Below are 270,795 nucleotides of genomic sequence, written 5' to 3' on the forward strand. Positions count from 1 at the left end.
CCAGGGGGCGGAGTTTCAGGGGGAGAGGAGGAGCAGGGGGCAAAATAGGATCATATGTGTCTCCATGATGCTAGCAATTAGGTAACCCCACTGACAGGCTGAGGACAGGATGTCATGATGATATGCTGATTTTCAGAACTCAGATGTGAAAAACAAAGTTATTTGAACAAGAACAAGGCTAGCCAGCCTTCTGGAAGAAAGTCTCTCGTTTGCTTCTTGGGGTCAGGGAGGATGAGATGAGATGAGCTGGGATGGGATGCGAGGTGGGACAGGAGCTGAAAGAGGGAGGGAGAAAGAATGGAGTTTTCAAAGTCTCTTTTTTTTGTCTGGATATCTTGCACTTGGTATAATGTTCATTGTGGTAAGCAACTTGTTTTTTATGGTTACTGTAACTTCCACATACAGTAACTGCTTGCTTAACATTGTAGTTATGTTCCTGAACAATGTGACTTTAAGTGGAACGATGTTAAGCGAATCCAATTTCCCCATAAGAATTAATGTAAATGCGGGGGTTATACACAGTATAAGTTTTAAACAAACAATTTAATATTGTACATAGCGTGGTTGAGGTGGTGGAGTCAGAGGGTGGAAGAGGGTGGGATATTTCCCAGGGAATGCCTTACTGCTAAATGATGAACTAGCACTTAGCTGAGCCCTGAAGGGTTAACACGCTGCTAATGTAGCCTCACACTCTACAAGGCAGCACAAATGGAGTGAGGGGAGACAGCATGGCAGACAGAGACAGAGACACACACCCTGTGTGTGTGAGAGAGATGCGCATTGCCCCTTTAAGTACGCTGACCACACTCTAAGTACACTGCCTTTTTAGATCAGGAAGTTGAGACAGCAGCTGCTGCCTGCAAGGTCCCTCTGTCCTGAGCCCTGTTGTGTCCCCCCCTGCTCTATGGAGACCCACGCTATCCCCTTATTGTACTTCCCTAATGCCATGTAGGATTCAAAATGGACACCACAGATGAGAAAAAAAGTTAAACAAGCATAAATAACACGAAATTTATACTAGTGACTCACTGACTGTTACAAGGATGGGTTGGGTCTCCACAATTAACAGCCTCACATCTAATAATCAATCTAATAAAAAATCAACTATGCTTGCACCATCCTGGACCACTTGTAAAGTGAGTCCCAGAGAAACCTTGCTGTTCTGAGTACAAATCAAACCAGACTATGTATTTGGTCCATAGCTGGTTTAAATATGAGTCCAAATTATAGTGAGGATGGCTATCGGTGTTATGAGTCCCCATGGCTGGCAGTCATTTGGGTCTGTGGATGGGCAACATGCTTGGAAGGAGGCTATACTGCATCTCCATGCTATATCAGCATCTTCCTAATTTTTACCATGAATTTTCACCCCTTGCTGGCTGGTGATGAAAGAGAATTTAACAGAATAGTTATTCCACATGGTCGGTTATGTTCCAATGCAGAGCATACTTATTAGGGCTACCTCCATAACTCACAAGCCCCCTCCATTCTGTTATGTGCTAGTTGGTTGCTAGACTCCTAAATATCTCCTTAGCCTACTCCTGTTCTTTTTGTGGATACAGACTAACACAGCTGCTACTCTGAAACTTAGCCTAGACGGATGATCATCCTCCTACTGACCTGGAATAGAAGTTCATGCTTCACTCTTGGACCTCCTGAATATCATTATTCTCCAGCGTTTATCCTGAACAGACTGAAAAAACATAGCTAGTGAATAGACCCCTCATGAGTATTCCCTGCCTCCTGGAAAAAATGAAGGGGATCGAGAAATCGTAACAATTGAATTTTGTATCTTTATCTTACCATGATGTATGCAGGGGCACCATTTGCAGGGGGCACTTGCCCCCACCCCTGGGATTTCCTACAGGAGGTCTGCTCACAGCACATGCCCTAGTACCAGTTTGAGTGTGATATGTGATGAGTTCTGTGCTGCTCCCCGCTTCAGTCCTTGGGGCAGGGAGTTTGTTTATAAACAAAGACAGAGTGATTAAGGTAACAAAAGGCTTGTCATTAAATTAAATTAAGGATTGTTAGATGAGCCTGAAAGCATTTCCAGGCACTTCAGTTAAAAGATAAGAAACAAAGGCTAGGACTAAATGGTCAGTTTTCAGAATGGAGAGAGGTAAATAGTGATGTCCATGATGTCTGTACTTGGAGCAATACTATTTAACATATTCATAAATGATCTGGAAAAAGGGGTAAACAGTGAGGTGGCAAAATTTGCAGATGATACAAAATTACTCAAGATAGTTAAGTCCAAAGCAGGCTGTGAAGAGTTACAATAGGTTCTCACAAAACTGGGTGACTGGGCAACAAAATGGCAGATGAAATTCACTGTTGATAAATGCAAAGTAATGCACATGGCAAAATATAATCCCAACTATATGTACAAAATGATGGGGTCTAAATTAGCTGTTCCCCGTCAAGAAAGAGATCTTGGAGTCATTGTGGATAGTTCTCTGAAAACATCTACTCAATGTGCAGCGGCAATCAAAAAAGCTAACAAAATACTGGAAATCATTAGGAAAGGGATAGATAATAAGACAGAAAATATCATATTGACTCTATATAAATCCATGGTACACCCACATATCAAATACTGCTTGCAGATCTGGTCACTCCATCTCAAAAAAGATATATTGGATCAGAGATGTTTGACACCAATGATTAGGGGTATGGAACAGCTTCCGTATGAGGAGAGATTAAAAAGACTGGGTCTTTTCAGCTTGGAAAAGAGATGACTAAGGCGGGATCTGATAGAAGTCTATAAAATCATGAATGGTGTGGAAAAATAGAATAAGGAAATTTTATTTACTACCTCACATAACACAAGAACTAGGGGTCACCCAATGAAATTATTAGGTATCAGATTCAAAACAAACATAAGAAAGTATTTCTTCATAGTCAATCTGTGGAACTCTTTGCCAGGGGATGTTGTGAAGGCCAAAACTATTACAGGGTTCAAAAAAAGAACTAGATAAGTTCATGGAGGATAGGCCCATCAATGGTTATTAGCCAGGATGGACAGGGATGCAACACCATGTTCTGCATATCCCTAGCCTCTGTTTGCCAGAAGCAGGGAATGGGTGACAGGATGAATCACTTGATGATTGCCTGTTTTGTTCATTCCCACAAAAGGGAGGCAGGATAGCTCAGTGGTTTGAGCATTGGCCTGTTAAAACCAGAGTTGTGAGTTCAATCCTTAAGGGGGCCATTTAGGAATCTGCAGCAAAAATCTGTCTGGGGATCAGTTCCCTCTTTGAGTAGAGGGTTGGACTAGATAACCTCCTGAGGTCCCTTCCAACCCTGTGATATTCTATGAAGCACCTGGCATTGGCCACTATTGGAAGACAAGATACTGGGCTAGAAGGACCATTGGTCTTACTCAGTATGGCCATTCTGATGTTCTTATATAGAACCTTAGATGTATCTGCTCCCTGCTGTAACCCACTAGCCCCCACTTCCCTCCTAGTGCTGAGAAAGAAGCCAGAAGTCCTGATGGGGTCTCTCTCTCCACAGAATTAGTAACAAAGTAAGAATATACATTAAAATTTTATACTTTACCAGTGTCCCTTAAGTGACTTGCCACAAGATGTCAGAACATGTTAGTATTAGAGCTGAGTGGGTCTAATATTTACTTACTTTTCTTTCTTTTATATAGGAATTAGACACAGTAGTCCTGTCAGCTGATTGCTAAGTTATCTGCCAAAAAACTAGAGCTTTCAAGTCCTTAAGTAGCCCCTGGAATCACAGTTAAAGGTCCCCTCCCCCCACCCCAATCTGAAATGGTGCCCCTGGATGCACGATGGCTTTTAGCACTGCTATAAAGGACATCTGAAGTGACCAGTGTTTTTGTGTGAATATAATAAAGCCCATTGATTAAGTATCATATTTTGGCTTTGAGTTAAAACAGCCCCTTTGATAGCATGGAAAATGTAATTTTTTTATCATGGTCAAACATGGTCAAATGCTCTTTCATTTCCTTTCAAGGCCCTTCCACCTCAGCAAGGGAAACACGCAGCAGCAAAGCCTGGAGAAGCAGACCTACTGACTGCAGGTAAGGAGAAAGAGAATCTGAGATGAGTTGGTGGAAGATTCTAAATAAAACAAATCAGCAGATAGAATTCCAAAAGGACCAGATTGAGTATTAGAAGGTAAAGATGCAAGAAGGGTGGAAAGAGCAAGCTAGAGAGGCTGCACAGCATAAGGAGAGATTGGCAGAGAGCGTGAAGGAAGACAGAGCTCAGAGCTCATGACTACCAGACTGCAGACTCCACTGCCACCTTCAGCTCCTGCTGCAGCCCTACACCCTAGTCCTCTCCACTCTATTGTGCCCTGCAGACTATGCAGCCTTTGTACAACTCAGAGACTGGCTGGACCATGTCATAGGCAATGAAGAGCAGCACATGGACTAGACAAGTGTACAATGTGCATTCATTCCCTCCGGTGTAGTCAGGGCCCACACATGTAAAATACACCTGAAAGGCCAAAGAGAACAGAGGGGCTGGGGTCATCCAGAAACCCCTGTCGGTCATGCCAGGTCTGCATGAGAAAGTGATCCTACCATGTCATTTGGCAAAATATACCTTTCACTGTTTTGGCACTGATTTTGGTGATTGTGTTGTATGTTTTGATGGCAGCTGGTCTGCCTTTCTGGTTCTTACATGGAAATACATGTGTAAAATAAAGTGTTGAATTTGCGCCAAGGCTATAATAGCAAGTTTTATTGTATTCAATGCTAAAATTTATGAAAGTTTGTGCCATTTTTATCACATGCCAGTTCTCAATAAACTTCATAATAAAAATTACAAACGGTCATTGCAGTAATCCATAAGCTGTGAGTTGCCGTACATGACCAATATTTATAATAGCATGACATCGCCGTACATTTCAGGGAAGTGTTTACAAAATTCGTAACACCAACACATTAAAAAAAAATCCTATAGTGACCTTATACACAGCACAACTTTGAATACCATTTCATATCCCCTCATGCATGGGAGTGTGCAAACCCATTTGGTGGGTGCACAAAGCAGCCCTGATTTCCATTGAGAATGTAGATCCAGCACTAATTATGAGAGGTGCACTGTCTGCCTGAGTGTACTGGTTCAGAAATCCAGCACTGTCTTGAGTCCACACCTGGCAAAATGGTTCCCCCTTCTCCTCACAGACATTGTCCAGAACATAGCAGGCCACAATAATGTGGACTGCATTGACAACATTGGCATCCACACGGTTTTTCAGGCAGTGCCAACAGGATTTCAATCTGCCAAATGCACATTCCACCACCATCCTACAGCTACTGAATGTGCAGTTGAACCTTCTTTTGCCAGGTGCTCTGAAATCAGAATATGGTTTCATAAGCCATGGCAACATGGGGTAAACAGGGTTCCCTGAAATAACAGTGGGAACAGTATATATATTATATATAACATTTATAACAACATAATTCAGTGAAATAATGTCCCAGCTTCTCCATGAAGATAAAGTCTCAATCTGCGGAACTCCCTGACATCATGCATGCTGCCAGTGCAGCCCATATTAGTGTCCATGAATCTGCCCTTGGGTCAACTAGGGCCTGTATAATGGTGGAGTAATACCCTTTCAAGTTTATGTACTCATGTGCTCTTTGTAGAGGGCAAACTATAGGCAGATGAGTTGCATCAACAGCCCCAGCAAAGTTTGGAAAGCTCATCTCTCGAAGCCAGCAATGTAATGCCCACCATCTTTGTGTACTTTACAGTCATAAACTTGCCATTACAACCCCCACAGTTGATTTGCCAACTCCAAATCATGGACCTGTAGCAGTCTAGGGTAGCCAGCTTCTAGATGGCTATAGTGACTCACTTCTAATGACACATGAGGTGTCGGGGCACTGGAGGGTTGGGTCAAGCTGATCGCAAACCTCCAAGAATGTCTGCTTCTCCGTGCAAAAGTTCTGAACCCACTGTCGGTCATGCCAGGTCCGCATGACAATGTGATCCCACCACTGTATGCTTGTGCCCCTGCTCCAGAAATGCCAGTCTACATATGGGGAATCTGTGGCTAAGGTAACAGATATGAGTGGCATCAGCTGGGTTGCACTGAAATGTCAGAACCCTCTTCTGAGAGATGCCTTTGGCAGTTCAAAAACTGCTGCTGAAATGTCTGTTTCCTGAAATAAGACTCTGAAGTGGAGAAGTTCTTCCAGCGGTTGGGAGCCATGTTGATGGCTCCAGCTGCTGGCAGTGTGAAGACACAAAATGGCTCAATTGGATGTATTGCAGACTAAAGCCCCTCAACACTTCTGGTCAACTCACACAGGGCAGACAGACAAATTCTTCCACAGCCCACTATGAACCAAGCCCTAGAGTGGCAACAGCAGGCAAGGGCACTGGGAACACTGGGAAATGATGGTATATGCAGATAGAGGCTGAAGTTCTAGCTTAGGTCTGTATAGTGCAGTTGTAAGGCCCAGGTTTCCAATGGAGTGTGGACACTGAAGTGGAAGCTTGGAGACAACAGGTCTGCACAGGTGCATGTCACACAGATCCAGGCTTACTATGCTGGGTGGGCATATCCTTTGTCTCCAGGTAGACAAGCCAGTTAAATTCAAAGTCTTGGTCCTTATCTTGAAGATGCTCAATGGTCTGAGCCTCTCTAAAAGATCAACTAAAGCTCTCTGATGAAGACCATGGGCGATAACTCCGCTCCTCAGGCACAATGGAACTGTCTACTATAAAGACAGCCAGAACCCTTTCTTGCCAGCCAGTCAGAGACTGTGGAACAAAGTACCACAGAAATTTAGGACCATCACAGACTTTACCACCTTCCACTCCAGACGCAAGGTGCACTTCTTCCGCTTTGCCATCTCTAACACAAACCTGTGGGCTCATGTACATTAAAAAACAACCAAACCAAACCAACCCCAAAATAAAACACTAAATTACAGACAAAACACATGACAGATGTTAATCATTTTTTACCAAATTTATTTCTAAAGTGACTTCAAGCCTCTGCTGTGGCACTGATAATGTTGAGCAATATCAATAAAACAAAGATACAATACAATAAAAAGCACAAACACTAAACTAGACCAAAACATGTCTTGATTTTGAACATATCTTTATCAATGCCCTTCCTCTGTGCACCTGTGACGGAGTTTACCGCCCCTTCAAGGTTCAGCCAGGAAGTCATAATCTGAACAGTCTGGAGATAATCAAAGAGTCTCCCTACTCTGCCCTAAGACTGAACTATTCAAACAGGAAGAGGCAGCTGAGTATGAGAGAGGAGACTGAAGCCAGCCATCCTGATAAGGGTGGTGATCTCTCTCCAGCAATACGAGGCTAGCCTGATCATCCACAGAGACTTTGAGTTTGGGAGCGCTGAACCCAGGTCCTGAGGTAAAGGGCCTTAGAACTGTTACTCCACATGTTCCTTCCCCAGGGTGCCATTAAAGAAGATATACTTCTATTGATTAGCTTATTGTGCTTCTCATTGCTCTGATCTGTGCAAGTGGATTTTTCACACCCAGTTGAGGAAAAGCAAGGTGGAGCTCCCCTGCAGTGCTACAGCTGGCCACAAAGAGGTGCATAGGGTGGCCCACCCCTTTCTAGCCCCAGGTTTGTGCTCCTTTAATCCATTTTTAGATTAATCTGTAGCTATTCTAGCTTTTTAAAGGACCACATATGCTGCACCCACTTGTTCTTTAACCCCTGTGCTCCTGTGGCTTCCATGCCTCATGAGGCAGAACCCATGACCACTCGATTATTTTGTGTTAATGCCCCAACAGGAACTCTTGTAGCTGCCAGACTAGGTACTAACTTGTCCCTATAATATTTCATTGACTCTTTGGCTCTAATCCACTGGCTTTGAGCACTTCCTGTACTAGCTGCATTTTACTTAAGCCAGGCTCTAGCACCCATTACCTTTGTCTTCTCTCCCTACAAAGTTGTTTACTATGCAGCAAATCAGCATTTCTTCCTGTTGACTCCCATTTCCAGGGCTGGTGCCATGTTAATGGAAGGTATTGTCTCAGATCACCACATCAGCAGTGGAAATTTGGACCCCTCTAAATTTATTTGCAGTTGCTTGGTGGAATTTTCTGGAGAGGAACACATCCCAAACAAACAGTGCCAAAGATGTGTCAAATGTATACATTTGAGCACTTTCATTAGCTAGCTATAACTTCCATGTGATACATCAACTCTGCTGCCATCTCATATTGTTTCTTCCCCTCTTGGCATCTGGTAGTGATCTGGTATTATATTTTTTTAATGGATGAATCTCTGGGGGTCCATACATATTCTGAATATCCCATCACTTCCCTCCACTGAATCCACTAGTCTATGAGCTTCTTACTGGGTTTATTACACTTTGTTTAACCACACTGTTTAATTCTTTCTGTAATTACTGTCAAGGCCACCAGTATTCACTTTACAGATAGCATGTTGTTAACTTAAACAGCATGGTTTATGCAGTATTACCTGCCCCAAAAGACAACATTAAAATATGACCAGAAGTGCCAAGAAATTGCAGTTCTCATTCTGCTGCCTCTGTGGTTTAATTTGATTGCAAAGCGGAGAGCTCTTGTATGCGCTCTGTCTGGCACTTCTCTGTTGTTGTTTGTTTGTTTGGTTTGGTTTCTTAACAAAGAGTCCTTCTCCAAGTGATAGTATTACAAAGAGTTAATGTTAATCCCTTTTTAAGCAATGTAGTCTTTGCATTTCAATCAGCTGCCTGTTATAGGCAGTACTCTAACCCTAAATTTTTCAGTAAAGTGCCTGATTTCTATAGCAAACCTGTACTGAATTCTGTGGTGATTCTGCAGCCCTGTTGACTGATTGCAAATTAATCTTCCCAGGATTTTCAGTTTTACTGACATAATTCTAAGATGTACCATTCAGTGAACATGTAACAATAGTAATACTATACATTCTATAATGTATAGTACACAATGCTATGCACCTCACTGACTTCTGCTGCTCAGATCCCCCATGATCCCTGAATGTACTACTCACTTTCCACCTCATCCTAGTAACCCTGCATGCTTGACATCTTTTCCTTCAACCCTGATTCTCCACATGTGCCCTGTATGAGTCAGTTCCTTCTCCCTCTGTCTGCACCTGCTCTAATTCTCTGCATCCACCTCCAAGTGCAGGACAAACCCATACTGGTGGCCTTGACAGTAATCACTGCTCCTTAGTAAAAGGTGCTAGGGCAGCTGAAGGTTGTACAATGAAAACATTTAATTCCCTCTTATGGGGAATTGAAGTTTAGCACACACAAGATAAGCTGGAGGCAGAAAACAAAAGATGACACCCAACAGCAGGACAAGTGATCAGAAAAATTGGATTTTCTATAGCAGGAAATCACTTGTAGCTGGAAGCATAGCACTCAGATGGCTGGGATTGTAGGTTTCGTTATTTCTTTGTGAAGTTTGGCATAGTTTCGTTCTTCCTGATTCCCCCAATGTGTTCACTTTTGCTTCTCTATCCAGCTGTACTATGACTCTTGTGCCTGTTACAGCATGGTTGCTATAGCATGTCCTTACTAGAGTGCCACCTTGCAGCACTGTGTGGTGCAGCAGCCACTCACACCCAGTTTTCTCCAAGTGCCCTTCTGCTGCTCTGCCCAGCCTCCACTTCTGGATGGCAAAGACTTAACCCTCCAGCTAGGTCACTTACAGTTCTACCCCTTCTGAGGCCTAAGAGTCCACATCAAGTATGAAACAACAAACACTCCCATTCCTCCAGGAGATCTGCTAGGTGCCAGTCCTTCCCCAGTTCCTGGCTATAGACAGACTTCTCTCCCACAGGGAGAGCACCATATCTACTCTGTCTGCCTGGTCCCTTTCAACTGAGCCCATATGTCTCCTGCTCCAGGTGTCTCATTTTGGGAGGCTTGTGGGTCCCTTTCTAGTGGTATAGTCCTTTTGTTTCTGATTGATCTGTTTTGTGTGGCTTCTCTTATATATGCTGCTTTATCTGCTTCCCATATAACATCACCTATGTGTCATCAGCATTGTCTATAAAATGTACCTCAGATGTGTCTCCTAAAAGACATCTTTCCTATATAGAGTAGAAAACCCAGAGAAATAGCTAAAGGAGACTCACATCAAGCAGAAAGACTGGAAAAATGTGACCATTAAATTGTGTGGGAAAAGGAGGATTAGCCAAGAATGGGAAGGGAGGAGCCGACAGCCAGTCACTACTCAGCATGCCACCCCTCAGACAGGCTAATGGCTATGTAAAACCAGAAATTAATCAGACTTGCTGGAAGCAGCAATAATTGCTCTTCCACATTTTCTGACTTCCACTGGAGGAATTACAAAACACAATCTATGGCCTAGAAGACAATGACAGCATTCTAATAGCTATCTGTGCTGTCATTTTGAGAGATGGGAAGCCTGGAAGATGCACAATGAGAAACTCCATGGAGGGAATCCTGCCCCCCTCGGAAGTCAATGGGAGTTTTGCCACTGATTTCAGTGCGGTTAGGATTTCATCCCATGTGTCTGGCCTGGATTCATAGGAAACCCTGGATTTAATTGCATGAATCCCTGGCCTCTACTCATGTTCATGGCCCTGCACCCGGGCTGTTCTGCATCCCCACTGCTTCCACAGGAAAGTGGGGAGGAGAATGCAGCCCAGCAGCTGCACTTCAAAAGCCACATGATTTTTGGATTATTTTGTTCTCCTCCATGCAGTTTTATGCCAGAGCGGAACATATGGTCCAAAGTGATTTTTTTTCCTTTGCCGTTAGCATACCCTTTACCATAGTTAAGTATTGTTTCCTGACATAGCAGCTGCAATCTTTTCCCTGTCCATTCTTTTCCACCTTTCTCGCTGCTGAGCGTGCAGCCTGAACTCAACTTTTCTGCTCCTATGGCAGAGTCCCTACAATTGGTTTTTGAAGCATTGGCTACACTCTTGCAGCACCTTTGTAAAATACTATGATGCACTCTTTCTATTACTTCTTTAAGGGATTTTAATTATATTTTGAAGTTTTAATTTTCACTCTAAGTACTGAAAGTATTCCCAAACCTTATTGCTGTGTGTGATGGGGTGACTACCCCACAGTCACCCTGCAGGGTTGAATGCAGGCTAGATGCAGGGCCAGCTCCAGGCACCAGCTTATCAAGCAGGTGCTTGGGGCAGCAACTCCAGAGAGGGGCGGCACTTTCACGTATTCGGCGGCAATTCGGCGGCGGGTCCCTCACTTCCGCTCGGAGCGAAGGACCTCCCGCTGAATTGCCGCAGATCGTGATCGTGGCTTTTTTTTTTTTTGCTGCTTGGGGCGGCTAAACCCCTGGAGCTGGCCCTGGCTAGATGGGCCAATTAACCCAATAGGCAGCTGATTAAGGACGCTCAGCTTAGCAGGAATAGCTTAGCAGCTTAGCAGGCTTATAAAGCCCAGGAGCTGAAAGGTGAAGGGGCTGCTTGGAAAAGGCAGACACTCCCAGGAAAAAGGAAGGAGTGGGCACTGCACTGCCCTGCCCTGCAGGCAGGAGCGCCACCAGCTTTTTTGGCGCCCTAGGCGGCAGAAGGTCCCGCCCCCGAAATGGCACCCTCGACAGAGGCAGCGGAAGGGCCCGCCCTCAAAATACCGCCGACGACTGCGGCGGCCAAAGATCTGGCCACCATGGTCGCTGCCCCCCAAATGTTAGCGCCCTAGGTGACTGCCTAGGTCACCTAATGGGTTGTGCCGGCCCTGCTTGCAGGCATTCCCTGGAAGGAGGCTTTGGGAACTGGTAGGCCTAGGAAGACAAGGGGAACCTGTAGTAGGAAGCAGCCCAGGGATAGAGCAGTGAGGCCAGAGAGAAAAGGCCCAGACTGCTAAGCTGAGGGTCCCTGGGCAGAGGTGAAAGTAAGCCGGTACGGGCAGGTACGGAGGACCGGTAAGAAAAGGAGACTGGTTGAGTGGGGGAGAAGCCTGCCCCCTGCATAAGAATAGTTTAAACTCAGCTGTTCCCTGAGTGGTTCAGCCCTCAGGGTTAGGAGCGGATTCTGGCATTCTTGTTAATTTCACTCACAGTAGCTGGGGGGAGTGGGGAGGGTGTGTTTGAGTATGGCAGGGGCAGTCCTTGTCTGCCTCCCGGGATGAGGGGATCTCTCTCCAATACTAATATACACAACAAATACAAGCATTTGGCTGCACAGCTTAAATCCAGAGCTAATAAAAGCAGGTGGAAGGGGAAAACTCACAGTCACATTGGTTTCTCATCTCCTCTCTCCCCCTCCTCCAGACAGGCTGCAGACAAGGCTCTGCATTCCTCCCCCACCCCAGCAGGGGTTCTCCTCTAGGCTCTAGCGTGCAGTAGGGACACTGGCTGAGCTTCCTGCTGCTGCCTGCATAAGAACAGTTTAAACTCAGCTGTTCCCTGCACAGTTCAGCCCCCAGGGTTAGAAGCCATTTCTGGCATCCTTGTTAATTTCACTCCCAGTTGTTGTTGTTGTGGGGAAGCGGGGGAAGGGTGTGTGTGACCATGGCAGGGGCAGTTCTTTTCTGCCCCCGGGATGAGGGGATCTCCTATACACAAAAAACACAATCAAAATCAGGAACCATTTCCAAGTTCAAACATATCCCATTCCCTCCCCAGCAGAGGATCATGGTTGTGATGTCCAAACTGCTTGCAGATCCTCTTTGAAATGTTACTGAACCGCACAGGGAACAGCTGAGTTTAAACTGTTCTTATGCAGGCTTCTCTCTCCCTCAGCCAGTCTCCCTGTTCCCTGCTGCAAGCTAGAGGGAAGCCCCTGCAGCTGCTGCTCAGTGCCAGGCAGGGAGAAAGCATGGAGCCTAGTGTCCGCAGCCTGGCTGGAGGAGGAGGGAAGACACGGAGAAAAATGTGACAGTGAGTTTTCACTTTTTTAGGCTTATTCCAATAGTAAAGTTTTATTACAGACAGTCCTGATAGTAGTAATAGTAGCTTTATTTTCTCTATCGTAGGAGAGGTGGGTTGCTTGCGATTAGACCATATGGGTAAGAAATGTAAATTACTTTCACCCCTGCCCAAACCCCAGGGCTCCCAGCCACCTCTGCAGCTAGTAGCTCTGGGGGTGATTTAAAGGGAACAGCCCCTAGCTTCAGCTGAATCCCCAAGCCCTTTAAATCCTGATTTAAAAGCCCTGGGATTTAAAGGCCCTGCCTCTTTCTGGTCGAGGCCCCGCCTCTTCCGGTTGAGGCCCCTCCCCCTTCACAGGACTCTGGAGTACCGGCAAGTCCTTTAAGTTACTTTCACCCCTGCCTGGGCTGGAATCCAGAGAAGAGGGTGGGTATGGGTTCCCCATCTAGCCTTTGGGTCAGTGGCACAACAGAGGCATTGCCTAGGACTACTGAAGAGCTAAACCTTCTCTGGAAGAGCGGGAACACGGATAGTGACACAGCCAGAGGGTTGAGCCACGAAGAGGATGCTGTGGTTCCTGAGGCTGTGAGAAGGGCTGCAAGCGGACAGCGGAGACAGAAAGATGTGCCCCATGACACTGTGCAAGTCAGAGACTCTTTGATTTGTTATCAAAGAAGCTTGCATGACCCCATAATTACAGTATTGAGCTTTTAATCTTGTGTGTGATTATAATAATCAAATGCCTTTGTGAGCTGCTACATTCAGCAGCAAATTACCCAACATATTTCCTTTATTTCCAGTGAGCAATATGTATCAAATTTGCTCACTATGATGTTGAAATTAGGTCACAGTCATCTCCCCAGTTAATTTAAATGCAGAGTATATTTCAATTGCCCAAACCTTTGCTATGTTACAGTCTGTTGGTACTGGTTCATTGTTAACAAATGCACAGTGATGAACATTGGAGTGAAAAAGTTAAATTACATGTGCAACATACAGGGTTCTAAGTTAGCTATATTAATTCAAGCAAGAGACCTTGACATCACTGTAGATAGCTCAATGAAAACCTCTGCTCAATATGCAGCTGCAATCAAAAAAGCAAACAAGATATTAGATTGAACAGGAATGGGATGGAGAAAAATACTGAAAGTATTACAATCTCATGATACAAACTGACAGAGTGACTTCATCTAGAATACTATGTTTAGTACTGGTTACCTCCATCTCAATAAGGACATCACAGAACTAGAGGGTATCCAGAAAAGGACAACAAGAATGATTAAAAACTTGGAAAAACTCTCATATGAAGAAAGATTGAAAAGATTGGAACTGTTTGCCTTAGAAGGGAGACAACTAAGAGGGGACACAATAAACATACATGCAATGAATGAGCTAGAGAAGAGAACAAGAGATATTCAATTAAAATATAGCTGGGAAATTAAAAACCCATAAAAGGAAACACTTTTCCACACAATGTGCAATTGAACTGTGGAAGTCATTGCCAAAAAAAGTCACTGAGACCGAGTACTTAAGATTCAAAAAGAGTCTGGACTCATATGGATTTGAAGAATATCCAGCATTATAATTAATGACAATTTTTGGAAGGGATATTACACATGCTTCCAGATTTAAGCCTAACTCTAAATCTCTAAATGATAGATAGCAGGACAAGACCTAATATAGGAGCTGGGGTAGATAAACCCGCATCTCCCCACTCTGAGGTTCTTACATTTTCCTCTGAACTTCTAATTCTGGCCACTGTGAGAGACAGGACACTGGACTGAATGGACCATGGTTCTGAAACAGTATTACAATTCTTATGTTCCTGTCTAATGTTGTGACACTCTGTACCTCAGAGTGGCACCCTGGAACTCCCATATTCACCACTGTCATATAATTAGGATATGTTTTGTACAAAGTATGCCTTGTGAGGTATCATTTAAAAAGTCTTGATCTGTTGAACATTACTGCCCTCTTTGATTGTATATGCTATCATTGTATGTGAAGTTATGAAATTTTGCTATGTGTGTGTTACTGAAATATATTGTGAAGTTGGGATCACCCACAACCAGCCTTTCAGGTACAACAATGGAGTAGCCAGACAGAGATTAGTGGCTATCAACAACCATCAAGGAAAGAATCCACTATCCCAGAAACTGGAGACTTCTCAGAGAGAACATGTAGACAATGAAGATTGCTAGACCAGTGGGGCCAGACCATCACATTACAAACATAAATCTTTCCATCAAGCTGGAAGAAACTATAAAAGAGGGGAAGTGACATCACCACTTGACCTCACTCTCCCCACAACTCAACACCTGAAAACACATCTGGAGGATAAAGATTTTGAATTGGGGGAGGGTGGACCAGGCTGGAAGGCAGTTCCAGCCTGTTTATTGAGGATCTGTGACCTGTTTGTACCATCTGTCAGGGTGAGACACTTCTTCATTCAAATCCTGTTTAGTTTGTAGAACTCAGACTGTGAATTTATTTTTGTTTCTTAAGTAACCAACTCTGATTTCCATGCTTGCTATTTATAATCACTTAAAATCTATCTTTCCATAGTTAATAAATCTGCTTTATATTTTACCTAAAACCGTGTGTTTTGGTTGAAGTGCTTGGGAAATCTCAGCTCAGTTTACAAAGGATAGTGTGTGTCCTCTCCACATCAAGGGAGGGGGTGAACTGGGTAATAAACGTATACTGGGCAGGCTTCTGACCAGTGCAAGATGGTACAATTCTGAGGTGTAGGGCTGCAGCTGGGTGGAATTGGCTGGAGCCTCCCTACTGATGGGCCAGTTAACCCTCATGAGTGGCTGAGAGATCATTCATGTAACTCAGCTGGGTGTGTCCTGCCTGTGGATGTCTGTGTAGGTGCAGTACCTGCCAGAGGTTTGTGTCTTGACACAGCATCACAGTGTGAGAGGGATACCCCAGCTTGGTGGAACGGAGGGCTCAGTGGTCCCACAGTCCAGGTTGGATGTGCAGTCTGCTGTTAAACACTGCAGTAGCAAAATGAGCCCAGAGGAAATGACATTGTTTCCCATATTAACTACAAAACAGCCTGCAGCACTATGGAAGCTTCATAAATTCAAACTTCAAATTCTCTCATAAGAATTGTTTTATCCTTGCCCTTATATTTTCAAGTATGAATAATTAAATTTATGACTCCTCCAGGAACTGTGTAGTTAAATCCCTGCATTCAAGTTTGAAAAAGTATGGATAAATTTGCTAGTCTGATTGTAAATATAAGTAAACCTAGCTGTAGTAAATTACATTCAAAGTAGTACTTATTAAGTTAATTTTAGCTATTTAAAGAATAGAATTATAGTTTCTGCTTGCTTTATTTGGGATTTACTTTTCATACAGTCTGATGAACTGAAAATTTGAAAATCAAGTTCTGAGAAAGTTGAAACAAACAAGTTTTCTATATTTGTGTAAAAATAGCCTATTGCACTGAAGATTAGTACAGATTAAGGTCCATAATCCTTTAGAAAAGCATTACACTAACAGTATTGAAAATAAAAGTTCTCTGTATAATGGAGAAGGCCCTGTATATTCCACAATTATGCAGCTGAGGAATTTGCAGTGCATTCACTCTCTGCCACAGAACTGTGCTCCAGAATCTAAGATTTCTTAATATTTTAAAATTAGGTTGATAACCCTTAGGATTGTAAAGAACACCTACTCTAAATGTGAAATGAGTATAAACCATTATATTCCTGAGGTTGCAAGAGAGCCTGAAGGATAGTTCTATAAGAGGTGTGAACTGTGCTATTTATCTTGATAGGTTGTTAAATCTGAAACCTAAATATGGTGCTGTTACCGCCCTTCTGCCCAGGGTGAGTTTAGGGACGCAATGTGGCAAGGTGCACGTTGACCAAGGGGAGTTCCAGGTTCGATGACTGGGATCGGAGCTGGAGAAATCAGGTGTAAGGAGATCACTTACAGGATGAAGAACAAATTAGCTTTTATTATCTACAGCTGTCTGGCACCTCGGGACAAGCCCTGGAAGCAGCATCAAAACAAAAGAAAAGGGGCTGCTCACCCACTGTTACAACTGTTGGCTCACTTCACCAAACTGCAGCCAGCCTCCCCGGGAGCCTGCTATCCTGCAGCCTTTCCCTCAGGATTACCACTGCTAACAGCCATAGCCCCCACCCCCTTCCCCTGCTTTGACCCTCCGGAGCCAGCAGCTGAAAAACCCTTCAATTAGGCCAAGTAGGGCCAATGCCTCTGGAGGGGGAAACCATGCCCACTCTGACTGCCATAGAGACAATCACTCTGTGTCTGCTCCAGACCTTTTTGAATAAGCTGGTGGTCTTCCTGCAGACTCTGTCTCCATACTACACAGTTCAAGCTTGTTACACCCATTTAAATATCAACACTGTCGGCCATTTCTCTTTGAATTGTTTCAGTAGAAACATCCAGCTAATGTTCTTATTCTATAATCCTGAACTGTCTTCTATGCCTTCCTGTGTGCCAAAAGCTCCAAATGTCAGCATCCCAGCTGCCAAAATTCTGATTTTCCCCTGACATGTCCCACAATTCAGTTATGTGGCATCAATAGAAAGATCTGCAGAAGAAAAATAAACAATTACATACAAGTGTACGGTATTGTATTACAGATTGTATTATCCATTTTCATATTTCATTCAATAGAAATGTCCTTTTCTGAGTCTACCTGAAGCAGTTGCAGAATTTCCAGTTGGTGGCACCAGAGTGAACAGCAACTAGGGAGCCTCGTTGCAGGTTTACTCCAGCTAGCTGCAAAAGCCAAAGGACCTTGATTGCAGCCACTGTTCTTGCAAAATTCAAGATATCACAACCTACTGTGCCTCAAGTTTGTTTTGGAAGAGTCACCGTAAATGGTATAGAACTGTATTTCTGAACAACCGGTCTGTGGACCAGTGCCAGTCCCTGAGATCCCCCTGAAGTGTAGGGAGGCAGCAAGCCAGTCCCTGGTATCAAAAAGATGGAGAAACACTAGTATAGAAGATAAATTAATCTCCATTCTCATTCCGTTCTTGGTCCCTCTACTGAGACTATTAATATAGGTGATAATGTAAATCACAACTTTGATTTTTGAGATGTGGACGCTTGTCCACTAAGAAGGGGATCGAAACCACCAACCCATTTCACACTGGCACTGAATAGTTCAGTATTTTACATAGAGAAATGTAGTATAACTGTTGTATTTAATGTCCCTATTCACAACAAAATTAAAAACATATTTAGTTCACATAGATTCTATAATTTAGTCCATGTGACTTGTCCCACACATCCTGTACATAATTACTATGTAATTACATTACAGTAGTGCCCAGAGGTTCTGATTAGGATTAAGGGCTCAATATGATAGGTCCTGAGTAAATGGGGCTCCATCATGCAACGTCTTGAGTAGAACTGGGCAAAGGATGGAAATTCCATTTTGCAAAGAATTTTGAAATTTGACTTCTTTTTGAATCAGGAAGAACCCACACATTTCAAAATTCTCCGCAAAAGAATTCTGAAAAATGTCTGTTTTAGATCAATCAAAACATTTTGTTTAGATTTTGAATTTTTTTATTTTATGCTATAATACATAATAAAACAGAATTTAAAAGATTCAAAATGACAAATTGTTTCAAAACAAAATTGAAAGGTTATGTTGAAATGGGATGTTCTGACATTGTTGAAACTTCTTTTAGTTTTTCTCCAAAGCCTCTTGATTTTGACATAATTGCATTTTTCAATGGAAAAACTTTAGTGGAACCATTTTCCAATCAGCTCTAGTGCTGAATACTCTGGTCCCAGTCCAGTGAAGCACTTAAGCATGTGCTTAACTTTAATCACTTGAATAATCCTATTGAAACTGGCCTACCTCTGTTCCCAGTGAAGTCAACAGGAGTGTTACTCTTGACTCAAATTTAGGCCACTGCTGAGTGCTTTTAAATATGCCACCCTCAAATCAGAAGACTCCACCTTAATTAAGTCAGGGACAGCAATTACTTTATTAGCCACCAAACTTTACATACAGAGCACAAAGCAAAGAATGATCAGCAGCAACTAACAACCTGTGTGCCTGAAAGGCAATATCAGGTGAAAGCAGTGAGATCCAAATTAAGCATCTCAGTCCAGGATTGTGCCTATTGTATACTCTTTTCTTGCCTCCTCTCCTCCTATGATACTGATCAGGGCCGGCTCCAGGCACCAGCTGACCAAGCACGTGCTTGGGGCGGAACCTTGTAAGGGGCAGCCAGTCTTGGGATGGCAGGGGGCGCTTGGGGTTTTTTGGGGTTTTTTTGGTTCAGCGGGGCGGCGCTCAAGGTTTTTTGTTGTTGTTGTTTTTGTTTCGGCCAGGCGGTGCTCGGGGGGGGGTGGGTTGTTTCTGTTTCGGCGGCGCGGCGCTGGGGGTGTGGTGTTTTGGCAGCACGGTGCTGGGGGCGTGTTTTGGCGGGGCGGCACAGCTTGGCGCTCGGGAGGGTGTTTCGGCAGTGCGGCGCTGAGGGGGGTGTTTCGGTAGGGTGGCGCTCGGGGGGGCTGTTTTGGTGGCGCGGCACTGGGGGGGGTGTTTTGGCAGCACGGTGCTGGGGGCGTGTTTTGGCGGGGCGGCACAGCTTGGCGCTCGGGAGGGTGTTTCGGCAGTGCGGCGCTGAGGGGGGTGTTTCGGTAGGGTGGCGCTCGGGGGGGCTGTTTCGGTGGCGCGGCACTGGGGGGGGGTGTTTTGGCAGGGTGGAGCTATTTTTTTGGCTTGGGGTGGCAAAAAAGTTAGAGCCGGCCCTGACACTGACCAAGGGGACCCAGCAACCAGTCACCTCCTGGGTTACCATATCCCCAGCTGGATGTAGTGTTGTTCAAATTTTTCAGACATCCCAGGGTGGTCATCAAAGAGATGTAGCCAGCACAGCTAGTAACGTCCAGTGCAGTCTCATTCCAACACCACTATACTGAGGAACTCAGGCCTGGTCTACACCTAAAACTTTGGTCAACTTAGCTACATTGTTCAAGGGTGTGAAAGATTCACACCCCTGAGAGACATAGTTAAGCTGACCTAAACCCTGATAAGAATTCTTCCATTTACCTAGCTACTGCCCCTCGAGAGGGGTGGATTTACTACAGCAACAGAGAAACCCCTTCTGTCGCTGTAACAAGTGTCTACACTACAGCAGTGTTGCTGCAGCTGTGTCTCTGTGGCTCATGGAGTGTAGACATACCTTCAGCTAACCAAAGGACTCTGCAGTGGAGCAGGGCAATCTCTACACTAATATTAGTCACATCTTAATCCCAGTGGAATTCAAATACACAGTAAGCATACCCATTCAGGTCTCATACAGCCAGTACAGGTCAAGTGTATATGGACACACTTTCTCTCTAGATAGACAAACACAGAGAGAGTACTCTATAGAATGGAAATATCCTTGGTAGACACTGTCTGATTTTATTAATACCTGCAGAGAGAAATCTTGTTACTGTATTCCTTATTCAGAGGTTATAAAGGTATGGCTTTTGGTTCTGATCCTATCAGTTTTAATAATTAGTTAGGTAAAGTTATAGGAACTGATGATCTACTATACAGCATTCCTGCACGCTCAGAATGATACCTGCCATTTGCAAACACTAAGAAAACCATTTCAGTGATAATGACAGAGAAATGTGTCTCATTTTATAACATCTCTGGGCTGGGTGCCTTTTTTACCATCTCTTGAACTATTTAATAAAGTAAATTTTATTCCTTCACTCAATTTTTAATTCCTTTTCAGGTATAAAATTGTCTGCATTTTTATGTGTGTGATAGAGCCTTCAGTGGGCTCTTTCCCTGGGCTACTTCCTACTAAAGTTTCATTTGTTTAGGGAGTGGCCCCTCTAGTTTAGTTACCCTGCAGTTGGGGCTTATCTGCGAGTTCCCCTGGGCAACGGGAAGGCTTACTTGTCTCCAGTGGCTGCATTGGCTGGCAGGTTGCTGCTTTGTCCCTTTAGGCAGGCAAACAGTGAGCTCCTGCCTCCTCGCCCGTCAGCACCTGACTAAACCAGGCTCTCTTCATGGCCTGCAGCCAGCAGAGAGGGACATGGTCAGTGATAGGGTGAAGTTTGTGCCCAGAAGATAATAATGGAGTGAGTCCATAGCCCATTTTACCGACAAGGCTTCTCCCTCAGAACAGCTTTCTGCTAATGTATAGGATGGGGTGTTCATTGCCTCCCACTACCTGGGATAGAACAGCTCTTAGGCCGATGTCCGAGGTGTCCGTCTGTAACAAGAACTCCTTGGTAAAGTCAGGGCTATACAGTCTGGGTTCCTGACAGAGCTGGGCTTTCAGAATTTGAAAAACCTCCTCACAATCTTTGGTACACTGGATCCTTTCAGCACTCTTATTCTTGAGGAGATCAGAAAGGAGGGCCACATTGGATGAGAACCCTGGGATAAAGCAGCGGTAGTAACCAGCCAGTCCTAGAAACCAGTGTACTTGCTTTTTTGAGGAAGGAGGAGGGCACAGCTGGAGATCCTGGACTTTGCTAATCAAGGGTCGGACTTTGCCCTTTCCCAACGTGTACCCAAGGTAGATGGTCTCATCCTTCTTGAGGTGACATTTAGCGGGGTTTGCCATCAGGCCGGCCTCCTTGAGGGACTATAGCACTGTGGTCACATGTAGTCACGACTGGTTCTGCCAGTCGTGACTATAAATCACCATGTCCTTTTGGTAGGCAGCTGAATACTGTCTATAGGGGTGGAGAATGCGGTCCATTAGTTGCTGAAATGTGGCAGGGGCCCATGCAAACTGAAGGGCATGGTCTGGAACTGGAAAAGCCCGAAGGGAGTGGAGAAAGCTGTCTTTTCCCTGGACTCAGGTGTCAGGGGGATCTGCCAATATCCCTTTGTTAAGTCCACGGTGGTGAAGTACTCTGCCTTTCCTAGCTGTGTTATACCAATATAATAAAAACCAGCAGGATCTTATTAAGAGGAATAAGGCAAAGATGCCACATTTATTGTAAATACCATAACAAAACAAAAAACAATGTTTTTCTACTTATTTCTATTATTACTTATTCCTTATACATACATACACACACGCACACACATTCATTCACACAATCATTCATTCAGGTTCTGTATAGATGTTATAGTTACCAGCCTAGATGTTGCTCATGCCAAGTTACTGGCCAGGTATCTTGGTCATGAGGATGGAGCCGAGTCTGTGTCAGATGCATCTGATGCTCCTGGAGGCTGGCAGCAGAACCATAGACTCAAAGTCCTTATTCTTTAGAGTCCAGTTTTATAGGGATTTTTCCCTATGTTAGTTCATAGGAGTTGCTTCATTCTGCTGTTGCTAAATCAATCCGCAGATGGCTGGCGCCATGTTATTAGATGTTTTGTTTTTCCTTCCTTTGAGGTGTGGTGGGTGGATTCCAGTTTGCCCTCCGGGGGTCATCTGGTTGATCCCACTTGACACCTTCTTCAGCCGACACTGAATTCTTCAGGCTGGTGACTCCCTAACCATTCATTCACATACATTCTCTATCTTATTCACATCTATTTCACTGTCTCTTTACTTTTTGGGGTGTTACCAATTTATGTGAGACTCCCTGTCTTTTCACAAGCAAAGATAAAGTGAGATGAAAACTTTCAGAGGGTGGGGGTCTCTATCTATACACTATAACAGCTACTGTTTTGGCTTACTTAGAGTTAATTAATGTTTAGCAAGTTTTATACAAAGTATTTCTTTGAGCTTAACAAGTTTTATACCAAGTATCTCTTTGAGCAGGCTTTACACAGACACAGCTGGTGGCTTGCAGGTTAGAGGCTAAATGCTGGGAATCACAAATTTACTTCTAACATAAATCTTAAGTTATAAAGTATTAATTAACAATAAATCAATAAATCATTTCTCATATAAACCATGTTTAATATAAACCTTCTTTAATATCCCTACAGCTGGTCAAGCAGCTCATCCACACGTGGCATCAGGTATGCATCAAACTTTGATACGGCATTGACCTTGCAGAAGTCAATGCAAAAGCAGGTACTTGATTGGGCTTAGGGACCAGTACCATGGGGCTTTCCAGTCACTGAAAGACTCCTCAGTCACCCCTAACGCTAGCATTGACTGGAATTCCTGTTTCATAGTCTCTCAGTTTCTGGGGAAGGGACCAAGGGTTTTCTCTGACCTTAACTCCCGGTTCCATCTGAATATGATGGGTTATCAGGTGAGTCCGCCCTGGTCGGGTCAAAAAAATGGAAGAGAAGGCAGTGATTAGTTGCTGCACCTGACTTCTCTGTTCTGGGGTAAGGTTGTCACCAACCTTGACCACTCCTGCAGTTGAAGCCTCCACAACCTGTGGGCTTAGTTCAGGCTCTGGTAGGTAGGGAGCTATTAGTAAGCCTTCCTGGGCTTTCCATCATTTTAAAAGGTCCACATGGTAGATTTGTTGTACTTAACGTTTGTCGGGTTGCTAGATTTCATAGTTCACGAGTTCTCACATGTCAGATTACCCTTACCAGCAGGCTAGGAGCTTCGACTCCAAGCTGGGCAGCAACAACAGTACCTGACCACCAGGCTGAAACTCCCAGAAACAGGCCCATTTATTGTAGGCAGCTTCTTGGGTTTCTTGGGCATGTAGAAGGTTCTCCCTGGCAAATGAGCCTATTGCCTCAAGTTTCTCCCGCAGGCTCAAGACATACTGTACCACATTGATGGCTTGGGATGGTTGCTCCTCCCATATTTCTCAAACGAGGTCCAAAATCCCTCAGGGTTGCCTCCCATATAAAACCTCAAATGGCAAGAAGCCAGTGGAAGACTGGGGAACCTTCCTGACTACGAACAGGAGAGGAGGGAGTAGCTGGTCCCAATGTCGGACATCTGTCAGGACAAATCTTCAGAGCATAGCTTTTAGGGTTCTGTTAAAGTGTTCTACCAGACTGTCTGTTTGGGGGTGGTATACAGCTGTTCGTAGAGTCTTGATTTTTAGTAGACGGCAGAATTGCTTGATCGTCTGGAACATAAAATTTATTCCTTGATCTGTCAAGATTTCCCAGGGCATTGTGACTCGGGCAAAGATATTCATAAGTTCCATTGCCACCCCTTTTGGCATTCACGGAACGTAAGGGCACGGTTTCGGAGTACCAGGTCCACTACAGTGAGAATGAACCAATATCCAGTAGCACACCTCTTCAGAGGGCCAACTATGTCAACTCCAATCCGCTCAAAGTGGATAAGCCCATAAGCAGGAGGGAGATGAAGGGGGCTTTCTCAGCTGGCCAAGGTGCAGTGAGCTGGCACCCTGGGCAAGAGGCACAGAAATCCGCCACCTCTCTGTAGATCCCAGGCCAAAAGAACTGGGCCAGAATCCGAGCTAATGTCTTTTCCCTCACAAGGTGCCCAGTGGTTTGTATAGCATGGGCGAGTTGCATAAACTCCTTCCAGTAGAGGCAGTGCATCAAAAGCTGATGTTGAATCTCTTCCATCTGCAGGTCTTTCTCTACATGGTATAGATGGTCACTCTGAATCTCAAAATGTGAGAACCATCCCGCTTGATGGGGTTCAACGGTCTCCTCATTCACCACTGCCACCTGGGCATATGCTCGACTCAGTGTCATCAGCCCGTTGCTCTCCCACAAAGTCCAAGAGGAGAGTCAAAATCTCTGATTCAGGTCATGGGGAGGGTTCCCATTCCAGTTGGGAGGGGGTCTGATCTGGCTGGGTTGGAGCTGAAGACTAGGATGTCCCTTCACCAGGGTCTCCAACCTTCTGCACACCTGCGAGGATTGCTGCTTCAGGTCAGCCTGTGGCTGGAGCTAGGGGCCCCTGGCCATCGAAGGGGGTTCCCACCAGCTCGGTTAACAATTCTCTAAAGTAGCTCCAGTCCCTGCCTAAAATAACTGGGTAGGCAAGTGTTGGGGTGAGACCAACCATCAGGGGCTCTTCCTGTCTCCCCACCGTTAAAGTCACTTCTGTGTGGGGGTAGGCCCTCACGTCTCCATGCACACACTGTAACATGACAGTGCCCTGAGTTGGGCCTGGATTAGGAACAACTGCACTTTGTACAAGGGTCTAGGCACATTCCAAATCTACCAGCCCCATCTCCCATTTACCTGCAGTGGGATGGTCAGTTTGGCTGGGTCCCCTTGGTGTGCTCGTGTCTGCAGAGTCCAGATCTTCCCAAAGCTACATTCCACATAAGGATAGTTTCTGGACCAGTGCCCAGAACGGCCACACATGACACAGTGATCTGATCTTGGATGGTGCATGGGGTTTTCTGTTTCAGTACTTGGTTGGTCTGGTCCCCGTGGGCCTCCCTGAGTTCCAAGCCAGGGATGTTCCCTTGATGTGCCACTGGTGGGCCTGTGGTGTCTCGAACTGAAGTATGAGTAAACAGCTCTAGGCTTCTGGGGTGGGGAACCCTGGCACCTCCTGATCCTCAAGCCCTCTGGGGCTCTGGTAAGGGGGGAACATGTCTACATTCCTCAAGGACCCGGGGTTCGCAGGTGGTTCCGTCCTTTGGCAGCACAGGGCTCTTGGTCCCAGATGATCCCTGTGATGGGTGTCATCACAGGAGACTTGGCAGCTAGGTAATTCTCAGTGAGCTGGATGGCATCCATCACTGTTTCAGGATGGTGCTGCAACACACATTCTCTTCCCCCAGGGGGCAGGATCTGAACAAACTGCTTTAGTAGGATCAGCTCAGCAACCTGCACTCCCATCTTTGCTTCAGGTTTGAGCCATCTTCAGCACGAGTCCTGCAGCTTCTGAGCGACCAGGTGTGGTCAGGCTCCCGGTGGGCAGTGTTCTCTCTAATTTTTCCCACCCATCTGTGGAATCACCTCCATACTGGTGCACATAACAAATTACATGTGGCGAGGTGGGGCCAAGGGGTTTGGAGTGTGGGAGGGAGCTCCAGGGCAGAGGGATGGGTTGCGGGGTGGTGAGGGCTCTGGCTGTGGCTGCAGGCTCTGGGATGGAGCCAGGGATGATGGACTCAGGGCTGGGGCAGAGGGTTGGGTGCAGGGGGGTGAGGGCTCTGGCTGGGGGTGCGGGCTCTGGGGTGGGGTTGGGGATGAGGGGTTTGGGGTGTGAGAGGGGCTCAGGGCTGGATCAGAGGGTTGGGGGGCAGGGGGGTGGGGAGGTGCAGGCTCTGGGGTGGGGCCAGGGAAGAGAGGTTTGGGGTGTGGGAGGGAGCTCAGGGCTAGGGCAGAGGGATGGAGGGTGACAGGGGTGAGGGCTCTGGCTGGGGGTGTGGGCTCCGGGGTGGGGCCAGGTATGAGGGGTTGGGGGTGCAGGCTGCCCCAGGGCTATGGTGGGGAGAGAGGACTCCCCCAAGTTCTCTCTCCCTGAAGTAGCACCTGGGCTGGGGTGGAGGGGCACCTCTCCCCAGACACGGCAGCACCAATGGGGCTGGGCCAGACTGGGTCAGAGGAAGGGCTCCTCTCCCTGGCAGCTCTGGAGGGGCCAGGCCGGGGGATCTGCATGGCCCTAAATAGCCTGCTGCGCGGCCGCACAGCTTACAGGGAACCTAGCCAGTGGGTACTGCTCCCTCCGGAAGCATTGATGAAACGTCTCCTCAGAGATTTCTAGGGTGTCAAGGATCGCTGCCTTAACTCAGGCACATTCCTGGGTAGTGGCGGGGTCTAACACATGATGTGTGGTCTGTACTACCCCAATTAAATACAGGACCAACACTGCAGCCCATTGGTCTTGGTGCCACCAGGCTACCATGGCCACCCGCTCAAAAATTTCTAAAAAAGGCTCAGGATCATCATCAGGCCCCATCTTGGGAAGTGTGATGGGGCAGGGTTAGTCAACTCTGCTGGAGCACTGGCTCACAAAATGGAGGCCACTTGCTGAACCAGCTGCTGCTGCCGGGCTGCCAATTCGTGAACTAGCTGTTGCTGCTGCATCACCATCTGCTGCAGGAGTTGCTGCTGTTGCTGTTTATAGTGGGCATTTTGTTTGGTCATCCACTTCAGCAGCTCTTCCATCTCCATTCAAGGTTATTTTCTTCTGTTGTTTTGGGCTCTCTCTCTTTTTTAAAAAAAAATCCCCTTCAGCAGGGACTAGGGCATTGCTCACATTCTCCACCACTTGTGATAGAGCCTTCAATGGGCTCTTTCCCTGGGCTACGTCTTACTAAAATCTCATTATTTTGTGGCATGGCCCCTCTAGTTACCCCACAGTTGGGGCTTATCTGCAGGATCGCCTGGGCAAGAGAAAGGCTTACTTTTCTCCATTGGCTGCGTTGGCTGGCAGGTTGCTGCTCCATCCCTTCAGGCAGGCAAACAGGGAGCTCCTGTCTCCTCATCAGTCAGTGTCTGACTGAGGCCTGGTCTACACTACGCGTTTATACCAAATTTAGCATCGTTCATGGTAACCTGGTTGAAATTCAGGAATTTAAGTAAGGGGACAGAGATGGCCATTCCTACTGGGCTGTTTGCCTGTGCCTTAAAAGAAATCCTTCCCTGCAGGTAGCCAAGCGGGGGGAAGGTCGGGGGGGGGCACAATTGGCGTTGAGCTTTTCCACGTTTGGCTAGCAGGGATCTTTCCTGCTACCAGCCATGCGGTTGGGGGGGGGGGAAATGGGGGTGTTTAGCAGTGATCTTCCATGATGCCAGCCACGGGGTGGTTTCTGCTGCTGCACGTTAAAAGGAAAGAAGCAGCAACGGTAACACCAAAGCTGCAGGCACTCAATATTAAGATGCAAAATGCGACCTTGTAGTGAAGACTTATGTGCTATGTAAGGTGAATAGTGTTGTTCACCATGAAAGAGTATGATCATTGTTCTCTAAAATGTATCTTTTTAAATACTTCTCTCCCTTTTTTCCCTCCCTCCTGCAGCTGCAAATTTTTCAAGCCTCCCTACTCCATCCCGAAGGCTATCTCAGATAAGGCAGCGGAAAAAAAAGACGCGAGAAGAAATGTTTTCGGAAATCATGGAAGTGACCCGCAATGAAAGAGCTCATCTGAATGAGTGGAAGGACGTGGTAGCAAAGTACAGGAAAGATGCCAGTGACCGTGAGGACAGGAGGGATCAATGTGAGGACAGGAGGGACGCTCGAGATGAGAGGAGAGATGCTCGAGATGAGAGGTGGCAGCAGGAAGATCAGCGGTGGCGGGATGCAACTCTGGGGCTGCTGCGTGATCAAACTGACATGCTCCGGCGTATGGTGGAGCTTCAGGAACGGTGGCAGGATCAGAGAGTGCTGCAGCCCCTGTATAACCACCCTCCCGCCTCACCATGTTCCTTAGCCTCCTCACCCGCCAGACGAGTAAGAACTCATGGGGGTAGGCTCCGTGCACCCACCCACTCCACCCCAGTGGACAGCCCAACCAAAAGGCTCTCATTATTATGAAATTTTTTTAGTGGCCTTTTCCTTCCCTACTATTCTCCTCCCAAACCCCACCCGGGCTACCTTGTCAGTTCTCTCCCTCTTTTTATAATTAAGTAATAAAGAATACATGATTTTTAAAAGAGAGTGACTTTATTTCCTTAGAAAGCAAGCTGTGATCGAAGGGGGGGCATGACTTACAGGGAATGAGTCAATCAAGGGGGGAGGGTTTCATCAAGGAGAAACAAACACAACAGTCACACTGTACCCTGGCCAGTGATGAAACTGGTTTTCAAAGCTTCTCTAATGCGCACCGCTTCCTGGTGTGCTCTTCTAATCGCCCTGGTGTCTGGCTATGCGTAATCAGCGGCCAGGTGATTTGCCTCAGCCTCCCATCCCGCCATAAAGGTCTCCCCCTTACTCTCACAGAGATTGTGGAGCACACAGCAAGCAGCAATAACAATGGGGACATTGGTTTGGCTGAGGTCTGAGCGAGTCAGTAATGTGCGCCAGCACGCCTTTAAACGGCCAAATGCACATTCTACCACCATTCTGCACTTGCTCAGCCTGTAATTGAACAGCTCCTGACTACAGTCCAGGCTGCCTGTGTATGGCTTCATGAGCCATGGCATCAAGGGGTAGGCTGGGTCCCCCAGGATAACGACAGGCATTTTGACATCCCCAACTGTTATTTTCTGGTCTGGGAAGTAATTCCCTTGCTGCAGCCGTTTAAACAGAGTAGTGTTCCTGAAGACGCGAGCATCATGAACCCTTCCCGGCCATCCCACGTGGATGTTGGTGAAATGTCCCTTGTGATCCACCAGTGCTTGCAGCACCATGGAAAAGTACCCCTTGCAGTTTATGTAGTGGGTGCCCTGGTGCTCCGGTGCCAAGATAGGGATATGGGTTCCATCTATCGCCCCACCACAGTTAGGGAATCCCATTGCAGCAAAGCCATCCACTATGACCTGCACATTTCCCAGAGTCACAACCTTTCGTAGCAGCAGCTTAGTGATTGCTTTGGCTACTTGCATCACAGCAGCCTCCACAGTAGATTTGCCCACTCCAAATTGATTCCCGACTGACCGGTAGCTGTCTGGCGTTGCAAGCTTCCACAGGGCTATCGCCACTCGCTTCTCAACTGTGAGGGCTGCTCTCATCTTGGTATTCTGGCACTTCAGGGCAGGGGAAAGCAAGTCACAAAGTTCCATGAAAGTGCCCTTACGCATGCGAAAGTTTCGCAGCCACTGGGAATCGTCCCACACCTGCAACACTATGTGGTCCCACCAGTCTGTGCTTGTTTCCCAGGCCCAAACTCGGTGTTCAATGGCTAGAACCTGCCCCATTACCAGCAAGATCTCCAAAGCGCAGGGGCCCGCGATTTGACAGAATTCTGTGTCCATGTCCTCATCACTCTCGTCGCTGCGCTGCCGTAGCCACCACCTCCTCGCCTGGCTTTGCAGGTCCCGGTTCAGCATTGACTGCACGAGAATGCGCGAGGTGTTTAAAACGTCCATGATTACTGTCTTGAGCTCAGCAGGCTCCATGCTTGCCGTGGAATGGCATCTGCACAGTTCACCCAGGAAAAAAGGCGTGAAACGGTTGGCTGCTGCTGCTTTCACGGACGGAGGGGTGAGGCTGTACCCAGAAGCACCCGCGACAATGTTTTTTGCCCCATCAGGCACTGGGATCTCAACCCAGCATTCCAATGGGCGGGGGAGACTGCGGGAACTATGGGATAGCTACCCACAGTGCAACGCTCAGGAAATCGACGCTAGCCTCGGTACATGGACGCACACCGCCAAATTAATGTGCTTAGTGTGGCCGCGTGCACTCGACTTTATACAATCTCTTTTAAAAAACTGGTTTCTGTAAAATCAGAATAATCCCGTAGTGTAGACGTACCTGAGCTAGGCTCCCTTCTTTTCTCCTCCCCTCCAGGCATGGCATGGGGCAGAGCTACAGGTTTTCTTTAACTCCTGATGTGCAAGGCAGCAGTTTCTCTGCTCCTTCACACAGTGTTAAAACCAGCTTAGCAGGTAAATAGGAAAGAATTTTGGATCACGGTTTGGCTGCTAAAGCTTAGCACTATTTTAACTCTTGTGTCCACCTTCTTCCACAGATGCCTGACTATTGGACAACCCCACAGCATATGCATAAGAGTTCTTTTTTCTTTGGTACAGGGCCAACAAACATCAGAGGATAAGGCCTTTAATTCTGTGCAACCTGATGTCCAATGCATTTTGAATAAAATAACTTCAGATGCACAGAAGCATTGTTAATATTATGTAATATGCTCTGCCACTGGGATTCTTTAAAGGGCTTTGATAAATCCTATCCCATGCTTTCACAGAGAACTCCAGACTTGGCGCTGGTCTACACGGGTGTGTGTGTGTGTGGGGAATCGATCTAAGATATGCAACTTCAGCTATGCTAGTCGCGTAGCTGAAGTCGAAGTATCTTAGTTCGACTTACCTGGCCGTCCTCATGGCGGCGAGTCGACTGCTGCGGCTCTCCCATCAACACTACTTACTCCTCCTGCGGAGGTGGAGTACGGGCGTCAATTTGCGGATTGATTTATCACGTCTAGATGAGACGCGATAAATCAATTCCCAATAGATCGATTACTACCCGCCGATCCGGCAGGTAGTATAGACGTACCCTAAGTAGACATAGTGGACATGGGCCTGAAGAGTTTATGAAACATGTCTAAGGTCCCAGTAGTTCTGGGGCTTCTCACAGACCAAATTGCCATATTAGCAAGTGTCTAAGGGCATGTCCAAGTGTTTAAATTCAATTGGAGCTGTCTGGAGCAGAACTCGGGTAAATATTTTCAACTGCCCTACAGTTTTCATGGCATGTTGTTGTGGGGGAGGATAATAGAGGGGCTCTGGGAAATACTCTATGAGAATTTAAACCCTAGGCATGTCTACATTGCCCCGTAGTTCAGACCTACTGGGTGTGAATAGCAATGTGCACCAAAGAGCTGAACTGTAACTCCCCCATGTGGGCACCTTGGGTGTGAACGTAAGGTTCCGAGTTCACACTAATGACCTAAACTGTGGGGCTGCATAGACATGCCTTCAGTTGTATGTACTGCCACTTCACTGACAGCTGCAGGTCAGAACATTACTTTAGTGTTAGAAAAGGGCCAAAATTCTCACCACTGACTAATTAGGAAATCCATATGATCCCCCTGCTCAGCCAGTCCTCCAAATTATAGGTTTGTTCTCACTCTGCAAGTCTGAATTGCCTCAAATAGATGCTCTTGCATGATGGCAAGGATGAAATTGATACCTCTTTGCTAGGGTAGCCCAGACCCTTCATGCAGTCTACTTGTTTTTCTCCACTGGAGAAAAAGAGCAGCTGAGTGGAAAATTGGTTACATTAATACACATTCAATTTCCACCAGTGTGTGTATAAAGATATTAGCATGCTGGAAATGGTTTGATATCTCTGACATGATGAGCACATAATAACAATTTTGTAGGTCTGGGAGCCCAAACCTCTCCTTGGGGATTTGGAGTCTTTTAAATGATAGTCATGGCATTGACTAGAGACCCATGGGAAGGATCCAATAATATTATTATATTTTCTAAAATGGAGGGATTATACAGCTAGACTGTTTGGAATATGGAGGAGCCCAGGCAGAATATTGATTTTTATTGAGTTAACTCTTCCCCACAGGCTCAGGGAGAGAGGATGCCACACATTGTATCACTATTTGAGAGTATAGAATCTAAGTTTATCTTCAATCTGCCTATATCCTTAACTGATTTGTTAATAGAACTCATCATAGATGTAGGCTTTTGCGAGTGCTGTAATGCCTCCTGAATTATAATTGCTTACTTTGTCAAATTCACATGACACCTACAATATTCTATAGAAAGCTTGTCTCCCTAAATCCAACAGTTCTTGCTCCACACGTGTTGAAAGCTATTTATAGAGTTATCTGTTGGAATTAGGTCCTATTTGATCATTGAAGGAGTGATCCATAAAGTACCAGGTCTCGTGTTTTAACTAATGTTTTACGGGGAATAATTAGATTCTTGCTGGAGAAGCATAACTAGTATAGTGCTTAGAACTATGCCATAACAAAAACACTGAATTGGCATCTGTTCACTGTCTTTTTGGACAGTGTCATGTAACATATATCACCAGATGGAAGAACTGGCAAAACTTATATTGGTACCCCCACCAACTGAATGTACCCACCATTTGTAACACTGATAAGCAACTTAGTTGTGCTGTTACATCCTGGGCTGCTCTTGGGTGCTGTAGCTAAGGGCACTTTTTTCACCTGCCTGTGGTGAGAATTGTTTTTGTTTGTTTGTTTCTTTTTGGGTTTTTTTTGCTTTTTATGTACATCTTACCACAATTTTCCATGCCTTTGTCATCTCAAGACTGTAGATCAGTGGTTCTCAACCAGGGGTATGCAGAGGTCTTCCAACATCAACTCACCTAGATATTTGCCTAGTTTTATAGCAGGCTACATAGAAAGCACTAGCGAAGTCAGTACAAACTAACATTTCATACAGACAACGACTTGTTTATAGTGCTCTATAAACTATACACTGAAATGTAAGTACAATATTTATATTCTAATTGACTGATTTTATAATTATATGGTAAAAATGAGAAAGTCAGCAATTTTTCAGTAATAGCGTGCTGTGACACTTTTGTATTTTTATGTCTGATTTTGTAAGCAAGTAGTTTTAAGTGAGGTGAAACTTGGGGTACACAAGACATATCAGCCACCTGAAAGGGGCACAATAGTCTGGAAAGGTTGAGAGCCACTGCTGTATATTACTGTAAGGAACTCAATACCTTGAGACTACTGAGAAACTTAAACTAGTGCAGTATGCAGCTATCTGCTCACTAATCGTTCATGTTGGGAGCACATTATACCACTGTTTTAGGACCTGCAATGTCTTTCAGTAAGTTTCTGGGTGCAATTCAAGATGTTGGTGTTAACCTATAGAAGACTCAAAGGATTTGTGTGACGTGGTTATGTGGGGGATTTGGAGGGGTGCTGCTCTAACTTGTGGCAGCTGGCCCTTTCTTCTGGTCCCCCCAGAAACACTTACTGTCCCCCAATATAGTCAAATAATGGCTGTGTGTGTATCACCATGGTGACTGTGGAAAAGATTCCTGAAAAACCACAGCCATGGTAGGGTTATTTCTTTTGCTGTCTGATTTAGCGTTTACAGAAAAATGACGGCTGTTTTTGCATGAACACCTTCTTCAAAGAATGCTATTGGCACTGGGATTAGGGAAGACAGATTTTCAGCTTTCCAGGCCAAAGGAGTAGGATGGTAACATAGCTGTGTACAAGGAAAATAAACAGAAAAAAATAGAACAGGAACTTCTGGGGCTGATGTCTCGCTGGGGTCAGACACAAAAAGGAGAAGCCATGCTCAGATGCCAGTGGGCTACCGTCACCATTGTTAGAAAAAAAATGGTCTGAAAAGGTTCTGCTGCTGAAGAGAATATAATCATCCTCCAGAAAGCCCCAATAAAAATGATTTTTGTTTTGTTTTATCATAATTTGATGTGTTATCCTTCACTAAACTTTTGGAAGAAGATTCAGTTCTTCAGCAATTTGCTATTGAACAAATCAGCCTGTAGAGGGCCTCCTTGCACTGAGAGCTTTTGTTATTACAAAATCCTGTTAAAATGATAGGTGCAGAAGGAGGGGAGTGGAATACTATCCATGCTTTGGTTATTTTACAAAATCCTTGGATGTCAATGGCCATCATTTGTGAAAATTAAGATTAAATACTTTAAAAACATATAGTTTATCATAATTTTAATGTTCACTTGCTTTAAAACTATAATGCTGCATTTAGTTTATTCACCTTTATTCTGAAAGCATCTTCAAGCAAAAATGTAAAACCATGGAAAATTCAGAGTAAGAGTACATCTATTAGTTTCGGCTTTTAAAAACCAAATATACTTGTAATTCCAAGCTGTAATAGATACTATACTGAATATATTCTGACAAATTTAAAAGACATTCAGTCAAAATAACAGAAATAAGGCAGGAAATAAACATTGGAACTACCATACTGGATTAGAGCAGTGGTCTTTCTATTCCAGGATCAAATGCTCCACAAATGATGAAAGAAACACCACAGTAGGCACTTATGGGATAATCTTCCCCCAGAGAGAGTTTTCTCCTAGTCTTGTATAAATTACAGGTTGGTTTCCAGCCTGAAGCAAAACTCTTTTAAAAATTTATTATAAATCCAGATAGCAATATACATATTCCACACATAAAGACAAATGAATGTGTCTTTTTTTTTGCTCAGAGTATTTGCACCAGCTGATACACAACATGCCATTCTTATAAAACTCATGTCTTGAGGCACATCTGATTTGTCATTGATTTCCATGACATTAAGAACTGAGTTTTGAAAGTATGTTTAATCATAATTATAAACCTGGATGGAAAATAGTATTTTCCAAGAATATTTTTTGTGCCACTGGCACCGCCCAACTGCACACTCATGCCCTCTGTCCCTCTCACCCCACAACGCTCCATTACCTTTATGCCCCCCCCAGCACTCAATACACCCCCCCATTAGCCCCTGTACTCGCCCCTCCCAGGTGTCTCCCTGCCATTTATGCCCCACCTAACGCCACCCCAGTGCCTCCCACCCCCACCTGCGCCTCCACACCCCCTCGCCTCCCCGCCGGCCGAGCACCGGGAAGTGCGGGCGAGCAAGGGAAGGACTCGGCGGGCTTCTCCGGCCCCCTCTGGCGGAGCCGCGCTGCCAGCCCGGCCTCGCTTCCCTGCTCCAGGCGCCTTCTAGCGGGGCTCAGCGGCAGCGCGGGGCGCCGGTGCCTTTCCCAGGCACGTCCCTGCTCAGCCGCGCTCAGCCCGACTCCCAGCCCCGCTCGCTGCTGCCAGGGGGCGAACCCACCGACCCACCCCCCGCGGCCAGCGCGCCCGCCCGCCCGCCCGGCGCTGCCCAGAGCCAGTCGGCGCGGAGACACGCGGCGTGTGCGCGCGGGACAGGGCGAGGGGAAGGCAGCGCCCGGCGCCTTTCGGAGCAGCAGCAGCATGGCCGGTCCGAGCGCCCTCTGCTCCGCGCTCGGGCTCTGCAGCATCCTGAGCCTCTGGGCTCTGCCGGCGCGGGCAGCGCAGCGGCAAGAGGACACTCTCTACATGTGGATTGATGCTCATCAAGCCAGAGTCCTGATAGGTAAGCTGGGGCTCTACCCCCCTCGCCTTAGCACCGGCTCTTTGCTCCAGTTAGTGTCTCCCTGGAGGTGCTTCAGCAACGTGTTTGCCAGCCCCATGAAATCGCCCTGCCTAGAGGCTTCAGTGAGTTACTCCTCCAAGCAGTTTGGTAACCTGCCCTAGTGGGGCTCCTGCTGAAAGGCGTAGCCCTCCACAAAGACTAACCGGTGCACTTGAGCTCTGTCTTTTATCCGTGAAAACCGAAGTGCCAGTGGAAACTTTAGGTGGTTCAAACATTGTTGTTGTTTGTAGCATAGGAAAGGGAAAGTTTAGCCCAGTGGTTAGTCTTCCCAAGAACTAGCTGGTAGCGATAATAAGCATTCTCCACAGTAAATGTTCATCATACATGAGAATCCTGCTTCATTTCCCTCTTTCTAGGCTGTATATTTTTGTTTTACAGGCTTTGAAGAGGATATTCTGATTGTTTCAGAGGGGAAAATGGCCCCATTCACTCATGATTTCAGAAAAGCCCAGCAGAGGATGCCAGCTATTCCAGTCAATATCCACTCTATGAATTTTACCTGGCAAGCAACAGGAAGGGTAGGTACAGATTGAGATTAGAAGAAGAAAAAAAGCCCTCTTTAAATATGTTCAGTGGAGGCAAATATTTAGTTTTTAGACTATTTTAGGAAACTATTTCTGATATGTGCCAAAAAGACACTAAACAATGAGCCCTTGATCTAGAATCACCTGTTATAGGAATTATTTATCTAGCATGGAAAATATATAGTGCTTTTAAAAAAGTCAGAATGAAACACTGTCCCTAACCCAACGAGTTTATAATTTAATTCTGACAACACAAAATATGGGGTAACATGGAAGGCTGTGGACACATTATTGATGTGGAAATTATCATAAGGAAAATACTTGGAAGAACTAAATTTTAAAATGGGATTTTAAGAAGGAGGGTATGCTTTCTTTGCTGATAAATTAAGGATAAAAGAACCAACAAGATAAGACAACACAAACTCATGAGGAAGACATTAGCTAGCCTTAAATGAAATTTTACAGGCCAACAGCCCATAATGTGGATACAATTTTTTTTTTAAACCATAAGGTTTTAGCATATGGAGCTCTACTATGACTCATTTATTAAATACACACACGCTGTTTCAATATGCATAGTTGTGTTAAAATAGGAGCTGTATTGCCTAGATCTATTTCTACAAAATATAATGGCAAAACTATGCAGCGTTGCAATCTATTGAGCCCACAATTCTCTAGTCAACTTTTTTTTACTGAAAAGATAAGAAGGTATGGCACACTTTCATGCACAATTTGACAGACTGATAAATATGTTAAATTTGCATAACACTGCATCATGTTGGTCTAAAGTTATCATGGATATGGAGACATATTCAGCTCAACAGAAAATAATTCTAAATAAAACATTTAAAAAAATGCAGTCCGTGCATTTGATACAAGAGAATGTTCAGTAAAAAAAAATCATGTACTTTTCAAAATATTCAGTGAATATTTTGGTTATAGTTTGGTCAACTTTATAACTATGCAAGTTTTCAATTGTTTAGAAATTTTTTTTGCGAAAGGATCATTTATGATTCAGGAAATCTCTTACAGCAACGGTTATACCCTTCTATCTATGTTAGGTACTTATATGGCTCCATTACCATAGTATCTGAATGCTTTGCACTCTAATATATTCATCATCACAACACCCCTCTGAGGTAGGGAAGTGCTCTCATCCCCATTTTACAGATGAGGACTGAGGCACAGAGAAGCAAAGTGACTTGTATGGAGGCTGAGGTAATAGGAGTTATATAGAAAACAAAAATTATACCACAGAGTGCTATTTAAGTAACTACCCATAGTTAACATGTCCCAGGACAGGCATGATTGTACTGCTGTCCATGAGGAAAAAATATCTTATTGGGTAGTGGGATTGAGACATCAGAGAGAACCCAATTCCTTTTCCCTATCCCTTTTTTCTTTTCTGCTCTAAGTCCCCTCTACTGCAACCCAGTGAACAGTTTGTTGGGAAGCTGTGATTGTAACATTTGAAATGCATGGCACTGCTCAAACGCTTAAAGTAAAGCATGTGTTTAACATCTCTACTGGATTGGAGTCAGAGTATTCAGCCCCTTGCAGGATCAAATCCCATTTGAATTGTGAAACAAATCATTCTTCTCTTTAATTTATTTACTGAAATCATATTAGTTAAAACTGCCTTGACATGCTTAAATATTTTAAAATTTAAAAAGTAATTAATCTACAGTTTCAATGGCTGTACATCTACACAGAATGCTATTTGAATATCTCCCATGTCAAAATCAGATCAGAACTACTTTTATTTCTACAGAAACCGATTGGCATAATTGATTATTACATACTTCAGGTAAAAAAATTAAGATGAAGTGAAGGATTTAGTTAAGCATAGGACATAGCAATTATTTAAGGATACAAATGTTGACATTTTAAAAACACAAACCTTAATTCTGGAATTTTTAAGGTAAGGTAAAACAAAAAACAAATAATATATGGAGATAAAATACTATAAATAACCTTAACTCTGTCTCACTCCTCCTGTTTCTAAAGTAGTGTTAGCTTTTAGTCATGAGTCAAATAAATGCTAAAAATAACATAGGCTATTCATTTTGTGGAAAACATATAATCCTGTTTAGTTAGCACTTACTGCCCCATCCACCTCCATCCTGTGCGTACAGAGTATGTATACCTGAGCAGTTTGTTCCAATGGCTGCGGATATTTAAACATGATGTATCAGTGCAGATTAGGTGAGGAGTTCTAACTCACAGCCCAGATGGGGTGACTGTGGTGACTTTAAACCAGCTTCATGTCTTCCCAATCCTGGACTGTTCCATGGGCTGGCGAGCCCCCCTGGTATAACTGCCTGGGGACCCTAAGTTCTGGCAGCCTCTCTGGGTTGCCCTCTGGGCTGCAGTGCTCCCTGGAATCTCCTCAGTAGTGTGTACTGTGGCCCACCCTCAACATGCCCTTCCTGTCCTAGTAGGTTCTCAGAGGCCAGCCTTACATCTGTCTTCCACAGTTTCTGTGCCAAGGATATCTTCCCCTGGTGGGAACCAGGGCTTTTTGACAGTGTCTGTATATTGTTCCTGCCCTTTTTCCTGGTGTAAAGGGGTTGGAGACAGAATAAGGGTCTTGCCCTAGATCTTGACAGTCCATAGTCAAAGCAAAAAGATTAATTAGCACTGTACTGCATCTAGCACACTGGGGTCCTGGTCCATGACTACGGTTCTTACGCGCTATGGTAAAACCAATAAATAAGAATGATTATTTTGAAATAACATGCACCTAATTTAACTTAGTGGCAGTGCTAAGAGGACCGAATTAAGGTTGTCTGTGGTAACAGAACTCCATTTTTCCAATATTTCCAACATTTGAAAATTTTTTACTTTAAATTCACATTTTCAAATGTTTTCTTTTAATTTTAAATGTAAGGGCTTTTACAAATATCCCTTGCACACTCCAAGTAAGTACTATGTGTTTGAAACCTTTACTCAGCCTTAGTTTTTGTCTGAGAATTTCCTTAGCTTTTTGATAACACTGTCAAGAAAAAAAAAACCAGTACTCTTGCTATACAGAAAAATATATTAACCATAAATAGTAGACTGCCTCTTATCTAATAGCTGTTAATTAGCACATCATGGTCCTCTACTTGCCTGAACTGCAGCCACATGTGTTCCATGATGTGTCTTTGGACTTCTCGTGGTCCTTATGCCCGGATGGTTTTGCCTCAGAGCTATGCAGGAGTTCTTTGGGAGTTCCAGAGTTCCTGGGACATATGAACTACACAGTAGCATATGCATGGTTTCTAATACATGCTAGTCCCTCTGCAGATCCAGCAGATATTAGAAACCATGCATACACTATTGTACAGCTCCTATGTCCCAGGAGCTCCAACAGTTTGGGCAAATTTTCTGCTACCATGCAGCTTGCATTCCAATTTACACCTATGCAATGTGGGTGTAAAGCACTAATGCATTAGAATGGAAGTGTTTTATGTCTACTTTGCACAGCTGTAATGATGACACAAGGTGCAGGGCAGTGGAGAATCTGCCCCAGAGTCTGGAAACCCCTCATGGTCCTGCATGGCTGGGTAGGTCAGCTCCCAGTCAGATCTTAAATTCTTATTGAAATGAACAATTAACATTTTAAGAACCGGATTATTCTTGTATTTTGTGTAAATTGGTTTAGAAGTGATTAACAAAGATAATAAATGTAAATATCCTAGTTCTAATATTGTGATCTTTGCAGTTGGACATTTTTGTTGTTTCTGTAGGGGGAAAAATCTCTGATGTAGGAACTGTTAAAGCCATTTTCATTAGTAAATGAAAAATGTTTGTTTATTTTAATTCTTGAGCAACTCACTGCGAATAAGGGACTTCAAAAATTATGGCAAATTGTATGGGAGGGAGAACTAAATTAAGAGTCTGATACTTCAAGGTTGTGAGTACTCTCAATACCCAGTGAGGTCAAGAGGAGCCACGGGTACTAAGCTGCTCAGTCCACCTTATTTATTGGGATCTTACTTATTAAAATTCCACCCAGTATTACCTATCCTGTGTAAACTTCATAACAGCTGTAGTTTTATGTTTAGAAAAATTGTACTTCAGAATGTTGTACAGATGTTCTGTGTTTAAAAAAAGTTCCCACTGGATAATATTGTACATTGCATACATCTGTGTAACCACTAGAAGTCACTGGTGTTGCTTCATTTTTATATCCTGCAGTTTCTTGCAGAAGGTATAAGTGACTTGTGGGTCTATTCTATTTTCTTCTCGATGCTGGGGGATGTGTGTGCAGAGCCTTCCTAATTTGGAGAAAAATAGTCCCTTGTGCGCTAATTTATGCTACAACATGTTTTACTTTGCCCACTGGAGGAAAGTCCTACAGCATGCAGCTGGTAATAGCACTTCAGCAGTATTTAGCAATATATGAGGGGGATAGGGGCTCCAAACCTTCAGACACATATGTATATGCTTAACTTTACTAATGGGAGTAGTCTCCCTGATTTCAGTTGGACTCTTTTGGTAGTAAAATGAAGCATATGTGAGTGTTTGCAGGATCAGAGTCAACATAAAGCAAAGGCTTTGTCAGTGAATAGGAGGTAAGTACTGGAGCATAAAGACAAAATAAGTGTCTGATTAATTCAGTGGGCAGAAGAAGAGTCAAGATCAAAACCAAGTTGGGTTTTTTTGCTCCAACAGTTACCAGTAACTGTGAATAATGCAGCGGCAGTGTCCAGTCTGTATGATGAGTTGGGGAGCATGTGTCACTCTATGATGGTTTTCAGCATACCTTCTGTTTTGCAAAAGGAGGGTTAAGAAAGGAGATAAAATTACAACTCAGAGAGGCTGATTCTGATCTCATCCACATGGGGGTAAATCCAAAATAATCCACTTAAGTATAAATATAAAGTAATTCCAATTATGTGACTGAGATCAGAATCTGGCTCAGAATGAAGGAATAAGAAAACATCTGACTATGTTAAAAGATTTATGTGCTTCCTCTCTCAGGAAGGTGAATAGACTACTTGTTATATACTATTATTGGCATAATGGGAGAAACACATTTAAATATTACACCACCACTGATAAAATAAAGGGAAAAAAAAAGATGGTGGATTTCAGTTCAAATATTTCAGAGGAATCGCTGAACATACATAAACACCTCATTTGTACATAGCAATTACAGCAGCAATTTTTATTATTTCTAAAATTGCCTAATGTGTACAGGCCACATTTTTTTCTAATGGAATTATGACTGTTTTGGAAGCTATGATAAATGCGGTTGCATAACTTTGGACTCTTGGGATTTACAGTAGTACCTTCACTGTGGTTTCATGTCAGCAAACAGAGGAAATACTTTGTTTTCTGACCTCTGTACCACAATTTCAATGTGAAATGTGAATATGTTTACATACTGTGGGCATGATTTAAAAAAAGGGGGTTCTTGTATCAAAAGCATAGCTCCAAACCTTTAATATTTAGATTCTATTCTGCTGTGGTATTTTGCATCTTGGTGTTGTAGACATGCCACCAGGGATCAAAGAGTAATGCTATAGAGATCCCACTTCATTTAGTAAAGCAGGCATGTGCCAGCCATCTGTTCTATCTGCTGATAGAAAACAGCAGTAAGTTTCTCAAAGTTTTGCCAAAAAAAAAAAAAAAGGCTTTATTGCTCAGTAGAAATGACTTACAAGGCACCTTATAAGCTACATCTGGTTTCCATAGTAATTTACATGGCATATATGTAAACTACACAATTATACTTTTTACACAGCAGTGTACTTGTGGAAAATAAACCCTTCAATAGAATTTTCAGTGCTTATTCTTTTCTTCAAAAAACATTTCTAAAAACAAAACAGAGATGTGCTTTGAATAAAAAAGCGGAAGTAATAAAACTTTCAATGTTTTTACAGAACTAGCTGTTGACAAACACTGGAATTAAAGGTACATCAAACTTTAAAATGATATACTGGAAAAAACAGATCTCTCCCTATGTTACTAACCACACCTTTGAATTTTAGACCTCAATTTACTTTTCACTACTTATTGGGTTTATTTACTTTTACAGCGCTCTCAACTTGGAAAACAAAGTTACGGTTGCAAACAGTACAATGGAATGATTTGTATAATAGGAACTATTTCCAGTAAAAACAATTAATGCATTAAAACATTTGTTTTGGCCCTAGGCATTGTGCAAATCTTATTTTTGTAATATCTAAATTTTGGATCAAATTTGTGTTTACAGTATTCCTATCAAAGCATCTTATGTGCATTTAAACACATACCTGGGGCCCCATTCTCACATAGGCTATGCATAGATCTGTTATTTGACCTACATTTTCTGAAATGGTAAAATATTAGGTCATATTTACAATATTTACATTACATTTGGTCAGTTTTATTTCTAATGTTTTGTCTACCTTAGTTAGGAGTAATGCGTTTTCAAAACCACCTGTGTTTTCTTTTTACAGTAGTTTGAAAAATGTTTTCACCATATGGAAGTGGTAGATAATAGTTGAGTAGAATACTCAGAATAGATGCTTTTAAGTCGATTTGAAAGATCACATAAAGTCTGTTACATTTCCTGCCTGTTATACCAATCAGGGTGAGAATACAAATTTCATATAGACATTTTTTTTTGGAGGTGGAAAATCCCACTGAGTTAGTAAAGGATGCCTTATTTTATTTCTGTAGTTAGTTTGGAGAAGATCTATTGATGTTAATTTTTTGGGTGATGCTTTTATAGGGCCCAATTCTGCAATGTGCAGAGTGTCTCCTATGAAATGCTGAATACTCTCCTCCTCCACAGAATGTACACTGCTGGCATCAATGGGAGTTAAGGGCAGCCAGGTCCTTATAGGATCAAGCTCATATTTTCTGATTCTCTTCAGGGAAACCATAATCATACTGATGTTCTTTTTTAAGTTTATCCTTTTAGATTGACAGCCCTGGAGCATGAATCTTGTGTTTAGCCACATAATAGTACAGTACTGTGTACACCAGGGGCGGCTCTAGGCACCAGCAAAACAAGCTGGTGCCTAGGGCGGCAACACCTAGGGGGCGTTCCCTGCCGCCGGGGGGGGGCGGCAGGCTGGGCCGGCGGACCTGCCGCAGTCATGCCTGCGGGAGGTCCACCGGAGGGGGCGCTCGTCCCGCGGCTCGGCTGGACCTCCCGCAGGCATGACTGCGGAAGCTCAAGCGGAGCCGCCGGACCCGCGAGCCGCCCGAAGCTGCAGGAGGTCCAGCCGAGCCACGCGGGACCAGCGGTCCCTCTGCAGTCATGCCCGCGGGAGGTCCGCTGCTCCCGCGGCTCCTCCCGCGCATGACTGCTTGGGGCGGCCAAAAAGCTAGAGCCGCCCCTGGTGTACACAATATAATAGTGTGAGCTTCCTCACATTCTCGTTCTGACCTGCTTCAGCTATGTCCTAGAGGGAGCACCTCTTGCAATTCATTCTTTATGCCCCTTCAATCCTTGGCTTTGTTTCTAAGACTACCAACAAGGGGAAGGGGAAGTAATGCCAGTACAATGATGGTTTTTGTGAAGTGCCTATGCTAGAGCTGGTCTGTAAACCACTGGGATATTCTGGAGATGACCTCAGGAGTTGCTGGTTACTCCCTGCAGAGCATTCCTGTATAGCTAGACTTTGAGGAGTGAAGTTCTGGAATGGGTATCTGGCTGAAGACAGGAAAAATGGTTTGTGGGGCAACTGGAAATGGATCTGAGGCAAAGGAAGTTGGGTTTCAGTTCCAGCTCAGAGAGTAAGCCAAGCTTGAAAGAAGGGCCCTACTGAAGTGGGGCCTAACTTTTGTGGGGCCCTACACCGATGTGAAAACAGCTTGAAGACGACCTGGGGCCTGATTCTGATCCTGCCTATGTAACTCACACACCTCCTGGGTGTGGTGTTCAGTCCCATCTAGTGGCACTGAGACCACTTAGAGAAAGATAAAATGAGTTTGCTCTACAGCCTTCACTAACAGCCAGTTGGCTTTTAGCTCATGCAGTAGAGGCTCTTGCACTAAGCTCCAGAGACCCCAGGTTTAATCCTGCCCGCCTGTCACAAGTGTAGGTGTAACTATTGAAGCGAATGCAGTTATACTGATGTAAAAACAATGAGGGTGAGAGGAGAATCAAGCCCATGGTTTGGAGATCTACTGGCTCTGGAAAGTCTAAGTTACTGAAGACACCAACATCAGGGGCCTGGTTCTCTGTTACATTATACCACCTTTACAGCAGTGTACCTCCACTGGTTTCAAAACACATATGCCCTCTAACACAATTTGGACAGATTCTTTGGTCCACTAAGTTCACTTTGTGCCACATATGCAGCACAGAGTGAACTTAAACCAGGGGAGGAGAGGACACATTGGAAATGGAGTTGGGATGTAGTGGATCCAAGCTCTTCTATGCCTGATCCTCTGCTGGTGTAAGGGCTGCTAGTTTCAGGGCCTTTGCTGCACTAACTTCCGCTGGTACTGGCTCACCAACCAAGGTCCAGGGAACTACAGTTGGCTTCCTGCACCAACCGCTCACCCTTACGTCTGAGTACAGCCCAGACATAGTAGAGAATCAGAACCCTTAAGTTCAAGCATACTATTGCACTCAAAGTACTGAAAATCACATTGCATTTCCCAACCTTACCTCAGACCTCTAAATGTGTTTTGTTATATGACATTATAAATAGACATCTGAAACAGTGTGTATGTGTACATTTCACCAGTATTAGGGGATGGTTTGGCTTGGTGCTGCATATTACACCGTTGATCTGACTTTTTTGAAAGTCATAGGGTAAATAGAAGTTTATTATGTTTTTAATAAGTTATTCTGAGTATGTGATCAGCAGCTTTGTATTTTTTCTCCATTTGGTTTGTGCAGCTGCCAAGGTTGTCATTCTGAGAAGATAATTTGTCCTGGGAACTGGAATGGTGATTACATTACTTAATGATGTAGTACTAGAAAGTGGTGCATTGCAGTGTTCACTTCCTTGATGTGTGCACCAAAGTAATAGTACTGTTGTACTGAAAGTGAGTATGTTAGAGTGGGTAATGGGCTAATAATTGAAGACTGGTTTCAGGATTGGATGCAGTTGTTACCTTAACTTACAACTTCCTTACTTTTAGTGTTTGCATTTTTGTGGGAAATTGCACTTGAGCCAATTTAGTGTGATTTAGTGTACATAAATATGAGGGCTGAGGACCCACGGCTGGTGACTGGATGGGAGTGCTGGAGAGAGGGACTGGCCATGGTGAGCCGGGCTTAGCTAGTTTCATAAAGCAATAGAAGTCTGACTCTATAAATCCATGTGGTTTGAGATCCTTCTCTCTTCATGCAGTACCTTGTTAGCTGAGGTGCTTGAACTGACAGTGCCCTGGTTTAAAGAGGATGCTGCTGGCAGGATGTTCTCTCTGAAGGGCCTCTGACACTCAAACTGAGTCTCGCAATTGATCAGACAGAACCTGAATCTGTTAGTCTTCAAAGCACACAGCAAGATCTGTTCCCTTCCCCCACACTAGGAGGCTGGAGTAGGCTAAGAGTATGTCTACACTACAAGAGTAGTTCGAATCAACTTAAGTCGAATTTGTAGAATCGACCTTACAAAGTCGAATTTGTGTGTCCACAGTAAGGACACTAATTCGACTTTGTGAGTCCACACTAACGGGGCAAGCGTCGAAATTGGAAGCGGTGCACTGTGGGAAGCTATCCCACAGTTCCCGCACTCCCCGCTGCCCATTGGAATTCTGGGATTTCCCCCCAATGCATGCTGGGGGGAAAACTGTGTCAAGGGTGGTCTTGGGTAACTGTCAGCATTCAACCGTCACTCCCGCCGGTGGGAAATCAGTTCGCGCACTTTTCCTGTTAGTGACAGTGCGGGCGCCACAGCACTCCACTGCGATCATAGAGCCCGCTGCGATCATCGCTGCACTTATGGCCGTTGTCAACTCCTCGCACCTTATCGTCCGCCTCTTCAACAGTCAGATGCTGAGAAATTGGGCGAGGAGGCTCCGGCAGCGCGGTGAGGACATGAAGTCTCAGAGTGGCACAGACCTCTCAGAAAGCACGGGACGCCGCGCCGTGGAGATCATGGAGGCAATGGGTCATGTTCATGCTATGGGACGGCGATTCTGGGCCCGGGAAACAAGCACAGACTGGTGGGACCGCATAGTGCTGCAGGTCTGGGATGAATCACAGTGGCTGCGAAACTTTCGCATGCGTAAGGGCATTTTCCTTGAACTCTGTGACTTGCTGTCCCCTGCCCTGAAGCGCAAGGACACCCGGATGCAAGCAGCCCTGACTGTGCAGAAGCGAGTGACCATAGCCCTCTGGAAACTTGCAATGCCAGACAGCTACCGGTCAGTAGCGAACCACTTTGGCGTGGGCAAATCTACCGTGGGGGTTGCTGTGATGCAAGTAGCCAACGCAATCGTTGAGCTACTGCTCTCAAAGGTAGTGACCCTGGGAAACGTCCAGGTCATCATAGATGGCTTCGCCGCAATGGGATTCCCAAACTGTGGTGGGGCTATAGATGGGACTCACATCCCTATCCTGGGACTGGCCCACCAGGCCAGCCAGTATATTAACCGAAAGGGCTACTTTTCAATGGTGCTGCAAGCAGTGGTGGACCATAGGGGACGTTTTACTAACATCAACGTCGGGTGGCCGGGCAAGGTTCATGATGCGCGTGTTTTCAGGAACTCTGGTCTATTTAGATGCCTGCAAGAAGGTAGTTTCTTCCCGGACCACAAAATAAGTGTTGGGGATGTGCAGATGCCTATAGTGATCCTCGGGGACCCAGCCTACCCGCTAATGCCCTGGCTCATGAAGCCCTATACAGGCGCCTTGGACAGTGACAAGGAGCTCTTCAACTACCGGCTGAGCAAGTGCAGAATGGTGGTGGAGTGTGCTTTCGGACGTCTCAAGGGGAGATGGCGAAGCTTACTGACTCGCTCGGATCTCAGCGAAAGCAATATCCCCATTGTTATTGCAGCTTGCTGTGTGCTCCACAATCTCTGTGAGAGCAAGGGGGAGACCTTTATGGCGGGATGGGAGGTTGAGGCAAATCGCCTGGCTGCTGATTACGCTCAGCCAGACACCCGTGCAATTAGAAGAGCCCAGCAGGAAGCGCTGTGCATCCAGGAGGCTTTGAAAGCTAGGTTCCTCAGCGAGCGGGGTAACCTGTGACTGTTCAGTTTCTTTACAGAGAAGCTGAACCTGCCCCTGCTTCAGTTACTGTTGACTTTCTTCTGCGGTGACATACCCCGTTCACCACGTTTCCCCCCTTCCAACACACGTTTAAAAATAAAGTTAATGGAATATTTTTAATTAGCAACGTTTTCTTTACTAATGAATTCGCGTTAAAGGGTTGAAACAGGGACGCAGACTGTGGTGGGTAGGGTGTGCAGTGATGTACAGACCATTTCTACACTCTGCTGGGGTGGAGTGACAGTTTTCATGGCCCCTGGCACACCTTCTTGTTATTTTGGGTGAGGGGGGTATGGGACTTTGTGACGGGGGAGGGCGGTTGCAGATACACTGCAGGGGGGCTCTGTCCTCCTGCCTGCGGTCCTGCAGAACATCCACAAGGCGCCTGAGCGTGTCCGTTTGCTCCCTCATTAGTCCAAGCAGCATTTGAGTCGCCTGCTGGTCCTCCAGATGCCATCTGTCCTCCCGTTCGCTGTGTGAGCGCTGCTGCTGAGAGAGGTTCTCCCTCCACTGGCTCTGCTGGGCCGCCTCGGCTCGGGAGCAGCCCATAAGTTCTGCGAACATCTCGTCCCGTGTCTTTTTCTTGCGCTGCCTAATCTGCGCCAGCCTCTCTGAGGGGCATGCTGGAGCAGGTCGGGATACAGGTGCAGCTGTGTGATGGGAAAAAGGGATTGACTTCCTTATAAAGATACATTTCCGCAAAGAGGAAACATAGTCTAGTCAGTCTCTGTGAACAAGACCATGCACAGCACTCACTCAGGGAAAGTTCGAATTTTCGGAATTCGCTTTCATTGCCTGGGGGATTGCACTGCAGACCAGACAAGCGGGGCGGGACAGCAGAATCCGTGGAGCAGCCAGGCATGGTAAGCCAAAAACTTTTGGCTGCTTAAAAGTCAATGTATACCACTGTCCTCTTGCTACAGGCAATCCTGAAAGCATAAACTCTGCCCCTGTTGCACCCCCTTGCGTCTGTTCCCTGGGAAAGATCCCTGTATAATGCCACTCTGCAGCCTCCACCACGTGGCTGTAAAGTGATGCTCATTGTTATGCAAAGGAACAGTGAAGCACTCCCAATACTAATAGTACACAAATTACTGTAATTAAATGCAGGAGTCTCCGAGCGAGATCACCCTGAGGAGGGTCACTGAGGCAGATAGAGAGCGCATGCTGCGTGAAAGCCAGCACAAACCAGGGGCCTATGCGGCCATGCTTGTGGAGGCAATGCTCCCGGAGTACCTGATGATAGCCTGGCGCGGAAAAGTGTGCTACCACGGAGCACCCAATAAGGCAGCTCTCCCCAGGAACCTCATGCGGAGGCTTTTCGATTACCTGCAGGAGAGCTTCTCGGAAATCTCCCAAGAGGATTTCTGTTCCATCTCCATATATATTGACCTTCTTTTCGCATAGTTAATATTCCTGTTCTGTTAGAAAAAATGTTTGCATGTTTAAAGCACTTACCGACTGATCCTTCCCCTGATTCAGGGTCCGGGATAACGGCTGGGGAGGGTTGGTAGGGGATCTCAGTGAGGGTGATGAAGAGATCCTGGCTGTCGGGGAAATCAGCGTTGTAAGCGCTGTCGACTGCCTTGTCCTCCTCATCTTCCCCATCCGCGAACATCTCCGAGGAACAGTCCGTCGACAGCATCCCATCCTCAGAGTCCACGCACACTGGTGGGGCAGTGGTGGCAGACCCACCGAGAATGGCATGCAGTGCCTCGTAGAAGTGGCATGTCTGGGGCTGGGCTCCGGAGCGTCCGTTTGCCGCTCTGAGTTTTTGGTAGCCTTGTCTCAGCTCCTTGACTTTCACGCGGCACTGCGTTGTATCCCGGCTGTATCCTCTGAGTGCCATGGCTTTGGAGACCTTCTCGTAGGTCTTTGCATTCCATTTGTTGGAGTGCAGCTCCGAAAGCACAGACTCCTCGCCCCACACACCGATCAGATCCAAGACTTCCTGGTCAGTCCATGCTGGGGCCCTCTTTCTAGTCTGAGATTGTATGGACACCTCTGCTGGAGAGCTCTGCATCGCTGCCAGTGCTGCTGAGCTCGCCACAAATCCACACAGGAAATGAGATTCAAACTGGCCAGACAGGAAAAGGAATTCAAATTTCCACGGGGCTTTTCCTGTGTGGCTGGTCAGAGCATCCAAGCTCGGACTGCTGTCCAGAGCGTCAACAGAGTGGTGCACTGTGGGATAGCTCCTGGAGCTACTAAGGTCGATTTGCATCCACACCTAGCCTAATTCGATATGGCCATGTCGAATTTAGCGCTACTCCCCTCGTCGGGGAGGAGTACAGAATTCGAACTAAAGAGCCCTCTATGTCGAATTAATGGCTTCCTGGTTTGGACGGGTGCACGGTTAATTCGAATTAACGCTGCTAAATTCGAATTAAAGTCCTAGTGTGGACCAGGCCTAAGAAAGGGGATAACAGGGTAAAAGTGTGTGTAGGGGCGGTTAATCCTGGATGGGTGAATATTCTGTTCTTTAGCTGGAGATTTATAAATATGTCTAGTGTACACTTGCAGAGAGCAAATGGATAGGAATTCGCTTGGCTTTTTTAAAACACTGAAGTAAATACAGTTATAAGGCAGCCCTACCTGCAGAAGGCTGCAGCATGACAAGTGTGCCCAGCCTCAGTTTCCCTTTTTGTCTATTGTTGAAAGGGACATAGTCTTTCAGTGTCCAATACAAAACCTGCCTTTGGGCATAATTTATTCATATACACCAGTGCAGTAATTTCTTATAGTAAAACCATTCTCCAGTTCTCACAGTAAATACATAGGGACACAAAAGTTTTTCCATTCCCTTCTCAAGGGGCATCATCTCCTAGTCACCCATGTGAGAGTCAATAGCAGCACATTGTTCCCAGTTCCTTTTGCCCCTGATCCAGGACCCCAGTCTCCAGGCCTCCCTGTCTCAGAATGACCAGTGTCATGACTCTTACCACAGCCCTTCAAGGTCCACTACTGAGGCTTCTCTGCCTCTGAGTCCTACCACTGTTCAAGGAACCCCTCGATAGGACCAACCCCTTGTTATGGGCCTCCTCCTCTCAGGTCTTCACCCCAAGTCTCCCTGTGGTGTTCCACCCCAAAGGCCTCCCCACAATCAGGGGTCCTAGCTTTGGTCAGTTCTCACCAGCAGTTCTGTTCCAGCTCTCCTCAGGACTCAGCTCTTTCTGCTGGGTCTCCTGTAGCTCTCTCCCAAGCCACTCTTGCCAGCTCTCACCAGCTGCTTCCTGTCTCTGGCTCCTCTCAGTCTCTTGGTCTCTCATCTGCCAGTCTCATTCTTCTAGAACCCAGATGCCTTCTCATAAATCTAACTGGGGTCAGCTTCTGAAAGGGCTAGTATCACCTTGTGACAAGTACATAATTTATATTTCGTTTTGTAAAGTGCTTTTAGATCCTTCAAAATGGAAGTCACACTGTTATATAAAGATATACAGGCAGTGAAAGGAATATGAAAAGAATATAAAAAAAGAGGAACTGATAAGGAAGTGTTGGGTCTGAGACAGAGAGGACCAGAGGTGTGGACTGAACAACACTGAAGTAGGCCCCTGCAAGCAGCCAAGCCTGAAAAGAAGACTTGGACTGGACTTTTATCATCTTACAGTTTTGTTTGTTAATGAGTCAGACCCCAAGGAAAAAGGTAACTTTTGACACACCCTGGGACACATGGACTGTGTCTTAAAGCAGACAGGAAATTCACCTGCCAACCAGTCTGTACATTGAACTGCGATCATAGAATCATAGAAATGTAGGACTGGAAGGGATCTCAATAGATCATCTAGTCTAGTCCCCTGCACTGAAGCAGCTCTAAGTATGTAAGTGGATAACTAGACCATCTCTGACAGGTGTTTGATTCACCTGTCCTTAAAAACCTCCAATAACAGAGATTCTACAATCTCTCTAGGTAATTTGTTCCAGTGCTTAACTACCATTACAGTTTGGAAGTTTTTCCTAATGTCTAACCTAAATCTCCCTTGCTTCAATTTAAGCTCATTGCTTCTTGTCCTGTCTTCAGTGGTTAAGAACAATTTATCACCCTCCTCTTTATAACAACCTTTTACATACTTGAAGACTGTTATGTCCCTCCTCAGTCTTCTCTTCTCCAGACTAAACAAACCCAATTTTTTCAATCTTTCCTCATAGGTCTGGGGTGGCCAACCTAAGCCTGAGAAGGAGCCAGAATTTACCAATGTGCATTGCCAAAGAGCCACAGTAATACGTCAGCAACCCCTCATTAGCTCCCAGTCCCCCGCTCACAGCACCTCCCACCCACCGGCAGCCCTGTCAATCAGTGCCTCCTCCTCCCTCCCTGCACCTCCCAACCAGCTGTTTCGTGGCATGCAGGAGGCTCTGGGGTGAAGAGGGAGGAGCGAGGGCACGGCAGGTTCAGGGGAGGGGGTGGGAAGGGGTGGAGTAGGGGCAGGGCTTGTGGCAGAGCCAGGGGTTGAGCAGTGAGCACCCGCCCCCCCGCCCCTGCACATTAGAAAGTTGGTGCCTCTAGCTTCAGACCCGGAGTCGGTGCCTATACAAGGAGCCGCATATTAACTTCTGAAGAGCCTCATGTGGCTCCAGAGCCACAGGTTGGCCACCTATTTCATAGGTATGTTTTCTAGACCTTTAATCATTTTTGTTTCTCTCCTCTGGACTTTCTCCAATTTGTCCACATCCTTCTGGTGCCCATAACTGGACACAGTACTCCAGTTAAGGCCTCATCAGTTCTGAGAAGAGTGGAAGAGTTACTTCTCATGTTTTGCTTACAATATTCTGGGATGTACTAGCAGGAATGTTTGCCCCCCGTTTTTTTTTTTTTTTTTTTAAACCACAGTATTTAGTTTCAGAGGGGTAGCCGTGTTAGTTTGTGATCCACTATAATTCCCAGATCCTTTTCTACAGTGCTCCTTCCTAGGCAGTCATTTCCCATTTTGTATTTATGCAATTGCTTAGTCCTTCTTAAGTATAGTACTTTGCATTTGTCCTTATTGAATTTCATCCTGTTTAATTCAGACCATCTCTCCAGGTTGTCAGGATCATTTTGAATTCTAATCCTGTCCTCCAAACTGCTTGCAACGCCTCCCATCTTGGTATCATCCACAAACTTTACAAGTGTATTCTCAAGGCCATTATCCAAATCACCGATGAAGATATTGAATAGAACCATTCGATATGTCCTTCCAGTTAGATTGTGAAATATTGCTAACTACTCTCTGAGTATAGTTTTCGAGCCAGGTTGGACCCTCATTATATATGCCATCAGTGAAAAACTTAAGGATTCAAGTTATCAGTAGTATGAAGATAGAAATGCTTCATTCATTTGCAGCAAAGAAGCTAATTGAAGGATGCATCTGAAGGAGTATCATAAACAAAATACGTGAAGTTATGCCATTGTATAATTCCATGCTAAGAGGGTCCCACTAACATTACCATTAGGAAGTTTTTCCTAATATCTAGCCTAAATCTCCCTTGCTGCAATTTAAGCCTAAAACTGCTGCACCCAATTTTGGACATTGTAACAAAGTTCCTGCTCTGCCTTGGTGGGTTCTGCGCTTTCTGGCGAATTTGCTTGCTTCAGAGGTTCACAGCAGTCCTCAGTTTGGCTCCTTTTGTTAGTGGCACAAACCTGCCGTTCACTTGGCTAACCTCATCACTGGCTAGAATGGGGAAAAGGAGGAGAACAATCCCCCGCAGTCTCTGCTGGCCCACCTAATGGGTCGGGGGACTGGCCAGATACCTTCCCCTCTGATGGGACCCACAGTCCAGATCAACTCCCCTTATATCAAATAGGGAGGTCAGGGGATGGGGGGAACCTGGGCCCGCCCTCTACTCCGGGTTCCAGCCCAGGGCCCTGTGGATCACAGCTGTCTATAGTGTCTCCTGTAACAGCTGCGTGACAGCTACAACTCCCTGGGCTACTTCCCCATGGCCTCCTCCAAACACCTTCTTTATCCTCACCACTGGACCTTCCTCCTGATGTCTGGTAACGCTTGTACTTTGCAGTCCTCCAACAGGATGCCTCTCACTCTCAGCTTCTTGTGCCTCTTACTCCCAGCTCCTCACATGTGCTCCTCACTAACTGAAGTGAGGTCCTTTTTAAACTAGGTGCCCTGATTAGCCTGCCTGTCTTAATTGATTCTAGCAGCTTCTTAATTGGCTCCAGGTGTCCTAATTAGCTTGTCTGTCTTAATTTGTTCCAGCAAGTTCCTGATTGTCCTTGAACTGCCCCTGTTACCTTACCCAGGGAAAAGGGACCTGCTTTTCTATCTGCCTTCTATCACTCTCCTGTAGCCATCTGACCCGACCCTGTCATAGTATATATTTAATTCCATCGTATATACTTTCTGGAGATGTTTCAGAGAAAAGCTACTAAGCTCATCAAAAGATAGTTGTGGGAGTTAAATTTCTGAAGTCTGTCTAGCTTGGAGAAGAGCTGTTGTACACAAAAAATGGGATCATAAAGACTTGGGTAAGGACCTGTTTCAACTGAGCAACAAGCAAACATGTGAACACTTCTGATCTCTCCCCTCACCCTACCCCAAGCATAGGTTAAATGTGAACATTTGCTTTGTTTTGTTTGCTTGTTTTTAAACCCATATCATACTCACCATTTGGACTTTTGTCCCTGGAGGTACTGGTAGAATCCAATGGTAGGATATGTGGGAGAGAAGAGGAACGGATAGTTATTTATTGATTTCTCTAGCACTTACTGCCATAGCTGCTGAGCACTCTAATTAGAAAAAAACATATTAAAAAAGATAAAATTATATATGCTACCCATAATAAATTATAACATTAAAACTAAAAATACCACTTTCCTGATTGTTTCTAGCAAACATTCGCAGAATAACCATTAGCTGAGATAAACAACTAACTAAAGTTTAAAAAAAAACAACCAAATGCTAAAGAAAATAAATAAGCCTGACATCAAGCCTGGAAGCCTGACAAATTCAAATTCTGGCCAAAGGCAACACATTCCCTAAATAGGGGCTCTCTAAGGAGAAGACCTGCCACCAGGCCTGAGAGTTGAACCACAGAAACCATTCGCTACAGAATTCCAACCACCCTCAAGTACTACAGTTGGCTATGAGGTGAGAAGCAGTCTGTTGTACTATTAGTTTGTAGACTATTCAAGGCTTTAAAAGAGAACAGGGAGCCAATTCAGAGATTTGAGCTCTGGCATTATCTGCTTATAATGACCCGCTTATCTCTGGAAGTAGGCAGGTACATTCTGGACCAGATGACAATTTTGAGTGACCTTCAAAAGTAGCTCTAACTAGAGTGCACAACAGTAGTCTCTCTAGAGGTGACAAAGGCATAGGTAATGGGAGAGGTCACACAAACTTTTGGTCAGTTGTAGAAGATGAAATGCACCATGGACCACCATCACTACCTGCAAATCTAGGAGCAGTGACATATCCAATAGGAATCTTAGACTGTAAACCATTTAGGCAAAATTCAAACATGCTGGACACTTTCAGTAACTGGTACAGACACCACCTGAGCCAATTTCTTTTAAAGGTTCGGTAAATGTTGGTCTGATCTTTTCAAGTTTGATTCTCGGTTAGTTCATATTCATTCAGGTCTCTTGCTGAGCCAGGCACTGGTAAATAAAGGAAACTGTAAAAATTACGTTTGGTGAAAAACAGAGATTCATCTGAGTGTGATCGGTATGCTGATGTCACTTCCCCCTAAAGTCTGTTTCCCCATATGGTCTCACATTGAATAGACATGACGAGATGTGCAAGATCCTACATGAGGGCCCTCAAGGAGGATGAGCAGTTGCCCGGCCTCACACTCTGGGATCTCTTTGAGGATGGAAAGAATTCACTTATGCCTGCAAGGTGTTTACTTATGGATGCTCTGTGCTCACAAGCACCAGATAGCCAAATTTGGAACGGGGAAAGAATTTTCCACCAGGGTGTATTGGCAGGCACTCTGGGTTTTGGTTTGTGCAGGGCCGTGTTTTGTGTGTGTTTGTTTTTTGAGAGTGTTTTTGGGCCTTCTCCTAGATTTGCCTAGAGCACATCTGTTAGGATTAGGTGAGCATGATCAAATTTCTGTGATTGCAGTCTGTGAGCCTTCCTTTATGTACCTTTCATTGCTAGAGTCCTCCCTTTTTGGTTAGGGTTGTGACAGAATGCAGAAGCTTACACAGCACTACCTGTCTTGTGGATATAAATTATAGGACTTCATGACATCACAAACCACTCAAGCTTCACTCCCTTGGTTACCATGCCAGCAGAACCCCTTTGAGTCTGAGCATTGTTACCCCTTGATATAACTCACAATTGTGTTGTATCTATGTGAATACCTTGTTTAGTTAACTGACCATTTTTACTTGCCCTGCCAATCATTTGCAATCATGTATATCTTAGACCTGATGTCAACTCAGGCACTCATATTATGGTATGCCTACACATATAAAGTTACATTTTTATTCATTTCTAAAACTCCAATTTTTAAAGCATTTAAAGTGTTGAACTTTGAAAAGAGACCTTTGAAAGGAAATGCTGACAGCTCTTTTTTTGGACAGCGAAATAGTTTCTCCGGTAAAATATAACCAAATTCTGTAAATTAATTAAATTAATTAAATGGAAAATTATGAAATAGTCATAAATGCACTGTGAGACACTTCTGACAACATGAGCAGTTATTTAACAGCTTGGTAATAAAGTGAAATAATGAAATACTGAGGAGGTATTTTACAAGAGTCAAAGAACAGTTTGTTCCCATTCATCTTTCTTTTTGAAGAGAGCGTTTTGGGGTCAGATTCAGCACAGTTACAATGGGAGTTGTACCTACTTATCCCAGAGCACAATTTGATCTCTACATCTGAAAGCCGAATAACAAAATGAAACATAATTATCTCTTCACATCTGCTCTAGAAGTTACTTTGTAAGACTATAAGAAACTACCTTAAGCTAAAAAGGTCCACGTTCCCATAACTACAGTGTGGTGTTATTGTAGATGTGCTAGTTATCCATGTTGTGTGATTAACTCCATATTTTGAAATGTGGGAACTGGTAGTGGCAAGAGTATTTTCAACACAGAAAATGTGGCCTGTATCAGTAGATGTACCATCCTCTACATGAGCCTTATAAATCTCTGGCTTAGTTTATTAGATTGCAGACTTTCAATCAAGAAAACACCCTCCAACCTGAAACATGCAAAGATGTGTCCCACCTTTTCCTGCAGGGAGAAAGGCATTATACTTGAGTAACTGTATTCTTAATTTCAGAGTAGCAGCCATGTTAGTCTGTATCAGCAAAAAGAACGAGAAGTACTTGTGGCACCTTAGAGACTAACAAATTTATTTGGGCATAAGCTTTTGTGAGCTAAAACCCACTTCATCGGATGCATGCAGTGGAAAATACAGTAGGAAGATATAGATATATATATACAGAGAACATGAAAAAATGGGGGTTGCCATACCAACTCTAACAAGACTAATCAATTAAGGTGGGATATTATCAGCAGGAGAAAAAAACTTTTGTAGTGATAATCAGGATGGCCTATTTCCAACAGTTGACAAGAAGGTGCGAGTAACAGCAGGGGGAAAAATTAGCATGGGGAAACAGTTTTTACTTTGTGTAATGACCCATCCACTCCCAGTCTTTATTCAAGCCTAATTTAATGGTGTCCAGTTTGCAAATTAATTCCTATTCTGCACTTTCCTGTTGGAGTCTGTTTTTGAAGTTTTTTTGTTGGAGTATTGCGACTTTGAGAGCTGTAACTGAGTGACCAGGGAGACTAAAGTGTTCTCCGATTTTGTTTTTGAATGTTATAATTCTTGACGTCTGATTTGTGTCCATTTATTCTTTTGCGTAGAGACTGTCTAGTTTGGCCAATGTACATGGCAGAGGGGCATTGCTGGCACATGATGGCACATATCACATTGGTAGATGTGCAGGTGAATGAGCCTCTGATAGCGTGGCTTATGTGATTAGGTCCTTTGATGGTGTCCCCAGAATAGATATGTGGACAAAGTTGGCAACGGGCTTTGTTGCAAGAATAGGTTCCTGGGTTAGTGTTTTTGTTGGGCGGTGGCTGGTGAGTATTTGCTTCAGGTTGGGGGGCTGTCTGTAAGCAAAAAAGTAACCTAAAAGTCAACCTTCTTCAACAAAAAACCTTCAAAAACAGACTCCAATGAGAAACTGAAGAACTGGAATTAATTTGCAAACTGGACACCATTAAATTAGGCTTGAATAAAGACTGGGAGTGGATGGGTCATTACACAAAGTAAAAACTGTTTCCCCATGCTAATTTTCCCCCTATTGTTACTCACACCTTCTTGTCAACTGTTGGAAATGGGCCATCCTGATTATCACTACAATTTTTTTTCTCCTGCTGATAATATCCCACCTTAATTGATTAGTCTCGTTAGAGTTGGTATAACAACCCCCATTTTCTCATGTTCTCTGTGTATATATACTACTGTATTTTCCACTGCATGCATCTGATGATGTGGGTTTTAGCTCACAAAAGCTTATGCCCAAATAAATTTGTTAGTCTCTAAGGTGCCACAAGTACTTCTCGTTCTTTGTATTGTTAATGCTGTACTGTGCAACTCTGGGCATGTTTATTAATTGGGCCTAATGTACATCAATATTGGATGCAACATTTGGTGTCCAATACTGATACAGATACAGATTTTTTTTGCAAATTTCAAAGTACTGATCTCACATGGTTGAGGTGGGGTTTTTTTTAGCACTATACATGGTATTAAGAGATTTTCTGTCATCCTATTCAGTTAACTTGGATTGTAGGCTTTTCATTATGGTGTGTACAATGCCTAGCATAATGGTGCCCTGCTTCCTGATTGGGGCCTCAGGGCGCTACCAAAATAGAGATAATTAACTAATGACTTTTATAGTGCCCAAAGTGTTCTAGACACTTGGCAGAACAAGCAGAAAAGCCAGGCCCCTGGAATTCACAGCTTACAATCGTATTTCAGACTTTCTCCGTTGAGGGTGAGTAATACACAGTAGACATGCATGGGCTAAGGAGGACAAAGATGTGTGTGTATTTGGGGGTGCAGCATATGTGTGGATTTTGGCAGCCCTGAAGCAGCAGGAGTGACTGCAAAAAGGCAGCACCACAGATCATCTATGTACTAGGGTTTGGACTACAGAGTGCTCTTCTCCCACCCACATTAGGAAGTCCACAGGAGGGAGCCCATTTTCTGCACACTTTGGAAGGTCTTCAGGAGAGTCCTGCACAACTTTACAATAAACTAGACTAGAGTAAAGTATATAGTACCCTTCTCAACTGTAGAGCTCCTAACGTGTACTCGAATGGTCCATTCCTCTGGTACATTTTACGGAATCCACATGAGGGAGCCACTTTACTGCATGCACCATTTTAAATGATGCTTAAGGCACATTGGACTTACTAGTGCACACATTCCTCGGATCAAATGCACAAGAGAGAGATCCTCTCCTATGCACCGTAGCAGCTTCACAGTTCAGAAAGGCCATAGCCTGACTGGTGGATTTCCTCACTGCACAGCTCCTGCTATAACTTTTACAGTCTCCAAATACGTGTAACCCAGTAATATAGTATATCTGTCCAATCTGTACTGCAACACTTTGCAACAAAGGATTACACAGCACATGGCATGATTGTCAGCTAAACCACCACCATGTAACATACCTTTCAGTTCAGTGTCATGCACATACAGTTCATAGCACAGGTGGCATGCCACAGGAAAAAAGTAGGTGCTTGAAAGGTTTCTTATTTTGTTGAGAGATGTGTCACACTCCTTTAAATGATGCAGCCTCCCACCCCACATTGTGTGTAAGTAATTGGTATCCTTTGATGTTCTGAAGCACTTTGAGGAATTTCTGAGACAATTAAAAATGGTATTTATGAATCAGTGTAATCCCTTCAGTCAAGTCTGACTGCTAAACGTTCCTTATGGTAGGCCTGGTTCTACTCTCACTTATACCTTCTATACACAAGTGGAACCCTATTGACTTCATTGAAGTTATTCTCAATCTATAGTGCTCTAAACAAGTGACGAATCAGATCCCATATGTCTGGGTGCTAGATTATGGATTTGGATTTTTCATTTAGCTGAAAAATAAGCCTAATATATGGTAGCTACGTGGCTACACAACTGAGGAAGCTCAAGGGTAGGAGTTGTTCTTATGCTGCCTGGAATATGGAATGTACATTTCCTAAACAGGCTCAAGTTCTGCCTGCTTCAAGGAATGCCATCTGAGGAGCCAGCATCTTGCATATAACTCTGAGCCTGATTCCTCTCTCAGACACCAGGGTAAATCAGTGAAGTTACATAGGTGCAAAGGACAAGAGAATCAGGTCATTTGTTTTTACCTATGCCACAAGACTCTCTTTGGAGATCCTACATCACAAATGTGGATCTAAAGAGCTGTGCTTCATGGAAGATGACAAAATAAAAAAATACCTGGCACGTAAAAATTTAAAAAGGACCAAAAAACTATCCTTAATCCACACATCCGCTCCTGTTGACATCAAAGTGAATCCCATTGCAGATCAAGGGCAGTATGTGACTCAAAGTTTGCTGTCAGCTTCTCAACTGCTTAATTATTTCACTGTGTAAAGATTCACAGTGCGTATTTGAAGGTATATCTAAGATCTCCAGAGATCCTTGCATTCTGGTGTTATCTTTAGGGATTGTGCTGCTCCAGGCATATTGGAAAATGGGCCTCATTCAGCAGTCGCTCACACACTTGTCCTTAAGGACCGATTTTTCAGAGACTCTGAGAATGTCCAGCTCCCTTTGACTTCACCTGGAGTTGTGGGTGCTCAGCACCTTTGGGAAGCTGTGGGTAAACGAGGAGAATTTGGTTCCAAAATGCAATAGTAAGCCAGATTCACTAAGGGTACTGCATGGAGGAGTAAATTACAGCTAATAGGCTCAGCCAGACTCTTTAATCCCAGAAGGGCATTTATCTTGGTGGAAAGCTTGGAGTGTTGCTGTCACTACCCTCCTTTGGGATTTCCATCAGGGGAAATTTAACCCTTGCTTGATGATCCATAGGAATGCCACAGTTGGGAGCCACTGGAACATTATGCTCCTGGCTTCTCAGACCACGCCTCCTTGCTGGTCAACAAAACCATGTTTTGAGGTGTACTGACTCCCTATGGTTCCCCTTTGTGCAAAAGCAGTTACGGCCCCTGCAACCTCCTCTCACAATGAGCTTTCTGCTACTGGGGCTCTCCAGTAGGGTGTATGCTGGTAGAATCTAGCTCCCAGAATCCAGAGCAGTTACTGTCCAGAGAGATGTAAATTTCAGCCCCTCCCCACACCCCCCCAAAAAAACCAACAACAACACATCTTGTGCATTTGCTAGTGGTGCACTCATTCATGCATGTCTGGAGGGCTCAGTTGCCAAAATCTGACAGGCCAGATGCAGGAGCCACTTCACAATCACCTCTAAAGAAAGAGAGTGCCAGAAAGAGAAGGAAGTGAAAAAAAAAACAGGACACAGATATAAAGCAGCATCAGAACAGAAGCAGCTGCTGGGGACAAAAAGAAAGAATTGACGAGAGATTGTCCAAAAAAAACCCAACAAGAAACTTTGCAGTAACCATCGCAAAATCAAAATACAATAATACACACTGAGAGAAGCGATTCTCCTACCTGCTCTCAGACACACTCCACATGCCTCAAGTAAAGTTCAAAATTCACCTCTTCCTGGGCCTTGACTTCATTAGCCAGCCACTGAATAATAAGGGTATGTTTATACTGCAATTTAAGACCAGCTTGGGTCTTGAGTTAGCAGACCCTGTGTTTGTTAACCTAGGGCTTGAGCATCTATCCTCCTTTGTAACCCCAGGTTAGGAATTGTTAAAAACTGGCTCCCAACCTGGGTCTCCAGTATCTACATTGCACTATCCAGGCCCAAGTCCACACCCGGGAGTCCTGGGACCCCAGGTCTGAGTGCTTGGTTAGCATGATTTGTGTGTAGACAGAAGGGGGATTAGGTTTGAGCCTGAGTTTGAACTATGGGCTTACATTGCAGTTTAGACATGCCATAAGGGTATGTCTACACTTCAATTAAAAACCCACGACTGGCCCATGCCAGCTGACTTGGGCTCGTGGGTGGCTCTGGCTAAAGGGCTGTTTAATTGCACTGTAGATGTTCGGGCTTGAGCAGAGAAAATGTAGAAGGGTTGGGCTGAGCAGCCCAGTGCTAGGAACCCTAGAAGAAGCCACGCTTCGGACTGGACTTTGTTGCCTTAGAGTATGTCTGCACCGCAATTAAATAGCCCCTAAACCCGAGCCCAAGTCAGCTGGCATGGGCCAGTTGCAGGTGTTTAACTGCAGTGTAGACATACCCTAAGACAACAAAGCTTGGCTTCTCCTAGGGTTCCTAGCCCTGGGCTGCTCAGCCCAACTCTCCTACATTTTCTCTGCCTCAAACCCAAGATCTCTGTGCCAGGGCAACCCAAGTCAAATCTCTTTCAGCGCTTTCTTTCTTCCCCACTGGAGGGTCCTGGTATTATTGGCTGATAGTTGCACAGTAGGATGCCTTCAGTTTCTCTGTCCAGGAGAGGCCATTAATCCATTCAAGCAACTTAATTACGGTCTGTCAAATATTTGTTCTCTCATCCTTGCTGCAGGAAGAAAGGTGTGAACAATGGAATATTTTGTTTTGGATTTTTTTAAATATACATAAATATACGCACATTGCTATAGACTGATGTTGGAGACGGAAATCCTGTTCTGATACCGAGGCATCTGGCTGCAGCAGTTTCCAGTGCAGCACATCTCTCTGGCAGAAGCTCCCCACAGGCATCCAGAAGAATCGAGAAGCTGGCAGAAAAGGGCACAAAATGCTTGGGCTTATCAGACTCTGCTTGCCATGGGTCAGCTATGCCACACTTGCTGAGCTAACTGAGCTCTGCTTCTTGCAGGTCCATCATGCACCACCATTTTTCTCACTCTCCTCCAAACAGCTAGCCATGGAGGGAGAATTGCCCAGACATTGAGGAACAAGCTGGCAGTAAGGGGCCTTTTGACCCCTCCCCCTTTATTTCTTAGACCATTTGCCCTAGTCCCTCCCACTATGTTCTGGGCCCATCAGCAGCTTCTGTGGAGATACTGGAACATCACACTTACTCTGATGCTGCAGATCTACAGAACTACGGTTGTACCAGCTCTGCTGCAGAACAGTGAAATTGGGCTCTGAGGAAGGCTAAAGAATGTGAGATTGATGGTTTAAATTCTTGCCGCCTTCCTCAGCTGCTCCATATTAAGTGTCAGGACAAGAATAGCAATGAGCATCTCTGTAGAAAAACCCAGTTGGCACATGACCAGGATTTATCACTGAATTTGGTCCGCTGTTTGGATCATTAGCTTCCCAGGCTGGGTCCTGACAGGGAGTGCAATGTGAATGCTGATCCAGGCCCCCCGCCAAATCCAGTAACTGCGTCCATCGGCAGTGGTTTGGTTTCAATGGCTTTCTTGGTATGGATATACTACTAGGATGGCAGACTAATGCATTTACCAAGGAATGCTGCTAGCTGGCTGGTGATTATGTGGGTGTCAAAATTTTGGGTGGCGCGATCAGATTGCCAATAACAGACACAGACTGGCTATCCTGCCAGACCACCTTAAGGACCTAGCTAGAGATCAAGCAGGGTGGTGTTGATCAGCAAGAAACTACCTCCCTTTGGGATTTGCCCTCATTGATGATGATGGGTTAGCCCCTATGTAACCCTTCCTTGCTCACTGTAGCTTTCAGTGCAACAATCTGGCTGTTATGTAACCCCACTGAGCTCACTATGGGATCCAGTGAGACAAAAGGGCTGCAAGCCATGTGAAGGCTTCCCCTGCCCATCCCTCAAATAAGGGCTTAGGGAGCACCATTAAAGTTCAGGGAGCATCTGCAGAGTTCAAAGAGCCCACTTAGGGATCATTTCAAAAGAGTGAACATTTCAAGTGTTACACTTATTCCTGTAGCATAGGAGTAGGTGCAGTTCTTCCTTCAGATCTCTGGTTCAGTGATAATCTATTATCTCAGGCCATGGAGGCCACTTTCCCCATTGCCTACAAATAAGGGAGGAAAACCCAGTAAGCTCGGGTTACATTCCCTGTCTCAGTCCTGAAAGATTCATTTCTCCTTCCTTACCCTCACCCCTCTGTAAATCTGAGAAATGGGAAGAAAAGTGAAAACACTACAGATTTTTACCACAGGGGTCACTCCACCACAGAGGAAATTTCTAAAAGCTCATTTTTTCTAGTAAAACAAGAGGCGCAGGGACCCTCCTCCTCCTTCTCTTCCTATTACAGTTCACCATAATACAAACCTTCCCAGTGTAAAGACTGTAAAAGGGATAAGAAGGGGCCCAAAAGTGCAGAGGGGTCCTCATATTCATCTTCCTAGGAGCAAGGGCAGGGTGTTAGGGTTGTTTTGGACTTGGGGCCAGAGCCCACAGAGGAGGCACCAGAGAACTCGTTTGTCTTTTGAAGAGGAGGAGTATTTTGAAGCCATTCTCAGGAGTACAGTGGACTCTGTAAAAGGAAACATGGGAGGAAGTGGGACAGAAGTGGAGCAAGTCCACCCACAAGTAAGTCTGTCCTGATTTATACTCCCCAAAAGTTCATGCAACCTTCATGTCAGGATAAAGAAATGGCAAATCTTCACTTAAAATAATACAAAAATGTGACGCCACCGTAGCAGCTTTTCATTCATCTGCTACCTCCTTGTCTTGGCTACAGTCATATGTCCATGGTCAGACTCCCACTGTGCCATTCAAGATCAGAAGATCCTCTGGACTGGGAGCCTTCTTTGAGAAGGAGCTCCTTATCAGTGTGTAGTGTGGGACATTTCTCTTACTGTAAATCACAGGTTGTTGGTGGAGTGGGCATTAAGGGAGGAGAAGGTCAAATGAGCTATAACTCTGTCACAACACCACCTCAGGCTGGGCCCCCGGGAAAGTCAATCCTCAGGAAAAGCAGGTACTGGTTACTACTACATATCCTATGGGGCAGGCTCTTCAGTGACTATAAACAGAGAAACCTCCTGGAGATAAAAATAAATGTAAAATAAAATAAATCTGAGGAGACTTTGTAACTCAAGAAGAAATATAGACCCCACATATTTTTGATCCTCCTAAGATTTATAGGAGGGATATCCATCTAGTTGATTGAATACGCCAAGTGTCATGAAAGAGAGAGAGAGAGGAGATGCAGGAGGTTTTCTTGTAGTATCCTTCAAGCAAGCATAACTTACAGGCTAATGATGTGGTTTCCCAAATATGGGGCAAGTGGCAGGAAATTTTGAAATGCTGGATCAATATTCCGTTTAAAAATAAAACTTAGGCAGAGAGATCCAGCCAGTCTTATGCCTTAGAATTAAATACAACTCCAAAACCAAAGTTATTGACATGCCCTTCTTCCTGAACCAGTTAAAATACCAGAGTATGAAGACTGCAATATATCATCTGCTTCACACTGGGTAAGGGATCTTCCAGGGAACAAGGCGGCTTAGGGACTCTGTTCCATCCTCTTGTTAGTGCCAAAGTGTTCCACAACAGAGGAGCACTCAGCCTGAAGTTCTTGAACAGATTCCTATGGAAGCCACAGTTCAGGATGGAAACCCAAATTCCACCATACCAGCAATTCCCACAAGGAAAATTTTAATTTGTCTATCTTCAGTTGATCTGAAGAACACCTGTCTACACATGGTAGGCACACCTATTTGAGGAGCCTCTGAAAGGAGGTAGTATAATTACACAGACCTCTATGTACTGTCTGCCAGTTTTGAAGGACTGCAAGTCCCATGATGCAGTGGAGGGCACCCTCTGGGACTGGAATGAGCTTCCTGGGTCAGAGACTGCTGCAGGGAGTGAGGGGCCTCATTTTGGGATGGAGAAGTAGCACATGATGGGCTCCATTTTGGTGAGGAGATGAGATCCTGGTCATGAATTGGAAGTGCTTTGTGGATTGTCTAAATTAAACCAGCTAAGCTGCTTCAAAAAAGCCAGAAGTTGCTGCTGAGAGACTGCTGGGGCTTTGACCAAGCAGGGAGCCAAGGAGGCTGTTGCTGAGCTTCATTGGAGCCAGGCCAGAGACTGTTTCTGTGCCCAGAACTGATTGAGGTGGGCCTACAATAAAGACAGTGTGAATAACTGCCACCTGTGTTGTTTGGAAAGTGCTTTCGGCAACAGGAGGATAGTGAAAGAGACTTTAAGGGATTTCTCTGAATCTGAGAAAGACAAAGTATTGGCTAACCAGGATGCAGAGCTACATCCTGGTTACAGCAGCTCCCATCTTCAGAGGGGTTGTACAGCTTGGAATGATCCCAAGTTAGAATTGCTTTGCCCCGTGTTGCCTTGGCCGGGCTGTTTTACTGGACCGACAGAGTGCTGTCCCCAACTTCAAGATCTTCAAGTGCACCCACACAAGCAAGCGTCTAGAACTCTGAAATTAAGAAGAGTGTAAACTCAGGGGAGGCGTAAATGGGGCCGGTGTAAATGCAAGTGGTTACATTTCATTTACTACTGTAAACTGCATTTATTTATTGATTTATTGAAGCACCCCCTGTTGATTTAAAGTGGCTGTGACATTTTAATTAATCTCAATCTGTTATATCATGTTCTACGAAATTGTTAAATAAAGGAGTGTTTAATCTAAGAGTATTCTGGTTGTATGTTGTTTATAAGTGGTACCTTTGAGTTAGCACCACTACATAAGGTATGGCTACACTTGCAGGTGTGCAGCGCTGGGAGTTACAGCTGTCTTCGTACAGCTGTGTAGGGAAAGCGCTGGTGTGTGGCCACACTCACAGCTACCAGCGCTGCAGTGTGGCCACATTTGCAGCGCAGTTGGGAGTGATGCATTATGGGCAGCTATCCCAGCATTCAAGTGGCAGCAACATGCTTTTCAAAAGAGGGGGGTGGGGTGGAGTGTGACAGGGAGCGGGGGAGAGAGAGAGAGTGGATTTTTGGAGCCGACACTGTGTATCAGCTCCCTGCCTTGCAAAATCAGAAAATTTCCCCGACCCCTTACTCTTAACTGCAAACAGCCTGCAGACCAGATAAGCAGCTGCTCCAACGGACTCCCTTTCTCCGCCCCACCCCCGCTGTTTCTCTCCTCAAGCAAACACTCACCCCCCTGCCTGCCTCATTCACAGCAAGGTAGTGGGTTATCTCAATTGATTGTTCACAGTCAGTTTCAGATTGATCACAGCAAACAGGAGCTGTGTTTGTTTTTTAGATAAGCAGCTCCCGGAGCCCCGAGTTCACAACAAAACAAAGAGAGGCATCATAGCAAAACAAAGAGAGTAATTTAGTTAAAAGCATTCTGGGATATCTCCTAATACCCTGGAGGCCAATAACAGCGCTGGTGTGTGGCCACACTTTACGAGCAGCGCTGCAGCACCAGCGCTGCAATCGTTATACCCCAAGCAGACCCAGGTGTACAGCCAGCGCTGCAGCCAGGGAGTTGCAGCGCTGGATGTGCCCTGCAGGTGTGGACAGTTACTAATTGCAGCGCTGGAAAGCCTCCACCAGCGCTGCAACTCTCAAGTGTAGCCATACCCATAGATTAGCTCAGGTTTACTCCTGGAGACTCCCAAGGCACACCAGTGAGTGTTTTCAGGGCCCAGCCAGGTGGAGGCACCGCCAAGATTAATTTCCTTTATAAGTAAAAGGACTAGAGCGGTGGATAGAGGATTCCCACCTATCCAACATCACAACTGGGATACTCAGGATCTCCTTTACTGTCAATTACATTAGGTGCTTGGGCACACAAGAGAGTGTTGCCTGCTCCCGAGTAACCCAGGAAGGAATGGGGGAGGAGAGCTGTACGTCGCTATGTGAACCTTCCATAGGGGTGTATCTTAGCTTCACATGCAAAAGACAGTGCTACCGATACGTTGCTTCACCTTTTGGACCACCTGCCTCTCTCTCCCTGGGGCAATAAAAGGTTAATCTCTGCTCTAAAACAACCTGCTTATCAGAACAGGATAAGACCCACAAAGCAGCCATCCCATGGCCCAGATTGTGTTCTGGAACAACCTGGATTTGTCTACACCACCAGGAGCCCATGCAGTCAATATTACCTCTCTGAGTCGTCTTAGAATATGTCTACACTGGCAGAGTTACAGCGCCGCTCAGACAGCGCTGAAGGGAAACCGCCGTTGTGTGTTCACACTATCAGCTGCCTGCGCAATAGCATGTTCACACTTACGGCACTTGCAGCGGTATTTGGAATGGTGCACTCTGGGCAGCTATCCCACAGAGCATCTCTTTCTCTTCTGCCACTAAGAGTTGTGCAAAGGCAAAGGGGGTCATGGGGCATCCTGCGTCCTGTCCCAGTGCCCCATGATGCATTGCTTTGCATCCCAGCAATCCCTGTGCTTCCATCTGCATTTGGCACCATCTTCCAATGGTTTGTGTACTGCATGCTCTGCTCTGCTTCTTTGGTCTTCAGGAATGGATCCCGTACCATTGATCAATATGCTGCTCACTCTCATTAATACATCACAAGTGGCAGTGGAGTTATTCCTTAAACTACAAAGGCACGAGCAGTCTGACATTGATCTTGCCACATATAGCAGCTACAACACGAGATTGCTTGTGGCATTCATGGAAGTGCTGACCACAGTGGAAGACTGCTTTTGGGCTCGGGAAACAAGCACTGAGTGGTGGGATCACATCGTCATGCACGTCTGGGATGACGAGCAGTGGCTGCAGAACTTTCGGAAGACGAAAGCCACATTCATGGGACTATGTGATGAGCTCGCCCCAGCCCTGCGGCATAAGGACACAAGAATGAGAGCTGCCCTGTTGTTGGAGAAGCATGTGGCAATTACACTGTGGAAGCTGGCTACTCCAGACTGCTACCGATCGGTCGCCAACCAGTTCAGAGTAGGAAAGTTGACTGTTGGACTCATGTTGACAGAAGTGTGCAGGGCCATTAATTGCATCCTGTTCTAAAAGACTGACTCTGGGCAATGTGTGTGGCATTGTGGATGGCTTTGCACAAATGGGCTTCCCTAACTGCAGAGGGGCGATAGATGGCACGCACATTCCAATTCTGGCACCAGACCACCTAGCCACCGAGTACATTAATCACAAGGGGTATTTCTCAATGGTTCTCCAGGCACTTGTGTATCACCGTGGTTGTTTCACAGACACTAACGCAGGCTGGTTCGGAAAGGTGCATGACGCACGCATCTTTCGGAATACTGGCCTGTGCAGGAAGCTGCAAGCAGGGACTTCCTTTCTGGTGCACCGTGTTCTCCTTTCGGTCCCTCTTCTTGCTGTCTCGCCACTCCTTCAATTCTTGTTTTTTGGCTGTGGAGTGCATCATGACATCATGCAGAAAGTCCTCTTTAGTTCTTCGTGGCCGCTTTCTAATTCTGTGCAGTCATTCAGCTGGCAATAACAAAGAGGGAGGCTGGACTCCTAAGGTCATATCTGTGAAGCCAAAATGCAACATTTTACAGAAGCAGTATTGTTTGCAACACACAGACCACTGATTCAGTCATTTAAAACACAGCCCCTATTCACATACCTCTCACTAACTGGCTGACCCCAGGCAAGCACACATGAGCTACAAGACCCCCAAAATGGTAAGTAACCGCAGGGGCAGGGGAAAGCAGTGTTCCAGAACTGTACTGTACACTGGGCACGTGGCTCTTGGGGAGAGCCAGCACTGTAGTGGGGGGCCTTATAATCATTCCTGTCCCCACATTTTCCACAGGCTGTGTTCATTATGGAAGATATCTTGTTGCTGAGGGTGAGCAGGGAATCAAGGGAGGGTCTTCTACAAAACTGAGGCTTCCGCCCTGTCCCTTATGTGGCTCGCCTGTGAGCAGCAATGGTCTCTCCCCCCATGACGACAGAGTGGCGCGGGAAAGTTACCCTTAATGGGACAAGAAACAAAGCAGCTCTGCCAATGAACCTGCGGCAGCGGATTGCCCAGAATCTCCATGAGAGTTTCATGGAGATCTCTGAGGCAGATTGCCATGAAGTGAGGGAGTCAATCAACACCCCATTCCGCCACCACGCTCAGACTAGGCATGTGGTGGTATGCACATCATACAGACACAAGCCTGCTTTCTGCAACCCTCCTGCCCCCAACAATTTGCTTCAGCGATTCCCAAACTCAGAGCCACTTACCAGGGGCCTCCTCTCCTGTTTGCGCTTCGCCAAGCTCAGACAGCTGTGACTGGCTAGCCTCCTCTGGGGTAGAGAAGAGCTCCTGGCTACATGCATCTCTGACCTCTGAGTCGTCCTCTGCCTCTGGATCCCCTCCCACTCCACATCCTCGTGCAAGATTTCCTCCTCCTGGCTTGGTCCACTCTCGACTGGCATGCAAGCCACCGAAGTATCCACCGTGGCCTTCACAGTGGAGGTGGGGTTGCCACCAAGTATTGCGTGCAGCTCTTTGTAGAACTGACAGCTCGTGGGCGCGGCACCGGAGCGGCGGTTTGCCTCCTACACCTCATGGTTGGTGTTCCGCAGCTCCTTCGTGTTGACCCTGCACTGCAGTGTGTCCCGGTCATGGCCCCTTTCTGTCATGCAATGTGAAATCTGTCCGTAGGTATCATAATTCCTACGGCTAGAGCACAGCTAGGACTGGATAGCCCCCTCTCCCCAAATGCTGATAAGGTCCAGCAGCTCGGCATTGCTCCAAGTGGGGGATTGCCTGGTGCGTGGAGTAGTCATGGTCACCTGGAAAGATATGCTGAGACCACTGCACACGTCACCGAGCAAACAGGAAGGGGACTTTCAAAATTCCCAAGGAATTTAAGGGGTAGGGCTCACAGTTGGTCACCTGAGGGCAAGGTAGTAGAGTTCAAACCGATGACTAGAGTGGCGAGAACAGGCATTGTGGGACACCTCCAAGAGGCCAATCACAGCACTGTAATTGACCAGGGTGTCTACACTGGCACCGTGGCGCTGTAGCACCAGTGCAGAAAGCTGTATGCCTCTCATCGGGGTGGTTTTTTTACAGCGCTGCAACTGCGTAGTTTCTGCACACTAAGTGGCCTGGCAGTGTGTACACCTCGGGAGTTACAATGCAGAAAGCTGCTTTACTGCGCAGAAACTTGCCACTGTAGCCAAGGCCTTAGATATCAACCTCCACAGAAGCCTGTCTCTCTCAGAGGACAGGGTTCAAAAGCCTTTGGCCATAAGAAACAGTGTCATTCATTTCCCAGTCATATCCATCAGGGCTCTGATGTCTCAGATCAGAACAGTTCTCTTGCACCAGCTCTCTGTTGTAAGTGACATTCCTTATGTTCTCTCTAGAAATTTCTTAATTTCTTTCCAAAATTTTCCAGGACACACCATCCTGGCCCTCCCTCATCCCATTGTCAAAGGGCATTCAGAGGGACATAGCATGTCAGAATCAGGTAGGCTTAGTGGGAAAAAAAATTGTGCCATCTCCAAGAGGAAAGAAGCTCATTCAGGGAACAATTTCATCTAAGGTTAATGGAAGAATGGACTGCTAACATAGTATCAATTGGATCAAGTCAGACCAATCAGATATGTTCTAAGAGCTATGACTCCAGCCCTGATCAGCCAAGATATACCAATCATGTGTTACAATACTTAGGCAGTAAATTTTATCAACAAGGAAGGAGGTACCAGATCCTCAGTTGTACTGTGAACATCTAGACTTCTCTCTTTCTGGTCAAAGAGGAGAAATATATATATTCTGTACTCCCAAGCACTGCACCAAGTGGAAATAAACATCACAGCAGCTGGTTAAGCAGGAAAATAATAGATCCACAATAGTGAAGTGTGCAGGCCAAGGTCTTCCAGCAGAGAGTCCGGCCCTTCACGTTATAGAGATGAAGTTGCATAGGCTTTGGCTACTCCAAGGGGAGTCTGGGAGCTAAGAAATCTGAGTTCCATTCCCAGCTGTGTCACAAACTCCTTCTTGAGACCTTGGGCAAATCATATAATCTCTGTGCCTCAGTTTCCCACCCATAAAATACTTCCCTACTTCTCAGGGCTGTTGTAAAGAGGAATTTATTACTATCTGAGGTGTTCAAATTATGGGGGTGGGGACAGATAACTAATTAAAAATACTGATAGGAGCCCATTGCTGGAGCTTGTATGTTGTGTAAAAGTACTTTTAAATAGATGGAGGTCTCCTCTGACATTTGAATCTTCAGTAGACAAATTAGTTAATTTTTCAGCGGTAGCATCTACTGTACATGTTTCTTCTCAGTTACTCTTCTTGGTAAAATGCTTCATTTCAGTAGTGTATGTAATTTTTCCTCAGTAAACCCACAAAATTAAAGCAAGCGCAATAAATCTTTGGATATGCACATACGGCTGTTTGAGCTCAATGAAGCTGACAGTAAGAGGGAGTGAGGTCAGCAGAAAATCATTGTGACAACTGGCCAGCAAAGTGCTGTATCCTTTTTTGTTTTTGAAGTAAGAATTCTTGCTTCAAAATCCTTTTACAATCATTTTTAAACACCAATTACCGGTAATTAAAATGGAGTGCAACACTAATTTTGCTAATGTTTGTCATTTACTGTGCAGTATATTTAAAAAATACTCTATCATTCTCAGAGATGTTAAAAGCCCTCTTTCCCTGTGCTACACTCAAGTGAAAACCTCAACTTGTGAGAACCTGAAAGGACTCCAGACTGACATTAGCAACTGTGATGTTTCAGAGCTTTTGAACAAGTGCACCATTTACAATTTGAGGAGACATATTTAGTACACAGGAGTGCCATTTGAGGCCAAGAGTGAAACACACAGAATCAATAAGGGTCCAGTGACATAACAGTTGGTGTTTGCCACACTTTTAACTTATGGAAGTTGTTGATTATACTTTCCTGACATCATAATCAAAAGGTGGTTGTTTGGTAATGGTGTGTTAGACAGGGCCACCCAGAGGATTCAGGGGGCCTGGGGTCCTCGGCGGCAGCGAGCCCCCGCTTCAGCAGCGGGGGGTCCTTCTGCTCCAGGACCCACTGCTGAAGTGCCCCAAAGACCCGCAGCAGGGGCCCCCCACTGCCGAATTGCCGCCGAAGACCCCGCTCTTCGGCGGCGGTTCCTGGGGCGGAAGGACCCCCCGCCACGGGTCTTCGGGGCACTTCGGCGGCGGGTCCCGGAGTGGAAGGACCCCCCGCCACCGAATTGCCGCCGAAGACCCGGAGCGGAAGAAGCTCCAGGGGCCTGGGCCCTGTGAGAGTTTTCCAGGGCCCCCGGAGCGAGTGAAGGACTCCGCTCCAGGGGCCCTGAAAAACTCTCGTGGGGGCCCCTGTGGGGCCTGGGGCAAATTGCCCCACTTGCCCCCCCCGGGCGGCCCTGGTGTTAGAGGAATAAGGATGCCTGTGCATTTGTTGCAGAAGTTGGAGGGATTTAGTGAACGCGGGAGGGGACTTCAGGGAGAGAAAGGACAGTCTCGTGGTAAGGCAATTGAATGGTGCCCTGAAGAATTGGATTCTGTCCCTCCCTCTGCCACAGTGGAACAGATTTTTCTAAACCTGAATCCAAAAAGGGACTAATTACATTGTCACACTCAGTCTGTCAGGTTAGCGCATTAACCACTGGACTCCAGGATATTCTGATGTGTGTCTCCTTCAATCTCTCCTAGTGAAATTGTTCCCTTTTAAATAATAATTGAATAATTAAATATTAATTGGACCAGAGAAAGAGTGAGTGATTGTATAGCACAGTGGTTAGGACACTCACTTGAGAGATGGCAGATCCCTACTCAAATCCCTTCTCATCATCAGGGAGAGGGGGGACTTGAAGTGGTGAGCTCCCACATCCCTTGTGAGTACCCTAACCTTCAGCCCAATGGTTATCAGGGAGTTCTTCCCCCCCATCCCCTCTCATTTTGTGTAGAGTTAGATGACCTTTAAGCACGCCTACCTGATTGGGTCCTGCAGGCAAGTTAGGCAGAAGAATGCCTATCTTCCTCCAGTTTGTGAATTGCACTGGGGCAATGTGTGGGAGAGGTGTCCAGATACCTGGAGGGAGGCAACAGTGTGTGTACCCAGATGCAGAAATGTAGGTGCCTAGGGAGCTCTTCTGGGAAAACTTGGGTGTTGAGGAAGAGTAGGCACCTACAGGCTTCATTGGCAGCCAAGCAGAAATTTTGTGAATCAGTGATGCCTAAAAAGGGTACTTAGGTCCCTAAGTATCTTTGTAGATCCCTGCCTAGGTACCTAAAGATGCAAACAGGTGCCTAGCTGGATATTCAAAAACATCTAAACAGGTTAGGTGTCTAATTACCAACAATTGGCCCAGAGTTCTTGTGTGGTGCTGGGATTTTCTGGGTGCCCAACGTGAGACACCTGGGGCAAGAGTTGCAGAATGGCTGAGCATTCACAGGTGCCACTGAAGTCAATGGAAGCTGTGCTTTGAACATGTAGAGCGCTATATCGTGTTATGTACTTTGAAAAATCAGGTCTTAGGCCTCACAAATTAGGCACCCAAAATTATTGGGCACTTTTGACACCTTTGCTTTAATCTCTCTGTGCCTCAGTTCGCTAGCTGCGAAATATTGATAATACCACTGCCTCTCACAGGAATGGCATATGAAGATAAATTCATTAATATTTAAAGCACTCACATACTGTGGTGAGGGCACCACTGAAACACCCAGGAGGAAATGACTAATTCTGGGTTCAGTGCAAGGCTTGAATGGTGTACTGTAAATAAGGGTTGGGGTCACACATTGAATGAGGAGGATATAAATAAATATTGAATGGCTGCCCATTCAGTGAATGAGGCTGGGGTGCTGTAGAGATAATAGCATGTGATCATATAATTAAAAACACCATCATAATGCGTATGCACAAGGGAGCGAATTAAGGTGGCATGGACAGTAGTGCAGAGCAGTGCTCCATCCATGCTAGCTCCTGCTGGGCACACCTGCCATCTATACTGTGGAGGCCAGTAGACTATGGTGTAAATCCAGCTTTGTGGGGGAATCCCCAGCTGTCCAGTTAGGGCATGTTTATGGCCTCTTTGTGCTGCCGTAGTGGAGCTAAGTGGCTATATCAGGACTTCAGTGAGAGTTTTACTTGAGAAAGGACTTCAAGAATTAGCCCATCGTTTGTACAGCACTTTGTGATCTCTTGGAATAAAAGGTGCTAGTTATGTAAAATGTGATTACCATGGCCAGGTCAACACCGTAAAGTTTTGTCAGCATTGCTATGAAATGTGTGTAAAAAACCCACCCCCAGCTGACATAGCTATGCCAGAAAAAGCACCAGTATAGCTGCAGTAACAACTTCTGTCAGCATATGCTCTGTGATCTAAACTAGGGGGCTCTGCCAATACAGATATACCACTGTAGCTATATCGGCTTAGCCCGCATAATGTAGGTTACTCCCCCTAGGATATTTATTCACTTTCTTTCAAAGTGCAGCACAAGGAAGCATGCAACTTTCCTTGCAATTAGGCTGCCTCAAGCTTAAAGGTCTGTCACATGTCAACATTCAACAGGACAAATGTTCATCTGAAAATTATGTTTAAACAAAGACACATTAAAAAAAAGAAAAATAGATGGTGTGAAAGTTGAAAGTGTACTATTGTTCCACTTTGGACTATATGCTGAATAGTTGCTCCAGTGACTGCAATTAACAAACATTTACTTTCAATTCATTTTGTTGTAGGCTGAGTACTTTTATGAGTTCCTGTCCTTGCGCTCACTGGATAAAGGCATAATGGCTGATCCAACCATAAATATCCCCCTGCTTGGAACAGTTCCTCACAAAGCATCAGGTTTGTGTTGTTCATGTTATAAATATAATGTTTCTGGAAAAAATACATTCTAAAGTAGTTAAAAGGGTAAATACCTCCCATAAATTGCACTGTAAATTTTAGCATCAAGGAAATGTTTGTTATAATGCTGAACACTTGTTCCATGTAAATAATATGAAATCACTTTACCTTACTCTATTACTAAAAATCTAATGAACAGCCCCTTTTAGTTATTTTTCTTCTTTGAGCCAACTCTTGTTACTCTTATTCATGGAAGTAAGCCAGCAGGAGTTGGTCCAAAGTTTGATGCCTAAAATTCATTTATATGAAGCATTACTGCAGTTCAGAATTTATACAAAGCCATTATTATTTTGTTTTAGTTGATAACAGCTGGGTAATAGTAGTAGTAGTTAAATAATTGTCAATGGTTAAAGTATGTGGACATTATAAGGGCATATCAGAACTAATTTTACTGCAGTTTACTTCATATAGTCATTTAGATATGTGCAAAGTGAGTGTAAGGTAGGCAAAAACATTAAGACAGACTGACTTTGTTTTTCAGAATTTTTCATGATTATCAAAATTGAGCAGAATTTTTGTTTTTTAATTTTCAAAAATGATTTTAAATTTTGGTTTTGTTTAATTCACTAAAGGACTAAGATGACCAATTAAAAGTTATACAGTAGCAAAAACAAAAGTCAGGCAAATGGGAAAGTGGAGGAGAAAAAAGGGATTTTCCCCTTTTTTCAACTTAGTCACTTTGTGGAATTTTTGTAAAAAGAAAGAAAATATTAAAATTGTAAAAAATGTTTTTAATTTGCCTATTTTCATAATGAAAGGCAATAAAGGAAACATTTTGATGGCATTGTCAATTCAATATTAATAAAAAAATCATTTAAATTTTAAGATTGGAAAAGTGCATTTTTTGATCAATTCTTTTAGACTGAAAATATTCACCAGCTTTAGTGGTAAATTAGGTTCATTGTGTCTGTGCAGAGGTACATGGAACAAACATGATATTCCAAAGTTCTTGTAGGATGAGGTGCATCTTAAAACACCAGCAAAACTGGAAGAGCCTTCCAGTAAGTGGGCAGTGTGATTGAGATAAGTCAGCCTATCATCCTATAGTTGACTTACTTCACTTGCTTACTGCAGTGCTGTTAAATTGTATTAAGTTAATATTTCTTTGCTAACCCCAATCTAACCTCTTTTTCTGATCTACAGACCAAAGAGATTATGCCTTTTCCCCCCTATCTCCAGCAAGTATATGCCAGATTTGACCACTTATAGTCAGATTCTGATATCCTTACTCATGCTGAGTAGTACCTCTCCCAATGATAGTACCGTTGAAATCAATAGGAATACTTTTAGAATAAGGTATTGCTCACACTATGTCTTCACTGCAAAAAATAACTGTGTTTTTAAATTGAGATTGCTGTCCTGAGGTTAGCTATCTCAACGTAAAATCCTAGTGGAGGCTGGCACTGAAAGTTCTTACCTTGATGTAGCTAGTTCCATCCACCCATGGTGGCTTGTCTACACAAAAAAGTTGTGCTGTTTAACTATACTGGTATAGTTAAAGCCTTACAGTCCTCCTAATGTGGACATAGTTTTGCCAGTATAGTTAATTCAAGCTAAACTGATGTAAGCACCTTCATACTGGTATAACTGCATCCACACTAAAAAAAAATCACAACCCTCACCAACATAGCTACAGTAGTACAAAAACGGTGGCTAGATCATGCCACAATCTTGCCCACAATAATCTCCTTTACAGCCCTATTAATTGAAGTTACTATTAGGCAACTAACATAATTGGACCATACATCAGTGATGGTCTAAAAACTGTTCAGGGACCTCTGAATGCTCTGAAAGATTAGCCCAAAATCTATATTTCAGTGTATGGAAAAGGCAGAGCCTGAAGAAACAAATACGGGAAACATATAAAGTAGTGCTTTCGAATAAACCAATTCCTTTCTGGGGAAGGAGAAAGAGAAACTAAACAAAATCATTAATGCACATTTAAAAAAATATTTTTAAAACTGACAACACTCATGGGTAATTTAAGATTTTACTTCTGAATAAAACACAGCTTTTTCTTGGTTAAAACAACATTATTATAACTGGGGGTAATAAACTCCCAAAATTTAACTTGTAATATGAATTGAGTGTGGAAAGGCTCATTTATAATAAGGGATGGTTAAAAACAGTCTTAACTACAAGAGAAAAGAATTGTGCAGCATGAGTGAGAAGTTTTTACACCACACATACACCGTGTGTGTGTGTGTGTGTGTGTGAGTGAGAGAGAGAGAGAGAGAGAGAGAAAGGAAAAATCAGATGAAATTAAATTGCAAGTGTTAATCTGCATACTCTTCCAGAGGACCAGTAGGAAAACTTAAATAGACCTATGATGTAGAAGAGATCTGTAATGTAATTAAACAGATACCTGTAGGTAAGTCACCAGGCCCTGATGAAGTCTCATCTGAATAGTGTAAAGCTTTAGTAAAGGGTTGGTGCTCAAGCCTGTCAATTTATTTAAGTTTCCTAGAATCTTTTCAGACTCCAGATTCTACATGAGAAGCCCATCTTTTATTGATTTTGAAGCCCAACAGAGATAAAATTGATTGTGCCTCTTATAGACCTATTTTTCTATTAAACATTGATGTCAAAATATTAACCAAAGTGCTTGTTAGTAGGCTTGATTCTCTGCTGCCACAACTGAGACCAGACAGAGTTTAACTGAGGCCACTAACTAAGAAATATAGTGTGTTCTGGGAGTGATCCATTTGGCCCAGTCCTTGACGCATGTAAGGCCTTTAATTAGGTAGAGTAGAATAGCTTTAAGAAGAGTGATGGATAGTGTATAGATGCTTTTCTGATGGCCAGTCCTTCCTGTTCTCCCTCCCGGGCACAGGCTGAGCTCCTACTCTCCAAACAGTTTAGCAGCAGGAATTGTCCCTCCCAACTCATTCTTGGTTTAGGAGCTAAGGCTCAGATTCTCAAAGGTATTTAGGCACGTAACTCCCATTGACTCCCACAATACCTTTGAGGATCTGGGACTAAGTAGCTGCCTGTTTAAAGGAGCAGAACTTTTGACATCTCCCATCAGCAGAGTGCACTAAGCAGAGCGGAGAAAGGGAGAAGGGATTGGGTAAGAGGAGAAAAATCTCAGAAGAAGGTGGGAAAGAAATGGGGAAAGTGGAGAGGGAGGGCCCCATCCTGGCAGGGGTATAGTAAGAAATGGAGCCAAAAGATTGTGAGAGAGAATGGCCTGAGGGTTTGTGGCAGGACATAAGGCACACACTGAAGTTTACATAGGGCAGCAAAATGCTTTTGACTGGTTCTGGCTATTTTTTGTAGTATATGTTTAGAATATTTACAGTTAATCTTCAATTTATAGTATTTTGAAAACGATAGTAGTGTTGAAGTGATGTCATGTTGACAGCAATATGGCCTTTCCATGGCATCTAGAACTTAAGATAAATAACTTATATCAGCATGTGCTATGTATGGAGTGAGCTATATTGAAAACTATATTTTGATGAACAGCAGAGTGTTGTAATCTACTGTACTATAATGACTGCAGTATAATCACTTGAAAAACAAAGATTACACTCGAGTTTAACACACATGTAAGTAAAGAAACTGATATAAAAAGTAGCAAAATAAGCATAAGTGCTGTCATGTTCTTATTAAACATTAAGGTAATTTTTGATTTGTATGTATCTGTGACATGCATTTTTGTATGGCCTTAATTTGTGTCTGTTGTGTGTCTTGTGAATTACTTCTACAAATCTGGTGCAAATTAGGTGTCACTGAATCAGTCTTCTGTAGATGTGTGTATCAACAATGAAATTATTAAAAAACAAATTAATAATATTTTTAAAGTAAAATTTTACAGCAGTTCAGCCAAAAAGGATTGTAGTAGATTTTGTTAAGGAGGAGGAGGAGAAAAGGGCACTACAGACCGGCTAGCTTCTCTCCGGTGCCAAGAGAGGGGGGAAGAGCAGAGAGAAGTAGCAGAGCAGAAGGAGGCAGGTGAGAAGGAAGTAGAGTAGGTGAAGATTAGCTGGTACTTCAGCCAAACAGGGTGGGAGTTTAGCAAGATAATTTTTGTTGAAATCAATTGAGGCCAAGATTTTCAAAGGAGTGTAAGGGAGTTATCTGCCCAAATCTCATTGAAATTCAAAGGAGTTGGGGCCTAATTCCCTTAGGCTGTTTTGAAAATCCCAGCCCAAAATCTCATGGCTACTACACATTCAACTCCTAGGATGTTGGCATCATTACGCACAGTCTCCCACAAAATAAAATGATTCAAGAGTTGGAGAAAATGCCTCACAGTGAGAGACTTAAAGAGCTCCATTTCTTTAGTTTATCAACAAGAAGATTGAGAGGTGACTTGATTACAGTGCATAAGTATCTTCACAGAGAGATAATACCGAGTACTAAAGGGCTCTTTAAACTAGCAGAGAAAGTTATAACAAGAACTAGTGGCTTCAAGGTGAAGCCAGACACATTCATATTAGGAACTAGGAACACATTTTTAACAGTGAGGGTAGTTAGCTATAGGAACAAACTACCAAGGGGAGTGGCGGATTCTCCATCTCTTGATACCTTCAAATAAAACTGGAGCCTTTCTGGAAAATACTCTTTAGCCAAACACAAGTTATGTTTTAATCAAACCAGTTAAGAGGCGGTAACTGGGTGAAATGTAATGTGATGTGATAAATGGGAGGTCAGACTAGATAGTCCAATGCTCCTTTCTGGCATTAAACTCTATGAATCTATTTATTTAAATCCACAGGCTGAAGTAATTTAGGATCAAATCTTGATTCCATTAAGCTCAACAGAAGATTTGTCATTAATAATGGATCCAAGTTTTGGCCCATAGTGGCATCACCAAATTTCACCTGTATTTCCTCTAAGCTATTACTTAAGACAAAACATTGTGACATTTTTCCTAATACACCTCTATCCCGATAACGCGACCCGATATAACACGAATTCAGCTATAATACGGTACAGCAGTACTCCCGGGGGGCGGGGCTGCACACTCAGGTGGATCAAAGCAGGTTCGATAGAACGCGGTTTCACCTATATAGGTTAGGGGTTTGTATATAGGTTAGGGGTTTGTTATAGAAGTGGATGGGTGAGATTCTGTGGCCTGCATTGTGCAGAAGGTCAGACTAAATGATCATAATGGTCCCTTCTGACCTTAAAGTCTATGAGTCTATGACACGGTAAGATTTTTTGGCTCCCGAGGACAGCGTTATATGGGGTAGAGGTGTACCATTCTCTTGAGCACTGCGTTATTTACTATACTTTGCACTGAGAAGAGCAAATGTTCACTAAAATTTAAATTATTCACTACATTTAATCTGTTTTTAATCCACACCATGACTTTTTCACTTACTGCAGGGATATCTATTTTTTTAAATAGTCTTTTAAAGAGGTCAATATAAAAGTAAAAACAGATTTTATAACAGTCCCTTAGCTATGTTGGAGCTGTCAGATGCAGAATAAGTTTTAGTAATAAACTGTGTTGTATTTTTATATTATATACACAACTTGCATTTGAGACTCTTTATGGTATATAGAAGTAACACAATGAACAACAAAAATTGCCCACCTATTACTTACAGAAAATGTTTATAGCAACCAATTTAAAACAAACAAAATACAAGGCTCTTAGCTCAGTATTTTGCTCTGAAGTCTCAGACCAAATTTAGGGGAAATGAGTGAATAATCACAGATAGCTGGATCCAATTTATAAAGGAGCAAGGAGGAGCCAGTCATGAAGAGAGGAGATAATTGTTTCATCTGAAGATTAGTTAAGATTGGTTGTGACAATCACATAACTTCATTCTTAGGCTCTGGGATACCAGGCCTTCCTCCTCATTAAAATACTCCAGATTTACTGCCTTTAATTACTTAGTAAGACTCTTTGTAGTTCAAAAATGTTGGCTCTCCAATACGAGTGTGCAAATCTCCAGCTATCCATCACATTTAGGACACTCAAGGAGTTCTGTCAAAGTGGTGTCTCTCTGTTCTTTAAAATATTCTCATCAATTATCTTATTTACTAAGTGTGCTATCCTGCCAACACTTCACATAACAAGCTTTTATTAAAGACAGTTATTTAAATATTATTTATTTAAATATCAATGGCTGTGTCCATAAGAAGAGACTATATCTAGGATAAAATTTTCAAAAGGGAGTAAGTCCCATTTTAAAAAGTAACTTAGGAGCCTGAGTCTCAATACGTCTTAGGGTATATCTACACTGCAGCTGAGAGCGAGCCTCCCAGCTCAGGGAGACAGACTCGCACCAGTGGGACTAGAGCTAGCCCACTAAAAATAGTACTGTGGAGGTTGCAGGTTGGGCAGCAGTTCGGATTCTCGAGCTCACCTAACCCCCTCTTCTGAGCTCAGGTGCCTAGACTGGCAATGTTTACATGGCTATTTTTAGTGCACTAGTTCAAGCCCTGCTAGTGCGAGTCTGTCTACCTGAGCTGGGAGACTTGATCCCAGCTTCCATGTAGACATAGCCTTAGGTATTTAGGCACTTAACTCCCATTTAAATCAATGGGAATTAGGCACCTAAATACTTCTGAGGATCTGTGCCTACGTCACTTCTGAAAAATGAGTTAGTTAGGCACATAAGTCAGTTAGGTACTGTTGAAAATGTTACCCCTAGTTTGCTTTACAAGACTAACTACTTTGGGGTACAAGTAGAAGTGGTTTTGTCTGAGTGTTAACAACATAGTCTGTACCTGCTAGTTTTCACAAATAACAGATATCAGAGAGATGTAATGTTTTAGACTCATAGACTTTAGAGCCATAGGGGACCAACAGGATCATCTAGTCTGCCTTTCTGCACATTGCAGGCTACAGAATCTCGCCCACTCACTCCCATAATAGACCCCTAACCTCTGGCTGAGTTACTGGAGTCCTCAAATCATGGTTTGAAAACTATCGTGGGGTTACAATATATTAAGATTTAAATATTTATACATATTTTTTTTCTTTTTAGTCGTTCAGGTTGGATTTCCATGCCTTGGAAAACAAGATGGAGTAGCGGCATTTGAAGTGACTGTAATCATAATGAATTCAGAAGGCAATGTAATTCTCCAAACACCCCAGAATGCCATCTTCTTTAAAACATGTCAGCAAGGTAAGACATGGTGACCTGATATCATTAGTCTGTGCTGGTTAAAGTGCTCAAGTCTCATTCCCAATACAGACAGACAGCAATGTTGGGGTTACACAGATTGACGCGAGAGTCACCATTCATAGATCGTGGCAGAGCCAGAACAACAGATTTGCTGGCAGCTTAGGCCAAGAGTTCTTAAACTTTTTTCATAGTTTGAACTACATCTCACTAGAAAGATCATCTTGATGACCAGGGGCAGCTCTAGACATTTCGCTGCCCCAAGCACGGCGGCATGCCACAGGGGGCGCTCTGCCAGTCGCTGGTCCCGTGGCTCTGGTGGACCTCCCACAGGCGTGCCTGCGGAGGGTCCAGCGGAGCCACGGGACCAGTGGACCCTCCGCAGGCATGCCGCCGAAGGCTGCCTGCCTGCCACCCTCCTGGCGACCGGCAGAGCGCCCCCCACGGCATGCCACCCCAAGCACGTACTTGGCATGCTGGGGCCTGGAGCCGTCTCTGTTGATGACACATCTCTTCCCATTCATAATCTCACAGCATCTCTGTGTGACTATAGAAATGGCTCCCATGGGAAACAAATATTAGTAAAGTTTTAAGTTTCTTATTAATGTGATTCAGCAGTTGGAAACACGGAGAATTAGCAGCATGTCACCAACCTGCTCTCCACACACCACTGATCTAGATAGGCTAATGTTTTCAAAAGTGGCTGCTAAGTTGGGGTCCCCCAACTTTTGGGTCTCCAACTTGGGCCTCATTTTCAGAAGTGCTGAACACCTTCAACTCCATTTGAAGTCAGTGAGAGCTGCAGTTGCTGAGAACCTCTGGAAATCCCAAACTGGGCACCCAAAAGTTGATATAGCTGAAGTCAGTGGCCACTTTCAAAAATGTTGTCTGGCACCTCTCTGTTTCTCAGTACAGCTGTCTATAAAATGGAAATAACACAACTTACCTACATCTCCGCAGTGCATGAGGCTTAGTTAATATTTGTAAAGTACACAGAGATATTTGAATGGACATCACTGAGGTGCAAATTCTCCCACCCTTACTCATGTTGAGTAAGTACTGTACTATGTAGGTCATACATTTCATTTTACTAGGCTCATTTGCATAGTAAAATACTATTATGTGAATAAGGGAGGCAGAATTGAGCCGTTTGTGAGTTCAAGGTTTATGCTTATCAGCCAATATACACACACCAGGGGTGTGCTGACAACAGAGCACCCAGGAGTGTATTACCCTTAGAAATGGTTTATTTGGAGGGGTCGGGGGCAATGTAAATATACTTATGTAACATTCTCCCAAAGTTAATAGTTTTTTTGCAGAGTGTTTTTGACATAAATTTTGAGGCTACAGAAAATGTTTAAAAGATTAGCTTCCAAGATAATGCAGTTATCAGATATTGTCTGCAGTTGTATCAAATTAATACGACAGTTTGTATACAGCGAGTGTGATTGTTATTAATTCCCTTCAGTCTTCTTTCCTCCTCCCATTTACTTCCCCACCCCTTTTTCTCCTAACTAATTGGCAATGGCAGGGCTTCAAAGAACAAGCAGCAGGAGCAAAAGCTGTTTATTCTTTGAAACCCCACTGTTGCTTAACAGCGGAGAGGAGCTGGCCTTCTCCTTTGAAGCCTCACTTCTGCCAATTAGCTGAGAGAAAATGGGGGCAGGGATGGGCAAGAACTAGACAGAGAGGAAGATGGGAAGCAAATCTTATACACACGGCAGTGTGTGTGTTTGATGCAAATACAGCAGTGTTCAAAACCATTTTAGAACTTTTAATTTTTATTTCTACTTAAAGCTATTAAGTTTAATAAAGTTTGGATGAAGTGTATCTGTGACCTGGCTGATAGAGACTGTAATGCACCAACCTATATGTATTTGGGGGAAATACGTCTTTCTATGAGTTTGGAACTTTCTCTAGCCCATCCAGCTTTCATCCATTTTATGTGCTATCATTTACTGTTATCATCATCATCAATTTGCAGAGATGCAGTTTTAGCTTTAAGTTGGCCCAGTGGACTGAGATTGAATGGTCATTTTGGTCCTTCACTCACTAGCCTATGAGACAAGAGCACATTGCAGGGGCAAGTCTCCAAACTCCAGGGGCATGCAAGAGAGGAGATCTATCATGCCAATGTCTTTCAGCCCATATACAGTTATCTGAGGGTGAGCCTCTCATTTTTGTCCTTAATTTAGGGACATAGACACAGCAGCATTTTGTGATGGCTATAGGGAGAGATGGGGATGTTCTCACTGGTAGGTTGGTTCAGAAAAGTTTTTTGGTTTGGTTGTGTTTTTAAAGTCCTCCATGGAAAGAAGAGAGGAAACAATGAAGCTTGTCATATAGCCATGGAGCTCATATTCCCTGTTGCCTGGCCCTCGATCATAGTTTCCAGTTATTCCTGGCCAGCCAGGAAGGTGCCCGTGCTAGAGGAAATAGGGAAAGCCAAGGAGCAATTTTGTGGGAAAGAGGAGGCTTTGTAGTGGCTAAGAGGTGGCCACACAAAAAATAATATTTTTCCATTTTTCTATTTAAAATGGAATTTATTTAAGCATGCATTTTCTGTAATGAATAGCAGCTCTGCATTTGGGCACAAAGGAAAGTACATTTCCAGAATGTATCCTAGAGTACAGCATTGGAACAAAATAAAACAAAATGTCTTTATGTTTATTACTACTGTTTCAGAGAGCTTTACTTTTATAGCAATACATTTTGCTTCCTGTATCTACAGCTTATATATAATGACTCTCAGTCTTCACCTTTTCGTCTTCTCCAGTTCCAGTTCACTCGCTTTTGTCTAGTGGTCTAGAGCTTCACTTCTGCACAACATACAGAGCCTTTTAAAGCAGAATTTGTTCTATTGTCTCTGTTCTCAGGTTTACCCATGGTACCTTATTGACTTCAAAGGGATTGTAGAGATGTAACCCAGGACAGAAAATGATTAATAATCATGACAGCTTGCCATATTTGCCTGTAGTTCTGTTTAGCCATCTCTTATGATTTCTATAGGGAAATTTGTTTAAGAGTTAATCCATATTCTTTCAGATGATTACACATACCAGCTGACTAAAACTGTGGGTGAGGGAATTAGTGTGAATTACAGTTTGTAATAGCTGTGGCCTGCAGAAGTGCCCCATGCAAGCTGGCGCATCTAAATTTACAAACATTCTACAGTTTGCAGCAAAAGTAAAATATTATCTGTAAACTCTGGAAATATTTAAACTTTGGACTCCACTTAATTCCATTCAGGAATTGGATTGTGCCAATGGTTGGTGGTACATCTTTCCAGCATCAGCGTGATGGATTGTACCACTTTCTGGTAAAGATAAAAATAGAGAAGAATTGGGACCATTGCTGACAGACACTGTCAATTAAGGAAGCTGTATTATGATAATTACACACAAACAATTCACTTGATACTAACAATCTAGCCAATTACCATCAAGAAACTCATCTAATTTTGATTAAAAATATTGAGGAGGTTGTGGCAAGGCGATTCTCAGATTATCTGTCTACCTCAGAGCTCTTTGAACTTTGCCATTTTGGTTACAGAACAAGGTTTGGCAAAGAGTTTGGTAGATAATTCCCTCCTGGTGATGGATAAATAGCAGATGACCATGCTGGTACTGTTAGAGCTATATGCTGATTTTGGTACCACTGCTCATAAGGTGCTATTGGCTTGCTCCAGTGGAAGTAGACATTGCTGCCACTCAGTAGCTTTGTTTTTGTCTGAGAGATCTCAGCAGGTATTTTGGACGAATTGCTCTTTTGCCCTGAGGGGTCATTTTGGGGGAGGAGTTCCGTAGGGTTCCAGTTTCTCCCACCTCTTGTTCAATGTGGATATGGGGCAGTTGATAGTGAAGAGGCATGGGCTGTGATGTTTTTTAGAATGCTGATGATGCCCAAATGTGTTTCTCTTCCACTGTTGTTAAATGCTTTGGCCACTGTTGGGTAGAGATTTGGGATGTGACTAACAGTTGAATGATGATATGGGATCAGTGGGCAGGTATGCTTCCTTCCCATCATCTTCGCCCAGTGTGAAGATTGAGTCTTTCATTTCATACAGATCCAACACTAGAGTAATGTAATGCACTCTGCCTTGGGCCACACCTTAAATCAAGCCAAAAAACTGAAGCCAAGCCTGCTAGATAAGCAGGCTCCTAACTAGGAGCATGACACCAGTGCTCGAGGATCTGTACTGGCTACCTATTCATTTCCAGGCAGTTTAAGGTGGTGGTTTTTTCAGACAGGCCACATTATTCGTTAGTTTATTGACTAGCACAGAGTGGCAGAACACTATCACATGTACTTTCAAGAGTGCAATCGATTATATGATGCAACCTGTATTTGTAGATTAACAAAGAGATTGATTTTTAGCTGAGCTTCCATCTCAGTCAGCATTTATGGCTCTGGTCGATAAATCTTGATACTCACCTCAACAAAAGTTGCTATCTAGTTATTTTTGCTCTTCTGTCAATAGACGGTATCAACGCTGTTCAAAGTGGAGTGCTAACTGAAGTATGTAATATCCGATTAACAATGTTGTTGTTTTTCATGAAGCTGAATGTCCAGGAGGGTGCAGAAATGGAGGTGTTTGCAATGAAAGGCATGTCTGTGAATGTCCAGATGGATTTTACGGACCTCATTGTGAGAAAGGTAACTTTAAAAATTCCCTCAATTGTTTTCTTTACTATAGTCCTACTGAAAAAGAGCAGTCACAGCACTGAAATCTCTCTCTCTCAATAGTGTAAATGGCCTTTCCTGGAGGCTCTCTCATGTTGCTGGATATCTGTAAATATTAAATCCAAACACAAGAAAATTATCGTTATGACCCCAGAGCTAATGAAAACATCAATTGCTTAATGAAAATGCCAACTTCTAAAGAAAAATATCCGCTCTCTAAAGGATATATTAAACATTAAATTGACCAACAATTAAGAGACCCTTAATCACAAACAATCCATCTGGCAAGAGATTAAATGGAATTCTTCTGCTAATGAAGACTAGCTGGAAAATCAAGTATAGCGTTCTTGTTGTTTTGCATTTGTTATTTGAAGATAGTATCTAATTTGGATGCCACAGCTGTGTCTCAAGCAGACTGACAATGGAGAGGGGAAACGTTTTGGGTAGATTCTCCCTTCTCTTTCCATAAGTGAAGGGGAGCCAATAACCGCGCATTTGGACGGTGAGAGGGATGGGATTATGGATTAGGTGACGAGTACACTAGCTCTTGTACATGCTTCCTCCTTCTTCCCAACCCTGGGGAAGGCTCTTGCATGGGTGCTCTGTAGAGTCAGGAGAGGGCAGAAGCCAGTCACAAGACATCTCTCACTCAGCCTTGCAGGCATTCCCTGGGTAAGTAAAACTCTGCTCCCTGACATTCCTCCTCAAGGGCCGGGTAGGGTAGCAACAATAGCTAGGGAGGAGGCTGTACAAGAGCACAGCACCTGAAAAAGCCATGCTGCTGTGGGAGCTTTGAGGCAATGTGGAGGCACAGGACTGCTGTACCGATGGTCCTGGCCTTGACAGATGTCCCAAGGTCCATAGGTACAAAGGACTGAACCCTGACCAATTCCATACCCACACAACTGAAATATTTCAATGAGTCCAAATTCGCTATTTTCAGTTCTCAGTTTGGGAATAATCTGTGTAAGGGACAATTTTTGCTCTCAGTGTTCAGATTAAGTAGGACGAACACTAAAGTCAATCTTCAGTTTCTTACAGTGTTACTTCAACCACTATAATCTATATGCATAGATATGAAACATCTTTCTGCATTAGCTATTTTATATTGCAAATGTGACTTGTTATACTAAGCAGAAGGAGGAAAAGTGTTGTCTGAAAACTACTATTCCTGCTTATTATTGATTTTTTTGAATGTTTGTTATATAAAATCCTGTATCAAATTTTGGCATGTTCATCTCTCCCTCATGCCAGCATTTTGTTCCCTTTCACTCTCGTCAAATTAGCTCTGTGTACGTCCCGCTGCATGAATGGTGGGCTCTGTGTCACACCTGGTTTGTGCATCTGCCCTCCTGGATTCTATGGCGTCAACTGTGATAAAGGTAACAGTATAGAATAAAAAGCAGTTGAATTGTAAGCCACCAGCCACTTTTGTGCTCCCTATCCCACCTTCTTGCATGCTGATTTCCTCGCAGTGGTGGTAGTGGATCATAATTAGGGCCCTACCAAATTCATGGTCCATTTTGGTCAATTTCACAGCTATAGGATTTAAAAAATCATAAATGTCAAGATTTCAGTTATTTAAATCTGAAATGTCTCGGTATTGTAATTGTAGGGATCCTGACCCAAAAAGGAGTTGGGGGGGGTCACAAGGTTATTGTCGGGAGGTTGCAGTACTGCTACAGTACTGCAATACTGCTACCCTTACTTCTTAACTGCTGCTGGCGGTGGTGTTGCCTTCAGAGCTCTGCAGCTGTAGAGCGGTGGCTGCTGGCCAGTAGCCCAGCTCTGAAGGCAGAGCCATCGCCAGCAGTAGCGCAGAAGTAAGGACGACATGGTATGATATCGCCACCCTTACTTCTGTGCTGTTCACTGCAGAGCTGGGCCCTCAGTCAGCAGCCACCACTCTCCAGCCATCCAGGAGGCAGCAGTGCAGAAGTAAGGGTGGCATGGTATGGTATTGCTATCTTTACTTCTGCGCTGCTGCTGGCAGGGCACTGTCTTCAGAGCTGGGTGCTCAGCCATCAGCTGCCGCTCTCCAGCTGCCCAGCTCTGAAGGCAGCGCAGAAGTAAGGGTAACAATACCGCAACTCCCCTAAAATAACCTTGTGACCCTCCCCTACACACAACTCCCTTTTGGGTCAGGATCCCCAATTTGAGAAACACTGGTCTCCCCCATAAAATCTGTAGAGTATAGAGTAAAAGCATGGGTGGCGTGTGGAGGTCCCCTTTGTGGAGGCTAGCCCCAGCTCCGCCCCTTCCACCTGCCAGCACCCCCCCCGCGCCCTGCGGCTGGAGCCCCAAGACACACACACGCCCCACCACGGCCAGAGCCATGGGCCAGCCAAAGCCCCGAGCCCCCCTTCCCAGAAGAGTCCTGTGCCAGCTGCAGCCATGCCGCACCTCCCCTCCCAGATTCCAAGCCGCCTACTCATCTTGCTGGGTTCATCAGTAATCTCCCTGGAGTCTAGGGAGATTACTGATGAACCTGGGAAGCTGAATAGCACATACCACCTCCTCAGCCACCCAGAACCTGCCTGGGGCATAATAAATAAAAGACTTCCACCCAAACCCCACACTCGGGGGTCCGGCAACCACAGCAGTGTCAGGGGAGGCACTAACCATAACCCTCCCCTGGCCTATTATACCCGCTACCCATGGGTAAAAGAACACAAAAGACCAATTTTCATGGGGGGAGGCCAGATTTCACAGTCTATGATGCATTTTTCATGGCTGTGAATTTGGTAGGGCCCTAGTCATAAGGTATTCTTGGCTGTATGGTACAGTGCTGCAGAGATCCTGACAAGAGGACTATGTGTGATAGTGTCCCCTCAGACATTCGTTTATATTGTCTGACCTTATATGTACACCTATGATACTTTCTGTGTCTATCTACATCCTCCACATCACAATATTTAACAGAATTTCATGACTACAGCACTTTATATCCAGCCTAGTACATCTCTGCTACTTCATTCCTGGGCCTCTTCACACGATGGCACTAACGTTAAGATATGAACAAACATGGCCAAAACTCAGAGGTGATTTTCATTGTAGTGAAAATTACACATGTATAAGCCAGCAGATGATAGGTGCAATTTACATTCACTTTTGAACACTCGTACACGAAATTAATAATATATAATGTACACAACCAGTACCTCCTTAGCTGGCTCACTGAGGACTGTAGGAGTGGCCAGCAAATTCATTTCCATTTGTGGCTTGGTGAAGGTGGGAATAAAGATTTGGACCTTGGTTTCCTTAGATGAAAGGTTGGTGCATTAACTTATTTTTTAATCTGTCTGGTTGCAACAAGTAACTTACTCCATTTAATATTTTTTGATATAATGACCTTAGTGCATCAATAAAAAACAGTAAAGGAAGTATGACATTCACCGTCCCAGAAGTGCTAGATATTTAAAAAATGCAAAGTTTCCTACTGAAATATATCTGAATAGTCCATCACACAGAAGGTGTAAGAATACAAAACTATACAAAACATTTGGTTAGTAAATTCAATAGGTCTTCAGCGAGCTTTGTAACAAAGTCGTGTTTTAAAGGAAGTATTTTAGACCCACATTCTGCAGATAGATATGCAATTATAGTCCCTTGTGCTTACAGAATCCATTTGGCCTAGTATGTATTTAGTCCTCAGTAAAGGAGTTTGGCCCAGATCCCCAAAGGCTCTTAGACGTCCTAGATTTAGGTACCACTGTGATCCACAAACTGCTGCTCAACTGCCTCCTAGCCCTGTAGACACCCAGACTCACCAGACATCTAAACATTTGCTATAAAAGTTCCCTAGGTGTCTAGGTTTCTGCGACTGAGTGCGCACACTGCTGCCTTGGGCAGGCATCCAAAAGCCTCTCTCATGCCAAGCACTACCTAAGCATTCCCCACCTATCTCACCTGCAGGGCCCTGTCAGGCAGGCATGATCTGAGCACACCTACCTCTGCACAAAACACAGATGACCTCAGTTATAATCCTTAGCCTAGTGTTTAGGATACATCCCAAGTGAGTGAGACACTGGTTCATTTCCCCCTCTGCCTGATGAGAAGGGATTTGAACAGGGGTCTCCAACCTCTGAGCTGAGTGCCAAAGTGGTTAGAGTAGAAATAATTTTACATTAGCCATATAATTTAATCTTTTGGTTTATGTCCTTCAGCTAACTGCACAACAACCTGTTTCAATGGAGGAACCTGCTTCTATCTAGGAAAATGCATTTGTCCTTCAGGACTCGAGGGAAACCATTGTGAAATTAGTGAGTCTCAGCTTTACATTGTTTCACTTAAACCAAGGTTATTCCGGTTACAGTAGCTGGAAGATCAAGTGACACATTTCTGTGCTGCCTGACAGCTGGGGTTCTCAAACGGCAGGTTGGGACCCTCTGAGAGTGAGCCAGGCCTGTGTTTGCGATCTTCACAGCTGATGAGTATCAATTCATTGTTTGATCATCTCATTTTCTGTTGTTTTTTTTTAAACAAATCCATGGGTTTAGTAGCAACCCTAGCTACATGAGCGCTCAGTCAACACCATATGCGTGTGCCAGGTCTGCAGCAATTTACACTCCTGCATGTGAGAGTAGAACTGAGCCTCTAGATTCTAAAAGTAGAGTATGGAGCTTGAAATATTAATTGGTATTGGGGGAAAGGGACCTAGGACCGTAAGGGTTGACAGCTTCAGTTGAAAGTATTAAGTTACATTCACATGGCAGCTTGAAAACGTCTTGTCACAAACATCAATAGACTTGCTATTTTCAGATGTTTAGCATCAAAGCCATTCAAAATATTTCAGTCTATAGTCAATCTAACTGTTCTGCGTAAAGGTGCAGGTGGAAAGCAGCTAGCCTGGGACAAAACTGGGACGCCAGCGGTCAAACATTAGCTTAGCCTAAGATAAGAGTTCTCACAGCTCTGTTAAATTAGATTAATTTAGTAGCTGGGATGGAGTGCCAGTGTTTTGGTTTTGAAAACATACACACAGCTTATGCCTTTTGCATTGTATCCCTCTGCATCTTTCTTGCCTTACTCATGCAGGTAATTTCAGTGACTTCATTGGAACTATGCACATGAGTTAGGCAAACAGAGTTTGGCCTTATATTTGTAATAGTTTTTTTTTCTTTGAATGCTTAACATCAGTATAGACAGACAAGCAGATTAGTACATCTCCCACAGACATGAAACTTAACTCACCATCTCAATGTACAGATGGAAATAAGGGCCAGCAAACAGTGCAGTCAATTACTATACAATGAAAAAAGAATCAGAATGTGTTAAGACTTAAATTTGGCACAGTATTTGCATGTAGATAGAAGAATGTTTTGTAGATTACCCCTGCCTATCTTTATATGCTGCAGTTTGTTTTCTAGCAGTTTTTTATCTTATCAAAATCAAAGTCAGTGGGAAGCATCAAGGGTTTATTATAGTTACGCAAATGAACAAGTGGTGTTTCAACATTGTTATGGTATAAGTGTCTTTCCTCTCATTCTAGTTCTATGGGCCAAACTCAGAGCTGTGTAAGCAGGTACAACTCCATTGATTTCCACTGCATTTGCATCTGCTTACATCAAGTCTGAATGTGAAAGCTTGGCACTCTCCCCTTCCTTCCCTCATTTGAGAAAAGATTGACATTGATGGAATTTATCACATGAATTTGATCAGGGTTTGACCCAAAGTGTGAGCAGTTCGTACTTTTTGTCAGTGGCTTCTGTATTTTTTTAAATTCATATACTGACCCATATTATAGAACATTTAAATAAGGCTATTCCATTTAAACCGACACTAACATGGGTATAAAAACTAAACTCCTCTGTATTCTAAAACCTCCTGCTTGTAGGCTGGAAATCAAATCTCATGTAATCTGCCATTGCTGTGGCAACATCTTAAAAAATACGTCTTTCTAAAAGCACAGTATTCAGTTATATAGCCAGCCAAATCCGGATCTACCTGAAACATGAATCACAAGTAGGACACTCCTCAGTCTTCATTCCTTTTTTTGTTTTAAAAGTGTATCTTGCTTGCTCCTTTAAGGTTGTGACAAAACTAGCACTTCTCTTAATCTCCTTCTGGTGCACTATCGCTAGTCCATCTGGACCACCGGTAGCAGCAGCAGCCACTCTAGTGTAGCTCTGGAATTTTTAACCATAGTGTCATTTAACCTTACCCAGGGCAGGTGTGGGTGAGATGGGCCCTACTCCTGCAGAGACTTAGGTACACATGCAGGTTTACTCACATGAGTAGTCCCGTTGATTTAGATGGAAATCCAGGTAGTAAATCAATTCCTATATGAAGAAAAAAAGGATCAAAACATGTTAAGAACTAACATGAAAATTAATTGACTTCAGTAGGAGCAAGAAGAGTTATGCACATGCCTGGGTCTTTCTGGGATCAGGGCCATGGTCGTTGAAATGCTGATGGCTGCTGCCAGCCTGGCTGCACTGCACCCGTACTTGTGCAACAGTGGGAGACTAAAAAAAAAGCTAGACCAGGCTTATAACATCAGAGGAGAAACAAATCTCATTCCATTTCCTTAGATCCAGAGCCAGCTACATTCAGTCATGGATGTTTCAGAACAAACAGGGGAAGAAAACCTTTGCATTAGGCAGAAAGCCATCTTCAGAGGATTGCAAAGAGGGTTGCCCTTTATATTGTTTAAACATTTTGCGAGATCCTTAATAGCTGAGTCCTTCTCTAAAACTCCTGGGAAATGTACTAACCGTAATTTGAAATACTAACAAGCATTCTCCAAGTCCTTCAGGTTTCTTCTTACTGTACTTATACATGGTCTCTAATTACTGTTTCAGTTTGAGACTGGCGAGTAGTAATTTTCTTTTTTATTTCTTCTCCTCCTTTCACCAACTGAGCTGTTCCTTTTTCCATTTCGCAGTCTTAGTTTCTTTTCCACTAACAGATATGTACATAGCACAGCACATAGCATTTAGCTTTTGTTCCATTCCAAGAAGACATTTTAGCTCACAGTTAATGTGCGGGTATGTCTACACTGCAAAAAAGGGTGTGTTCTTAACTTGGGTTAGCTAACCCATGCTGGCTAACTTGGGTTAAGATAGCAATGAAAACATAGCAACTCAGCTTTTAACTTAGGTTAACAACTCAAGTGCAACCCAGGCTGCCCGATGGGTTAGCAGCTTGAGTTAAAGCCTAAGTTAAAAGTCAGGGTGCAATGTCTTCATGGCTATTTTAACTCAAGTTTCAGGCTGTCTGCAGACTCAGGTAGACATCACTGCCTTGGTCACATTTTCAAGCTTTTCTTCACAACCACTGAAGCTAGAAACATTTTAAAATGAAAGCTTGATTTCTGGAGCAGTAAATTGCAGCATGGAATGGATCCTGCAGCAAATTCTACAGCGTCTACAGAGCACACACAGTTCTGACTGTAAGGTGACAGGCCAAGCCAACCTGTTTTTTTCCTGCAAATACTTGCAACATTTGTTCAGTTCTTGAGCATCCTGTTGTTAAGGAAAGCCCTAATATCCATCCCCTGTTTTTTCCATTTGTGCCCAGCTGCCTGGACCCTGAGCTCATATTCCTTGCAGCTAGCTGCAAAATGATGACACAGTGACACTATGCTGCAGCTGCCCTAGGAGGGTACGGAGAAGTGGGCAGTACTCAGAGGGCACACTGAATTCCCTCTTCAAAATCCCAGTGCTATGAGTGTAGCCAAAGTCTGTGTGGACACTCAGAGGCCATGCCCAGTTCTAGCCCAATTTTCAAGCTGCTTAAGCATGCATATAAATCTTTGGAAAACTAGATTCCCGTGCCAATAAGAGAGTGCCCCCCTACAGAATCTACTGCATACACACAAGACTTTTTAACAATATGATCCAATGAATATTTCAAACACAAAGTGTGTTTTTAAAACAGTTATCTTCCTCCCTCTCCCTGTAATTATTTTTGTATAAGTGGGGTACTAAGACCATTGTTTTCATGTTTCCTATTTCTAGGCAAATGCCAACAGCCATGTAGAAATGGAGGTAAATGTACTGGTAAAAATAAATGTAAGTGCTCCAAAGGTTACCAAGGAGATCTTTGTTCAAAGCGTAAGTACTAACTCTACTCAATCAATCCTTGTTATAAGATCATTGTGATAGCAATACAGTATCTTATTACTCAACATCAGCACTAACTGTGTGTTGCCAGGGTAGCTCAGGTTAATTTACTTCATGGACATGCTTCATTTATTGAAGTTAAGAGGGTGGTTGTAAAACAAAGAACTTGTCAAAAACAACCACCAAGCTTTTCAATAATATGAGTTTCTTTAAAGCAGTAACACATCAGTATAATAAGCAAGTGTTTCTGGATAACAACATTTCAATACTCTGGTATTTCAAAATACCACTGAAATCTACCTTTTTATGAATGTAAATATTATGGGCCTGATTCTCCTCTCCCTTACTGACTTCATTGATTTCAGTAGAGTTAGTCCTGATTTGCACCAACATAAGAGAGTTAAATAAGACCTTATTTCAGTAGTGGGGCAAGTTATTTTCAGAATTCTGCACACAGTCAATTTAAAATTATAGATTTACTGCTAGCGCCCTTGGCCATGCCAAAACTAACATTCTAAAGAATAGCAGGGAAAGCAACTATGTAACTTTATCTCTGAGTGAAATGTAAGGAAGTTGAATTCATGTTCTCACTTGATTACAGCTGTCTGTGAACCTGGTTGTGGATCATATGGAACCTGTGTGGAACCTAACAAATGTCAATGCAAAGAAGGCTGGCATGGAAGACATTGCAACAAAAGTAAGTGAGAACAAAGCTCCGAGAATCCATACTGGAGCTTTTCAGAGATCATCTTCCATCTATAAATGGCTTGCTCAAAGCTACTACATAATCACTAGAAACAAAACACTCTCCTTAGTTAATAATCCTTTCATTTTTTAAAAATGTATGCATACAAATAATTATCCCAAACATTTTCAATACTTACTTTTTGTCAACTGTATATTAATTACAAAAAAGGAATAAAACAATTCAAAACTACTCTACAGTGATTACCTCACTTTTTTGCCTATTGGGAATTCTAAAATTTGGTACAGAGAAAATTTCTACATGACCTAATTTATGTTCTGCCCATGCGGTGAGACTGATCCAAACCCCACTGAGGTCAATGAGAATCTTGGAAAGTGCGCCCTACTGTATCTGCTGTGCACCCACTATTCTAACAGCATGATTCCCATTGACTTCAGTGGGGCTTTCAGAACACTGGATAGACATTTCTGTAAATACAAATATATTACATAGGGGTTTAGAGCTGATTGGATTTTTTCAAAATTTCAGAGAAATAGATAAAGTTGTTGCAAACTCTTCCCTCCAATTTTCAACCAACTTTAAAGCAGGTTAAATTTAGGTGTGTGTAGGGGTGTTAATTGACTTATTTAAAACAGACTTAAAGGTTCCAAAATTTGTTGATCTCAAGGTTACCTTTGTTGATCTATTTGACACCTAGTGCAATGTGTAGGCAACTGACGACTTCAGTGGAGTTAAACCAGGAATGAGTTTATCCTTAAGATCTCCATATTTAATATAATCTCTGTTCCCAATAACAAGAAGATATAAAATGACTTGAAATAGAACCAGGTGACAAATTCCAATTCAGCCTTACATGTCATAACATACAGTACTATAACAACAACAAATTGAAGTATTGAGACCTTTTTGATAAAACCATTCATAAGATATATGTTTGCTGTAAACATTATTAGTCTGCTATCAGTAGTTAATTTGAAAAGTGGCAGTGAAAAAATTAGCATATTTGTTACCGATATAAGCTGCTCCAGTTTGTTAGATAGTAAAAATGAAAATTTCAGAACAATTTATTTTTAATGCCATATGCTTAATAAATCCACCAGACATGAACCTACATGATAGTATAAATTGAACTAAAATAATTTTAAATGATGTTGATGTCCATGATCCATTGGGTAGAGAAAGGTGTCCATGTTAAAATGTATCAGAGAATAACTACGAGTGTTTTTATAAAGCCAAAACATACTCTGACAGGAATGAGTTATGGTTTAAAATTAAGGCTTTGGGAATCAGTTTAGAAGATGTTGGATTGTATATTTGTTTGCCTAACTATGCCATTCACCTAGAAGATGTTGGATTGTATATTTGTTTGCCTAACTATGCCATTCACTGACAAAAGAATAAATTCTTTAACACGTACAACAGACACAGTATAGCTAAAAATCAAGTATCTGGAAATTAATATCAATTTTAATGCCATCTTTTTGTAACACATCTGTAAAGTTAACCTACCAGCTAGCAAGTGAGCATTTTTTCATTGTGAATACACGTACATTTTACTGCCCCCAGAGAAGCACAAAATGTGTAGCATGCATGCCATGGTACAAGGATTCTGTCTTCGCACATTAGTGTCTGCCCCAAGGCCTTTGAAGCCCTCGTTAATAAATACGTTGGTTTAAAGACTGGCTATAGTCCTGCAGTTCTTAGTTAGGCAAAACACCTTTTGCCATCATCAGGTTGGGGCCACCCTGAGTAGAATTCACCTCTGTGTTAAGAGCCTAAGTAGAATTTACTGAAGCTATGCATAGGGCCCTTTGTGCTTGAGTTCATTTTACTCTGCAAATAAAACCAAGTATCTCTCAGTCAGACTCATGATTAATTTCAAAGAAAGAAAAACTGTAGCTACTTTAGGGGTGACTTCATTGGCTATGAAAGTCAATGGCTATAAAACAAAGATTAAAATAATCCCCACAATTTAAAACAGTTGTCCCCAAACTGTGGGGCAAACCCCCAGGGGGTGCTGAGGCAGGGCCTAGGCCAGCCCCCGCAGCCAACCCTGCTCTGCCACCAGCCACCACCCCCAGCCCAGCTCAGTCCTCATTCCCTCTCTGCCCCCAGGCCAGCTCCACCTCCTCCCTCCTCCCCAGTTCAGCCCCAAGCTATGGCTTCAGCCCAAGCTCCTCTGCTGAGCCAACTGTGCTGTAACAGAGGAGGGGGCATGAACAGATTCCATTACTGGGGGGGGGGTCACAACAGGAAAAGTTTTGGCACCACTGATTTAAAAGTTGAATGGCTTCTCAGTACAACAGAATTCTTAAAGAGAAGTGGTAAAAAAATAAAGCAAACCTGAAATTCAGTTTTTAAGTCATGTCCTCTTGAGGTTTTGTAATTAGGTTTGTAAATGAAACGGTAAACGGACAGGTACATCACTGATACTTGTTATCCCATTTGCAGTTTCCGTAACAAAGTATCTCAGATCCTTAATTTATTTTTCTGGGTGTTTGTTGCTGCCATTCTTGTTTTCTTTGTATTTGGCTTTAAAACGAAGTAAAATGCACATAATTAACACACATTCTCCAGTGGGACTTTTATGCCCAGCAAACCAATAATACCATTTTAAAGCTCATCTCTAAGGGCTGCCTTTGACTCTCTGTCCATCAAACATTGTTGTGAAACCAGTTGAGTATTATAGCCCTAAGTATACTTGTAGTGCAGTGATTCTGTGATAAGGCAGCCTTACGGTAAAAGCCAGAGAGACGGCCTCCTGTCATGATTAACTTTTTGTCTTATGGCACCCATTTTTTCCTGTGGGCACCTGTGTGATGTGTATTAAAATTCCCTACGTTCCCATGGGAAAAACTGTTTCAATTTGAAATGTTAACAATGAACCAGGAGTCTGCTTTTGTAGTTTCTTTCTCAATTTTTCAGGGTATGGAGCCAGCATTATGAGTGCCCTGAGGCCAACAGACCCCAAGCATAGACAGCACACGCCTTCACCTAAAAAGGCTGAAGAGAGGCATGTTCCACCCGAATCCAATTATATCTGGTGAACTCAAACATCTGAAACGTTTTATGTTACACAAAGTTCATAGCCTTCATTAACCTTTCATGTGTTGAATGTTAAAATGCTGTTCATTACAGTTAAGATTACTGGCCTGAATTTTATTAGCTTCATTATAAACCACTGAGCTGATATTTACTATTCCTTTTAAGTTTTATAAATCCTTCTTTAGCACGATTATATAGGCTTCTTGTTTCAGTGCTTTGGACAGTGTTTTGTACTATATTTCAGTAATGTTTAAACTTTCCTTTTTGATTATGTAGCTGCAAATGTTTTCCAAAAATGAAACAATATCCAAGTGAAGCATTTTGTAGAAGTTGCCCTGGGTTGATCTGATGACTAGAGAGTTTGCCTAAGCAACAGTCGGGGTTGTTTTTGCATTGTTACTATCATGTACTTAGAACAATTACAAAAAAAGTTTCCTAATTTAAAAAAAAAATCAATACAACAATATTGTTGGTCATAAATTTGCAGAGTGCTCTGTATTAAATATACACTATGGCATTTGAACAATATAATATATTGTAAACAAAGTAGAACTATAATGTATGAACTTTTTGCATTGGCTTGAAGCAATATAATATATTGTAAACAAAACAGCTCTTATGTAATAAACTTTTTATACTGATTGTTATGTATAAAATAAAGATGCTGCTTTAGTTTTTTGAGGGCTGAAGTGTGTGGTCTGTTATAATTTCACTAGTGACATGTTGAAGGAATGTGAGCTCTAGGGCAGTTAGATCCCACTTCTAAAAAAATAGGGAAATCACCCCAACTCTCCTATTTTCTCTGATTTCCCCCTCCCCAGATATTGGTACATCATCCCTGACAGATAGCATTTAACCCTGGGGCTTATAAAAATACTTCAAACGAGCACATTTTTGCCTTTGGAAAGGAGGAGGTGGCAACAAATGGCAGATTCCACAATAAATTTCACAGGATCTCTCAAGAGAATGTTCATGTTATCCCACTGCACTGCAAACTATGCATGCTGAACCCTGGTCCGTGCTATTACTACACTCCGTGGATTTTCAGGAACTAAGTATAAACACTGCTCACTGAAGTGGGTTTAAGATCACTATGTTTGTCATGTGTTTCTCTCCTTGTTTATGGTTACGGGATAGTGGTTTTGTTTTAAATCGGAAACAAATGAACAGATACCTGTTCTCTCCCTTCCTCTCTACATCACATGCATGCGTGGTACACAGAGCTTAGCCGCATAGGCCGAGATCATGCCCCAAAGATCCATGCATTAATAAAAACAGTCAGGCCTGAATCTCATTAACATTAAGGCCCCTTTGCATCACTCTGGCAGTGTTAAGGGGCCTTAGTGTAAATGGGAATCTGGCCCAGTAGAATAGAAATACAAACACAGATTTAGCTTGTTGGTATCATAATTAGTGCTCTACCCTGCAAGCACAGGGTCTGGATATAAACACTTTCATTTGCGCTTCAGTTTCCTTTAGGAAGGGCGACTATGAGTAAATGGTTCGTCCCTGAGGACACCTCTTTGTTGAGAGACTATGCCTACATATTCTGTTGTGCTCAAAAAGTGAGCAAGACCTGGGTGCCTCGTTATGTGCCCCTTGCTCATCGGAGAGCTTGCAATGTGAGATAGTTACAAAACAATGCCATTTGGGGCTGTATATGTACAGAATCATATGAAACATAGGCACAGTCCCACTCTGTACTGCCTTTGCTCTGCACACCTGAGCATCTGAAAAAGATGCTGGTACATTAGAGGCTAAAATTAACGGACAGGAGGGATTGATTCATGATGGAAGAACTATAGCAAAAGGCCCTGAGTCTGCAGCTCTTTCTTAGGCAACTCTCCTGTAGACTGATGAGTACGGACTGTAGGATCAGGCCCATTTATTGTCTTTCTTCATGAGTTAACTCCTCCTGCCCAGTAATATATCGGGCGCCAAAAATCAGTTTCACGCTTCTTGACACAGAGTGTAGCCATCTGGAGATGGAGAACAGAGAAAACATGTACAGCAGTATCAGTGCAGAAAGGGCAACAAAAATAATTAGGGGTATAGAACAGCTTTGGGGGTCACCCAAAGAAATAACCAGGCAGAAGGTTTAACACAACATAAGGAAGTACTGCTTCATGCAACACAGTCAACCTGTGGCACTTGTCAGGGTATGTTGTGAAGGCCAAAAGTGTAACTGGGTTAAAAAAAGAATTAGATAAGTTCATGGAGGACAGATCCATCAATGGCTATTAGCCAACATGGTCAGGGAAGCAACCCCATGCTCTGGGAGTCCCTAAACCTCTGATTAGTAGTAGCTGGGACTGGACAACAGGGGATGGATGACTTACTATTTGTCCTGTTCTGTTCATTCCCTCTGAAGCCTCCGGCACTGGCCACTGTTGGAAGACAGGATACTGGGCTAGACAGACCTTTGGTCTGACCCAGTATGGCCGTTCTTATGTGCTTAAAGGTAAAGAGCAGAGCAACTAGGCATAGAGAAAGGGGGAGGGGGGAGGGATAGCTCAGTGGTTTGAGCGTTGGCCTGCTAAACCCAGGGTTGTGAGCTCAATCCTTGAGGGGGCCACTTAGGGAGTCTGGGGCAAAAATCAGTACTTGGTCCTGCTAGTGAAGGCAGGGGGCTGGACTCAATGACCCTTCAGGGTCCCTTCCAGTTCTAGGAGATGGGTATATCTCCATTATTTAAAAAAAAAAAAGTACTCCAGTTCCCACTGCAGAAGAGCTTCCCCACCATGTTAATGTGATGCCAAAGCTCACAACAGCAACACAGAGCCTCTAAAGGCCCATGGCCATGTGTGCACACCTCTAGCTGCAGCACCACAGGCAGAATCCCTTGCTGTCTAGCCCTGTAATCCTGCTATGAACAGGGATGTATCTGTAAACTCCTCAGCAAGGCAAACTCTCCCCAGGGCCTACAGCCTTGGCTCTGGAGCAGCTGGAAGACCTTCCTGGAGGCTACCGATTGTGGTGAAACAAATGTTCCTTTTAAAAAGCTGTCCGCTGTATGGAAGAGGTACAGACAGTACAAATTCCCCGATTGCTCTGCCAGTCTGTGTTAGCCTCAGCCAGAGCTAGAGAGCCCAGCTGTGGGGGTGAGAGGAGAGTGCAGGCTCTGCTGCCATTCAGTCCTTGGCTTTTTATAAGCCACCCTCTTAAAATTCAAAACAGACCAAAAGATGGAAAGTCGAGCGGGAGAGAAAAGTGATAAATGTCAGGCACAACAGTGGCAATTGCCTGGGGGGAGGGAATGTTTGGGGGAAATGATTTGAGGGTTTTTTTTAGAAAGTGAAGAATGAGTGGCAAGTGGTGTCCAAACACAAATTCCTACCAGATCAAAGCTCAAGGAGGAGGTAGTGAGTATAGGCTGGACTCATTAGCAGTGCTTTAACGTTTAAAGCCAGTCCCTCACGTCTTAGATCACTTTTGGGAAGGCAGAGGGAGAGGACACCACAATTGGTTAAACCAGCTGAGTCTCCCAGGGTATTTTTCTCTGTTTTAGGTTGTAATCACGTCAGGTTTGTAAACGTCTTTATTTAGATGCCTAAAGATGCAGATTGGTGCCTAGTATGATTTTAAAAGGAGCCCAAGGCCAAACTCCTATTGATTCCAATGGGCGTTAGGCACTTTTGAAAAAATCTACTAGGCAGCTACTGCATTTTTAGGTACCTGAAACACCTTTACAAATCTAGCCCTGTGTCTTTAACTGTACCTTGTACAGTACAGAGTACTGTCACCACTTAAGTAAGAAAACTAAAAATAAAGTTAGAATAGTGATATTAATGCAATCATTTCCAGCCCAGATGGTTTGTAAGACACTGGACCCTAAACCTTTCAGTGGTCTAAAACTGAATATTGACTGTCCTGCTCTTTAGCTGGGGGTGGGTGGAGGATACAAGGAGGTATGTATGTATGTATGGGCAAGGGGGTGGTAGGAATTCAACATTTGTGAGAATGAAGGGAACATTTTAGTGACAGGCTGATTTTTCATATAAAAGTGGTGATTTGAAAACTGCCCAGAGGGTTGGAATGATAGGCGCATTCCCACGTGAAATGGGCAAAGGGGAATGAAACTGTAAAAGAAATGAACATATGAGTCTGCCGGTAATCTGGCCCTTGCCCCCCCCCCCCGCCCCTGTCTCCCCAGATGTGCAGCTTTTGAAAAGGAAAATTTTAAAAGGGTTGAATTAATACTAACCAAAAGAACCCTCCTTGCATTTCAGCCATGGGCGCTTTTCAATGCAGTTGCTAAAGAGCTCTTATAAATTATGTCCATAAAAATGATGAACACTTATTATTTCAGACTGAAACACTTTTGCTGTTGCTCCCAAAGTATTAAGTGCTCCTTTTTTGAGTTTCATCCGTGCTATTGGAGCCTTGTGCTAGTGGAAAAGTCATTCATCGTAAATGGGGCATGACTGAAATTGTTACCCAAGAAAAGTTCTCAACGTCGTCCCGTGTGTGTACATTACCACAAAATAGCTCCTAACTAAAAGAAATCACCCACATGCAAATATGTAACCACAGCCTTTGACAACAACATTAACACAAAGCCAGCCTCTGACATATTCTATTTCATACAGTCCATAACAATCTTCCAAGGCAATAGCTTAAAGTTAAAACCTGAGGCTACAATGTGCTTTTAGAAGGATTTCTATGGTGCATATCCAAAAACATTTCTGTGTATCAAAATTATGATATTTTGGGAACCCAAAGAAAAATTTAAAAGATATTTAGCAGCATGCAGTCTGCAGCTTATCAGCTTGTCTGTCACCCGTAGTTCCACTAAAACACCGGAAATCCCTATAGAAGAATTCTATTGGGGTGATGGAAACAAAGCACATCTATCTAAGGGACTAATTGGTCCCCAGTACTGTCGTACATTTTTGATATATTCACCTTCACAACACCTCTGTGAGCAGGGAGGTGTGATGGGCTTCCCCGGGGTGCAACCTGGAACTGGGGTACCACTGAGTGAGGTCCAGTGATGATGTCACTTTTATAGCTTCTTCCCTGTGGAGGAAACGTCATTGTTCCCAGCAAAGTCACCAACAGAGTTTGTGGAAAAGTACAGGCATAAGATGGCGACTAATATCACATGATCTAGTCACATAGCCTTGCATGCTTTAATGGAGTTAGCAGCCATTATTGATATACTGGCTGAAGTGTGCACAGGAAAGGCCATCAGGTGAGGATAAGCTTCTTCTATGGCCTATTGTGCTTCATCCACAATGTGCTGGCTAGACTGGATGTAAACTGCCTTGTGGGTTTCACTCCAGGAGCAAACACATTTATATCATGGTACAGTGTCAATATTCATAACTTCAGATACAATGAAAGCAAATACAATCCAACAGGATATTAATGTTTAACAGATGAAGATTATTAGCATGATACCTTACAAGGCATACTGTGCACAAAACATATCATAATCATATCACCATGGTAAATATGGGGGTCCCAGGGTATTGCTTTGGGGCACAGAATGTCACAGGAGGAAATACTTCTATCCCTATTTTACAGATGGGAAATTAAGGCCCAGACAAACTAAGGTAACACAAAACTGTGGCAAAGTAGAGAATCAAACCCAAGTCTTCAGTCTACACCCTACCCACAGGGCCACCCTTCCTCTACAGTCATACTGGCTGCTCAGAGTTTGAAACAAAATAAAAACAAGATATTCAGAAGGAGCTTGAATGGCTGTCAGAGACACCCACAGCTCTCTGTCTTTGTGGTATGAGTTGCATGAATGATTATTTGATACTCTCTCCAGCACTGTGTAGTTTATAACTCGGGAATGGTGGCTGAGTCACCTGCTTTAGAACAAGACAATCCTACTAACAGTGGGCAACCTAGTATCTTGTTGGTAGTTTCAGGGAAGATAAAATCAGAGCAGTAAAAACATTCAACTCCGATAGTAGCAGACAAAGCAGAAAAATAGATCATTGGCATTAGCATTCTGGGAAGTCCCAAAGCAAAGGTGAGACAACAGGCTAACATCACCTTCCCTGGGGAACCAAAATACTGATGCTTTAGTCTGTGATGAACTAATACTGTAACTTTTGTTTCAGTGCCTTTTAAAAAAAAAATCTTCTCACTTGCCTGTTTCTATGTTGTGGTGATGGCTGAGTGACAAATTTAATACTGTTGCCCTAATATGGTCAAGGTTCTATACAAAGTGATCTCAACAAAAATTTTAAACATGGCTACCACTCTGAAACCGGTCAACAAAAATTGTGAATTTTGATTGACTGTCTTTTTCAATGTGATACATAATCTTCCCAAAGTGTCCAAAAATTGCTTTTCCTGTCCTAACTCAATTGTGGATAGATAGCACCTCTTAAGAGTCACTTAAACCCTTAAAATAGAGCTTAAGAGATGCACAGGGCATGTGCTGGCCCTCTGTGCAAGGTGAATTCCACTCACAACAAAGACTATGTGCTTAATTGTACTTTAAATAAAGTTTGTGATTACAGTAGAACCTCAGAGTTACGAACACCGGAGTTATGAACTGACCGGTCAAAATCACGCCCCTCGTTTGGAACCAGAAGTACCAATCAGGCAGCAGCAGAGACCCACCCCCCCAAAAGGCAGATACAGTGCAGTACTGTGTTAAATGTAAACTACTAAAAAAAATAAAGGAAAAGATTTAAAAAGATTTGACAAGGTAAGAAAACAGTTTCTGTGCTTTTTTCTTTAAATTAAGGTGATTAAAAGCAACATTTTTCTTCTGCATAATAAAGTTTCAAAGCTGTATTAAGTCAATGTTTAGTTGTAAACTTTTGGAAGAATAACCAGAATGTTGTATTCAGAGTTACAAACATTTCAGAGTTATGACCAACCTCCAATCCCGAAGTGTTCGTAACTCTGAGGTTCTACTGTAGTTATTTTGTTTAGCAATTTTAAACCTCTATTAATGGTCTCATCTTTTTGGTGAGTCCCTCTGGTCTATTTTAAATGTATTGGGCTGAATTCATCCTGGTGTGACTCCTTTGAAGCCACTGGAGTTAAACCAAGGATAAACTGGGCCGTCTCTCACTCTCAGAGCAGAATGTTTATGACAGAAAAGTGAATTATCACCGTAATTTGATTGCCTCTCACAAAGCAACCTTAAGCTTTCAATCATAGCAAAGACTGCACCTCAATCTACAACAGGTGTTGCTCAGGCTGTTTCTGGTATTAGGAGACAGTCTGCCAGAACCTGGTACATTTTGTTCATATTGTGTACATGTCTTCCCATTGTTTTCTTTCCAGCTTCGGCTGCATTTCAAGGAATAAAGGATTGAGCGATGAAGAAGATAATAAAACCTCCAAAACTGTTCCAGCTGATCCTGTGCCTGTCGGATCCAAGCTGAAGTGTAACTTTGGCTATTCTTATTTAGTCATTTGCTGCTGCTTTGTCTCTCCTGCATAGATTTGTTTTCTCCCATCCCTTTCACCTCTCAAGCTACCCTAGTCTGTAGTGTTTGTCCAGTACTGAAGAGAATCTTACCTACAGGCTCCATTTATAAAGCTAGGATCACATCCATTCCCAGTATAACTCCTTTAACTTTAATGGAGCTACAGCAGAGAGAAATTTCACCCCCTGGGTCAATGTGTCATTTATTTCTAAGGCTCTGCTTGGATTGACCGTGTTGTCTCAGATTTTACTCTTCACAACTCTTGCAAAAATTTCAACCCAGCTCCATCAGTAGAAGAGCTTTGATCTGCGCTATGATTAAACCCGCAAGGTGTTATGCTGCTAGTATAATTTCATATTTGGCTAGGCAAAGAGACACCAAAGGGTATGTGCCATGCTGTGCTGGGCTAATGCCAAACGTCAAGAACATTGTTAGAACAACAACAACTTCTTAAACAATGGAATTGTGCCAGCAAGATATTATTTTAAAAAAAGAAGTTTTATTGCCATTATGAAAAGGCAACTAGTTAAAAAAGGTCTCTTTTTTATTACAGCCTTTGCTGTCAGAATGGCTGCTAATCTATCGGCCCAGAGATTTGCGTGTGGCTTTCAGCAGTAAGATTTTGTTCAAGCTCTGCTAATCCCACATTCCTTATTGTCTGGGGGTAAGCGTCGGTGCCAGACACCTTTATGCAAAGTTTAGAATACAACCAAAACATTCAGACAGAAACGGAAATGGAATGCTAATGGAAAATGTACACAATGCTCTGCCCATCCCAATTAACTGTATCATCAGATACAAGAAGGTTTTTAAAAAGCCACGTGCTGCTGTTTTTGTGCGCAGAGTTTAAACATGTGCAGTCAGAAGTGAAATGCCTGCAGTGCCTTAGAACTGTTTTCTTATGCAAAGTTAAATTATGCATAGAACAAATGGGTTGTTTAAGAGTACTGTGTGTTTTCAAAATGCACTTGAGTGCAGTTTTGAGCAGATTTATTACTTACCTCTGTGACTTTCTAGAGTTCAGAAAGCCCAGGCTATATATATTTTTTAAATAAAACATCACAATCTTCAGTTTAAAAAGAGTACTGTACATTTTTGGCTTGGATCAACATTTACTTTGTATATAAATAATAGATATAAAAGAGTGTGCTTTAATCCATCTCCAGATATGTCTTCAGAGGCCAGGATCATGGCGGAGTCATACAAATCCTTCTCTTGGGATTTGATTTTTCAGCAGTTTCCAGCATACATACCAAGGTACGCACATTCCTATGCAGTGCCTAAGATGTTGTGTTTATGTCTGCACTAGATTGTTAGTTCAATGGGGCAGATACTGTGTCTTTTGTGTCTGGGCAGCACTGAACACAAACCAGCACTTGAACTGTAATAAGATAGATCCATATGTACAGTCTAGAGATGGAGCAGGGTCATGAAATTTGGAGCTGGAATCGGATTTGACTCTGTACTTCACAATGAGGAATTGGATTCAGTTCAGCCCATGCGCGCGAGAGAGTGCACACAAGAGAGCGTACTACCACAGGAAAGTGAGGTACAAAATACATTATCACAGGCTCAACAATGCCAATTGAGTTCACATCAGCTTACAGTGATTCAGCAATGAAACAGATCTTTAGCTAGCTGTAATTGTTCTTTCAGCTCTAAAAGCCTCACGGTCTCTGCTGCCATAAATCCCACAGCTCATGGAGACAGGAAGGAACTGCAGCATAAAGTTTACTTGCACTAGAGCAGTGGTTCTCACCTTTTCCCCCACTACTGTACCTTTCAAGAGTCTGAAGCCCGAACCCTGCCGCCTGGGGCTGAAGCATGTAACTTAGCTTCATGGGACCCCCTGTGGAGTGGGCATAGGCACCGATTCCATGGGTGTTCTGGGGCTAGAGCACCCACAGAAAATAAAAGGGTGCTCAGCACCCACCAGCCACAGCTGATCGGTGGCACCACCAATCAGCTGTTCAGAGGTGCCGGGAATCAGCTGTTCAAAGGCTGGAGGAGACACTTGGGGGAGGGTAGAGAGCAGCGGGCGGTGGGGATCTCAAGGGAGGGGGCAGAGTGGGTGTGGAAAGAGGTGGAGCAAGAGAGGGACCTCAGAGGAAGGGGCAGAGTGGGGTCAGGACCTCGGGTGGAGCCGGGGTTGAGTACCCCTGATTAAAAATAAAAGTTACTGCTTATGGGTGTGTGCCCCAGAGAGTTGCCTGCTTGCCACCCCCTAATGCCAGCCCTGCACTTGCAACCCCCAAAACCCATCCTGTGACCGCCTGTCACAACTCCCTGTCGAGAAACACTGAAGCAGTGGTGGCAGGGCTGCACTTTGCAGCGGGGGAGGTGTGCTACATAGCACAACCCCCATCGGCATTACTCCACACCTGACTGAGGCTTGCAGTTTGCAGGGGGCAACACCGCCCCTGCTCCATGCTCATGTTAAAAAGTTGGGGGCATGGCCCCCTGTCTCCCACCAGTTCCGGTGCTGTTGACTCTACCTATGTGCACAGCATCATGGGACTGTTTTGCCCAAAAGCTCACTTTTGGCTGGTGTTGGATCACATATCACTAAAGCGTTGTTATCCTTGTTGTGTGACTCAAGGGCAGCAGAACTGTGCTTGGCATGACCTGATTGAGTGACTCACTCTCAACTGAACTGCAGTTGCTAGGGAAGGGATAGGGAGCCAACGCCCAGTGGAGTTGAAGGTGGGCCCTGCCTAAGGGTCCCAGACACCATGTGACCTCTCAACTCTCCACTGTGTAATAACAGAGCTGATTGAGGCTCAACTGAGAATCTTTTGTTTCACACCAATAGAGCTGCAACTCACTCATAACCAGGTTTAAGTATTAGACCTGCTGTGGGACAGTATTTCTGACGAAAGACTGTCCAGTCTGCATTAGCAGTGAGGCTCCCCCACTAACAAAATCAGTGAGAGCTGTGTTAAGTGGTGGGACCTCAAGACATCCCAGAGGGTGTGGAGCGCTCGGCAGAGTGGCCAATACCAGAGTGAGCAAGGGGCAGGTGGACTCACGCAGATGCACCTCTGAACAGTTGGCGTTCATTGAGAAAAGACAATCACTCTGAGAGAGGTGCAGTGACAGGAGGGGTACGCTGGAGGAACTTTTGGTCACTGGACTTAAGAACTTGAAGCAAAAGACACTGCCCAATGTATTTTAGGGGCGGGTTTTGCTCATGGTTTTATGCTCATGAATCCGGCTTGTGGTGCTTTCTCAAGTTAATCTGGGTTACTTTCTACTTTTTTATTAAAAGTTTCTTTTCTACACTCAGAAAAGGGAAGTATTGCCTCTTACAGGCAGCCACAGGGTGGTGTGCAATTATCCCAGGTTACTGGGTGGGGGCTCGAGCTGTTTCTGTGTTATATTGTTGAAAAGGAACCTGAAGTTTTGGACCCAGCCCTTGCCACTGCTGACTCCACCTGGCAGAAGGGTCTCTCTCTCACACACACACACACACACACACACACACAGAAAAGCTACATTAAAAGATGATTAGTGTTGCAAAGTCAAGCACTCACAAGCTAGGAAATGCTAGAATTGCCTGTGCAACCTTAATTTGCTCCCCTTGTTCATATTTATTATGATACAGTCATTACATGATCACATATACTTTTTCCACATGACCCCTCCCTCATTCAATGCAGAGTCTGCACTCCAGCTCCTCATCACATCTGTCTCCTCCTACATCCTCTCCCGCCCCACACTGCTTCTCAGTCTCTTCCCCTTCCATTTCCCTCCAGTTCCCTCTGCATTAGAATCTGGCAGCTTTCTCCTTCATGGTGCCTGCATCCAGCAGGTGATCAGTGAGAGGACAGGAGGCACAGACTCCCTGGCCTCAGTTTAGGTGCCCAAACCCAGACCACAGCAGCCCAGAGATACAATTGCAGGGAAAGTCCCGCTCAGCTCTAGTCTGGAACATGCCCCGGGCAGACCAAATCTTTGGGGAATTTAGCTGCTAAAATCTATGAGGTTTCTACTGAATATGTACAAACTGCAATTTTTTCAGAGGCTTAGAACTTGACCAAATTTGGGTAGATCTTCATGGGAACAGCAAAAGGCACATCTGACACAAAGGCCGTTTCCTGCCAAATGTCATGTCCCTGCTTCAAGGGGATGCTAGAACTTCTCGAAGAAAGGTCACCAGAATTTTTTAACTTGAACAAAACAACATTTTTTCCTTGCCTCATTCTTAGAAATGCCTGAATCATTGTGACTGAAATTTTCAGCCTGAGGTACACATCCAGCATGGAGAATTTCAGCTCAAATGGTTAAAGTTTGGCAAAGTTATAAGCAACTGAAAAGAGGAACTTATAGTGGGAAGTGTTGGGCAACCTTAAAATAATATGTGGATAGAATAGCACAGCTTCTGCTTCCCTAACATCTCAGGATATGTGATTGGCAGAAGTCAGCAAAAATACATGGCTGTCGTTTCTTATGCTTTTTAAAAAAAATGAGTAGACATAGAATGGCACAATATGGCCCGTAGGTCAGCAATATTGGCAGCTACAACTTCATCAGTGTACTTTACTTGTTCTTATGATAATAAGGAGTAACACAACCAGACTGCATATGAAAGTATGCTGTAAAGCTGCCTCACCATAGCCGAGTTACATATAAGAGTGCACAACAAACCAATCTCTACAGAGCAAAAGGCCAACGAAGGATGAAGTCTCAAAAGTTCAGAATGTGGATGCTTCATTTGCATTTCAAAATTTGAAAATTATTTAACTAGCTCTAAAATGAAACTAGGCAGGAGCCTACCAGGCCATGTGCCCTCTGTCCCCAAACAACCTTCCTTCAGTCCTCCCACAGATCACCCTCCTAAATGGTTTCTTCAGGGTGACCCACAAGTAGGACTGATGTTGAAAGGTCTTCTAAGGGACAAAAAACAGCTCTCCACATCTTCCAGTGCTGCCCCTTCTTCCAGTTAATGGCATAAAAAATGGCTTCCACTATCTCACCTGACCACATGGGGCTGACTAAAACAACCTGGAAACCACACTCCATACCATGTGACCAATCTCAACCAATCAACCTAGTTCAAAATACTAAGAAAAGTGCAAGAATTTTTTCACACAATTATTTTGGAATGAAATTGCTAACTTTTAAACAATTGGTGTCCAATCACTAAAAGAAGATGTTCTGGTTAAAAGTGACTTGTTATGAACATATTACTCTGCTCCATTTATAGGATGCACCTATCCCTACTTTCTGGATGGAGTCATTTACAGCATTTAAAAATACACATAGAAAAGTTCAGCATGACCCAATGTCAACTTTTAAAACACTCTAAAACATACAGACTGAAAACTAGTCCTCCCCTTCCTCCTCAAAGAAGCCTGAAAAAAATAGGCTCAGCAGAGTGTCTTGAAGAGCAACAGACCCCAGTTCTGTTGAAGCCACTGGCCTGCTGAGTGATTTTGGCCAAGTCACTGCTCCGCACCTCAGTTTCCTAATTAGTACTGCCCCCCTTGGTACAGTGCTTTGAGATCTACTGGTGAAAAAGGCTATGGAAGAGCTAGGTGTTGCTTTAATAGTAAGAGTGGAGGAACAAATTGCAGAATCAAAAATTCTCCACTGAAAATGCCTTTTCCCAACTCCCAGAAGGAAACACTGAGGTGTGGTAACCATAAGCCTCCCAGCTGATCTCAAATACATAGGTAAAATACAAGGAGAAACAGTTTCTAAGATACATGAGAGCCAAACCATGAAGGGCTTTATTGATTAACTGAACTCAAACTGAAAGCCAGTGCAGCTTCTGGAGCACAGGTTCAATGTATTGTCTGCAGAAAGCACCATAAGATAAGTGGTGACAAAGATTGTGCACCAGTTGAATTTTCCAGGTAGTCTTCAAGGACAGCCTCAAGCAGTGCAAAAAACAGTAGACCAACCTGGAGGTGAAAGAGGCATAAATAACCATGGCAAAATGGGTGGAAGGACCAATTTCAAAAGTTCTTCCAAGGGTTCTACTGTATATTTACCTGCTTGTCATGGAATAAAGAACACTTGAGCTTTCAGGAAATTTCATATTGGAGGGACTCATACAGTTCAATAAGTGGTCAAATTGCCATGCTTGGTGCCAAAGATTGCAGGTAGAGACCCATCAGTAAGGAGATCCCCAGATGAGATCTAGATTTCATCTCAAGCTCCCAGAAGTGTTAAACTTCAACCTAATCTTGGACGGTGTTTATTAGTCAACCTAATTAGTCTGTAACCTAAAATTGTGGGTATGAACAATCAATTGCACATGTACAAAATGGGAAATGACTGCCTAGGAAGGAGTACTGAGGAAAGGGATCTGGGGATTATAATGGATCAAAAGCTAAATATAAGTCAAAAGTGTAACACTGTTGCAAAAAAAGCAAACATCATTCTGGGATATATCAGCAGGAGTGTTGAAAGCAAGAGAGTAGAAGTAATCCTTCCACTCTATTCTGTGCTGATAAGGCCTCAAATGCAGTACTCTGTCCAGTTCTGGGTACCACGTTTCAGGAAAAATGTGGACAAATTGGAGAAAGTCCAGAAGGGAACAACAGAAACGATTAAAGGTCTAGAAAACATGACCTATGAGTAAAGATTGAAACAATTGGGTTTGTTTAGTCTGGAGAAGAGCAGAGTGAGCGGGGGACATTATAACAGTTTTCAAGTACATAAAAGGTTGTTACAAGGAGGAGAGGGAAAAATTGTTCTCCTTGACCTCTAAGGATAGGACAAGAAGAAATGGGCTTAAATTGCAGCAAGGGCAGTTTAGGTTGGATACTGGGAAAAACTTCCTGTCAGGGTAGTTAAGCACTGGAACAAATTGCCTAGGGAGGTTGTGGAATCTCTTTCATCAGAAATTTTTAAGACCACGTTAGACAAACACCTGTCAGGAATGGTCTAGTTATTACTTAGTCCTGCCTTGAGTGTGGAGGACTGTACTAGGTGACCTATTGAGGTCCCAGACTTCTGTGGTTCTATAAGTTTACCTAATGTAAGCATCATGGTGTGCTGAGGTTTGCTTTACTGAATCACCCTACAAGGGACTAGAGCCCTGGAATTTATCTCTGGAATATGGACAGGAGAAAACTGGCCCCTCCATCATGACATTGGACTCTTTCTCACCACCTGCAGTCTGGCGATAGAACTCCTTCTCCAGACCCAAGGCACTACTGGGCTAGCATCATGACGCAGGGACGTTTACACTATTAAGTAAACATTATTAGATCAAATTCACCAAATGTTGAAGTTAAACCCCAAAGCTTTTTCAATGGGATGTGAAAGGTGTCAAGGGGCTTCATTAAGTTAACAAATCAGGTCTAACATAAAAAAGTTGATGGTTTCATGACACTCTTTGTTCCTGCTACATTCTATCCACAATAGACCGTTTAATTTATTTCTGTCACTCGAAACTCTGCAGTTTCCATTTCATTTATACTCTTGCCAACTCCTCTTCCCACCAGCAATTGCAATAAGTCCAAAAAGTGTTCATCACACTTTAAATATTTTGTCCATTATTACTAGGCCCATCATGTGTTGATGTACCCTATTTAGCTTTCACATTCCATTTGTATTACTGAATGCCTGTCCAGTGAACCAAACAATCACCACACACAGTCGTTGCCACTGTGGTTCCATTAATCCGCCAGCAAGGGGCATTCTGAGAGGCAGCCCCATGTTGCTTACACCTACTGCACCATCACATTCAGTGCGCTCAGTGTTTTCCATCATCCAGAGAAGTCAGGAAATTTGCCCAAGTCTTGTTTCCAAAATGAACTCTCCCACAAGGCAACTTAACACATGGCACTGACAAAGCACTGGACTGGCATTTCCTACGGTTCTCATACAACTGATTACCAGCTATTACAGGACAAACTTGGCTTCTGCATGAACACCTTGTATCCTATGCTCTGGATTGTTCTCTGTCAGGCTTCTCCAGCTGCTCCTTCTCTGTTTATCTTAATGTCTTATTCCCTTTTGTAACTGATGATCTGCCAAGTTTAGTCTTCAGCCAGGGGAATTAACAGATAACAAAAGGCAAATATTTCATTGCTATGGCTTCAAACATTAAAGTTATTATGAAATATATTTATGGCTATGGATGTATTGATTGTCCGTTTCTCAATTCCATTTCAAGACTGCAAAATCCAGCAGCTGTTGGATTACAAGGAGTTCGTCTCCACCATTACTTCAGAGAGAGTTATTCCTTTCTGGTACTCCTAGACCACCTTGAGAATGGGGCCCCAACCATTTCCCAGGGGAGGCTCCAGGCCCCAGCACGCCAAGCGGGGGGCGCTCTGCCGGTTGCCGGGAGGGCGGCAGGCAGGCTGCCTTCGGCGGCATGCCTGCAGAGGGTCCGCTGGTCCCGCAGCTCCGGTGGACCTCCCGCAGGCATGCCTGCGGAGGGTTCGCTGGTCCCGCGGCTCTGGAGCCGTGGGACCAGCGGACCCTCCGCAGGCACGCCTCCGGGAGGTCCACTGGAGCCGCGGGACCAGCGACCGGCAGAGCGCCCCCCGCGGCATGACGCTGTGCTTGGGGCGGCAAAATGTCTAGAGCCGCCCCTGCATTTCCTCCCCCAAAGATACAATTTTAAACAGGTTATATTAAAGCTGCTCACGATTCAGCCTGATTGCAATTTTCCTTTGCACCAGCCTATGATGCAAAGGAGCAATGTTCTCTCTTTTTATTTACATATTTAAGATGAGAATTTTCTGGACCAGGATTTTGCTACCAGGTCAATCTATTGCTTTGGTTTTTAGTTGACATGCTTACTATGGTGCCCCATGGCTGATCAAGCCCCACCTCCCAAGATTATTCTTCAAAGGAATGAATTGGGTTTGAAATGTTGACCTAATTAGACCTAAAAATTATCAGACCTCTGCTATGTTTCAACTTTCACAGGCTGCTACTTCAGTACTAATCATTTGGGCTGATTCTCCTTTCAATTCGGTCTTTTTTGCCTCAGACATCAGGATCAAGCTCACTAACCCAGCCGCAAAAATACATAGGCCAGCCCCGTGGGCGGTGGTATGATAATGATGGATTCTGAGAAGGGCTGGTGTGCTGACTCTTCAGAGTATCCACCAAACTTAACTGACTAACTTTCATTCAATTTTAGTTGTGCATATAGAGAAATTGTTTGATCTGAGAGCCTGTGGATGGGCCTAAGATAGACGCAGGGTCAAAGTAATGCTTCTGACTAAATTTCCAATGGATCCGATAACTATGGAGTCACTATTGATCCTCCAAAATCAAGATTTACAGGTCACGCTATATAAACCATTTAGCAATGGTTACTATAAGGGTTAATAAATGATTAATAGATGTTATAAAGAGATTGCAGTAGTGTGTGCTAGAGATGGTTATAAACAGGGCCATATGTATTCTGCAGCTGTGAAATTTCCCATGAAATTCACCCCGGCTCCAGAACTGTGCTCCAGAATCTCAGACTTTCTTTAAAAGAAATTAGCTCTTATGGTTGCAAAAATTATCTTGAAAATATATACTGAGTGAGTGATGCTCATCTGTGTCTGCACAGAGCCTGAAGCAATGGCTGGAGAGCTCTGACCTGCCCAATTCAACTTATTCGGCCTCATGGACTCAGTGATGCTGTGGCAGAAGTCAGTTTTTTTGCTGCAGAATGTATTATTTTGCTGCAGGCTGCAGCTGACTCTTGCGCTGCACCTGTCCCCACAGGACTGAGTGGGTTAGAGAACAGTGCATGCTCCCTCCACTTGCTATAGAACTGGGCAAGCAGGGGGAAAAGGGATGGTGATAAAGCTGGAGTCAGGCAGTGAGGAGAGCCAGAAGTGCAGGCTGGGCAGGCACGCCGGCTAGAGAATAGAGTAGCAGCCAAGGCCTGCTGAGCTGAGAAAATGAACCCCTGAAGCTGACTACAAACTTTCTTCTTCCCTGGCACACATGACAAGGGAAAGAGATTCTGAGCTGGACCACCCACACATCGTCATAACTGCTGAAACCCATGGTGAACACAGCAAAAACATCCACCACCAAAAATAATCACCGCTGATAAAAATCATGGACAAATCGTACATCCGCAAGTATTTTCAACTAGGAGCCATAGCTGTGTTTGTGTATTTGGGGGTGGGAATGAAGGGTATATCATGGAGATGCAATAAGTTAACATTGCCCTGGAATTCAGAGGTGTTTGTGGCAGAATTTAGTCCCTTGCACCTCAGAGTATGCACAGTCCTGATTACAAGGCAATCTATTGACCTGTTGGATTTTTTAAACAATTAAAGAGTTATTATAAAAATATAATAAATTTATGTATCCTTTATCAATGGAATCTTATATAAAGTGTGATTGATTTAAATCCCTGATAGAGAATGGTTTAAGAAAATAAAACCATTATAGAAAGAATATCACCTATTAAATTCTATGGTTTTTATGAGTAATTTCTATATAGAAAGAACTATTAAATTTAGAGAGACTCCTCTTCATTTTATCCCTATTAAAATGCTATAAGATTTTCATGTAACCCCCCTCTTCCTCCCAGTCATTGCCACTAAGGCACTGGTCCTGCAAACACTTATGCATAGAACAGTCCCATTGAGTTCAATCACGTGAATAAGTGTTTGCAGAATCAGAGCTTAATGTATCAAGGACATAGGGTCCAAACTTCATTTCAACCTTAATCCTGAATTCTCTTGCTTTGAGATTAAAATGACAGCTTTCCTTTAAGGTAAAAGGTAAAGAGCCCATTGACGCCTTTTCTATAGTTGGTTTAAAAAAAAATCTCTTATGTGCATGAATGAAAACTACTTCAATCCAAGTTCCCTACTGATAGTGTATTATGGGAAACCTTTGCAGACTGGAGTAACAGCATACACAGCTCTATGTTCCCCTCTGCTGGTGCACTGCACCACAACTGGTTTGAATACCTTGAGACCACACACAGGCAACAGGAACAGCAACTGTGGCCTGAAGAATGTCTTGAATGTGATGTTTCCTTAGGGATTTTAGGAACAATATGACAAAAACAATTTGTTGGTTTGTATTTTGACTGAAATAGCTTTTGATCACTCAGATGGGTCTGTTCTGCTTGAGAGGGAGCAATCTCCTTCGTAGCAAATGAACAAGGCAAACAGCTAAATCAAAGGCGGTTCTCCATTAAGCGTAGAAAATACCTGAAAAGAGCATACGGTTAATTAAATGTTTAGACACGTGTTCACTTTGTAAGTGGATTTACAACAGCTGAATTTAACATTATGTGGAGGCTAAGTGTATAATAGTAGTTGCATATTCATTGCCAATGTTTCATGTAAGAGTTTAAAAATAGGGAAAAAAGGATAATGCTACATACACTGGCTTCACTGAAACTTTAACCATAACCTTTCATCACAACATTTCTTTTTAAATGTGCTTGCTTTCATAATGAATGTTATTTCTTCCTCATGTGGCCTCTCACGTTCTTTGCTTTTAATTATTTACTTCTGCCTTCTCTAATTAAAGGGAATGGTTGTAATCAGAAAATGTGTTTACTCTGCCTCACACACTCAATCCAATGCAAGATTCTGGGCAAGTCAGGTAGCTTGGAATATGTTCTGAAACTAAAGCCAACAAATATCGCATTGAAATGAATGGAGGTAGCAGGTGAAAATGGATCCACTATCTACAATATTTATTGCCTCAATCACCCTAGTTATGCCACCTCCTCATCCTTTATTAAACTTTCCCTTCAGGCTTCTTCTCCCAGTACAGGATAATAATAGGTAAATGCTATTTCATATCTATATAGTTATTACTAAAGAAATACTTACGTGCACGGTATTGAAAAATGCTATGGAGCATTGCAGGTTGAATTAATTGCAGCTATAGAGCTAGAGTACTATTGCTCCACACACTTATGTTTTCAGGTCCCAAACACTCTCCTCCCAGTCTTCAAAAAAATGTCTTGTAAAGGAATCTCTACTGAGCCCCCGCATCTTAATTCAAACTTCATGCTACTTTCAAACTTTTCTGTTAGTAATGCCCTAGAATTGAGCTGTGATCCTGCCACATCTCACCAGGTTAATAGAGTTGTGCTGATACACTTGAGGTATGTCAATACTTTGAGGATTCCCAGTTGAGGAGACATACCTGTGCAAGCTTCTCATTGAGCTAGTGTGCTAAAAAGAGTGTAGCTGTGGAAGTGCAAGCAACGGGAGAGGCTAGTCACCCTGCATATGGATGTAGTGACTCTGATGGGCATGTACTCAGGGCAGCTAATCCAACTGGCCCTGATGCTGCCATTGCTACATTCTATTTTGAGCATGTAGCTCGATGAGAGCTAGCATGGGTCTGTCTCCCCAAGCTGAGACTCACATCCCCAGCTCTGAGCGTAGACATGCCCTTAGCAGCTGCAAGAAGTAGTGGTAGTGATGGTGATGATTCAATAGGTGGCACTCTTCCTTTTCAGTTAGCACTGACCCCTCCCCTTTTCCCACCCAAGTATAGTGCTGAAGATGACATTGTGATGATGTAGATAGGTTTGACGGCTTACAGAATAAAGATCCCAAACACAAGCAGTTGTGAAAGACGTATAGCATTATTTCCAGGAAGAGGTCCAGGTCTGACGTCCAATGTTGGAGGTCCAAAAAAAAAAAAAATATTCAGAAAGGGTTCAGAAAAGAGAAGCAAGACCAAAGTGAGGTTTGGAAAACCTGAACAACTGTGAGAAACTGTCTTACAGTATTTACTTTGTTCAAGAGGTGACTTGAGCATGGTTTTCCAGTACAGTACATACATAGGAAAGAGATTTCTGGTAGTAGATGGCTCATTAGAAAAAGGCAAAATGAGATCCAATGGTTGTAAACTGAATCTAGACAAATTCTGACTAGAATTAAGGCACATGTTGAGGGTAATTAACCCTTAGAACAACGTACCTACGGATGCGATGGATTCTCTGTCACTTATGTCTTGATATCAAGACTGGATATCTTTCTAGAAGATATGCTATAGCTCAAACAGAAGTTGTGTGATGCAGAAGTTACTGGGGACGTTCTATGGCCTGTGTACAAAAGAGGTCGAACTAGATGAGCATAATGGTCCCTTCTGGCCTTTAAAACAAAAATAAATCTATGAATAATTCCAGTGCGTTTGTCCAAATTCCAGCCAAGGTAATTACATTCAAATTACCTAAATTCCCTGTATGGTTTCTGTACTGTTCCTTTTCTATCCTTTCATGTAGCATTGTGTAGTAGTGCGGTGCACTGTTAAACCACTGTCAGTTCACTGCAGAGGTGGATGTAATTCACTAGTGGCTGATGTTAGCCTAGTGTGTTTTTGTATACCAGTTGGTTTGTTAACCAGTCTGCTGTGGAATAAAAGGCAAACAATACTGACAGTGCCAATGTGATGCTTGGTGACTGAGGCAGGCTAGGGGGCAGTCCAGAGCAGTAGTCAAGTAGATGCAGGTGATCAGGTTGCTGGGAGGTCATTCGGTATAAGAGGCAGTGCTGGGCAATGGTCAAAGTTCTCAGAGGGGTTAGTAGCTGAAAGATCCAATCCCAGGGGCTGGCTCAGGGAGGTGAGATCGGGCGAGGCAACAACGCAGGACAGTCTGGAGGCAGCAATCAGCAGGCACTGCTGTGTTGCTCAGACAGCTTCCTCTCCCAGGTGGGGGTTTTATATAGTCCTGGTACCCAATGAGCATGCCATGTGTTCCTCCAATTAGGGGCCTTGGATGTGGCTGCTGTGGGTCTGTAGTCTTTTAGCACTAAGGCTGTTGGTCAGTTCAGTGCAGCAGCAAAGGATGTCACCTAGAGACCTGGTGGGTCTGGGATCACCATCCAGTGTCACAACACTCAAAAAATCATAAGATTTTAAAATTAACTTTAGTTTCCTTTTTCCTCCCCCTTCTATTATTTGAGCCCTTAAGTTTTCTAGCATTTCTCTGCAACAATAAGTGCTAGAAAGCTACTTTTTTAGCTGAGATTCTCACAGAATAGGACTCTAGGAATTGGAGGTTTCAGACAAATGTCAGATACTGTGAGAGTCACAATAAAATCCCAAGGGTTTGCAACATTTGTAAGAACATCAGCATCTGTTACAGTTTAAAGACCAGCATCAGAGAAAAATATAAAAAGGGCTAAGAAGAGGAGGTGTGAACTGAGAACCATTTAGAAGCCAATAACTCACTTTCACTCACAAATTCTTCCCAACTGAAATGCCCCACCTGTATTGGAGGCTGTTGGGTCTGAAGAGCAATGGAAACAGCACAAGTTGCTGCTTAGAAGCAGCCTCATGATGTCGAGTGTTTGTTTTTTCGTTTAAAAGGGGAGCCCACAAAAGCTGCTCTGGGGGGACGGGTCTGGAGAATTCAAAGGGCTCTGGGGCATTTGAAGTGGGGTGAGTTTGAGCCTAGGCTTGTTAAGAAATGGCTGGTGGAGTCAGGAGGGAGGCTGCTCAGCACTGGAGGAGAGATGGAGAGAGTGGCCAATAGCAAGCAGAGCAGCAATCAGCACCAGAAAAGAGACGCAGTAAATGGAGAGTCAGTGGATAGGGACCTTGGTGGCCAAGCTGCATCATTAGAGAGACACCAGGAACAAGGCTGAAAGGGCAACAGTCCCGTTCAAGAAGGACAGGAAAGACCCGTGGTAGGAACAGTAGGGATGACCACAAAAGGGACAGTATCAAGAAAGAAGACAGTGTATAAAGGTGAAGAGAGAAGTTGTTAAAGGATGAACAGTACAGTTAAACAAGAGTTAAAATAATTGAAGAGTCTTGAAGTAGTCTAAGAAATTGGTAGAAAAACATTGTTAGAAAACTGAGAAAAGTAAAGCAAGAATGAAAAGTGAAGAAAATAAAACTTTAATAAAAAGAGAAACTGTACAAAGGAAGAGACTTAAGAAATGAGGAAGTGAGCTGTAGCAAAAGTGAGACAGCATCATCAAGTATCCAAAGTGAAGCGACAGCAATAAAGAAATTGTCAGAGCAAAGGGACTGGAAGCCAGAAAGGAGCACAGGGATAACTGTTCAGTCAAGAAACCAAACACATCATCAAGGAATACGTATCTTTATGTAATCTGGAACTCAAAACAGTAAACAAAGATTGCACAAGAGGATTGCTCAAGATATAACTGAACATCCCAAGAACTTTTCCTTCAAACTCTGGGCTTACAGAGGCTGGAAACTGAAAAGGGAACATGTAGCAGTGGGGTTTATGTTCTACTGTACTGTATCCAAATTCTGTTATTGCATAAACCTAAATTGTTACCTACAAAGTGAGTTTAATTAAGATAATAGTAAATATACAGTCAACAGTAGCAGTCAACAGTAGTTTACGGTGCATGTCTAAGTAGTGATTCCTGCTAAAACAACTAAGTCTGATTTGTGTGTGAATATTCCCCCCTTAACTGATTTCTACTTTACCCCAACCGATTGAGATAAAACAGCCTCTAGATTGCCTCTGCCTCTCCTTATTGCTCTCTGATTTAGGACACCCTTCCAGGGGCTTATTTCAGAATGAATGGCTGTATGTGTGCTAAGTTTGCAGGTCTGAAGATTACAAACACGTAACCATTCTTCTGGTGGGCTACACGACTGTGTCTGTGTATTTTGGCAAATTGGGTATCCCAGTCCTAGCTCAACGCTACTCTAGACAAGCGCTGCCTTTATTTTTTGGCAGATTGTTCAAGGGGTCTCTTTCATCCACGTGGCAGTAGAAAGGCATTAAATTATACATAAATCATTTCACTGGAGCCTGGAAACTGAGTGTTGAACCACAAACTCTTGCAGAAGAGCAGCAGAATTAATGCACGGGTTTGAACAATTTTAACATTAATGACTCTAGTTTAACCACACGCAATGTACAAGATCTTAAACTAGATATTGTGTAACTCAGTGGTGGTTTTGTGCAATTTGCATTTGGGCTTTTTCTTTTAAAAATGAATTGTTTTCTCTTGCAAGGTGCCAAATGCTAGCTCCATGGACTGAAGTCTTCTCTCCACACAAACCGTGTTCGGCACAAGTAATAGCAATACAAGCTATCTTATCTTCTCCTACACAACCTTAGTCCTGCTCTAGAGGCACTAAAGATGAAGGGGATAGTTCTGTTTGTGTCCATGAAGTTTTGGATTCTCTTGTGATAGCATACTCTTGTGCTAGCTATGGTGGTTGTTTCTGTCCACCAGATATTGGATTAGTCCTGAATGTAATTAACAACCCAGAGCTCATTAAAAGGCTTGATGTTCTGTTACCAATCCCATGAGCTAAGTTTTCCATGATTATTGGATGTGTCTCATGGTAGTTAAGCCTGCTTGTGGTGACCACCTAGGGGACCAGGAAAAATTGGCCACCCAGTAGAGGGAATCTTTAACTAAAGGTCAATTACAATTGTAATGGAAAGCACAAGGGAATACTTTAAATTAGCTGCTCAAGCCAAGAAGCTGCCTATTAAGAGTAGTCTCTAGTGCAGATTAGTCCTTAGTGCAGATTTCATCACATACAGAAGCAAAGAACATAGTTTTATTATAATTTTCTAACAAGTCATAACACGGAAAATATTGCTAGACTATTGTGAGCCTGGAAGCAATGCACTCAAGGTTTATGATGAATGTCTAGCCCCAAGATACAGAATGATGATGCAAGGAGAAAGAGTGCAGAAAGCATTCCCCCCCGACACCTGATGCAACCCTGGGGAGTGGGGCAGGGGAAGGTACAAGGACACTCCCTCAAGCTCCAGGGATGTTCCACCATAGCTGTCCTAACCAAAGGGCTGGGAGGTGGAACTGACCTCAGGTGGAGGGAGAGAGAGGCAAGCAGCACACAAGCTAACACACAATGACTTCACACTCCTTCCTCTCCTGGAAGTAGCATGCATGTGGCACAAAATGGCTCCAGCAGCTCTAGCTTAGGCAGCACTCCACTGACATTGTTTTAAGCCACAACTAAGCCCTAAGGCTTTGTATCAGTGTAAAGAACCAGCAATCTTACTGAACAGATCTTGCCCTGCTAGATATCTACATAGCATTAACTAAATCTTCAAGAGAGTCATGCCAGGGTATTAGAGTACTATGTGTGGTACTAAAAAGCAACAAGCCCCAGATGGAAATCTGGCATATGCACACACCACGAAACAGGTCAGTGGTAAATGCATTAAATGAAACCATTCAGAAAAAAATACAGGACAGATCAACACAGTATGAAATGTGCCTGAAAGACCATCATTCTTGGGCTGTATGAACTGAAACGAGTTGCAGTGTCCTAAAATCATATGTAAACTAGTCCAAAGTTACCTCAAACATTAATCTCATTGAAAAAGCTGCCAACTCCAACAGCAGCTCAGCACTACATCTCCAAGAAAAGGCAGGGGATTTTGGAAGGCAGTGGGAAGGTATTGACACAGATACTGTCATGCCATAAATGACAATGGAATAAGAATTGGCACAAAACAATGTTACAAATGACGGGGGAAAATTAGTAGCTAAACAGATTCTGTGAAGCTGGAAAGTGTATAGTAAGAAGATTGCTGGCTTATTACTGGGTGCTTTCCTTCCACAAACAATCTAGCCAGTGGAGAGCAGTTACACAGTTCAACAGCCAGCCGGTCAAAGACAGTTAAGGAATCACTAACATACAGGAGAAGGAAAGGATATCCTGAGGTCAGAGAAGACCAGCCAGGGTCTGCAGGAAAAGCAAGCACAGCAGGCTGGAGGCAGTAGCACAGCAGGCTGGCTAGGACAGGTATGTTGGGCAGGAGGCATCCAAGGAGCTGGAATTGGAAGGCTGAGAACACATGGCATTGCCGGCAGGGGGCAGCTGTAGTTGCGGCTAGAATCAGGAGAGCCATGGGGAGGGGCCCAATGAAGAGCTAGCGTTTTACCCTGGAATGCACTGCCTGTGGGGGCTGAGTTAATCTTTTGTCATCACCATGACAGGCACTGTGAGGGTAATCACACCTGTGAACTTCTGGCAGCCTAGTAAAGGGATCCTCCAATTCTTCAGAATGGGCACGTGCTCATGGATGCACTATGCATTAGAGATCATAGGCACCCAAAACACTAAGCTCTATGGGCTTACTCCTGAGGCTGTGGGCAGCGGCGCTGGAACCATTTGTATAGTGGGTGTGCTGAGAGTCATTGAACCAAACTGTGTATATGATGGAAACCACTTCAAGCTAGGGGGTGCTGCAGCACCCCCAGTTCCAGCACCTATGGCTGTGGGTCACAGAGCACATGGCCAGCTATCTACAGGAGACTCACAAAGATACCCTGCAGCCGGGCCGATGACAATATTCGTGCCACAGCTAGACCTGCTTGGGTGATGAAAAAGTTACAGAATGTCTCTCCTCCTCAGGCAGACAACACAAGGTGAACAGCACTGTCTTTCATCTTTCTCAGTGCCTGGCTGCAATCAGCACCTGGATGAAACTGAACCCAAGAAGAATGGAGGCAATGCAGATGGGTAGAGGAGTACTTTGAAGAGTTCACCTTCTCCATAGCATCCCCCTCTTTCGAGGGCATCTGCTTTCAGCTCATTAAGTCAGGCCTCAGCCTTTTGGTCTCCTTGTTGTCACTGGATATTCACTGAGCCACAGCTGGCAAAAAAAAAAAAAAAAGTTAAAATAAAAAGAAGCCTACTTTATCTATGATTGGCCTGGAGGCCATGCTCCATCTGTTGTGCTCAGACCTGGATGTGGTGATCCATGTAACCTCTATGCTTGACTTGCAATTCATCTCTAAGAAAGAAGTCACGCACTCAGTAAAAGCTCCAGCTGGTATGAAACAGAAAAGCCTGTCTGCTTAGCAGGGCCAGTGGCCATGCACACATCACCTCTTTGTTCAGTTCTCAGCACTGGCTCCCAACTGAATACAGAGTGCAGTTCAAGGCCTCTGTCCCGACATTCAAAGCCTTTCCATAGGCTGGACCTCGCTACCTGAGAAACTAACATTCTCTCTGAAACCATAACCTCCCCACAATAACTGCATTCTAGACTCTGGAACCTAGACTCTAGAACTCACTGCCATGCAGCCATTACTAATCCTGCTCTTCCAGCTGAGTTAATTAACATGGAAGGGTGGCCAGAAGCCCTGATTCTATTGGCCCTGCTAGTACTAGAGTCATATGTGCACCATCAGAGGACCATAGTACATGACTCCTGTTATACAAGTGCTCAGCTATCCTCACTGGCTTATGGTCAGTCACATTGCAGTCCTAAAACTTGCTGGACTGTGAATATAAATACTGCCTTAGCAAAATCTTGAGTATTCCAACATAACTATGTTGGTTCTTTCCACAATTCAGACTTCCTTGTAGTTTTCCTGTGCATCTTTTCCACAGTGCTCCTGTTTTCATTAGTTTCCTTCCGGCACAGAAGTGGCATACATTGGTCAGGAGTTCTCATTTGTTTGAAGCTGGTTTACGAAAGATCTATGAAAGGTGCTTCAAGTACTGTTGCCTCAGAGAGGGATTGGGAAGAAGGTCCTTGTCTAGTTTGTTAGCCAGCAGTTCCCTCCCAGTTCTATAAATGATTAGCAACAGTGCAGCCTGACATTCTGACTTCCCGTGAAAGTGGAATCTTAGCCATTTTGACTTTAAGCAGTTTGGATGGCTCCTGTGTTTGAAGTTGCTGGAACTACATCAAACAGCTGAGTAAAGAATGCTGTGAAAGGATTTAGTCTGCCTGGATATGAGTGTTACTGAGGGGAGAAAAAGCTTTTTCCAGCACCCATTGTGATCTACCCTTTAAAAAGTGTCATTTTACTATCAAAACTATTAGGCTGAGCATTTTACTGTAGACCAAATTCAGTTCTGAATTGCCCGAGTTACACAAATCTCTAGCCCACAAAAGAAACCATTTGCAAAAAGAAAACATTTTTAATTGAACAGTAAAACCCACTAAGAGACACCATGTGATACGATATGGAAAAAATGACACATCAAAACTCCTTTGATTGGAAATTTAAATTTGAAAATGTATGTTCCAAAATATAAGCAAATCACAGCACCATTTAATTTGGTCAAATTAGACACACATTGGTGTAGTAAGTTATCCATCAATATGTATCAAAATATCAATGAAGGAAGATTTATTTATGCTTAGTGAAAACAAATCAGTTTAACCAAACAGTATTTTACAACTGAAAACTGTTGACACAAATTTTCTGAGTGGCTTTTGTCACTTTAAACTTGAGATTATATAATATCCATATCCTTTTAGCTTGCATTGACAAATTTACCAACCAGTTTATCTCCCAATGTATGCTAAAGGGATATATAGAGAGAGTTTAAACCAAATATAAGTGTGTCCACACAACTTTTTACACTAGTTCAACTACATCCGTTCAAAAATACAACCTTAATGAAGCCAGTATATGTTTATGTGTACACCAGGCCTGAGACTAGACATTTTTCTTCCTCCATTTGAAAATTACTAATGATGATCCTTTATAGCCACAGTAGAGAAGGTCAAGGAAATTCTAGGCCCTTATCCAGCACACAGCTTTCCTTCCAGGTTACTGTTGCCAAATGATTTAGTATGCTAGTTGGCATTGTGCAAGGTTGTTCCTCTTTCTCTCTGTATTTGTCTCTCATTCCTCTGTCCCTTTTAAATAACCTGTGGAGAATCTGTATCTTTAAAATGACAAAAAGGAGTAAAATGAAAAAGCTACACTACACCACACAGTTATATGCAAAAATGTCAACATGTGGTTTGTGGTAACTGCTATTTTAGTATAGAATATATGTATCTATACTGTAAAAATTTGACTTGTGGTCTCATTACTGTGAACCACAATTTTGTCTGTCTTTTTTTTTTAAATGACAACATGCGTTGATTCAGACCTTGGGATACATAATTACTATTTCTACCACTCAAATCATCTAACCTCTCTCAATACATGCACCTAAAAATTGTCTGGAATTTAAGAGGACTCACTCTTTCTAGTAGATTTGATCTGAAGTTATGCTCTTGGACTGTATTGGTTCCTCTCTCATGGAAGAGAATAGCCTCTAGTTCTGGGTACCTCCCTTTTTGGTGCTCAACTTTAGTGTTAACACACAACCAGCCACCACAATGCTGAATACGATTTGTCAAGTTTTACAGTGATCATGGTCAGAATCATGTAATCTAATTCCATGGTTCACAGATGCATCCAAACACAGTAACATTGTATGATGTAGCCAAGCCCATGGAGACTTAGGGCCTGATTTTCAGAGGTTCTGAGCAGCCACGGCTCACTGACTTCAGCTGGATTCCCAGGAACAGCTTCCTGGAAACCTTAATGAGAACAGTTGCAGTCAAGTGGAGAGGGAAGAAGCCAGATGGGAGGGGATCCAGCTAGGCTGGAATGGTAGAATCATAGAATATCAGGGTTGGAAGAGACCTCAGGAGGTCATCTAGTCCAACCCCCTGCTCAAAGCAGGACCAATCCCCAACTAAGTCATCCCAGGCAGGGCTTTGTCAAGCCTGACCTTAAAAACCTCTAAGAAAGGAGATTCCACCCCCTCCCTAGGTAACCCATTCCAGTGCTTCACCATCCTCCTAGTGAAAAAGTTTTTCCTAATATCTAACCTAAACCTCTCCCACTGCAACTTGAGACCATCACTCTTTGTTCTGTCATCTGCTATCACTGAGAAAAGTCCAGATCGATCCTCTTTGGAACCCCCTTTCAGGTAGTTGAAAGCAGCTATCAAATTCCCCCTCGTTCTTCTCTTCTGCAGACTAAACAATCCCAGTTCCCTCAGCCTCTCCTCATAAGTCATGTGCTCCAGCTCCCTAATCATTTTTGTTGCCCTCCGCTGGACTCTTTCCAATTTTTCTACATCCTTCTTGTAGTGTGGGGCTCAAAACTGGACACAGTACTCCAGATGAGGTCTCACCAATGTCAAATAGAGGGGAATGATCACGTCCCTCGATCTGCTGGCAATGGCCCTACTTATACAGCCCAAAACACCGTTAGCCTTCTTGGCAAGAAGGGCACGCTGTCGACTCATATCCAGCTTCTCGTCCACTGTAACCCTTAGGTCCTTTTCTGCAGAACTGCTGCCTAGCCATTCAGTCCATAGTCTGTAGCAGTGCATGGGCTTCTTCTGTCTTAAGTGCAGAGTCCTGCACTTGTCCTTGTTGAACCTCAGATTTCTTTTGGCCCAATCCTCTAAATTGGTCTAGGTCCCCCTGTATCCTATCCCTACCCTCCAGAGTACCTACCACTCCTCCCAGTTTAGTGTCATCTGCAAACTTGCTGAGGGTGCAGTCCATGCCATCCTCCAGATCATTAATGAAGACATTGAACAAAACTGGCCCCAAGACTGACCTTTGGGGCACTCTGCTTGAAACCAGCTGCCAACTAGACATGGAACCATTCATCACTAGAACAGGAACTTAGACAACTGTTGTAGATGGCATATTCAATTTGTTTGGACATGAAGGATAGAAGTGAGATGAGGCAGGCAGGTTGGGTCAAGGTACATTTTTTGAGCGGAGACCCAAGCTTGATTGTGTTTGGAAGCAAAGGAGCCAGAGGACAGCCAGGAAATTCAAAATAAAAGTGAATATTCCATCTTTCACTGAGACTATTGGCCATTGTTGCCTCTTGTGTCTCCCCCAGAGCACACAAAACACAGAGTATCAGCCTTTGAATGGTCTCTTTACCTTCACCTACGTAACTTAGTATGTCATGCTAACTTAGAATTACATCTCTTTTTCTTTTGTAAAAAGTGTGATTAGTTACTGCTACTAAGGAAGAAAACATACTGCCACTACGTTGCTTTTGGCTGTGGTGCTGCTCTAGTTTCACTCCATCTTACAAATGAGGTATTGTCTTCTAAAATTACATGACTAATTAAAGCTGATACAGCCAAGCCCTAATGAATGCAACTTTGATCTACGGAGCACCTCTGCGCAATCCCTCTGGCATGCAAACTGCAGTTATACAACAAGGCTCAACTGCTGCTTGAAAGCAAAGGATGTTGGTCCCAGTTTGCTTACTGCTCTAGACTAAACAAAATGCTTATTTCAGTGCCAGATTATGAGTTACTGAGATTTACTCCCAGACGATTCCAGCTAAGAACGTATAGCCCACTTCAATGATTAGTCCAGCCGTTTTAAAACAAGCCTCATCTTTTACTGATGTTACCGCCCCGAGTGGGCTGCCTGGCAATTGTGGATGTGCTGCTCGGTTCATTACACAGGAAAAAGGGAATAGAGGTGGGAGAAGAGAAAAAGAAAGTTTTAGGGTAGATGAGTAGAAAGAAAGAAAGGAGGGAGAGCATGCTGATTAGGTTACAAAAGAGTCAAATAAGATGGTGGGAACAGATGAGTGATTTGGGAAGACAAGGAAGGAAAGAGATTGGAACAGCACAAAGCAGGGAAAGAAAGATTCAGGGAAATGGACAAAAAAAATTGAGAAAAGGAAGGCTCAAGATATGTATTAGAAAGAAACAGCCTATATTTCCATATATGCTTAGAACTGACTCATTAGCCTTGGGAAGACAAGGTCACCTGCTCTCACCACAGACTATTTAACCAGTTTTCAGGAAGCTTTAAACTATCATAGCTTCAACTGATCAGGCACATGAAATCCATGTTAGCACGTTGTGAAATACACAGGACAACAGATCAAAAAAAAAAGACAGTTTTTTAAAGAAATCACAGATACTAGCTCTAGATACCCAAGAGCACAGAGGAGACAGGAATGTCAGCAGTTAATAATGAAGTGAAAGCCTATACACTTTGTCAGTATTATTTTCTGATACCTTTACTCACTAGGGGAGAGAGCAAATAGTATACTAAAAGACATGAATATATCTAATAACATTTTTCTTGACAGTACATGAGGAAGACAGAAGTGTCAAGAGACAGTTGTATTTATTCTATAATGACATGGAAGGTGGTGCCAAGCAGACACCTTATTTGTTAGATTAGGTTAATTTAACTTTTATTCTGGTTTTATTTCCATAATTTTACATCAATAGTGAAACATATCCACACAAAATACAGTCCACAGATCACTATAGATGGTGACTAAAAAAATTCAGATTTATGAAAAATCATTCAAACATTGTTTTTAGGCATGTAAAAGTCGCACTTTACAATAAGGGTAATACAGATAAAAGAACCAGTGAATTACAGGAAGAATAGAATTTAAAAGCAAGGCTTCAGTGGTATCCAAATAATCTCTTTAAACAGGAGTAGCCGATTCAGGCCTAATCTCCACTTAAAAATTAGATTCATGCCCCAAGAGCTGTAGTTAGGTTGCCCTAACCCCTGGTGTAGACATGGCCAGGTTGCTGGAAGAATTCTTCTGTCAAACTAGCTACTGCCTCTGAGAGGTGGATTAACTCCATCAACAGAAAAACCCCTTCCATCAAAGTAAGATACTACACTAGGATGCTACAGCAGCACACCAGCAACGCCATAGCTGTGTGGCTGTAGCATAGACATGGCCTAACATTGTGTCTGAATGTCTGCTGAGTCACCCTCAGATCTACTAGAATTCTGCACAAAAAAATAGAATACAATTACTTATGGTTGAGTCATGTTTGCATGTGGACCCAATTTATTCCAACACATTTGAAAAGTCAGTGGCGGCTTTCTGAGCCAGAGGTCTTTGAAAGAAACCCTATGGGAAGCTTTTTAGGCTGACATTGATGTTGTGTTATTGTTTTTGAGATCTCAATAAATCCAAACCCCAGGAAGGGACCCGGTCTACACAATAACTTAGATTGGGACTACTTACAGTGCACAAAATTAAGCTTGCAGGATTTGAATATTAGGTTGAACCTTGTGACTCTTTACTAACGTGTTTGGGATTTGGGACTTGCCATTGATAAAGATTCTAAAATACTTGATAACAAAGGGCTAAAAACTTCTGATTTGTCATTTCCCTCAAACTAAAGAAAAATCATATGAGCTAAGAAGTTAAAATGAGTAAGTTTCCTTACAGCACAACAAGAAAATATCCAAGACGACTTTGCTACGCAACATAAATTACACATTAACATGAAAAGTAGGAACCACAAAAATCTTGCTAGAGGTTGGCCTAATAGTCCATTTAAGCTGCTCAGAGAATTGAGAAGAAACTATAAAAGAGGAAGTGTGCTATAAAGAACTAAGTTCTTCAGGAAATTAAACGCTGCCACAATTCCTGCTGGAGAGGAAGACTGGACTTTGTGGTTAAGGCACTGGACTCAAAAACGCTCAGTGCAATTCCTGGCTCTGTCACAGCCTTCTCGTGTGACTTTGGACAAGGCACTTAATCAGTAGTTCTCCATGCATAATGAGGCAATACTACTTCTTTTCTCACATTCTCTGACTTGCCTATTTAGGCTCTAACACTGCAAGAAGTAACAGACATGTAACTTTACACATGTTAGTAGTCCCTTTGTGACCAAATGGTTGCAGGGTTGCCAGCATCTGGTTTTTGGACCAGAACGCCTGGTCAAAAAGGGACTGTGGCAGTTCCGGTCAGCACCGCTGGCCAGGCCACTAAAAGTCCAGTCGGCAGAGCAGTGGGGCTAAGGCAGGCTCCCTGACTGCCCTGGCTCTGTGTGGCTCCCAGAGGTTGCCAGCATGGCCAGCTCCTAGGTGCAGGAGCAGCCACAGGAGCTCCAGACGCTGCCCCCACCCCAAGTGCTGGCTCCACAGCTCCCATTGGCTGAGAATAGCAGCCAATGGGAGCTGCGGAGATGGCGCCTGTGGGTGCCAGCAGTGCACAGAGCCTCCTGGCCCCTTCGCCTAGGAGCCAGATATGCTGGCTGCTTCTGGGAGCCATTTGGAGCCACGGCAGGCAGGGAGCCTGCCTTAGCCCCGCTGTGCCACTGACTGGGAGCTGCCGGAGTAATTGCTGCCTGGCTGGAGCCTGCACCCCAACCCCCTTTCCCAGGTCAGAACCCTCTCCTGCATGCTAACTCCCTCCTAGAGCCCACCCTCTTCACCCCCTCTCTTACCCCTACCCCAGCCTTGAGCCCCCTCCCAGAGCCCACACTCCACATACCCTCCCATACCCCATCGCCTTGCCCCAGCCCCAAACCCCCTCCCGCACTCAAACTCCCTCCCAGAGCCTGCACCCCAAACCCCTCATCCCTGGCTCCACCCCAAAGCCCAAACCTCCAGCCAGAGCCAACACCCCCTTCCGTACCCCAACCACCTGTCCCAAACCTGAGCCTGCTCCCTGAACCCCTCATTTCTGGCCCACCCTGGAGCCTGCACCCCCAGCTGGAGCTCTGACACCCTCTTGCACCCCAACCCCCTGCCCCAGCCAGGTGAAAGTGAGGGAGGGAAGGGGATAGAGAGTGAGTCGGGGGGTGGGGCCTTGGGGAAGGGGCAAGGATCTTTGGTTTTGTGTGATTAGAAAGTTACAATCTAAAGCCCTGACTAGGGTTGCTAAGTTACTTTGGGCGGGGGGGGGGAGGAACAGTTGTTCAGTGCTTAGGACAATGATAAATATAGGTTGCCACAGTCTTCCTATGGACCAGGACTGAATGTTCCTGAGGTTATAATGCAGTTATGTTAGATGCTCAAGTCAATCTGTGACCAGGAAATAAAAGAAAGCAAAACATTAGTTTCTGGACAAGTGATTTGGGACCTGTGGAGAATTAATGGCAGAGAATGGGGTTTCTTGCCATCCTTTTCTTGGATGTTTAGAAATCCTGAGGATAGAGAAAAGTTAGGAATATGAGCTCCAATTCTTCCCTCCTACAAGGGACAAGTTCATGGTGATTTTGAATTAATTTTTTAGCTCCTTCACTGTAGTGGGAAGTGTTTCTTTCATAGTGCACATGTGCATGTAAGCAACATAAGGATGGGGGAAGGAAAGCAGTTAGCACTCCTTTTTCCTAAATCCCTGTCTTGCCAACTTTTCCCTAGAACAGAGAGGAGGTTATTTTTATTTCCTATTTACAATAGCAAGCAGACTAGTTAGATGTCATATGGCTACAGCATAGCTGAAGTTTAGGAAAACAGACTCTTTTGTATTTCCCATTAGAAGGGGAAAGTCCAGAGTGTAGCAGGCTTTTTCCTTTCTTTCTCTCAATACATGATAATGATCAGTATTTCTAAAGAGTGAAAGCCAACTGGTATTTACTATCAGGTAAGAGCTGTTTCCTCTTTCCAGCCTGACACAGGCACTGTCAGCTACTTCCTAACAACTTATCTTCCATAAGGTCCAACTGTGGCTGATTTAAGGCCTAAAATCAATCAGCAGAAATAAGACAGAGGTGTAAGGACTTTGTTCATGGGTATTTTGCTGAATAGCAGACCCAGCAGAACCCTATTCCAATAAGGCAGGCTGTTTTGGCATTACTGCAACAGTAAAAATCCCAGGAGCTAAAGTGGGTCAAATTCTGCCCTCAGGTGGTTGCACAGTTATAAGAAAGGAAAGAAATTGTTCCCCTGAGTCTGGATGTACTTGACATGTTGGTACTTACACATTGTTGTTTCTCTGTTTTGAACCTTTTTCCTTTGCTCTCACTTGGAGTCATCACTTTACAACACGTCTGTCAGCCAGCAAAAGGTGCTCTTCAGCGTAAAAAAAATTTTTTAGTGGGAAGTTGAAATATTGCTCAAGCGGCCTCATCCTGAAAATGAGGAGCCACAGATTGTGTTCCTCAAACCATTGTGCAGTTAGCCAAATGCTGGCATCATAGGCAGTGATTTGTGTAATGTGTTTCTGTCCTGCTTAGTTAAAGGAGTTAACCTGAAACCAACCTCATTCTTCAGTGAAAAGGAGTAGAATAATAAACCTCAATCTTGGCTTGAATTATTGGCTTGGGAGGATGTGTATTTGTTTGGATGGGAGGAAATACTTGGTCCCAATCCTACAGAGATCCTGCAGACTTCACTTTGAAGCTAATGAAACATGTGTCCCAGTTTAATCTCATTCTTAAATCTTCGCAGAATCAGGGCTAGGAAATAGGGGTGTATAAGAGCAAGAGATATCAGGAGGATTCAGAATTATGAGCTAACTAGAGATTATTCAAATTTTAATAAGCTCAATTCTATTTCAAACTAGGCAAATGCACATCCTGGTGAATTTATGCACAGCTGAGTCACAATCAAATCAGTCCCTGTACCTTCAAAATCTTTTTGTGATCAGTTTTTTTACTGCAGTCAGGTGATATCAAATTCTGTGTGTGATCAGGACATTTTTATTGCTGAAGGGCAGAGGAAGGTCTTTCTCTGCTGCTGTTAATCTGTCAGATCCAGAATTTTTTCTTTGTGTAGAGTAATGCTGAACAATGATGTAAAAACAAATGCTGTTAGTGCCAGCAACTACTTTCTACCAAAAATAATTCTCCTTTCTTGGAAGGGTGGGAGCGCTAATGCTAACTGACAAAAAGAAAGGTTTCTTTCCACCTTCTACCTTTTGGGGGGGGGGGCAGGTGGGGAGGGGTTCATAGCCACTGTTGGTGGCTCCAAATAGTAAGAAAGCATATTGTTAGGTACGGTGGCACTGAAAATGACATGCACCCACTTGGTTGGCTTATTTGTAAAGATTGCTCGTTACAGTTGTTTTTGTGGGTTTTAGTACTGTAAGACTTTCAGGAGATAGGGGAGATTTGGCTTCAGCAGCCAGAAAAGCCCATTTGCTCAGTCCAGAGGGAGAAAAAACTATAGTTAAAAGAAATTTATATATATATATCAATTGTTAGCTACTCCTGAGTGTATTTAATGTAATGAGATCAGAGCAGTCAAGTTGATGAAAGGTTTCTCAGTTGTGAATAAGGGCAGAAAAAAAGCTATGGGCATATTGATTTACTGTACGATGAAAACCAAAGTAGCCTCTCATCAATGAGACCATTTTTATGCTTTAAAATGATAAAATACTCCATAGGGGTGTTCATCTTATTCTTCTTGGGGTTTTTTTGTTTTTGTTTTGTTTTGTTTAAAAAAGTGAAGACTTCACAGTATCTTGGAAAACATTGGTCACAACTTAGTTTATACCTAAAAGTTAATGTAAACTTGATTGCACAACATCCTATAGTTTAACAGCAAGCATCTGTTTATTCTTAAGCTATATTATTTTTATTTCTTTTTTTAAAAAAAGTTCCTTTGAAAGTTGAGTAATGAACAGGGGCGGCTCCGGGCACCAGCATGCCAAGCGTGTGCTTGGGGCAGCAAGCTGCAGGGGGCGCTCTGCCGGTTGCCGCGAGGGCAGCAGGCAGGCTGCCTTCGGCGGCATGGCTGCAGAGGGTCTGCTGGTCCCGCAGCTTTGGTGGACCTCCCGCAGGCGTGCCACCGAATCTGCGGGACCAGGGACCTCCCGCAGGCAAGCTGCTGAAGGCAGCCTGCCTGCCGTGCTTGGGGCGGCAAAATGCCTAGAGCCGCCCCTGGTAATGAAAGAACCCCTATTCCATGTGGAACTTCCATGCATGTAAAACTGAAAGCCAAGGTCTAGATGAGCTCTCCCCTACCATCTTTTGATGAACTGGGTAAAAGACCTCAAGAGCAGACCATATTTGCATAGACACACCTACTTTGTGTAGGTGATCAGCGGGCAAAGCAGGTTTGCCCATGTGACCAATTTTGGCTGGTTTGAGTTAAAATTCACTTTGTCCCTGCATTCAAGAATAATGAAATGCTATCTTTTTGGGGCAAAAGAACTGTACTTAGCATGCCCTAATTAAGGGAGGTCACCCTAACTTGCACCTCACTTGCTAAGCAGGGAGTAGTGATGCCAACTTCAACTGGAACTCAGAAGAAAAAATCTAGACTTCGGCTTGAAAGCTGTTTAAAGAGTTCTGGATACTATGATACTTCTATTTCAATATTTAAAGCTACAGCTGACCAGATTCAAGTTAGTATCCTTGTTTCTGCGAATCAGCAATAAGAGCTGAAATAATTAATGAGTGTGTCTAGAGGGTGGATCCTTAGCTGTGGCATGGGGGATAGCAGTGCAGTAAAAAGTAATGAAGAGGATGTAGCAATGAGGTTACCTGCTTTCTGGTGAAATCACTAAGAATGGGGATAAGGGATGGAACCTCACAATACATCACAGCTAGACCCAGAAGTGGTAGCAAAGGTGTCAGCAGCATTCTTCAATGCCCCTCAGGAGTGGGACCTGAATCCATATGACTGCACCCCTGAATTCTGGAACTTTGCTGAATTCAGACAACCTGGGTTGTAGCAGAGGGAAAGGGGAGTGGTGTGTTCAAGGGATATTCATCCATTGGACTTTCCCACTGCAAAGTGGGAAACTGAGACACAGGTCACTGCCAAAGACACTGTGGGGCAGGGGTTTACTTATGGTTTGCATAGTTTTGCATCACTGATACTGTGTTTTCCCAAATTAATGCTGAGTTCCCCTCTCCCTTTTAATAAATGTTTCTTTTGTTATACACAGACTCAGTGCTTGCCAGTGGGGAATCATTGCCTCTGAGAGGTGCTTGGATGGTGTTTAGTTTTCATGGACTTCTGAGTGAGGTCTCAATCCGGTTCCCTTTTGTAAGGTTAAGAGGAACCCAGATATTGAACCCAGCCCTTTTTGCTGCCGACACTGCCTGGTGGAAGGGTTACATAAATTCCATGTGTATATATTTTATGGGGGCTGCACAGCAACCTTCAGATTTGTTTTACTACCAATAATGTACCCCAAAATGTAGAGGCCACCCACAGCAAAGATAAATAAAACTTCATTTCCGTGTTCACATTTCAAAAGCTTATTATTTAAACCATACCAAATTCCATGTAACTTTTGGACTACTGTCTACTTTGGAAAAAGGACATTCAGCAGACATTCGCTTTTTCCAAACCCACGCCTGTCAAGTTGAAAATTCACTTGAAAACCTGAAGAACCACTTTGGGTTGAACAATGATTTTTAAAAGTTGGTTGCAGCCAATACAACCCGCTCCCTTTTTTCTGCCATTTCCCCCCTCCCCCAAATGCCAAAGAGGTTGTGTCAGGAGATTATTAATGGGTGAAAGGCATTTATAATTGGAAGAATAAATATCCATATTTCATCTCCCCCACACCGGGGTCATGGGTCCAACATGCAGCCGTAGTCCTGTGATTAGTCCCACTGAATCTTAATAGATTAATCAAAAGCCAAGTAAAAGGGCTTTACTTTGGGTGCAAGTGTTATTCGGCTGAAGGACTCCTAAGTTCTTTGGTTTGGGGCAAGTTGTGTAATTGTGGTATAAGCACAGCTTTAAAACAAACCAGAACTTTTGGCAAATCAGTCATCGGAAATATTTCCTAACCACATTTAGCCTGTGTTGGTTGAGTAGCACTAACACTCTGTGCTGTCAGGGAGGAAACCTGCACTCAATTCCCAACACCAGTCTGTCAATTCTCTGAATCAGCAAGAGCTGGGACCATTTCAAAAGCAACATGTTCAGTCCTCATGGGAAGAGGAAGTGCCTCACATTACTTACTAGTGATTCCAGTGGCTGATTAAAGAGCTGCTGAAGAGAGACCCTTCTAGTCCTTAGCCACAGGGATGCTGTGGGCAGATCCCTTGGAATCTGGACCCTGTGAGTCAGACGGAGCTTGACCTCAGAGCTGAATCAGAATAAGGAGGAAGTCAGGCCTGTTCTGGCTTGTCCCTGCAGAGAGAGCACAGAGCAAGTGCCACTTTGTCAAGGAGGAGGAATGCACTGTGATGAACCTGCTAAGCAGAAGACTAAGTGTCAAACCTCTCCCCACAGCACATCCACTTCTTCCTGGCCAGGTAAGAGAAAGGACCTGATGCTGGAAATAACCAGGCCCTATGTTTCCCCCATCAGCCCCCGTTTCCCCCTTTCCCTTGACTAGTTAGGAGGAAGGACCCTGACTCAGGAAGAGACTAGACACTTTTGGGAAGCAGCCACAACAGCACTAAGATTGAGCCCCCAAGAAGCCAGATGCAGGGCGGAGCCCCCAGGAACTGTAGGCAGAGCCACATGTGGAACAGGCTGCAACTGCCAGACATCACAGCCAGCTAGGGTTACCACTTTTGGTTGGATGTATTCCTGGAGGTTCCATCACATGACATAAGCTTTAATTAAAGATTAATATTTTATTCCTGGAGAGTTGGGGGAGCAGCAGTAACAGGGCAAGGCACCCATGCAGCAGGGCCCTCCCAAGGAGATGCCACTAAGTGTCCCTGGCCTGGAAATCTGCATGTTTGACTTGCTTGCAGAGAGACTGGAGTGGGCACCCCAAGCACTGGGCCTCAACAGCCCTGGCTCTTGATTGCATTGCCCTGAGAAGCCAGCCAGGAACCGCTATTGCTCACTTCGAACTGTGGCTGTTTAAGGCCCTGGACCAAGGGTATTTGCAACCTTCTTCTTTCCTGCCTGCAGTAGTAAAATCCCTTTTCACTCAGCCCTGTGCCTGAGTGGTTATTGGGACTCCCAGGGGCAGCACCTATAAGGCCTATCTGCTGAAGCACTTACAGTGCTTTTCTCCAAGTCATGTTAGGGTTGACATCCCTCCAGGATTGGTCTGGAGACTCCAGGAATTAAAGATGGTCATGTGATTAAATCTCCAGGAATACATCCAACCAAAATTGGCAACCTTAGTTGTGGTACACCTGGCACCTCAAGGGTTTGGTGAACACCAGCACTGAGCAGTCTTCATAATTACAGTGTCGAGAGGGGAGTGAGTAAAAACACTCAGAGTTCAGATAGCTAAGTTGGGACTGTTTTCACAGAAGGTAGGAAAACACCTACATCACATCCGTGGGGGGACCAAAGACTTCTGGCAGAGAGCCTGTGGGTTCTCTCTCTTCTCCTGGCCCCACCCCCAAAAGACATTATTCAACACAGAGGTTCTCAAACTGTGGCATTTGTGGCAGTGCAAGCTAAGGGATGACTGGGGAGGACATAGGGTGCTGCTGGGCGAGGGCTCAGAATGGAGGGGCTTCTTCTTGCCTACACCACATTCTGCTGCAGTAAAGTTCTGCTTTCACGCAGCAGGGGGAGAGGGCCATGCAGTCAAGGCAGCTAGCTCCTCCTTGCCTTCCCTGGAGCAGCACAGTCTGGGCACAGCAAGGTGAGGCTCGGCTACATGGATAGATGGGAGGAGAGAGACGCTTCAGCAGAGCAGAGGCAGGGCACCAAAGCTTCTGCTTCCCTCCACATAGCACACCGCTGGGCGCTAGCACCCCCTGAGCTTCAATGAGTTTTCATCAGATTTCTGCCACTCACGGAGGGATCCCAAGGCCCAGTTTGCATAGGTTGCTCAAAACAATCTGCCACCCTAGGCAGAATGTCAGTATGCCACCCCCCTCCTATGACACAGTGCACCCTGCATGCATTAACTATTCCTTAGCATAGGCACTAGGATTGCATAGGCACCAGGAGTCAGGGGGTGAAGGTCCCAGCAAGGTGGAGAGCCCCTGTACTTGGAGGCCTGGGGGTTTGTGTGTGAAGCCCTCCACGAAGGAGAAAATTTTGAAAATAAGAGCACCAGGGAAAGTCTGGTCCACACAGACTGGAACAAACTATGTTGAGAAACCTGGTTACAACCTTGGGTTGTGTGGGGGGTATCCCTGACATGAGGCTGGGAGGAGAGGCTCTGTGCAATATATGGGTGGAACAATGAGGGGAACAATACAGGAGAACTGGAGACTGGACATTGGGTGATGAGGGGGGGCAGGATGCAGGAGGAGACCAGAACACAGGAGATAAATGGGATGGAATTCAGGATGTGGTATGGGGAACTAGGATATGGGGGAAGGCGGGGTCTAGGAAAAAACAGGGAGCAAATCCTGGGGCTGATTGGATGAGGAGATAGGACATGGGCAGATGGGGTATGATGCTATTGAGGGAGGTGTTACAATATTTGGGACTACAAATTTACCCTAATTGTAAGATCAACTGTAATTATATTATAGATAGATGTAGATATATGGAAGTTAAGATGTTATAATAATCTACACTAACAAATGTTGCTGGAAAGTAGGTCAAGTTGTTTTCAGGAATGAATGTAATAAACAGGTGCAAGAGAACTAGGCAGACAGACTGAATTAGTTCAAACAAAAAAGGCCACACGGATATAATTCAAGGATTATGTTAAAAACAGAACATGGGGAACCTGAAATTAATGAACCAAAATTGGTGTGTCAGATCTTAGGCCTAATTGGTGAACAAAATAATGAGGGGATGTGCTATTCCATCTGCAACTCCCTTAAAGAAACAAACTATACAACAGTAATTAAATAGTATTACTGCCACCAACACATCCTTTGGGGAAAAGGAGGATATACCAGTTTCCCCGTGTTAAATAAATAAACCCCTTGGTTCCTCAAGAGGCATTTAGTCCATACAAAAGCAAAGCCTTTCATGATTTGTTTTGTGTTTGTTCCTAAATAAATAGCTTCCATTTTAGCTTCTCCCCACATCAGTAGACAGGTTTCAGAGTAGCAGCCATGTTAGTCTGTATCCGCAAAAAGAACAGGAGTAATTGTGGCACCTTAGAGACTAACCAATTCATTTGAGCCTAAGCTTTCGTGGGCTACAGCCCACTTCATCAGTAAAGTATCCGATTCAGAGCAACGCAAGGAAAACACAGGCAGCTCTGAAAACATTTGTCTTATCCCCTGGATATTCCTGTTAATTTCTCCTCCCTAGAGGATACTCAGTGCCAGTTCAGATAGATTTTTCAGGCCTTGCTCTTCTCAAAGGTAAAATGTGACTGATCTCCTGCAAAAAAACAAAACAAAAGTGCTTCATACTTATAATTGTTTATAAACATCCAGACAATACCAGTCTGATTTTCTGAGGGGCTGAGTACCTGCAATTCCCACTGAAGTCAATAGCAGCTGTGGATGCCCAGCACTTTTGCAACTCTAGCCACAGGTTTCACTGACACACGTGGAAAACAATGGAATATAGTATAGAAATAAGTCTCAAATTTTATCAGATAGACTGTTCCTGAAGTCTAAGGCAAATTTTTATGGTATGCCTTCTGGGGCAGTTTGTGTCCCCCCCCACCCCTTTTTTTTTTTATAGCTATGTTAATAGTTTCCAGATGTAGCTAACAAACCTTCTAAAAATGCCTTCCCATCCATACACCCATAGTAACTCAGCAAAACTAAATTGGAAAAACCATTATGAAACTAAAACAAAACTATGCAAATTATTAAATGGAATCAGTATAAATATGGTATTAGTACCACAGATTTAAGCAAAGGACATTCATGGAGAACAGAGAGTATGATTACAGCATCCTTAGCCTAAGGGCCATTGGCAGTTGGGTGTGTAACCCTTCTGCCAGGTGGAGTTGGCAGCAACCAGGGCCGCGTTCAGTACAACAATACAACACAGAACTAGCTCGAGACCCCACCCAGTAACCTGGGAAAGTTACATACTACCCCTGGGGCACCTCTAAGAGAGAACACTTAGACTCTGCTTGTGAGAGGGGGTGTGTCAAAAATATTTATTTATTTATTTTTACTAAAAAGGAGGAAAGTACCCTGGCATTAACTTGGGAAAATGCCACAAGCAAGATTCATGAGCATAAAACCATGAGAAATACCTGCACCCCAGAGTACATTGTGCAGTGTCTTTTTTTGCCTCAGCTTCTATGTCCAATAACCAGAAGTTCCTTAAATATGCCCCTCCCTTCTACCTTCACCACACCCCACTCACAGTTGTACCTCTGGGTCTTCACTGACCAACAACAACATCTGCATAAATTCACCTCCCACTCTGGAGCAGGGGGAAGGCACCTTGCTCACGCCACTGTCTGGGCGCTTGCTCTGGCGTCAGCTTCTCTGCTGGCCACATGCCACTCTGCCGACCACTTGCTACTCTGCACCTTAAGATGTCTTGAGGTCCCACCACTTAACAAATCTCAGTGATTTCAGCTGTTAGTGGGGGAGCCTCACTGCTAGTGCAGGCTGGGCAGTCTCTTTCATCAGGGACACTCTCCCAAAGCAGGTCTAATGCTTAGACCTGATTATTGGTGATTTCAGCTCTATTGGTCTGCAAAAGACTCAGTTGAGTCTTAACCATGCCCACTCTGCCTAGGTGGGCAGCTGTCTATGCAAACAAGGTCAGTTCATGAAGTCTTCTTCCCCAGCTTATCACGAGATGTCAGAGGAGAGCTCATGCAGACCCTGCTTCAAAAGTTTAAATTAGAGGAGCCTTCAGGCTTCTCAGAGTCATGCTGTGGACTGCATTGGCCCCTGGCTTGGCTCAAGATGAGGGGAATTAAGGACTTCTGAAAAATCAGTATCAAGCTGAGTGCAAAGAATTTGGGGAACACACAGTTAGTAGCTATTTCTGAAACTCTTGGTGTAAGTGACTTTAACACCACATAGGAAGTGTGGGCACAGCCAGGATAGAATTCAATTTTCCTGGCTGTCATTCCCTTAACCACAAGCCCATTTTTTCTACTTGCATTCCCCTCACTACACGTCTTCCAGCTTCTACAGTGAACGAAGCATAGGCCTCAGTCACTGGGGCCTGTGGAAATAAAAACACCAGTATGTGATCGTGAAATTACAACTATTGTAATACATGGTGAGTCAATCCCTGTTGCCAAGAAACAGTTTTTGCTCTCATCTTTGGTTTCTGTCCCTTTGCTTTCAGCAACCTGTCCTGCTTGTGCTAGGAAAATCCCTAACCCAAGGTCACTAGGTTTTCACCACATGGACCTTGTGTTCTCTTTCCCAAAGCTAAGTACATAGTAGTTCAGGTGAGCCTGCACATTCACCATCTTTCCTGCAATTGCTCTGCAACACAAGGCGGTTTGACTATACCCAATGTCTACCACAGCTGGCTCCTCTGCTAGCCCTTATTCAGTCCTCGCTCTTGGGACTGGTGAGACCACAGACTTCCTCTGTGAGTAAGTCATTTAGATGCTGTGGGCACATCTTCACAGCAATAAAAACCCCATGGCACTGAGCCTTAGAGCCTGTTTTTTTGGTCTGCCTGTTGCTAAGTATACTGAGGTTTTTGCATAATAAAATCACACAATAAAATTCCACTTTGCTTCCCTTGTTCATAAATCTTAACTATTCTAGTTTGTCATATGACTTTCCCTGAACATAAATTTCCTGTAGCCCAGTTGTGCCCCATGGCAGGGTTAGTATGTCCATCTACTTGTTCTCCAGTCAACAACCTATAACAGGTGAAACAAGAAGGAAATGTAAATGAGATCAAAAGATGGTTTCATGCATCCTTTTGAACCTATCTGGAATGCCTCAGAGCTGTCAATCACAAATACAAGACTCCACTTAAAATTCCAGTGTATTTCTTGTTTCCCTTTCTTTTCAAGTTGGAAGAAGAAGTTCACTTTAGATGGACACTTGGCACTGTCTTTGAGAGAAGGTTCATTGTTCTGAGGGGCTAGGTCAGACACACATTTCAAGGAATCCCAGAGACAAACACTAAAGGTTACAAGCTTGTGTTTTAGGAGCTCTCGAGTAGATTACTCCCCATTTTCCCCTTGTTTAACATACTTTAACTTGTGCTACATCTTGCTTTAAGTGAAGCAGAACAAATTTAGGAGAGAGTCTGAAATGGGTGATTTGTTTGGCTTTTTCTTAGTTTCTTTTAAAAAAACCTCTTTGATTTAAAAAAGAATGACACAGCTAGACAATAAGTAAAGGAGTTGACTTGTTTGCTATTTGAGCTCTTGGCATCATGTTTGCAATCCAGATAGAATGAACAGGATTGGAAATGTAAAGAAAATAAATACACATCTTTGGCAGTCAAAGTTAAAACTGAGGGATAGCTCAGTGGTTTGAGCATTGGCCTGCTAAACCCAGGGTTGTGAGTTCAATCCTTGAGGGGGCCGTTTAGGGATTGGTCCTGCTGTGAGCAGGAGGGGTTGGACTAGATGATCTCCTGGAGGTCCCTTCTAACCCTAATAATAATCTCTGATTCTATGATCTGAGGAGTTCAATAAACTCATTGCAACATTTACATACTGACAAGGAATGCAGTACTCCAATACCATTGTTTTCTCTCACTGGTCAATAATATTAAAAGAAGGCTGACAAGAAAACCACCTTTTGTATAGGAAACTTACTTAACAAGTTAAGACAATTGTTTTTGTTTTATCCTTATGTTCAATTGATGTTCACCAACATTCATTTCTGAGATATACTCCTCTGGAAACAAATACATTTATGACAGCAGCTAGTACTCTGTACTTGGAATAACCTGTGCAACAAGGTTACAAGGGGGCAGAGAATTGATATATTGCAGACTTTGGGGATAGGTAGGGGAGTTTAAGTAGTTTTTGAAGATTAGCAAAGAAATGACACTGTTTTGTTACTGCTGTCACTGTAACTTTGATAGCATTTTTAGTTATCTGGTGAGGTGCCCAGAGCCTGGGATAGTTCTCTTTATATCAACATGCTGAAATCAAAAAATAAATAAAATTAAGGACTGGTGTTTGCACATGGTATTAGAAAATGTTTCCCTGTGGTGGTGGTGGTGTCTTGAATAGTGATCAAGCTTTGGAACTAGTGAAAAAAAATTGAGAAAAAATCCCTTTGTTTCATTAGCTCTGCAAGTTTCATTTCTCTAAAACAGAAATGAACATACCCTATCATAATTAAAACCATCATAGCCTACATGAGCTCAGCTATCTCTCTCAGCCTAGGAAGCAACAATTTCAGTTATGCAAACCCTGAAAGTCTGTATCAGCCACACAAGTCCCTGAAGTGCTTTTAAAGTACATACTGTAAATCTAGACAGACTTTTCCCTAGAAGACACACAGGCTTACTTCCTTTAAAGAGTTCACTCATGCAAGACTTATAGCCTTAAAATCCCATCTGCCCTACATTATTATTTTTAAATTTTAACAGAAATTCTTTGTTAACCAATGGAATTCACCCAGCAGATCAGAAATTAACCCTGCTTGATACAAGGCATTTCCTTTTAATTAACCAATAAACTAATTGGAAACAAAGGTCTACCCTGAATAGGTTCTTTAGCAGATTCTCCATTCCCTACTACCAGAAGTAGTGACATACAAACATTACTATAAAAATAATGAAATAATAAAAACTAGAGTTAAAGTGAAACTAGAGAATGTTTGGGGGTAGCAGAGAATAAATTGAGGGGAAAAGGGACCAGTAACCAAAGAAAGCCCCTGATCCTTCAATAAGGTGAGTGCAGACAGAACCTTGAGTCTGCAAAGCCTACTGAGGTCAAGGGAGCTTTGCGCAGTGGTTTCACTCAGATTGCAAGCCCTTAACTATAGAAGCAATAAATTGATGTGTTACTACAGAACGTACTATATTTGACAGGAAGTCTCAGGTATGTGAAGCTAGGAAAAATACAAGATGGGCCACCCTCTCCCCCCAACACACACACCTTGCATATAACTATTACACAATTTAAACAATTAATTTGTTGCCAGCTCTTTCACATACAGTAGAGGTTCTCAAACTGTGGTCTGTGGACCACCAGTGGTCCGCAAGTTCCATTCATGTGGTCTGCGGATAGTTCCCTCTAAGATGCATGCCTGGGCGGCCGCACACAAGAGAATGAAGGGCCACCCACCTAATTAGTGGAGCCGTACAGATGTGGCTTCACTAATTAGGTGCCTGGACCCTGGAGAAGATGCTCATGTAAGATGAGGTGATGGGGGGGGCAGAGAATAGCAAGTAGGTGGGACAGGGCAACAGGGAAAGAAGAGGGGTTCGGGGGGAATTTGGGATGTGCAGGGCTCAGGTGGCCAGAGAAAGAGGCGGCCAGAGAAAGAGGCGGCTTTCCCCAGCCCCAGCTTAGGAGCTGCCACGGATGAGGGAAACCCCCCCCCCCTCCTTCCCAGCCCCAGCTTGGAGGCTGCTGTGGCGGAGGAGAGAGGGCACATCCATCACATTAGAAAGGTAAGACTACTGATATTAAAATATGAGTTGTGCACTTTTGTTTGTAGAACAAAAAACATTAAGGTTTTTTTTTAATAGAGTGCTTTTATCCAAAGCACCTTACAATAGCTAGCTAACGGTACAAACAACATTTGGAAAGATCATTAAGTGGTCCACTGAGACCCTCAGCAATTTTCAAGTGGCCCACAGAAAAAAAGTTTGAGGACCACTGATGTACAGCAACCAGAGCATGAGCTAGTTTTGTATGGTATGTTCCTTTCCCCCAACTTTCATCTGTTTCATCTTTATATTTTTAGATCAGATGCCTCTTGGGTCAATGACTTTGGAGCTGATTCTTCATTCCACTACAGTCTTTTGATAGTACTCTGATGGCATGAAAATAGGGAAATGCAATCTCTGAATGAATAACCAGGAGATGAATGAGTTGGTGTAAATAGGTGATATGGCATTGATGATACAGATATTAGAATGCCATATATAGTTGGTGTTCATGCTTTTAAAAGCATGTTGAAAATTTGGAGAGGATGCAAAAAAGCCACAAACATCATTGGAGGGCTGGAGAAAATGCCTTTCAGTGATAGACTTACAGAACTCCATCTGTTTAGCTTATCAAAAAGATGATTGATTACAGTGTATAAGTCCCTCCATGGGGAGAATATACCAGGTATTAAAGGGCTCTTTAATCTAGCCAAGAAAGGCAGAACAAGAACCAATGGCTGGAAGCTGAAGCCTGACAAATTCAAACTGGAAATATGGCACAAATTTTTAATGGTGAGGGTGATTAACTGTTGGAACAAATTACTAAAGGAAGCAGTGGAATTTTGCATCCCTTGATATCTTGAATTGAAGACTGGATGCCTTTCTGTAAGATATGCTTTGGCCAAATACTAGTTTTTGGGCTCAGTACAGGGGTAACATGGTGAAATTTAAGGGTCTGTAGGCCTGTGTTATGCAGGAGATCATAGAATATCATGGTTAGAAGGGACCTCAGGAGGTCACATCTAGTCCAACCTCCTGCTCAAAGCAGGACCAATCCTCAGACAGATTTTTGCCCCAGATCCCTAAGTGGCCCCCTCAAGGAGTGAGCTCACAACCCTGGGTTTAGGAGGCCAATGCTCAAACCACTGAGCTATCCCTCCCCCATTAGATGAGCTAATGGTCCCCTCTGGCCTTAAACTACTAATCTAAACCCATGGGAACTGAGTTTCAGGGATTCCTAGAGTGCAGGGGAAATCAGTGAGTACCATGGAGATGGCATGGTGGCTCTACTCCACCTCTGCCCTAGCTTCCTGGTGTGAAGGGTGTTCCCATCCAAAAAGGGATGTGTCTGGAATGCCCCTGCACTCCATCTTTCCCAGCTGTTGCAATAGCCCCTTACGGCTGTAGGAAGCCAAGTGCAAGTTAGACCTCCAAGCAGATTGAGAGACTTAAAATATTAACTGTGATTTCAGATCCTTGGCTGGAAGGACATATTAGTGCAAATCGTTATAAAGAATAATAAAATGCAACCAGGTATAGGCCTGACTTGACATAAGTAATTGGACATGGGTAAGACCTCATTTCTTGGGAGACAGGATTAGGGAAGTAAATGGCTCAGCAGAATCTCTGTACTAGCTAAGATAAGGGGGAACACTCAGGGACTCATTTATAAAGCACAAGATTACAATGGATAAGTCTGGGAGATGGAGAATAAGTCGTGCATGGACAGAGCATGCTGTACAGTGATTGTTTCCTACAAAGTAACCAAGCTAATCCCAAAACGTTAGATCAGGGGTCGGCAACCTTTCAGGAGAGCTGTGCCAAGTCTTCATTTATTCACTCTAAGTTAAGGTTTTGCGTGCCAGTAATACATTTTAACGTTTTTAGAAGGTCTTTCTATAAACCTATAATATATAAAAATATTGTTGTATGTGTAAGAAGCTTCATTTAAAACTAAATTGAAATGCAGAGCCCCCCAGACCAGTGGTCAGGATCCAGGCAGTGTGAGTGCCACTGAAAATCAGCTCACGTGCCATAGGTTGCCTACCTCTGCGTTAGATGCAATGTATAGTAAATGCAATGTAATGTGTAAATACATATAAACTAAGAGGTTTGCTGTGTAACTTTGGATGTGGGGTATGCTCTATACCCATCCTCTAGGCTTGAGCCTGATCAATTCTGTGTAGCTTTGCTGAGTGCCAAATAAAGCAGCCTGAGTGACGAGACTGGAGTTGGACTGAATTATTGGGGAACCAAGTGGATGAGGTCTCAGGGGAACCCCAACATACGAGTTTTGTATTAAGAGAGTGACCGGGGTATGCTGCAGTAGGCTCTGTAGACTAGAACATGCAAAAATAAAAAAAGTTCAAAATGTTCTGTATATGCAAAGTGAGCAAAACTATTACCAGGAGAGAGTCATGGTTGTAATTCTTGACTTTCTAGAGTTTGAAATTGTAACTTTAAGATTATATTTATGTAATTTTAAAAATGTACAATAATCTTGTGCTTTGCACTGGGTCATAGCTGCACCTATGACAAACCTAACTCAACTTCCCAAGGTGGAAGGGTTTCTGAAGGGCCAGGTGACTAAATCTGGTAATAGTCTGAGGAGCAGCAGGTGTTCATAAAAGCCATAAAGAGCTCAACTGAGTGAAGCTCCTCCCCAGTTCTCCCAAAGAGGGCCCAATGGAAACCCCTTGGTTAGACAAGATGGAGCCTGTGGAGTGCAGGGAAAGTTGCTTTGAGAGACAATACTCTATAAGAAAAGGAGATCTGGAGTAGAGCCTAAGAAGGGCTGGGGTGGAAGATTTTTCTTTTGATTGTTTGTTTGGTCAAGCCTGGAAGCGCGGACTCTTACACGAGTCAGCTAGAGGGCTAATTAACCTCAGCCATTAAATGTGCAGAAAGCTATGCAGATAGCTTCTCTCCTGGTTTTTCAGCAAAGGCAGTAGCATGCCATGCTGTGCAGGGTTGTGCCCAGACTGCACCCTGCTATGCACTAATAGAGCATCTTTCACCCAAGGATCTGCAACTCCTTAGCAAATATGAATGATTTATTGTTTGGAATTTTCACCAAGGGAAAAGAAAACAAAACCTCTCCCGTCAATCCCATGCTCATTGGCTGTTTCCCCATCTATACAGAGGCTGTGATTCACTGGGTGAGAACTGAAACTTATTTTCAGGCATAACTGTGAGCAGTGATTGGAAAATGCACTTAAAATACCCAAGTGAGAGTTTAACTGCAAGTGACATTGTGGTTGTCCCGCCTAACCTCCTAGGACCGTTTCAGTCAATTGGGAATCCTGGAGACTGAAGGCCTATCATGTGATTTCTGGCATGCAGTTTTGCCCCAGATGTACCAATCCAAAAAGCTAAAAAATCATGCTGTGTCCACTACAGCAAAAAACCCTCATTTCCTGTTTCAATAAAAGGTTGATGGGTCCCAAAAAGTTTGGTCTGAAAACCAGCTAGTTTTATTTCTGTGGCAAAAGCAGTTTATGGTTTAGGGTTTCATAACTAAGGTTCACATACCTGTCATCCAAGTAACGCCATAAAAATCTCTTCTATATTTGTATCAGACTTTAATAGGACCTTGGGGTTCAGTATAATTTAGATCAAATCTGAAGCATTACTAGCTCTCCTTCTTATACTGAGCCAAACTCCCCCTGCTACCCAGTAAAATGTTGTCCCTCATCCATTATTTAAAGCTTTGAATTTGGAAATGGGTAGATAAAGGAATTCCTTTGGTTTTAAATGAAACTCGGGCGATAAATGGGACAGAGCTATACCAAACATTTTGGACAATTTAAAGAACTAAGATAATTGGAGGCTCAATACGTCAGGAAGGGTAAATATCACAAAGCTGCTATCTCTCTGCTATTCAGCCCCCTTTTCGTGCTGCATTTATAAGTCCCCCAATGATTAAACAAAGCATTTTTAGAATTCTTATGGGCTGGGGGAAAGCTATGCAGGAAAATAAGCAAGTTATTTACTCCTCTATAAAAGAGAAGATTAGAAGTACCAAACCTAGACTAAAAATACAAACAAGCCTTTCAGTTGGCAAATATCTTTCCTATGATTTTCAGATATAACCCAAATAAAAATCTCAGAAGGTGATAAGCATGATCCCAATAATAGAGTGACTATGTGGAAAATATCAGAGGGGTAGCCGTGTTAGTCTGTATCCACAAAAACAAGGAGTACAGTGGCACCTTAAAGACTAGAGAAGTGGCGGGGGGGAGGGGTTACCCATGAAAGCTTATGCCCAAACAAATGTGTTAGTCTTTAAGGTGCCACCAGATGCCTCTTTTTTACATGGCAAATAGGATCTGCTCACCATGCTTAATGGAGAATATATCCAGAGAAACATATGGGTGGAAATATATACTGTGCTTTTGCAAATAAGGTAACTTTTTAATGGATCTGATCCTGCATTCCTGGCACATGCACAACTCTAGCTGACTTCAATAGAAGTTGTATGTACTCAAAGAATGCAGGACCAGGCTGTATTTTGGAACTAGTGACAAATGTGACAAAACTATTGCTAACCCGCAAAATGCAATCATTTTTTCTGTACATATATAGACTGTATAGAATAGAATTTTCACAGCTATACTGCATCTACACTGCACATTACTATTTAAACAGAGGGAATTCATTTATCACCAACAGGTAATCCTAGCTACAATTTTAAAGGCAGTAAAAACAAAGAGCAAATTTTTCTTGGCAGATTCATATGGTGACGCCTGTATTCAGCTTCCCTAATATGCATGTCACTCCCTTTGACATCAATAGGAAATATGCACATTTGATAGAGTAAAATATCAGAGCTGAGGTCTGTCGTAAAACTCAGAGGGGAGAATTTTGCCCTTAGGTAACCAAATATCCTTTTCTTATAGTTTTATGGTCAGCAAGGATCTTCATAAGTTTAACTGCGTTTAAAATAAAAACTGGAAACATACTACAGAAAAGAAATATGGCGATGAGAAATGGTCCAACTTGATGGAAATGATATATAAGAGAGGTAAACCTGAAACCTGAGCCGCATACAACTCTGAGCACCACTTACATTACAAAGGGCAGGGATTAGAGCAACAGATTTATGTTGAAGATGTGCACAGGAGAAATGAGTTTATTGACATATGACATGGGACTGTCCGGATATTATAAAACAGTGGAAGACTAAGAAATGCCAGAAACCATGTGTGAATGCAAAAGTCTCAGAAATCCAGCACTGTCTTTATAAAATGATGTGCTATCCCTTAAATTAAATAAACATGCAAAAATGGTAGTTCTAGCATCAGTAGTTGCAAAACATAATTAAATAGACATTAGAAAGAAGAAAACCCAATTACCATAGACTGGTAATCTACATCAGACAGTACTACACATGAAAGAACAGTTTAGAGGTTACCAGGTGGGGTCAAGGCTGGGGGGACCCCATCCAGTGCAGGGCAAGTGCACCCTGCCTCCCTTAGGGTATAGGGGCAGGGTGTACATAGCCAGCATCTATGCCTCCATAGCCAGAGTCAATATACTCACCCCTGCTGGCAGGGCAATGAGGTCTAATGACCAGAGTCAATCAATTTGCTCAGTCAGCAGGGCAGTAAGGCCTAGCGGCCAGAGCCAATAGATTCACCCCATCCACAGGGCAGTAAGGCACAGGAGCTAGAGTCAATAGATTCACTCCTCTTACCAAGGCAGTAAGGACTAACAGCCAAGGGGTCACAATCAGGGAAGGGAGCCACCACACACAAAAAGGGGGATGATGGTAGCCCAGGTAGGGGGTCCCAGGCCCTCCCTCTTCACCAGGCATGAGCCCAGGCCCTAGTAGTGGCAAGAGTGTGTGCCACTGAGTCAACAGCAGAGTCCAACTGAAACATACTGACTCAAAGCTCTGGTTCACTAACCAGGCCACTATCTAATCCCCCTGGTTTGCTTCCTACCATGATTCCCAGTGCTGCAGTTTGGGCATCTCTGCTGTCTCCAGGTTCCCTGGTCTGCACTGTCCCCAGCAACTCCAGACTCTGCAGGGCCTCTGTGGGTACCCTGGTGTCTGCCTGGGTTGCAGCACCTCTGGCTCCCACAGTCTCAGGGTTTGGCTGATCTTCAGCTGGCAGATACAGCTTGCGTCCTTCCTTTCCAGCAGTCAACCCCAACTGAGCTGAACTGCCCCCTTTTGTACTAGCGCATTTGGAGCATGCTCAGTAGAGTTGAGGGGGCGTGGCTTCTTCAGTCCACAATGTAGGGTTAACCCTTCCCTGTCCAGTGACGGGCAAGTGTGCCCTGTCACACCGGGTAAGATCCAAGAGGAACGTTTTGTTTTGGATTGGGGTGTGTTTAAAACAAAGAAATATTGAAATCAAATTGTGTGTAAAGGCTGGGAGTGAGAAATCCAGGGTTCTGTTCCAAATTGCCAATGACTCATTGTCTGATCCTGAGCAAGTCAATGAACTTTGCACTTCAGTCTCCCCACTTATATACCATGGATAACAATTTCTTTCTTTGTAAAGACCTTTGTGAGCTTCAGACTACATTGTAAACTGTGACTGAAATTTATTATGTGTGTACAGTGCTTAGCATAATGTCATTGTAACTTTGTTGAGGCCTCCAGGTGCTACCATAACATACATTAATAATAAAGTGCAGGGTCTCATGTATTCTGCACCTGTGGAATTTGGTGAAATGTGCTCTAGAATCTCAGCTTTGATTTCAAAATAAAGAAGTATTTCTAGCCTTTATAGTGGTAGAGGTCACCTTGAAAATGTGACCCAAGTGTAACAATGCAGTGATGACTTCCTCAGCCTGCAAGGAGCCTAAAACCCCATCTCTGAGAAATGGCCCTTTCGTATCAATGAGGGCTCTGTCATTCTGCAGCCATGGCATTTTGATATTTTTCCATGATGCCTCAGATTGTAACATTTTTGCTGAGAATTTCCCATTCCCATTGTCCTATCCCCACAAAACTCATGCACCCCCTTCTGGCTAGAGCTGAAATACTCATTGATGTAACATTTGTCAATGCATATTTTCAGTGAGGGTTCCCCCCCACCCCATGGTCTCCAAGCAACTCAGCTTTAGGGCCTCCAGCTCCTGCCACGCTGGCCAAATGGCCCAGCTCCCAGTCTCCTTCCGTGTGTGGCCAGGAAGGGAGGAGCTTGTAACAAACCTCAACAGCTTATTTCCCTGGCTCTTTGGGCCGTAGCTGCTGTGCAGTTCCCCAGAGAGCCCAGCTGGCCAGTCTAGGCTTCCGAGCTCCTCTCACTCCCTGGCTGCAAGCTGCAATCTAGCTCTGGCTCCTTGCCACCCTGCTACTGGGAGAAGAGAATAAAATAGGGGCTTTTGCCACAGAATCTGGTCCCATTGAATCATGGGGTACATGGGATAAATGATAGTGTGTAAGTGAAGAGTATTATTATATTGGGTCCTACCTAGCTTCATGGAACAGTGCAGGAAGCATGTGCTGTAAGCCAATTAACAACCCCTTATGATGAAATCAAGAGAGCAAGAAGCAGCCACGGGGTGAGGGAGGGTCCTGGCAGGGCAGGAAGACAGAAAACAAAATGTCTCAGGCACCTGATTGCTGCAAAATAAGGGATGTTTCAAGGACACAGAATAAATTAGGGACTTTTGCCATAGAATCGGGCTCCATTGAGCCATGAAGGATACAGCACCCTGATAAACGATATTGTGTAAGTGAGTATGATTACATTTGTTCTTACTTAGATAAGGGTTAAAAATATAAACCAGTCCAATGATGTTAGGTTAAAAAGATTTTCAGACATACATACATAGAGATATGCCCCCTTCACTCTTCCCAACTATTGGGATTAATCTCCCAAACCCTGATTCCCACAGGAAGTTCTAAGAGATTAGAAAATTGTTGCACCTGTCAACCTTTTATCACTCCAATGTGCAACTGTGGCACTTAAACAACGTGGAACACATCAGGAATTCATTTCCAGTATGTTGAAAAACGTCTACTGTTAGATCTACTGTTTCATATCAGGTTCTTCCCCATATGAAACAGGACCCCTTTTGATGTGGTGTGGAAGGAGCTTTTGGTGCCCTAAGAGATTAATCTAACAGAAAACATATGATTATTATTTTGCTCACTGGTTAATAAGCTGATATTCTTTCCTGAGAGGCCTGGAAATCCTTCCTGGTATTCAAGTGGAACACATACAGTGGATGTTGGTTTCAAACTGGTAGGAAATGTCCCTGGTTGAGTGGTACTTCAAAAAGCCGTCTCCTGGGCTTATTAATGCTTTGTGACAGAGGCCAGCCCCATCATATGGCCTGTCCACCTGCATCCCACATGCAGTCCTGCCAGAGGCTTATGAGGTACAGAGAGCTTTGTGGATTTCACCCTAACTGCAGAAAAGATAAGACCTTTTCAAAAAAGCAGCCTGTAGATAAGTTCTTTAAAAGAGCGAGGCCTCACTCACTCTTTGTGACTATGATACTGTTGTTACACAATAATTACTAATATAAAATCCAGGCTCCTTTGCATTCATAGAAAAAGAAGGATGGAAAAGGAGAGGACTCAAGAGAAAGCACTCTAGATTCTGCCGGTGCAGTGAATTTGATACCCGAAGATTTTACTCAAGATCGTGCAAAAGTTCATGGAGGCCCATAGAAGCACCTGAAAACAAGGAGGGGCCAACATCACGTGGCCTGCCAGGCCTCCATGAACCACAAGTTGTCTATGGGCCACAGTTTGGGAACTGCTTATCTAGCATGTCCATCAGCCATTGCTGCTATTGTTATTGCTCCTTACAATAGCACTATTGCTCCTAGTGCTTTTATCTTAAATAATGGGGTTTCCAACTGACCTCTTGGGAAAACTATTCCACAGTGTAATCGATCTGCTATATTATAGCAGTGCAGAGCAGCTCTAATCAAGAAGCAGGGCCCCATTGTGCCAAGTACTGTACAAAGTAAAAAAGAAGACAGTCCCTGCCCCAGGCAGTTTACAGTCTAGGGCCTGATCTATCCTGCCACTTAATTCAATGTAAGTTAAGTCACTCATGGGTGTGTAAAAATTGACCTAATGTGGTATACTGCCAACTTCTGCCTCTTGGGAGGCAGAGTGCTGAAGTCGACGGGAGAGCGTTCTCTCATCGACTTATTGCATCTTCACCAGACCCACTAAATTGACACAGCTGCATCAATCACAGCAGCACCAATTTAGCGGGCCAGTGTAGACAAGCAGTAGGTATTAGACAGGATGCAGCAGTTGGACAAAGCAGACAAATGGAATGGGGGGTGGATGGGAGGAAGACTTCAGAAACTTTTTATGTTATTTTTGTTGTGTATTTGGTTGTCATGGGTTTTGTTACTATGGCAACTGAGTTAGACTATTAAGGGATAGCTCAGCCGGTTTCAACCGGCTGAGTGAGCTCTCTGTCTCTGTAAATAAAATGGAGGTTTTGGTTAGCTGTCTGCTCTCTGGCCTCAAGTGATTGCTTCCTACACCGGCTGCCCCAAGGATACAACACTGGCGACGAGGGTGGGATCCTGGTGCTGCTCCAGTAACAGAAGGAAGTAGAAGTCAAGGTAAAGACCAAACAAAGAAAAAAAGCTGCTTGTTGCACTGACTGTGAAAGTGAAACTAAAAATCATGGCTACTCTGACCAGGCCCCTGGAGCCTTTTGATGAGAATACAGAGCAGTGGCATGTGTATACTGAGCGTTTTGAGCTTTTTGGTATTGCAAATGACATTACAGAAGCGAAGAAGGTGCCAATATTCTTAACTGTTGTAGGGGCTAAAACCTACTCTCTGCTACGCAGCTTACTACACCCTGTTAAGCCTGAGACTAAATCTTACAGTGACATTGTGGAAATCCTGGGGTCTCATTTCTCCCCAAAACCACTGGTAATTGCTGAAAGATATAGGTTCCACAAAAGAGACCAAAAGGAAGATGAAACAGTTGTACAATTTGTAGCCATTTTAAAAAAGCTAGCAGAACACTGTGAATTTAAAGAGATGTTAAATGATGCCCTGCGTGACAGGTTAGTGTGTGGCCTCTGCAGTGAAGCTATACGGAAGCACCTACTGACAGAGGCTCAGCTTACATTACAGAAGGCTGTTGATATTGCTGTCTCCATGGAACTGGCTACAAGGGAGGCACAATACATCGGTGCATCCCCTAGGGTGCAAAAAGTGTCACAAGAACTGACCCACAAAACGGTGCAGAGTCAAGAATGTTACCGCTGTGGTAAGCTGGGTCACCAGGCATCAGAATGCTGGTGTAAGGACCTGGTGTGTCGACACTGTGGCAAAAAGGGACACATTGAGTATGCCTGTAAACAAAAGAAAAAGAGGCCTGTGGTCTGGCCGACAAAAAGAGGAACCTTGCATACCCTAGAGCAGACCCAGGATGATCAAGGTGACACCTCCTCACAAGAGGAAGTGCCACTGCATGTTTTGTCTTTGGCAGCGGGCTCACATGAATACTGGGTAACCCCTTATTGGAGGGCAAACCTATACGCATGGAACTAGACACCGTGCAGCTGTCTCGCTGGTTCCGGAGACTGTGTATAAGGAAAAGCTACAGCATCTTCCGCTTAAGGCAACAAAAACTGTTCTGAAGACGTATACAGGTGAAGCTGTGCCCATGTTGGGCACTATTGATGTTAAGGTGGAGCTCAATGGACAGGCGGCTAAATTGCCACTGTTTGTGGTGAGAGGTGACTACCCAGCCTTAATGGGTAGGTCTTGGCTTGGGAAGATTCAGCTGAACTGGGCAGAAGTGCACCGGATGACTAAAGAAGAAACCAGTCTAATCCCTATACTAAGGAAACATGCTGCTGTTTTTGGAGATGATTTGGGAAGTATGAAGGGAATCACTGTGACATTGAACATTAAACCTGGCAGTCCACCAAAATATCTGAAAGCCCGAACTGTGCCATATGCCATCAGGCCAAAAGTTGAAGCAGACCTGGAGCGCCTGGTCACCAATGGAGTCCTAATATCAGTTACCCATAGCTCATGGGCCACTCCTATCGTTCCAATAGTGAAGAAAGATGGCTCTCTCCGGATTTGCGGTGATTTTAAAGTCACTGTCAACCCAGTGTTGTGTGCAGAGCAATACCCGCTTCCCCGCATCGATGACCTCTTCGCAGGCCTGGCTGGGGGACAAAAGTTCAGTAAGATTGATCTGAGTCAAGCATATTTACAGATGCACGTCGATGAAAAGTCCCAAGAGCTGTTGACGATTGTGACTCATAAGGGGCTTTATCGATACTGTCGCCTACCCTTCGGAATCACATCGGCTCCCGCCCTGTTCCAGAGGGCTATGGACCAGATCTTGTGTGGCTTGTCAGGAGTTCAGTGCTATCTGGATGATATCCTGGTCACTGGAAGAAATGAAGAGGATCACTTAAAGAATTTAGAGGCTACCCTACAAAGACTGGAAGAGTATGGCCTACGAGTTCGCAAAGACAAATGTGAATTCTTCAAGCCCTCTGTTGAATATTTGGGACACATCATCGATTCTGCAGGTCTTCATAAGGCCCCTGCAAAAGTTAAAGCTATTGTGGAGGCTCCCCCACCTCGAAATGTAAGCCAGCTACGCTCATTTCTAGGACTACTGAACTATTATGGAAAGTTCATCTCACAGTTAGCCACCCTGCTAAAACCACTTCATGAGCTCCTTGGGCAGAACAAGGCCTGGAAGTGGACTGAAGCCTGTGATGTTGCATTTAACAAAGCTAAGGATGCATTGTTAAATTCTGAAGTTCTAAAGCACTTTGATCCATCCTTACCCCTGCAATTGGCCTGCGATGCTTCCCCTTATGGAGTGGGAGCGGTCGTGTCACACATTATGCCTTCGGGAGAAGAAAGACCTATTGCTTTTGCTTCACGCACTCTAAGCAAAGCAGAAACTAACTATGCCCAAATCGAACGTGAGGCATTAGGAATTGTTTTTGGAATTAGGAAGTTTCATCAGTACCTGTTTGGGCGAAAGTTTACTCTTCTTACAGACCATCGACCTCTGACATCAATTTTTGGACCCTACACAGGCATTCCCCCATTAGCTGCTAGTCGTATGCAACGTTGGGCATTGATACTTTCTGCACACACATATGAAATCAAATATCGGAAATCCACTCTGCACGGCAATGCAGATGGCCTCTCAAGGTTGCCTTTACCAGTCAAACATCAAGATAGTGCCCAAAAGGAAATCTTCTACTTTGAACAGGTAGAGAATACACCCATCACTGCTGCTCAGATAAAGAAGGCAACCCGCGTTGACCCAGTATTATCCCAAGTTATGGACCTGGTGATGCATGGAAAATCTCGACAAACCTCTCCGGTCTCACCCGACCTTGTTCCCTACATGTCCAGGTGGACGGAGTTATCGGTCCAATCTGGTTATTTGTTGTGGGGGAGGCGTGTCATTATTCCACCACCCCTGAGATCACAGATGTTAGAACAGCTACATTCCGGTCACTGTGGAATAGTGCGCATGAAGGAAATTGCACGAAGCTATTTTTGGTGGCCTAGATTGGACAGTGCTATTGAAGAGAAGGCAAAAGCTTGTATGTCATGTCAGGGTGTAAGAAATGCACCCCAGTGGGCACCCCTACACCCATGGGACTGGCCTGAAAACCCGTGGCAACGTATTCACGTTGACTTTGCTGGCCCCCTTGAAGGAAGCATGTTCTTGGTGGCAGTAGATGCCCATTCTAAATGGCCAGAAGTCTCTATAATGCAGTCCACTACTGCAGAGAGTACTATCCAAAAACTACGAGGACTCTTTAGTCGTTTTGGTCTGCCAGAACAACTTGTGAGCGACAACGGACCGCAGTTCATCTCTCAGGAGTTTCAAAATTTTATGAAGGCAAATGGGATACACCACATCACGTCAGCACCATATCATCCGTCCACCAACGGATTAGCTGAAAGATTTGTGCAGACAATGAAAAACGCTTTGAAATCAGCAAAGGGACAACACTCCATTCAAAAGCGTCTGGATACCTTCTTACTTTCCTATAGAAACACACCTCATGCTATGACCCAGGCTTCCCCAGCCTTTCTAATGATGGGACGACAGCTGCGCACTTGCTTTGATCTGCTGAAACCTTCTGAACCCAGACAAACTGTGCAACATCAGCAGCAATATCAAGTCATCAGACAGGCACCCAGAGCAAAAGACCGAACCTTTAGCCCAGGGCAGCCAGTTTTGGCTCGGAATTATACTTCCAGAGCTAAATGGGTCCCGGCCACAGTCATCACTCAAACAGGACCTGTTTCCTACACAGTCCGGACTGCAGAGAATCTTACCTGGCGGCGACATGTAGCTCAGCTGTTGCCAGGACATGCCAGACTTCAGGATCCATCTGCAGTTGAGGGGTCTGACTTCACCCCTCCTGGTGAGACACCGAATCATGAGTCACCTGTTCCTGACTGTTCTCCTCCATTACTACCGGCAGCTGAGATACCCCTTTGCCCAGCACGAGCTGATACCACCTCCTCACCTATTCGTGCTGCGGACCCTGAGCCCCTAGTACTTTCGGGTGCAACAACACCAGAAGTTCGCCGTAATCCACCTAGAGACAGAAGGCCTCCTCATTGGCTGGATCTTTAGTTAGGGCGAACCCACGGTTATGGGGCAAAATAATCCCCAGGGTTTAGCCGGGAATGGAGGCAGTCTACCCTCCTTCTCTAGTTTAGTGTGTGTTTTATTTAGGGGATGTTCTTATTAGGGGGGGAGGAATATGTTGTGTATTTGGTTGTCATGGGTTTTGTTACTATGGCAACTGAGTTAGACTATTAAGGGATAGCTCAGCCGGTTTCAACTGGCTGAGTGAGCTCTCTGTCTCTGTAAATAAAATGGAGGTTTTGGTTAGCTGTCTGCTCTCTGGCCTCAAGTGATTGCTTCCTACACCGGCTGCCCCAAGGATACAACAATTTTCCTGATATTTATGCTAAATTTTTCTTTCATCCCAGTACTCCCAATGCAACCTCCACTGATATAAACTTCCTCCAGCTCTCCTACCCATACTTCATCCATGTCTTGCAATCACCTTTTTTCTCTCTTGTTTAACCATAGGCGCAGGAAGTAGGAGTATGGGGGTGCTGCAGCACCCCCAGGTTTTATGCTGGGCTGCCAGCCCCACACCCGGGGCTCCACTCCCCAGCTTGGGTCCCGGAAGCCAGCCATGTGCCCCAATCCCCAGCCACTGGCTCCGCGCGCAGGACTCCCCTCCCTGGCCCTGCACCCGGGGCTTGGGTCCCTGCCACCAACCCTGCTCCCTGGCCGCTGGCCCTGTGCCCCACACTCGGCTCCCCAACCCCACACCTAGGGCTTGGGTCCCAGCTGCTGGCCCATGCCCAGGGCCCCACTCCCAGCCCTGCACCTGGGGCTTTGCTCCTGGGGCCTCGGCCACTGGCCCCACTCCCTGGCTTCTGGCCTGGGGCCCTGCACCTGGCCCCACCCCCTGCTCCTAGGTCTCCGCTCCCCCTGCTCCATGGCCGGGGCTCTGCTCCTGCCTCACACATGGGGCCCTGGCTGCGAGCCCCTGCCCGAGGCTCTGCTCCTGGCTCCACACCTGCCCCAAGCTCTGGCCACAGCCTGGGCCCCTTTGCCCCTGTCCAGATACCCCCCTCCCGGAGACACAACCCTGCTCCCAGCCTCAGCTTGGGTGGGGGGGGGGCGTGAACAAAGGTAAGGGGGTTGACTTTCAGCCCCCCCACTACTAAAAATGTTCCAGCACCACTGTGTTTAAATGCAATCATTGGCTGCCTTTTAATTAAGCAGAATCACCGGCATGATGGATTTCCCTTTGGTGCCATTGTGAAACATTAAATCACATCAAGAATTTGCAGTAAACTGCACAAATACTTGGATTCAAGTCAAAAAAATAATCTATTGAATACCAGAAGCCTGTGAGCCTAAAAGAAAGGAAACAGATTGCTTTATGTTGAAGTCATGGCAAGCAGTTGACAGAAGATGTTTCTTTCACAACAGCTTACTAGGGAAAGAGAGGGCAGAATAGGAGCTTGTTCTTTTACACACGCTAAGCCCAAAAGCATTTCTCGCCCTTCAAGAGCTCCCTGCTCTCCCCCTCACACACAGAGCTACTTCCTTACTTGCGTTACCTGAGTCTAATATTCTTGCCATTAGCACCCATCTTATATATCTCCAAAGGTTCTAGCCTGGAGAGATTAATTCTGTTTTAACTTGTTAGTTAAAAAAAAATACAACAGGATTCTACTGTATGGTCCAAAACATGCTACAGCTTTCAGTAGTGCAGGGGTTTGGAGCATTGCTCTAGTATTCTGTATTATTAAATGTTTTGTAACAAAGGTCACCTTGACATTGTGTTTTTCCTCATGTTTCTAGTTAAATGTGCCTTATTTTCTGACCTTCATTCACCAGTTTTATTCCCCTGTGATGTAAAGAAAGCTCAGGAGAAGTGCCTAGGGAGAGGAAGACCAAGGTGGCAATAGCAGTATTTTTATTTTTTTTTTATAATTGGAGATATGACAATCTCCTAGAACTGGAAGGGACCTTGAAAGGTCATTGAGTCCAGCCCCCTGCCTTCACTAGCAGGACCAATTTTTGCCCCAGATCCCTAAGTGGCCCCCTCAAGGATTGAACTCACAACCCTGGGTTTGGCAGGTAATGTTCAAACCACTAAGCTATCCCACCCCCTATTTATGTCTTTATATTACTGTAGTACCTAGGAGCCCTAGTCCCTGAGACAAATTAGCTGCTTCATTCTCTGTTCCATGGCTAGAGATGAACTAATCCCTTTTTTTGTCAGCTGGCTAAGTAGCTGAGTAACCTGCTCATTTCTTTACATTTTTTGCTGTACCTTTGCAATCAGTTATAACCCGTGAACCCGTGAAAAGTCCATTTTTGCTGAAGTCCTTCTTAACAGAATGGAGGAGGAGGAGGAGTCTTACCACACTGACACGTTTCCTAGGCTCCCTAGTATGATGGTAGTTAACTTTCTGATTCTGCTTGGCCACCAAATGTCTCTGTGCTGCAGGGAGGGTTTTGAGAGGATTAAAGGATGGTTCCATCCGATTTCAAGCCACAAAACAAAGAAGTTGTAAGACTAGAAATCCAGCTGAGCCTCCATCCTCACATGGTGCCATTTTTGTTTTTAATGTAACTTCAGTGTTCCAGAGTACAAGATGATCTGTGGTCCATCGCTGTCTGGGTGTAATTTATATTTAGCAAGTCATCACCAAGGATATAGTTATGGATGAAATATCTGCATATGTGTATGGCACAGATTTGAAACTGTGTAGGTATGTATACTGTGTGAGGGAGCGCAGCAGCAGCAAGGATTTATCCATTATCCTGTAATGCTACGCGGGGTTTAAAAGCTGGTCAAGAATCAAGATCAGGAACAGGTGCAGGTTGACAATCAGTTCTTCCAAAGTGCTAGAAAATGCGAAGATGAAAGAAGGGCTTTTTTTCCTTCTAAATCCACATGGTGGCAATTTCCATCATCTTAAAAGTACCCACAGAACCATACAATTTTAATTACCACAGTTTTCAGTGGCCTTTCCATCAGGATCTGAGAATTCCCTGAAAAATACTTCCCTGCAAAATCTATATTTGCACTTTGCGCTCATTTTACTATTCATCTAGTTAATCTTTATTGCATTAAATTCAGAACACCAGCCCTCCTCTCTTAGATGGCAAGCTGTTAGGGGGCTTCTTTTGGAGCCCTAACAGGATTTTAATTAAGTACCATGTTTTGCTTGCATTTTTTTACCCCTTTTTTAATACACTGCACATGTTCTGGGAAATAGTTTAACCTCCATTACATTAGCCATATTAATTTTACACAAGGTGTAACTGCCTTTCCCATGCCCACAGTTTTTATGCACCCCCAAAGTAACAGTTTGATCCTCCAGAGCCACCCCAAGGCTCAGTGTTTCCATCATTGCTCCTGTTTTCCTTTTCCTGTGCACACACAATTCTATTTTGTCTAACATTCCTTGCACTGTGATTACTTTTTTTACACAACTGTACCCCAATTACACTTCCATCTTGTACAGCCAGAGACAGCCAGGGGCAGTCAAGTTCCAATAGAAACCACTGACATTCCTTTAGTGTTTTTGATTACATTACCCAATAGTCAAATAATTTTGATCAGATTAATCCTCCATCTGCTGCCTGCAGCCAGGGGTGGCTCTAGAAATTCCGCCGCCCCAAGCAGGGCAGCGAGCTGCGCCGCTCGCGCCGCCCTTCCCCGGTCCCGCGGCCGGGGCAGAAGTGCCTGCGGATGGTCCCGTGGTCCCGCAGCTCTGGTGGAGCATCCACAGGCATGCCTGCGGGAGCTCCATCCGAGCCGCGGGACCAGCGCACCCGCCGCAGTCATGCCTGCGGGAGCTCAAGCGGAGCCGCGGGAAGAGGGGACCCTCCGCAGTCATGCCTGTGGCAGGTCCGGTCGTCCCGGGGCTCCGGTGGACCTCCCGCAGGCATGACTGCGGAAGGTCCGCCGGAGCCAAATGCCGCCCTGCCACGAAATGCCGCCCCACGCGTCTACTTGGTGCACTGGGGTCTGGAGCCGGCCCTGCCTGCAGCAGTCCCCTATAGACCATTCCTGTGGGAAAAGGGCCCATTTTCCCTCAGAATAGCTGTAAAGGCTTCTGGGGACAGAAGCACAGTGGTGGTAGTAGCCACTCTACCTGACCCTCTGGTATAATTTAATTACCAAGCTTCCATGCAATGTGACTGCACAGAGTTGCACATACAGTTACATTTATATAACTGGGTTTTATTATTAAACCAAAAACTTGCTGCTTCTAACACCACAACTGTTACCTTTAACATCTTTACAACTGTTACCTGTACCATTTTCACAACTTCCAAATGTTTACTTTTTTTCAAACCCTGTACTATTAATTTTTGCAAAAGGTATTTTTAACTTTTAACTTACTTTTTTTAAATCACTTACTCCTACATTTAGTTCTTTAAGGTAGTGCACTTTGTCTCTAACAACTCAGCCACCAAGTACAATTATTAGCTGCCTTAACGTGTGCTGTCTTTACCTTGAGACTGTTGAAAAGGCAGTAAAACATTTGTCTCCATGGTTGCCCATGGATCTTTTACTTCAAAAATTCCAGTGGAATACAGCAGACCTGTCATACTTTGTCCAAAACAAAACAAAACAAACAAACCCCAAAAACATTTCACATAAGTATCCAAAGTACCCTTCATTAAAACTTCAGAAAAACAAAAGTGTGGAAAGGCAGGGGGAGAGGAGGGGGAAGAGGTGGAAAGAAACCAATTAAGCCTGTTAGGTCAGTTTAAAGTATAGGCTACCAGCAGCAAATTAAGTAAACTGAGGAAAAGAAGGAGGAAAGGAAGAAAAGGATACAGTTAGCTCTGAACCAAGAGTAGGCTCCCTAGCTTGAAACAGCTGGGAACTCTCACCCCCAGGTTCTCATTCTGGCTCTGGGAGAAGAGTGGGGGTTGCTACCTGCTCCTGCAAACCCTGCCATTTTCCACATTGAAACCTTTTCCCTTTTCCTCCACTTGCCCAGGACCAAGTCCCAGCTCCTGTCTCTAAAAGTGGTCTGTTAACTTTGCTTCTGCCTCTAAACCCTGTTGTGCTAAATCATTTTTAACCACCCTAATTTACAACACTTCAGCAGCCCCTGCTGAAACAGCACCAAACTTGAAAGATTACTGGCAGCTTCCCATACTGCTGCCCTTACTTCAAACCTCTCACAAGCGGGCTGAAGTGCCTCCTTTCCCTGGAAGGCATCCAGTCCCCATGGGCAGGGACCTTCTTCCACTACCCATATACCAAAGGAGGGTGGGCTCCTCAGCCACCCCCCATTCCTCTGGGTCCCCTAACACTTCCGCCATTTCCTTTTTAATCTCATCCCAGGCTGACCCCTGCACCTGGAATGGGACCTGGTTCTTCCTTATCCATTTATCCAAAAAATCCTTTACCCTGGCTTGCCAGAACCCGCAACTATCATCATGAGAGTTCACTATACCCCCTCGAAGCAGCTGCGCGGACGGTTGGGGAGGGGAACTTACAGGCTGCCACTCACCTATCCAATGCGATGCATCCGAGTCACGGCACCAAGATGTTAGGGGGCTTATTCCTTCACCCTCCTACTTTCCTGGTTCTTCTTGCATGAACAGAGAGCAACAATACCCGAAGTCCAAAGGCACAAACAATTCGATGTTTATTGGGGTGAACTTTTAGCAAGCATGATTCCAGTTTCCTTCCTTAGTGTCTCCCTTCCCAGCTCTGACACCACAAAGCCTTGCCTGTGTCCCTGTTCCTGTTCCCATCCCCTGTTCCCATTTCCCCCTTTAGCAAAACATGATCCCAATTCCTCCATTCCTAGTCCTGGTTCCCATTTCCCCCTCCCCTTACTTCCTGATTGACTGCAGACTATATAGTAAAACCTGAGGTTTGCTTAGCTATTTCTTAACCAATTATTTTACTGAAATTTAACTAACCAATTTTAACATATTGTAACATGGTTATTTAACCAATTATACCCCACCACCTTTATTGGTTTACACGCAACAAAATTAATTATACAGCAGACAGAAACAATTAGAGAACCAGACAGAGACCATGCAAATAAACATATAAAACAATACAGAAGTGAGGATTTTACAACTACATTTATACAGACATAAGGGTTTTTTAGCTGTGTCTATTGATAAGTGAGTTCTTGCCAGACAGGATGCTATCAAACTAAGTTTTCTTTTACATTTTCTAGGCTTTTCTTTTTCTCTGGAGGTGATAGCAATATCAGGACAGGATTGTATTCCTAATAGCCCAATAGCACCTTATTTTAATGTGACTAGTTTGGAATGTGAGGATGTGACCATACACTTCCCAGCTTATGGCTGCCTAACTACATTTTAGCTGAAGGCCTTAGCCTGTCACAGTAAGAGAAGGCCATTCCACAGACAGTGATTTTGATTCTTTTTTATACCTCTGTAACTGGCTAAGTAATAAAAATACACCTAAATTCTTAAAGTATAGGCCTTTGCAGACAGGCCTGAATATTTATATCCTAACACAAGCCTTACGCCCTATGTAGTGAAACAGACCTAAATTATGTCAGAAGTATTCTCACCTCTGATTTAAAAGGCAAAACTGCAATGAATTCTGCAGCCACGTTAACTGATTACAAATTCATTAAATAGTCTTTGATTTTACTAAAATAATTTAAAAACTGTACCAGAGTGTGAAAATATAGAACTATGCATATTGTTCACTTGCATTCTAGCAGAAGAATATAGAGCACTGGTTGCTGCATGGCAAGGGAAGACACCAGCTACGCAAAGCTCCTAAAATTTGCAAAAGTTGAGGTTTATTCCTGTATACTTTGGAACTTTGATACTTTCTGCCTCATCTGTCTCAGTGAGGCTGGTTACTTCCTTGCTGCCCTGAATTATGGATGATCTCCAGCTCCAACCTTTCAAGGACAGCAGTATAGTGTTGCCAACCCCAAATGTTCAAAAGTCAGGCATTCAAAAATCATGAGATTAGCTTAAAAATCATGGGATTTTTTAAAAATCCATTTTGGGTTCTTTTTCCCTTCCGGTGTCGGACCATTTAGGGGACACATACGCATATCTTTCTCCACAGCCAGGAGAGCTAGAAACTTGCTATTTATTTTAAAATTAAAGCTGAGATTTTCAGGTAATAACCTAATTTCAGTACTCTAAGAAAAACACCCAAAATTGCAGTACTCACAATCTGATTGGGAGAGTTTGTAACATGGAGCAGGCCCAGGAAATATGGTGGAGGAAATAAAACAGTCATGGAGAAGGAATGTAAAATGGTGACTGTCCCAGCGGAGGAGCAGGACAATGGCAGGCAAATGGCCTGTTTTGTACACATTAGGGTGACCAGACAGCAAGTGTGAAAAATCGGGACAGGGGGCGGGGGGGGGAAAATAGGATCCTATATAAGAAAAAGACCCCAAAATCGGGACTGTCCCTATAAAATTGGGACATCTGGTCACCCCAGTACACATATACAATGCAAACAGATTCTTGTAGAATTTTGGAATAAAGCAAAATGATATGGCCATTTGCTTGGACCCATCATTGCCTTTGGGGCCCTAGATGCATATCACAAATCTCATCCTTCTGGGCAAGAACAAGCAGCAGCCATGAAATGCACAGCCAGATAAAGCAGATTTAACTCTGTGACAGCTACCACTGTGAAATTCGGTTGCACACAATGAATAGTCATAATGCTTTTCTTGGTAAATAACACCCCAGAGTATAGCATTTTTTGTAAAAATTGAGTTGAAGTATCCACTGAGTTCCCTTTCATGCCTTTACCAAAAACTTTTCCAACTCCTGAGATCCAAAAGACTGAAACCGTCTCTGTAGCTTTTGCAGCATTTTTTTACCCTCATATAAAAAGGGGGAAATTATATCTAATTTCAATAGGTATAACTGAGGGCAGGATTAAGAGGCTGGAGATTGAGAAAAGGTAAAGGCAGGTGATCAGGCAGCTTTAATACTTAACATCTCTGCTCTGCTTTGAGTTTGATATGAACTAAGTAGCATTATAATAGATGAATTGTTCAAATACCTGATTGAGAAGTTGGTCTCACAAAGGAAGATGACTAAACACAAGAAATAGGACATAAGAGCCTGGGGGAGGGATAGCTCAGTGGTTTGAGCATTGGCCTACTAAACCCAGGATTGTGAGCTCAATCCTTGAGGGGGCCACTGAGGGATCGGGGCAAAAAATTGGTCCTGCTACTGAAGGCAGGGGGCTGGACTCAATGACCTTTCAAGGTCCCTTCCAGTTCTAGGAGATTGGTATATCTCCTATTATTATTATTATCAAACAAAATAAACAGGACATGGACACACTGAGGAGGCAGGCAAAGAAACCATCTAAACTGCATGTGCAAATGGGCATTCAAGTCTAGTTCATCACAATACATCCTATTGCCTTCTGGATAACTCTTTATATTAACATTCCACTTATAAATGGTTAGAAGCTGTTATAAGCATGTTACAAACAGGAGTAGTGTGTGTTATAGACAGTTATAAACACACTAGTAGAAGGTGTTACTATATTGATCATTATACACTGTGGTTATATGCAATTAATTAACAATTTTAAAAAACATCTGTTAATCATCTCTTAACTCTTTATAAATGATATACAAAAGGAAGCTTAGTATAAAGGGTGATGGCCTTCTGAGTGTGATTTTGAGGGCAAGCATACAAGCTGCATGATGTGACTCAAAACCCATCATAAGAAAAAACACAAAAGGGTTAGTGACATTATTTACAATGCAAATCATCTATAGATATAGATGTAGAGAGGGAAATAAAGGGTTAATATCTACAGAATATAGAATATATGCCTATGGATATAGAGATTAACCACCTTCATTTTTTCTTTCCCCATAATTTTTCAATCATGTAACATAAAAGAGTGTGCATTCTTGTCCTCAGACTTCACAGATGGCAACAGCACACACTGCAGGGAAACACAGTCACATGTGTTAAAAATTAAAATAGTAATAGCAGTTTTCATTTATGTTTGTGGGGGGTGGGGCAGGTGAGCAGTCACTTCTCATCTTCGTGTGTGTGAGGGAGTGAGCTGAATATTAGATTTTATTTTATGATGCATCACAGCAATGAATAAGATATTCTGGTTTTTGTCAGTTTTGATATACACCATTTAGAAAGTGATTGCAAAGGCTTCCATTTCAGTGTAGATCATAGAAACAGATGCTGATTGCTGACACATCATGGGAAACTGCGAAAACAAGTAGACTTAGAAACAGCACTGCTTAAACGTGATAGTGACAATTCAGAAAATATAAACTAAGAGTAACACTCAGTGCAACTAGGGTGACCAGATGTCCCGATTTTATAGGGACAGTCCCGATTTTGGGGTCTTTTTCTTAGATAGGCTCCTATTACCCTCCCTCCCCCGTCCCGATTTTTCACATTTGCTGTCTGGTCACCCTAAGTGCAACACAGCACACAAAACCTAACTTTGCAACAAATTATGTTTAGGGCCTGCAACATCCCCCTAGTGGGCTCAGCCCACTTGCACAGTTCCAGGACAACCCCCCAGTAGAGCACTGAATTTTCGCTAAGAAGTTTTTCTTTTGGTAGATTGCAGAGTTTTCAAAATACAAGAGGAACTAAGAAAGAACCACAGGAGTACTATAGACTGGAAAGAAGCCCAGCAGCCTAACAAGTACAGCGCTTTATCCATAACAGCTGTATAATATTTCCTGCTAAGAAGCTAGCTAGCTAGTACTTTTAACTAGTTCTTTTTAAACAGTGTACTAGTTAGTCTCCACTGCTGCTCTTGACAAGGGCTTGTGCAATTCACCGCTAATTTTAAAGTCAAATTTTCCCTGCTGCTAATTTGCCTTTAGATTTTGTCCACTGAGTCCAACATTAGATCCAAAATCTTACTTTGTGTGGGTGAAATTCACCCATCTGCAGAGAATCCTTTTGAAGTTCTATACTGAATAGAACTGACCTGAGAACAGCAATTCTGTTTAGTGATAACTCGAGGTTTTGAAAATTGTTTTTCATCCACATAGAAACCAAAACAAAACCTTTCAAGCTTTCTGTCATTTTATTTTTCTCTCTTACCCCTCGTCACCCAAACAAACAAGCCTTTTCGATAAAGTCTTAGTTGAAACCAAAATGTCTCTGCAAATATCTTGGCTTTGAGAAAACAGCCTATGCCACCAAAATTTGGTCAAAAATGTTCCGATTAGCTGAAATACTGACAGCACAAAGGCTCTTTGCTCCTTAAGGCCTATTTGAGGGCTTAAGTGGAATGAAAGTGGCACATATCTAACCCCTTACTTGATTTTTCTTAGGGAAAATGGGTGCTAAGAAACAGGATACATTTTCGTGGCTGCAGTTCTGTCCTGCATGAGTACAAGCACCACCTCGTGTGAGCACTGAAACAAAACAAGCACTGGGCACATCAGAACTGTCCTTTTACCATTTATTTTTTGTAAGAACTATTGAAATTATTTGTTTCCAATATTCAGTGAATACGGAACTCATATGTGTGGGGAGCAGCTGCCATTGGGCAGCAAGGATGTGGGAGTGTGGCTTCAGAGACAAAACGTCATCCTCCATTTTGGAAGGCGGGGTTCTGGACTTCAAGGAGCAGACCAGACTATGGCAGACTGTAGCTTGTTACAGGCTTTCATTGTTTGTGTTGTGCAGTGCCTGAATCAAAATAATGTAATGGTTGAACAGCTCTCATTATAATGTAAAGAACAACATGTGCAGTACAGATCAACAATACTTACTTTAAGATAATAAACATAACAGTTAAATGCCATACATATTAAGTTCTTGAAGGAAAATGGCGCCATTGCAAAAGTCAGTATATTCAAAACAGATTAGAACAGAAATTTCCTGTCTACTTCACCCTGCAATTACTCCTAGCAAACCTCACACCGCAGGCAGCAACCACTGTAGCTCACCCAAAACAAAACAACAAATTCAATCTTTTCCTTGGTCCAAAATAGCCCAAATTGCTTGTCTTTCAGGATCCGTTGCAAGGATCACCTTTCTTCCCCCCTAGACATTTGAAAATGGGGTGGAGGAGAAAATTGTTCATTGCAGGGCTGAGGATTTATTCCAGTGGGAGGGAGATTTGTGGTAGATCATTTTAAACTGCTGACACTTAAGGTGTGAGTTTTAGGGCCAGTGTACATGAAGAGTTAGCATGCAGCAAGTTGAGGTGTAAATCTACAGTGCTCTAGCATGCTGTCCGCTAATTGGCTGTGAGGACACCGCTACTGCACACTAAAATTCTGTGGTGTGCTTTGACCTACTGCTGTCACACTATGGAACTTTCAGTGTGCAGAAGCAGAGTGTGCATGGTAACTTAGTGTGCTGCAGGCTACAGTGCTGTAAATTTACTTTCCAACATACCACGCACTAACTCTCTATATAGGTAAGCACTAGATTGTATCATTGGCACCTAGAGAATTTAGGTGACCACCCTTCCTAATAAATCTCAGTAAATAAATAATCCCCAGGCTGAAGTTACCCCCACACACAGCCTCTCTCTCCTTCTTCCAGTGCCCTGCATTTCCAGACTCACCGCCAGATGGAAGGAGGGAAAACTAATTGTCACGGGCTCCATTTTGACGACTCAAGCACAAGACATTTCACAGAAGAGCCACATGAACAGGCAAGCACCATGGCCCCCACATCACTCATCTCATCTCTTCTGCCCCCACATTATGCATTATCCTTTCCCTCTTTCCTTTCTTCAGACGTTCCAGAAAGCTAATGCTCTTAATCCTTTGGTCAGCCTCCTCTGGACTGTTCAGCCTCTCTCCTCTCAATGGCTTTTTGTGGTTTTGTGCCCCAGATTGAATCAAAATGTGATCTCAAAGCTTTCACAGATTTTTAGATTAACTAATTAATGCTAGTAACAGTATTTAAGATTTCATCCATCTAAAGCATGCCGAAGTTGAAAAATCCCATGTAAGTGCTGTCATTATTTCTAACATATTGCTTATGGCCCAATAACCTGTTTGTCATTCTGACTGCAGTCACAAACTAAGCTGATGGTTTCAGGGTTCTAAGCCTTTCAATTACATTGCTCACTTTTCAGCAAATAAGCATGAGTATCCATCTGGACTATCCATGCAGAAAATGGTTCACTTTCCATCAATCTAGTGAGTGCAGTGGAAAGGGGACCAAGGCCATAACCCTGCTCCTCACCGTACATATGCACTGCAGAAATTGCCATTACCTCACTGGCTCCAGCTGGAGAAATCTTTACCCTTACAATCCTGGCTCCTTCTAAGCTGTATGGTTGTTGGTTAGCTAGGAAATACAAAATGAAAAGGCTTGCTTGCCTGATACAATATGAGCAACTGCACATACTGCTCTGCTGGGCTCTCTGCACAGCACATCAGTAGTTTGAACGTTATTGCTCTGATTGAACACTGCAACCTTAACCTTAAAGTTCACTTTTGTATTCAGTTGTCATCTCTGCTGAAGCTCACAGTATTAGAAACAGAGGGCCAAGATCTTTTGTATTTCTTTCCAAGCAGCCCCATTGACATTAGCAGGATTACTCAGGGAAACACAAGAGAGTAATTTGGCCCAAAGGACGAATCGAGGTAAAGCTTGGTGTGCTCTGCAAGAACGTAGAAATGGTTCTAAGATAATGGTGCAAAGTAACTCCATCATACTTCTGGTTTTTGATTTACCTCATAGACCCAGAAAAATAAAATCCCCTTTATTGTACAATTAAAAAATATCAACTAATAGTTTAAAACCATTAAAAAGTTCTGTATAACAAGAGCCAGACCTGCAGGAACTCATGCCACGTAACCAGCTTACTTAGCTTGTAAGCCAGGGCTGGACTTAGGGAAAATGGCACCATGGGCAAACTTATATTTTGGCACCCCTGGCCCTGCTGCCTCCCCCAGCCCCCTATATAACCCCCATCCCTCCTGGCTCCCACTGCCTCCCCAGGCTAACCCACCCCCTGCATCACCCCTGGGCTCTACTGCCTCCTCCCAACCCCATTGCCCTGAGCTCCCTTCCATGGCCTCACACCCCAGGCCCACCCGCTCCTTGCCTCTTGGCCACGGAGCTCCAGGCAGTTGCCCACATCACCCACCCGTAAGACTGACTCTCCCTGTTCTAAGCAATATGGGGCAGGTCTTTTTAGTCTGTTTACACAGCACCTATGACAATGGGGTCCTGGTCCTTGATGGGGCTCCATTGGGCTACTGCAATACAAATAATAAATAAGAAGCAGGGTGGGATGACAAGGATCCAGCCTCTTCAGGGGTGAGGGGGAAGCAAAGTCCCAGGTTTTCCTGTGGAAGCACTGTCTGGACAAATATATAAGCGTAGGTATTATTTAAGCAACATATAGCGTTCATGGAACTTTTTAAAAATTCTTTTACCCTTCAGAGTGAAGTTGGTTAATGCTCGTCATAGAGACTTAAGTCAGGCAAGTTGTAAGCAGGCACTGTGTGTCGCTATGTACCTGTCAGTACCCCTTAATTGACTCATCTCCTGCATTATACCAGCTATTCCATAGCTGAGTCCCTCTTAAGTAAAAGACAACATGAGTATTCACTGGACATCCAGCTGAATCTACCAAGCTCATTTTACTTGTGCCCTAAATCAGGTTTGCAAGCTTTTGGTCTGCTTTGTGCAGGAGGTCAGACTAGATGATCATAATGGTCCCTTCTGACCTTAAAGTCTATGAGTCTAATCCTCCAAAGATAAAAAGTTGCTTTGAGTCTTCCACCCTTCCAGGGCATCTGGTTATCTTTCTACCCAGTATAAAATGTAAAGCACTGATGACATCCTTCTCTGGTATGTAAGCTGTTAGACTGTCTTCATCCTGTCATCCCCAGAATGCTCAGGTTTACTGGCCCTTTTCAATAGAAAGACTCACATAGGCCTCAGAGGTCTTGAAAAAAGGGACCATGATTGTTTTGAAAGCTGTTCCCTGCAGAGTTGAGGATCTAGGGAGAAATGTCCCAACCACCTGTGTTATTTGCATACTTCCTTCCCCAAGAATCACCGTGTTACTCTTGGACGGAGCTGCTCCTTCAGCAATATGTGAGTAGAGCAACAGTGGCATCTAGTGATCAGGCAGGAAAATTACCATTATTTACAATTAAAAAAACTACTCTTTCAGTAACTTTTCTTTAAGGTGTGTTGCTCGTGTCCAGTCCATGTTAGGTGTGCGCACGCTGCATGGACCATCACCAGAGATTTTTTTCCCTCAGTGCTATCTGTCAGGCTGGCTCTAGCACCCTCTGGTGCCATGCATTGATTCACCAGTATAAGGGCCCGGCCGGCATTGCACCATCTCAATTCCTTCTTGCCGGCTAACTCCGATAGATGGGCAAGAGGGTGGGTCGTGGAATGAACATGAGCAACACATCTTGAAGAACAAAAGATACGGAAAGGTTAGTAGCCGTTTGTTTCTTTCTTTCTTTTTCTTTTTTGAGTGCTTGCTCACGTCTATTACACATTAGGTGACCCTCAAGCAGTACCCAAGGAGGTGGGCTTGAAGTTCATGGGCACGTGGATTGCAACACTGCTCTCCCAAACCTGGCTTCATCTCAAGCCTGCTGGGTGATGGTGTACTGTGAGAAGAAAGTATGCACTGATGACCAGGTTGCTGCTCTGTGGATGTCTTGGATCAGGACCTGGGCCAGAAAAGCTGCTGCTGAAGTCTGAGCCTCACTGTCCTTGGCCAGAATTGCTCCACCAAAACTACTGTCATGTAGCATATTGTGTGCTGATTTGTTGCTGCCTTCCATCCCTGAGATGTGCTGTGCTAGAAGTTTATACTTTGTGACGTGCTTCAGGATCTTTTGGAATAAAAGGATCTCTCGCTTTCTCTCTCTCCCCCCCCTTCCTCTGTCTTCATTTAATTATAATATATAAACTATTATGGGCAGAGGGCAGCAGATGAGTAGATTTCTTCTCAGGTTTGAAAGAATGTTTTTGAACGATTGCTGACACTTCTGCAGCCATAGTGTCAGCTGAAGCATGGATCAACACTTGACACAAGCATCAACTCATGATCAGCCCTTCCATCAATTCAGGATCAACACTTCATCACAGTGAGATTCAGGGACATAATCCTTCCTCCACTCATTAGTGTTTCAAGCGGGATTCTTCAAAAGACGAATACCATGTCCCTGAGCAGATCCAAAGCAAGGAACGTTCAGAAGCCAGTGAACCTGTGAGAGTGTTTGCAGTGCAAGTCTTGAGTTCCAGCATAGTGCACAGAGGGTCAAAACAGGGGGATAGTACTCCCTCCACTGTATTCCTATCTCCTAACTGTATGAGATTCAGACTCTTTGTTCTCCCCCTGAAGTCACAATCTACACCTCTCTCTCCCTTCTGCCACTATCTACACCTTATCGCTAGTCTTCTCTTACTCCCCAGGTTTTGGCCTACTGTGCTTTCCAGGGGTCCCATCTCCTAATGGAGATAATGAGTTTTTCCACTGATTTTAATGAAATCAGATTGGGCTCCTAGTCTTCTCCTATAAGCAATTCCAAATTTTGTTCACACTGCCCTCTCTCACCATAACAACTTCCTTGACATTTTATACCACCCTCAAGAGTCACTGCTGGTGATTAGCATTCGCATCTTTGGCTTCCACTTCTGCAATCTTTGGCCGATTTTGTTCCCTTGATCCTAAATCTATTATAACTTGGGCCCTACCAAATTCATAGTCCATTTTGGTCAATTTCACCATCATAGGATTTTTTAAATGGTAAATTTCATGATTTCAGCTCTCTGGCCGCCCAGCTCTGAAGGCAGCAGTGCAGAAGTAAGGGTGGCATGGTATGGTATTGCCACCCTTCTGCACTGCTGCTGGCAGGGCACTGCCTTCAAAGCTGGGTGCCTGGCTAATAGCTGCCGCTCTCCAGAGGCCCAGAACTGAAAAGAGCACAGACATAAGGGTGGGAACACCACAACCCCCCTAAGATAACCTTGCGTCCCCCCCTGCAACTCCCTTTTGGGTCAGGACCCCCAATTTGAGAAACTCTGGTCTCCCCTGTGAAATCTGGTCTTTTGTGGGCTTTTACCGTGTACTATACAGATTTCACAGTCTGTGACACGTTTTTCATGGCCATGAATTTGGTAGGGCCCTAATTACAATAACATAACTGACAATGTTTTCACGGTTTACACAGTGCATTGGTATTTAAGAACAAAGCAGGAACTAACCAGATGTGTGTGTGTGTGTAATATACACAAAACATTATCTCACTGTTGTAACTTTCATCCTTCCTCAGACCTCCACAACACTTTGGATGTTACCATCCTTTACTGTGCTATGTCTGAATCAGAGTGCAAGCTCCTCCAGGCAGGGCCCTGTCCTGGAAAGCAACATTTCTGACACTTTACAAATAATTCATAAGAGTGAAAGCAAATTAGAACCATTGAGTTGCACCTAAATTACAGGTGAGAGATCAAAGTAAAGAAGACAATGGAGGTTTGGGACGTGTGGCTTCGTATCAGGAACACCACTTCAATCCTGCTGTGGTTATTGACACTAACAGAGTAACTGTGGAATCTAGGTGGAGGTACTGAATTACAAATACAGGGGGTTCCTATACAGCACCTTGCAACAAAATGACAATTCAGTGGGAATGAGGAAGCAAAGGCCTGAGTGAACCCTGACATTTACCATTTCAGTGTCTTTCATCTTAATGTGTTTATTGTGCTTTTTACCCTTCACTTGTCTGTGTCTCCATTTTATTTATTTTTCATTGAGTGAAATAGGAAGTGCTGCTACTGAGCTGCTGTGAATGAAGCTATCACCACCATCAAGCTAGACTGTTCTAGATTCCTGCACTGAGCTATCAAATTAGCAGACCCACTCCCCCATCCTCCCCCCCCACACACACACACAGTGAAATGTGCATAACTAAGGAAAACGCTCAGCAAATATATTATCGGTTAGTATAAATTAGAAGTGGACATTGGTGGGACACAAAGCATAGTCCAAACCTAACGAGGGACGAGTGTGCGACAGAGGGTAGAGTGAAACAGAGACTTCTTCAGTGTCTGAAAAGTGAGAGATTGTGAGAAAAATAATATCTCAAATGATGAGGAATCATAACAGATGTCTCATTAATGAGCAAGGAGGAAAATCTATCTGGGAGAAAGGAAAGAGATGGCATCATGCTGTGTTGCAGCCAAGCACTGGGTAAGGAAAGGCTACTGCTGAGAAATGGACACGAGGCTCAAACTCAAGACCTGTTCTGGATGGATCATGCCTCATTCTGACCAATATCTGGATGCTCTGTCTCTTTTTGGTTTGTCATGGCAACAAAGTCTCATAACTGACTCATACCATTTGAGCTTGTCCTCTCCTCTTTTGCTGTAGTGTTCTGGGAGTGACCATATGGCTAAATGGTCAGGAAATGACATCACAAAATGGCAACACCCTGAAATTTGGGCAACATCTTGGCAAGTCAAGGATTTTTTTTAAAGCATGTAGCATAGTAGGAAAATGGGACTTTTGAAGAGAGTCCTTTCCTATGTTAAGACTTCTGTTTAAGAGTTACAGGAGAAAGGAAGCAATGCCTTTGCACCAGGTGGTAATAAAACTGCTTATTATACTATATATTAATTGTGCAAGAGCTGTTTAGTACAGTGTAATCTAGACTTTTTAGTGTCATTTCACTTTCTCAAAGTAATTTTTATTGCCCTTTCAAGGCCTTTACTGCTCGAACAAATCTACTTGGTGTCCATCTAAGTTGTTCCACTACTTGACTATACTGATTCAAGAAAAAAGACTTGAGCCCTACTCATCCAGCAAAGGAAAAAGAGAGATTATGCAACAGAGCCAACTCCAGGGTAGACTTTTGAGTCAGATACAGCGTGAACTTTACTCACTACTGAAAATTGGCTGAGGGTGCAACTCTGGTGGCACTAGGCTCTCTTGAGATGATCACATACTGAAATGAGCAGCCCACAGAATCAGCTGATCTTTTTGGTCCTTCTATTTTCTGCCTATAGAAGTTTCATCCAAGAGGGAAACACAAACAAGCGGCAAAGAGTTCTTTGGCACCTTGTAGACTAACAGACGTATTGGAGCATGAGCTTTCGTGGGTGAATACCCACTTCATCGGATGCATATGACGAAGTGGGTATTCATCCACGAAAGCTCATGCTCCAATACGTCTGTTAGTCTACAAGGTGCCACAGGACCCTTTGCCGCTATTACAGATCCAGACTAACACGGCCACCCCTCTGATATTTGACAAACAAGCAGGAGATTTACCTTGCCCTTCAAAAATCCTTCTCACCTTAATTGACACCTCCCCTTCCACACACTCCTTGCTTATTTATGGAAACAAATATAGGTTTATCAAAAAAATATTTTGAAAGGCGACAAATATTTTTTAAAACCTGTGGTGAACCCTCTGACCATTGGCTGTTGCTGTTGCTCTAGCTGAAGCTGAAAAAGGAGCAGGGGAGACAGAACATACCGAATCATTTTCGCTCATGTTGCAAACTCTGCATTCAAGTAGTCCTCGTCTTAACATTTATTAACCACTCACATTTGTAAAGATGTTTCATGAAAAAGAGTTCACTTTTCATTGGTGTCACCTCTTCAGAATAAAGCATTTTGAGTTAACATAGATGCTTTTTGTACAGATTGCTTGGGAATTTATTTGCCATAGAAGACTGAAAATTGCAATCTTAAAACCAACTAGAAAGACAAAGCTTTGTCTGGACAAAACACAGTTCCACAGACTTAAAAGCCTGACTTCATAAGAATTCACAGCAAGCAACTGTTCAGAACAAGCATTTGGTTTATTACTACTTAAAGTGTACCTAATTCTATTACTGAGAAGGTGAAAGAAAATAAAGGTGGGGAAAATCTCACTAATTCTATGGCACAGATTGAGTCAGGTAAAGCAGAAGTGACTGTAGCACAGGGGTAGGCAACCTATGGCACGCGTGCCGAAGGCAGCACACAAGCTGATTTTCAGTGGCACTCACACTGCCCAGGTCCTGGCCACCGGTCCGGGGGGGCTCTGCATTTCAATTTAATTTTAAATGAAGTTTCTTAAACATTTTAAAAACCTTATTTACTTTACATACAACAATAGTTTAGTTATATATTATAGACTTATAGAAAGAGACCTTCTAAAAATGTTAAAAGGTATTACCAGCACGCAAAACCTTAAATTAGAGTGAATAAATGAAGACTCGGCACACCACTTCTGAAAGGTTGTCGACCTCTGTTGTAGCAGGAGAGCAGAGACTATGAGGAGTCTACTCTGAAGCAACATAGTGGGGAACCAGGGCCAATATGTCTATAATGGTAGAGTCAACATTATAGGAGCAAGCTGAATTTTTTGTAAGTTGAGTGCTTGAGTTTTCAACCTTGAAGTTGAATTATCCCTACGGTTTTACATTTAGTTTCCCTGTTTGGATTTCTTTCCATATATATTCAGAGTTATTTGGCTTAAGGAACTTACAAGTTTTGGAAGTTTCACAACTGCGGAAGACACACAGTATTCTGGGCATTTGAGAAAAAATTATGAGCAACTGGCAAAAGAAATTAGAATAGAATTAATAATTAATCTTAAGATTCCATATCCTATACACAGGCCTATTTCTGAATCTATTTTAGTCAATTGGAGTGGGTCCACTTGCTTAAATGGGAGGGTTGACTTCCAATGAGACCTAGGTTCCTAAATCACTTTTGCAAGTGGGGCTTAAATTCCTAAATCATTTGAACACTTTTGAAAATTCTGCCGTCAACAATTGTTAAATTTGACTTACCTTAAAATGACAAGAAACTACCAATTTTATTTTTTAAATCCACTGTAGCCAAGAAGTTTACCAATAAATCAACAACTCTCTCTATATATCCTTAATCTTATTACTCTATGACTCTCCACAGCTTTTTTCTTTGTAGTAGCAATTTGCAATGTCATGAAAGGGGATATGTTTTTCTTCTTATTTTAGCTTAGCTGACCAACTTCAAACTGAAAATTGAAAAGAAGTAACACCAGCAGACAAGACTTGCCACAGGAACAGAAACATTAAATGCTGCTGAATAGTTTTTGAATCACCATCCAGCTGGTCCCATATGTTAGTGGTAATTTTCTGCACTGCAAGAGATGCTTTTGATTTCTATATCTGCCTGATTTATTGTTGTTTAATTGCAGTTCTGCTAGCTAGTTAGGGAGGGGAGCCATGTTGATGAGATCTAAAGGCAGTTCCACTTAACCATAGGCAGGTAGTCATACAGAATGCTTTGTAGATGGGTATAGGCGACTAAGACGGAAAAGTTTCAGAGTAGTAGCCATGTTAGTCTGTATCAGCAAAGATGGAAAAGTTATCTTCATGGCCCTGACAGGGACATGGAGCACCCTTTGAAGGGGGGAAGGAGGCAGCCCTACAGTTTCTCCTACATTCAATTTAAAAATTAGAAGCATGCTTCACATTGCAAATCAATGTTTATTTTACCACAGAACCATTATAATCTACATGGTGAGCCACAGTGCATCTTCCCTATCTATCCATACATTACAAGAGCACAATTTTCAAGGATACATATTTATACATCTTTTAACCACTTTGTCCCCATTATTTCATTTAAAGAATTAAACTATTTAGAAACTCTTTTGGACACATATACACACACAACAATCAATAAATTTTTTTTTTCAGAAATATAAAAGTGCTGATGGTACATCATCGTTTTTTAGTCCCGCTGTTCCCGTTGGCGGACTTGTTGAAACTTTTACTCATTTGTGGAAAATGCACTGTTGGAGTTCTTTCAGTAGGGCCATATAAACCTAAATTGCGGGCTGCAGTTGACTTTCGAAGGGGTTTGACGCTGGGGAAAGGGCTAAAGACTTGTAATTTAGGATTGCTGGTTTGGGAAGATTTAGCCAATGTTCCACTGTCACTGGATAAACTAGGTGATTCTGATAAGTGTGTTGGGCAGGACTGATTGGACATTGGCTCAGCATCAGGTTTGTTATTTTGGGTTAGTTCCAGTGCTTCTAATTTCAGCTGAACCACTGACATATTTGCATTGGTGTCCTTGTAAAGTGCCTCAGTTGACTGTCCATCAGCTTTCCGAATAGTCCTGTTATCCAAGCCACTTCCCTCTCTTTCCCCCAAATCAGAATTGCTTGGAGGGTCCTCCTTTGCACTGCAGCTATTTGGTCTGCAGCCTTCACTCTGCTCTTCTATGAGTCCTATGGTATCCCCATAGCCCAGCTGGCATTTGGCTCTAGCTATGTTCTTTCGATGTACTCGGATGTGAGTGCGCCAGGGAGAGTTGAGTTTCATTTTAAGATCTTCATGGGGAATGGGTGACATTTTGCCCCCTGTGTGACTTGGGATATGAATGACCGCATTCTTGGCAGCTCTATTAGTCGCCCTCATCTTCTTTCCTAAAAGAAGGTGGTTTATCACTGGAGAATGGTTTACCTGAGAGGGGAGAAGACTGGTAACTGGCCCTTTGTCTGAAAGAAAAAGTTAAAAAAAAATTACAGTCTTAAAGAACAAAAACAAATCATTACATCAGTGATCACCCACCAATCAAACAGTCGCGATGCTGTTTCTTGTGATGATTTGTAGGACCGACCCTAGTGGAAACTGAATTCCTCTAACAATGTAGTGTATCTTCAAGTCAAAAACAGAGAAGAAAAGTGTGGCAAAAGCTTTCCCTCATCCCACCTCCTTTCTTACTGTTAATTCCTAAACCAGTAACTACTACTAAGATAATAGATATCTGGAAACTGGTTCCATCATTTTAGGAATTGCAGGTGGGAGCATGACAGGAGGTGGGACATTGTGAAAATGTGGAAAGTATTGCCAATATGATTTTGCTTTGTATTTGTTTAGAGCTGAGCATAGCCCTGCACAGGGCTTTTTACTCTTATAGGGTACCTATACCTGCTACAATACAAAGGTTAACGTTAACCTTGGCCTTAGCGAGTCCCTCATCTCTTAGATTCTTCCTTCAATAGTGAGAGGCAATTCAGTCTCTACACTAGGTCAGTCACACAGGCCTCTCCTTGAGCAGAGGTCTGGAAAATGCACCAATTTATTTTCAATAGACATCTGTCCATGCTGAACTGGAACCAGGACAAACTAGCTTATTATTTTCATTAGAACTTCCAATTTTACCAGAGTGACAGACTCAGAATTAGTGTGTTAAAACTATAAATTAGCCCATTAATCATGATTAGCAAAATCAGAACGGGTTTGGCAATCATTGGAAATGAGGATCTTACCATTGCATTGTTTCAGTTTGGCCAGAGCTTCTGTTTGCACTCGATGCATCACCAGTATTTTAAAAATCAATATTTTTTTTCCTTTCATGTGAATGTAACAATCATGAAACCTGCTGGACTGACTGTTCTGGGGACTAAAATCCTCCATGTACAGAATAGGTATAGCACTAATGGAACAAACTTTCCCACAGTGGCCAATCAACGTGTTTCAACTGTGACTTGGAGGGACCACCTCTAGCGGTGAGATGGGAGTTTAGTCTCCAGGCCTATTAAAATCCTCACCCTGTCTGCTGATGGTGCCCCCATGGTTGCCAATCGGTGCCAATTGTGGTAGTAGTTTTTATCATGTGGATCTCTCTCCATGAGGAAATGGACTGGGAACAAACTCATTTCCCACATACTCACTACCATCCTGGACTGGATTTGAACTGTCAATCTTGGAGCTACAATTGACTATTTGGTGGCGCAGTTCCCGTGACTTCAACAAACTGATTTAAATGGAGCTATGGTAATTTACACCAGCTGAGGATCTACCCCTTGGTTCTTAAAGTATATTATTGTAATTTCTTTAACAATGTACAAGTATTGTCAAGTCCAAGGATGCCGCAGATTTTAACACGTTCAGCAGTGAAACCAATGTGATATACCCAGATAGCAAAGACATCTTTAGATACCATTATTCAGCTGGTCCCTGGGACCTAACAAGATCCCAGGGTCGTCATCTTCAGACCCTGATAAAAGAAAAACAAAGAAATCATCTTATATACGATTTGTTTGTACAAAATTGCTTCTGCCATGTCACTAATGTATTGCAAGTTCATTCATTCTCTTTTGTCCTCTCTCTACATATGAATAATTTAAAGACACAACAAACATTTTTGCCTCTCTTTTCAGATAGTGAAGTTGGCTTGTAAAGAATAAAGGGGAATATCATGTTCTGATACATTACCTGCTCTGATATACACCTGGTGAACCTGCTGCTGCTGCTTCTTCTTTATTCGGGAATACTGCCTTTTCAATGCATTAATGTCAGTGGTCATACGCTCCATCATCATACTGTTAAAAGCAGCATGGTATTCGCTTCTACAGGAGTCTATTGCCCCTGGACTTAGTTCAGCAATGTTACTAGAGCCCAAACTCTGTTCTTCATTCTGATCTGTACACAGTCGGAAAAAGTGAGGGGGAAGAATACATCAGAATTTTCTGTGCTCTACTAATCATTAACCACGGAAATGCACAAGGAAATTACATGCCGAACTCCTGTTATTTTAACTACACTGTGTAATAAAAACAGCTATTATAACTGTATTGTAAGTCTAATTTTTTAACTTAGTATAATTTATTACACCTTGCAGTACACCTTAAACATATAAACTGAATTTCTTGTTTGCACAAAAAACATACAGAGCAGTCACTAAAGTGGGCATTTCACATGACCAAGTAGTAAACAAAGATTCTCAGTTACAAAGTGATTAGAAGTTGAGGCCACCACTCCATGAACAGATACGTAACTTTGTTACAGTCAAACTAGTCATTTGGTCAAATGAGACTGACTATCTGACAGAGATCAGCAAGGAGAGAGGGAGCAGCAGAATCATCAGGCGTGGGGGGAAGCAGAAGAGGCAGGCTGCTAGGGAGTTTGTATGATCAAAGAGTGGCAGAGCAACAGGAGCAGCACAACTTATTTTCCCAGCTGTTTCTGATGTGCCGCTAAAATGGCAATTCAGAGTCAAAGGGATAACTTATTTCATAGGATGTTTGTTTGGATTAGGTCTAGTTAATGGTTTAACATTCTGAGTGTCAGTCTGAGGCAGCAGCTGGGGACCTGCAGTCCTCAAGGAAAAGAAAGAAAACAACATCAAACAGAGAATTCTAGCATACAGATCTCGGCAAATACAAGCAGAAGGAATGGTGAAATTAAATCCAACAGAAATAGTTTCTGGTAAAGAGGCAGACAGCACAAAACTGTAACCATTCCACTTGTAGGCAAAGGCCTGGGAGATCCAAGGAAGATTTTTGGTGTTACCTGAATAATAATAAAAATTAACAATGTTATTGGCTGCCAATCAGGGACACCAAGAAGGTTTTTCTTGTAACCACTCCTGTGCATCTCAAGAACTACTGAAATAAAATGATATAAAACCTGAGAAAGTTGTATCTTTGAGATAAAATGTTCAGAGAGAATCCTCCAGTGGAGATCACAAAAATCAGACTCTAAAGCTATTATATCACATATAGGAAAGCTATTTTAGGTAAAATTTTAGGTTTCTAAAATGTATTAGAATTTTGCTCTCCTTATGAGGCTTGCACAGTAGGACTCATCGTACTGAGTGAAAGACTGGGGGATATGAAAATAGGATCAATGAATTTTTGTATAACACTCTGAAACATATCAAAATAGTTTTCTATAAAATTTGTTATTTACAGAGTAAATGATGGTGTGGAACGGTTTAAAGATTTTACAAGGGTGGGGTGGAGATGACCTGCATAACTCACTCGTGGATTCTGATGCTATATAAACACATGGTAACAAAAAACAGGATTTTTTTTTTAAGTTAGAGTCTTAAGGCCACATTTCATTATCTTTGGGATTCTCAAAAGTGCTAAGCACCTAACAGCTCCTATTCAGCTTAGTTTTAGGATTTTTTGGGTAATAATCGTGGCTAAAATCTTTATTCCACACCATCACGTATTGTACACACACAGGCATTCAATTTAGCAGGCAGAGTAGCTAAAGATTGTACAGCAAGTTACAAAATCCACAATGGTCTCTGAATACAATTCAAACTACAACTTTCATAATTTCAATTAACCTGCAGGTGAATCAAGCTCACACAAATTGGACTGCATAATTCAGAATGAACTGAAGTTGCATTTACCTTTGATCTGTTTTTGGTACTTCTGTAGCTCTGGTGCCAAGAGCCCACTGAATGGTCCAAGGCAGCCAACTGCATTGGCAACCGAATCTTCATCATCCAGGTCATTCTCCTCATCACTATCTCTGGTTCTGCCTGGCCTTCTGCCAAATGAAAACAAATGGAAAAGAAAGAAAGCAGATCTTAGATACATCAGTGCCTTAATTACTAACTGATCATTACTAAATGCCTTCATCTATTTTAGATGTGCAATGGAAAAAGCAACTGTATTAGCCTCTCTGCTGTACAGACGAATAGTGGCTATATTAGACTACAGGGAATAAAAGATTTTTCTGGATGTATTACAGACTTACCCTGAAACTGAAGTTGATTTTACTGCTGCAGGGAATGGAGTAATGTTGTATGTATATTTCTCCCTTAATTCTGCCAGTTGTGGAAAAGGAAACTGAGCCATGGAATAAACAGTCTAGGAAAAAAATGCACCTTTTAAAATTGTGCTGTTAACAATGGTCCCACTAAAAACTGCAGCACTGTACAGATTTCATAGGCTTGCAGGTTTAAACACTGGACATTCACATGTAGAAAAGGAAACGTGAAAGGTCTGATTTTATGATGCAATCGACACTTCCTCAAGGAAAAACAAAGAATGACTCACTAGAAAAATACATAGTCCAAAGAAGAAACATACATAACTGGTAACATGAGAGCTAGTATATAAGCATATGCCTGTACAATGGTTTGTGTGTCTCAAAGAAATACCTCCTGGGTATATAGGATATTTTGAAAGAGACAGTTTATGAAAATGTGGTTTCTGACACGATTGTTCACTTGCCCTAATACAAGAAGGTCAGATCCTTTCAACTACTGTATTTATTTAGCATCACTTCTAATCCACTCACTGCCAGCAACTTACAAAAACCTCACACACTGATTTACATTAGAAATTACTAAAAAAATTGTCATTAAAACAAAAAGCAAACAAAACATATGGCACGTCACACACTTAGCAAGAGCCTGTAGGTGCTTTTGTAATACAAATAATAATTATAGCAGACTTACAGATGTTGTTTACAGAGGCGGTGGAGAATAAATACAATGGAACATTTATAATGCATTTTAACCGATGGCACAATAGTAAAAGATTGGAAAACAAAACTTATGGAAAGTTACCCGTAACAGATATTCTGCTTGTAAAAGCATCAAATTCATTATCTATATTGAGGATGAGAAAGACACTGAATAGTTAATTAGTTTTCAGTGCTCCTCTTTAATTTCTGTTTTCTCCACCTGCCTAGATAATTACAGTTTCTCAATCCTGGGGGTGAAATTCTGCCTCCACTGAAGTCAATATGAGTTTTGCCATTGACTTCAATGGGACCAAGATTTTACCCCTATTTATTATTAATGGATTCCAAAGGGGAGCATGGGATCGGCATTCATGTCATGCTCCCCATCAGTACCCGGCTCGGGCCGGGGAAGCTAATGATCTAACCAGTGGTGGATGAATCCTGGTCATGTGCCACCTGAGGCAAGTTGGGCACATTCAAAGAAGAAGACTGGATTCCAACTACAAAAAATGGTTACTTACCTTTCTGTAATTGTTGTTCTTTGAGATTGTTGCTCATATCTATTCCAGTTAGGTGTGTGCACGCGCTGCGTGCACGGAAGTCGGAAACTTTTTCCCTAGCAGCTACCCGTCAGGCCGGCTGGGGAGCCCCCTAGAGTGGCACTGATATGGTGTTCTATATAAGACCCTGCCGGCCTGACCCCCCTTCAGTGCCTTCTTGCCGGCTACTCCTACAGAGGGGAAGGTGGGTGGTAATGGAATAGATATGAGCAACACATCTCGAAAAACGACAGTTACAGAAAGGTAAGTAACCGTTTTTTCTTCTTCGAGTGATTGCTCATATCAATTCCAGTTAGGTGACTCCCAAGCCTTACCTCAGAGGTGGGATCGGAGTCAAGGAACCGCAGATTGGAGGATCACTCTTCCAAAGGCCCGAGAGTGTTGGACGACAGCATAGTGGGACGTAAAAGTGTGAACCGAGGCCCACATGGCAGGCCTGCAGATTTCCTGGAGAGGGATGTGTGCCAAGAAGGCAGCTGATGACGCCTGAGCTCTCATAGAGTGAGCTGTAACAGCAGGCACAGGGACGTTTGCCAGGTTATAGCAAGCACGAATGCACCCGGTGATCCACGAGATATTCATTGAGTGGAAACCGGAGCACCTTTCATCCGCTCCACAATGGTGACATACAACTGGCTTGTTTTACGAAAGGGCTTTGTTCGGTCTATATAGAAGGTGAGTGCCCTTCTAACATCAAGAGAGTGGAGATGCTGTTCACGAAGGTCAGCATGTGGTTTTGGGTAGAAAACCGGTAGGAAGATATCCTGACACACATGGAAGCGGGACACCACTTTTGGTAGGAAGGCCGGGTGAGGTCTTAGTTGAACTTTATCTTTATGAAAGACGGTATAGGGCAGCTCACACGTGAAAGCCCATAGTTCGGACACCCGATGTGCGGAAGTGATGGCCACTAGGAAGGCGACATTCCAGGAGAGGTAGAGAAGTGAGCAGGAGGTCAGCGGCTCAAAAGGAGGGCCCATAAGGCAAGAGGGGACCAAGATAAGTTCCCATGCAGGCATGGGTGGCGTCACTGGAGGATGGATTTTCTCCAGGCCTTTGAGGAAATGCCGCACGACCGGGTGTGTAAACACGGAGCACCCGGCCGCGCCTGGGTGAAACGCAGAGGTAGCCATGAGGTGGACTTTAAGGGATCCAAAGGCTAGGTGCTGGTCCTTTAGGAACATCATGTAGTCCAAGATGCACGGGATTGGAGCCTGAAGCAGGGGCACCTGCCACTGAGCGCACCAGCTGGAAAACCTTTTCCACTTGGCTTTGTAGGTAAGGCCAGTTGACGGCTTGCGACTTTCGAGAAGCACCCGCCTTACCGAGTCCGAACAGGCATATTCAGCCTGGTTTAGCCACAGATCCTCCAGGCCATGAGGTGGAGCGACTGAAGGTCCGGGTGCCGGAGACGACTGGTTCTGAGAGATGAGGTCAGCACTGAGAGGGAGATGCAGGGGAGCCTGGATTGACAGATCCAATAGGGTTGGGTACCAACACTGACGCGGCCAGGCAGGGGCTATCAGAATTACATCTGCCTTGTCCCGGCGGACCTTGATGAGCTAACCTTGTGTACTAACGGGAACGGAGGGAAAACATAAAGCAAATGACCCGACCATGTGATCTGGAAGGTGTCTGCTATTGAGCCCAGACTGTGGCCCCGGAAGGAACAGAAGGCTGGGCACTTCCTGTTGGTCTGCGAAGCAAACAAGTCGACTCGGGGAAACCCCCAGGTGCGGAAAATAGAATGAATGATATCCGCAAGTATCGACCATTCGTGAGTGAGAAAGCGCCTGCTCAAGCTATCTGCCAGAACGTTCTGAACACCTGGCAGGTACAAGGCCTGGAGATTGATGGAGTTGGCTAAGCAGAAGTCGGGCTTCTTGGCAGAGTGGCCATGAGCAGGCTACGCCTTGCTTGTTTAGGCAGAACATGGCCATGGTGTTGTCTGTTGGGACTGCCAGGCAGTGGCCCTGCAAGTGAAGGAGAAAGGCTTGGCATTCACAGCGAATAGCCCTGAGCTCTTTGATGTTGATGCGCAATGACAGCTCGCTCTCGTGCCATAAGCCCTCCGCTGCCAGACTACCAAGGTGGGCCCCCCATCTGAGGGCAGATGCATCTGTGACTAGGGTAAGGGTGGGTTGGGGGGGATGGAACAGGACCCCGGCACTCAGCATCCGAGGATCCAGCCACCATTGCAGGGAGTCGAGTATGCACTTCGGGACCGTGACGACCATTTCTAGATTGTTGCATCCAGGCCGAAAGGCTGAAGCCAACCACGTCTGTAGCGGTCTGAGCCGTAGTCTGGTGTGCTGCACCATGTAGGTACAGGACGCCATGTGACCCAGCAACCTGAGGCATTGCCTTACTGTGGTTGTGGGAAACTTAGAGGCCGGTAATTATGCCTGCTATAGCCAGGCGTTGTGCTTCCGGAAGGAAAGCCCTCGCTTGGTTTGCGTCCCGAACTGCACCTATGAACTCTATTGTTTGAGTGGGTGCGAGGACGGATTTGCTGACATTTACCATGATATGCGAGTGAACATGTCCATGACTAGACGTACCTGGGACTGGACATCATGGTGAGACCGGCCCCGTATAAGCCAGTCGTCGAGGTACGGGAAGACGGGCACGTGATGACGTTGAAGAAAGGCTGCCACAACCGCCATGTACTTGGTCAAGATGTGGGGGGCTGTGCACAAGCCGAACGGGAGGGCTGTGAACTGATGGTGCGTCTTGCTTACCACGAAGCGAAGGAAACGTCTGTGAGACGGAGTAACTGAAATGTGAAAGTACGTGTCTTTCATACCGAGGGCGGCATACCAGTCTCCTGGATCCAGTGAAGGAATGATAGTGGCTAAGGAGACCATACGGAACTTCAGGTTGACGATGTGCTTGTTGAGCTCCCTGAGGTCCAGAATGGGCCTTAGGCCTCCCTTTGCCGTGGGGACAAGGAAATAGTGGGAATAGAAACACTTGCCCCTGAGCTCCTGAGGAACTTCCTCCACTGCCCCTAGGGCAAGGAGGGATTGAACCTCCTGGATGAGGAGTTGCTCATGAGAAGGATCCCTGAAGAGGGACAGGGAAGGAGGGTGGGAGGCGGGATGGTATGGAAATGGATAGACTATCCCGTCTCCACCGTGTGGAGGACCCAACGGTCCAATGTGATACGGGACCAGGCATAGTAGAATCGGGATAGATGGTTCAGAAACGGGTAACTGTCCGGGGTGAGAGCTGGTAGTCCGTCCTTGGGCACACCTTCAAAACGGGCGCTTAGGGCCCGGGGAAGGCTTAGACTGTCCTTGACCCTGTCCAGGGAAGGGGGGGGGGGCGTGAGACGGTCTACATTGGAAGTATCTGTTTCTCCGATGAGAAAAGTCCTGCCTCAGTCTAGGTGGGAAGGCACACTGCTAGGTGGTCTGAGGCCTTTTGTTGGTTAGCCAGGGTATGCATACCTAAAGATTTGATAGTGTTTCTCGTGTCCTTTAAGGTATGCAAGCGGGAATCAGTTTTCTCTGCAAACAAGCCCTGACCATCAAAGGGGAGGTCTTGGATGGTGTTTTGGACCTCTGGCAGGAGACCCGAGAATTGTAACCAGGCATTTCGTCGCATGGCAATGCCAGAAGCCAGAGTGCACGCAGCCGCGTCCGCAGCATCAAGGGAACCCTGGAGAGAGGTCTGGGCCACCAATTTACCTTCCTCAGCAATGGCCCTGAGTTCCGTACGGGCCTCCGCTGGGAGAAGATCTTGGAATTTGAGGACCGAAGACCAAGAGTTAAAGTTATATCTACTGAGGATCGCCAACTGGTTAGTGATCCTAAGCGAGACACCCCCAGTAGAATAAACCTTTCTCCCAAAAAGGTCTAAGCATTTAGCATCCTTTGATTTGGGCGCAGGCCCTTGCTGGCCCTGTCTTTCTCTGGCGTTTACCGCATCCACTACAAGTGAGCATGGGACGGGGTGAATGAAAAAGTACTTGTAGCCCCTGGTGGGAACAAAGTATTTTCTTTCTACCCCCTTGGCTGTGGGAGGGATAGAGGCAGGGGTTTGCCAGAGAGACTTGGCGTCACTCTGAATAGTCTTATTCATGGGGAAGGCCACCCTGGAAGGCCCCTCTGGGCCTAGAATGTCCACCATCGCGTCCTCTTCCTCCACAACCTCCTCAACTTGGAGGTTCAAATTAAGGCCCACGTGCCGAAGCAATTCTTGGAGGACCCTAAAGTCCATTGGGGTGGACCAGACGTGGATGTGCCAGCCACAGCCTCATCAGGGGAGGACGAAGACGACTCCACCGGGAGAGCCGCAGCAGGGACAACCTCTTGGTCAGCCGCAGGTATCTCCTCTGGGGACCCCGGGGTAGCCCCTACCATGGGTGCTGACTCCTCGGGTAGATCCAAGTCCGTAGGAGGGCGGCTGAGGGTTGCCTCGGGAGGATGGGTGTCTGAACGCGACAATGGCCGGGCCCCTGGGGGGGGCACCTTGGGCCTGATGGTATGCCCAGGGGGTCCAGAATTGCCACTGAGGCTGTCAATTGGGCACTGGGGGGTCTTGTCCAAGGCTTCCCGGCCCTGATTGGGGAATATCCTAAGCCCCCGAAGCTCTCTCTGACCTCCCAGAGGGGGATTGGGACCACGACAGCCAAGGAGGGGTGGTGCGTGAGTGTAGTAACGGGGACACCAAGCCCCTTGCTAGCTGAGGGTCATAGGGTGACCGGCGCCGTGAAGCCGATCACAATCAAGAGCGGTGCCACGATGAAAGGCGGTGCCGCGAGGAAGAGCGGTGCCGTGCTGTTGAGCGGTGCCGCGATGGGAAGTGGTGCCGCGATGGGAAGCAGTAGTGGGCCGTGGACCGGTGCTGTGGCGACAGTCGGCTCGGGGATTGGTGTTCCATGCGGCGGTGGTCCATACAGTGCCGCGAGGTTGCTGAGCGAGACCTGGACCTCGAGCAGGACCACGTTCCAGCAGCCGACCGCGACCTCGAGTGGGAGCAGCTCCGAGGGTCAGGGCTGCGAGTTAGACCAGTACCTGGGGTGGTGCCGGGACTCAGAACAACACCGGGACTCTGAGCAGCATGGAGATGCTGGTCTAGGGGCCGAGAGCCCGAACATCGCCGGCTTGCCCTTAGAAGGTACCGGAACTCAGGCCAGGGCCGGTGCTGGGACTGTAGGTATCAGGGCTGTCATTTCAATGAGAACTCTAGCGGCCTCGAAGGTATCCAGAGTGGAGGGCAATGTAATCTCCTCCACTTGAACAGAACCCTGTGCTGGGCTGGCATGTTGCTCAGCTGGGGCTGGAACAACTGCTTCGACCCTAACTGGGGGTTCTCCCAGGGGCCTGCTTCTTTCCAGCAACCGGGGAATGGGAATGGTGCCGAGGCAGGCGTTTCTGGAGCCCGGGAGATCGTCGGTCCCGAGGTGGGTGCAGGATCTTCTGCAGTGCTGAAATCAACACTGCTGGGGGAGCACTGCACACTGAGGCGCTCAGGCCTGCGTCTTGAGAGGGCCACAACGCAGACTCCATGAGGAGTTGCTTGAGACGAATTTCCTTCTCCTTTCTTGTCCCTGGCTTGAAAACCTTACAGATTTTACACTTGTCAGCCTGATGGCCCTCCCCCAGACACCTAAGGCAGGAGTCATGGGGGTCGCCCGTAGGCATGGGCTTGTTGCAAGACTTGCAAGGCTTGAAGCCCTGGGATGGCATGCCCCAGGGCCCCGCAGGGCAGTTGAAGAGTGCTAAACTGTCCTCAACGATTAACTCCGCTTAACACTACAGAGGAAAAACACTTAACACTAACTATTAACAATTAACTAACAATGATTGAGTTAAGCTAGGGATTAGTGGAGCACTTGGGAAACCAAGAGACCACTGTTCCAACAACCGTCACGGGCGGTAAGAAGGAACTGAAGGGGGGTCAGGCCGGCAGGGTCTTATATAGAACGCCATATCGGCACCACTCCAGGGGGCTCCCCAGCCGGCCCGACGGGTAGTTGCTAGGGAAAAAGTTTCCGACCTCCGTGCACGCGGCGCTCTCAAACACCCAACTGGAATTGATATGAGCAATCACTCGAAGAAGAGCTACTGCTGATGGAAGTGCAAGTGCTCAAGTGGCAAACAAGGGCTGACCCCATCAGAAACACCCTGAGGTAGATCCTCAGCTAAGGTTGCCAGCCCTCCAGGATTGTCCTAGAGTCTCCAGGAATTAAAGATTAATGTTTAAATAAATATTATGTCATGTGACGAAAGCTCCATGAATACATCCAGCCAAAACTGGCAACCCTATCCTCTGCTGGTGTAAACTGTCACAGGCCCATTGACATAAATGGAGTTATGACAGTTTACACCAGCTGAGGATCTGCCCCCATGAGTCTCAGAGAAGGAAATCCCAACACTTCCTCAGCCATGAAAACCATAGCCAAACAGGAAGATCTTTGGCAACACAAGTTTTATCAGAGTCCAGACAAACTCTGATCTTGTAACATATCATAGCATAAAACTTCTCAACATTAACATTAAGTGAAGCTTGGTAGAGTTCTACTACATAGTGACCAGAGAGGGGCTGAAAGAATACAGATTTTTAAAAGAGACAAGGAGTCACATTAGTAAGAATTTTACTTTGAAAGGTAACTGCTTCTGGAGGGTGATAAAAGAATATGGTTGCAGTGTGGACTGATGACAAATTGGCAGCTATTAAGTTATCTTTGACGGTAACTAAGGACCTGATCCAAAGCCCACTAAAATCAATGGGAATTTTTCCAGTGACTTCAAAAAGGGTTTTGGAACAGGCCCTAAGTGCCTGATCCTGCAGGATATTGAGAAATTCCTGTAAGTTGCTGAACATCCTCTACTCAAGGTCTTATTAATAATAATGCTGGATCTGCAAGTATGTTTGGCACACATAGCAGATACGAAAGAATGGTACTGCACTTCAATATAAAATCTGAAATAGGGGTTATTTGGAAAGCTAGCATTATTCTGTCCATTATCAGAGTAATAAAAATGTTTCTGCAATTAAAAAAAAAATCCAATAAACACTTGTTTTTAGTAAAACCAATAATCCCCTTAAGTGTCTGATATCCAAACAGAGCAGCCCTTAAGATTTGAAATAAAGGTGACTATAAATCAGGGGTAGGCAACCTATGGCACGGGAGCCAAAGGCGGCACACAAGCTGATTTTCAGTGGCACTCACACTGCCAAAGTCCTGGCTACCAGTCCGGGGGGCTCTGCATTTTAATTTAATTTTAAATGAAGCTTCTTAAACATTTTAAAAGCCTTATTAAACTTTACATACAACAACAATAGTTTAGTTATATATTATAGAAAGAGACCTGCTAAAAACGTTAAAATGTATTACTGGCACACAAAACCTTAAATTGGAGTGAATAAATGAAGACACAGCACACCACTTCTGAAAGGTTCCCCTCCCGTGCTATTAATAAAAGTTAAATGGATTTTATTGATTTTGTTGCCCAAGTGGAGATAAATGCAAGTAAACAAACCATAATGACAAGTGCACTGAATTTTAAAATTCTTTCACTTTTAATCATTTTCTGATTAATGGGATTTGTGGCAGACACATTGTGTGGTGGCATCTGTTACATTCTGGGGTGCAATCCAGACCACTGAGAGGTTGTGTCACCACGTGCCCTACAACCTTGGGCGTCTCACAATGCTCTGCTGTTGTAGCTCCCCTCCTGGGCCGCTCACAAAGAGCTAAACAGCCTGCAGGTCACACCCTGAGTGTCTGTGTAAAGCTGCAGTCCTGGTCCAGCAACAACGACTCCAGCAGCCTGTCAGCAACACACCAGCCACACTCTGGCTTCCACCAGCCTTGGTTACTATTTGCAGGGTGACCTCAACACAGTCTCAGTCCCAAATTTCCCCCAAAACATGTGTTCTGCACTGTCCAGCCCCCTTCTGGACAGTCCAGATATTAGAGTTCATTGCCCCGTAAGGTGTCAATAGCCAACCACCAGCTACTTTGAATGGAGTTACCAAACAGCTTGGTTTAAATACAACATTGGATTAGTTTAGCTTGAAAAATAAAAAGTTTATTTAACTACAAAGAGATAGATTTTAAGTGAGTATAAGACACTGAACTCAGAAAAGCTTACAAGAGAAATAAAGATAAAACGCTGTGACCGAATGTACCCTACACACTATTGTAACCATCTCTGTACAAAATATGATATGTGGGGTATCATTGGAAAACTAATAACTCACTGGTCAACAATCTCATGGTGAAATGTATGTACAAAATGCCTATTAAGAGTTATGAACTTAAGCTGAAATTATGACTCAATGTGTTTACTAGCCAAGTCTGGGGAGTGGGTGAATCACTGTCTCAAAGACAAAGGAAAAGCTGACACCTCTAGTCAGGTGTCAAAGCTGATGGGAGCAGGATGTCACCCAGGAAGAAATCCGTTGAGATGAAACAGGCTGCGCTTCCATGCGCTCGCATATTTGCGACAAGAGCTGGGAGGGCGGAAGGAGACTTAGTTAAAAATCAAAAGCGAAGGGGAGGCCCGGACGTCGAGGGTGTGGAGCTGCTGCTCACGAGGTGAGGCTTTGGTGAGAAAGAAGGAAAGAGAAAGATCTCCTGAGAAAGATGAAAGGCTTCACACCACCTTTGGAAGGCGGACGTCGGTCAACCACTCAGGAACCAGGCTGTAGATGCAGCGACTGCAGGTTCGGGTGACAGTGCCCCCCGAGGTCCTGGAGATGAGATCCGGCCATAGCGGTGGGGATCCGGATCCGATCGGATCGATGGGAGAGCAGCAGGTATACCCAGGCTGCCTCGGGCCGGGCGCGGCGGCCGCGCGGCCGGCCTTGTCCCTCGTGGCCAGGCAGGCGGGAGGGACTAGGCGGGAGCGGCGGGGGAAGCGTAAGGGGACCGGCCCAGGACATGAGAGAGGACGAGAGAGATGAGGAGGGAGCCCGACAGGAAACTGACAGAATGTGTGTTGGTCCTGGCACTTCCTGGTGTCACCAAAAAGGTCTAGGTCGGAAGCCGCCTGTTTGTTCAGATAGAACATGGCTGCGTGTTGTCCCGTACGCACGCTCACGCAGCGGTCGGAGGTGTGCAAGAAAGAGAAGCCAGAGGGGAGGCTCTCGGATTCCCTGGCCTTGATGTGCAGGGAGAGAGGGGGGCGACCAGAGGCAGAGAGTGTGCAGGTGTGCCATGTCTCCTCCCCCGCCCCATCCGCCGCGCCGCGCGTCGTCAGTGGTGAGGGGAGCGGCGAGGCGGGGGAGCGGAACCGGAGCACCCCACTGACCAGGCCAGCCACCAGGTGAGCGAGAGGAGGTGGGGTGGTGGAGAGACCCAGGCAGATCTAGGGGGGGTGCGGTGGGCGGGTACACGGCAAGCCATCTCTGAACGGGACGGGCCTCTCGCCTCGCGCTCTGCGGTCACAAAGCCACACGCGGCCGCCAGGCCAGGCAGGCGGCAGGACAGGACCGGGGCGGGCCAGAAGGGAAGGCTTGCAAAGTGCCAGCGGCGCGAGGCCAGCCGTCTGGTCGGCCGAGGAGAGAGGGGCCCCCTCGGTGTGGAGTCGAGGACTGCCCTATGAACTCCAATCATGTGGGGGGTGTGTGGCAGGGACTTCGGCATTGCGAGGAGGCGAGGAACGGAGAGGGTGCGGTATCTCTGCGAGAGCTGCTGTCACCAGCTGATCAGCCAGCGCGGATCAGCCAGGTGCGCGTGGATAGGGTATACGCGATTCTGACCGCCATGACGGACCGCCACCCACATGCACTTGGTAGACACCCTCGGGGCAGTGGGTGGGCGAGGAGGTAACGAAGGCACTGGTAGTAGGGGTCTGCCGTGAAGCGCGAAAAGGCGCGGAGGTGTGGGGGGTAAATCGCCACATGAATGTAAGTATCCCATGTCGAGGGCGGCGGCCCCGACTCGGATCATGGAGGGAGGATGGACCCCCCCAAGGTTACCATCATCTCGAGCAGCAAGATAAATCACCTGTCAAGTGGCCATTCTTTGGCAACGAAGCGGGGCAGGAACAAATAAATCTGCATTTTAGCAAGCAACCACGTGGAACCTCTTTCACCACGAGACTTCATGTCTCCATTCTCACAGCAGGAAAGAACTTTATCTAGGGCAGTGGTTTTCAATTTTCATTCATTTGCGGACTGCTAAAAAAGTGAAAATGGAGATGTGGACCCATTTGGAAATCTTAGATATAATCTGTGGACCCCAGGTTGAAAACTACTATTCTATGGTAATGAAAACCTTTTTCAGACTTCTTACACATAGTCCATGGACACCCCCAGGGGTCTGCAGACCATATGTTGAAAACCACTGATTTAGAGGTAACCCTCAGGAAAATGCATTTCAAAGGATGACTCGACTATAAAAGTGGAGGGCAAACACACCTCAGGGTCTCTCTATCTTCCCCGCATCCTTTCACCGAAGACAACAAAGGAACCAGCCCTTTGTCTTCGCGGGCGTGGGGGGGGTCCCAATCTGATAATTTGGTTAGCAATGTTGCTGGGAATATGTGCAATAGCGTAGCTATGGGGGGAGCGGGACAGCGGCCGCGCTCCCACTGAGCACAAGTGGCGCCTTTTCAATTTCTTGGCACCTTTTTAATTTTTACTCACCCTGCGGCGCTCCGGGTCTTTGGCAGCACTTCAGCTTCGGGTCCTTCACTTGCTCCGGGTGTGTTCAGCGGCACTGAAGGGCCCGCCGCCAAAATGACACCAAAGACCCGCGGAGCGAGTGAAGGACCCGCTGCTGAAATGCCGCCGAAGACGCAGAGCACCGCCCAATCAGTAAAAGCGCCGCAGCAGGTGGCACCTTTTTTTGTGATCGCTCCCCCTGTTCGCTCCACCTGGCTACGCCACTGAATATGTGGTGACGATTTTACCTTGAACCAAGTCTAGCCTATTAAGTTTAGTTACTAGAAAGTGTTTATCACATTCCAAGGTATTGCCAGTCAACTTCGATACCACCTGGCTAGAGGCGTTAGCTTGTCCTTTGTCTTTGAGAAACTGGTTTACATCCTCTTGCTGTCCTGAGGACCTGTTTCCTACTTACATGTAAACTGAGGTAAACATACATTCCTTTGTTTAGGATAGGACTGTTTAACAATGTCTGCTACCAACCTCATACAGGGGAATTCATAACTTTACATATAATGTTACTACATACATTCCACCATGATATTATTGGCCAGTGAGTTATTAGTTTTCAAATGATACCTCACAAGGCATATTTTGCACAAAGATTATTACACTTGTGTGTAGGGTGTGAATACAGAGGTGCATTTGGTCACAGCATCTGTACATCATCCTTTGCAATGATATTGCTCAGCTTGTAACTACCTAATTCAGCAGCGGCTAAAGTTTCTCTGCTTTCACGTGTACAATTATTCAGGACTTCCATACTCCATTAGAAACTGATATTAAGAGTAAGAGACTGTAAATGAAACATTGTTTCAGAGCATTTTTAAAAGTATGACTTTTACCCATTTTGAAAATAAGTGGCTTCTCAAAGCCAGGAATTTTGAAATTTCTCATTAGCTCTGGGAGGAACTCTTGGTTTGTATGTTTTTCCTGTGCTATAGTCAGTGAAATTTTGATCTGAAGGCAAAATGGTCTCAATTAAGATAAAAGTAAATTCTGAATGGTTTCTAAATATCTATTCATGACTCTGTGCTTAATGCACAAAGAATGTCACAAAAATTGATTCAATGCCAAGTCCTTCCTGACAGAGGAGGAAAAATATGTTTGTGCAGATGCACTGATGCAAGCAGTTAGAAGCAGGAGTTGGAACATTCATAGCTGGATTAGAAAAAGAGAACAAGTAGTGCAGTAGACCAGGTTTTGGCATTAAGAAGCTTTTATAGCTTGAGGTATGTGCACATACCTCAGGTCAGAAGAATGCCTCCAAAATCCCACAGCATGAAATTAAGCTTTCCCATCAGATGAAACTACAGAACCTTCCTGCAACTGTGAAAGAGAAATGTTCTCTGGGCCCCAAACAGATTTGAGATACTGCTCAAATCTACCAGACTAAGGCTATGTCTGCACTACCACTGGATTGATGCTCTGGCGATCGATGCACCAGGGGTCGATTTAGCGGGTCTAGTGAAGACCCGCTAAATTGATGGCAGAGTGATCTCCGGTCGACCCCGATACTCCACCGGGAACGAGAAGAGTAAGTCGACGGGAGAGTGTCTCCCATTGACCCAGCACGGTATAGACACTGCAATAAGTCGACCTAAGCTACGTTAACTCCAGCTACATTATTCACGTAGCTAGTTTCCAAAGTTTTAATTTATGCCCCATGATACACTCGCCAATTCCCCTCCCCTTTTTCTATTATCTCCTCTTCTCCTTCCAGAATAAAATGTTTAAAAAATACTCCAGACTTTTGTTTGAATTTCACTACTTTCAAGAAGCAAGCATTGTTATATTAAGACAACATGGCAGGCTAACACAAATTGTTGCAGATAGTTGGCATGCAGTCTTGTGCCCAACCTCAGAACTAAGGTGTTTAACAACAGACCAATAATATTGTATTTGTTTAGCTTCTAGTCCTAAAAATGGTATTTTTGTCTATTATTTAAAACTTGTGGAACTGACAATTTCACTTTCCTAAATTGTTTAATCTGAAAAAGGAGTTTACTTTGGGACTTGTTTGCTCCTCCAGTCTAGTTCCTCCTACTACCACCAGACAAAAACCTCACCACTGAAGAGTCAAATTTCCAAAAACTTGCTTACGTGCTGAGTCCTATGTGTATTCATATTCTCCATGCAAGAGAAATATTTTTTTTTAAAAGGAGTGGCTGGGTGTACACCGAATATGTGCATATGAAAATAGGTGGAAGAGTACAGTGATTCTCAACCAGGGTTCACAGAGGTCTTCCAGGGGTACATCAACTCATCTAGATATTTGCCTAGTTTTACAACAGGCTACATAAAAAGCATTAGTGACACCAGTACAAACTAAAATGTCATTCAATTACTTGTTTATAGTGCTCTATATACTATACACTGAAATCTAAGTACACTATTTATATTACCATTGATTTATTTTATAATTATATGGTAAAAATGAGAAACTAGGCAATTTTTCAGTAATAGTGTGCTCTGACGCTTTTGTATTTTTATGCCTGATTTTGTAAGCAAGTCGTTTTTAAGGTGAAACTTGGAGGCACGCAAGACTAATCAGACTCCTGATAGGGGTACAGTAGTCTGGAAAGGTTGAGAGCCACTGGAATACTAGGTGCAGAGACTGACTGTCCTTATTGAAATGACTGGGAAAACCAAACGGATTACAGTACTATAGCCCAACCTTTCCCTCCTCACCCCATCAAAAAAACAACCCTCAACATTTGTTAGACAAGTGTTCACTATATTTCCAATTTGGTAAAACACCTTTCAAGAAGGTAGAAGCATCACTCCCAAACACATTTCTGGCTGATTCCTCTGAAGATGCTGAAAACAATCTGCAACACTGATTCTAGTTAACAATCTTGGTCCTTTTAATACACTGGTTCAGGAACGCCTGCAAAAAATTTCCCACAGAGAACGGCCCAGCACTCCCACCACCTCTCTCCTGGAAGGCTCCCCCTTGTGGGTATATACCACCCCTCCTGAAGCTGTCACAGAGCTAGTTCTGTGGGTAGAGCAGAGGGGACACTGGCGACTGGAAGAGGAGTGAAGCTGGGCAGACCCCAGAGGTGGAGAGGGAGCCCCTGTTGCGGGAACTGGCCTCATAACAACGGCAAGGAAGGGCAGCACTGGCCACTTCACTGCCCAGTCAGGTTTGGCCCTGCAGCCCTCTGTCCAAACCTGAGCAGCACCGAGCAAGCTGCAATGCCATTCAGTTTTGGCACTGTAAACCCCAACCCCATCCTGATGGAGGGGCCCTGGGGCCAAAGCTGAGTGGTGCTGCAACCCCCTGCACCAGGTCACACCACCACTCACTCAGTTTTGGTCCCATGGTCCCCCTGTCACAAGGAAAAAAGGAAGGTAAATTGTCCAAGATTGCATATTGTTACAGTGATTCTCTGCTTCAACACTAAATTGGAGTTTGGAAGATGATTCTACTGTATAGTCAAGAAGAACTCTCCGAATGAGTGCACTGGTTAGAGGGTGACAAAAATTTACCATAGGCTTCTTATTTTGAGACAATCTAATTTAAGATATTTAGAACCAGAACTTTTAAGTTAAGCCTCAACACAGCCTCCAATATTACGGTTGAATTATTCAGTCCCATAACTGCACCTATTTAGTCACTGAGGCCCTGATCCAGTATCATTAAAGTCAATGGGAGCTTTGCCACTGAGTTAAATGAGTGTAGGATCAAGCCCCTAGCTCCCACGTTTATGAGTGCACACAGGTACTTAGGCTTCTAAATGAGTGCAACTGCAGGGGTAAGAAAAAAGGTGTCTGCAATTTAGTACTTGAACTGCAAGTGTAAAACTGCATCTGCAATACCGAAGGCCTTTTTTTAAAAAACACACTTTAGGTTTCTGCTTATTATTCAATGACTTGGGGTTTAAGAAGGTAATTAGAGCAATCATCTACATTTTGTTTATAATTCACAACTAACAGTTCAACGGATTTTATTTTTATTTTTTTTTTAAAACAGAGGGATTTTTTTTTTCAGTTGATGAGCTAGTCAGCCACCCACAAAGTCTACTGAATACAAAGATTACATTGTAATGAATATAATGCAAGACAGAAAAATTAGAAATAAAATACAGAGCATTATATAGCTCACAATTTAGATAATCCCAATGAGTATAATGCACAAATATTTAATTGTTGACACTGCAGAAAGCAATTGACTGGCACCTCCTTGTCAAATAAGGTCTAGCTGTTTTCTACATCTAACTTATAATTTAGTGGTATTTTAGCTTTGACCATTGATAATGTTTATGTATCTGCTCCACTGACAGGTTAGTTTGACAGTAAGGTGTTATCTTAATTTTTCTTCTTGAAACAACATTTTAACAAAAATCTCATCCTTTAGACCCAGGAAGCTAAAGACTGTTGACAATATACAAATATACAAACAAGAATTACATCATTAAGCGCTGCTTACTAACCTGCATGAGTTCATTGCTGTCAATCAGACTGTCTTCCAGCATCTCCTGGGTTAGTTTGCCCATAGTACTGTAGAATTCATCTGCAGTTTCACAGCATTCAATCTGCCTGTATCAGAACACAATTTTTTCTGTGATCTAAACTAATTATACATTTCAAAGTGAACTCTATTCTCCGTAGGGTAATCATACAGAACATCCCCTATATTACTGATTTAAACCCTTTGGTTTATTGCAAAGAAAACCACCATTATAAAAACCAGCAGATCAAAAGAAGTTTTATACGATAAGGGGGATGAGTGTGCACAGTTCACAGTACTGAGAGAGTAGGCCACTTTCACTCAGTTAGTGGATCTCAGGAATTCAGATACGGATTAACACATGAAACCCTTGATATGCTAGGAATGGCTGCCAGAGTCTAGTAGCAGAGCAGAGAAAGAGGGTATTTTTGGTAGGGAGATTATTTTTGTAAATTCAGTCTAAACACTGTGGATAGCGTGGAGTGGAAAAGAAAAATCTGCAGTGCTGTAATCTGCCCGTCACTAGTGTTATGCACTCTTAGGGCCCTATCAAATTCATAGTCCATTTTGATCAATTTCACAGTTATAGGATTTTAAAAATCATAAATTTCATGATTTCAGCTATTTAAATCTGAAATTTAATGGTGTTGTAATTGTAGGAGGTCCTGACCCAACAAGGAGTTGGGGGTAGGGGGTCACAAGGTTATTGTAGAGGGAGTTGCGGTACTGCTACCCCTACTTCTGTGCTGCTGCTGGCGGCAGCGCTGCCTTCAGAGCTGGGCAGCTGGAAAGCGGCGGCGGCAGGCTGGGAGGGAGCCCACTTCTGAAGGCAGAGCCACCACCAGCAGCAGCACAGAAGTAAGGATAGCATGGCATGATATCGCCACCCTTACTTCTGTGCTGCTGCCTGCAGAGCTGGGCCCTCAGTCAGTAGCCTCCACTTTCTGGCTGCCCTGCTCTGAAGGCAGCAATGCAGAAGTAAGGGTAACATGGTATGGTATTGCCACCCTTACTTCTGCCCTGCTGCTAGGGGGGTGCCTCCTTCAGAGCTGGGCGCCCAGCCAACAGTTGCCACTCTTCAGCCATGCAGCTCTTAAGGCAGCGCAGAAGTGAGGGTGGCAATACTGTGACCCCCTAAAACAACCTTATGACACACCCCCACATCTCCCTTTTGGGTCAGGACCCCCAATTTGAGAAACATTGGTCTCACCTGTGAAATCTGTATAGTATAGGGTAAAAGTACACAGGAGATGTGATTTCACAGGGGGAAACCAGATTTCATGGTCCGTGATGTGTTTTTCATGGCCCTGAATTTGGTAGGGCCCTACACATGCTATATGGAAAGTTGTTGAATGTTACAGTTGTGAAGGCTATAAGGATTACATTTTTAATTTTAAAAGTTCCCACAGACTTGCACTTTGTCAGCACAGCAGCACATACTGCATAGAAAGCTTTATTTTTTAATGGCAGAAGATGAGTCAGGCCTGTGACTAGACCCAAGTGTTGTTGTAATTACAGCAGTAGAAACTAAAGGTGCCAGGGAGCAGATTTTCAGGCTCGTTTAGTATATGCAGTCAGGATCAAATCACCTTAAGCAGTGTAAGTCCCCGGCAGAGACAGCAGCTCTCCCAAATATTATATACCTGTTGTGTAAATGGGAGATGTATTCTTCCTGTGTGAAAGAAATTATGTGGAAAGAAAGGTAGAAATACACTTAACAGTGATATGAAGAGAAAAGAAAATGAATATGTGGATTTAAGTCACCAAGATGACAGAGAAATAGTTACAGGTGAATATTTTCATAAGTAACCAGTGATTTTGGATGCCCAACTTGACATACCTTGAAAGGGCCTGATTTTTCTAAGGGCAGGTGCACAACGCTTTCTGGAACACAGGCCCTTTGTCAGGTGTCTCAAATTGGACACCCAAAATCACTAGTCATTTTTTAAAATCTTAGGCACTGTTTCTACTAAGTCTAGTTTATGTTATACCTTTAACCATGTCAAAGATTAAACAAACAAACAAACAAACAAACAAAGAGGACTTTACAAATCCCCTTACAAGCTGGCTATAGTATAGACTTTCCAGGATTTCTAAAGAATATAGACACACTCACTAAATTTCAGTCTTATAGGGCTCGTCTTCATGAACAGCGCTATAGCAGCACAGCTACACCAGTGCAGATGCGCCGCTGTAGTGCTTTAGTGAAGATGCTCCTAAGCCGACGGGAGAGCTTTTCACCTCAGCACAGTGAATCCACCTCCCCAAGAGGTGGTAGCTATGTCGGCAGTAGAAGCTCTCCCACCGACATAGCGCTGTCTACACCAGGGGACTAGGTTGGTATAATATCACTCAGAGGTGTGGATTTCTGACACCCCGGAGCAACATAGTCATACCGATACAGGTCTGTAGTGTAGACCTGGCCTTAGCCTCAATGCTACCAATTTAAATCTATTGACATTGAGAGGCACAGGGATGGTACTGTTTGAGAAGAATTGTGTCAATGGAAGGCGTCCAACCCTGCAGAAAGTGACTTCCATTGGTCGGTAGAATCAAGGTCTCCTGGGCAAGCATGGAATAAGCAGTATCTTTCTAGCAACTCTTGACAGAAAAGGTGTGTTGGGGTGTCCACCCCACACAAGTCTGGAGTGGGTTAATGTGGGCCAGCAGGGGCCAATTAATCTTATATGCTGCACCTTGAGGGAAACCAGAGCTTGATAAGCACTGATTGCAGATGAAGCCCGGTGCGGGGGAAGAGCTGGGAGAGGAGTATAAAGCCAGGAAGTGAGAGCAGGAAGAGGCTGCAAGGAGGAGCTCTTCAGTCACTCCCTTGAGAGGAAGGGAATTGGCCAAGGACAATGAGGAGATCCAGGGGGACAGTAAGCTCTAGGGCCCTGACACACACCAGGGATTTTGACAAGAGCTGCAACGTAGCCACACTTTCAAGCAGAACAGAAGTTGCATGTTGTCGCTCAAGGCAAAGGGGTCTAATTTGAGAACGTGCCAATCTGGATAACATGCTATTGAACATCGGCTGATCCAGTTCCAATTGGTTGGTGACAATTCCTACTGAGCCAGTCTGTCTACGAATTCAGTTCCCTAACAATAGATCCTGCTTTGAATGACTCCTTTTGATCTCTAACAACAATAAGACTTTTTCTGCCTCCTGGCTCAGCAAAGAACTCCAGGTGTCTTGTTATTTGTTTACATAGGAGTTGTACGTAGAGCTGCTTCTGATATGAAGGAGAATCTTTACTGCCTTGACCTTCACAATTTTTCTTTCTACATTGTTGAGCAGGGAGGAAGAAATCAATTATGGAGTGGTATTCCTGGAATTACAACAAATGAATCTTTCCAGATCATCTGTGACTTCCAGCAGCCACTGAAAACATTATAGCCTGCCTCCTATAAAGGAGAGTGAGTATAGAAAGAAAACCTGAGTCACCTACTGTGGGTGTCTAAGTTTAGGAGCTGTCATAGGACTCTGGAGCTGCTACTTCTAACTGAAATGTCAGGACGTGTTAGCTGAAATGAAGGCCGATCAGTGCAGAAGAATAAAGACAGTAAGTTTTTCATACAGTGTTCATAAGTACACGCTCATTACATGCATGTGATATTACAGCAAGGCTTAACAGCTACTTCGGTTTCCAGATACTTGATTCTGACAGTTTATATCTGATGTCGGTCTACGTATGTACAAGATCAGAGGCCAGAAAAGCAGTGCTCCATTTCCTCCAAAACAGCACCTCCATGAGCTCATGAAGACTTGAATGCAAAAGGCTGACATTACCCCACTTTTATTTCCAGACATTTCTTTTTGTTGTTACTACTACTACTAGAGAGTGAAAAATTCTCAAAGAGAAAGGAGAGAGACAGTTATAGTCTAAGGGATTAAATACATGATTGGAAAACTGCCTGTGCTCTTGGGGAAAAGTCATTTCACTTATTTCAGTTTCCCAATCTATAAAGTGGGGATAAGACATCCCCTGCCTACCTTACAGGGTTAACCAATTCTTACTATAACAACTACAACTATGAGTTAAATATATAATTATACTTCCAATGAGAAGCACCAATGTCTGCAATCCATGATGGAGCTTAGGGCAGCAGTCCTACACATTTACAAATTAATTCATTTTAGACAAAAGCAGAACATCATGAGTCTCTGCATTATTTCAAAAGAAATTAATTTGTGAAAGATCATTTGAAACTAGATTGCAGAAGTGGGCTAAAACTGTCAAAGATAAGACCATAAATAGAATTGTGACTATAGTATACTGTTACGGAGAGTGGTAATCTATTAAAAATTGCTTTCCAGATAACACCTACCTCATGGGAAGGGAAAAAAAAATGTTCTCTTCTTCCAAGGAAAACTGCATGTGTTTTATCCTCCTCCCTTATCAGTGATACTGAAATTTCTTGCCTCCCTTCCTCCTCTAACCCTTCACCTGCTCCAGTCAACCCATCTCCTCCTGCCTCATGATATTCCTTTTGCCCACTCTCCATACCACCCCTTTTTCCTTAACCTCTCACTCTCATTAGGTTCCTTTCCCTCAGAACACAAATGTGTTATGGTCTCCCCCATCCTAAGTAAAAGCACCTCCTTCTCCAACTAACACCTCATCTCTTTTCTCCCCTTCACCTCTAGATTCACTGAATGTGACACATCTACAATCGTGGCCTCAAGTTCCTCTCTCCCAGCTCCAACCCTGATCTATTACAATCGAATTTCCTCTCTCTCTACATGCTACTGAAATAAAAATCACTAACAATCCCTCCTCAGCCAAATCTCAGAACCTCACCCTCTTTCACCTCTTGCCTGCCTTTGACATGGATGCACAGAATCTCCTTCTTGAAATCTGGTCATCTGAATTCTGTGAGACTCTGTCCTTTCCTGCTTCTCCTCTTACGTCTCTGGTCACTTCGGTATCTATTTCTGTGGAAGTCCCACAGAATTCTGTCCTTAGCCCACTCCTCTTCTCCCTTATGCCTCTTCTCTAGGTGACCTCATTTTCTCAAACTGCTTCAACTACCACATCTGTGCTGATGACTCTCAAATCTGCCTTTCAACTACCTGACTGTCAGTCCTGCATTGCAGCCTACCACTCTGACATCTCTTCCTGGCTGGCAACTGTAACTTAATGGCCAGGCCAGGCCAAAATCTTACTGTTTGTTCCTCCATCTCTTTATCGACCCAAAGAGAACTCATCCAAGTCCTCATCATCTCCTGTCTCAACTACTGCATACTCCCCTCTTTGGGCCTTCATGACACCCACTTCATTTTCCTTATGTCCATTCAAAATGTTGCTGTTAATATCATTTTCTTGGTCCATCATTCTGACTATGTCACTTCTGCCTTTGAGTCTTTCACTGGCTCCTCCTCCAGTACATCAAATACAAGCTTCTGGTCCTTACCTTTAAGGCCTTTCACAATATAGCTCCTCCTTGCGTATTAGTATCTTATCCTCCCAATCCTTTCTACCTCTATTTAGCCAGCATATCTTGCCTATTTGACTGTTTCTCCCTCGAGTACTGTTGAGCTTTGTTCCATGCTGCCCCTTACATTTGGAACACCCTGCCCAAACTAGCCCAGAAGTCCCTCATCACAACCTACTTCCACCAGGATGCCAGCTAACAATGGCTATAAAGATGCCTTGTATGATTTCTGGTGTTTATCTTATTTATTTGGCCTGAGTAAAACATGTTCTTATTAATGTTTCCCTCAACTGCCTGCTGCCATTCTTTCCAATTGTTTGTTATTTCCACTTTGTAAGTCTTGTCTTATTTAGATTGTATGGTAAACTCTTCACATCAGAGAACTTCATTTATTCTATGTTTGTATAATACCTAGCAAGATGGGGCTCTGATCCTGACTGAGGCCTCTAGAATTCCAGGTGAAGTGGGAAGTCTGTGCACAGAGGTCCTGTGGGACTGGGCCCATTGTCTGTAGATAACATAATACAAAATAATAATAATACTATGTCTAGTTTATTCTGAATGTAAACAGCTCAATTCATGAATAAAGCCTGAGTAAGAACAGGTCTTAGCTAATTATTCACCATTTGCAAGTTACCAAAAAAAGTAATTATTTTTCAGATTAAACATGCAAGATACAAAACCAAATATAATATAAAAGCACTTGCCTGTGGTGCTGAAGCTTTAAGTGGTAATTTATTTTGCAAATTTAGAAGACCTCTTGGGATACTGCTGCACACACATTTTGTCAATATCTTTAATATTTTAATTTTATATTAAAGGAAAAGTTTTGTTGCTAGGAAGGTAGGCGTTGCTGGGTATCAGAGGAAAAGGTTGAATGCAGCTGCTCAATCCAACAGAGTTTTCCAGCTGACACTAGTAGATACTTGGCCTGCTCCTGCTCACATTTCCCAATGAGAGTTTTGTCACTGACTTCATTAACTCCAAAGGGATTTGGCCCTCTGTTTGGAATGTAAATATTTGCAGTGACAAAAGTAGTAGTTCAGAAAAATCATTCCATTCCAAGTATCCTTTTTTAAAAAAAAAAACACCCACCTAGATTTGTATTCAATGATTTGTATTCAATGATGCAGATTTCTTAGCACCTATACATTATTCTTAATAAAATCTTGGTTAAAAATGTTCTTTAAAGCAATTGCTTCCACAGATAGTTTCTAGAAAACTTGTTGGTTAACACTCATTCAACCAGGCAATGCATTGTACAGAGGAACAGATTGAGGCTTGCAATGAGTTGAGCACTACTGTAACTACACATTAGCAACATATGTTTCTTCCTGAAAATAAGCACAAATTTTAACAGGGAGGGTAATTAACCATTGGAACAATTTACCAAAAATTGTGGTGGATTCTCCATCACTGGCAACTTTAAAATCAAGATTGAATGTTTTTTTTCTAAAAGATATGCTCTAAACAAACAAGAATTAATTCAGAGAAGTCCTACGGCCTGTGAATCTAATGTGCCTTTCATCTAGTACAGACAAGGAGCCTCTATGCACAGAACTCCCATTGATTTCACCTAGAATTGTGCGTGCAGTGGGCTTACAGAATCAGACCCAACATTTAAACATATATATTATATATGCTATGTAATTAAATATAGAAATTTGATAAGGTGAAGACCAATAAGTCATCCCGCCCTTCTTTCTGCCATTGCCAGATGGTTCCCTAGAGTACATTTTATGGAATGCTATATTGCAAGCCCATGTCTTGTTTATATCTGGAATTTTCACTTCAGAAAAATAACACACATTAAAACCATATATCTTGCATGCATTGCACAAAAAGAAAGAAAAGTCACTTACTCGCCTAACTTTGCCCAGATAGCCAGTGCTACTCTCAGTATAACTTCAGAACCTTCAAAGAATACTGAATCCCAGATCTTTAAAACTGTATGATTAGGAAGGCATGTAGCAAAAAGGGTCAGGAACCATTGCATTGTGAAGACATTGGTAAGTGGGGGTTCATAGCCTCCTAAAATGGAAAAATTAAGATAGCAAGTCATTCACAATTCATTATTCCCCAAAGTTACTTTGTAATGTTGTGTGAACTGATGCAGTGCTGCATTCTGCCAATAGTTCCAGGGCCTCTGTGGCTGCTCAAAACTTTCCCCATCTAGAGCTGTTTACAGGGTTCTGAATAACAGAAGTGAAAAGTAACATGTCAAATCACTCTGCTGCAGTGTAGGAAAACTGAGACTATGCCTACACTAGAGAACTTACAGTGGCACAGCTGTACCGATGCAGCTGCGTCGCTGTAAGATCTCCCATGTGGCCACTCTATGCTGACAGGAGAGAGCTCTCCCGTTGACATAATTAAACCACCTCCAGTGAGCAGTGGTAGCTATGTTGGCAGGAGAAGCTCTCCTGCTGACATAGCCCTGTGCACACTACCACTTATGCCAGCGAAACTTATGTTGCTCAGGGGTGGGGTTTTTTCACACCTCTGAGCAACGTAAGTTTTGCTGACATAAGTGATAGTGTAGACATGGCCTGAGCAGCAGCAGAGGTGCTGGTGATGTCTGTAGATCCCAGAAGGTAGCACCACTTAGTTAATACCCATTTCATATTTGGAAGGAGGGTTTTTTTTATTGTACCCTGCAATCCCAAGAGCTAGATTTTTTTTTTTAAATTAAACTCAAATTCTGCAGAAGTTGATGACAATTGTCAAAAAAAAAAAAATCTCCTACTTGCCTGATGGGGAATCGTTCTTTTAAGTCCTGTCTATTGTATTAAAATCCTAGTGTCCTGCCTCAGCAGACACAGCTGTAATGTATTTGGTTTTCCTTTTGGTTTTTTAGCACTTTCAGAAAAGATTTAATCCTTCAGTTTGGAATTCTGAAGTTTCACTTTCTAGTGCTTGGAGCATGTTTCATGAATTTTGGTAGTCTGGATTGATTCATTGGAGGTCAGCAACACTCCCCATCACTCTCCAAAATTACTTGATCACCAAGCCAGCAAACATGAATTAAAGGCTTTTTGTTTATCTGTTTTTATACTATTCAGGCAGCCGTCAAGACTATCTCCTAGAAGACTCATTGTTTACAGGAGTATTTGTAATGTTCAGGTTTGGAACTCAAGGGGCATTCAATTGTAGAATAACAAAAAACTAAATCTTGTTAAGGATAGAACGTTCTGAGAAGTGTTACGCCTCAGAGTTCAGGGTGCAGAGCCATTTTCAGACAACAAAGATCAGCTCTCAGATTCAAGGACATTTTACACTCTGTTTCACTAGGCATCTAACCAGAAAAATAACAACCAGACATGATCTACTGCCATGAATCAGTCTTCCCACAAGAATAACATAATTCAAATACAGATTCCACCAAGAAACTGAAGAGGACAAAGGCCATGCAATTAGACAGAGAACTTTCCAGGACATCCACTGTACTATGCTATGTGATGTAGTATTGTCAGATACATAATTTATGGCACTGTCAACCCAATTCTGTCCACAGCTACTTATGGGGCTTAAGTATCTCCTCATTTGCTTCACCTGAAAGAGCTGTTGGTTCAAGATACAGTTACCAGTATCAGAACAATCTCCTCTCATGTTAACTATGTTAGTCAATTAGTAAAAGGTCAACTGCATCCTTACACAATTTTAAAAAATGTTGTTGCTCTCAAAGTTTTAATATATACATATTTAAACCACTGTGTTTTGAAAAATGATGCTCAATGAGGCAAATGTGAAAATAATTCAACACCATTTTTGTTGAACCCACCTCTACTTTCCCTGTTTGCAGCTCTCTGAAGCGTATCCAAGTGCTGGGACAGTTCAGGAAGTTTCATTCTTAAAAGATCTCGGAATACGGCCATATCCACAGACAATGCACGAAGATTATTGACAAAATAGCTATCAGGCAGTACTTTATCGATTAGGTAAATCATGATCTGTAAGAAAATGAGAAAAAGATCAGTCAATCATTTAGGATTGATAAGGAGAGAACAAATGATCTTCCAAGAATAGCAAAAACTCCTATTCTAAAATATAAATTGCACTAAAATGTTCTATTCCACTGAGCTATAGCTTAGACACCCTGGGAAGATGTGCCTTAGGTGTCTGATGTCTAATTCAAGAAGGCAACATTACTTTAAGCCAGGGCCGGCTCCAGGTTTTTTGCCGCCCCAAGTGGGGGAAGAAAAAAAAAAAAGCCAGAGTGCTGCCCCTTGAAAAGTGCCGCTCCAAAGAGCCGGAATGCCACCCCTTTAGAAGTGCCGCCCCAAGCACATGCTTGGAACGCTGGTGCCTAGAGCCGGTCCTGCTTTAAGCATCCGTAGACATTCCAGGTGCAGAGCACCTGTAGGATTGGGTCCTAAGTGTCAACTCTTCAACAGCAGCTTGCACTGCTAATGGAGACGTCTAGATAACTTCAAAAAATAACAGGATGTAAAAGACTAATAGAAGCCACACCACACAATAATTGAAGTAATATTCTGTTAATCAAAGCCAATTTTTGATACTTCTGTTGTTGTATGTGCTAGTGAGATGCTTTGAATTATTTAGTAAATTCTTAAATCCATTAAGTCTGTGCTGTTTAAATGTCACAAATGGAAGACTTGCTATCCAAATCAGCATCTAAATTACTGGCAATGTATGTGATGCTGCTCTTTAGAATGCTCTTCCTGCATTTTAGCTGGTGTGATATGTTATTGTACATTGCACTTCATCTTGTCATTATACAAGGTAATAAACTGAACAATATAACAATGCACAGCTCAAGAAATATGTTTAATTATACAAAGAAGGCAAGTATACTGGCAATAATTCACCAACTGATTATGGTGAAATATGTAAGGATCATAAAATGAGACAAATATGACTGCTACCATCTTGATGGAAATTGTTATATGCAAGTATTTAGAGCATTGATATACCACCTGCCCCTGCAATTTACATACAAGATGTTATTGCACTGAATGACTGTCTTCCCTGCCTGTGACTTTTTAAGCATTTATTAGAAATTTTTACACTTCTATGGATTTCATAGAATTAGCAGAAAAAAAGTGTTATATGCAAATAAGCATGACATTTATTTTGCAGCAATGCATTATTTTTGTCTGAATGATTCTCAGAACTATCTCTACTCTTTCTTTGCAATATAATTAAGAGTCCTTTATTTCTCAAAATACATTTATCAGTCTTCTGATTGCATTAGGATTTTTTTCTCCCTTGTTAAAAAAAATTGTGCCCTATTCCTTTACTTGTTCCAAAGGCTTGGGAACAAGATAATCTAATATTAATTAGAACTGTAATAAATATCCTTGCAGTTCTGCTAATTTCTTGTTACTTCAGTTGTAAAGCACTATATTTAACAAAGCCACATGCACAATGGGTTCTATTTCCATAATGCATATTGCTTTAAATACTCCAGACATGAAAGAGAGAGCTAGAAAGAAAACAAAGCTTTTTATAAGCCTTAAATATTCACTTCTGCCTACTTCATTGCCATCAAAAGTGTTTAGGAGTGGGATTTTTTAAAAATAGTGATGTACTTTATTAGCAACCTGTGGTACATTTTCCAGCAATTGGGATATTTCTCACTGGTGTTCAATTCTGTAATTTCTTCCCCATGCCAATCTGTTGTTTAATCTGTTTTTATAAAATCTCTTTAGTATTTTTTTAAACTAGATGAATCACGTGTGATTGTTTTTTTCCACACAAACTATGGCACTCATCTACCATATCCATTTCTACTTCAGTTAAGTTAATTTCATTTACTGAATTTATAAGCAGGTTCTATCTGTATTGAACTGGAGATTTAACATTAACGTGCTTACTTTAACTAGTGAAGTGTCTTAGGAACTGCTGCTTTAATAAACTGGAGAACATGTGGTTGTCATAAAATAGAAGTGATTATAATTGTAAATTATTTAGGCAATCACACAAGGCAATTATGTGGGGAAAAAAGTATACAAGGCAAATTTTACTCCATGATAGATAGTGGAATTATTCTAATATTTTCCTAATGTTACAACTCTCTCTCTATAATAAAGCAACATATCAGATATCTATCTAGAAATGTATATGTGCTGGACTTTGACTCTGAGAGCTGTTATTTTGCCCATAGTTTCTAAGACTGAAATATCTATATAATAATATCTAGAGCAAGGTAAACACCTCAGTATCTGAGAGAGTCATGATCTTTAACAATTCAACCCCCATGGTAAATTCCTCATTTACATGAGCAAACTGTACTTTAGGAAGATCATGCATAACACTGGCAAATCTTGGTCCTGGTGCCTGTAGCAAGGCAGGCCTCAGTTCTGTGGCTTGGACTCTGGATTCTGTGGCACTCTGCACATATATAGCAGCAGCAGCTTTAAATTAAGATGGGAGGGTTCTAAACAATTAAATATGAAAATGAGTAATACACTCAGTACAACAGCACCCAGGATAATTATTTTGATATTCAATTCTACTTACTTCACACTGATCTCAGACTTTGTTTCAAAGTGCTGCAGATTTTTGGACTGACAACACACAAATTCATCACGGTAGTTGTCAAGGAAAGTCGGAAGCTTGGGTTGCTGGGAAAAGAGCCAGTTGGTGCTTTGGGGGCAGTTTGGGATTGGCTGAAATTCTGGCCCCATTGAAGCCAATGGGAATTTTGCCATTGACTTCACTGGAGCCAGGATTTTACCCATTATCTGGGTATTTTTGCAAAAATGGTCATCAGTCGATGTTAATGGGTGACATTTAAAATGACCCATTGAGATGGATCAGTTCTCTGTGAGCTGCTGTTTTAGGCTGCCTGCAAACTTATGCATTGTTTACACTGAGTTCACCTTTTAAAAGGTAATCCTCACTATCAGAAGGGTTAGAAACACAGCAAGTGGTTTTACTCACTTTCAGGGCATCCCCTTCATTGCCTTCCATTACTTCTAAGATGAGTGCAGCTAGTATATTAAAGCCTTGGCAATATCCAACTGATTTGTTCCATCTAGCATAAGCCAGCAGAACTCGTTTCAACACGACTCGGTCCTGCTCTGCCTCCTGGCCACAGTAAGAACTGCAACCAGTTCGGTGAAGATCCTAAAATAGGAAAGATATTTGAGATGTTCTTCTATTCAACTCCCTTACTTCTTGTCTCCCCCATCCTGCCAAACACACACACACACACACACACACACACACACACACACACACACACACACACAGAGATGTTCCCACTGTTTGAAGAGATACATTTTTATTTTAAAATGTTTAGCTTATTGAAGGAATGCCATCATTTGAGCAAAGGGCTGGTATCCAGGAAAGCCCTGAGTTCTAGCAGGAACTGAGCCACTAGCTCACTTGACATCCTTGTTTCCGATCAACAGAGCAGGAAAATTGGGTGTAAAGAAGACCACTCTGTAAACCAGATGGTGCATCTGAAACTGTCCTAGATAAATAAATTACCAAAAGTATGCCAGTATCTGACTGTCCCTGAAACATCAATAAGGTTACAAGCTATATTTAAAGAGATAAAACATAAATAGCTGCAAAATTATTTTTAAAACAAACACTCATTTGTAAAGTGCTGTTTACTGCTGAAAAATTATGAAATTCAGAAAAAAGTGTTAAAAGAAAGTTGTACCCAAATCTTAACGAGAAGCTTAAAAGAGAAATATTACATATCTCCTTTTTTCAAACACTTCTCTGCATAGAGAAAGAATTACAATGGGAATTTTAGTCAATGGAATATCATGATTTGTTGCCACTATAAAGTATGGAACAAGGTACTAGACTGGGTGGTTATAGGCGACTAACATTAAAATTAGCCGCTACAATTTCAAGTTCAGTTCTAGAGCTGAATATAAATTTTATGCTGGCATACATACTATTTTCTAAAGACTCTTTTTAACATTGTGCTTGAGCAAACCATTAGTCCTTTAAACGTTAACAGTGTATTCTTTGTAATTGCACTTTGTGTTAGCAAATGAATAAAGCCAACATCTTTTTTGACATGCAAAGAGAAAATAGGAATAATTTACATCAAACTGCAAAAATATTGCCAGATTCCTTATTTTTTATGCCAGCAAAAAACACATTGTTCTGGAGGTTGTAACTCATTTGTGAGTGAAAGGCACAAACATGTACAGCACTTTTAATTTTTAATAAGACACTGTACAGGCAATAGCTATAATTTAGTGTTACCAAGCTGGGTAGTATTTTTCAAACAAATATTCAGAAATGTAAGCATCATCACTTAGGTATACTGGTGCTAAAGCAAAGATGGAATTTAGAAGATATTATTTTCATGAAATGATCAATGTAAAACAGACTAATCTGCAAGACACTAGAGCTATGTAAAACCATAATTTGAACTATGATGTTCTCTTCCCAAAACTGGCTCTTATTTTAAAAAGAAACGACACAACAACTGAAACACATATAGAGTGAAGGCTATTTCACTACTGTAGGCTACGTGACAATATGGTCAACTTATTACATCACAGCACGGTTGGATACCAGCAAATATTTTATTTATAGAATACAAAGTCCACCAAAACCTTAATCAGAAATTTGCTAAACCATCATTAATTCAGCAAGTATGATCCTCAAGCGAGCAAACAAACATCACTTTACATACATATCAGAACATTACATCATCTCTAGGAGGTCTAGAAAGTTTCTTTACAAACACAACTAAAACAACTCTGAGCTATAAACTTTACATGACCGACAGTACAGTGGACAATTGAATGTAGACAAATGCAATTTACTGAAGGAAAAGATGAATTACCCTATAACAGCTGGTTGTCTCTCTGCTAGTAGATGCTAACAAACAAGTATTTTGCAAAAATTCTCTCTTCAATACAGGCTCATATTGTGCCCCCTACATCTGTGCATAGAGGGTCCCCCTCCATACGCAGATCTCCCCACTCTCCCGAGTGGAAGAGAGGACTCAACTTCCTCCTTGGCACCACTCCCCTCAGGCTTCTTCACAGAGCCAGAGATATGAACTGGGGAAGGACTGGAGACTGGGTGGGCCAGAAGGGCTGTCTCCCAACCAGCTCCACAGACTTTGGGTAAAAATATTATCCAGCCCCAGGATATATCGTCTTTTCCATGTAGCCCTCCCAACTGCTGCCAGGGTAGCACAGGACCAGAGGCAGGAGACCTTTAAAGGGACTGAATTGTAAAGGTCCAGGATTTCTGCATGGATGTGCCTGGAGATCTGCAAGGTTTAGGGGCAGGTGATTAGACCATTTCTACAAGATGCTGAAAGAAGCAAATGGGCCCCTCCAAATAGGACTATGTGTGAGGACCTCCACAAAGAGATCCCCACAGAGATTTCCTCCCCCGGCCCAACTCTGAGTGTTGGGAGGGGACAAACTGAGCAGATGACATTACTGGCAAAGCAAGAGTAAAATGTGCCTTTCATTAACCTTCGTCTCCATTACTTCTCTCTGAATAACAGGAACGCTGGAGGTGGAAATCAGGCAAAAAGAATTTTCTACCAATAGCAACAGCACTGAAACAAATTATTTTCTTAATTTCAACAATTAATATGCAAGAATGCCCAGAGGAACAGCAACACTTGACCAACAGACCAAGGAGAAGTAAATTTTAGGAATGCAGTAGCAGAAAATTAAACAAATTCAACACCTCCCAAAAAACATTTATTTTCCACAGAGAAATTTTTAAAAAATTGTATTTTATGCACATAAACATATCAGCTGAAATGCCAATTACCTTTACAATCTGAATGCCCATGGAGTCGTCATCAGGATTACTTCTGTCATTGAAAGTGAAGCGCATAGTTTTATCCCAGTCAATTGCTATACTATGTAGGTAGTGATCTGCTAGGGTCAGCCAAACCTAAAGATACACACAACATGACAAGAAGATGCATTATTCCATTCCTACTTTAAAATAAGAGCAGTTTATACATACTGTTATGTAATTCTATGAATCTCACCAGTTCTAGCCAGATGTGATTTTCCTTTAGATACAACAAATGCAGAAGGAAGAAAAGAAGGATGTAAATCTTTTCTGTGTCTAAACAATTTCTATATAATAAAAGCAATATCCCTGCTTTCTAAAATGCAAATAGAGGGCCCAATCTTGAAGGTGTTACTCAGGCAGAACTCCTACCGACTTCCAGGGAAACTTTGTGTGAGTAAAACCCAAGGCCCCACTCATTTCCTGCAGATCCTCCTTGTGGCTGTCTTCTGTGCATGAGAAGAACTGGGGGTGGTAGCTATCTTCACTATCCCCCACAGATACTGGGGTCAGGAATCCAAATATAAGGGAGAGTCTGATCTGCAAGACTGGTAAAGGTAGGGCCAGATGTACTGCTCACATCATCCCTTCCACCACATGGTCATCAACAGGGAATCTGTTGAAAAGATAATAGCCCCAAGCTGCACATTCCACAAACTTTGTGACGGAATGATCTGCTGGAAAACCTGCAAGAGAAACCTTGTACAATTTCTCTCTTCTTTTCAGAGGAGGGAGGGTTCTGTTTTTGTTTTGTTTGTTTTTCAATACAAAGGAGCAGGTGATTTGGCCCAGAATAGGGACTTCAGGGTTGGATCCAAAGAATTATTTGGTTTATACTAAGCTACTGTGACTGTGGCTTCATGAACTGCTGGCATTCAGATGTATTTTTGAAACATTAGCCTCGTTTCAAGCACAGGGACTACATACACAGCATGCTCTGAGGCACATCTGTGACTCTAGGCTAGTATACAGCCTATGAAGTTAGGCAGAAAATATTGGATTCTGTAAAGAAATGCTGGACTTTAAACAAAGATACAAGGAACCTTCGAGATAGGGATATCATGGCAAATGTCATTATCTCTAAATGATAACTGGATGAGCCCATCTTTAAAGGAGAGATTTCTACATCCACACTAGAAAAATAAAATCAGTGCTTAAAATGGTGGCACATAATCATAAGAGCACACAGGTACAATGCAGATACAGAACCTCTTTGCTAAGTAAGTTTTGAACTCCCACTCCAAATAGACTTTTTGTTGATTATTAACAGGCTAACAGATAACAATTTAGTAAAGAGCATTGGTATATAATTTTACTTAATTCAAGGCAGGGTGGTAGGCCACAACATAACAATGGTTAATAATGACAAAGGATTGCTTTGCAGGAGGGTGGAAGAAATAGTGAAAGGGAAGGGGAGTTGATCTACATATTCTAAATGAAAAAAGCCATTCCCACACATCCCAAAGTAATAAAACAGTTAAATATTCACCTACAGCTTGCAGAATCACAGATTTCCTACATTTCCCCTTTCCCACACACTACAGGTCTCTTGTGCAGAGGAACGTACTTGTGCTGCTGCTGCACCTCCACACAGCATTTGCTGGTAGGGAAAGCAGTAAAATGAAACTCCAGTGATGCTTGCTGGATTCACACTCCATTTCTGCTGGGTCAAGAGGAAAAGTGTCCTGTACAAAAGGAGCAGCATGGATACTGTCCTCCACCTGTGCTGGAGGAAGTTTAATCTTTGCCCTGCCCCTGCCCACCCCTACCAGCTGAGGAGGATCTCTCACTGGACTGCAGTAATCTAGAATGCTTCCTCCTAGTTCAGCAGAAATGTGAAAGAGTGTGGGGGAGGCAATGCCAGTTTCATTCCACTTGCTCCTCCGACTAGCTAAACAATAAGTGCATGAGCAACAGCACGGATATGGTCTTGGTGAGGGGGAGGAAAAGAGTCTGTACATTGCATCACTCTTTGCAAAGCTTCACAGAACAAGGGACAGAGCAATAGCAGACGGGTTATTAGGGGGAGCAGGGAGAAAGACTTCATAATAGGGAAGAAAATGGCAGCTGAAAGACTCCAATGTGATGCAAATGGATTACTTATTAAAAGAATTAGGGGGGAATGATACCCCTATGATTGTTTACTTTATTCTCTCTTAATCTGAAAGAGGAAATGGTTTGGGTTGGAGGGACAGGGAGTGCAGGACTATAGGCCCACGTGAGACCTAGGTGGGCTATGGGTTTAAACTGAGTTAGGATATTAGCAGGAGCAATAGGCCCAAAGCCTGTGACCAAAAAGAATGAGATAATGAGAAAGAAGAGTTGTTGTGTTAAACCTGTAGTGACCCTGTGAAATACCAGTCTTAAGTAAGATAAGGTTTGGATTGAAATAATAGAAATAAAACACAGTTAACTGGGCATGTGCAGTAAATAATTGTAAATAACAGTAAATAACATGTGCAGTAAATAATTGGCTGTATGATAAACTACTTCATACAGCGGCCTTAGCTAAGGTGCGATAATTCGCAGTGACATCACTTGTTTGTTAAAGGATATAAAAAAGTAAACTCTTAAAGGGTTCATTGCTAATACCTGCCTGACCATGCTGGGAGTCGACCAATATGGGTCTAAGCATCCTTAGCCCATCTGTAAGTAATCTTGATCATATGCCTATAAATATTTTGTTACTGTTTGGCTGGAGTAAATTGCTATTATTTAGGCTTTGTAGGCATGTTTAGAGTAATTGTTTGCCCTTTGGATTTACTAAAGGAATTTATGGTTAAATTAGTGTCATGGTACTACCCTGCATAAATAATAATAATTCCAACAGGGAGTAAGAAAGGAAAAGAAGAACAATCCCAACACACAAAAGTTATATTAAACCATGTACATATATTACGTATGTTTTAATCCTTCTCTAGGGTTGCTTGGATGAAACTGAGGCCAGAATATGTCCCACATTTAGTCCGTATTTTAAATCTTGGGGACATGGCTTCAAATCTTATTTAAGGAAGCATTAAGGTGGATTTAGTGATCTCAATGTAATTCCCAGTGGGTACATTTCTACAGCACTAACCCAGTGCTGTTTCACATTAATAGCAGTCTCTAATGAACATCATTCCTTACTCTCAGCTACCCTATTATTCCAGCATTCTGCCTTTCCCTAACCAAATGTTTATGTGGGAATTCTTGTCAGCACTATGCCTTGGTGACAGCAGTTATCAACTTCAACTTCATAAATGTAAAGGCTTGTCTTCCCAGGAGGTTTGCCCTGATTTCAGGCATTAAAGTTCAGCTATTGGGAAAGATTCATCAACGCAAATTCTTGGTGTAGACGGAGTAAAGTGGTAAAAGCCAAAATCTGCGCTAGTAAGGCTTACCTGAGTTTCAAGAATGAGCAACACCACTAGTGTAAACAGCAGCTTTGCCTGTCTGTGCAACATGCAGCTCCACTAGTGGCTGGTCCTTGATAGTTTTGAACCAGCAAAAATCCCCAGTGCATACAAAGCTTAAGACTCTCAAATTCATACCATCTCTAAATCACGACTGCAATTATCTTGTGAAGTGTACAGATATACCTACCTTCCTCCTCCACTCCTTTGGTATTCCTGTTGGCAGTCTGGCCACTGCTTTGAGAGCATCATACCACTAAAAGCAAAAACATCCAGCACAGGAAACATATGGAATTAGTTTAATTCAGAAATATGTGAATATGTGCAATACTGCAGGTAAGAAACATTCATTTTATTTCCCATGTTTAAGAAATTAAATGCTTAGCCATAAAATGGACCAGTGCCTAGAGTTAATACATAAACCCTAATTACAGGCAAAATATAATCTTATAAGACTAATAATTTATGTATATAACAAAAAATAAGACACTGACATTATGAAAATTCTGAGATGTCAGGGAAAACAAAGGAATTGCATTACAATTTCCAAAATGTTAGTTGGAACAATCTTTATGTAGTGGCAACTAATATACTCACATTAAGATACAAAACAAAGCAATGCACATTTCAAGTAACACAAGTAGAGTGAAAAGGAAATTTCAGTCTTTTAAAAACAAGTGGAAAATAAATGAAGTTACCTGCTGAAAACCATTTTGACCTAAAGATGGTTCAAGAGTGAACTTCAACTTTGTATCAACCCCTAGAGACAATAGTAAAACAAAAGAGAAAAAAGACAAAGCAAAATCATGATCACTATTTAGAAAAGGAAAAAAATTAAATCACGTCAAAAGAAAATACAGAACTCTAAATTGAACTACTGTATGTAATTCTGAATGACTGAATTCTATTCCTGTTTCCATCAATTCCTGTTTTCAAAGTAAACTGAAGGTGTATGTTAAAAAGTATATATATAACGCTTTAAAAATTGAGTAATCCCCTGTTCAGTATATTACTGTGGTTCAGCGTAACATATTTTGCTAAGAACACTGCAAACTGAGGGATCCCCTACATGAGCATTGTACACTGTATGTACATTGTGAGAAAGTCAGAGCACTTTACCTTCCGTCTCTTCTCCAGTGGACTTTTCCATTACCACAGGTTTTATAATAAACAACATGTTGTAATGGAATGTTATATAAATAAAACAAAAACTTGTTGCAATGGAAAAGTCCACCAGAGAAGACAGGGAAGGAAAAGAGTTCTGACTTTGTACACTGTGCATACATTGTGAAAATGTCCACGTAGGGATTCCTCGGTATGCAGTGAGCTGCATGACCCTTAACAAAGTATCTTATGCTAAACCACAGTAATATACTGAACAGGGGATCATTCCATTTTTAAAGCATGATATCCATCTATAAAAATATAAAATACCTTTTCTTTTCATGTGCTTTGATTTATGGATATTAAAACACTGGATGCTCATTTTTATTTTGTTACATTAATAAAATCTGTATATTGCTCAGTATGTAATATTTAATATCTTATTTATCCATATTCTGTTTAAGTTTGGCTAGTACTCCCATTTAAACTTAAGAGTTTCTTCTGGCTATAAAAGCAATTAATGTTAATTAATCTTTTTAATATAGATGACACATTTTTCAAATGCAAACTCAGGTGTGAGACTAGGATCTCAGGCTTGGCCTGTAATAAATTCTGATTATGGCATCTGGATACACCATAATACATATAATCTGATTTATGTCATGCATGTTAGATTAAATTAGTCCTCAATCATTCAGAATGTCGCTGTCCAAAACCAAGGTGCTGAAGAGTCCAATATTTCATTCTTCACATTCTCTTGGACTAACTGTTATCAGAGGAATGCATACAAAAGAATAAAGCCCTTCTTAAAGACATTTTTCCAGTAACATTTGATTAATGGCACCATGTGTGCTTTGTATTTAAAATGTTTCCATATGAAGGTAGTCTTTCCTAAGATACAGATTCATGGATCAACACTTTGTATATAATTTTTATATCAATGTAAAGAGCTCAGTGCTGCAAGCTGCCAAATGCCTTAAATGTACAGTAATTCATCAGAAACACACCACATTTTACTGGATTAGGCCTTGTGTGTTTGGAAAACAATGTAGTGTCATTTGCTAATGCTTGGTAGTTAAGCTTTGACAGTATTTCCATATGAAACTGATTATGAGGTGTATAGAACATGACTGGAGGGGGTGGGGAAGAGGTGGTATACAAAGGTTTAGACTGAAAGCAACGTTTAAAAAAAAAGCAAACAAATCTCTACCCTAGATTTGGCCATTTTAAAACTGTATCAGGGAATTTAACATTTGGATGCTTTTATCTGCACTGTTCAGCTAATAACAGCCTTACCGGGTTTGGGGATATTAAAGCATTTGTCTATATTAATATTTTCAATACCTTAAAAAAAGGAGATTTTTTGAACATTTTGGCACTTACACCTGGCAATAATTACTTATTAGGATTCACCTCCCACCCCCCGGCACGCAAAAGGAGCCAGATCACATTTGCTGCAAACATGTCAGTACAACAAAACCAGGTCTCATCTGTAAACTGTCTATTACTGACTGCAGGACACAATAAGGACATGCAGCATTTTATGTAAATTCAGGCCAATAGCTAGCTGCAACTTTTGTTAAAGTGTAACTCCAGATGACACTTTAAGGTAACATGTTCTGGTATCAGCAAAAGTTAGATGGAAGCAATAGCCCTCCAGAATATTCATGCACTTCCCCCAACTTAGTACTCAAATACAGAGAGCATTCCAGCTTTCCAGAGCTTGAAGACCCACCTAATACCAAGGCCTCTGTATTCCTGCAATTTACCCAAGGAAAACACCACTAGCAAAACCAGCCGGGAGTAGTGAAGGGTGTGTCTGGACAAATACAATCTTGAAAACAGGCAGAATGTTATCCACCTGGTGTTTGAACCTCAAGATCGAAGACCCCCAGACATGGCAGCAGATACAGTGGAGACTTGTTCTGAATAAATGAGATCTAAGGACTACCAGATCTCAACTCACAAATGTCTTCTAGATGATGGCATTGAATTAATAAAGGTGTGATGTCACTAGGCAGAAAAGACAGAGAGCTGTCTGCAGATTGCCCAGGGAGATACACTGACATGGCCATCCTGAGTTAGACCAATTGACTGGGCATCTCTCTAAGATTAATTAATGACTCCTTACCATATTGTTTTGCCTTAAAAGAGCCACAGATCTTAATTTGGAGGCATAGAGGAGGCATCTCCAAGGTAGGTGCCAGAATGAGGCCTACCAGGAACCCTAGCAATCCGCTCACTAATCCACAGCACACCAAAAATTGCTGTAGAGAAGCCATTTGACATAGGAGAATCTCCCCTTCCCCACTTCCCCCCAAGTCAGTCAACCAGAGGAAAACTGCCGCCACATGTCCTAACAGTGGATTACTACTGGAATGATATCCATCCTTTCAGGAGTGCCAAAACCTAGTACAGCCCTCCATTTTCTGTCTCATGAGCATCTGACACACATCAGGGTTATTAGCTACTTGAGCACAGAAAGATATGGTAGCCAAGTAAGAAGTCTTGGTGGAATAATCAAAACCCCATTCCTCAATTTCAGCAATGAACTACTTCACAGAGACAGGAATATTGCACCAAAAGTTTGGGAACTCTTCAGTAGCTCCAAAGGAAGGATGCACAGGAAGGTTGTACGTTATGACCCCCATGTTCTTGGTGGCATGGATTAGTCAACTAGCCCTAGCCCACCCAAACATTTCCAATCCAATCACCAAAGGCTCTGACTGTACCTTCAGAGCAGCTGCTGGAACCACTTCCACTGACAGTGTCTGAAAGTGAGCAATGCTAGTATCAACGCCCTAGGCTATACCTAACCAGAAACTGATGTTGTGTCCTAAACAAAGGAGGAAAAGCCCTACAGCAGCTGGGCTCTCAAAATTTAGTGATGCAAACTTCAGTCTAATTGTTGGTTCAAAAACAAAAGCCATGCGTTTTGTCCCACAACTAGTTTTATAACTTATATTCACCCATGTAAAGGGTAGTTAAAGCTGTATCCAGAGCAATCCTCCGTGCAATCCACTATCCTAGCAACCAGCGGGCACACCAGGACATAATGAAGTATGCAATGAAACTGGCCCCCAGAGGCTTCCCAATACATATGGATATCAGCAGATACATACAAAGCCAGAATGAGACCCCTTAAGTTTATTCAGCAATGAGGCACAAAATGTTCAAATCCTCCCTGATCTCCAGGATGATGATGTGGTAGCAGATAACCCCAGCTATGGCATCACTATGCTTCCTGCTAGCAGCTCATTTTGGGACTACAGAAACCCCACACCACCACTTAATCCACTGCTGGATGTGAGATGGTGAGGTGCTTCTGGTATTCAGCTCCTCTACTCCGTCCTGGGGATGAAGGATGGGTGTCACAGCTGCAGGCAGGAATCTCTGTGCAATTTATCTATAAAGCTTGACAGAATAATGGCAGTGTCTCCAATATTAGGAAGCTACTGCATGAGCTAGAGTCAGCTGGGGGCAGGACCCACAGAGCAGTTGGGACCCTGGGGCATATTAAAAAAAAAATATGACGTCTGTGTTAAAGAACCCTATTTTTGGTAACCAGCAGCCCTAAGAAACAGATTATCCACAAGAACTTCGTAATGTAAATATATTAAGCAACCACTTCTCCAACATAACCAGAGACCACCCAGAATTGCTCTCAAATACAGAAGAAATCTTGCTTAAGTTATCAGCTTACACACTTTGCGCTTGAGTGCTCATAAGGCACGTTGGCATAAGGCACATAAGGCACAATGGGAAACTGCACTTTGCATAGTGCGGTGTATTGCTTTAAATTTTAATACTCATTCATGAGACATTAGTTAAAAATAATTATGTTACAGTTTTACTTCCTTTATGTTCATGATAACCCACAGACAAATTAATGTTTCAGCTACAAATGATTGTTTATACATTAAACATCTATTATTAAGTATATGTATTTCTAGTATTTTATAAAAATAAAATTATTTAAATATTTATATTTTCAGTGTTTTATAAACAAAACAAAATTTTAGAATCAAATAACTGAGTCCACTTGGCTTTCTAGTAAGCTGCAGATCCACCTTTGTTAAAGGCCACCTTCTTAAGAGACCTGATTTTGCTGGTCCCCTGAGCAGCCACTTAATAAAGGTTTCACTCTATTTGAAACTGAAGTAGTTTCTAAGAAAAAAAAAATAGATGCAAAATTGATGACCGCCCCTAAGAAAACAGTCTTCTTTGTGTATTTAGACAATATACTTCTTCAAAGAGCAGATAGGCCAAGGGAATTTCCCCAGGTCAAGTGCTCCCAGTAATGGTGGGGAAATGTGGAGAGTAGGGCTCTGAAAGCATGGCTGAGTGGTTCAGAAAGTGGAAGGGAGGGAGAGAGGGAGAAGAAGAGATTGCTCAGCTGCAGGGAGTTCTGCCGTGCAGATGAGGATGAGTGATGCAAAAAGACCCACCCAGCTACAGTGTGGCTGACCTGCTTTCACAAAGAGGGATGGGGTAGCAAAGCCGTGCAACGCACAGAAGAAAGAAGAGGCTAGGGGGAGGGAGAGCAGGCCCAAGCCAGCTGGGCCAAGAACCGTTCCCAGAAAAGGTCGGGAAATGAGCAAGCAGAACGGCGGGTGGCATGGCCCACTGGGACAGGCCTCCCCATAGAGCGCACATTGCTCGTGGGGCTGCTTCCGCCCATCCACGCCCAAGAGAGGGGGGGCAATCTTCCCTTCTGGGAGGGCTCATTGGTCAGTGAGCCCTGTCATTGCTCCCAGGCCTGAGGCCAGTCCTCAGGTACCACCCCAGCTGCCATGGCCCCACGTTCATACGTAGTGTTTCTCCCTGTCCTGCTGGGTTGCCCTATGGGGCCTGTCACGCAGAGGTGGCAAAGTGCCCTCAGCCATTCCCCACAGAGCCGAGGACTCTCGTTCGGCGGCAAAGCGCTGCCAGCGCGGGCAGGACCCGGCCTGGCCTCACCAGGACACGGCGATTCGCTGGCGTGTCCCAGGCCGGCCGGACCGACCCGCAGCAGGGCAGGGGCTGGGTGGCCGCTGCCCAGGGCCCGCGCCTGGGGGCTTTACACGGAGTGGGCGGGGAAGGGACCGTCCCCTCTCGGCAGCCCGACGCAAGCGGCACGAGGAGGGTTTTAATGCAGACGCCGAGTGCAATCGCTGCATCACGGCAAGGGGCCGCGCCGCCGCTCCCGGCACAGCCCTGCAGTGGCTGCGGCTGACAGGGAGCAGCCATTTGCCTTGGGCACGTCCTTGGCAGACACGCCCGAAGCACCCCCGGTCCCACATCCCCCCAGCCCCGCGAGCGGCGCCTACCCGGGGATTTCATCTCCGTCCTGCTCCCCGGCCGGGAGAAGCGCGTGTCCGTGAGGGGCAGCGGCCGCCCGCGCTCCGCTCCGCCGCCCCACACCGCTCCCCGGCCGCGGTAAGCCTGGCTAAGAGCATTAGCCGAGCAGCCTCTGCACAGAAGCGCCACTTTCAAACCCAAGCCCAGGGGCCCGGGGAGCAAAGCCCGCCGAGGTCCTTCGCCCGCCCCGGCCCACGCCCACGCTACCTGGCTCCAAGGTGCAGAGCAGGCGAGGAGCCGTCCTGGAAATACAGCTCCTCTTCTTTAACACATTGCTCAGGATGGTGCCCACGCCGCCGCCTGTGTTTTGCCTCTTTAAGCATCTTCCCCCACGTCTCAGGGAGCCCGTCAGCTTGTCCTGTCTCATGGGTGCCCACGGGGCTGAGACAAACCATCCACGCTGTGCCAGCAGCGGCCTCTCCCCGGCAGGTGCAGCCCAGCTCCCCCCGTGACGCAAATTCCGCTGGAGTTCTGGGTTATTCACAGCTTTGCAAGGCTTTCCTTTGATACCGAAATCTCTCCCAAACAAGGCATTAGGGCAGCAGGCGGGCCGGTCTGCGAGGCACTACACGGAGACAGGGTGCAGGGCAGAAGCTTTCTTTGCTGGAGGACATCTGCAGTGCAGAGACAGCAAAGTCGAGGTGCCGAAGAGAAGGGGGAAGAGAAGCCCGCCCACAATCCCTCCCAGCATCACTGACTGAAAACCCAGCAGAGTTCCCTCCGCCTCCTCCGGCACCACCTGGGAACAAGCAGGCAGCAATCTAAAGGAAGCAGGAGCTTGGTTTAAAAATAAAATGAATCTCAAGAGTAACTGGATTGCAGCATCTATCAAAGAGCTTATCACAGCAACACAGGAAGGGTTGGGAGGAGCAGCACCACTAAACACTTGGGTACAGTGCTTGTGCTATGCATACAGCACTTTAATAGTGCAGGAAAGCAGCTGGTACGGTCTCTGCTTTGTAAACAGATAAGCCAGCACAAGCTATAATGACATGTCTAAGAACCTATATGCCTATTATTTTTCAACAATGGTCAAGACTGATATTTCTGCAAAGGATTAATAGCAGTTACACCCTTACAAGCCCAGCTTAGAATGTGTTTTAAAATCACTCTCAGCATTAAATTCCAACCTAAATGCATAGAAACACATATGGTATGTACTGTATCATCACCCACTGATGACAGCGCTCCTGAGAAAGAAGCCCATATGTGCTGCCTGACACAATGAGAGCAAGGATGCTACAGCCTACTCCTTTCACCAAGTACTCCAGTCCAATCCTGGAGGTAGGGAACCTGCCCAGAATGTCAGCTTGAAAAGGTTCAGCTTGAAAAGGTTCAGCTCCATTTCTTTGCCTATGTTTAACATAATTATTTTGTTTCGGGAGAAGATCTTTATAATAGCAACCTCCATGTATCTGAATTGGAACAAAGTTTACTACTACAGTGATACATCATATGCTAAATTCAAAAACTGTACTCTACCCTGTAAGCATTGTTAAAATTTAAATTTGAAAATTTAGCTATTTCCAACAACATTTTAAGAGGGCTTGTTATACACACAAGGAGTAACTCCACAGAATTTCACTTCAAACCAGATTTTGATATAATGGATAGGGAAAAAACACTTCAAACATTGGTAGTTTTTACAGTTCTTGCTGTTCTATTGTTCAGTGAAAGGTTAACGGATTTATGTCAGTTTAATTGCGTCAATCTCAAAAATTGAGTTACAAGTCGTTCCAGATATTAACATCTGCTTCTGATTGCACCTGCCAATTTTTGTTGTTTAAAAACTTGTTTGCTATTTTTTAAAATACATTTTTATCTCCTTTGTATGTCTTTCACAAAGAAACAAATAACAGGCAAACTGACTACAGTTAAACATAGGTGGGTGAGGTAATATCTTGTATTGGACCAACTTCTATTGGTGAGAGAGGATAAGCTTTTGAGCATACATAAAGGTCTTCTTCAGTTCTTCCCAGACCTGAAGAGCTCTGTGTAAGCTCAAAATCTAGTCTCCCTCACCAACAGAAGTTAGTCCAATAAAAGATATTACCTCACCCACTTTGTTTCTCGAATATCTACTCCTGGGAGAATTCTCTGCCAAAAACTTAAAAATTCTGCAGATATTCTACAATATTATAAAATTCTGCATATTTTATTTGTCAATATAACACAATAAAATCCCTCTGGTTTCACTTATTTCGGTAATTTATTTAAATTGCAATACAATGGATGGAGAATGGGAGTGGGGAGCATTGGAGGAAATTCCCAACCCCCCTCACCTAACAGTAATATAACTAGGTTTGACCATCTATTTCTAGTTATTAGTGAACAAATATATGCAGCCATATGTTCAGTGTTACATTATAGGTAAGGCTGCGAGTTTGCCAATGGGAGCTGTGAAGCCAGCCCTCTGGGCGGAGACTGCACACCGAGCTGCCTGGCCACGCCTCTGCCTAGCAGCTGAGTGAGGGGGATGTCACTGCTTCTGGGGAGCCTCCCAGTAAGTGCCTCCCAGAGTCGCCTCACCTCATCCCGTTCCCCAACCTCTTGCCCCCTCCCACAACCAAACTCTGCTGCTGCTGCTGCTGAAGGGGGGAGGAGAGGAAAGATGCAGAGACAGGTAGGGACCCTGCCAGCCCTGCCAACCGCTCCCTCCCCTAGACGGAAACTGCCCCCGCACCCCACAGCACCCAGGCCACCCTCCCTCAGCACCAGCTTGCCCCCAGGTAGCCCTGCTCCACGTTTTAGTCATAAGTATTTTTAGTAAAAGCCATGGACATGTCACGGGCTGTGAATTTTTGTTTACTGCCCATGACCTGTCTGTGACTTTTACTAAAGATACCCGTGACTAAAACATAGCCTTAATTATAGACAACTGAAGAGCAAGTGAGGGCTGGAGAATCAAACTCACAATTTATATTGGCTACTGACCATCTCCAGAAAGGTCAGTAGCAAACAGTTCATGGAGCACATTCTGATAGGAAATTATTTCAGTCCAAAAATTTAGACCAGTTCTAATTACTAAAGCACCATAAGAATTTATATGGCCATACTGTCCTTTCCACCACTCTGGTAATGTAAAAGAGCCTTAAAACTTTTACACCTGTTTTATACTCCTGAGGGAATTCACAAAGAAAATTGAAACAATTCACTAAGCAGGCAGGCTGCTACATTCTGCTCTGCCTGAGGGGACAGTGCCTGTCCCACGCCTACCTCCTCAAACACCCTGAAGCCCTGCTCCTCCGTGCCAAGCAAGCAGAGTTTCTCTCTCCACACCCACACCCGAGACTGCACCTTGGGTGGTGATTTACGTCTCTACTGACTGCTCTGAGTGCCCAAACCAACCAGCCTGTGCTGCCCGGGAGAGGCGCATGACCACTCTTGCAGCTTCCCTTTGATTCCCCATCAGAAGTCATTTTTCTGCAGGGAAGCAAAGAAATCTGCTGGGGGACATGAATTCTGCGCATGTGTAGTGATGCAGAATTCCCTCAGGTGTAAATATCCCAGGACCAACACAGCTATAACACCACTGCATACCACAATGTAGTTAAAAAGTGAAGCCAATTATACATAAAATGCTGTCAAAGCAAACAAACTAAAACAACGGATATTTCTTCTAAATTTTCAGCATAGTCATTTTAGGTGTTACTATTAAAATTTCAGAGAAGTGATTTTTCATCATGTTCCTTTAAATTGTTTGGTTTTGTATTAAAAAAATTGCTACCTCTGTGCTACAAGCTTATACATTAAGCAGGTAATTAAATCTGTACATTGGTGGTTCTTTTTAAAAGGTGACCCTTCCCTACCGATATAATGGATGACTCAGTTGCTTTTTATTTCAGTGCCAGCTGGAGGAGATGATTTAGTGGTCAAACCATCAAGTCTTAAATTTAATCACTAACTAGGAACTCAGATACCACAGAGATGGTAACGCTAGGAGTGTCTCAAAAATAGAAATAACTAAAAACCTCTCACTTGCTTCCTTTCCTCCTACTATCCCTGGAGCATTACATCAGGGTCAGTCTTTTATCCTTCCAAAGTAGGTAAATTAAAGACCATTTAGTTTTACTAGGACATCCTTGGCCAAAATTTATGGAACCTGGCTTGGGCGGATAGCCTGGCTAATCTGTAGGGAGAATTAGTCACTCTATAAAACTGAAAATATATTTATGTAACACTCATTTTTCGAACAATTACAAACTGCATCCCCTAAAAGTATCAATATTTAATTTTTCTAGGCTAGTCAATTGTTTTGCCAACTAACTCAGACAGTGTCATTTTAACTCACATTTATTCTCTGGGTCTGTCACTAACAACCATGGGCAGTTGGCCTCCATGAAGACTGGGACCAGAAACAGGACATGGCCACTTCTAAGGATGAGGAAGCCATTCCATTAATGTCTGCCAGCCCACTTCTCTTCTCTGCTCCCCGGAAAAACACAACAGCAGCCTTTAACAGCAGCAGACAGCTAAGATGAAGAATAGTCATACTTAATGGGTTTGATGACTTGGTGGACCAGTAAACAAAATGCATTATAGTGATTCAATTAAGCCTCTCGCCAAGCATACACGGTAGAGAAGAATACATTTCCTATTATTTATATTATAGTAGCATCTAAAAGCCCCAACCAAGATCGGGGCCTCATTGTGCTAGGCACTGTACAAACACAGTGAGAGACAGCATCTGCTCTGAGGGGATTACATCTAAATAGTCAAGACAAACAGAATGCGGGAGAGAAAACACTGAAGAATTACTGGATGAAATTCCATGGCCCACGTTATGCCGGAGGTCAAACTAGAGAATAATGGTAGTCCTTTCACACCTTAAAAATCTATGAACGTTTAATTGCTGGGCACTGGCTAAAAGCAGCAAATGAGATTTATGCTGATTCCCTCTTAATTAAGTAGCAGTCACTATTTGTTTCCTGGGAGATGCCATTATAAAGCAGCTGTCACAAGCGGCGCTTACTGTAATAATATTTTACATTTCTATAGCACCTTTCATCCCAAAGCATTTTACAAATTCTATACATACATCATCACTCAACTGCACTTGCCTTCGGGAGAAGAACAGACAATGGACACACAGCATGGCATACAACAGTGGAGGGAGGGGAAATTCTGTACAACACCAGAGCAAACTCTGCTTGTACAAAATACACCATAGGCCCTTTGGTGTGCACAGAGAATGGACAGAATTTCAACGCGAAATCATAGGCCCTTTGAAGTCATTGGCAAAACTCTCAGAGATTTCAACAGGGCCAAGATTTCACCCTAGTTTTTGTGGTTTTGTCTGAGAACTCTACCTAAGAGATTGAATGGAACTCAACATCTTTCTTCCAGGCTGCCAGGAGACAAACTATTTCAAATGTGATATTTAAACCATCCTCTTGATTGGATCATAAAATGTTTGCCATACAGAGATCTATAGATACTTCTGCCAAATATGTCTCTTTCCCAGAACTCTTGTCTTCTTCTCAACTCTAAAAGCATCCCTCCCTCTCACCTGTCCATGCTCTGTGGAAGACAGGAAGCTATGATAGAAGGAACAATGTTTGCTCTCCCCATGTAGTCGTATTTCTTCCTCATACAAGTTGTAGGGGCACCTGATAATACTTTACAGTTTTAAGACATGGTATCAATACTAATTCATCTTCTTATTTCCCCTATGAGGGTAGATATCTCCATTGTACAAATGTCAGGACTCTTGTATTGAACCCACATCTGCAGATGAGACTAGAGACACAGCCAATGTGCCATGGCGATGAGCTGAACCTCCACCCCGACCAATGGCCTTAGTGCTAAAGGCCTGCAGGTCCACAGGAGCCACACCCCAAGCCCCGATTGGATGGACAGTCAGCACCCTCACTGGGTAACTGGACTGTATCAAGGCCCCAGCAGGAAGCAGAAGTTGTCTGAGTAACAGACCAGTGCTTACTCCCCAGACTGCCTTGCCAAGCTGCTTCGCCTGACTCTGCCTTGTTACTTGCTGCCTCATCCAACCCAGTCCCTTGGAGTGGATCTTCTAGCTATGGACCCCTGTGAAAACTCTGACCATTGCCCCAGACTGCCCCGATACAGACTGACCTGCTAGCTACCTGACCATCCGCACACACTTGACTACTGCTCTGGACTGCCCCCTAGCCACCTGGCATTACAACAAATAAACTGAAAGACACGTGTAGGGATTTGCTTGAGGAAGGTCATTGTGGGCTAGCAGATTAGGCCTTAGTTAATCTTGGCTCTGCCACCAAGTTACTCTGTGTCCTTGGAGCCCACCTGCCCTAGACAAATGCCCTGAGGGAGAATCACAGCATGATTTCCATTGCTTCAGCATGTAGCTGTGGACTACTTCTTCCCCCAGGGTCGTGTTGTTTGATTTTGACTCAGGACGTGGTTCCCCTTCAGCCTGGACTGGAACTTTCGTAGCACCAGCTTGATTGCTCTTAGTTCTAAGGAGGGTTAGTCTGTGGGTCCTTTCCTCTAAGTTCCAGATGCCTTGAGCTGTTTGGGTCTCCCCAAGTGTGCTCCTCAGCCCTCTAGGCTAGCATCAGTTGTGACGATCCGGGGATCTGGAAGGCATATAGGCATGCCCTTGTGGACACTGCACTGGGCTAACCACCTGTGCCGGAACTCTCACGTGATCGCTCACACATTCCAGGAAGTGGTTCCATACCTTTAAAATGAAGTCTTGAAGGAGCTTGATGTGTGAATGAGCCCATGGGATGATCCCTATGCACAGTACTAGGAGGTTGAAGTCTCAGTGCCAGCAGTTCCAAATCAATGCAAGGAGGTTTTGAATCTTCTGGAACCTCTCTAGAGATGGCTATATCCCTGCTATCAAGATGCCTGTGTTCACTTCCAAGTAAGTTATTTGGGTGGATGGAATCAAGGTGCTTTTTTTGATGTTGATAATAAAGCCATCCACCCACAGGAGATTCAAGGTCAGGGATGTAGCTCTGCATGTCCTTGCTGGGGATGGAGCTCTGATTTAGATTTTATCATGGAAAGGGTACAGGAAGATCTCCTGTGACCTGAGTCTGACTATGATTACAAAGATGTTGGTGGTAAAGACCGGGGGGTGGGGTGCCTATAGGCAAACCTTAGGAATCTGAGATGGCAGGGTCTGATCAGGATGTGGAGGTATGTATCCACCAGATCCACTGAAGTCAAAAAATACCTCTGGGGCAAGAATGACACTATAGAGATTATGGTCTCCATCCAGAACTTCATTTTCTTCATCTGCTTGTTGAGCTTTTTGAGATCTAGAATGGCTCAGATTTCCCCCCTGAATGTTTCTGAACAATAAAGAAAATGGAGTAGAACCCTGAGAATCTTTCTTCTGAGGGAGCACTCTATTACGCTGATATCCAACAGGTGAGAAATGTCATTCTGGATTAGACTATGCTTTATGGGGTAATTTGGGATGGGGGACTCAAAAAAAACAAACAGATGGGCTGGAGCCTGTAACACTAGGGAGTATCCCTAAGTCGCTACCTCCCTGAGCCGCTGATCCAAAGTCGAAGCAAGCAACCCATTCCTCCGGGAAATGGGAAATTCTGCTCCCAAACTTCCGCTCTGAGTAAAAACCTGTGCAGTCTTTGTTATAAAGCGGCTTTGGGAGTGACAGGGTTGCCTTGGGACTCTTCTCCTGAGCCATGGTACCATGGCTTTCCATTGGAGATCCTGTCATCTCTTTGCTGGTATTTTTGCAAGGATGAAGGCCGAAAGAAATGCCTTTGTCTGAAGGCCAGCCTGTATGCTCTCTTAAAGGGCTGGTGTGGTGTTGGGAGGGACAGTTTAGATATTGCAGCATTGTTCTCTATTATCTTATCTAGTTTTTCTCTGAAAAGCATGGCTTCTGTGAATTTAGCAGCGCACAGCACCTGCTTTGAGTGCCAGTCCACCTTCAAGGGATGGAGCCATAGGTGGAGCCTAGTCACTGAGCCAGAGCCCATGCCTTTAGCTGAGAATCTCATCATGTCCATGGAGCCATCAGCAACGAACGCTGTTGCTAGGGGAATTTTCTTTAAAATAGAGCCAAAGTTAGCATGATCTCTATCCTTGAGGGCTCTGAGATCTTCCAGCAAGGAGAATGACGACCTCACAAAGCAAGTAGCTGCTAGGGACACCCCGAGGGAGGCTGAGGAAGCCTCAGAGTGTTCTTTGAGAGTGGCCTCAATTTTTCTCTGTGGGGTTCTTAGGATAGAACTCCCCTTCTAAGGGGATAACTATATCTTTAACCCGGGACAGTACATCAACGTCAGCCTTCGGTATTTTAGTATTAAGGACTTTTAGTTCCTGAATCCTATAGAACCTGAGATCATTTCTGCTAATGTGCTTGCCCTTGTCTGGCTTATCTCACTCATCCCTGAAGGAGGACTATAGGAGAACTGTGGCTTCCAGGAGAGGATTTTCAATTTGCTCAGAAACTTACTAATGGGATTTTGTTCAGGTTGAATCGGAATAGTAGATAAAACTTTATTGCACATGGCCTCAAATTTCTCAGAGGGTGGAAAAAAACAACAAACAAACTTTGAGTCTTTCTCCGGTCCTGATCAGAGTCAGAGCCTGACAATTCACCACCCTCTGTGGAAGAGGAAGTGGAATCAGGACTTATACCTCCTAGATCTTGTATGCTTTTTCTTCTCCCTTTTCACTTTCTTTGATATTTTTAAGCTCACTTAAAGAGTGGATGAGCTCCATTATCGCTTTGGTGAGGCCTTTTGTGGCTAGCCTTGCTGAGGGCCTGAAGTCCTCTTGCTAGATCTTCTGAGCCCTCATCTGCTGGGTCCCATTTCTTCAGGGAGGAGGAAGGGGAAATCCTTCCACAGTCATTCTGGACAAATTTGGAAGGCACGGAGGATGCTTATGAGCCCTGCTTCACTTCCCAGGGTGCTCAGAACACATATTACGACTTGTGGGGGACAGAGTTGTGACTCTGCAAGTCAGCTCCAAAAGCCCATTGGGGCTTACCCCCTGAGTCAACTGTGTGGGAACCTCCTCATGTTTGATGACTCTCCCTGCTCTGTCCAGAGACTTGTGGTCCACATTTACCATGTCAGAGTCATGCTGCTCTGCTGGACAGAGGATCCCATATGCCTGTCAAACTCATAACCCTTGGACCTAACAGAATTAGGGACAGAAGGCTGGGTGCAGGCTGGGCACAACTCACTGTTGTTTGTGCTGAGCCTGGTAGGACAATCATGATGGAGCAACATTTGGATTTAATTTGGTGCTTTTTAGGCTGTGCTGCCATACCTGAAAGCCAGCAGGGAGGCATTGCAACTGAGGGGCTGGGGGTTCTAACACCTGGCTAAAAAACTGTGCTGGGGGAAAAGAGGCTAATGAAATCACTGCTCACCACTGCCCCAAATTTTGACTAAAAATGTTGACCACCAGGAGATGTAAAGGTGGAAACTGTAAAATCCACCATCTGCACATTGCCATAAACGCAGAGAAACTGAAAACAAGCAGGAACTGAGGGTACATGGCCAGAGCATGTGGCTCCAAAACTCTGATCTGCCTCTATAAGCTGCAAACAGAGGAGAGCAGCTAGATGTCAAGAACTGTGGGAGACGCTGGGCTGCAAAATGCAAATATTTTTTGCTGGAGGATCATTAAAGAGAAGACATCCTGGAAGAAGCCCTGTATGCAATCAAATTTTTGCTCAAAATCATGAGCATGAATATTAAGAAACATCCCTTTGTCTTTACAAATGCGATGTCTTGACCGATGTTCAGGTCACAGAACACTAATGTCATACAGTTTTTATTAAAAATAAATCACCACATTAACAGAACAAGGAGCACCACATGTGCAAAAAAAAAAAACCCACAAAGAACCACCATTTTGACAGTTCCAATTTGTAATTAAATTTAAAAAGATATTTGCACTGGGGTGATAGTCACATGATGCGTTATAGACCCTCAGCTCTAAAACAGAGCTCTTCTTCTATTCCTTTAATTTCATTATTTGCTTGGCAGCTGGTGTAGAAATTGAATTTTACAGCTAACTTCATTAGTTCTTGACTACTATTAAAGAAACAGTGAGGCTTTAATCCCCAAACATAACAAATGAAAGCAAAACCAAATCATGTCCTCCAAAGCGTATTACAAGATCTCTCCACAGAGAGCACAACTTCAAAAGGCAGCCAGCAGTACATTTTAGACTTCTGATTAAAAAGTAACAGCCATAGCTATAGAAACATTAGGACACCTTTGCACTTGGCTGGGAAACGAGGTAAGGAACTTGTTTAACATGCAAGTTTTCATATGTTATTTACTATTTGTATTGCAGTAGCTCCAGGGGCACCAATCAAATATCAGCACCAAATTAGGTTAGGCACCATACAGATACACAATCAAGAGACAATTCCTGCCCAAGAGAACCCAGTTTCTAACGTGGAACAAGATCATCCCTTTCCACAGTAAACCAGTGGAAGAGAGGGAGCAGTAAGGAAAATTCTGCAAGAGTCCTTTGGTGCAGTTTTTTATTTACCTATCATTCCAGATAGGAGAGAGGTGCATCCCAGTGCAATAGGTTGCAGGGACCACCTACAAGCCCCAGGGATCCCCAAGAGAAATCTTGCAGGAGTGGAGAGGGATCAGCATGGAGGACCTGTACCTCTATGCTAGCCCAAATCTCCAGGCACCCTGGTCCCAGAGGAACTCCTGTCTACAGCTGCCACTAGGACCCCCTGAAAGGAGAAATCCAATTCCTCTCAGCCTACCTAGTCACTGCCCCCATCCCCATATGGGCCACAGACCTACAAAGCACATTCTATAGTGTTTGGAAGAGCAACTGACTGCTATGGAAAAAGCTGAGTCCCCACTCCACCCCCCAACCTTTGCAAGGGGGGAGATCCATGGTTGGTTCTAGGGAACACAACCTAACCATCCCCCAACAATTTCACTAGTCAGTCCGGATGAGGCCAAAAACAGGTTAGTCCAATCCATGTTGGATGGGATGCACTTTGTTAAACTGGGTTACAATAAACTGTTTTAACTTTGGGTTCTGCTGAAAGCCCCAGCTGCAAAGGAAACAGACACATTATTGGCTTTTGGTGGAGGGAGGCAGAAGGCAGGGCGAGAAATAAAGACAACATAAACTTACAGTCTGACTCAAAATCACTCTGGTTTGCTTTAGGGTGACTCTCTTGAAAATATCAAAGTAATGACCCCAGAGCTGCTCTGAGAACTTCTACTGAAATATTTACAATAGTCACAGGTGGAACGTGCTCATGGAACATTATATTACAAATGAGTTTTACAACATTACAGGGCAAATGCATTTATACATGTTAGAGTAGTGGTGGTTCTTGGTGAGTGGCTTTCTTAGTCTTTTGGATTGGTAACTGAAAGAAATTCCAATGCAATCTCTTCACTTCTCCATCCCTGCTATTCATTTCTGTTTCTCTCAATCGCTTCCGACTGTATATAATGCATCTCTCTCACTTTTGGGTCAGATTCCACAATTTAATGGGATGCCAGAATAAAAATTTGTTAGCTTGCCTCTAGATTACTATGCAGTAAAATAATTTGTTCACTCATTTTTATCTTAAAAAGGTAATGATAGCAGAGGATACATTGATTCACCCTTTATCTGACTTTGCAGGATAGTAATCTAATGGATTATATACTACACATAATCAGAAATGAAAATATGTGAAAGTTTCCCTGATCCTTTTTAAAAAGGGAAACTGCCACTTCAAATAATCAAACATCCTCCTCCAGTATATTAATCTTATAGTTCAGCAGTCAAATTCTGCAGGATTAGATTGGATTTGTAGACCACATTGACAACTATTCTCTTCTGTAAAATACAGCCAGCAATTATTCAGCATTGATCTGATACAGGATTTTGTGTGGCCTTAAATATGCAATTTGGAGGACTTGAATTAACAGGAATAGACTGCTATACATCTAAATGTCAACATTATCTTGCTAAAGAAGATCTATTTTAGATTAACCAAGTACATTTCTAATGTGAAGGGTAATTAGATTTTTACACCGTGGCTAAGAACAAATATGTATCTAATGGCTAGTGGAAACTTTCAGAGCAATAAATACATTAAACAGCTGGAAACAAAACCAAGTTGGACCAATAGACAGATTCTTGGTCTATGTATAAGAATAGCATAGGATAATAGGTTATTATGATTACTCTTTTTATTCTGGCTTTAATTCCTGGGCAGATGAAACAAGACTCATGTTCTCCTTTTATAAGGCAAGTTTACTGATGTGACTATTCTGAAATCCAAATGTTGAAAATTAAATAGTTGTTAAATTTATGGTTGCTCAAAAGCTAATCAGCTACAGGTTTTACTATATTCAACCCACTGGGGTTGTCTGTACAGCACTTTGAACATGTACAGTAGTGCATAAAGTGCTAAGTACTGTTATACACTCCTGTCAGGTTTTTCTATAAGAAAGGATGTCCCTCACCACCAGCACCTAGAACTACTGCTACAGCAAAATGGAGGACTTGCAGATAATTCAGTTCTTCTTGCTTCCAGAAATGGGAGAGATGGAGATATTTGACAGTCAAAAAGACACCAAATCAATACTGCAATTTTATTAAAAGCTACTATACTTTGCTGAAAGCTGATGCCAGATTTCTTTAAAGGGACAGTGAAAAAGCTTTAGCCTCAACAAGATATACCATTTACATCTGCCTGTGGAATCCAATATATAACCAGAGTGCTCACAGAATCCTACTTTAATCATCACAGAGAGGGAACAAAGCTCATCAGCTACTGGTTTTGATCACTGGCAAACACAACATGCAGTTTCCAGCCTCGCAACAAAAAAGATACAAATAAATAAAATAATGTGCTTGTATGGATTTTTGTTTGTAAATAAGTATTCTATAAAATGTATCTTCAAACTAAATACAGCCTTCACATTCCTACCAAGTTGTGAATGCAACCCACAGCAAACAGTGTTCAGGCATACACACTCTACTCTGCAAGTCCACAGCAGACTCAGTTAAAATGACCAATCTCAGAGTCATAATGCAACTACAGTGACCATAATATTTTAAAATCTAATGGTCACATTTTTCATCATCTCTAGAGCTTCCTTAGTAAAGTTATAAAAAGAAACAGATCTGAGTGGACTAAATTTGATATACAGTTTTCCATCACCTTGTTTTTAAAGACAAATCTATCTTGCAAAGCTGCAGTTCAGTAGCTGCTAGCACTTTCTGACTCTCCATAAATTAACATATTCCTAGTGCTAATTACCCCAACAACTGTTCCTTCCATTTGATCTTCAGGATCCAGGAAATCTCTCTTTCACAGAATAACTCAAACAAGCAATTTATAGAAAAAAACAGTTATTAACCTTTCTGTAACTTGTTCTTTGAGATGTGTTGCACATGTCCATTCCAATATAGGTGTGTGTGCATGCCCTAGTTGCTGGAATTTTTTTCCCTAGTGGTATCCATCGGTTCAGCTCCAGCACCCTCTGGTGCCACGCGCTCATAGCACCGGTACAAATGCCCTTGCTGACCCTGCGCCCTTTCTGTTTCTTCTTACCAATACGAGGGGAAGGAGGGCGGGTTTTGGAATGGACATGTGCAACACATCTCAAAGAATTGTTACAGAAATGTTAATAACCGTTTTTTCTTCGAGTGCTTTCACATGTCCATTCCAGCATAGGTGACTCCCAAGCAATTGCACAGCAGGTGGTCTCTGAGTTCAAGAACAAGCTGACTACAAGATTGCATGGCTGAACCTGGCATGATCTCTGGCCTGCTGGCTGAGGGCATAGTGCATTGAGAACGCACCAAAGACCAGGTTGCTGCCCTGCAGATGTCTTGAATAGGGACTTGCACAAGGAAAGCAGCTAAGGAGACTTGTGATCTTGTAAAATGAGCAGTCAGATTAGCTGCTTGCCAGCAAGCTTGTAACACACACAAATGCATGATGTAATCCAGAACGAAAACCTCTGGGTGGAGACAGCAGAGAGGATATGAGCCTTCCTATCACTATGAACAGCTGGGTTGATCTGCAAAATGGCTTGGTTCTTTGTATATAGCAGTGGTTCTCAAACTTTAGCAACCTGCGGACCCCTATTTTGATTTTAAAATGTTTGGGGACCCCCAAGCCACCCCGCTCAGCCCCAGGCCCTGCCTCCACTTCCCTCCACCCAGCACTGTGAACTGATTGGTGTGTTGTCTGCCTGAGGGTGGCGTCTCTAATGTTGGAGTCATTGGGGCCTGCTGGTCCTGATTGTTGCAGTGCCTGACGCAGGTCTCACTTTAAACCGGTCCCCACACCTGCCTGACTTCAGCACCGGGGATAGACTCTTCTCTGGCTGCTTCCTGTTTCTTCTTAGGCACCGGAGATGGGGACCAGCGCCGAGACTCATGATTGGTGAGGGGAGTGCTCCGCACCAAAGCTGAGGTGCTTGGTGCCAAGTCTGAGCGCAGCTCTGAAGCAAGTCTCAGGGCTGCCTCCATGAGCAGGACCTTCAATCTCGCCTTCTGGTCCTCTCTGGTGGGAGGTCTGAAGTCCTTGCAGATCTGGCAGTGGTCCCTTTCTATGAGACTCCCACAAGAATTTGAGACAATGCAAGTCCAGGTCACTCAATGGCATCGACTTGCCGCAAGAAGCGCATGGCTTGAAGCCCGGTGACGGAGGCATGCCCTGGCACCTGGGAGTGGACCAACCTTGCTAACTAAGCATGAAGTAGTCCAACAAATATATAACTAAAAAAACTGACTATCACTACTATAACAACTGCATACACTGAAAAAGAAGAGAAATAGCAGAAAACCACTGGGAAGTTTGCCTGAAGCAATGAGAGAAGTTCCAGCAACCGTCCATCACGTCACATGTGGTAAGAAGGAACTGAAGGGGTGCAGGGTTAGCAGGGCCCTTTATACTTGCGCTATGAGTGTGTGGCACCAGAGGGTGCTGGAGCTGACCCAACATATACCACTAGGGGGAAAAATGCCGGCAACGGTGCAGTCAGAGTGTTCACTCCCTACATTAGAATGGGCATGTGCAAGCACTCAAAGAAGAATATGCAGTTTTCTGAGATTAAATTCTTCAGTATAATTTAAAGCCCCAATATCTCAACATAGTTTGTTGGACATTTTTAGTTTTACTCAATCAACAGTCTCTTCAAATTTCACCTACGGAAAAAAAAGAGAGCTAGTCAGGAGTTTTTGACAAAACATGTTTTCATTGGCAAGGTTTCTTAGGTTCAGGAAGGAATGTCTAGTCAAAATGAGAGAGAGAGAGAGAACAGCCAACAGTCTAGTGGATAGGGCACAGCCTGATTTAGAGCAGGGACTTGAACTGGTCTCCCGCAGCAAAGCTGGGTACCCTAATCTCTGGGCTATTGGCTATTCTGGATTGGGTCTCAATCTCTCTTGTTGGAGCTATTCTACTTTGTATACATAACTCTAACCCTCACATTAATCCTAAACTCTAGCCCTCAAATCTGTGCCTCACCCCCGTATATTGAGTGACAAAATGGTGACTTTACGGAAAATCAGGCGTTTCTGTTTTCACATAAATCAACAGGGTTCTGCCCATTGATGCCTTGAACATTCCTTGGAAGACAAGATAAGTGAGGTCATATCTTTTACTGGACCCACTTCTGTTGGTGAGAGAGACAAGCTTTCAAGCTTATGCAGAGCTCTTCTTCAGGTCTTGGAAACTAACTCAGGCCTGGTCTACAGTACAGAGTTAGGTCAACATAAGGCAGCTTACGTCAACCGAACACTGTAAGAGTCTACATTACAATGTTTCTCCCATCGATATAAGTCACTGTGGCATGGTGATGACTCACCGGCATGGTGCCTCCTGCTGGTTGTCCAAGGAATTAGCTCTTTTCCAGCTCCAGAGTGCCCTCTGCCAGCTGATGCCTCACCTGCCGCTAGTCCCCGTGTCCCTCCCAGACCCCGGTGCCCTTTGCTCAAGGGTTCTGCCCACCACAGCAACCCACAACGTGGGTCTCCCCCACCCAAGGGAACCTCCAACCCCCTATCCTCACCTTGCCTCAGTGGCTACTGCCAGTCTCCATTTAGCCCCCACTCACTGGGGCAGACTGCAGTCTGTAAACCACTCATCATCAGCAAGCGGGGTTGGACCAGCTGCCTCTGCTTATTCCTGGGCTGCCCCTCTGCAGCCCTAGTAACCTTTTGTGGACCTTTAACTTGGCCTGCAGCCTGGGGATTTTCTAGGCTGGAGCTCCCCAGCTCCCTCTGCCCTTCCCCAGCACTGCTCCACTCTCAGCTTCCCAGACAGCCAGGTCCTTCTCTCTCAAGAGGCTAGAGAGAGTGTGTCTCTGTGTTCCTGGCTCACAGCCCTTTTATAAGGCCAGCTGTGGCCTGATTGGGGCATGGCCTCATCTGTGGCTGCCTTTCCCAATCAGCCTTTCCCCAGCCACAGCCCTCTCCAGGGCTGCTTTTAACCCCTCTGGGCAGGAGCGGGGTGACCACCCCACTACAGTCACTCACTACACCGATTTAATAACTCCATCGCCGCAAAAGGCATAGCACTTAGGTTGGTGTAGTTACGTCGATGACTGTTCTAGCTGACAGCCGGAGCCAGGCGGTGGCGTTCCAGCAGTCAGAGCCCCACAATGACAGTTGGTGCAAGCACTCCTGGTGAGGATGCACTCCTGGTGAGGATGCACGACAGAAGGAGCTAGTGTGGACACACAAAACTGATTTAATTTAAGTGACTTAATTTTGTGGTGCAGATATGCCCTCAGAATGTCACTGCTAAATACAAGGTGGACCAGATTGTTTAGTATAAGCAGCTAACACATTTTAAGAGGCTATTCAAGGTGAAGTGGCCTGATAACACACCTCCAGTCATAAGGAGGAAAGGAAGGTCGGTGGGGAGCAGCTGCAGAGGTTGTTAGTGGATTACAGATGATTGTAACAATAAGCCATAAGTCAGTATCTCTATTCAGTCCATGATTTTTCATGTCTAGCAAAGTTATGAATATAAGCTCCTAGGTTCATCTCTTGAAAGCGTTGTGCAGGTTTCCTTTGAGGACAAGAGGTCAGATACAGAGTGATTGCTTTGTGAAAAGTGTTCACCCACAGGTGACCTGCATGCATCTGACGAAGTGGGCATTCACCCACAAAAGTTTATGCTCCAATACATCTGTTACGCTTTACGGTGCCACAGGACTCTTCGTTGCTTTTACGATCCAGACTAACACGGCTACCCCTCTGATACCTGTCAACATGTGGTGTACCTCATCCAGTGCTATTGTGGCATTTAGTGCAACTATGTGGGTGAAACCAGACAATCAGTATGCTCTCAAATGAACTCACGCAGGAAAATGGTACACAACACCTCACCTGTGGGTGAACACTTTTCACAAAGTGATCACTCTATGTCTGACCTCTCAATCCTCATCCTCAAAACCTGCACAACACTTTCAAAAGATGAACTGAGGAGCTGAAACGGGCCATCGAGTTGAGTGTTAGGCCTCACTGCGTCTGGCTAACTAACCAATAGGTAGAAATAGTACTTGAACCAAATGCTGGTAATAGTCTGCTCCATTAAATATTAATACAAATAAATCATATAACAAGTACTATATATCAGTTTATTAAGACACACTCACTTATATATCAAATATATCAAAATTCACATGCATCAGATGAATAATCATAAAAAAAAAATGAAGTCAACCACCAGCTTGTACCAGTACCCAATAATTTGTTCAGATGGAGGACTCTGGAACAGAAGTTAAGCAGTCAAACCATGAGTGGTAATTCCACAAATGGATATCTAAGATAGAAAGTGAATAGATAAAATAGAAGGGAATTTACCATTTCAGTGTTACCATGGTAGCTAACAGACGGTCAAAGAAAATAATGTTCATGACAGCCAGTCCCAAAAGGTCAAGGATATACATTTGGCAGAGATCCAATAATTCTAAACTTACATATGCTTAATGACCGGGGTACTCCACAACACGCTGGGCCTAAACTCTGCAGCAAAACCATACCAGATTCTGGAGGATTTTATTGAATTAAATATTCAAATACACAGCAAGCACTGTAGCCTCTTATTTATTTTGTTATTAAATACCATTTATATTACTGTGTATCCGCATTCAGCTTTTGATAGTCAGCCAACTTTTGTATAATGCATAAGAGCACTGCAGATGTTTTCAGGGAGAACTGGAAATTGTGACAACTGGCTAATGCTTTAGCACCTCAGGAGATGGAGGCAATTTGATATTGTGGAATAAGCACAGAAGCTGGATGTTTCTAGTAAAGTGATCAGCACTGGCATGTTAAATTTAAGAGTCATCACTAGGATCCACAGTTAACAATCCATTGACATGAACAGAGTGATTTGCACTTCCCAGAGCTATTGTTCTGGGCAGTCTGCAGACTCATGAAGACAGCTTGGTCATAAAAAAAGTTAAACAAATGTAAGTTAAGGTTTTCTGTATAACGATAAGGACTAAAAAAGAATTATTAGATTCTGGAACACAGTTTTGCAGCCAAGGATGAACTGTACAGCCATAGAATCTCAGAATATGCGGGGTCCTGCACAGCGTTCCCTCTAATTTTCTCCATCCACGTGCAGAATGAATTTTTTTGTGCGCACCATATTGAGGTAATGTGTGGATATGAGCCATCAGTAGAAACCAAAAACCTAAATATAATATACATTTTTTAAAAGTTACCATAGGGATAATTACCAGCCAGAACAGGTTAGGCATTTTAGAACTCACTACTCAAAGAATTAAATTTAAGCAAAAGAGAGTAATAAAAGTTATGAAATGCACAGACCAGTCAAAAACTAAAATAACACACTTTGAAAGTAGTATGAAGAAACACCACCACCACAAGTATGTGTTGGGAGGTGAGAGAGAGAGAGAGACGCATTTCCCCTTTAAGTACACTGCCCTTTTAAGTAGATAGGCACGTTCAGAAACAGCAGCAGCTACTAGCAAGCTCCCTCCGCCCTGAGCCCTGTTGTGTCGCTGTCCTCCCGCTCTGTGAAGATGGGGTACAGGGCGGGGACAGGGGGACATGCTGACATCAGCACGCCCCTCCCCCTGCACAGCAAGCAGGAAGCTCCCAGGAGCAGCTCCAAAGCAGGATGGCAGTGAGGGGAAGGACACCTGAAGTGTGTGGCACTTGATAGCCTGCTGGGCAGACGCCCAGCTGTGCAGCTTAGAGGGAATTTAGGACCTGCATATATTTCATGTTCAGTGGCAAAAAATAGGGTGCTGAGCCACATAACAGGCAGTGTTATTGCAGTAGACAGAAACAATTTATTCTTCAAATTAGGTAAAGTAAGTGCACACATTCTAGTTAGAAATTAAAGCACAACCAGGAAATTTTCCTGGGAAAGCAGGTCTCTGGGCAGGACATAAGCCATGTGGGCAACACATTTTTTCATAGTGCGAAGCAGAGCTATTGCTGACGGTCACTGAGGCAGTAGTGCAAGGTGCACGTTAGGGCAGGGTAGATGAGGCTTTAGCAAAGGGCCAGGGATCATGGGGAGGGTGGAATGGAACTCTGTGAGGAGCATGCTGTCCAGTCCCCCTCAGCTGCACAACCCAACAAAAATCTCATGTTACAATCCTGTGCAAGTCTCCGCTTTGTATGGGATTTATGTAGGGCTATGCTGATGAAGGGGGGTAGGATGGATATTATTTTATTAAGGGGCAAGGGCAGGGGGCAGGGGTAGAAGAGAGAAAAATAGAGGAGGGGAGAGTCAGTCTAGGATATGTCTACACAGCAATTAGACACCAAGAGAGAGGGCGGGCCTGCTGACTGCCTGACTAAAGGGGCTATTGCTATTTTGTGCTATTTTTTTCTTCATCTGGAAGAAAAAATCAGCCCAAATCAGGTTGGGCCTTGTAGACATACACTGAGAGATCTGGAAGAGAGACACTGGAGCAGGGGGAGCTGGGGCTTACATGAGGAACCAGAACTTGGGGGCAGCCCAGGGGGATGTTGAAAGGAACACTTGCATAGGAGAGTAGGAGGGTCATCAACAGCCTGAAACAGGCAGCAGGAGCACAGCTGGCTCAAGGAATAAAGTTTGGTTCCTCAGCAACCTGAACCAGCCAGGAAGTCCCAGTGCAGAATTACTTAGGGTATACCTACACTGGGGGAAAAAAACCAACACCACTGCAACAAGTCACTGGCTATGTCTGCACTACAGCCAGGACCGATGCTCTGAGATCGATCCACCAACGGTCAATTTAGCAGGTCTAGTGAAGACCTGCCAAATTGACAGCAGATCACTCTCCAGTCAACCCCTGTACTCTACCCCCAATGAGAAGAGTAAAGTAAGTCGACGGGAGAGTTTCTGCCATCAACCCCCTGCGGTAACTCAACCTAAGGTACGTCGACTCCAGCTACGTTATTCACACAGCTGGAGTGCGTAGCATAGGTCAACTTACCATGGTAATGTAGACAGCCTCAGAGCCAGGGTCTACAGACTCGGGCTTGTGCTATGGCACTAAAAATAGTAGTGTAGACATTTCTGTGTGGGCAGGTGCTCAGGCGCTAAAACCCAGCAAAAGGTGTGGGTCTCAGAGCCAGAGCTCCAGCCTGAGCGGGAATATTTACACTGCTATTTTTAGCACCATAGCATGAGCCCACAAGTCTGAGTCTGTACATCCAGGCTATGAGTAGGATGGCCAGGTGCCCAGTTTTCAACCAGAAAGTCCAGTCAAAAAGGGGACCTGACAGTGTCCAGTCAGAGCTATTGACCAGACACCCAAAGTCTGGTTATGGCGGGCAGGGAGGTGCCGGGTCATCACATGTGCCAGCCCCTACTCAGCCGGGGCCGCTTCCTACTTGTGTCAGGTGGCTGCAGCTCCCAGTCCCACCTCCACAGACAAGTCTCTCCTGATCCAGGCGGGGGGAAGGGGAAAAAGCAGTGAGTGACAGGGCCACCCAGAGGATTCAGGGGGCTTGGGGCAAAGCGGGGGAGTAGCAGCACTTGTACTCACCCGGCAGCGGTCTGAGTCTTCAGTGGCATTTTGGTGGCAGGGGGCCCTTCAGTTGCTCCACATTTTCGGCAGCACTGAAGGGCCCCCCGCCACCGAAATGCCGCCGAAGACCCGAACTGCCGCTGGGCCAGGGCTCGCGGGGGGCCCTGCGGGGCCTGGGGCAAATTGCCCCACTTGCTCCCCTCTCTGGGCTGCCCTGGCAAGTGATTGGGGGGGGCAGAAAAGTGAATGGGGGTGGGTGGGACCTTAGGGAAGGAGGAGGAGGTTCTGGCACTCCTGTTGGAGAATCCAGTTTTCAAACATTATAAAAGTTGGCAACCCTAAGAGCTATGAGACTTGCTGCCACCTCTTCTTGTTTGGTTGGTTAGGGTTGTGGGTTGGTTTTTTTTTGTTTTGGTTTTTTTGCAGAGTGGACATACCCTAAGAGACTCCTGGAAATGAGCTGCAGAGGGAACTGGTTCTTTACTCACAGGAAGGCCACTGGTAGACCTGGCCCTAAATTTTCCAGCAGAACACTTTTTCATTGTAAAATGCTGATTTGTCAAAAGTGCAACATTTTGCAGAAACAGGTCACCTTTGACAACAATTAATTTCTAAACAAAAATTTTAAAAAGTGGTTTTATAAAGTCAAAACATTCCACTTTTACCTTTTCAAAACTTTTTGATTTTCCATTCTGAAATTACTCGATTTCTTTTTTTAAATTTGATATTATAAAATGTAAACTTAAAAAGCCATAATCAGAACAAAATCTTTCATATTTTATCAAAACAAAACAAAAGTTTCACTTGACCAAAACCAGATTTTTTTCAGAATTCTGGTTTGCAGGAAATTTCTAAAAATGGTCTTGTTCTGTTCCAGAATGGAAGAAATTTTGAAATCGCAAAACTTTCCCCCACCCCCAAAAATAAAAAAGCTGTTTCCCACGCAGCTCTAGTCACTGGTTTCTGACACCTTTTGTGTTAGGACCACCTTGGCAAGTACCAAGACTACAGGAAATGTTTTAGGTCTCATATGAATGACCCAGGCATAGCACACATTTGTGCCTTTTCCTTTTTGACTACACAGAGGGAAAGAGTAAAGTATTTAGCTCCAAAAGCACAAAGAACCTTTTCTTCCTCTTGATAGCTAAGAAATGAAAATTAGATCCAGAGCCTAAAGTGATCTCAGAAGAATTCCAGATCTACCGTTGCCCAACAACAGAATTTCATTAGTATGTAACAAAGTGAGAGAGGTTGGACAGATTGTCAAATTAAATTTCTATTGATATTGCTTCCTTTAAAAGGAAAATATTAGATAGCAGAAGAATAGCCAGTGGATGTTCTGAATTAGCCAGCCAGGGTTTGTTATACAATGATATACTTCCCTCACCTGAATTAGTAATACTGCTCTTTGCTAGAGGACTGAAAGTCAGAAAAAAATAAACCTACAAGATTCATTGCCAATCTGAACTGCACACAAAGTACATACCCAGGACACATGCCCCAGGCAACGTGCATACATTATAGTACCATTGATGGGAATGTTATGTCCTGAAACAAAAGCAGAAAATTCTTACAGGGAAATCCCCCAGGAGATATGATGACGATTCACCACTATGTTTGCTGGTCAGGGAGTTGTACTTGAGACTGTTAAATAACTGCCTCATAGGCAACGGATACACCTCAGTTCTCAGAGTCCTACCTGTACCGTGTACACGCTAAAGATCTCAGGATACTTTTGATAAGAATAGGAAATAACCCTGGCATCTCTGTTGCCTAAATATTCCCTTATGCTGTTCTGTACTAGCTGGCCACCACCCCGGAGTACAGAGATGGCTGCATTTCAGTGGTGTAGCGTGCACTGAGATTGTAAAATGCTCTAGCACCCTCTAAAGCACTACTATAATGTACTCAGCTTTCAGCATTTGTGGGCAAAGTGAGGTTTATGAACAAAAATTGTTGGTCACACAGAGTTTTATATTTTATAGTTCCCACAAGTGACCATCTTGTTGCTGAATATTCTATACCTCCTTCTAGACTTTTATGTTGTTGTATAGTATTCACTCTTCTTTCTCTTTCCTCTCCCACTAACAGAGATATTTAGCATTCCCAGCATAATTTACATTGTCAAGTGTTATAAATATAACAAGCAGCTGTTCACTGCAACACTTCCCCACGAACAGCTATGCAAAGAATAATGGTGTAAGAGTGCTGCTGACAGTCCCCTATGCCACAGAGTCACCATAACACCTATTTTGTGTTTCAATTACCTTCTGCCTGCTGTCAAAGGAATACAATATACAAAGCTCACTTCTTATCCCAGGAGCCCAGGCTCTAACCGCAATAGAACTGGTGAACAAAACGTGCTTTCAAATTCCCTGAAGTCTGGGATAGCTATAGCCACGGCTTAAGGAAATATAATACTCCAATGGCATTTTATTTTACAGTACTGTGTTTGTTATAGTAGTCGTCTCTTTTCAAACGTTTTTTCCTTACTATTTTTAACTACTGCACAATTTAGTACTTGTTTCTATGCTAGATAACATTGGGTGTTAATTTAGCTTCATTAAATATTTTGCACACATACAGTTACATTCACTTCAACCACATACAGTTTGAGTAACTGGACCCAATACAGGGGTTGGATCCGAAGATGAAATCTACTATCCCCAACACAGGTACAGACAGCAGAACTACAGCCTATAGGCCAGTACTCACAGTTGCCAATTGCAGTATGTTTGGGGCCACTAGATCTGCTTAAATATACATTTCTATGGTCCCCTTTCTGTGGCTGCCCCAGAGCTCCACTCCTTATCAACCTATGTGGGGATACAGAAACTCTCTCCATGGCATTCAGGGAATGCAGAAGCCCAGTAGTGGCCACAGATGCCCTACTTAAAGGCCCCTCCAGCTCTCCCTCAAGTAGCCCCAATGCAACTTTTAAAGTGGTGCTGAGTGCCGTGACCATCCTTCTATACCAGGGTTACCTTCACCCCTTGGAGAGAAACCAAGTGTTTGCTACAGAGAGAGAGTAATTAAAAGCATAGGAGTGTAACAACATTCCATTTTCATTTTTTATTACGAACAGGCAACCGATCCTGAAACCCAAGGGAGAGAGGGAATAAAGAGTAAGAGCAGACAGCAATCATGATAGTCCATCATCAATACCAGTCAAATAACAAAGCAACTAAATATGATTTTTTCTGTATGTGAGGTGTATGAGTCTATTCCATTCCCCATTCTTCACAGACCCATATAGAGAATAGAAGATCAAAAAGAATTAGAATAATAACCAGCCATTGTGACGGAAGAGAACCAAGCACACTCAACATTAGTTATGTCCGTATTTTTAAAGGACACAGTATCTAAGATATGAAATTCATAATACCTTTGAAGTGCAGGTGATTGGAATTTAACTGAATAGACAGATACAAATGGCTAGAGAGGGAAAGGTCAGACAAACTTAACCAACTGAATCATTTGAAGATGCCTCATCAGAGATCAGTTTCTGTAACAGTCTACTATAATTGCATCAGAAGATAATATATTTTTGAATAGTTCAATTAATTTGTTTCTGTAAAAGGTTACTATAGAGAATTTGCTTTATTTCACACATCAGAACTGCGTGTGTTCATTCTGAAGTTCATTAACCAAACCCCGAGACAATAAGGGGTGTTTTTCAAAGTGAGTGATCTGCTTCACACTCACGTGGACATCTAAAGAAGAATTAGACGTAGCTACTAATCATTAACTCGCGTTTGTGGAGGAAACAGCAAGAGAAAGACATTGTGATCTTATAGTCCGGAGGGCACTCTGTGCCAAAAAAATAAAAATTATGTGCACAATATTTTAAAATTCTGCAAGTTTTATTTGTCAATTAATAAATGCGGAGGCTCCAGCATGGCAGTGGTGAACACAGGCCACTGGCTGCACGAAGGTGGGAGTTCACCCTGCAGCCTCCCCACCCCTGGGACATGGACTCAGTAAAGAGACTGCACTCGACCCTGATACAGCACAAGGCCTGGGCCTGCCCCAGAAACATCCTGGGGCCCAGTCCCTCAGCACCAGGTGCAGGCAGGGCCGGCTCCAGGGGTTTTGCCGCCCCAAGCAACCAAAAAAAAAAAGCCATGATTACGATCTGCGGCAATTCAGTGGGAGATCCTTCGCTCCGAGCGGGAGCGAGGGACCCTCTGCCGAATACCTGGATGTGCCACTCCTCTCCGGAGTGGCCACCCCAAGCACCTGCTTGCTAAGCTGGTGCCTGGAGCTGGCCCTGGAAGCAGGGCAGGCAGGCTTAACCAAGCAGGATCCAAGTGTGGAGGGGCTCAGTGCGGGGGTGATCCAGGCGTGGGGTGAGAGGATTCCGAGTGGGACAATCTGGGTGCAGGCAACTCAGTGGAGGGTCTAGGTGTGGGAGGATCTGGATGCACAGAGGCTCACTGGGGGGGTTCCAGGTGCAGGGGCAATGGAACTCTGCAGGGGGCTTCCAGGTGAAAGTGCTTGGGGTTCAGCGGAGGGGTCTGAGTGTGAGGGTCTCAACAGGGGGGGTCTAGGTGCTGAATGAGTGGGGCTTGTTGGGGTGAGGGTTCAGGGGGCTCCAAATGCAGGGGTTGAGGTTCAATGGGGTGGGATTCGGGTATGGAGGGTTAGGAGGGTTCTGGGTGTATGGCGTGAGGCTTGGTGGGGGTATCTGGGTATAGGAGGTCTGGATGCACAGGGGTTGGGCGGATGTGGGGGGGAGCAGCTTCCCATATAGTGACCCCTCCCCCTGCAGCTGAGGAGCAATGGGGGCAGGAAGCAGGGGAGGATGCTGAGCTTCCTGCAGCTGAGGGAGGTTTCTCAGGGTGGGTCTGACACAGCCCCAGCCACTCCTGGCAGGGGAAGTATTAGTCCCGTCCTCTTCTGCCTCCAGCTCAGCTGAGACTATTAGCTAATCCTAACTATCAGTTCAGGGTAGGAGCCACCAGCTGCTCCAGATGCCTGAAATGATGTACCTGGGCAGCTAGGGAGTGGTGCATGACTGCTCTTGCAGCTTCCCTTTGCTTCCCTGTCAGAAAGTCATTTTTCTGCAGGGAAGCAAAGAAATCTGCAGGGGACATGAATTCTACACACACGCAGTGGCGAAGAATTCCCCCAGGAGTAATCTTACTTTTCTAAGGGCTTGTCTACACTATAAATTTAAGTTGACCTATGTTAGGTCGACTGACAGCCACCACAGAAATTACTGCGGTGGTTCATGTCCACATTGACTTTTTGTCGGTAGTGCATGTCCTCACCAGGAGTGTTTCCACCAACTTAAGAGGGACAGTATGGGAGGCTGAGAACCAGGGCACCCAGCTCTGCATGCAGCTCCCTGCCAGCAACCTGGCTTCCCCCTCCCTGCTGGAAATGGGACAGCCCCCCCCCCCCCCTCTGGGTTCTCGGCTCCCAGCAGCCAACCAGCTTCTGGGCATGGAGCTCTTCACTGGGCATAGCTGTGCTCCAAGTAGGGATTGGGGAGCCAAGAGCCCAGGGGGACAGCCAGGCTTCTGGCAGGGAGAACCGTGCCCAGAGTCCAGTCAGCTTCCATACTCTCAGTGAGGAGCAGGGAGCTGAGAGCCCAGACAATAGCCCAGCTGCAAGCAGGGACCCAGGACCTGGGGGAGGTGGGGCCAGGAGGGCTCTCCGTGGGGAGAGAGGACCCCGGGCAGCAGATCGAGCCTGAGTGACATCCCAAGCCTGAGTGGCAGCCCAACTAGGGAGCTGGTAGCCAGCTTTCTTGTCAATTTCACAGCTCCGGCGGTGACTAAGAATGACAGCTCATAGATGTAAGTAACTCAGTGTCTATAGGGACACTGTGTTGCCCTAACTACAACGACATAAGCCCTCTGCCTCTTGTGGAGGTGGAACTATTATGTTGGTGTAGTTGGGCACTTATATCAGTAGGAGCAAGGCTGCAGTGTGTACACTGACATAATTAGGTCGATGTAAGCTGTTTTACGTCAACCTAATGCTGTAGTGTAGACCAGGCCTTTCACAGAAACTTCTCTCTCTTCAATGAAGAGGCAGGAACATATTTAAACAAGTGTGATATAAAATGAGGGTTTAAAATCAGCCACTAGCCTACCACAATGGAGACCAAGCAGAGGTGAAAGTAAGCCGGTAGGGCCCGGTACAGAGTACCAGTAAAAAAAGGTGCAGTAGTGTACTAGCAAATAAGTGGAGCATTCAGTACTGGCTTACTTTCACGTCTTTTGGCTGCATAATAAAAAGTTCAAACTCAAAGCTAATAAAAGCTTGGAAAGGGAAAACTCACTGTCAAATTGTTGTTTCTCTCCCTCTCCTCCTCCAGCCAGGCTGCCCGACGCAGGCTAGGCTCTGCGTTCCCCTGACCCCCGCACTCAGCAGGGACTGCAGCGGCTTCCCTCTAGCTTGTAGCAGGGGGACTGGCTGAGGGAGAAGCCTCCCCAGGTAGCCTGCTGTCTGCATAGGAACAGTTTAAACTTAGCTGTTCACTCTGTGGTCTGAACTGCAGGGTTCGGAGTTATTTCTGGCATCCTTGTTAATTTCACTCTCGGCTGTTGGGGAGGGTGGGGGTGACCAAAGCCGGGGCAGTTCATTTATATTCAATTTATATTACTGAAGATTGCCTCATCCAGGGGGCAGAAAAGAACTGCCCCGGCTTTGGTCACACACACACCCCAACAACTGAGAGTGACATTAACAAGGATGCCAGAAATAGCCCAGAATCCAGCCCTGAACCCCTGGAGTGAACAGCTAAGTTTAAACCAGGGTTTCTCAAACAGGGGTCGCCGCTTGTGTAGGGAAAGCCCCTGGCGGGCAGGGCCGGTGTGTTTACCTGCCCCATCCGCAGGTCCGGTCGATCGCGGCTCCCACTGGCCGCAGATCACTGCTCCGGACCAATGGGAGCCGCTGGAAGCAGCGCCTCCGGCGATCAGCCAGACCTGCAGACGGGGCAGGTAAACACACTGGCCCAGCCCGCCAGGGACTTTCCCTACACAAGCGCACAAGTGGCGACCCCTGTTTGAGAAACCCTGGTTTAAACTGTTCCTATGCAGGCAGCAGGCTACCTGGGGAGGCTTCTCCCTCAGCCAGTCCCCCTGCTCCCTGCTACAAGCTAGAGGGGAACCCCTGCAGCCCCTGCTGAGGGCGGGGGTCAGGGGAATGTGGAGCCTAGCCACGTTGGGCAGCCTGGCTGGAGGAGGAGGAGGAGGAGGAGGACAAGTTGAAAAATGTGACAGTGAGTTTTCAGTTTTTCAGGCTTATTCCAATAGTAAAGTTTTATTACAGACAGTACTGGTAGTAGTAATAGTAGCTTTATTTTCTATATCTAAGTCATGTAATGGGAGGGATCCATGAAGTATGTAGGAGAGGTGGGTTGCTTGTGTTTGGACTGTAGGGGCAAGAAGTGTAACTTACTACCACCCCTGGCCCCACCCCTTCCATCTGAGGCCCTTCCCCCTTCCGGGGGAAAGGGGGCAGAGTGGGACCCGTACCAGTAAGAGCTGTATTTTACTTTCACCTGAGACCAAGGTTTCTTGTAGATCACACCTGCACAGGGAGCAACAGTCATTGAGTACAGGTTCCTCCTCACAGAGAAAGGAAGGAAATGGGAATTGTGCTTTGTACTATACAAGTTTAAGTGCTCTGAAAAAAAATCAAGTACTAAGTGTCTTAAATTGGGCACATAAAATTAGTGGATACTCTTGACCTTAATCATTCTGTGCCTCAGCTCCCATCTGTAAAATGGGGACGGTACCACCTCCTCACTTCACAAGGGTGTTGTCAAAATAAATTCATTCATGTTTATGAAACACTTAGATAGGATGAGTGCCACAGAAAAGCTCCCATATATGGTGGCTTTATATCAGTTTAAATCAAACTCAAAGAGATTACCAATACTGCAAGTCAGCAGATGAAGTGTCCTGGGTGTAACCATATAGTCTGAGTTGTTCAGTCACTGAAATCCAGAACTCCTGAATACGTCAGCTGCCATGCTGAACATGCACCGTCCAGTCAGCACTAGAAACAGTGGGGGATGGAGCATGCTCAGTGGGGATGGACTCTTTCGAGATTTTTAGCTGCTAAACCCAAAGAAGTCTGTACTAAGCATGTGCAAACAGATTTTTTCCCACCCCCAAAGGCTTCTAACTCAGCCATCTCCAAAGAGCAACTCAGCACGCTTCAAACCAGGACTGTAGGGTGAAGCCAGACTTTCCCAGGGCAGGGTGATGCCAGACACCAGAACTGAGAGCAGGGAGCCCGTCTCTCCAGTGCTCTCAATGATCTCCCTACTGATCCACAGGCAATATGGAGGAAAAATCTGTCTGACTCTAATGGAGAGAAGACATGAGCCAGAACAACGAGAATGGAAAAGGAATAGATTAGGACATGCAGCTTGGTCAGATTGTGACTAGAGAGAGGGGATAAAGAAACTGTGACTGGCAGCTAGAAGGTGAAGACTGGGACTGACTGGGCAGGAAGACTAGGATTGGGAGCTGGGGTGTGGTGGGGAGAAGGAGACAGGGAGCCACTGAGGGAAACACAGACACTAGATAAGGAGCTGGGGTGGAGAGACTGGTACCAAGAACAAGTGTGGGGTGGAAGGTTATATGTGTGTGAATTCACCAGTGTCAGCTATAAATTTAAAAACATTTTTCTATTATTTTTATACCTGTTTTATACCTTATTTCTGGAGCCGAATACACTCTCCATGAATACAATTTAAAAATATCAATCTATGCCTAATACTTATCAATGTGGTTCTTGTCTGATCACATATTTCAGACCAATCTAAGAAATATCATATTGCAAATCATTTCTAAATCCTTTAAAACAAAAACAAGGGACAATATAGCCATCATTGTAATTGGGGAAAAAAACAAAACAAAAACAAAAAAGACCACCACCTTTAAGTCTCTACTTCTTCATGAAATAAAATATTCTAGCTCCCCCTGCTGGCTCAGCAGTTCGATACTGTGACTTGACAGAGGAGGCTGGATGGAAAACCTGGAGAAAGGAGGTGGGAGGAGGGGGGCAACCTGAAAAACTAACACATTTATTGTGCCTTTAATGGAACTCTGCAGGAAAAAAATGTTTGCAACACTGATAAAAGAGTTTATTTTTAAGTTTCTAAAAAGGCGTTACAACAGAAAATATTTAATATTTTTTAAAACCTATCAAAAGAAAAGTTTGTAACTTCATGAATAATTTTATTCCCTATTAAATCTCATAAAAATGTTCACAGAAAGGAAATGTCATTCATCTGGTTCTGCTAAGAAAGTATATTGCTTCAAGGGGAAAAATACAAAAAAAAATGTTTGTATAAATTTCAATCCAGTTTATGCAATTTTCATTTTAAACATCCTTATTAGGAAAACAAATTAAATGTGTGGAAATCTAACTGATGGATGGCTAACCCTTTATTTATAAACGAAAGTTAAATGGAAATAAAATTAAGCCACTCGAACATGGAGCCATTATATAAATATGTAGGTTTAGGCAATATTTTATATGACTTAGCTTACGTTTCCAAGCAATTTTTTAGCCTGTCACTAAGAAAATCTTTTAGACATTTTTTAGAGAGCGATGTGGTTTGCCCAATTTTCCTTAATGAGTTATTGTCACAAACATTAGTAATACAGGACACTGCAATACTAATATGGAGCAGCACATTAGAAAGCTTTACTGCCCATAACAAAAACACTGCAAGAATACATTTTTATTATAAATCTTTTGTGATGCTTACCAACATTTTTCTTTAAATACTTTAAAAATAATTATTGGCTCCTCTGTCAGAAACTGGATATTTAAAATCTTAAGTTGAAAAAGAAATTCAGTGTCCATTAGAAACAACATTTGAACTTGCTGTGCACTTGGCTTTCAATTACAAGTACTTTTGATGAGTTTCAAAAATAAGTTATGCTTCTAATACAATAATGTACTATGTCCAGTGATTTCTACTAATATTTTAATAGGTATTGAGGCGTGTAGACAAAATATGCTTTCATGAGTGTGTGTATAGCTGGAGCGCTATACACTAAAATAAATCCAGTTACATTTTGGTTATTTCATATTATGCATTTATTTCACGGTCATCACAATAACTGTGCATTCTAAAAAAAGTCTTTTTAAAAATTGAAGACAACTGGAAAAATCTCTGTTAATACCATAACATTTATGAGATTTTAGATGCACAAATGTCAGAACATTTAAAGTTATATTCCCACAGCAAATATAATTCTGTACATACATGGTGTTAGTATTTTTACATTAAGGCATAAAAATGAACACACTGTGGACCTGCTCAAGAGCCCATTTAAGCCAACAAAAATCTTTCCACTGACTTCAGTGAGCGCTGGATTACATCCTAAATGTACAAGATGAGCAAATTACAATTGCTTTGGGATACACAAAAATCAGGAAGTTCAAAAGTGTGTATCTAGATGTTAAACAACTTTTACTAAATATAAAAGCCTAATTTAAAGAGATATAGTTAGGGCCCTACCAAATTCGCGGCCATGAAAAACATGTCACGGACCATGAAATCTGGTCTCCCCACCATGAAATCTGGTCTTTTGTGTGCTTTTATCCTGTATTATACAGATTTCACAGGAGAGACCAGCGTTTCTCAAATTGAGGGTCCTGACCCAAAAGGGAGTTGCACGGGGGGTGGGTCCGCAAGATTATTTTAGGGGAATCATGGTATTGCCACCCTTACTTCTACGCTGCCTTCAGAGCTGGAGGCCAGAGAGCGGCAGCTGTTGGCCAGGTGTCCAGCTCTGAAGGCAACGCCCGGCCAGCAGCTGCACAGAAGGGTGGCAATACTAGACCATGCCACCATTATTTCTGCACTGCTGCCTTCAGAGCTGGGCGGCCAGAGAGTGGCGGCTGCTGAGGGCCCAGCTCTGCAGGCAGCAGCTCTGTGTTCAAAACTGGGCTCCTGGCCAGCAGCCACAGCTCTCCAGCTGCCCAGCTCTGAAGACAACGCCACTGCCTACAGCAGCGCAGAAGTAAGGGTAGCAGTACCACAACTCCCACCTACAATAACCTTGAGACCCCTCCACCCCAACTGCTTTTTGGGTCAGGACCCCTACAATTGCACCACCATGAAATTTCAGATTTAAATAGCTGAAATCATGAAATCAGTGAAATTGATCAAAATGGACCGTGAATTTGGTAGGGCCCTAGACATACTGCATGCCAGTAACCAGACTTCAAACGTACACACACACACACACACACACACACACGGCTGTTAAACAATAACTGCATGTTTCAAAACTGAAATTGCTTTCTCAGGGACAGCTAGTTGGTTTCCTTTCAAACAACGGTGCCACTTTCCAATAGTATGAATAAAAACAAAAAACATCTAAAACTCAGATTCACAGTTCTTTTACACTCAGGGTGAAAAATCCTGACTTTAGTAAAGTCAATGGGAGTTTTGCCATTGATTTCACTGTGGCCAGGATTTCACTGTCAGAATTTAGGACCCAATCTTGGCTCACAAGGTTAAAGTTATGTTTGTGCTTAAGCATTTACAGAATTGAGGCCTAAAGATTTTTCGGGGGGGGGGGGAGGGGGGGGGAAAGGAGAGATTAGAGGAAGAGCATGTATTTTAAGTACTATATGTTGACTAAGAACTTGTTTGCTAAATTTCACATAGAGCACATCAACATTTATAAACTCCCAAAGATTTAATTTTACAATAGGATCAGACAAACCCTTAACTACACCACATTAGTATATATATGTCACTACAGTAAGTTTTTAAAATAAATCTTTTACATGCACCTCAAAGTTGCTGCAGGCATTTTTTTTAAGTGGTCATGCTTATATTTACTTTACCTGAACATTTACTGTACCTGTCACGCTGCGTGTTAATAAAAAAATAAGACGGAATGTTAGGTAATTTTCATATATTGTTTCTAAAGCTATGATAAGGTTTTAGATATGACATTTTACAGTTTCACTGTACTAGAACCGACCGAAAGTATTTTAGTGCCTTTCGACAATGACGAAAAATCAAATACAAAAATATTCTGTTTAGTCAGAGAAAAAAAACTAACACTCAGAAAGCAACATTTCTCTTCTTCCCCACAGCTCCTATTTTGAAACCCTTGCATAAATGACAGATGTTGATATTCAAGCTTCCTAACAATATCTATAGTTCTGAATCCACTTAGTAAAGAAATGGCATACTAGTAATACTATTCTGGAATGAAAAACATACATACAACACACAGTTACTAATGAAGAGAGAATAATGGTACTTACTATCTTCCCCCCAGCCATACAAAAGTTTATAATTAAACACAGCAAGCAGAATCAACATGTTTCCCCTATGCTAAGTTGAAAAAGCATTACAGAGCGTACTCTGTGAGAGAGACAACTTCTTCAATGCATTCATCTTGGACTATTATAGCATATCTTATCAATTATTTGGACCAATTCTTTTTAACTGATTCACATGCAACTCCCATTGACTTCTGTGGGAGCTAATTATATGCATCTAATAACAAACTAGCCTTTTGATTTTAGAACTTGTTTAGAAGTCTCATACTATGAAATGCAAGGGTTTATTGAAATACTGCCATATTAATTAAATAAACTACTCACAACTAATAAACAAGTACACAAAACAGTACTTACGGCGTTTCTGGGAAACAGCCTGCAAACATGCTGTGACAATATCACAGTTCTTCTGCACTTTATGTAAAAGCCTATCTTTCTGCTTCAGATGACGAAGCAGCTTTGCTGACTGAACACAAATTCTGTAATTCAGTTCTCGTACTATAGTTGCCAGTTCATCAGCATCTGTCAATAAACAGAACACAAAATTATTACAGTCCAGCCTGAAACACATATGACTTGAGTTCGGTGTGTCATCTAGGGCAGTGCTTCTCAAACTATCTGATGTGGCGGACCGGCAGGTGTTTTTTTTTCCCCCCCCAATGTGCCAGGAACCGGTACGATATTTCCCAAGGACCGGTACCATATTTGTGCCATATTATTATCGTTTTTGCATAGGCAGGTAGCACATCAGATCAGAAAAACTAACATTCTTCACTGTATTAATTGGAATGGGAATGTGGCGTACATGCGGAGATGTTCCCATTTAAATACACTGAAGACTGACTGAAAGGCTGTGCATCTGGGAGGATAATATAAAATGACTAGATCCAAGAAAATATTATTTGAACATCTGTAGTAATATTAATTTATATCAGAAAATGAATAAAATAAAAATTGGCAGACATTTTTTATTTTATTTATCAGGAGCAGGGCCAAAGTCAATAATTAACTTGCACACACTGTATAAGGGCAGAATTTTAATTTTTGTAATTTATAAATTTGTTTTTATTGTGATAGATGTAGCCAAAAATATTACTAGTTATGCTGTTACATGTATGCCTTAAAATATGGTTCTCTCTGAAAACCATGTCTGGAAATCTGGAACATTCTTATTCGTATATCTAATCCCTGTATGTATTCAGAATCACGTTCATGGACTTAGAAGTAAGAATTTATTTTTTTACTCTGATTACCATGTAGAATCAACAGAGTGAGTGAGCTGGATTTTATTCTTTCTTGTGTATCAGAGCCGTTCACTAAGTCACAGTTACACTCATGCAAACTCTGACAAGTTTGGTTCATTAAACATATTCTAGACTGAACTAATCATATGTTGAAATTGCAAGTTTCCACTAGAGCAATACCACTTTAACAGGCCAGAGACAGAAGCAAAAAGCTCTTTGCACAGATTTGAAGAAATTGGCAGGTTTCACTTCCTGGTTTTTTCCATGTCAACAACAAGACTGATTTAACAACAGGAGACAAGTGGCCTTTGTATAGTCCTCCTTTTCTTAATATCTAGTGTCACGGTTGCTTAGTTTTCATGAACATTCTTGGATAGATTCATTTTGCTATTGTCTGAATTCAAGTTTTCCAAAGTGTAAGGCAAATGGTGTAACAGCTTTACTTTTTACATTTAAAAATTTGTTTTCCCCCCCTCAGACTCAATTTATTTCCAAACAAGCTAATATGTCAAAAACTTCATCAGAAATAAAAAGTGATCCAAATATTGACTACCTTTAACAATATGGAATCTGTAATGCATGACCAAGTTTACAGAGTTATTATGCTTCGCTGGTTTAAAACTATAGAAATTGTGCATAAGGTCACACAGAGCTAAATAAATTCACAAAACCAGTTTCCTGAAGGCGCCCTCTATCTGGCAACGTTGAGGTCAACAAATCTTTCAGGAACAAGTGACAGCTGGTCACTATTTGAGATTCATGTAATTTCATAAAGAAAAAAATCTGGAACCCATGTTTTGTGTGACAGATTCCAGAAAAATATGAACATGTGTAACTGAAAATAAAGGCCCAAACACACTCATGCTGCACCTGACATTATCACCATCCAAGCACTGAATATTTTGATAAAATCCTGATTATCCCACCCTCCTTTCCCAAGAGCTATGCAGGTGGAGGAAGGGGCAGTTTCTGGGAGAGGAGAAACAGCTGTGTAGATGGGAAGGAGAACCAGCTCTGGTTTGATGATTTGTTTGTTTTGGCAAAGGCGGGGGGAGGCTGGAGAGGTAACTTTTGTGCAGATGGAGGAAAAGGTAACACTTGCACAGGCAGAGAAGGTGAAGAGGTGGGTGGACAGATAAATCCAGGATAAAAGAGAGGACGAGATGGGAGTGCAGGGAAAGGAGACAGGATCAAAGAAGGTGTCATTCATATGCATATGTGAAGGATTTGACTGATATCACTGTGCCTCTGTACAAGGAAGAGTTTGACGCAGATCAGGGAAGGGGTTTACAGTAGGCAGGGAAAAGAGGCTGGGGGGAAAACGGACAGAATAGGTTACTCCCTGTGAAGTTGTGGATAATTTTGGAGGAATGTAACCCCCGTGTTGGTGGCTGGCCAGGGATGAGTGCAGATCAAGACACTCCCAGTGCCAGTGGAGCGGCTACACAGAGATAGACTCATAGACTTTAAGGTCAGAAGGAACCATCATAACCATCTAGTCTGACCTCCTGCACATTAAAGGCCACAGAACCACATCCACCCACTCTTGTAATAGACCCCAACCTCTAGCTGAGTTACTGATGTTCTCAAATCATGATTTAAAGACTTCAAGTTACAGAGAATCCACCATTTACACTAGTTTAAACCTGCAGGTGACCCATGACCCATGCAGCAGAGGGAAGTGAAAACCCCCCAGGGTCTCTACCAATCTGACCCAAGGGTTGAGGTTGGGGTGCACAGTAGGATACTCTTTGTGCCAGTGGAGTGACAGGGCAGGATGCTCCCCATACCAGTGGGGCAGGAATTCATAGATTCGAAGGCCAAAAGGGACCATTGTGATCTTCTAGTCTGACCTCCTGTATAACACAAGCCATAGAACTGCCCCCTAACTATCCTAGAGCATAGTTTTCATAAAAAAAATCCAATCTTGATTTTAAAATGGTCAGGGATGGAGAATCCACCATAACCCTAAGGAAATTGTTCCAATAGTTAATTACCCTCACTGTTAATTTTTGCACATTATTTCCAGTTCTGAATTTGTCTAGCTTCAACTTCCAGCCATTGGATCAGGTTATATCTTTCTCTGCTAGACTGAAGAGCCCATCATTAAATATTTGTTCCCCATATAGGTACTTCAAGATTGCAATCAATCACTCCTCAAGCTAAACAGATTGAGCTCACTGAGTCGATCACTGTAAGGCAGGTTTTCTAATCCTTTAAACATTCTTGTAGCTCTTCTCTGAGCCCTCTCCAATTTATCACATCCTTCTTGAACTGTGGACACCAGAACTGACACAGTATTCCAACAGCAGTCATACTAGGACCAAATATAGAAATGAAATAACCTCTCTACTTCTAATCAAGATTCTCCTGTATGTCTCCAAGGATCACATTAGCTATTTTGGCCACAGTGTAACACTGGGAGCTCATCTTCAACCTATTGTCCACCGCAACCCCCAAATCTTTTTTCAGAGACACTGCTTCCCAGGATAAAATCCCCAATCCTGTAAATATAGCCTACATTCTTTGTTTCTATATGCAATACATTTCTAGTCAGCTGCATTAAATCACATGGTGTTTGCTTGCACCTAGTTTACTAAGTGATTCAGATCATTCTGAATCAGTGACCTGTCCTCTTCATTATTTACCACTCTCCCAATTTTCATGTCTTTTGCAAAATTTATCAGTGATGATTTTACGTTGTCTTCCAGGTCACGGATAAAAAAAATATGAAATTGTGTAGAGCAAAGAACCAATCCCTGTGGGATCCCATTAGAAACACACCTGCTTGATGATGATTCCCTGTTTACAATCACATTTTAAGACACATCAATTAGCCAGTTTTGTGTGTACCATAATCTTTAAATCAAAATGTCATGTGCTACCAAGTCAAATGACTTGCAGAAGTCTAAGTATATTACATCAACAGTACCTTCATCAAACTTGTAATGTCATCAAAATAAATATCTAGTTAGTCTGACAGAATCATTTTTCCATAAACCAATGTTGACTTTCATTAATTACTTTACTCCCCTTTAATTCTTTATTAATCGAGACCTCCATTATCTTGCCCAGAATCAACATCAGGCTGACAGACCCAAAATTATCTGGATCTTCTTGTTTACCCTTTTTTAAATATGGCACAAAATCAGCTTTCTTCCTGTCTCGTAGAACTTCCCCAAAACTCAAAGTCTTATTGAAAATCAGCATTAATGGTCCAGCGAGCTCCTAAGCCAGCTCTTTTTAAATTCTTGGATACAAAATATCTGGACCTGCTGATTTAAAAATGTCTAATTTTAGTAGCTTTGGTTTAACATCTTCCAGAGATACTAGTGGAACGGAAAGAGTGTTATCACTTTATGATGAGACTATACTATCTGTGTTTTCTCCAAATACAGAACAGAAATATTTACTGAACACTTCTGCCTTTTCTACATTATTATTGATAATTCTACCATTTTCATCAATACCAGTGTCAGGGTTCTTTTTGTTCCTAACACATTTAAAAAACTCTTTCTTATTGTCCTTAACTCAGCTGGCCACATATTTTTCCTTGTGTCCCTTTGCTTCCCTTATCAATTTTCTACAATTCCTAAGTTCTGATTCATATCCATTATTATCAATTTCCCCTATCTTCCATTTGTTACATTAAAAAAAATTATAGCTACTGTCGCTTCCCCTCTAAACCAGATTTAAAAAAAAACAAACAGCACAGCCTTCTTCAATTGTGAGAGTGTGGTTTTTGGAGCATAAAGTATGATGTTCTTAAAAGATTCCCAATTATCGTTCACATTTTTCTGATTAAATCCACTCTCCCAGCTGATTGGGCTCATAGTTGTTTTCAGCTTTATGAAACTGCTGCTTTAATAGGGTCATGTATACATGTTGCTGGTCTGGACTTTATTCTGTTTGCAGGATGGCACCAATGGCGCCATCGTGCTGGGCTCATAATGACTACATGGGGCCCAGAAATGTTTGGTGCCGGGCCCACAAAAGGTTAATCCAGCCCTAGGTGGCCGGGCAACATTAGGTGGGGCAGCGGAGCAGGGTACTCCCAGTGCGGTGGGGGGCCAGGCAGGGTGGAGATGGAGGTGCGGAATGGGGTATACCCAGTGCCAATGAGGTGGCCGGGCAGAGCGGAAATGGGAGCATGAGGCGGGAAACACCCAGTGCCTTGGGGTGGCGTGCAGGGCAGAGATGGAGGCATGAGGCAGGAGACTTGTGGTGCCCAGGCAGGGCGGAGATGCGAGCCAGGGCAGGGTACTGCCAGTGCCGTTGGAGTGGCTGGGTAAGAATAAGGTTGGGGTGAGGGCCAGGATGCTCCCAGTGCCAACGGGGTGGCTGGGTAGGGCGGAGGTGGGTGCAGGCGGTCCGGTGCCTTTACCTTTCTGGCCCAGATACTCGATCTGGTGCCGCTGGCTCGGCCGCTGCTGTAGCTCCTGGAGGAAGCGGGACTCGGCGCTGCTGCCTCTGCCCCCGGGGAAGATATCGGAGCCCGCGGACGCCTCGGTGGAGCTGTCCACGCTGTCCCGGTGCCGGGCGCGGCCCCCGCAGCTATACAGCTCGGTCAGGAGGCCGCTCACCAGGGACGAGGTGCTGCGGTACCTGCCCGCGGGATCCTCCTCTTCCTCCTCCTCCTCCTCGGCCAGGCTGTCCGCGCTGCTGCCGCCCCTGCCCCTAGCGCCCTGGCGCTGCGGGCCGGGGCTCCCCGCTCCTGCCGCGGGTTCCCAGGAGTTCCCGCCCTCCAGGTCTATCTCCAGCAGCTCCATCCCCCGGGGCGGCCGCCGCCGGCCGGGCACAGCCTCGCCTCGCCCCGCGCCCCAGCTGCCGCCTGGCCATGCAGCACCGCTCGCAGCTCCCGCCCCTGCCTGCGGCCGGCGGGCCGAGTTCCGGGTTGAGCCTATTCTACACCGGGCAGCGGGGGGAGACTCTGTACCCGTCTGCCTGCGGGAGCTGCCGGCCAGACGCAACACCCCCCGCTGAGTGGTACACGCCACCCTGGTACAGGGTTGGGGCATTGCACCTGCTGCGTGGGACCTGGTCCAGGGACATTGCACCTGCTGCAGAGGGGTGGGGACCCGGACTCCCTTCCCCGCCCCCGCGAGCACACTGCAGCCGCTGCGGGGAGGAGGGGAACTTTCGCAGGGCCTGAACCAAAGGAGGGGCCTGGCCACAGGGCCACAAGCCCATCACCTGTTAGAAAAACGTTATGGATATTTGAGTTTGATTAAATGTTATTTATATAAATCTGGTGAGAGTAGGTTTGTACCTATGTATCTAGCTGTGTGGGATGGGGTGGGGGCCGTCTTATGAATTTGCTCTGGCCCCAGTGAAATGTTATTTGGGTCTACTGTGGAAACTCATCACTGAAGCACCAGGAGAAAAACCACACTAACTTTCAGTACTGGCTGTGCAGCTAAAGTCTCCCAGGAATGAATGACCTGGTTGGAGAGAAAATGCAGAATGAGTAAGTAGTGTTAGAGAGTACACTGATTTCTTTATTCTAATACAGTTCTTTGTTCAATATTAGAAGGAAGCAATTGTTTCTGTGATCCTTTTGCAATTGACACATGACATGACAACACAGCACCTGATTACCTTTCTTTTTTGAACAGCCTGTATACATTTGTGCTACTGTACCTGAGCCAGACACCAGGGGAGCAGAAAGCCATGTCCACTACTCTCTCTTTCCCTTACTCAGCAGTAACCAGCTGCACAGATGGCATTGGCCTTTTGAACTTAATAAGTAATATTTAGTTTTGTTATAATAGAAATTGTGATTATTTTCACTAGCTCTACTACACTGGACTTCAGCATAGTACTAACAAAGTCACTTTAAAAATTCTCTGTGTAGTATATTTCTTGGCTAGGCTCCTGTATAATTTTCTCAGTTCAGAAGCTGCAGACTCACAAGACCACCTACATTTCATCCAGTCCTCAACTCTGCCTAGTCATTCATCCAGGTTATTGTTTTTCACAGTTACCATGGCAATTTTATTTTCAAAAGAAAACAAAAGTTGCTGAAGATGACCTGTTCTCTGTACAGTTGTCCCCAAGGGGGAGCCATTGTAATAGCAACCTATTCCAAGCCTAACACAGTAATAGAAAACAATGCAAGAAACTGTCTTTTATGGCCAGAGATCACCCACAGCGCATTTGCCTCAGCTGTTCATAATAGCACTCACTCTATACAGTATTTTTCCAAATGTTTTTTATGTTCGGTTTAATGTATTAATTACAACATACTGTGCAGCAACCCAAAATGTCCTAAGTTGCCTGTCACAGGCATCATCTCTAAGTTCTGTGTCTACCCATATCAAATGGTTAATGAAGGTTTCTATATTAAGTTGTCTCCCACCTTTGTTATATCTTCACTGTAATGTGCACTGCTGAATCTCTCATGTGCTTCTTTCTTCAGTGTTGTCAGTTATCTCAAAGGCAGACCAGAGAAGGGGAAATTTACTGACAAAGTATACCAATATATTTATACTACTATAGTTATGGTTAAGTTTAAGATTTTGTCACGGTTAGTAAAAGTCACGGACGGGTCACAGGCATGAAACAAAAATTCACGGAAGCCCGTGACCTGTCTGTGACTTTTACTAAAAATAACCATGACAAAATGCGGAGGAGGGTCAAGCACCCACTGCTGCTGCAGCTCCAGGGTTCCCAAAGCGCCTGTGGCGGTTTGAAGATCCAGGGTCCTCCCGCTGCCCACAGTGACTGAGAGCACAAGGATCTCCCCACTGCCTACAGCGGCTCAGAGCTCAGGGATCTCCTCACCGCCTGCAACAACGGGGAGCTGCAGGGGCCTCTCACCGTGGCTCGGAGATCTGGGGCCAGTGGTTGGGAGCTGCGGGTGTCCCAGACGCCTGTGTTGGCTGAGAGCTCCAGGGTCCCCACTGGCTGACAGCTCCAGCCTCACTGCACCATGTTACCAGATTTGCCTGTTACTTTGGGGTACGCTCATTTACTGGGTTACTTTTCGGGGGGAGGGGGCAGTTCTGTAATTCTATTAATGTACTGCTTGTGTCACTTGTGTTTTCATATGGAGCTCTACTTCTCCCTTCTGCAAGTCCCCTCCCAATGGAGCTATCCTGCTGGACCTAGGTTCCCCAGGGCTGGATTCCTCCAGCCCCAGAACCAGATGAACATAGAAAAACACATTAACAGAGCCAGTCCGAGTAATCAATCAGCACTCTCAAGCTGACCCCTTATAGGTCCCTGGACTCAGCGGACTGTGTCAAGCAGCACTTTCAAGCTGCCACCTTTATATGCCCCTGGACTCGGTAGTCTGAGTCGAGCAGCATTTCCAAGCTGCCACCCTCGTATGTCACAGGCTCAGCACGTCCCTATCCCCACTTTCACGTTACAATTGTAATTGTAGTAACCCACTTGATGAGAAACCCCACAGCATTTTTGGGCGCTACAGAGATCTTTAGCTTAGGTAAGAGGAGCGTTGTTGCAGAGTAAATGGGAAAGCAAAAACCACAAAAGAGTAAAGTTCAGAGAGAGAGGGAAGCAACCAGCTTAAACATAAAAATTATTTATTGAATAATAGTGATAACCACACAAGGAGAGCCTAAACAAACATAATAGTTACATTATTAAATATCATAAAAGTCATATATAGACAACTATACCTGATCAAACAAATGAGGGTTAGAAAGTTATACCTGAGGTAGAAAAGAAAACAGAGAGAGAGAGAGAGAGTCCATAAGCTTGGACTGGTCGGGGTTCCCAGGTGGTGGTGGTAGCTCAGGGTCCTGAGTGCTGGAGACAGGCAGAGCCCCCAGCATGATCAGTCAGGAGAAGATGAAATCCCAGTGGAACTGATGCAGAGTTTGGATCCATGCATCAGAACACTTACTTGAGCGTGTGTAGGGGTTTTTTTGTAGGGAAACAACAATGGTTCAAGGGAGAACACTAGATTTGATTATGGGTAAACTGATGACTCAAGGGTTTTCTTTAGGCTAGACAATAGGAGCTGATCACTCCCAGCTATGGGGGGTGTTCCTTCCAGGGAGCTCACAATGAAATTAGGCTGCTTCAGTATTTTGGATATCAATCAAGGATTCATCACTATAATTGGCCTGATAACTGCTGAGCTGGGTGTGTGTAGGTGTAGGTTCATTAACATCTGGGGCAGAGATCCCCCATGATGCAATGCTTCCCTGCTTTTCTGGTCCCAGAGTTCAGTGTGGTTCTTTCCTTGTAATCTCTGTTCTCCATTCTGTAGGCTAATAGACAGTGCTGGCTCCACGCACCAATGGAGGAAGCATGTGCGTGGGGTGGCACATGCTAAGGGGCAGCATTCTGTGCATTCTTGGGGCAGCACAGTCCGAGTGGCTTTTTTTTTTTTTTTTTGCTTGGGGCGGCAAAAATGGTAGAGCCGGCCTTGCTAATGGAGATGCCTCCCTGTCCCATCTTTGATGCAGATGAGGCTAGGGGAGTTGCCTTAATCCTGTCACCCTTATAAGGAGGGGTCTAGGCAGGGGCGGCTCTAGGCACCAGCGGGCCAAGCGCCCGCTTGGGGCGGCATCCTGGGGAGGGCGGCAGATGGCCCCGGTGGACCACCCGCAGGCATGCCTACGGGGGAGCCGCCGACCCGCAACCGCCAAAGCGCCGCCCCCCCCAGCAAATCCTAGCGGCGGCTGGGAGTCAGAAGGCTCTGAGCTGCCCGCCGCAGCAGGCAGCGCAGAGCCTTTTAAATCCCAGCCGCGGCTGGGAATCAGAGCCTTCTGACTCCCGGCCGCGGCTGGGAGTTAAAAGGCTCTGGGCTCCCCGCCCCCGCGGGCAGCCCAGAGCCCTCTGATTCCCAGCCGCGGCTGGGAGTTAAAAGGCTCTGGGCTCCCCGCCCCCGCGGGCAGCCCGGAGCCCTCTGATTCCCGGCCGCGGCTGGGAGTTAAAAGGCTCTGGGCTCCCCGCCCCCGCGGGCAGCCCGAGCCCTCTGATTCCCAGCCGCGGCTGGGAGTTAAAAGGCTCTGGGCTCCCCACCGCTGCGGGCAGCCCGAGCCCTCTGATTCCCGGCCGCAGCTGGGAGTTAAAAGGCTCTGGGCTCCCCACCGCTGCGGGCAGCCCGGAGCCCTCTGATTCCCGGCCGCGGCTGGGAGTTAAAAGGCTCTGGGCTCCCCGCCCCCGCGGGCAGCCCGAGCCCTCTGATTCCCGGCCGCAGCTGGGAGTTAAAAGGCTCTTGGCTCCCCACCGCTGCGGGCAGCCTGGAGCCCTCTGATTCCCGGCCGCGGCTGGGAGTTAAAAGGCTCTGGGCTCCCCACCGCTGCGGGCAGCCCGGAGCCCTCTGATTCCCGGCCGCGGCTGGGAGTTAAAAGGCTCTGGGCTCCCCGGGGAGCCCAGAGCCCTTAGGCGCGCCTGCCGCCCTAAGGGCACACGAACTGCCCCCCCCCAGCCCAGGCGGCAATTCAGCGTGCTGCTTGGGGCGGCAAAAACTGTAGAGCCGGCCCTGGGTCTAGGTGTGTCTCCCACTGCCCTTCACTGCAAGTCTTTTCTCTGATCGATTTTGGTTCAAGCAGAGGCTGGGGGGAGGGGGTGTCCTTCATGAGTCAGACAGGCTGGATACTGTGCCCTGATTCCCCAAGAACACAGAGCTGACTGGTATCACCCGGGGCTGAAGTGGAAAATGTCATGGAGGCTCTGCAGATTCTGTGACTTCTGTGACCTCTGTGACATAATCTTAGCCTTAGTTATGGTTATTCTGAAATAAGAGTGTCTACAAGAAGAATTATACTGGTATATCTATAATGATATAATTATCCTGGTATACCAGGATACCAGTATAATTATGCTGTTAGATTTCTGCATGTAGACATGCCCTTAGTCTTTGAACCTGTGCCAGCTCCCATTGAAGTCAACAGGATTTTTTCCAGTGACTTCCTTCAATGGGTTGTTTGTAGTGCTGTTGTAACAGTCTTGGTCCCAGGATATTAGCGAGACAAGATGGGTGGGTAATATTATTGGACCAACCTCAAGTTGGTGAAGGAGACAAACTTTAGAGCTACACAGAGCTTATATCTTTCACCAACAGCAGTTGGTCCAATAAAAGATATTACGTCACCCACCTTATCTCTTCCTTCAGTTGGGGCAGAATTAGGAGCTATATACATCCACTTTTCCACCTTCACTTTGAAAAAACACTATCACTAGATATCATGAACAGCCCTTTCAACTCACTTGCATTTAGTGGGATCCCAAATAGTCATCCTCACACTCAAACAATACCTATCATCATAAGACCTAATTCTTATGCGGGAATCTCACATGGCATCCTATTTAGAATTCCTCAGGGAGGATAAGCAGTTGTTGACACATCACAACCCTCTGGATCATCTCTGAAAAGAGGGTTGTTAGCATTACCTGTTAC

General features: G+C 43.9%; 3 protein-coding genes and 2 long non-coding RNA genes across 9 annotated transcripts; 2 read left to right on the top strand and 3 right to left on the bottom strand.

Annotated features, from left to right (window-relative positions):
- Window positions 1–202: 202 nt before the first annotated feature.
- LOC120396049 lies at window positions 203–55,234 on the bottom strand. The gene is made up of 6 exons (XR_005592944.1): window positions 55,161–55,234; window positions 54,566–54,668; window positions 53,674–53,795; window positions 50,205–50,420; window positions 1,621–1,693; window positions 203–275 (listed from the first exon to the last, which is right to left on the bottom strand). It is a non-coding gene; the product is annotated as an uncharacterized LOC120396049 (long non-coding RNA).
- Window positions 35,031–99,064, top strand: WIF1 (WNT inhibitory factor 1). The gene is made up of 10 exons (XM_039520934.1): window positions 35,031–35,329; window positions 35,768–35,907; window positions 74,668–74,776; window positions 81,787–81,927; window positions 86,485–86,580; window positions 87,894–87,989; window positions 90,774–90,869; window positions 94,569–94,664; window positions 95,275–95,370; window positions 98,305–99,064. The coding sequence occupies exons 1-10, from the start codon at window positions 35,188–35,190 to the stop codon at window positions 98,424–98,426; spliced, it is 1,134 nt and encodes a 377-aa protein (XP_039376868.1). The 5' UTR covers window positions 35,031–35,187; the 3' UTR covers window positions 98,427–99,064.
- On the bottom strand, window positions 84,596–151,692 carry LOC120396048. Its single transcript, XR_005592943.1, has 6 exons — window positions 151,470–151,692; window positions 137,143–137,313; window positions 92,840–92,888; window positions 91,801–91,851; window positions 86,359–86,713; window positions 84,596–86,265 (listed from the first exon to the last, which is right to left on the bottom strand). It is a non-coding gene; the product is annotated as an uncharacterized LOC120396048 (long non-coding RNA).
- A 734-nt stretch (window positions 151,693–152,426) lies between these two features.
- LOC120375534 (uncharacterized protein K02A2.6-like) lies at window positions 152,427–158,609 on the top strand (the record flags this gene model as incomplete). Its single annotated transcript, XM_039496256.1, has 3 exons — window positions 152,427–152,438; window positions 156,099–157,673; window positions 157,914–158,609. Coding segments are annotated over exons 1-3 (2,283 nt in total), but the record flags the coding sequence as incomplete, so codon positions are not given.
- Window positions 158,610–179,487: 20,878 nt separating this feature from the next.
- On the bottom strand, window positions 179,488–265,287 carry TBC1D30 (TBC1 domain family member 30). Of its 5 annotated transcripts, none has more exons than XM_039519837.1 (14): window positions 264,802–265,283; window positions 259,531–259,695; window positions 220,183–220,244; window positions 219,675–219,740; window positions 216,063–216,188; window positions 213,231–213,416; window positions 210,106–210,274; window positions 208,187–208,355; window positions 200,872–200,977; window positions 184,530–184,642; window positions 184,180–184,319; window positions 182,250–182,456; window positions 181,975–182,031; window positions 179,488–180,526 (listed from the first exon to the last, which is right to left on the bottom strand). In XM_039519837.1, exons 1-14 carry the CDS (start codon window positions 265,184–265,186, stop codon window positions 179,745–179,747), a joined length of 2,733 nt encoding a protein of 910 aa, XP_039375771.1. In that variant the 5' UTR covers window positions 265,187–265,283; the 3' UTR covers window positions 179,488–179,744. The 5 variants fall into 5 exon arrangements, with proteins under 5 accessions (XP_039375771.1, XP_039375773.1, XP_039375775.1 ...); XM_039519839.1 differs by lacking the exon at window positions 264,802–265,283 and adding an exon at window positions 226,136–226,542 and having other exon boundaries at window positions 259,531–259,614; XM_039519841.1 differs by lacking the exons at window positions 259,531–259,695; window positions 264,802–265,283 and adding an exon at window positions 225,898–225,916.
- Between the last annotated feature and the right edge of the window lie 5,508 nt (window positions 265,288–270,795).

This window comes from Mauremys reevesii, linkage group 1 (assembly GCF_016161935.1).
Source record: "Mauremys reevesii isolate NIE-2019 linkage group 1, ASM1616193v1, whole genome shotgun sequence".
NCBI classification, from domain to species: Eukaryota; Metazoa; Chordata; order Testudines; family Geoemydidae; genus Mauremys; species Mauremys reevesii.

Excerpts from the sequence above, each read along its gene's own strand:
- WIF1 (XM_039520934.1), top strand. The coding sequence starts at position 35,188 with ATGGCCGGTCCGAGCGCCCTCTGCTCCGCGCTCGGGCTCTGCAGCATC. Across the intron at positions 87,990-90,773 it reads TGGCGTCAACTGTGATAAAG|CTAACTGCACAACAACCTGT; the intron begins GTAACAGTATAG and ends TATGTCCTTCAG. Across the intron at positions 95,371-98,304 it reads TGGAAGACATTGCAACAAAA|GGTATGGAGCCAGCATTATG; the intron begins GTAAGTGAGAAC and ends TCAATTTTTCAG.
- TBC1D30 (XM_039519837.1), bottom strand. The coding sequence starts at position 265,186 with ATGGAGCTGCTGGAGATAGACCTGGAGGGCGGGAACTCCTGGGAACCC. Across the intron at positions 184,320-184,529 it reads AAATCAACTTCAGTTTCAGG|AAGGCCAGGCAGAACCAGAG; the intron begins GTAAGTCTGTAA and ends TTCATTTGGCAG. Across the intron at positions 182,032-182,249 it reads CCAGGTGTATATCAGAGCAG|GGTCTGAAGATGACGACCCT; the intron begins GTAATGTATCAG and ends TTCTTTTATCAG.